The sequence below is a fragment of the Rhinopithecus roxellana genome, chromosome 9, assembly GCF_007565055.1.
Source record: "Rhinopithecus roxellana isolate Shanxi Qingling chromosome 9, ASM756505v1, whole genome shotgun sequence".
Taxonomy (NCBI): domain Eukaryota; kingdom Metazoa; phylum Chordata; class Mammalia; order Primates; family Cercopithecidae; genus Rhinopithecus; species Rhinopithecus roxellana.
Genome location: NC_044557.1, coordinates 71,988,094 through 72,276,451, shown reverse-complemented (window position 1 = coordinate 72,276,451; position 288,358 = coordinate 71,988,094). Strand labels below are relative to the sequence as shown.

The 288,358-nt window shown below is 38.2% G+C and overlaps 1 protein-coding gene and 2 pseudogenes across 4 annotated transcripts; all 3 read left to right on the top strand.

Moving 5' to 3' along the window:
* The first annotated feature begins 12,960 nt into the window (after window positions 1-12,960).
* Window positions 12,961-14,094, top strand: LOC104668173 (annotated as a pseudogene).
* A 52,016-nt stretch (window positions 14,095-66,110) lies between these two features.
* On the top strand, window positions 66,111-248,851 carry RSPO2 (R-spondin 2). 4 transcript variants are annotated; one of them, XM_010370813.2, is made up of 6 exons: window positions 66,111-66,562; window positions 66,954-67,219; window positions 164,079-164,267; window positions 186,105-186,248; window positions 188,668-188,856; window positions 246,970-248,851. In XM_010370813.2, exons 2-6 carry the CDS (start codon window positions 67,126-67,128, stop codon window positions 247,083-247,085), a joined length of 732 nt encoding a protein of 243 aa, XP_010369115.1. In that variant the 5' UTR covers window positions 66,111-66,562; window positions 66,954-67,125; the 3' UTR covers window positions 247,086-248,851. The 4 variants fall into 4 exon arrangements, with proteins under 4 accessions (XP_010369115.1, XP_010369116.1, XP_030793736.1 ...); XM_010370814.2 differs by lacking the exon at window positions 164,079-164,267 and having other exon boundaries at window positions 66,556-66,835; window positions 188,671-188,856; XM_030937876.1 differs by lacking the exon at window positions 66,111-66,562 and having other exon boundaries at window positions 67,126-67,240; window positions 246,970-248,850.
* A 25,387-nt stretch (window positions 248,852-274,238) lies between these two features.
* Window positions 274,239-274,868, top strand: LOC104668168 (annotated as a pseudogene).
* Window positions 274,869-288,358: the final 13,490 nt, after the last annotated feature.

Sequence of the window (288,358 nt, the reverse complement as noted above, 5' to 3'; positions counted from 1 at the left end):
CTCTTGTCTCCTGCCACTGTCCTGCAGGTTCACCTCACTCCAGCCACACTGGTCCTCCTGCAGGACCTTGCACGCCAAGTTCATTCCTGCTTTTACACTTGCTTCTCCCTTATCTTCCCTCTGATCTTTCCTTGGTTCGCTCTCTTCATTCAGATCTCTGATGACCATTTCCTCTTAAGAGAGGGCTCCCTTGATTCTGTATTTCTCAAATAACTGTCAGCTAGTCCCACTCTAATTCCTTACCCCACTTCATTCTTCTTCATAGAACTTATGACAAACCACCTGAAATTGCAGTAGTGTTAACATGAACTTAGTCTCTTTTTGTCTGTCTCTTGCCACTTAAATATAGGCTCCATGGACAGAGGAATCTCTTCTGTCTTGTCTGTCACTGTATCTCAGGGTCTTGAAGAGTGCCTGGTTGGAGTAGGAACTCAGGAGACACTTGTCAAATGAATAAAGATGTACTTTCACAAATGCTTCAGTAGTGTTCAGGGTGATCTTAGCAAATTGCTCTTTTGGTCTTTGAATTATTCCTTCTCATTTGTCTATTGCATTTTTTAGTTATATCCTTACTCTAGCAACTGATCACATACTGTCTGATGATATATTTTATATTACTTAAATAACTTTTGTACAATATTGCTATCATTTGTGTGTTTCTATTTTTTATCTCATTGACAAGCATCACAGTAACTTAAGCATGATCTGTACTACTCTTAGTATCTCCCATAGCAACACAGTTCTTGTGATACCACATAGCAGAAATCAATAGCCACTTTGATATTTGATGATTAAACTAATGACATATTATTAAATACCTACTATGTGCAAGACAGTATTCTAAGTGCTGTTTTGATATTATTTCTTTTATCCTTTTAACAGCAATCTGATGTAGGAATTCTCATTCTCATTTTGTGGATAAGAAAACTACGGTTGAGCAAGGAGTGACTTGCTTAATTAGGGTTGTACAGGTAAGTAAAAGTAAAATGGGTCTTAAACCCAGATATTGACTGGAAAACAAATGCTCTTTCTACTGGACACCATAGCTTTGCCATACATCTCTGTTAACATAAAGATTTACTTATAAAGCTCAATGATTCCCAAACCACACTGAGCTGACTTGTATACTGTGGGGGAAAAAGAACATGCTTAGTGGAGTATGTTTCTTTTGATGATTACCTTTATGTCTTGTGCTTGGTGTAAAGAAGGACTGGAAAGGGAACTGACTGCACTCAGAAGGCACTTAAAAATGCAAAGCAGGGGGTCACAAAGGGTAAAGAATGATTTTGAGTCCATTTTCATTGTATTCCCCATTCCTTGAGACCAAAGGCACATTATGTTTTTTGCTAAGACCACCCTGAACACTGTATGAGGCAGTATGTGATCAATTGCTAGAGTAAGGATAGAACTGAAAAATGCAATAGACAAATGAGAAGGAATAATTCAAAGACCAAAAGCGCAATTTGCCAAGATCACCCTGAACAGTACTTAGCAAGTTAGTAAGATCACCCTGAACACTACTGATGCTTTTCTTTTCCTCCTCATGACCATTGTTCCCAGTCAGGCCTTAAACCTAGGAAAGTGTAGCTCTGATTAGAATTGAGAAATTCAAGGTGGAGCCTAAGAAGAAAGAGATTCAATCACTAATTAACCACATTCCAAGTCTCCACCGTCAACCAAACCACACTATATCCTTGATTTCTTTGCAAGCATGGTGTCATATAGGCAACCAAGGATACAGGATCCAGCTTAAAAGGTACAAAAGGCAGGGAGCAGCACACAGCAGGTATTTTGTGACTTGGTGAAGCTTGTTTCATGAGATTTTTACATTTCCTGTACTTTCTTATTCAAGCTGATTTTTCTCTTTCTTTTCTTTCTTTCTTTTTTTCTTTTTCTGGAGACAGGCTGTCACTCCATCACCCAGGCTGGAGTGTGGTGGTGTGATCAAAGCTCACTGTAACCTTGAACCCCTGAGCTAAAGGGATCCTCCTGCCTCAGCCTCCAGAGTAGCTGGGACTACAGGTACACCATCATGCTTAGCTAATTTGTGTGTGTGTGTGTGTGTGTGTGTGTGTGTGTGTGTGTAGATGGGGTCTCACTATGTTGCCAGGCTGATCTTTACATTCTGGCTTCACGCAATCCTCCCTCCTCAGCCTCCAAAAATGCTGCAATTATAGGAGGAGCCACTGCTCCCAGCCTCAAGAGGCTTATCTAAATGCCATTGTAAATCAGTGACTCCCAAGTTTCATGTATTTAAGAATCACCAAGGCATCTTATATGGAAAAGCAGACTCTAGGGTCCTCATTGCCTTGGGTAGACTTTGAGAACCTGAGTCTTAAGTACCTCCAGTTGATGCTGATAACACATGATCCATGGAGAAATATCAGTCTAAATAACCTTTTCTCCCTGAGATCTTTTAACTCTGGAATTGTATTTTAAACCTATGAATAATATATTATTTCTCACATGAGCGTGGAGGAAAATCGAATATCCTATTGTGTTAATATTAAATCCAATATCAAATCCAAAGCAATAATCAGCCAAGGTATTCCTTTTGCAATGGTTTAAGTCTCTTTTTAAAGCCTGCTAGGGCTTTTAATGCACAGTCAATCTTTTAAATTAGACATCAGCCAAGCGTTAGCTCACAATCTATATTGCTAAGTACTAAAAGCTGGCCCAGAATTCTGGCAAGAAAGATGAGCTGTGAAGAGTGAAGCTTGACAACCAAAATGGTGTGAAGTGCTTAGATCACCTTTGGGGGAATCTTGGCACTAATGCTAATCTCTATTTCCCAGAAGGTTCCTTTAGTGTCATGCAGTGGGGAAAGCATTAGCAGACACACTGCGAGAAGATTTTGATTGCTGCAATGCATACATGCTACATTTTCTGGGGATTTTTTTTTTTTTTTTTTTACTGCTTTAATTGCACTAAATTCTCTAAATAATTACAGAAAAGCTACATTAGACTCAGAAAAAAAAAAAAAGATACATATCATGGTCCTTTCTCAATATACCTTATAAGGGCTAGCTAGAAGTGGACTGGTATGATATTAATTATGATGGAATATGAAAGGCACTAAACAAGAGTATGAACAAAGTGCTCAGAGCTCAGAGGTTGTGAAGAACACAGAAAGGATGATATTTGAGCTAAGCCTTAGTGCATAAGTAGCCTTTCACCAGGCAGAGAATGCAGCAAAGGCCTTTCTATAAAAAGGTGTCACCTTCGTATAAAACAATAATAGCAACTGACATTTATTGAGAACTTATTTGCTAGGCATTATTATAAGCACCTGTTATGTTTTATCTCATTTAATTCTCACTCTAAAAAACTCTGTGTAATGGGTGCTGTTGTAATCCTCAGTATATAGATGAAGAAACCCAGCTGTGTGCACATGTGTGGAATACTATTGGGTAGCACGAGCAGGTCAGGCAATGGCAAATGGCGTGATGTGACCTCAAGTCAACATTGGAGGCATCAAAGCTAGGTTGGATCCAGGTGATGAAGTGCCCTCATCACTTATTCAGGTGATAAGTGCTTTTATTACATGGAAGGTTTTGTTTTTGTTTTTTTTAAATTAGTGTTTCTTATTATGAAAGTAGCACCTATTTATGATTTTAAAATCTGTAAAGAGCATACAATAAAAAAACCATGCCAGATATTCAGTTCCATAGCTTCCCTCCCAGGAAGCAGCCATGATCATTAACTGCTTATGTATCTTTGCAGAAATAGTGTATATATAAGCATCTTCTTTATTTATCCTTTGTTGCATGCAAAGGAGGATACTATACAAATCTTGCTTTGTATCTTGAAATTGGTCCCTATCAGCACATTTAGATCTATCTTATTCTTTTCCACAGCTCCATGTTTTCAAATTATGTAGTTGAACCATGTCTTATTTAACCAGTTAACTAATGATAGACATTAAATACATTGTAGTCAATAAACAATGCTGATTTGAATGTTTTTGTCTTCAAAACATGTGGATATTACTTATAGGAGATCCTTCTCCAAGTGGAATTTTTGTGCCTCTAGAAAATAATTTAAAGAGAGGAAAGGCATGAACAAGCTGGCCTTTAAGAGCTATGAATCTGGCAGCTGTGTGAAGGATGGAGCGGAGGAAGGAGCAGTTAGAAGCAAGAGACTGGTCAAGAGTCTCTTGATTTCTTCAGGAGAGAGACAGTGAGAGCTGCTGAAAGTACCAGCAATGTGCATTGGGAGCAGAAGACAGATTAGAAGAAGAGTTTACAAACAGAATCAACTGAGAAAGGGTTTGCACAGCCTTTCTGACTGCTCTTGTTTCGTCTCCTGTGCCTTTCTGTTTTCCTCTATGCTGTTTTTGGGAGATACCTAGAGTCTATGATCAGAAAGGATGTGTGTTCACATCATGACCACCTTTATCTTTCAGGGTAAGAATATGTTTTTAATATTTTGAAATTAGTAACCACAGAAAAGTTAAGGAACCAATAAGCTGCAGGAATATGTGTAGAGAAAACCCTTTTTTCTTATAAAAACAGTTCCCAAAGTGACAGTGAGTTATATTAATGGTCAGGTGTGCTCTCAGTTCTACCAGGTGTTAGTGTGGATGAAGCTGTATATATATATCTTTTATTGCCATCTCTTTTGTCCTTTTTCTTTTCTCATACCAATAAAAGAAAACTTGTTATCCTTTCCATTCTAGGGTAACTACAGTACCCTCATTAAGCCCCATGATTTCTTTCATTCATTGTCTAGTCATAATCTTAATTACCCCTGCTTTAAAAAGCTTAACCTACTTAAAGGAGAAATAACAAACTAATCCTAGTTTGACAACACATGTGCATCGCATCTGGCATTAGGAGCAACAGGGTCTATGGAGCCTCTATCACTGCACGGCCTCTGAGGGAAAATGGCAGAGAAGAGGAGAAGGCTTACAGTTGCTGTCCTCTTTTCTCCCCTGGTCATGCATAAAGGCGGCTTTGGGAATAGCTCTACTCACTCCAAGCCTGGGCTCTGGAGAACTCCACAGCTCATATGCCCTCAGGCCGTCCAATCTTATGTAATACAGAAATGAAGCAAAACTCCTCCCAGTGCGGCTGCAAGTCAATTAGAATTTGAGAAATATAAAACTGAAAGCCAGAGAGGGCAGACTGCCAGTCACACAATGTGCCCTTCTGCAGGGTACACCTGCCCCCAATGATATGTGTGCTAATGTTTATTCTTTCTGGCAAAAAAAAAAAAAAAAAAAAAAAAAGCCCCAAGTAGGGGCAGCTCCCACTGCTTTGGCTCAGAGGGAAACCCAGCCACATCACCGCCTGCGCTGCACATCCAACAGGCAGGTTTTGATGACGGCATGGCAAGACAGTAGTTGCTGCTCATTCACGGGGGAAAAAGGGGGATTATGCAGCTTGGAAGTCTTTTAGGCGAATGGTATTTGCAATATGCCCAGGGCCTCTTCATGCTTCCATTTAAATTACTATCATTCTGCTTTCCTGGAGGAATAAGAAAGGAAAAGGAGAGTTGAAATGGGAATCTTTCAGGTGGTGGGCCATATTTGTTTGTTTTTAGTGAAACTGACTTTATTCAACATATTTCTTCTTATTCCTGGGTACAGTGAAATGCAGAGCAAGTGAAGGATCAGAGAAATGGGAGAGGTGAGAAGGGGATGATGGGGTAGGTTCTCAGCTCACTTCTTGCTTTCATGTTTGGAACATTTCTCTTAAGGCAGAACTTTCCGAACAAAGTGGATTTCAGGTGTGCCATGATACTGATATTTCAGCTCACAGGTCAGGGTCAAAAAGGGCCTCACTGTGCCTTTTCTATGTAGCCCAAGTCACCTTCAAATGTAATGCTTTTCTGTATATACTAAGATATACAATTTTTGGAGGCCATAAAAAATACTGTCTTAGAATCCAAGAGTCCCAATTTTTGGATAAAAACTTCTAGTTTTCTAGGATGTGTGTGCATATGCGTATCTATCTATCTATCTATCTATCTATCTATCTATCTGGTTGTGTGTATAGAGAGACTTAATCTAGCATAGCAGCTAATAGTATATACTTTGGAGTCCTGCAGATTTGGTTTGAGACTCAGTTTTACCACTTTCTCACTATGTGACTTTGAGCAGGTGACTTAGCCCCTCTGAACCTTATTTTCCTGGGGGATAAATAGTCACTTTTCAGATTCATGACCTTGGGCAAGTCACTTAACTCTTTGTTCTTCATTTTCTCATCCATAAAATAGGATAATAGTACCAACTTCATAGTTTTGCAGTAAGGATTAATATGTTAACTCATATATTGACATGAGTTAACCTGTCTGTCTGTTGATCACTTAGAACATTGCTGGTACATAGTAAACTATAAAAGTGTGAATTATCATCATCATCCTGTAAAGTGTTGAGCACAGGGTCATATACATGATAGCTATAATCATAGGCATCATTATTATCTTTATAGTTAGCTGTGGGGAAGAGAAGTGTTTTTGTCATCACCACAGAAAACCAAAATGTATGGAGCTCTGTCAATGTGGTAGCAACTGCTGAGAACACAGGAGATAAGACTCTCGTCTGCATGAGTCTAAAACACACAATCTAGACCACACAGCAGCACAAGGGACAAGCTCCCTGTGGGCTTCTTATTTGGTTAGGAGTTTCTCCTCTTCACCCCTTTCTTCTCAGCCTCCCTTCATCATATTCCTGTTTTTGTTAATGCACTTATCCACCACTTCTGCCACCACTTCTGCCAAAAAGAAAAATGAGAATATTTGTGTTCTTTGGAGCTGCTGCCAAGGAAGCTGTGGCCCTGGGGCTTCCTGGTGTCCCTGCAGTTGCTCTCCACGCTGGCAGCTGAAGGAAGCCATACTCACGGGGAGGCATGTGAAGATTCATCAAACGTTGAGCCGGGATGAAGTCTTATTAGAAACAGAGGAATTACTAACGAGTTGAGTTTTCCAACAGGAAGATAAAGCAATCAAGATCAGGTCCAGGTGGGTACCCTGTGGATCCAGGGGCCCTGGGGTAGATATATAGTGGTGGAGGGTATGGCAAGATGCCCGTCTATGGGCTTCTCTTTGCTATTCATCATCCCATAGAAAAGATCGGTCTGCCCCATTTCTAGGAATAGAGCAAAGCCACTCCCAAGAGAGGAATAAAGTAGGAATCACCTCCCCACTTTCCCTTCCTTTCCCCTTATGCAATAGCATGACTGGCAAATAGCTGGGAAGGAGGACAAAAGTCAAAGCTTGAACCCTCCATCCAGAGGCCATTCCAAAGCTCCCATTACAGCAGCCTTGCACAAGGGGCAAGGATGGCTAAGTTGGAGTCAGATAGACCTTAGTTGAAATTCCAGCTCTTCTTTCTTTTGTAACTAAATGACCATGCTCAATCTATTAACTTTCCTGCTTCTTGAGCCCCTCATCTGAGAGATGGAGTTAAAAGGATTGAATACATGGTATTGTGCCTGAGTTAATAGATGGGAAAAACTTGCCACAGTGGGGCATGGCAGTTGGTTAGTCAATGGTAGCTAATTTTATTCTACCTTTGTTATTATAAACGTTAAAATCACATGCATACTACTATTCAGTGGGTTCCACTGCTGCTGCTAAGAGTAAATCATTCCTTTTTCGCTCATATCTGTTGGCAGCAACCTGCTGACCTTTGTTGACGCCACTCACTCTTAAAAGGTGCAAACAATTTCACTTCTAATCCAGATTTTACTTGTATCCAAGTGCTCACTTTTTTACATATATGTTCCCTGAACTCTGCGCTCTCCTTGAGCCACCCTCCCTAATCAGGGGTAAGTAAGGCTGGCAGAGAAATCACAGTCCCAGATCCTTGTCACCCAAAAACCCCAGATCCTGCCAAAGTCTTTTTCTGTCCCATTCAATCTGACTGAGGAATCTTATAAACTGCAGATGCATTCACTGGCCACTTGCTTGAAGCAGGAAAGGAGAATGATCCCTCCACATGGAATGATCTCAGGGAGGGAAGGTGAAATGGAGGCTAGGTTACACAACAGGAAAAAGTGCATGAAATCTTGCCATCCATGGGCTCCTATTGGAAGTTTATTTTGGCGTCTGGTTTTGAAACTGCTGTGCAAAGTCAGCTACTGGAAGTTTCATTGCTGTTTTTTGATGCAGGAGGATTATAAATCCAACCAAGTTTCCCTCAAACTTATTCTCTGAGATTGTTTCAAAGAAAAAAAAAAAGAGAGAGAGAAAATGTTGCTGGTACCTTCTCCCTCTGAAGCTATGGTAGCTTCCCCAATGATCATTCTGGAGAGAGTTCTGACTCAGGATTCCATAAGAAAACCCAAATGAAGACATAAAAATAAGCTGTGGGCCAACAGAGGGGATAACATTGGATACTACAAACTGAATGCTGGCTCAAAGGAACTGAGGCTTTAGTATGAGCAGTACCTCTTTGATGATTACAGACACAGGATCTTCTCTAGTCAGAATAAGGAAAATGTGGTTTATCCTCTTAGAAAGCAAGTGAAGAAGGCATCAGGCACCTAAAGAATGACTCTGCAATCAAGGATCCTAAGCCATAAAAAGCTGGCAGACATCTTTGGTAGAAAATTTTGCTAGCTTCAAAAAGAAATAAAGAGGAAGAGCTTTAACTCTGGGTGAGGGCTCAAGTTTGTAGGCTGATTAAATGAATGCCTGGGTAATACTCTAAGTCTGTGTGTTTCCGATACCTCTCTCTTTTTGCTCCTAAACAGTTTCAAGTGATGTTATCTGGGAGTGTATTAAAATGGCTCAGGATATAATTATACTTGTCTTCTTGGTCCCACCTGAGTGATTCTCTCACTATCTCTTCCTACATCTAAAGAATTCTTGTCACTAAATTCAATTCCTGAATTATCTGGTGGCTAAGACATGTATAAAGTTCACTGTGCTCTAGACATATCTAGTTAAAGAATCATAACTACATTCATATTTACTGGGTTGCAGAGCTTCACTAAGGCTCTCATCCCCTGACTCAAAGGCATGAATAATGCAAGCAAAAAGATCAAAGAATTCTATCCTTCCAAAGAAAATTTCTTTGATGGCTAAGCTTGGGACAATCTATTTTTTTTCCTGTCCTTCCACTATCAGAGGAATTATTAATTAATTCAACAAATGTTAATTGAGCACCTACTATGTGCTGGGAACTCTTCCACGTGCTGAGGGTGTAGTAGTAAAAAAAACAAATTTATGCTCTCATGGAATTAAATTATACTATTATGCAGTAGATCAATAGCCCACTATATTGTATAGTGCCAGCGAAATAAGTGTGATGAAGAAAAATAAAACAGGCTATCTAGTAGAAGACTTGTTTGGAAAGCAAACTACTCCTTGGGTAGAGAGAAAGTAAAGCATTAAAATGTCAGGTAACATTCATTCCGTATAGTTTTTCCCTACTTGCCTCAGGACTTTCAAATGATGTCAATGTGTGTTCAGTAAAAATAAGCACATTGGTGCAGACATAGAGACATAGGTATATGTCATAAGAAAAGAACCATGACCCACTTTTAGTTTTTACTAAGAATTGACTGTCTCATGCAGACCACCTGAGGTCACCTGAGGTAGTCACCTGAGGTGGGAATAAACAGAAATAAGTTTATGGTGTTGAGCTTGACATGCCTGATGTAGTTATTTTTTGGCTTAAATTTTTAAATTAAAAAATTAAATTGTGGTTAAAAACACAAACCATAGAGTTGTTTACTTAATAATTTTTATGTGTATATTACAGTATTGTTATGTATATGCCCATTGTGATACAGCAGACCTCAAGAATTTTTCCTCTTGCATGACACAACTCTATGCCTATTGAATAACAATTTCATCTTTTCCCCCACCCCCAGCCCCTGGAAACCACCATTCTACTCACTATTTGTGTGAGTTTGATTACTTTAGCAACCTCATATGAGCGGAATCAAGCAGTAATTGTCATTTTGTGATTGGCTTGCTTCACTTAGCACAATGTCCTCAAGGTTCATAATGTTGTAGCAAATGACAGGGATTTCCTTCTTTCTTAGAGCTGAATAATGTCCCATTATATGTATATAACATATTTTGTCTACCCATTTATCTTTGGATGGACACATTGTGGTTATTGTGAATAATGTTGCAATGAATATAGGTGTGCAAATATCTCTTTGAGATCCTGTTTTCAAATCTTTTGGATACCAGTTTCATTATTTTTGAACCATTATATGATGTGTTACCCTGAATGAAATGCCAGACTCATTCTCCTTGTAATTTGTAGTGGTTCCCTGGTTTCTCCAGCCCCTCTGTATCAAACACCTGGTATCTCCCAGAACCTGAAGACTCAAAGAAAAATTAAATAAATAAACAAAAGCTAACACTTCTATGATGACTACTATGTGCTGGGCACACTTCTAAGTTACCTTTGGGAGGTAGGTACTGTTATTCTCACTCCTGGTTTGAGGGAGAATGCTGAGGCACACAGTTAACTGGCAAAAGAAAGATGGGATGTGGTCCCAGGCAGTCTGGCTTCAGAATTCTGCACCTAGACCCTCACACCAAACAATCTCTTCTTTACCTTCCAAGTGTCCAGGGTATGGTATGATAGGACTGACAGACAAGGAGATGACTACATTCAGCATTCCAGGAATCGCTGCAGCGAAGATGCTCAAACAACTTGCTTTGAGAACATGGAGCAAGACACACTGAACTCTATACACTTGGGAAAAATTTTTCTAGGGGCAAAGAGGCTTGGGTTGAATCCTGATGGTTCAGTAAGAGGGTCAAATGAATAAGGGGGAATTATCAAAAGAAGTAATGGCATTTAAGGTACCTTCCTGGTAAAATAACATCTGTGTCTTTGCATATGTGCTATGCACATACTTGCATTTGATACCTGCTGTGCAAATGCTTGCTGCATGTTAGACCTTATCGTAAGCACTTTATGTATTCTCTTATTAATCCCTAACAAAGCACCAAAGGGCAGATATAATGATCCTCATTTTACAGATGAGGAAACTGAAGTTCAGAGATGTTAAGCATGCTACCCAAGAACACACAGCTGAAGTCCAAACATGGTTTGTTGGTCTCCCAAGCTAGTGCTCCTAACACTCTGCAAAGCATAAAGGAAGGATGGATGATGTAGAAGCCAGGTGCTCTCCACCCTTGAAAAGCCCTGAGGGTACAACAGCCTGGGCAAAATTGTGGCAGGATCTGGTCCACTTTGGCTCACTGACTGATAAGTCTGAATAGAGTACATGGCAGAAAAGGGAAGGTTAAGAACAGGGGCAAAGTAGCAAGATCTTTCTTTAAAAAGAAGAAAGCTGGGCCTCCTCCTCCCCCAACTTGGCGGTGCGGCACCATGGTGGCGGTGGTGTTTGGTTGCCTCAAAGCCACTGTGCTCCCAGTTCTAAGGTTGCAGCACAAGCCTCTGTTCACCTGACACCCTTGAAAAGCAGAGCGAGTGAAACAGTGGCTTATCAAAAGGCACCGGAGGTCTCTGTTTCTGGCTGGGCTCTACCGTGGACTTGACATTCTGAAAGCACTTGTAGATAGACTGCCAAAATGCCAGCTTAAAAAAAAAATCCAAGGTAGGGTCAAATTTTCTCTCCATCTACCGTCCTCTCCCTCCCACAGGGTAGTAATCACATCACAGAGAAACCTGAGTGCACTTATTTTTTGCTGCTTGATCCTGTTCGCCTGAAAAATGTAACTTTTGCTGGAGAAGATTCAGGGAGGAGGTGCTGCGTCCTGATTTATTGCTCTTTCCCTGAGAAGTTTTTGCTTCTGAGAATTCTACTGTGTCACAACTGGGGTAGAATTTAGCTCTTACTCTGAAGGGTCTGAGTCTTGGTAATGAGATTAATAAAATGCATGATCTGGCACCTCAAAGCACTGTGATGTGGCAACTTATAAAGAATAGAGAAGGGACAGTTTGTTAAGTTGCTTTACTTTTCTTGCGGGACTTTTAGCACTCTCCTGATACACAATGATGGGCAAGCTCACAGGTACCTCCTAGACTCTGTGTCATGCCTACACTCCCCTTACTCCTCACACACAAAACAGCAGACGCCCTTGATAAGGGGAACCGAAGATGAATAAGTGTATTTTCCCTTCAGTGACAAACATTCTTACTGATGTAGGTGCCCAGTGAATGCATGTTAAATGGATGATCTGGGATTTGGGGAAACAGTGGAAATGGGGGCATTTGGGGAAACAGTGGAAATGGGGACAAAGGGCTTGGAGAGAGCGAGGAAGAGAATGGTGATCCACATGTGGGAAGACAAAGCTGGTGTCATAACCTGCTCTGCTGTCTCCACCCACCAAATCCTTTGAGATCCTGGCTTGAACAATCAGAATATGCTCAACATGTCCACATGGAGAACAGCCTTTCTCTGTGCTAAAATGGTTGGGGAGTATTTTTAGGAGAATTTCAATCTGTGTTTATTTTGGTGCTCCAAGAGGAACCCAAACCCAATGACATCTTCTATTTTCATGACACAGTCATGTGAATCAGCACTGGTCAGCAATGGTCCCTGGACAGGTTTCTTCTCAGAACTGCCCCCAACGGTGTGAAGAGAAACCTCTTATCATTTCTTGGGCCCAGCAACTATATTTCTGTAGACAAGAAGAAAAGAACAGTTTTGAGAAATATATGAGATGATGAAAGAGGATTGCCTTCATTTTATTTTATTTTTTTCCTAGTTGTAGCTCCACCTGCCTTGATTTTAATTATGAAAATAATACAATTGCTTTTAAATGACAAAATACACAATTACAGTTAGGATCATGATTTCTGAATGTGTGGGGTGCTTACGTACATTCTTACTGGAGCTGTGCTTGAACTCTTGAATTCTAATTTAGCTGTTGTAAAGTCATTTTTCAAGCTTTTTACTAAGTTGGGCGTCAGAATAATTTTATACACAGTTGTGCTTAATACTTCCGGAGTGAGAAAAAATTATGAAAATGCTGCCTTTTTTTTTTTTTTTTTTTTTTTTTTTTATAAGGCAGATTTCCGTCGTTTGTGGTGGCCGGGAGAGCAGCTGTGCCTTGGACCTCAGCTCTCCTCCTGCTTTCCCTCCAAGGATGGCCCAGAAGGAGAACACTTACCCCTGGCCCTATGGCAAGCAGACGGCTCCAGCCGACCTGAGTACCCTGCCCCAGCTAGTCTTCCCCAGGATCCCCACCGAAGCTGCGCGTGAGCTCCCCAGCTGCGCAGACGCACAGCCCGCAGCGGCCCCTGCCATGAGGTGGTGGAGAACAGCTGTGGGACGCGCAGCATCTTAACGCGGCCCTTCACGGTCGACGACCTTAAGACTGGGCGTCCCCTGGGCAAAGACAAGTTTGCACATGTGTACTTGGCTCGAAAGAAGAAAAGCCATTTCATCGCGGCCCTCAAGGCCTCCAAGTCTCAGATAGAGAAGGAGGGCGTGGGGAGCACCAGCTGCGCAGGCAGATGGAAATCCAGGCCCCCGTTCAGCATCCCAACATACTGAGTTGCTACTACTTTTATGACCTGAGAAAAATCTACTGAATTCTAGAGTACGCCCCCGTCACCTCTACCCCCGTGGAGCTGTACCAGGAGCTGCGGAAGAGCCGCACCTTTGACTGGAAACGAACAGCCAGCATCATCGGGGAGGTGGCAGGTGCGCTGATGTACTGCCACGGGAAGAAGGTGACTCCCAGACCTAAAGCCAGAGAATCTGCTCTCAGGGCTTGAGAGCGAGCTGAAAGTTGCCGACTTCGGCTGCCTTGTACACGTCCCCTCACTGAGGAGGAAGACAAATATGTGGCGCCCTGGACTACGTGTCCCCGGAGACAATTGAGGGGTGCGCGCACACAGAGAAGGTGGATCTGTGGTACATCGGACTACTGGGCTATGAACCGCTGGTGGGGAACCCCACACACAATGAGGCCTATGGGGGAATCATCAAGGTGGCCCTAAAATTCCCCCTTCTGTGCCCATGGGAGCCCCAGGACCTCATCTCCAAGCTGCTCAGGCATAACCCCTCAGAACGGCTGCCCCTGGCCCAGGTCTCAGCCCACCCTGAGATCCAGGCCCATTCTCGGAGGGTTCTGCCTCCCTCTGCCCATCAGTCTGTCCCCCGGTGGTCCCTGACATTCACTCGGGTGCGTCTGTGTTTGTAAGTGTGCATATGTGTAGGGGAAAGGAGCGGTCATGACCTGTTCCCTTATCTGTCTTCTACTTCCTTTGTTTAATAAAGACTAAAGCTTTTTTTTTTTTTTTTTTTTTTTTTTTTTTTTTTTTTTTTTGGTAAATAAGTGTAAAAAAGGAGAATTTTGAAAAGACCAAATCAATTATGAAGGCTTGGTCTACAATGCTCATTGTAACGCTTGAGTTGGAGAAGGTGGCTTCAGCTTTAATATGTTGAGAATTAGAGGAACATTAAGTGGATTCAGAATCCTAGTGGACTTCTCTAGACAGCACAGCATGCTTGGGAGATTTCCTGGGGGATTCTGAGACACTGTCAGATCTTGAGCTCAAAGGCAGAGCGAGCTATTCTTAGCTCTTGTTCATAGCTCTATCCGGGACTATTATTGAAGACTTGCTACCCAGTGAGGACTCAGTAAATAACTGTTGAATAAACCCAGTAAAATAAAATGGGAAAAGTCAGTCTGAGACCTGTACTGGGTTAGACACTGATAATTCAGCAGTGAATAAAACCAAATCCCTGATTTAGGGCAGTACTTCCATTCTCATGGTGTAGTGCTAGTGTGGAGAATTTCATCCTAATTATTGCACAGCAATGCATTTTTTTGCTGAAAAAGTATTTTGTTTTTTCTGGAGTGAATTACACCAAATCAATTTAATTTCTGATCACTTTTCTGCAGAGTATAGTGAAACCACTTCTAATATTTCCATTTTCATTCTTATTTTCTTACTTTTGTTGAGTTCTCTTTTCCTGTGAAAATTTTGTAATGAAATTTGATTCATCAGTTAATTCTTTTTTCCACATCTAGTATTGCCAAATATGGCTTCTTTCATTTCTATGTTTTTAACCCCCTTTAGACCCATATTTTTACTAAGTCTAACACTCACAGGTAAAATTGAAGATCTCACACTTTAACTGTTGCCAGTCTTATTTTAGGTTGACTGATTCTTCTATTTGTTATAAGAGGACAAAACATGGTAGCTTGTATTTATGTCCTAGCTAATTCTTGACACCCTGCAGGATAGCACTGCCTCAGGAGTGAGTCTCCTACATTGCTAAGTCAGCTCTTTGGATCCCTTTGGGTGCTCTGTTCAGAGCATGAACATGTCCTCTTTCATCTTTAACTTTATCATTCCCAGGACACTTTAGATGTTGTATGTTCCAGCCAAATTCAACTGCCTATTGAATGTTGCTTTCCCAACCTGAGGTCTTTCTTTCTTTCTCTTTCTTTCTTTCTCTTTCTTTCTCTTTTCTTTACTTTTCTTTTCTTTTCTTTCTTTCCTTCCTTCCTTCCTTCATTCCTTCTTTCCTTCCTTCTTCTTTCTTCCTTCCTTTTTCCTTCCTTCCTTCCTTCCTTCCTTCCTTCCTTCCTTCCTTCCTTCCTTCCTTCCTTCCTTCCTTCCTTCCTTCTCTCTCTCCTTTTTCTTTTTCTTTTTCTTTTTTTTTTTGACAGAGTCTCACTGTCACCCAGGCTGGAGTGCAGTGGCAAGATCTCGGCTCACTGAAGACTCCATCTCCAAAGTTCAAGCAATTCTCCCGCCTCATCCTCCTGAGTAGCAGGGATCAGAGGAGTGCACCACCACACCTGACTTTTTTTTTTTTTCTTTTTTCTTTTGTATTTTTAGCAGAGACGGTGTTTCACCATTTTAGCCAGGCTGATCTCAAACTCCTGACTTTAGGTGATTCACCTGCCTCTGCCTCCCAAAGTGCTGGGATTGCAGGCATGAGCCACCACACCCAGCCTTTTCTTTCTTATGTTTTTTTGTTTGTTTTTTCAGAAGGAGTCTCACTGTCGCCCAAGCTGGAGTGCAATGGTGTAATCTTGGCTCACTGCAACCTCTGCCTACTTGGTTCAAGCGATTCTCCTGCCTCAGCCTCCTGAGTAGCTGGGATTACAGGTGTGTGCCACCATATCCGGCTAACTTGTGTTTTTAGTAAAGGTGGGGTTTCACTATTCTTTCTTATGTTTTATCAGTTTTTTTCAGTTCTCTATGAAGATGTTACTGATCCTTCCTATCAGAGGTAATTTTTTTTACATCATTAATGACACAGATATTATGTTGTTATGCTATGCTATGCTATGCTATGCTATGCTATGCTATGCTATGCTATGTTATTATTTATTTATTTGAGACAGGGTCCCACTGTGTCACCCAGGCTGGAATGCAGTGGCACTATTATAGCTCACTGCAGCCTGGACCTCCTGGGCTCAGGCAATACTCCTGCCTCACCATCCCAAAGTGTTAGGACTACAGATGTGTACCACCATGTCTGGCCTATTTATTTATAATATATTAATGACCTTGTCTTATTTTCTATATTGATCTTAAAATTCCTCAAAGGCAGAGTTTGTATTTTATTTATATTTATGTCTTATAAAATTATTTTTTAAAATTTAAGTTGAGTCCATCTTTGAACCCCAACTGCAGTAGGCCGGAAGGATCATCAGTCTCATTCCTATGCTTGCCTCCCATCCACTCACTGCTGTGACAATCTTGTTCTAGCTGTACTGGTCCTTTCCATTTCTGAAGCAGTGTCCAGTCTGTACCACTCTCAAAGTGTGGGAAGTTTGGGCATGGGGAGTATCTGGGCCTAGGCTTCTTGGTATCCCATAAGCTACCCACTCTGGTCTTATCAACTCCCAGGGAGACTGATCTGAGATGAGTTTACTTTCCATAGACTTCTTTTCTATTTTCTTTTCTTTTCTTTTCTTTTCTCTTCTCTTCTTTCTCTTCTCTTCTCTTTCTTCTCCTCTCCTTCCTTTTCTTTTCTTTTCCTTTCCTTTCCATTACTTTCCCTTTTCTTTTCTTTCTTTTTCACCCAATCTCCCTTCCTTCCTTCCTTCCTTCCTTCCTTCCTTCCTTCCTTCCTTCCTTCCTTCCTTCCTTCCTTCCTTCCTTCCTTCCTCCCTCCCTCCCTCCCTCCCTCCCTCCCTCCCTTCCTTCCTTCTTTCCTTCCTTCCTTCCTTTATTCCCTCCCTCCCTCCCCCACTTCCTCCCTCCCCCACTTCCTCCCTCCCTTCCTGTTTCTTTTTTTTTTTTTCTTGAGACAGTGCCTTATTCTGTTGCCCAGGCTGGAGTGCAGTGACAGCATTTTGGTGCACTGCAGCCTTGAACTCCCCAGCTCAGGCAATCTTTGCACCTCAAACTTCCAAGTAGCTGGGATACAGATATGCTCCACCATGCTAGCTAATTTTTTTATTTTTTGTAGAGAGAGGGTTTCTCTATGTTGCCCAGAATGGCCTTGAACTTCTGGGCTCAGGTGATCCACACACCTTGGCCTCCTAAAGTGCTGTGATTATAGGTGGGAGCAACCATGCCTGGCCTACATTTCTTTCCTTTTTTTTTTTTTTTTTTTTAATTATACTTTTAGTTCTGGGATACATGTGCAGAACATGCAGGTCTTACACAGGTATACACATGCCATGGTGGTTTGCTGCACCCATCATAAACTGTCATCTACATTGGGTATTTCCCCTAATGCTATCCCTCCCCTAGCCCCTCACCCCCTGACAGGCCCCAGTGTGTGATGTTTCCCTCCCTCTGTCCATGTGTTCTCATTGTTCAACTCCCACTTATGAGTGAGAACATGCAGTGTTTGATTTTCTGTTCCTGAATTAGTGTGCTGAGAATGATGGTGTCCAGCGTCATCCATGTCCCTGCAAAGAACATGAATTCATCCTTTTTTATGGCTGCATAGTATTCCATGGTGTATATGTTCCACGTTTTCTTTATTCAGTCTATCATTGATGGGCATTTGGGTTGGTTCCAAGTCTTTGCTATTGTGAACAGTGCTGCAATAAGCATATGTGTGCATGTGTCTTTATAGAAGAATAATTTATAATCCTTTGGGTATATACCCAGTAATGGGAATGCTGGGTCAAATGGCATTTCTGGTTCTAGATCCTTGAGGAATTGCCACACTGTCTTCCACAATGGTTGAACTAATTTACACTCCCACCAACAGTGTAAAAGTGTTCCTATTTCTCCACATCCTCTCCAGCATCTGTTGTTTCCTGACTTCTTAATGATCACTATTCTAACTGGTGTCAGATGTTATCTCACAGTGGTTTTGATTTGCATTTCTCTAATGACCAGTGATAATGAGATTTTTTTTCATATGTTTGTTGACCGACTCAATGTCTTCTTTTGAGAAGGGTCTGTTCATATCCATTGACCACTTTCTGATGGGGTTGTTTTTTTCTTGTATATTTGTTTAAGTTCTTTGTAGACTCTGGATATTAGACCTATGTCAGATGGATAGATGCAAAAATTTTCTCCCATTCTGTAGGCCTGTTCACTCTGATGATAGTTTCTTTTGCTATACAGAAGCTCTTTAGTTTAATTAGATCCTATTTGTCAATTTTGGCGTTTGTTGCCATTGCTTTTGGTGTTTTAGTCACGAAATCTTTGCTCCACCTGTGCCCTGAATGGTACTGCCTATCATTTCTTCTCAGGTTTTTATGGTTTTAGGTCTTACTTTTAAACCTGTAATCCATCTTGAGTTAATTTTTGTATAAGGTGTAAGGAAGGGGTCCAGTTTCAGTTTTCTGCCTATGGCTACCCAGTTTTCCCAACACCATTTATGAAATGGGGAATCCTTTCCCCATTGCTTGTTTTTGTCAGGTTTGTCAAAGGTCAGATGGTTGTAGACATGTGGCCTTATTTCTGAGGTCTCTGTTCTGTTCTATTGGTCTATATATCTGTTTTTGTACGAGTGCCATGCTGTTTTGGTTACTGTAGCCTTGTAGTATAGTTTGAAGTTAGGTAGCATGATGCCTCCAGCTTTGTTCTTTTTGCTTAGGATTGTCTTGGCTGTACAGGCTCTTTTTGATTCCATATGAAATTTTAAGTAGTTTTTTCTAATTCTGTGAAGAAAGTCAGTGGCAGCTTGATGGGGATAGCATTGAATCTGTAAATTACTTTGGGCAGTATGGCCATTTTCACGATATTGATTCCTGCTATCCATGAGCATGGAGTTTTTTCCATTTGTTTGTGTCCTCTCTGATTTCCTTGAGCAGTGGTTTGTAGTTCTCCTTGAAGAGATCCTCACATCCTTTGTAAGTTGTATTCCTAGGTATTTTATTCTTTTTGTAGCAATTGTGAATGGGAGTTCACTCATTATTTGGCTTTCTGTTTGTCTATTATTGGTATATAGGAATGCTTGTGATTATTGCACATTGATTTTGTATCCTGAGACTTTGCGGAAGTTGCTTATCAGCTTAAGGAGGTTTTGGGCTGAGACAATGGAGTTTTCTAAATATCCAATTATGTCATCTGCAAACAGTGACAATTTGACTTCTTCTCTTCTTGTTTGAATATCCTTTATTTCTTTCTCCTAACTGGTTCCCCTCACCAGATCTTCCAATACTATGATGAATAGGAGTTGTGAGAGAGGGCATCCTTGTCTTCTGCCAGTTTTCAAATGCAATGCTTCCAGCTTTTGCCCATTCAGTATGATATTGGCTGTGAGTTTGACATAAATAGCCCTTATTATTTTGAGATATGTTCTATCAATACCGAATTTATTGAGAGTTTTTAGCATGAAAGGGTGTTGAATTTTATTGAAGGCTTCTTCTCCATCTATTGAGATAATCATGTGGTTTTTGCCATTAGTTCTGTTTATGTGATTGATTATGTTTATGGATTTGCATATGTTGAACCAGCTTTGCATCCCAAGGATGAAACTGACTTGATCGTGGTGGAGAAGTTTTTGATATACTGCTGGATTCAGTTTGCCAGTATTTTACTGAAGATTTTTGCATCAAATTTCATCTGGGTTATTGGCCTGATTTTTCCTTTTTTGTTTGTCTCTGCCAGGTTTTGGTATCAGGATGATGCTGGTCTCATAAAGTGAGTTAGGGAGGCGTCCCTCTTTTTCTATTGTTTGGAATAATTTCAGAAGGAATGGTACCACCTCCTCTTTGTATCTGTGGTAGAATTCAGCTGTGAATCTGTCTGGTCCTGGGCTTTTTTGGGTTGGTAGGCTATTAATTACTGCCTCAATTTCAGAACTTGTTATTGGTTCATTCAGAGATTTGACTTCTTCCTGGTTTAGTCTTGGGAGGGTGTGTGTTTCCAGGAATGTATCCATTTCTCCTGGGTTTTCTTGTTTATTTGCAGAGAAGTGTTTATAGTATTCTCTGATGGTACTTTGTATTTCTGTGAGATCAGTGGTGACATCCCCTTTGTCATTTTTTCTTGTGTCTATTTGATTCTTCTCTCTTTTCTTCTTTATTAGTCTGGATATCGGTCTATCTATTTTGTTAATCTTTTCAAAAAACCAGCTCCTGGATTCGTTGATTTTTTGAGGCGCTCTTCGTGTTTGTATCTGCTTCAGTTCTGCTCTGATCTTAGTAATTTCTTGTCTTCTGCTAGGTTTTCAATTTGTTTGCTCTTGATTCTCTAGTTCTTTTCATTGTGATGCTAGGGTGTCAATTTTAGATCTTTTCTTTCTCCTGTGGGCATTTAGTGCTGTAAATTTCCCTCTAAACACTGCTTTGGCTATGTCCCAGAGATTCTGGTACATGTGTATTTGTCCTCATTGGTTTCAAAGTACTTATTTATTTCTACCTTAATTTCACTATTTACCCAGTAGTCATTCAGGAGCAGGTTGTTAAGTTTCCATGTAGTTGTGTGGTTTTGAGTGAGTTTCTTAATCCTGAGTTCTAGTTCAATTGCACTGTGGTCTAAAAGACTGTTTGTTATGATTTCTGTTCTTTTGCATTTGCTGAGGAGTGTTTTACGTCCAATTATGTGGTCAATTTTAGAATAAGTACGATGTAGTGCTGAGAAGAATGTGTATTCTTTTGATTTGGGGTGGAGAGTTCTTTAGGTGTCCATTAGGCCTGCTTGGTCCAGAGCTGAGTTCAAATCCTAATTATCTTTGTTAATTTTCTATCTCATTGATCTGTCTAATATTGACAGTTGGGTTTTAAAGTCTCCCACTATTATTGTGTGGGAGTCTAATTCTCTCTCTAGGTCTCTAAGAACTTGCTTTATGAATCTGGGCGCTTCTTTATTGGGTACATATATATTTAGGATAGTTAGCTCTTCTTGTTGCATCGATCCGTTTACCATTATGTAATGCCCTTCTTTGTCATTTTTGATCTTTGTTGGTTTGAAGTCTCTTTTATTAGAGACAAGGATTTTAATTCCTGCTTTTTTTTGTTTGCTTTTTTGCTTTCCATTTACTTGGTAAATATTCTTTTATCCCTTTACTTTGAACCTATGTGTGTCTTTGCACATGAGATATGTCTCTTGTATGTAGGACACAGATGGGTCCTGACTTTTTATCCAGTTTGCCAGTCTGTGTCTTTCAATTGGGGAATTTAGCCCATTTACGTTTAAGGTTAATACTGACATGTGTGAATTTGATCCTGTCATTATGATGCTACTGGTTATTTTACCCATTAGTTGATGCTGGCAAGGTGGCCTAATAGGAACAACTCTGGTCTGCAGCTCCCAGCAAGATCAATGCAGAAGGTGGGTGATTTTTCATTTCCACTGAGGCACCCAGTTCATCTCATTGGGACTGGTTAAACAGTGGGTGCAGCCCACAGAGGGCGAGCTGAAGCAGGGTGGGGCGTTGCCTCACCTGGGAAGCACAGGGGTTCAGGGAACTCCCTCCCCTAGCCAAGGGAAGCCGTGAAGGGACTGTGCCATGAGGGACTGTGCATTCCAGCCCAGTTCCTACACTTTTCCCAAGGTCTTCTCAACCCACAGACCAGAAGATTCCCTCAGGTGTCTATACCACCAGGGCCCTGGGTTTCAAGCACAAAACTGGGTGGCCATCTGGGAAGACACTGACTTCAGGAGTTATTTTTCATACCCCAGTGGCTCCTGGAACACCAGCAAGATAGAACCATTCACTCACCTACAAAGGGGGCTGAAGCCGGGGAACCAAGTGGTGTAGCTCAGCGGATCCCACCCCCATGGAGCCCAGGAAGCTAAGATCCACTGGTTTGAAATTCTTGCTGCCAGCACAGCAGTCTGAAGTCAACCTGGGACACTCGATCTTGGTGAGGGGAGGGGCGTCTACCATTACTGAGGGTTGAGTAGGCGGTTTTCCCCTCACAGTGTAAACAAAGCTGCCTGGAAGTTGGAACTGAGCCAAGTCCACTGCAGCTCCGCAAAGCCACAGTAGCCAGACTGCCTCTCTAGATTCCTCCTCTCCGGGCAGGGCATCTCTGAAAGAAAAGCAGCAGGCCCAATCAGGGGTTTATAGATAAAACTCCCATCTCCCTGGGACAGAGCACCTGGGGGAAGGGGCAGCTGTGGGTGCAGGTTCAGCAAACTTAAATGTTCCTGCCTGCTGGCTCTGAAGACAGCAGTGGATCTCCCAGCACAGTGTTCAAGCTCTGCTAAGGGACAGACTGCCTCCTCAATTGGTCCCTGAACCCCGTGCCTCCTGACTGGGAGACACCTCCCAGCTGGGGTCGACAGACACTTCATACAGGAGAGCTCTGGCTGGGATATGGTGGGTGCCCCCCTGGAATGAAGCTTCCAGAGGAAGGAACAGGCAGCAATCTTTGCTGTTCTGTAACCTCTGCTGGTGAGGCAAAGAGCATCTGGAGTGGACCTCCAGCAAATTCCAACAGACCTGCAGCAGAGGGGCCTGATGGTTAGAAGGAAAACTAACAAACAGAAAGGAATAGCATCAACATCAACAAAAAGGATGTCCACACAGAAACCCCATTCGAAGGTCACCAACATCAAAGACCAAAGGTAGATAAATCCACAAAGATGAGGAAAACCAGCACAAAAAGGTTGAAAATTCCCAAAACCAGAATGCCTCTTCTCCTCCAAAGGATCACAACTCCTTGCCAGCAAGGGACCCAAACTGGATGGAGAATGAGTTTGACGAATTGATAGAAGTAGACTTCAGAAGGTGGGTAATAACAAATTCCTCCAAGCTAAAGGAGCATGTTCTTACCAATGCAAGGAAACTAAGAACCTTGAAAAAAGGATAGAAGAATTGATAACTAGAATATCCAGTTTAGAGAAGAATATAAATGACCTGATGGAGCTGAAAAACACAGCAGGAGAACTTCGTGATGCATATACAAGTATCAACAGCTGAATTGATCAAGTGGAAGAAAGGATATCAGAGATTGAAGATCAACTTAATGAAATAAAGTGTGATGACATGATTAGAGAAAAATGCATGAAAAGGAATGAACAAAGCCTCCAAGAAATATGAGACTATGTGAAAAGACCAAACCTAGTTCAACTGGTGTACCTGAAAGTGATGGGGAGAAAGGAAACAAGTTGGAAAACACTCTTTAGAATATTATCCAGGAGAACTCCAACCTAGCAAAACAGGCCAACATTCAAATTCAGGAAATGCAGAGAACATCACAAAGATATTCCTTGAGAAAAGCAACCCCAAGACACATATTCATCAGATTCACCAAGGTTGAAATGAAGGAAAAAATGTTAAGGGCAATCAGACAGAAAGGTCAGGTTACCCACAAAGGGAAGCCCATCAGACTAACAGCTGATTTCTCTGCAGAAATCCTACAAGCCAGAAGAGATTGGGGGCCAATATTCAACATTCTTAAAGAAAATAATTTTCACCCCAGAATTTCATATCCAGCCAAACTAAGCTTCATAAACGAAGGGGAAATAAAATCCTTTACAGACAAGCAAATGCGGAGAGATTTTGCCACCACCAGACCTGCCTTATAAGAGCTCCTGAAGGAAGCACTAAATATGAGATGGAAAAACCGATACCAGCCACTGCAAAAACATACCAAATTGTAAAGAGCATCGACACTATGAAGAAACTGCCTGGTCTACATTTCTTTCTTCTACCCTTTTAAAATATTTAACATAAACTCTTCAGTAATTTTTTCTAAAGCCACACACACAAAAATTCATCTTCATCAAGCAGTTTCTGCCTTCTTCTCTTCAAAATTATCGAAGCCAAGGAAATAGTAAGGGCCTGGCTATCTGCTTGAAATGGGGAAGGGAAACTATAATAAATGAAAATGTAGTTGGGTGGAAAATCCTTCCACAAATTAAAGGCTGATAGACTGGCTCTGAGATGTAAACATTCATAAAAGTGAAGGGCAAATTTTAATGGCTTGACTCAGGAGACCAGACAACTCTAAGCAATACAAAACAGGAAATAAATACTGGGCATTTGAGCTCCTGGGAATTTAAGCATGAGGAAGAATTGCCAGAGGGTGGATGGTGGATGGATAGGACTCAGGGGTAGAACACTGGCTTCAGGACGACCAACAGCATCCAGATGAGATTTTAGCTCTGGAAAAAGAGGACACTGAGTCACCATCACAATAGGGTGTTCAAGAAGGAAAAATGTAGTTACCGGAAAGAGATGCAAAGATTAACCCTCTCCAGAAGCAAGGATGACTTCATGCTAGGTTGCTGAGTCACTGAGCTACTTGCTTATGGTTTCAGAATTCCTCCTCTTATAGAAGAAAGCAAGATTGGTCCCCAAGCTGGGGGTGGGGCTCAACTCCTGCAGCAGAAATTTGAGTTGCCCCAGGGATGGGGAGTGGAGGGGTGGGGGAAGGAGTGAAGAGTGAGTCAGACAGGCCATTAAACCAGACTCTGGATGCACAGTGTTTGAAAAGGACACTGGCATAAAAATTAGTCTTCACACACTTCTCCACACATGGATGCCGTCAACACTTAACTTTAAACATGCTGACCAAAATAAAAATAGCCTCCTTTTAAAAAATCACCACTTATATTTGCTCCTCAAAAGCTCAATTGCAGCAATCCAACGTAGAATATACTCATATGTTGAAAAATATGCTGACAATATTGTTCTGATAATGACTGTTAGTGAAGTCTCAAGAATGAATAGTACATTTTCTGAGAGGATCAGAGAGCACGTCATGGACAATTGACAGTTTATGACTCACCAGTCAGGAAACACTGTGTTACGATAATGCTAAGACTTTGAGTTGGGCAACAACCATAATTGTTGCAGCGAAAGCACTTTAATGTTATTCAGTGACTTCATAGGTCTAGTTTCTTTCCATTTTAATCTGTACTACATTCAGCAACCACAGCAAGCCTTGTTAAACTATTAGTTAAATACATTCTTCCCCTTGCTGCACACTTCCAACAGATTCCTCACGTACTCCATGTCAAGTACAAAGTCTTTCTGTCAAAAAGCACCATGATTTGAAATCTCCACCAATTCGTAGCTCCTTGGAACTGTCTCCAATTTAATCTGTTCTCTAAATATGTCAGATTAATCATTCAAACTTACCTTTCACTTTTCTTTATGCTGTTCACACTACTGGAAAAACTTTATCTTCTTCTGGATATCTAAATGCTGCCATCTCTTAAAATCTACCTCTTGTTCCACTTCCTCCATGAAACCTTTTCCAGTAACACTTGCCAAGAATTTTCTCCCTTCTTCCAACTCTCAAGATTGCATACAGAAATGATCATCCACCTAATATCCTCCTCCATTTCCTTCTTCTTATGGAATCCCAATTTTATTCTGGCCAGCTTTTCTTTTCTTTTTTTCTTTTTTTGAGCAAGGATGTTAATATTCTGGCTACTGAAACATAAATGAGTTTCTAGGAATCGTTCTCCCAATATAGACCTGGCACCACTTTTCCTCCTTGGTGCTTCCTTTATATTCTTTCTAACATCTAAACCTGAAGTTGCAGATGGAGCTGTCGTTTTGTGTTTACAAAATAAACAAAGGAATGAAAGCTAAATGCTAACCATGACAAAATGGAAAGAGGGAAGGAAACTAGAATGTTGATAACATCATGGAGCTACTGTCCCAGCCCTGTTCTGCTTATCTATAGCAACACGTTTCTCTTTATATAAGGAATATAAACCCCTATTGGGTAATTCACGATAGGTCAGTGGATAATCTATACAGTTTATAACAATTTTTATCTAATACTGACATATATTCAGAGTCAATATCATACCATAAATCAATGATTCTCTTTTTCTTTCATCTTTGTTAATTTTCTCTTTCCAACTAGATATTGTTGCTTTGTAGATGGATGTGATTTTAAATGTCTTTATTTATATTTCATCACTATTCTTCTTAGACATTGCTTGAGGAGTCTAATAAGTAAATGTTGTGCAAATGCTATTGAAATAAATTACATCAATCAGTCAATAACTCTATAATAATATGAACTATGTGTCCAGCATAGTAGGCAGCATACCAACTTAAGGTTGAGTTTTGGAATAGTTTCATTGTGACACTAGAAATCAGATCCCTGCAGATGGGTTTTAAAAATGTATTTGTTTTAAAATGGTTACTAAGAGTCTTTCAGTTACATCTCAGTACTTAATTTTATTATATTTTGCTATACTTGCAGGAATACTTGTACTTTCAGTATTCAGTGTTAAAATAGAATAATTAGACAAACTATGGAGTTGGGCAACCTTATAGGACCTAAGTAAAGTATATCTTAGTAGAGTAGTTATTATGGAATGAATAATATAGTACTGTGAGGATACTCTGGTAACAAATTTCCAATACAAATTTAAAGGAATATTCTTTCTTTAGCTGTGGAAGAAGTCACTTTGCAATTGAGAAAGTCTAGAACTTGAACTTTCAAGATTGTGGATTAATTGTTTATATAAAGTTAACTTTACCAAGAATGATGAGAATAAGCACTGGAGATAAAAATGGTGAGCCCAGTACTAATGTGCTTCAGAATAAGGAAGACGAATTAAAAGGTAGATGGTAGCTGCAAGGAGGCTCAGTAAGGAATATTGCCAATGATTATGTGTTGGTATCCAGTATTGCTATTAAAAAATTATTTAATTATGTTTTAATGTTTACTGAAATATTTTTAAAAGTCCAAATCAATGGATTTCTTTTGTTCTTTATTATTCTTTTTGAATTTTGTAATATTTTGGCAATGTTACATGGTCTGTTTACATGCTCTGTGAAACTTATTGAAGTTTTTTTTTGGTTGTTTGGTATATAGTCAGTTTTTGTCAGCGTTCCATTGTTGTTTGAAAAGAATGTACAGTCTCAGTTTTAAAGATCTGAAGTTTGATATGTAATTATTGAGTTCATCTTGTTAATTATATTATTCAGATGATGAGGAAATTAAGTCCATAGCTTAAAAATCATTTTGTGCTGAACTAAGAATCATATGTATATATGTTATATAACTAGTTTATAATGTTAAAGGGAATTTGAAATTTTAGAGAATTTGTAAGCTGAATCCTTACAAATTCTCTAAAATTCCAAGTTTAAAAAAGTAATTGATATTAGGTTTGTAACTTTAAGTTGAAAGTTAAGATAATTTGCCTAATTTTAAAACACTATTGGAATATTTGTATTAAGAACTTCAAATTAATTCATTCTTTCTTCCTACCCCACAAACATAAAAACACACACAATTTATTAGCCAAATGAATTGTATAAGTTCTAGGAAGGATTTTCTTAGTAGTACTGTGTGCTTGCCTACCCAAGCATTGAAAGTTCCTCAAAAGGAAATGATATATACTAATCTAAAAAGTGAAATTTAAATAGTTATTAAAATTAATTAAATCCGTAAATTGAACATTTATGTGGAATTTATTCTACTTTAGTTAGCCAAACATTAAATAAAGATTCTCCTGAAAATTATTTTTCTTGTTTAATATAAAATTTGCTACATTTGCAGATGAAAGAACTTTTTAAGGTGGACTTAAAAGCTTAAGGAAAATTTCTGTTGTTAGTTGGGAAATTCATTACATAGAATATTTAAATCACACATAATTCAAAATAGTCTTTTCTGGGCACAAAAGACCTTTTGAACATCAGAAAACTCCCATGGATGAAAATTAATATTTTAATCAAAATTCCAGAATGGGGGAAGTTGAGTATGGCATTCTAAACAAAGAAACATAGCAGTCTCAATGAAAGACTGGGAAAATGGAAGCATGAACAGTGGTATGATAGAATCTTCCTACTCTTAATTAAAAAGAATAAAAGAATACAGAAATAGAGAAGTTGTACATGAAATTTTGAAGAAGGTCATCTATGTGCTACAAGCTTTAATAAATTTGCTAGATTAATTGCAGATGGGACCAAATTTAAAAAAATCATTAAGGGATCTACAAACTTCCCCCCCTTTTTTAAAAATTTAATTTAATTAATTTATTTATTTATTTTTATTATACTTTAAGTTCTAGGGTACATGTGCATAACGTGCAGGTTTGTTACATATGTATACTTGTGCCATGTTGGTGTGCTGCACCCATCAACTTGTCAGCACCCATCAAGTCATCATTTATATCATGTATAACTCCCCAATGCAATCCCTCCCCCCTTCCCCCTCCCCATGATAGGCCCCAGAGTGTGATGTTCCCCTTCCCGAGTCCAAGTGATCTCATTGTTCAGTTACCACCTATGAGTGAGAACATGCGGTGTTCGTTTTTCTCTTCTTGTGATAGTTTGCTAAGAATGATGGTTTCCAGCTGCATCCATGTCCCTACAAAGGACGCAAACTCATCCTTTTTTATGGCTGCATAGTATTCCATGGTGTATATGTGCCACATTTTCTTAATCCAGTCTGTCACAGATGGACATTTGGGTTGATTCCAAGTCTTTGCTATTGTGAATAGTGCCGCAATAAACATACGGGTGCATGTGTCTTTGTAGTAGAATAATTTATAATCCTTTGGGTATATACCCAGTAGTGGGATGGCTGGGTCATATGGCACATCTAGTTCTAGATCCTTGAGGAATTGCCATACTGTTTTCCATAATGGTTGAACTAGTTTACAATCCCACCAACAGTGTAAAAATGTTCCTGTTTCTCCACATCCTCTCCAACACCTGTTGTTTCCTGATTTTTTAATGATTGCCATTCTAACTGGTGTGAGATGGTATCTCGTTGTGGTTTTGATTTGCATTTCTCTGATGGCGAGTGACGATGAGCAATTTTTCATGTGTCTGTTGGCTGTATGAATGTCTTCTTTTGAGAAATGTCTGTTCATATCCTTTCCCCACTTTTTGATGGGGTTGTTTGTTTTTTTCTTGTATATTTGTTTGAGTTCTTTGTAGATTCTCGATATTAGCCCTTTGTCAGATGAGTAGGTTGCAAAAATTTTCTCCCATTCTGTAGGTTGCCTGTTCACTCTGATGGTAGTTTCTTTTGCTGTGCAGAAGCTCTTTAGTTTAATTAGATCCCATGTGTCAATTTTGGCTTTTGCTGCCATTGCTTTTGGTGTTTTAGACATGAAGTCCTTGCCCATGCCTATGTCCTGAATGGTACTACCTAGATTTTCTTCTAGGGTTTTTATGGTATTAGGTCTAACATTTAAGTCTCTAATCCATCTTGAATTAATCTTCGTATAAGGAGTAAGGAAAGAATCCAGTTTCAGCTTTCTACTTATGGCTAGCCAATTTCCCCAGCACCATTTATTAAATAGGGAATCCTTTCCCCATTTCTTGTTTCTCTCAGGTTTGTCAAAGATCAGATGGCTGTAGATGTGTGGTATTATTTCCGAGGACTCTGTTCTGTTCCATTGGTCTATATCTCTGTTTTGGTACCAGTACCATGCTGTTTTGGTTACTGTAGCCTTGTAGTATAGTTTGAAGTCAGGTAGCGTGACGCCTCCAGCTTTGTCCTTTTGACTTAGGATTGTCTTGGCAATGCGGGCTCTTTTTTGGTTCCATATGAACTTTAAAGCAGTTTTCCAATTCTGTGAAGAAAGTCATTGGTAGCTTAATGGGGATGGCATTGAATCTATAAATTACCTTGGGCAGTATGGCCATTTTCACGATATTGATTCTTCCTATCCATGAGCATGGTATGTTCTTCCATTTGTTTGTGTCCTCTTTTATTTCACTGAGCAGTGGTTTGTAGTTCTCCTTTAAGAGGTCCTTGACATCCCTTGTAAGTTGGATTCCTAGGTATTTTATTCTCTTTGAAGCAATTGTGAATGGAAGTTCATTCCTGATTTGGCTCTCTGCTTGTCTGTTACTGGTGTATAAGAATGCTTGTGATTTTTGCACATTAATTTTGTATCCTGAGACTTTGCTGAAGTTGCTTATCAGCTTAAGGAGATTTTGGGCTGAGACGATGGGGTTTTCTAAATATACAATCATGTCATCTGCAAACAGGGACAATTTGACTTCTTCTTTTCCTAACTGGATACCCTTGATTTCTTTCACTTGCCTGATTGCCCTAGCCAGAACTTCCAACACTATGTTGAATAGGAGTGGTGAGAGAGGACATCCCTGTCTTGTGCCAGTTTTCAAAGGGAATTTTTCCAGTTTTTGCCCATTCAGTATGATATTAGCTGTGGGTTTGTCATAAATAGCTCTTATTATTTTGAGGTACATTCCATCAATACCGAATTTATTGAGCGTTTTTAGCATGAAGGGCTGTTGAATTTTGTCAAAAGCCTTTTCTGTATCTATTGAGATAATCATGTGGTTCTTGTCTTTGGTTCTGTTTATATGCTGGATTACGTTTATTGATTTGTGAATGTTGAACCAGCCTTGCATCCCAGGGATGAAGCCCACTTGATCATGGTGGATAAGCTTTTTGATGTGCTGCTGAATCCGGTTTGCCAGTATTTTACTGAGAATTTTTGCATTGATGTTCATCAGGGATATTGGTCTAAAATTCTCTTTTTTTGTTGTGTCTCTGCCAGGCTTTGGTATCAGGATGATGTTGGCCTCATAAAATGAGTTAGGGAGGATTCCCTCTTTTTCTATTGATTGGAATAGTTTCAGAAGGAATGGTATCAGCTCCTCCTTGTACCTCCGGTAGAATTCAGCTGTGAATCCATCTGGTCCTGGACTTTTTTTGGTGGGTAGGCTATTAATTGTTGCCTCAATTTCAGAGCCTGCTATTGGTCTATTCAGGGATTCAACTTCTTCCTGGTTTAGTCTTGGGAGAGTATAAGTGTCCAGGAAATTATCCATTTCTTCTAGATTTTCTAGTTGATTTGCGTAGAGGTGTTTATAGTATTCTCTGATGGTAGTTTGTATTTCTGTGGGGTCAGTGGTGATATCCCCTTTATCATTTTTTATTGCGTCTATTTGATTCCTCTCTCTTTTCTTCTTTATTAGTCTTGCTAGCAGTCTGTCAATTTTGTTGATCTTTTCAAAAAACCAACTCCTGGATTCATTGATTTTTTGGAGGGTTTTTGTGTCTCTATCTCCTTCAGTTCTGCTCTCATCTTAGTTATTTCTTGCCTTCTGCTAGCTTTTGAATGTGTTTGCTCTTGCTTCTCTAGTTCTTTTAATTGTGATGTTATAGTGTCAATTTTAGATCTTTCCAGCTTTCTCTTGTGGGCATTTAGTGCTATAAATTTCCCTCTACACACTGCTTTAAATGTGTCCCAGAGATTCTGGTATGTTGTATCTTTGTTCTCATTGGTTTCAAAGAACATCTTTATTTCTGCTTTCATTTCGTTATGTACCCAGTAGTCATTCAGGAGCAGGTTGTTCAGTTTCCATGTAGTTGAGCGGTTTTGATTGAGTTTCTTAGTCCTGAGTTTTGGTTTGATTGCCCTGTGGTCTGAGAGACAGTTTGTTATAATTTCTGTTCTTTTACATTTGCTGAGGAGTGCTTTACTTCCAATTATGTGGTCAATTTTGGAATAAGTGCGATGTGGTGCTGAGAAGAATGTATATTCTGTTGATTTGGGGTGGAGAGTTCTATAGATTTCTATTAGGTCCGCTTGGTGCAGAGATGAGTTCAATTCCTGGATATCCTTGTTAACTTTCTGTCTCGTTGATCTGTCTAATGTTGACAGTGGAGTGTTGAAGTCTCCCATTATTATTGTATGGGAGTCTAAGTCTCTTTGTAAGTCTCTAAGGACTTGCTTTATGAATCTGGGTGCTCCCGTATTGGGTGCATATATATTTAGGATAGTTAGCTCTTCCTGTTGAATTGATCCCTTTACCATTATGTAATGGCCTTCTTTGCCTCTTTTGATCTTTGATGGTTTAAAGTCTATTTTATCAGAGACTAGGATTGCAACCCCTGCTTTTTTTGTTCTCCATTTGCTTGGTAGATCTTCCACCATCCCTTTATTTTGAGCCTATGTATGTCTCTGCATGTGAGATGGGTCTCCTGAATACAGCAGACTGATGGGTCTTGACTCTTTATCCAGTTTGCCAGTCTGTGTCTTTTAATTGGAGCATTTAGTCCATTTACATTTAAGGTTAATATTGTTATGTGTGAACTTGATCCTGCCATTATGATATTAACTGGTTATTTTGCTCGTTAGTTGATGCAGTTTCTTCCTAGCCTCGATGGTCTTTACATTTTGGCATGTTTTTGCAATGGCTGGTACCAATTGTTCCTTTCCATGTTTAGGGCTTCCTTCAGGGTCTCTTGTAAGGCAGGCCTGGTGGTGACAAAATCTCTAAGCATTTGCTGATCTGTAAAGGGTTTTATTTCTCCTTCACTGATGAAACTTAGTTTGGCTGGATATGAAATTCTGGGTTTAAAATTCTTTTCTTTAAAAACGAATTGGCCCCCACTCTCTTCTGGCTTGTAGAGTTTCTGCCAAGAGATCTGCTGTTAGTCTGATGGGCTTCCCTTTGTGGGTAACCCGACCTTTCTCTCTGGCTGCCCTTAAGATTTTTTCCTTCATTTCAACTTTGGTGAATCTGGCAATTATGTGTCTTGGAGTTGCTCTTCTGGAGGAGTATCTTTGTGGTGTTCTCTGTATTTCCTGAATTTGAATGTTGGCCTGCCCTACTAGGTTGGGGAAGTTCTCCTGGATGATATCCTGAAGAGTGTTTTCCAACTTGGTTCCATTTTCCCCTCACTTTCAGGCACCCCAATCAGACGTAGATTTGGTCTTTTTACATAATCCCATACTTCTTGCAGGCTTTGTTCATTTCTTTTTCTTCTTTTTTCTTTTGGTTTCTCTTCTCGCTTCATTTCATTCATTTGATCCTCAATCGCGGATACTCTTTCTTCCAGTTGATCGAGTCGGTTACTGAAGCTTGTGCATTTGTCACGTATTTCTCGTGTCATGGTTTTCATCTCTGTCATTTCGTTTATGACCTTCTCTGCATTAATTAGTCTAGCTGTCAATTCTTCCACTCTTTTTTCAAGATTTTTAGTTTCTTTGCGCTGGGTACATAATTCCTCCTTTAGCTCTGAGAAGTTTGATGGACTGAAGCCTTCTTCTCTCATCTCGTCAAAGTCATTCTCTGAGCAGCTTCGATCCGTTGCTGCACTCCTTTGCAGGGGAAGATGTGCTCTTATTTTTTGAATTTCCAGCTTTTCTGCCCTGCTTTTTCCCCATCTTTGTGGTTTTATCTGTCTCTGGTCTTTGATGATGGTGACATACTGATGGGGTTTTGGTATAGGTTTCCTTCCTGTTTGATAGTTTTCCTTCTGACAGTCAGGACCCTCAGCTATAGGTCTGTTGGAGATTGCTTGAGGTCCACTCCAGACCCTGTTTGCCTGGGTATCAGCAGCAGAGGTTGCCGAAGATAGAATATTGCTGAACAGCGAGTGTACCTGTCTGATTCTTACTTTGGAAGCTTCCTCTCAGGGGTGTACTCCACCCTGCGAGGTGTGGGTTGTCAGACTGCCCCTAGTGGGGGATGTCTCCCAGTTAGGCTACTCAGGGGTCAGGGCCCCACCTGAGCAGGCAGTCTGTCCGTTCTCAGATCTCAACCTCCGTGTTGGGAGATCCACTGCTCTCTTCAAAGCTGTCAGACAGAGTCGTTCGTGTCTGTACAGGCCTCTGCTGCTTCCCCTCTTTTTTTAGTTGTGCCCTGTCCCCAGAGGTGGAGTCTACAGAGACAGGCAGGTTTCCTTGAGCTGCTGTGAGCTCCACCCAGTTTGAGCTTCCCAGCGGCTTTGTTTACCTACTTAAGCCTCAGCAATGGCGGGCGCCCCTCCCCCAACCTCGCTGCTGCCTTGCGGATAGATCGCAGCAGACTGCTCTGTTAGCAATGAGGGAGGCTCCGTGGGCGTGGGACCCTCCCAGCCAGGTGTGGGATATATTCTCCTGGTGTGCCCATTTGCTTAAAGTGCAGTATTGGGGTGGGAGTTACCCGATTTTCCAGGTGTTGTGTGTCTCAGTTCCCCCGGCTAGGAAAAGGGATTCCCTTCCCCCTTGGGCTTCCCAGGTGAGGCGATGCCTTGCCCTGCTTCAGCTCTCCCTGGTCAGTCTGCAGCAGCTGACCAGCACCGATTGTCCGGCACTCCCTAGTGAGATGACCCCAGTACCTCAGTTGAAAATGCAGAAATCACTGGTCTTCTGTGTCGCTTGCACTGGGAGTTGGAGACTGGAGCTGTTCCTATTCTGCCATCTTGCTCCGCCTCCCCAAACTTCCCTTTTAATAAAGTAGAGTAATTTCACAGAGTAAATGGACAAATCTCCTAGAAAAAAATACTATCAACATCCCCTAATTTTGAGGGGCCAGGGCTGGAATTAAAGAATGGGGCACCATGGAATGGATCATGGGAATTTCATGGAGAATCTCTTTCACTAGCACAGATTCTTACAGTTGGAATCAGAATGTCCAATGGCAAATGTGGTCATACTAGGTAGGAAGTAGATTTTCCCATCACCATGGGCCCCTTTAGAAAGGAAAACAAAGGCTCATCATGTACCTGGATTTATCCTAAATAGTAAAAATTAGTGAACACATATGTGGAGGGAGTGGTGAAATAACCTTGAATGGAAGGGTTTTGGGATCTGGAAAAAAGCTTGAGTTAGGGACTGGCTCAGAGCAGTAGGGAAAGTGACATGAGGCTCTATTTGTGCCCTGATTTCTTTTCCTTCCTAGACTATTTACACCAGAAATTAATACTTAATATTTACTCTCCTACTTCTTTCTGTAGTTGCAGAGGAGATGTATAGGACCCACCTCATTAGAGTTCTAGATTATAGATTGGCGAGATTGGGAGGTGGGTGGGTAAGAGGGAACCTGATTCACACTAGACCCTCTTCAACCTTCTTCTGGTTGACTGTAGAATCTATGTTCTTTAATGTAGATTTGAGAATCTGTAAAGGTAGATGATATGGTTTGGCTCTGTGTCCTCACCCAAATCTCATCTCAAATTGTAATCCCCACATATCAAGAGAGGGGGTGATTGGTTCATGGGGGCAGTTTCCCTCATGCTGTTCTCATGAGAGTGAGTGAGTTCTCATAAGATCTGATGGGTTTTATGAATGTTTGGAAGTTCCTCCCTCACACTTCTTCTCTTGCCTGCCACCATGTAAGACGTGCCTGCTTCCCCTTCCACCATGATTGTAAGTTTTCTGAGGCCTCCCCAGCCATTGTGGAATTGTGTGTCAATTAAATTTCTTTTCTTTATAAATTACCCAGTCTTGGGCAGTTCTTTATAGCAGTGTGAAAGCAGACTAATACAGTGGCATATAATTGGCTTATTTGCATCCTCAATTTGATAGAGGAGTGAAAATTACTGTGTGTAAAGCATACAACAGGCACACATAACCACCTAAGTATATGCATTTATTAATGTATACAATATATCTAATGGGTGGGGGTAAATAGGCAGCTAGGTCAAGAGGGACGTTAGGGAGACTGGACAGCACCATTGCATTGATGGTTGATGTTAATAGCAACCAATGACAATTTGTCTCTTTGCATTGTAAAATGGCATATATTAAATGTATCTATCTTTGGTCTCAGTGAAGCCAATCCATCCCACAATAAATTACAAGAGAGTAATCAATATTATCTTATGTTTGTACTTGTTACCAGATCCTACTTATTACCAGGGAAGCCAATTCACAAGCATTTTGCCTAGTGTATTTGCTACGACCATGGCTGAAATCAGATTGTGGCTTTGTTAAAAAAATTGGACAGGTACAGCTGTATTTGAAATTGTTAACTGTTCTCTGGCTTTCTTTTACTTCTTTGGCTTAAAGATCAAGTGGCAGCTAAGGGATCTATAAATGTGAAATCGTGACCAAGTGAACAAGGATATACTTCAGGGCAGCAGTGCAGTTTAGTGAGAGGAGCAAGGCCCAGGGTTAGACAAATCTGTATGTCTACTCCGACACTGTCGCTGATTAGTGTGTCCTTTTGTACAAGTTACTCTAGTTTCCCAGGTCTGGAAATGTGGTAACACTACCTAGTAACTGTAAATATTAAATTCAACCGTAAATCTAACATAGTGCCTAAAACATAGAAGATGCTCAATAAATACAATCTATCCTTGAAACATAGCTTATAATTTATTCTAGAGGATATAAATAGTTTCTATTCTATGAATAAAAAGAAATATATAGGGACCCCCAAACTCTGCTGCACATGACAGCAGCCAATTGTATGATTCCAATTTGAATTATTCCCAAACTCTGAAAAACCCTACTATTCTAACTCCCTTCCTCAGTCCAGTATATTTTGATACCTATTTACATTGTAGGGCTCAAGGTAGGAAGTCTCAAAGGCAAATGACATACTTTCATTTTTTTAAGAGAGATTAAATCTTATTCTATTATTTTCTGTTGGATAAAAATCATGCCAGGTATTTTGCTATGTTCTACCTATACATGGAAATGAATGTTAAGGTGAGGGTATTAAGAGGTATAGGGGATAAGGGAGAAATTAAGATGAGAAAAGTTAAAACAACAAAAAACAGTCTTTATTTCTCTTCCATCTTAAGTTATATACGTCCAGTCACATATACAGAGTGTCTGAGAAGGTGGGTGTGTAACTAGCTTCTTGGCATGCACAGTTTGGTAGAGTGATGAAATTTAGTCAGTAGTAAGTGTGAAACAGCCAGCAAATATTCCTAACTCCTTCAGTCTATACAATGATTAGCCTATGTGACATGCAGATTAGGTGGGGAGAATTGTGCATGGGAGATTGGGGAAAGGGTAAGCAGAACTGTGGTTTTAATTTTTAAATGACCCAAGTTTGTTTCTTTGCATTAAATAAATTCCTGTAATAAGCTGTTAATGCACATATTAATTTAGTTTAGTTTAGTTTTTCTTTTTCTTTTCTTTCTTGTTTTTTTTTGAGACAGAGTCTTGCTCTGTTGCCCAGGCTAGAGTGCAGTGGTGCAATCTTGGCTCACTGCAACCTCTGTTTCCCTGGTTTAAGCAATCCTCCCACCTCCCAGGTAGCTGAGCCCACAGGCCACATCACCAGGCCCAGCTAATTGTTTTTCTGTATTTTCTGATAGAAAAAGAGTTTCACCATGTTGCCCAGGATGGTCTCCAACTCCTGAGCTCAAGTAATCCACCCGTCTCTCAGTCTCCCAAAGTGCTGGGATTACAGGCATGAGCCACTGTGCCTGGCCTAATTTAGTTTACAGGTCAGACCTCCTGGGTAGTTTATAAGCTCCTTAAAGACAAGTACCATGTCTTATTTCTCTCTATACATCCTTCCTCTAGCATAGACACTCTGTAAATGTTTGGTGCATAAACAAGTAAATAGATGAATGATCACAAAACTAAATGGCCTGCAGTTGCTGAGCTGAATGTGTCCTACAGTTCTGAGAAGGTTAGGATTATAACTTCGGTAAAATATTTTGAGGCTAAGTTTATTCATTGGTGTGTCTACAGAAATATTGTTATAATACTATCACAAATTGGAGCCCCACTAGCTTAATTGATAAGCAGGGCATATATGTGTGTATGTCTTTAACCTGATCTGATCATTACACATTGTATACATGTATAAAAATATCACATGTACCCCCAAAATGTGTACAGCTATCATATATCAACAAATATAAAAGAAGCTGTTAGTTGGCTACATGTAGAAATTGGGATATATCATAAAAATTTGGATTTGCATAGTTCTCTTGATTGAATCTTGACTGATAGACAATTTCTCTTGTAAAATGGAAAGATTTGGCTTCAGGAGTTCAAATACTTATGTGAAATAAATTTGGTCAGAATAAAGTAGTGACTTCCCTCTATAAATCGGACATGCAATTTCTAATTCACTGTAGTTCCCACCTACTCAATTTCCTCATTTATGTGACCTATCAAATCCCTAATGGTTGAGTTTGTGACCTCTGCACCAGATGATAGCCTGGCAAAAAAAAAAAAAAAAAAAAGAAGAAGAAGAAGAAGAGGAAGAGGAAGAAGAAGAAAAAGGAGGAGGAGGAGGAGAAGGAGGAGGAGGAGGACGAGGAGGAGGAGGAGGAGGAGGAGGAGAATGGAAAGAAGGGAGATATCTTCTTCTCTTCCAAAAATACTGTGAGAAGTCTAATTGGACCTGATGTGGTTGTAGTTGGAAGGAACACACACCTGCAGCATGACTGAATTTGCAGGCAAAGCTGATACAACTGTTTGTGCACTGAGAGATGAAGGGATGGAAGATTCCAAATTCCATTTCACTTGGCTGCATAATGGTGCATCATTGTAAACAAAGACTAGCCTTTCCAGAGCAGGGGTTTGCAGTTAGAGAAGTTGGTTACTGAAGTGAAAGGAGTATAATGAGTGAGGACTGGGATTGTACTCAGTCCAAACTACCTCATACAGCTCTCTGGTTCTTAGAAGTCAGCCAATTCAATTTACTTACATTTGGCTTCCACTTTCAGAAACACATACATTGGATGACACAGTCGGTTATATTTGATTTACTAATATTTCACAATGATGCAGCAAAGAACAGGCCAAAGTACCTTTGACACATGAGATTTATAGCCAGTGATCAATCTTGTAAATATAACGAATTGCCACAAAAAGGGGGGAAAGAACAGATTCTTTCCCAACCAGGAAAGAAAATCTTAACTTACTCATTTGATGGATGAGTATGTCTTTAAAAAGGGAAAACAACAACAAACAAATAGAAAACATTTGGAATCTAAAAAAAAAAAAATCTCTCTGTGCACCCAACAATCATCAACTTCCAACACAAACTTGGTGGGTACAGCTAGCAAACTGAGTTTTCCCTCGTACCTTAAGAATATTAGCAAATTGCAATGGTTATGCTCTGAAAGAAATATGATATTCTTGCACTAGGAGTTTCCAACAGGAATACAGCTTCTACAGTTGGCAGGCTCTAACTGACACTCGCAAACAGGTCCAGTTTGAAAAATGAGGATTCAGGATGCAGTGAGCAGCACATTTTTCTTATTATTTTTTATGCATATTTAGCCTTTTGGAAAAAAAATTTAGAAAAACCTCTCTGGAACTGAAATTCAAATGAATTACAAATGCCATCCCTTCAGGTTTTCTCTAGTTCTCACTTTCTCTTTTTACTGTGATTTAAAAAACAGGGGACAGTGGGAAAATTTACTCTTTCTTAGATTTAGGAGAAAAGAAATTTTGATTTTTTTAAAGTAGGAAAGCTGTGTAGCAGGTTGGCTACATCTATACACATTTCATCTACAATCATCTACATGCTGTATTGCCGGTGGTACTCTGACTTAATATCATTATCTTTTCAAATGAGAAGCCCACCTTTTCTGAAATAATATTACTTTTTTTAGCTTTATGTAAAAATTCAGAGGAGTCTTGCTTCATTGGTTTTTTGTGAAAGAAAACATTTCCTTTGCAGCTTGGAATTAAAAAATATAACCATTTGAGTTGTTTTCCTTTTCCTTCCTCTAAAACCAAGAAACATATTTTTCTTTCTGCACTGAGACCATAACTAAACTATCAGATGACCAGTTGGGTCCTGAAACCAAGATATTTATAGTCTGTAAATATTTTTATGGTGATAGTGGTAAAGAAAGGAGTGGTCTCCCCTATACACAGACTCCCTTATGATTTTTTAAAAATTTTACATTAAGTTCTGGGATACATGTGCAGAATGTGCAGGTTTGTTACATAGGTATACTTGGACCATGGTGGTTTATTGCACCTATCAACCTGTAGTCTACATTAGGTATTTATTCTAATGCTATCCCTCCCCTAGGCCCCACCTACTGACAGGCCCCAGTGTGTGATGTTCCCCTCCTTATGTCCATGGGTTCTCATTGTTCAACTCCCACTTATAGGTGAGAACATGCAGTGTTTGGCTTTCTGTTGCTGTGTTAGTTTGCTGAGAACGATGATTTCCAGCTTCATCCATGTCCCTGCAAAGGACATGAACTCATCCTTTTTTATGGCTGCATAGTATTCCATGGTGTACATGTGCCACATTTTCTTTATCCAGTCTATCATTGATGGGCATTTGGGTTGGTTCCAAGTCTTTGCTATTGTGAACACTGCTTCAATAAACATATGTGTGCATGTGTCTTTATAGTAGAATGATTTATAATTCTTTCAGTATAAACCCCGTATGGTATTTCTGGTTCTAGATCCTTGAGGAATCACCACACTTTCTTCCATAATGGTTGAACTAATTTACTCTCCCTCCAATAGTGTTAAAGTGTTCCTATTTATCCACATCCTCTTCAGCATCTGTTGTTTCCTGACTTTTTAATGATTGCCATTCTAACTGGTGTGAGATGGTATCTCATTGTAGTTTTGATTTGCATTTCTCTAATGACCAGTGATGATGAGCTTTTTTTCATATGTTTGTTGGACACATAAATGTCTTCTTTTGAGAAAGTCTGTTCATATCCATTGCCCACTATTTGATGGGGTTGTTTGTTTTTTTCTTGTAAATTTGTTTAGGTTTGTTGTAGATTCTGGATAGTCCTTTGTCAGATGCTTAGATTGCAAAAATTTTCTGCCATTCTGTAGGTTGCCTGGTCATTCTGATGACAGTTTCTTTTGCTGGGCAGATGCTCTTTAGTTTAATTAGATCCCATTTGTCAATTTTGGCTTTTGTTGCCATTGCTTTTGGTGTTTTAGTCATGAAGTCTTTGCCCATGCCTATGTCCTGAATGGTACTGACTAGGTTTTCTTCTGGGTTTTTATGGTTTTAGGTCTTATGTTTAAGTCTTTAATCCATCTTGAGTTAATTTTTGTATAAGATGTAAAGAAGGGGTCCAGTTCCAGTTTTCTGCCTATGGCTACCCCGTTTTCCCAACACTATTTATGAAATGGGGAATTCTTTCCCCATTGCTTGTTTTTGTCAGATTTGTCAAAGATCAGATGGTTGAAGATATGTGGCATTATTTCTGAGGCCACTGTTCCATTCCATTGGTCTTTATATCTGTTTTGTACCAGTACCATGCTGTTTTAGTTACTGTAGCCTTGCAGTATAGTTTGAAGTTAGATAGCATGATGCCTCCAACTTTGTTCTTTTTGCTGAGAATTGTCTTGGCTATATGGGCCCTTTTTGATTCCATATGAAATTTAAAGTAGTTTTTTCTAATTCTATGAAGAAAGTCAATAGTAGCTTGATGGGGATAGCATTGAATCTATAAATTAGTTTGGGCAGTATGGCCATTTTCACAATATTAGTTCTTTCTATGCATGAGCATGGAATGTTTTTCCATTTGCTTGTGTCCTCTTTTATTTTGTTGAGCAGTGGTTTGTAGGTCTCCTTGAAGAGGTCCTTCCCATCCCTTGTAAGTTGTATTCCTAAGTATTTTATTCTCTTTGTAGCAATTGTGAATGGGAGTTCACTCATGATTAGGCTCTCTGTTTGTCTGTTTTTGCTACATAGGAATGCCTGTGATTGTTGCACATTGATTTTGTGTCCTGAGACTTTGCTGAAGTTGCTTATCGGCTTAAGGAGGTTTTGGGCTGAGACGATGGGGTTTTCTAAATATCCAATTATGTCATCTGCAAACAGAGACATTTGACTTCCTCTCTTCCTATTTGAATACGCTTTATTTATTTATCTTGCCTCATTGCCCTAGCCAGAACTTCCGATACTATGTTGAATAGGAGTGGTGAGAGAGGGATCCTTGTCTTCTGCCAGTTTTCAAAGGGATTCCTTTCAGCTTTTGCCCATTCAGTGTGATATTGGCTGTGAGTCTGTCATAAATAGCTTTTATTATTTTGAGATATGTTCTATCAATACCTAGTTTATTGAGAGTTTTTAGCATGAAGTGGTGTTGAATTTTATTGAAGGCCTCTTCTGCATCTATTGAGATAATCATGTGATATTTGTCACTGGTTCTGTTTATGTGATGGATTATGTTTATTTATTTGCATATGTTGAACCAGCCTTGCATCCCAGGGATGAAGCCAACTTGATCATGGTGAAGAAGCTTTTTGATGTGGTGCTGGATTTGGTTTGCCAGTATTTTATTGAGGATTATTGCATTGTTGTTCATCAGGCATATTGGCCTGAAATTTGTTGTTGTTGTGTCTCTGCCAGGTTTTAGTATCAGGATGATGCTGGCCCCAAGCAATGAGTTAGGGAGGAGTCCCTCTTTTTCTATGGTTTTGAATAGTTTCAGAAGGATTGGTACCACCTCCTCTTTGTACCTGTGGTAGAATTCAGCTGTGAATCTGTCTAGTCCTGGGCTTTTTTGGGTTGGTAGGCTATTAATTACTGCCTCAATTTCAGAACTTGTTATTGGTCTATTCAGGGATTTGACTTCTTCCTGGTTTAGTCTTGGGAGGGTGTGTGTGTCCAGGAATTTATCTATTTCTTCTAGGTTTTCTTGTTTATTTGCATAGAGGTGTTTATAGTATTCTCTGATGGTATTTTGTATTTCTGTGGGATGAGTGGTGACATCCCCTTTATCTTTTTTTCTTGTGTCTATTTGATTCTTCTCTCTTTTCTTCTTTATTAGTCTGGATATCAATCTATCTATTTTGTTAATCTTTTTCAAAAAAATCAGCTACTGGATTTGTTGATTTTTTTGAAGGGTTTTTCATGATTGTAGCTCCTTCAGTTCTGCTCTGATCTTAGTTATTTCTTGTCTTCTGCTAGGTTTTCAATTTCTTTGCTCTTGCTTTCTTTCTCTTTTTTTTTTTTTTTTTTTTTTTTTTTTTTTTTTTTTTTTTGAGACGGAGTCTCACTCTGTTGCCCAGGCTGGAGTGCAGTGGCAGAATCTCGGCTCACTGCAACCTCCGCCTCCCAGGTTTATGCCATTCTCCTGCCTCAGCCTCCCCAGCAGCTGGGACTACAGGTGCCCGCAACCACGCCTGGCTAATTTTTTGTATTTTTAGTGGAGACGGGGTTTCACTGTGTTAGCCAGGATGGTTTCGATCTCCTGAACTTGTGATCCACCCACCTTGGCCTTCCAAAATGCTGGGATTACAGGCGTGAGCCACCGTGCCCAGTTTCTCTAGTTCTTTCAATTGTGGTATTAGTGTGTCAATTTTAAATCTTTCCTGCCTTCTCCTGTGGGCATTTAGTGCTATGAAGTTCCCTGTAAACACTGCTTTAGCTGTGTCCCAGAGATTCCAGTACATTGTCTTTGTTCCCATTGGTTTCAAATAACTTATTTATTTCTGCCTGAATTTATTATTTATCCAGTAGTCATTCAGGAGTAGGTTGTTTAGTTTCCATGTAGTTGTGTGGTTTTGAGTGAGTTTCTTAATCCTTAGTTCCAATTTGACTGCACTGTGGTCTGAGAGACTGTTTGTTATGATTTAGTGTTCTTTTGCATTTGCTGAGGGGTGTTTTACTTCCAGTTATGTGATCAATTTTACAATAAGTGTGATGTAGTACTGAGAAGAATGTGTATTCTGTTGATATTTGGTGGAGAGTTCTGTAGATGTCTATTAGGTCCACTTGGTCCAGAGCTGAGTTCAAGTCCTGAATATCCTGGATAATTTCATCTCGTTGATCTGTCTAATATTGATATTTGGGTGTTAAAGTCTCCCACTATTATTGTGTGGGAGGCTAAATCTCTCTGTAGGTCTCTAAGAACTTGCTTTATGAATCTGGGTGCTCCTGTATTGGGTGCATATATATTTAGGATAGTTAGCTCTTCCTGTTGAATTGATCCCTTTACCATGATGTAATGCCCTTCTTCGACTTTTTTTGTTTTTTTCTTGGTTTAAAGTCTGTTTTATCAGAGACAGGGATTGCAACCTCTGTTTTTTTTTGCTTTCCATTTGCTTGGTTAATCTTCCTCATCCCTTTATTTTGAGCTTATGTGTGTCTTTGCACGTGAGATAGGTCTCCCAAATATAGCACACTGATGGGTCTTGACTCTACCCAATTTGTCTATCTGTGTGTTTTAGTTGGGTCATTTAGTCTGTTTACATTTAAGGTTCATATTGTTATGTGTGAAATTTATCCTGCCATTATGATGCTAGCTGGTTATTTTTCCTGTTAGTTGATGCGGTTTCTTCATAGTGTCGATGGTTTTAAGATTTGGTATGTTTCTGTAGTGGCTGGTACCGGTTTTTTCTTTCCATATTTAGTGCTTCCTTCAGTAGCTCTTGTAAGGCAGGCCTGGTGGTGACAAAATCTGTCAGCTATTGCTTGTTTGTAAAGGATTTTATTTCTACTTCACTTACGAAGCTTAGTTTGGCTGGATGTGAAATTCTGGGTTGAAAATTATTTTCTTTAAGGATGTTGAATATTGGCCCCCGCTGTCTTCTGACTGTAGGGTTTCTGCAGAGAGATCTGCTGTTAGTCTGATGGGCTTCCCTTTGTGGGTAACCCGATCTTTTTCTCTGGCTGATCTTAACAGTTTTTTACTTCATTTCAACCTTAGCGAATCTGACCATTATTGTCTTGGGGTTGCTCTTCTTGAGGAGTATCTTTGTGGTGTTCTACATATTTTCTGAATTTGATTGTTGGCCTATCTTGCCATGTTGGGGAAGTTCTCCTGGATGATATACTGAAGTGTGTTTTCCAACTTGGTTCCATTCTCCCCATCACTTTCAGGCACACCAATTAAACATAGGTTTAGTCTTTTCACATAGTTTCATATTTTTTTCAAGGCTTTGTTCATTCCTTTTCATTCTTTTTTTCTCTAATATTGTCTTCATGCTTTTTTCATTAAGCTGATCTTCAATCTCTGATATCCCTTCTTCCACTTGATTGATTCAGCTTTTGATACCTGTGTATGCTTCCCAAAGTTCTCGTGCTGTGTTTTTCAGCTCCATCAGATCAATTATATTCTTCTCTAAACTGTTTATTCTACTTAGCATTTCCTCTAACCTTTTTTCGTGTGTGTGTGTGTGTGTGTGTGTGTGTGTTTGCTTTTGTTTTGTTTTTGTTTTTTAAGAGATGGAGTCTTGCTGTGTCACCCAGTCTAGAATGTAGTGGTGCGATCTTGGCTCACTACAACCTCTGCCTCCCGGGTTCAAGTAGTTCTCCTGCCTCAGCCTCCCAATTAGCTAGGACTACAGGTGCATGCCACCCTGGCCCACTAATTTTTTTGGATTTTAGTAGAGACAGGGTTTCACCATGTTGCCCAGGCTGGTCTCAAACTCCTCAGCCTCCCAAAGTGCCAGGATTACAGGCCTCCTCTAACCTTTTTTCAAGATTCTTAGCTTCCTTGCATTGGGTTAAAGCATGCTCCTTTAGCTCGGAGGAGTTTGCTATTAGCCACCTTCTGAAGCCTACTTCTGTCAATTCATCAAACTCATTCTCCATCCAGTTTTCTTCCCTTGCTGGCGAGGAGTTGTGATCCTTTGGAAGAGAAGAGGCATTCTGGTTTTTGGAATTTTCAACCTTTTTAAGCTGGTTTTTCCTCATCTTCATGGATTTATCTGCCTTTGGTCTTTGATGTTAGTGACCTTCGAATGGGGTTTCTGTGTGGACATCCTTTTTCTTGATGTTGGTGCTATTCCTTTCTGTTTGTTAGTTTTCTTTCTAATGGTCAGGGCCCTCTGATGCAGGTCTGCTGGAGTTTGCTGGAGGTCCATTCCAGACCCTGTTTTCATGGGCATCACCAGTGGAGGCTGCAGAACAGCAAAGATTGCTGCCTTTTCTTTCCTCTGGATGCTTTGTCCCAGAGGGGCACCTGCCAGATACCAGCCAGAGCTCTCCTGTATGAGGTGTCTGTCAACCACTGCTGGGAGGTATCTCCCAGTCAGGAGGCACAGGAGTCAGGGACCCACTTGAGTAGGCAGTCTGTCCCTTAGCAGAGCTTGAATGCTATGCTGGGAGATCTGCTGCTCTCTTCAGAGCTGGCAGGCAGGTGTGTTTAAGTCTGCTGAAGCTGCACCCACAGCCATCCCCACTGCCACCCAAGTAATTTGTACCAGGGAGATGGGAGCTTTATCTATAACCCCGACTGGAGCTGCTGCCTTTCTTTCAGAGATGCCCTGCCTAGAGAGTAGGAAACTAGAGAGGCAGTCTGGCCACAGTTTCTTTGTGGAGCTGCGGTGGGCTCCGCCCAGTTAGAACTTTGAGGTGGCTTTGTTTACACTGTGAGTGGAAATCTGACTACTCAAGCCTCATTGATGGTGGACGTCCCTCCCCCCACCAAACTTGAGTGTCCCAGGTCGACTTCAGACTGCTGTGCTGGCAGTGAGAATTTCAATCCAGTCAATCTTAGCTTGCTGGGCTCTGTGGGGGTGGGATCCGCTGAACTACACCACTTGGCTCCCTGGCTTCAGCCCCCTTTGTAGGTGAGTGAATGGTTCTATCTTGCTGGTGTTCCAGGAGCCACTGGGGTAAGAAAGAAAACTCCTGCAGCTAACTCGGTGTCTTCCCAAATGGCCACCCAGTTTTTTGCTTGAAACTCAGGGCCCTGGTGATGTAGGCACCTGAGGGAATCTCCTGGTCTGAGGGTTGTGAAAACTGTTGAAAAAGCATAGTATCTGGGCCAGAATGCACAGTTCCTCAGAGCACAGTCCCTCATAGCTTCCCTTTGCTAGGGGAGGGAGTTCCCCGACCCCTCGCACTTCCGAGGTGAGGCAACGCCCCACCCTGCTTCTGCTCGCTCTCTGTGAGCTGCACCCACTGTTTAACTAGTCCCAATGAGATGACCCGGGCACCTCAATTGGAAATGCAGAAATTGCCCACCTTCTGTGTTGATCTCGCTGGGAGCTGCAGACTGGAGCTGTTCCTATTCAGCTATCTTGCCCAGGTCCCCGTTCTCTATTTTTTTCCCCAACATTTATAAGTAAAGTCTATTTTTCCTGCAATGAGAGCAAAGCAATCTAAGTCTCTGCTGGGAGAAGTTATGGTGATTCTTTTTTTTTTTTTTTTTTTTTTTTTTTTTTTTTTTTTACATTCTCAGGCATTGTAGATCTGTGAATTTTGTACACAAATAATGGACTTTTTGGCATTCTCTTTAATGTACAACATCAGTATTGAGAAATAAAAAATGTTTATATAGACAAAATTGTATTTCAAATATTTTTTTCCTGAATCAATTTAATTTCAGAGCATGTAGTCCTGGAAGGAAAGTAACTCAGGAGTTTACTTTAAAAAATATTGGTGTTCATGCCTCTAAGGCAATTTAATGATATACGAGTCAGCTTTGCTGTTGTAACAAATGATCCCTCAATCTCAATAACTTGGAGCAACAAAGGTATCTGAGGTCCATCAGTGGCTCTGCTGTACATGTCCTCTTATTCCAGGATCCATGATAGAATAGCAACATGCCATTCTTACACCTAAAGAAAAGGAAAAGAAAAACACATTATGTTCTTAAAGCTTCTGCTTGGATGTGGCATGGGTCTCACATGCTGTTGACCAAAGCAAGTTACATGGCCAAGACATACCAATGAGGCAGGAAACTGTTTCTCCCACAAGAAGTCACTGCTAAGTTCCATAGCAATGAGTAAGATTAACAATTACTCTAAAGAAAATGGGTAGTAAATACTTAAGAACCACAGTACAATCTACCAGAATGATCAAGAACTTCTATAAGCCCATTACTAGTCAGTGTGGGTTGCTTCCAGCCTCCAACCTGTTTTCACGATTTAAATCAGAACCTACCCACCATGAGGAACACATCCATGGTTCTCTCCTCCTGTTGTTTGATGTGTACTCAGAATATTTAAAAAATAAATATTATTTTTGCATAAGCAGAAAAAAAATGGAAATGTCAGTATTCTAAAAGAAAGAATTGTAATGTAGCCCACAACTGGAGGCATTCACAATTCCCCAAATATTGCTTGAAGTTTTCAAATTTTTACACCTTCTCTCATTCTTTTTTCACTTTCTTTCTCTGCATTCCAACCTCTTCTTCTCCCTTCCCCAAAATACAAAAATTTTCTTTACTGTATTTCTTACTTTTTCTCAATTTATTTTCTTTGTTATTTCCTTTTCTCTTTTCATTTCAGTAAATTCACTCCTTTATTCAATTGATGTTACCTCCTGGATACAGTTAGGATATCAAGACAAAACTGACATGTTCCCTACCTCAATTTATGAAATTGGAAGTCCTACTGAGTGTGTTCGAGGTACTTTACAACTCTGAATCCATATGATTATTTGCTCCCAAAGGCATGTAGATTTGTAGCATAGACAAAGATATAGAAAGTAAGCTACCACACAAAGTAAACATTTTTATTCGATTTTGTGGAGACAAGTTCTCACTATATTATCCAGGCTGGTCTCAAACTCTTGGCCTCAAGCAATCTTCCCATTTCAGCCTCTCAAAGCACTGGGATTACAAGACAGGAGCCACTGTGCCTGACCTACAAAGTAAAATATTTTAAAGGACAGGAAAGGATAATTCTTAAGGTGCTATGAAAATTCAGGAGAAGGAGATTATTTTAGGATAAGTTGGCAATATATCAGTCTCATTATCTAAATTTTCTAATCATTTCCTCTTTTTAAATTTTCTGTCTCCTTCATTGACAAACTCTTTCTCTCTTTTTCAGATATTTCACCCTTGGTGCCTAGCCATGGGCTCTGAATATAGTTCTTCTATACCAGGACTATTTTGTTTGCAATTTACAGAGACTCAATTCAATCTGGTTTAAGTAAGAGAAGGAAATGTACTGGCTCATAAAATGGAAACGTGTCAGGCATTTAGACATAGAATCTAGAAAGGATGTCATCAGGAATCTGTTTTTCTTTTTCAGCTTTTCTTTTTCTGGTTTTGGTGTTCACAGGTGATATGCTTAGGCTTTGTGTCCCCATGAAAATCTCATCGTGAATTGTAAACCCCAGATGCGGAGGGAGAGACCTGGTGGGAGGTGATTGGACCATAGGGGCAGTTTCCCCCATGCTGTTCTCATGATAGTAACTGAGCTTTCACTAGAGCTGATGGTTTAATAAGGGGCTCTTCCCCCTTTCCTTCTCTCTCTCTCTCCCTCCTGTCACCTTGTGAAGAAGGTACCCACTTCCACTTCTGCCATGATTGTAAGTTTCCTGAGGCCACCCCAGCCATGCAGAACTGTGAGGCAAGTAAACCTCTTTCTTTTATAAATCACCCAGTTGTGGGAATTTCTTTATAGCAGTGTGAAAATGAACTAATACAACAGGCAAGCTCTTTCTTCATGGCTTCAAGATAGCCACCAGACTCACAACCTACCAGTTAATAACCTCAGCAGTTCCAGCTCTCTCAGGTGTTCCATCAACAGTTCTACTTTCATTGGTTTGTCTTGGGAAACAGTCTCACTCCTGAATCAATCAAAGTGACAATGAAAATGGAATATTTTAATTGGTCAGGCTGGGGTCATGTTACTACTCTTGTTGTCTACAGAAAGGTAAGCCTTATTTATAAATGAATGGGGTTGGATGGGTGGTAACTTTAAGGAAAATAAGATTGCTTTTTTAGAGGAAGGGAAATGGAAAGTAGACATGCAAAACAACAGATATGTACTATATAGCAGGGGGTTATTAATGCATTTTGATTAAAATGATATTATTGCTTTTATTCATTATATAGGCATGTATGGATGCAAAGAAAATTCTTTCTTCTCTTCCCAAAACCTTATTGTCCTTAGCCTTTTCTTTCTATCTTACTCACTGCCAAATCTATTCCCTGTAGGTATCATCAAGCTTCGTTTTTACTTCTTTAAGTATATTAAAGCATGACTGTTTTATAGTAAGCATGATTACACCAACATTTGGGATCTTCATGGATCTTTTTAGTTTGTTGTTTCATACCCACAGTGCTTTTTGTGTGTATGTATCTGATTATCCTTTATTTTATGCTAGTCATTGTGTTTCAAAAATTATTTGCAGGAATAATGGAGTCCAAGATGAAATTACTTTATTCCCAGACAGGTTTTGAATTTGTTTCTGCCAGCACCTGTGGACACTATCAGTCTAGGATCACTGTAATTTAAATTCAGTGATTCAGGGTCCTAAACCACCCAAATAATGTAAATATGGGATGCAAGATATGATGAAGACCAATTTACTACTGAGCTACCTTGACGCTTAGGGTATAACTATTGTACCAGTTTATTATGAGACAGGTCTTCTAGTTTATTCCTCAACTGGTGTGTGCTTCTATTTCTCTTGCCACAATGGACTTTCTTCATTTTGAGAAAATTAAAATTCAAAATTCCTAAGTTGGGCAATACCCTCAGGATGAAAGTAGCTTTTGTGGTTACCTACCTTCCTAGGGTCTTGTTTGGCCTGTAATTTCCTTATTATATTAATTCTTCCTTGGCTGTTTATTAATATTATGTTCATCATTTTTAGTTGTTTTCAGCAGATGGGTTGGTTCAAATAGTCTAGTTTACCATTTCTGGGATCTAGAAGTCTTCTTTCTGGAAGTTCTGGCCTATTCTTCATCATGCCTGATCTTCTCTTTCCGTTGTCTTCTTTCCCAGTTTTCTGCTCCTATTCTCTCATCATACTCTGCTTGTGGATAGGCCCTGCTAGGATGAGATACTCAAACCTCTGTTTCTTAATGTGGCTTCATGAATCAACTTTTCATGATCTTTGATGTGTATCTTTCTTTCTCTGTCTTCAGATTGATAGTAATAGGTTGCTTCTGATTTCCACAATACACTGTTGCATCAGTCCATTTGAACTCTGGTATGCTTTGGGAATACCTACCTTTCTAATCTTAAATAATTTCTACCATCTGGAAGCATGATAAAAATTACAGTGTGACACAGGCAAATATACAAATAATGCTACATATTTAGAATTGTATTCCATACATGTTTGCATGTAAAATATTTCCTTTACTTTCTGTCCTTCTTAGGAAACATTGGCCAGCCTTCTTTACTTGTTATTGTCCTTTTAGGTTCTTTAGATTTGAGTTATTTCCTCCCAGTTTTCTCCTTGGCTTATTCACTGCTTCTCTTCCTGTAGAACCCTTACATTTAATTGTTTTTTCAAGGTTTTCTCTTCGGATTTTGCCTCCATACTAAGACAACCTCCTCCATTTTCACAGGCTCATTGTATTCTATGTGTACTTCATAATTAAATTTTATATCTCTAGTTATGGCTTCTGCAACATGCTTCAGTTCCACATTATTCCCAACTGATTTCTTGCTATTTCTATGAGGATGCTGTTCATGTTGTAAAATTCTACATTTCTAAACTTGTATTTTCTTTTTTTCCTAAGACCCCTAAGACACTCCTAATCTTCTTTAGGATTATGGTTTTTTTGGGTAATAACATCAACATTTGCCCAGTCTTCCAAAATAGAAACTTCAGCATCATTTTTGTTTTCTACCTCTCCTACTCCCACATTGAACTGGTCATCTTCCTTCCTTTTCATTTCCACTAACATTGCACTGGTTTAGTTTTATATGTATTCATGTATGTATTTCTGTATATACAGTTGATACTCATTATTCAGATTCCATATTTGCAAATTTGCCTTCTCACTTAGAACAACAGAGGTATCTGAGGTCCATTAGTGGCTGTGCTGTACATGTCCTCTGTACATGTAACCCCAAAATTAATATCTGTGGCACTCTCACAGGGATTCATGGACATTCATGGAGTGTTGAAAAATTTGAGACTCTCAATGTGCATATTTCCAATATGTGTTGATAAGATGCTGTTCTGCCTTCTTGTTTTGACTTTCATACTGCAAACAAGTGTCCTTTTTGCAATCTGTTTAGTACCAGGCTTTTTATATTTGTGTGCTTTTGTTGACGGTTTCTTCCTTTCTTTCTTCTTTTCTTTTCTTTTTGAGATGGAGTTTCACTTTTGTTGCCCAGGCTGGAGTGTAATGGCGTGATTTCGGCTCACCACAACCTCCGCCTCCCAGGTTCAAGTGATTCTCCTGCCTCAGCCTCCTGAGTAGCTAGGATTACAGGCATGCACCACCACGCCTGGCTAATTTTGTGTTTTTAGTAGAGATGGGGTTTCTCCATGTTGGTCAGGCTGGTCTCGAACTCCTGACCTAAGGTGATCCGCCCACCTCGGCCTCCCAAACTGCTGCTATTACAGGCATGAGCTGCTGTACCCTGCTGATGGTTTCATTCTTTAAAATGGTTCCCAACTGAGATATTAAAGTACTGTCCAGTATTCCTAAGTGCAAGAAGAATATGATGTGCCTTATGGAAGAAAATACATGTGTTAAATAAGCTTCCTACAGGCATGAGACATAGTACTGTTGCCACGAGTTTGGTGTTAATGTATTAACAATATATATTAAATAAAGTGTCTTTGAACAGAAGCATACATAAAAAAAGATTATGTAGTGATTAGTTGATGAAAATGTTGTGATCAAAGGCTTGTAGGAACCTAAGCCCGTATTTCTCATAGGAACAATATTTCAGTATTCACTTATTCAGTGTTCATAGTGATTTTATAGAATATACCCATCATAAATAATAAGAGTCAACTGTAATGTATGTGTATATATAATATATATAATATGGTCATATAATATATAATGAATCATATTATTATATACATGTGTTTGTATATATAGTTTTTTGTAACCAACCTCTTAATTGGTTTTCTTTCAATGCATTCTCAGTATTGCCAAAGTAATTATCTTTTTAATGTATAATTGACTATGTTACAACTCCTACTTAAAACTGAAAATCTTCAGTGCGTTGAAGATAAAATTTATATTTGTTTGCATGGAAGTTCAGTTCACTTACAATCTGTTTGTAATCTACTCTGCCAGTATAAGCCTTCATCTTCCCTCCTTCACTCTGTGCCACACCCAAATAACACATTGGTCAGTTAGACAACTATTTGATTTTATAGCTCTCTGTTTTCCCTCTTCTATCACTTTTGACTTAAATGCCCTCTCTAACTTCTCTGATAAAATCCTACTCAGTCTTCAAGACCAAGCTCATATATCATCTCTGTAATGCTTTTCTTGACACTTACACAAAAGAAGTAATGGCTCTTTATATTTATTTCCAAATCACATTTATCACTGTTGCAGAGGTAGTTACAAATATGGGAAGGGGAAAGGCTAGAATAAACTTAGTGTTGGATTGGAATAGGGAAGTACATAAAGAACTCATGGTTTTAACGCTGACACTGAAAAGAGCTTGAAGCTATGACACTACAGCAGCAATGCATACACTCATCATCCAGATTTTCATTGCATAATATAATTCTCCACTAAAAGAAGCCAAGACTACCCAGAGAAAAGACACATTCCAAGGCTTGAAGAGGGAAAATACAAGATGAGTCTGAAAGTTAGGGTTGTACAAAAAAGTAAAAAAGCGTTTAAAGTATGTTGAGAACATATCAGAAGGACACAGAACCTAGTTTAAAATTTTCTCACAGGCCAAATCTGGGACCAATCAAGCATCAAAATAAATATAATAATACAATATAACTCGTTAAACAAAATAAGAATCCATGAGTCCACACTGATACCAATCAATCATTCCTGGAAAAGAGAAACTTTCCTTCCTTCCTTCCTTCCTTCCTTCCTTCCTTCCTTCCTTCCTTCCTTCCTTCCTTCTTCCTTCCTTCCTCCCTCCCTTACCCCTCCCTCCTTCCCTCCCTCCTTCCTTCCTTCCTTCCTCCCTCCCCTTCCCTCCTTCCCTCCCTCCTTCCTCTCTCCCTTCTTTACCCAGGCCAGAATGCATGTGAGCTATGATATGATCAGAGCTCACTGCAACCGCCAACTCCTGGGCTCAAGTGATCCTCCGACTTCAGCCTCCCAAGTACGTAGATCTACAGACACAAACCATCATGCCTGGCGATTTTTAAACATTATTTTATTTATTTTATTTTATTTTATTTTATTTTATTTTTTGGTGGAGACAGGGTCTCACTATATTGCCAGGGCTGGTCTCAATTTCTTGGCCATAAGTGATCCTCCTTCCTTGGCCTCCAAGAGTGGTGGGATTACAAGAATGAGCCACTGAACCCAATTGAAAAAGCTCTTTCTTACAGTAGAATGACAACTAAGAATTGTGGAAAAAATAATATAGTTAGAAAGTTACCAATCAACAATCATCAGAGTAATAATTGATCAGACAAAAATTACTAATAGATACCAAAATTAGTGGGTGAAAGTTTAATGAGAACAAGAACATTTACATAGTCCCAAATTGTTTTCCATATATTAATTATTAATGTCAAAAGGAAAAATAGTGACTTTACCATGTAAAATCCTGACAGACAACATCTTAACCAAGTACTGGGTAATGGAACAGATCAACATCCTCTTCTTCTTGACATGATGGGATAGACCAACATCATGTTCCTCTTGATGTTATGTCCTACGGCGGATACCGCATCAATTCCATGACATTTCTCCTAAAAAAAAGCATAACCTCAATCTAGTTATGAGGAAACATCAGAAGCCAAACTAAAGGACACTGGACAAAATGAACTGTGGTTTTGAAAAACATCAAGGACATGAATGACAAAGTAAGCCTGAGGAACAGTTCTAGGCTAAAGGGGACAAACAAGCATCACAACTAGATATAGTATATATTTCTTGACTCAATCCTGGTTTGGAGAACAAGTTTGTAACTTATTGGACATATTGGACAGCTCAGAATGTTTGAATATAGACTTTGGATTAGATAATAATATTACATCAATATTAAGTTTTCTAATTTTCATAATATTGAGGTTATATAAGTAGGTGTTACTGTTTCAGGAAGTATACACTGAAGTATTTTGGAGTAACAGACCATGTTTAAAGTTTACTCATCAGTAGTTTCTATTTTTAAAATGCATAGCTATAAAGTGAATGATAAAAGAAATGAAGTAAATTTTAAGTAACTGGTGATACTTGGTAAAGGCTATTTGGGACTTTTAAATATTGTATCAGAATAAAAAGTACTAAAATAAAATAAAAGCCTTGAAAGTCAAAGACAATCTCTTGTTTATTTATTTACTTTTTATATTTTAACTCTTCTCAGTTGGGATGTAAGTTTCATAAGGGGAAAGTTCTTATCTTCCTTTCTCACTGCTGTATCCTCAGCACCCTAACAATGTCAATGTCAATATAAAGGACATCATTAAATATTTGTTGAATGAATAAAGGCAAAACACATGAAGAAAAACAACAATAGAACAGATTTGCATGCTTCTACTTTTGCTCTTTCTAGAAACTCCATTAAATCTTCAGCAAAATACCTTTTTTTTCAAAAGGGGAAGGGTCCACAAGGAAAAGAAGAATAAAAGAGAAGACAATCACTATCCACCCCCAACCCTCCCTGTTCCTCCAGGAGTTACCCTTTTGGAAGAATCCTGGCAAACTTTTCTCTGGGAAATCCAGCCAACCAGTGAAAACAATTAAATAAATTATATTTGGATTTCCCTAATAAATATCTCAGTCAGTTTATGTATGGTCCATTTTTACCATCTGGTAAAGCTCAAGTTGAAAAGCATCACCCAAGTGTGATGAGTTATTAATCAGCCTTTTATTTCACTTTTAAATATAAGCATATATCTAAGGATTACCACATATCAAGAAAATCCTCAAATCCTTAAAGATGAAAGGTAAATACACAAACACAGAGAAAAGCAGTTTGGAAGAAACAGACTAATATACAGTAAAGAAATTTGTATAAAGTAAAAGAGACCTCTTGCATTTTAACAAAATGAGAAAAAGCAATGAAAAATGCATTAGAAGAGTTGGAGGATAAAACTGAGAGAATATTCCAAACAGCAGAGAGAAAGAGATGAAAAATAGGGAGAAAATGAAGAAAAATTAGACGACCACTCTATACAGTCCAATATTTGAACAATAGATGTTAAAAAAAAATAGAGCAAGAAAATGAAGGGGAGAAAAATCATCCACAAAACAATTCAAGAATATTTCAAGACTGGAAGGACATAAATTTGCAGATGCAAAAGGTCATCAAACTTCCAGCAAAGTCAGTGAAAAAAGATCCACACCTAAGTACTTTCAGTGAAATTTCTAGCTTCTAAACTTCTGGGACAAGGAACATAAAAAAGCATCAGTAATCAGAATGGTTTTCACCTTCTGCCAAGCAATATCGGAAGGTAAAAAGCCATGAAGAAATGCCTTCAAAATACTAAAGGAGAATGATTTCAATCTAGAATTTTATACAGTCAAACAATCAGTTGGGAGGGTAGAATAGGGGCATATTTTGGATGTGTAAAATTTCAAAATATTTATCCCTATGCAAAATTTTTAGGAAACTCTTGGAGAATATTCTTCACCACAATGAAGGATTAGGAAAAAGGAAGATATGAGACACAGGAAACAAAGTCCACCAGAGGTGAGAAAGAAAAGGAATCCTTAGGAAGATAGTGAGGGGACATCCTAGAATGAAAACTATGTATCAGGCACAAAGGTGAACTAGTCTAGCTGAAGCTTGCCAGAGCTTTCAAAAGGTATATTAAGAAGATGAAACTGATGGCCTACATGGTATGAATGAGCGTATTAAGAGGTAATTAAAACGACCTGAAGAAAGTTTGGGTTGAATTTCTGGTAAGAAAACTCTGCAAAGGAGAAAACAAGGTGATGATAATTCCAGAGAAAACACAAAGTTGCCAGAAAAGTAACTGTAGTCACGGTTTCCTACATGACTCAGCTCTGAATAACATATTTAGTCATACTAATAGAACCACTTAATATTGATCTAACCATATTTGAAGAATGGGAGGAGGGTGGATAGGGAAGAAGCAGGAGAAAAACAAGTTTTCATTTTTTGTAGTGGAAAATCAATATATAATATATAATATTTGTGTCCATCATGATTCAGTCAGGGGAACAGAGTCACTGGGTGCTATAAATAATGGATTTACAATAGGAATGAGATCTTACAGCTGAGGAAGTAAAGTTCTGAAAAGGGAACGGAGGATCAGAGGAGCCACTAATGTGTCTGAGAAGCTAAGCATCCCCAGCCACCATAGTGTGATGGTGACAGAGAAATTTGTGGAGAGGTCTTTCGAAATAAATTGACTCTATAACTAGATGGTGATGGGCCTGGGCTCTCTGAGGGTCCCAGGGCCATTAGTCAGGAGGAAGAGCTGGACATCGTGCAGAGGAGAATGAGTTTCAAGCTGCTACTGGCTGTAGACCTCTGCTGTGTCCCTCATGATCTTACTGTGAAAAGACTTTCTGAAAGGCTTAACAACTGTTTTATTTTTCATCTCTACCCCACCAAATTTCAAATAATTCTTCTTTTATCCAACTCTAACGCAAAATCGTTATACAGCAGGAGCCTTGGGAAATACAGTTCCCAACTGACCCCAGGGGACACGCTGCAAATCACAACAGTCCATCCCTTGACAATCTGGCACCCAACCCCTGCCTCTTTTAACCACATTTAATTCCCAAATTTGTGCTTCCATGTAACATGGCACACTTATCCACACAAAACATACTTTCTTCCCAAATGGAAATATACAAAGTCTCACCTGCCCATTTATTCATCCTAGGGTAATATTCATTCTTTTATCTGAGTTACACTCACTATTTCATATTCTGTAGTTTAAATACTGAGATATAAGGTTAACTACAGTTAAAAATCTTATTTTAGATAATAGAGGAATATGAGATGAAAAATATTGATATTCGATATTCATTTTAAATCAAGGAGGAAATACTTATAACTACCATAGTCTGTGTTTTGCAACTAGTCATATGATTGTAGCTGGTATTTATTTTGAGACAGAGTCACCTTGGCTGGAGTGCAGTGGCATGATCTTCACTCACTGCAACCTCCGCCTCCCAGGTTCAAGTGATTCTCCAGCCTCAGACTTCCAAGTAGCTGGGACAACAGGCACGCACCGCCATACCTGGCTAATTTTTGAATTTTTAGTAGATACTGAATTTCACTATGTTAGCCACGCTGGTCTTGAACTGTTGGCCTCAGGTGATCCACCCGCCTCAGCCTCCCAAAGTGCTGGGATTACAGGCATGAGCCACCACACCCGGCCTGTAGCTGGTATTTATAACTTATTTTTTCTCTAGGACTGAAATAGATGAGAAGCTTACTAATGTCTTTCTTGATTTGGATAGTAGAAGTATTTCCTTTCTGGCTAACAGAGGTATCACTCAAGTCACTACAACAGAGAGCCATAGCTTAACCAGTTCCAGACTTGAGCCAGTTCATAGCCCCTGAGCTCATTGAATGAAGAGATCAAGTCTCTGGAACCAGCATCCTCACTGTAAATCTTTTTCCCGGTCTTCCACAATAGGACCTCAGTCCATTTACTCAGATGACTGTTTCTGGGAAGGGGAACTAACTGGACTTTTGGGGATGACTGGAGATTAACTCTAGACTGACATTAGTTTCTTGATGCCCAAAATGTCATTGTGATTCACCACGCTAGAGAGGCCTATGAAGACTGGATGATTTCTGGAGTATTGGCTTGAACCTATGCCCTAGTGGGCTTAGTTGATCACCAAACCTACCCCATGTTTATTTCTTCACTTCTGGAATGAATAGTTAGAATAGACATGTTTTGCAACTAGAAGAATTTCCACATTTGTTCTCTGACCTGTGTATATATTTTTTCTTTTATCTGCAATACAATTTTTCCATACTGTCCCAAGGTTGAAAGGGCTTCTAGAGATGCACATGATACTGCAAAGTAGCAAAGTAAAATACATTGCAAATAGCTGAGGAAAATGTGGGAAAGGGAAAATAAGGCTAGAAACATAAAATGGAGCAAGAAGTAAAACTAGTACATAAAATGTGTGACATACACTTTTGTACATTTGCTGAGGGTAGCTGACAAATTTGCTCTTGAGCAGTAACACAATTCATTACAACTATAAGTTAAAGACAAATGGAATGATTAGGGGAGGCATATCTATTTTGGATACTAGTACAGAAAAAAGTTCAGAGGAGGATATTTCCTGCCTTTACGAGTTACCTGTTCTATTGTTTACTCCTATTAGCATAGCAAGCTGAGTGTTCACGAATACAGTAAATCCAGACATTCTATTCATTTAGTGAAAACTCAGCCTAATTCTTAAGAAAACTGAGAATCTATTGTTAATTGTGTGGAGTAACAGTTCCTTCTAGCAACCACATTCATATCACAAATAATGGAAATGACACATATTACTTTAGTTCAAAAGAGCTCAGGGCACAGAAGATTCACTAAGGAAAATGATTTGAAAACTTTGGGTCAAATCTTGAGTTTTCTCTTTTGAGCTGGTCTGCGTTGGCCTTCCTTTGAAGTCAACAAAGCTGCCTCCTGGACTTCTTCCACGGGGATGAAGCACAAAATGAGAAATAGGCTTCATCACATCAGTCCACAGATGAGTTTTCAAGTGGCAGAAGACAGTATTAACATTTGAAGGAGTCAAATATTTACACATTTTTTAAATGTTAAATAAGTGATTATGATGTGGCTTTTTAAAACAACAAATTAGCCTAGATAAGGACTGGTCAGTGACCTTATTGAAGACTTTTCATATTAATATAATTACTTCATACAAAATATATTAAATGAACATAGGCTATCACATGAAACTAGCAAAACAGACATTCTGCTTACATTTAACAGGAAAAAACTATCAATAGTAATACAATGGCAAAAATGCCATAATTTGTTCCAAAGCAATTAAAGGATAAATTCTAGACTGGAAGAGTGCATACAACAAATATCAACAATGAATAAAAAGATTGTGAGAAATTTGAAATCTGAGAATGAATATCAGATAACATAAAAGATAAGAGAACTCTAAATCAATTAGCTAATGAAAACAAGAATCAGTGCCAAAGTCAACCAAATCTATGAGCATAAATGCTTATGAAAGATTCAGAAAACTTTAAATCTATTCTACTGTAGCCCACAGTGTACAGTCATAAAATCACTAGTATCCTATGGTTGTTAACATTGACAAAATATATTAGAAAAATCCTAAATGAAAATCTAAAAAGAATGGCAGAAGGAAGAACATTTTCTTTCTCTTTTTAAAAATTATACTTTAAGTTCTGAGATACATATGCAGAATGTGCAGGTTTGTTACATAGGTATACATGTGCCATGGTGGTTTGCTGCACCCATCAACCCATCACCTACATTAGGTATTTCTCCTAATGCTATCCCTCCCCTAACCCCCAACCCCCCAACAGGCCCTGGTGTGTGATGTTCCCCTCCTTGTGTCCATGTGTTCTCATTCTTCAACTCCCACTTATGAGTGAGAACATGCAGTGTTTCGTTTTCTGGTCCTGTGTTAGTTTGCTGAGAATGATGGTTTCCAGCTTCAACCATGTCCCTGCAAAGGACATGAACTCATCCTTTTTTATGGCTGCACAGTATTACATAGTGTATATGTGCCACATTTCTTTATCCAGTCTATCACTGATGGGCATTTGGGTTGGTTACAAGTCTTTGCTATTGTGAACAGTGCCACGGTAAACATATGTGTGTATGTGTCTTTATACTGGAATGATTTACAATTCTTTGGGTATATACCCAGTAATGAGACTGGTGAGTCAAATAGTATTTCTGGTTCTAGACCCTTGAGGGATCGACACACTGTCTTCCACAATGGTTGAACTAATTTACACTCCCACTAACAAGGTAAAAGCATTCCTATTTCTCTACATCCTGTCCAGCATCTGTTGTTTCCTGACTTTTTAACGAACACCATTCTAACTGGCATGAGATGGTATCTCATTGTGGTTTTGATTTGCATTTCTCTAATGACCAGTGATAATGAGCTTTTTTTCATATGTTTGTTGGCTGCATAAACATCTTCTCTTGAGAAGGGTCTGCTCATATCCTTTGCCCACTTTTTGATGGGGTTGTTTTTTTCTTGTAAATTTGTTTAAGTTCTTTGTAGATTCTGGATATTAGCCCTTAGTTAGATGGATAGATTGCAAAATTTTTCTCTCATTCTGTAGGTTACCTGTTCACTCTGATGATAGTTTCTTTTGTTGTGCAGAGGCTCTTTAGTTTAATTAGATCCCATTTGTCAATTTTGGCTTTTGTTGCCATTGCTTTTGGAGTTTTAGTCATGAATTCTTTGCTCACGTTTATGTTCTGAATGGTATTGCCTAGGTTTTCTTCTAGGGTTTTTATGGTTTTAGGTCTTATGTTTAAGCCTTTAATTCATCTTCAGTTAATTTTTATATAAGGTGTAAGGAAGGGGTCCAGTTTCAGTTTTCTGCCTATGGCTACCCAGTTTTCCCAACACCATTTATGAAATGGGTAATCCTTTCCCCATTGCTTGTTTTTGTCAGGTTTGTCAAAGGTCAGATGGTTGTAGACGTGTGGCCTTATTTCTGAGGACTCTGTTCTGTTCCATTGGTCTCTATATATGTTTTGATACCAGTACCATGCTGTTTTGGTTACTGTAGCCTTGTAGTATAGTTTGAAGTCAGGTAGCATGATGCCTCCAGCTTTGTTCCTTTTGCTGAGGATTGTCTTGGCCATATGGGCTCTTTTTTGGTTCCATATGAAATTTAAAGTAGTTTTTACTAATTCTGTGAAGGAAGTCAACGGTAGTTTGATAGGGATAGCATTGAATCTACAAATTACTTTGGGCAGTAAGGCCATTATCATGATATTGATTCTTCCTATCCATGAGCGTGGAATGTTTTTTCCATTTCTTTGTGTCCTCTGTGATTTCCTTGAGCAGTGATTTGTAGTTCTCCTTGAAGAGGTCCTTCACATCCCTTGTAAATTGTATTCCTAGGTATTTTATTCTCTTTGTAGCAATTGTGAGTGGGAGTTCTGTCATGATTTGGCTCTCTGTTTGCCTGCTATTGTTGTATAGGAATGCTTGTGATTTTTGCACATTTATTTTGTATCCTGAGATTTTGCTGAAGTTGCTTCTCAGCTTAAGGAGATTTTGGGCTGAGACAATGGGGTTTTCTAAATATAGGATCATGTCATCTGCAAACAGAGACAATTTGACTTCCTCTCTTCCTATTTGGATACCTTTATTTCTTTCTCTTGCCTGATTGCCCTGGCCAGAACTTCCAATACTATGTGGAATAGGAGTGGTGAGAGAGGGCATCCTTGTCTTGTGCTGGTTTTCAAAGGCAATGCTTCCAGCTTTTGCCCATTCAGTATGATATTGGTTGTGGGTTTGTCATAAATAGTGAGGAAGAGCTTTCTCAAGTATAACACAGGAAGCTATAAAAGATAAGACTGGCAAACTGTACTATGTAAAAGTATTTAAAATTTTTTACATATTAATATACATCAAAAACAAAGTCAAAAGAAAATGAGAAACTTGGAAAAATATTTGCAACTCAAGTCACAAAAGATACTATATATCAATATATGCAAATTCTACAAACAAAAACAAATGACCAAGAACACAATAGAAAAATAGGCAAATTATATCTTCAGAAAGTTCATGGAAAAGAAAATACAAATGGGTGGAGCATACTAAAGACACACAAAATTTCATTTAAAGGAAAACAAATACAGATTAACACTTTACTGAGATACCACTTTTTGCCTACAAGTGTCAAAAGTCAAAAAGTGCTGGCCGGCATCTAGAGATAGGCATTTTCACATGGTGTAATATGAAAGAACCTTTGTGAAAGGCAATTTGCAGAACACACACACATATATCCAACTGTTTGATTCAACTTTTCTACTTTTAAGAATTTATAATGGAAAGGTAAAATGACACATGAAAAAGTTAATTGAAGCATTGCTTAAGATATAAAAAGTATGAAAACAATCTAAATGTCTATTGGTAGGGAGGCTGGCTAAATACAGTCATACAATGAGATAACATGTGACTGTATAAAAAGAACAGGACAGTTCTCTATGAACTGATGCCATGGTGGCTCATGCCTATAATCCCAGCACTTTGGGAGGCCGAGACAGGCGGATCACGAGGTCAGGAGATCGAGACCATCCTGGCTAGCATGGTGAAACCCTGTCTCTGCTAAAAATACAAAAATTAGCTGGGCATGGTCACGTGTGCCTGTAATCTCAGCTACTGGGGAGGTTGAGGCAGGAGAATCGCTTGAACCAGGAAGTCGGAGGTTACAGTGAGCCCAGATTGTGCCACTGTACTCCAGCCTGGTGACAGAGCAAGACTCCATTTCAAAAAAAAAAAAAAAAAAAAAAAAAATCGAAGTATAGATTAGTGAATACAGTATTCTACTAGTTGCATAAAAGGAAGAATATATTATAAAACAGAGAAGAATGTATTATATATATGTACATGCACATATATGTATTATATATATGTACATGCACATATATGTATGCCTATATATGTGCATGTACATATATATAATACATTCTTCCTTCTCTCCTTGCTTGAGAAGCAAAAAGATTATCAAGTTACTCATTTGATAAGCACAAAAGATCTCCTGAAGTATACCAAAAACCTTGAAAGTTTGTACAAGAATAACTGATTGACTCTAAGGAAAACTGGATGCCTGAGAGAAGGAGGTAGGAGAGACTTTGCCCTGTTATGCTCTTTTGTAAGGATTGAATTCTGAGCTGTATGAACAATTACAAGTCAAAAAATAAAATACAGAAGTTATTTCCTATCTATAACATCATCCCCCACTTCTGCCCTCAGTTATTTTTCCCTATCACCAATGAGTGGTATAGAGTCATCCTCCTCAGTATACTTCTCTATAAACAGAACCCAGGCACAAGTCTATTTACAAAGCCAGGTTAATGAAACCACTATATAAACTCAGTTTGAAGAAAAAGTCCATTGAGTCTCCAAGATGGAGAAACTGTGAGCTGTGAGCCTCAACAACACCACATTCAGAGTTTAGAAATGAAAGGAAGCAGAGATATGGGATTAAAGTTAATGATAGTCTAGGATCCGTTAGGGTTGTATTTTTTAGTAACAAGAACATTCCTGGGATTTTGAAGTCAGGAAAAATATTCAGTGAATGTAAAAAAAAAAAAAAAAATCTGCATTATCAACAAATTAGCCCCAAAGTGATTAAGTGTGAGACTCCAAGTATCCCAAGAACTAAATCTGACAGAGTTTTAAGGTTCACTGGTGTCTTTTAAGAGGCAAAGATAGACCAGGAGGGAGCAAAAGAAGGAATTAAGAATTTTCCTTTCTTTCAGAGCCTATTCTTTTCTTACTAAACAAATTAACCAATTTTCTACAGAAGTGGTGCTATCAAAATTCTTCCTCATGAACTGAATCTCGGGGTTCACTAAAATGAAAAGCATCTCTGGCTAAAAATGGATCAACTGTACAACACAAAGGATTAAAATTAAAATTATGGAAAGTTGTCTTTGAAGGGATAAGGGTGAAAGTGGTCTGTAAATTTAACTAAGGACAGCAGTGGCTAACCCTATTCTTTCTACACAAAGAACCATCACTGATGAGTTTGCCCTCACACTGGTTAGATACCACAGCAAACTTCCTAGTAAAAATAGAAAATTGATTGTAAACCAGAACATGTAGAAGTGAAAGAGACCTTGGGCAGATTTCCTAAAAATACTGCCAAGGAAACTGAGACCAAGAAAATTGCCCAAAGTGACCCAGGTGATTAATGGTAGTGTTAGATCTGCTTGGTCGTGTGTTTACTTTTGCCTTTAAATATTTTAAAGGACACTGATTACCATTGATCTGGAAGGGATCTCAAAGCTTTGCAAGGAGGCAGGGGGCCTTACTTAGGGAAGACTTCCTTTCTCCCATAGACTTAACTCCTTTATAAGTACAATTCATTTGTTATGTGCATATATGACTATATTTGGAAAGTATATATTTATGGTGCTGAAGAGATATCCAGCATCATATCAAGATGATCAAGAAATATCAAGTTATGCCAAACACTGAGGCCACTCCCTACACTGAAATGTTTCCAATTGCTTCCAAATTCTGTGATAAAAATCAAGGACTCAAAAGTCAAGAAACAGATCCACTGTTTCTGAAGTGTGTTTTGTCAACTCTCTTTGTGCCCTGTGGGCCAGTCTCAGGGCTGGATTTTCTTATCTATGAAATGGGACCAATGACCTCAACTCAGATTTACTTGGGTGTTCTCAGGCATGCATCAAAGGCACACTGCTGAAATTCTTAGCACATAAATACCACTATGTAATAGTGAGTCTGTAAAATAGTTATGAATAGGCAATAATAGAATAGTTAATAAATATGAGTACTACAATATTCTTTTCATATGATTGTCTTTTAAGTCATCAAATTTCTGAACATCTTCTGAAACTGAAGGAATAAAAAAGGGAATTTAAATAGTATAAAATGCTATCAGAATAATATGGTAACTGTGGGCATATCTATAGACATTCATACTGCCAACGGTTAGTGGCATAAATTCTTATCTTTTGCTTAAGGAATACATACATTTTTTCCTACAATAGTGAATGCAGGACAGATTTCACTAGAATGAAATTGGATGGCATCAAGTCTATTTAATGTAACACTTTGTTAAACAGAATATTTCCCCCAAACCCAGAGCACCTAAAAGTTTAATTCAGGAGACTTTGGAAATGGGAGGAGGAAAGAGGAGCATTAAGAATGAAAAATACTTTAGTGGGAAGTGAACTTTTAAAAATTATTTTTAAAGAATCAAGGCCCCAACTTCTTGAGTACTTCAGGCAACGGATCACAGGTTTTTGTTAGTTTTATTGGAGGAGAAACAAAGTAAATAACAGTTCTGAGGATGAGCAAAAGCTATTGGGAATACCCATCTCACTCCTCAAAGTGGGGGCGCATTTTATGAGTAATTTCAGCCGGCTACCATACCTTCCTGCAAAACATAGACAAGATGTAAATTAAAAAGTGGCAGAGGTGTGGCATATTGCAAAAGTTTAAAGGGAGTCATCAGTCCTTCAGTCAGATCCCCCTGCAGAAAAGTTGGCGCTGCCATTGGAACTGACCTTAGAGCTCTGGAGAGGACTCCTTGGGGGTGAACAGCCGGGTTCTGGGACCCAGCAAGGTCAGGGGGCGTCTCCATTCCAGCTACTCTTTATCCTTCCCATTTTGGAAAGCCCGAAGAGGATTAGCCCGGAGTTAGGCGAGCTGTTGGCTGTCAGCGTTCTTTAGGACCTCAGGGAAACCGGGCGTTTCTGGCTTTAGGACCCAGGAACTCCAAGGCAGCCTAGACTTAGATGCCTTGGACCACAGCACCACCTACTTATAGAAGCATCCCGAGCCTCAGCCAGTCTGCATCTCCATCGGAAAGTGCGCTCGCCACATCCCTTCGGATCACTTCGTCCTCCCGGGAGCGTTCTACCTTCTACAGCTCGGAAAGAACGAAATCTTAGCTGTGAAGTGAGCGTGGAGAAAGCGCAGGAAGCGACACAATTGGTTAGGGACGTAGAGAGTGAGAGCCGGCGCACCCCTAGCCCGGGGACCGCGCTCGCGGGCGGGGACGCAGCATCCCAGTGGCTGCACCCGCCGCTCCGCGCTTCTGCCCGGCGCCGCCAACACCGTGGTGGCCGCTGGAATCCCAGAGCTGCCAGGCGCTCCCGGCCGGTCTCGGCAAACTTTTCCCCAGCCCACGTGCTAACCAAGCGGCTCGCTTCCCGAGCCTGGGATGGAGCACCGCGCCTAGGGAGGCCGCGCCGCCCGAGACGTGCGCACGGTAGGCAACCCACACCAAGGCAGCCGCAGCCGCGGCGCTTGGGTACCCTGCCGTGGACTCCAAATGGCCTAAGAGCGTTCTTTTAGCCCTGCACTCTCACTGTCTTTGGAGCTCTTTCCTTTCCTCGGAGCGCCCGCGCAACGCCCTATGCCCCCGGGTTGGAGCTTAGGGCTCAGCAGAGGTTGCTAATTCACTGATTGTAATCACCTTCCTCTCCAACTCGTCCGCAGCTGCCCGCTCTGGATTAAGCCGCTCCGCGGCTCGTGCTAGGCAGTGGGTTCGCTTCCTCCTTCCCTCTCTTCTTTAAATTGGGACGCGCGAAGGCGCAGCTGCCTCTCCGGGGCTCTCTCCATCTCCTACACACCCTGTTTTCGCTTCCCTCATCTCTCAGGTTCGTGGCGGAGAGATGCTGATCGCGCTGAACTGACCGGTGCGGCCCGGGGTCACTGAGTGGCGAGTCTCCCTCTGAGTCCTCCCCAGCAGCGCGGCCGGCGCCGGCTCTTTGGGCGAGCCCTCCAGTTCCTAGACTTTGAGAGGCGTCTCTCCCCCGCGCGACCGTCCAGATGCAGTTTCGCCTTTTCTCCTTTGCCCTCATCATTCTGAACTGCATGGATTACAGCCACTGCCAAGGCAACCGATGGAGACGCAGTAAGCGAGGTGGGTCTCTCTCTGCCAAAGGTGTGTGGGCTTCAGGGGTGGCTTGTGGCGGTGCTCACTCACGCCCTGGCTCCGGGGACTCAGATGGGCAGGGCTGTGCTCTCCACCCCAGCTTTTGCGGGTCCCCACTCGCCACCTTTAGGACCCTGGAGCTCTACAGAACACTCCGTGTTTCTGCACCCTGGAGGCGCAGGGAGACGGGGCTAGACGCGCTGGGAGCTGGGCGAGCTGGGCGCCACTCGGGCGCTCAGGGCCAAGTCGTGCGGTCCGCAATCACGTTCGCTGCCCCACCTCCTCACCTGAACTTGTCTCTTTAGAACGTATTTCCTATTTGGCATGCATTTTTTTTTTTTTTTTTTTTTTTTTTGGTCGTTGTTCTCTCTGTCCTCTTAACCATCTTCCCTGTAGCTCATTTGTTTTACCTTCCCCAGCCACGTGCGCCCCAAACCCGGCCTCAGATCTCTTTGGACTTGACCTAGCACAGTGTGTGTGTGTGGTGTGTGGTGTGTGTGTGTACGTACCCACGCGTGTGTTTGTATTCCGGAGTTTGGGAGGGGTACCAAGTCGAGGGGGAGGACCTCCATTTCCAGAAAAAGGCAAACATAGATCTTTTTCTGGAACCTGCGACGAGATGGGAACTTTCTGAATTGAGCAGCAATTCCCGCGCTGGTTTTCTGGGGAGTCCTCGCCTGCAGAGGTTTGTTTTTAAAACAGGCCCCACTTTGCTCTCTCCATTTGCTTTGCAAAAGCAGCTACACCGGTGGAGGCTTCTGTTCTCAATGAAATTCACTTGCGGCTTTTTAACTGCTCCCTCCCTCTCCATCACTTGTGCGTAGCGGAGAAGGCGGGTGGAAGCCTCCAGAAAGGTTTCTGGGAACTCGCTTTCCTGCAGATTTAGTGCATATTTCTGTCTCGGAGTCTGCTGGAGATGCAACTAATCCAAGTGCATTTTAGAAGAAGGGCGGCTAGACACGATTCAATTTTCTGGGGGGATTTAAACATAAACCACCCACCACACGCACATCGAATTAACCGCGCAGGAAAAGTACGCAGCAGCCCCTTCCCAGGGACCTGGTGAGAGCTGTCTATTTTCATCCGGCGCTTTGGCACTTTGGACTTTTGCGCAATTAGAATTTGTCGCCGGGTTCATGAATCTTGACTTTCTCTTATTCTCCAAAATGTAAACGTCTCACTTGACCTGTGACGTGATTTGTTTATAACTCATTGTATGTAAACTCCGGTCCTGCATCCAGATTTTAGGGAAGACTTTCCGAACCTTAGTTTTTTGATGGCTTTTTAGGACATTGTTAAGCTGTTCTCACCTAGGGTAGAGCTAGAGATTGGCCTACCTGAGCGCAGAGCTCCAAATAACTGATGGTGTGCGACTTCTGTAGTCCCTGCTCTTCAACTGTCTCGGTATCTGCGGCTGGTAAGGATAAACCCTCTCCAACTTCTCTCCCTCCCTCTCCCCTGATTTCTGACTTTCGGAAATTGTTTATTTTCAGAAATTATTCTACTTAAAAATACTAGAAATTTCTTCCCAAAGGCCATGAGAGTTTGATATTGATACTTGTCTTGAAAAAGCCCCTTTTCATCTCCTCTCTCCTCCCCTCCTAACTGATTCCTTTCTCAATACCAGTACTTTCTTTCGAGTATTCGGCAGAGCCAGCAATTTTTGATTACACTATGGTCAAAAGTGTTTGGAGAGGCTTTTCCTCTTTTTATAGGTCAAAGCTGCAGTCTACTTAGAAAAACTAAAGTGCTTGAAGTCTGCAAAATATAGAAATATCTAAAATCCTTTGCCAGATCCTTATTAGATGACTTACTAATTCAGTGATAGCTTTCTGATCCACACTGCCTGTCCCATTGTGGTTGAGTGGGGAAGAACTAAGCGTATGTTTTAGTAGAACTTAATGCAGAGATGCTGTTTGGTGGAAAAGGACATTACAGCACTCCTGCGGCCAGAAGGGATACTGCATGCCTTCTCTGCAGTGCCATCTCTAAGAATCTTCCTATGCCTTCTAAGGTATCTGAAGCAGAACCTATTTATCTCAAATAGCAGAATCTCTTGTAACGATTACCATCCACATCCCAAAGCACTGACATTCTAACTCTAAATTGTGCAGTAGTAGCTTATGCCAAATCAACCTTTCGATTTAATAAAATTCAAATGCTTTCAAGAACTTGTAAATTGGTAAGGATGTAAAAAATCTATCAAAGTTTTTTTATTATTATTATTCTTTTCTTCTTAACAGATGTCCTTTACAAATCCCAAGTTTCTGGCTAAAATAACTGTGGTCCTTAAAAGTGACCACACTATCTGTACCAACAAAGGGTGTACTGTGTTTTTAATTAAAAGTGGAACTACTTAAAGGGCTGCCCAGACAGTGTAGGGTGATAGTAGCTTTTCTGCTTTGCAAGGAAGCTTAAGGATTGCATTGTGAGAGTGTTGAAATGAATAGAGATCTAACTCAATTTGTGTGAATTGTCCCTCTTCACAAACTTAAGCTGGTTTTAATTGATCTCATGTCCACTGATTGATCCTACACCAATTGTTGTGCATACCAAACAATTGGCTTTCCCCAAAAAGATTGATTTCAATTAGTTCCTCAGTGAATGCTTGACTACTGGCCAAATCATGTCAGCAGTGACAGGTGACATGTTAGGGCCTATGTGATACCAACATTTCCCTTTTTCCCATTTGTTTTGGATAGTGTCAGTTAAGTATTATTTTCCAGGAAGAAAAGTAATTGGTGTTTTTTAAAAAAGGTGTTGTAGCTTGGAAGATTAGTTACTTTCTTGGCTTTTGTGCTACAAGGTAGGTGGCAGTGGTACCAGGATTGGTTAGGCTTACCCCTGGGACCTGAATCTTTTTTTTTTTTTTCCCCATATTCCATCTGCAAATAATCAAACGTTCAGTGTGGCGCATTCTCCGAACTCCTTTGGCATTATGTTTAGTCTGCTCTATGATCTCACATGTTCCATAATATCATTTTCTTAATGAAATAAAATTCTTGGCAGAGATTAGATAATTTAGTCAGTTAAAATCAATTGCATCCAGTTTGGAATGGAGAGCAGATATATCATTTAATGGTATATTTTATTTCAGAATATAGCCATAAGATTGAGAAAATAGAATTTTAACCTTCTCTACTTTTGGACAAAACTTCAAATGGGGGAGATCATCACGAACAATAACACTACCCACCTACCATATTTTCTTCCCCTTATTTTGAAAAATTATAAAAATGCATTTGATAGTCACTAATGGGGCCTGGTTGCAATAATTTTTAAAAGTTAGACACAAACACAGTACAATACTGACAATGAATATCTTTTAGAGAGGGGGAGACACATGCCAACATTTTGTAAAGCTTATTGACAACCCTTATTTTCCTCTCCATGTAACATATTAAGATTTGTCTCCCTGACTCCCCCTTTAAAATAGTCATGATTGGCTATTGTTAACCCCTACTGTCTATCTTGGTCTAGAGACCACTTATGATTGATTTATATGGTAAGTGGAGTTATTTGATTATTTTCTTTTTTGGAAAAGTCGTAAGCCACATTTCAGGCTGAAATACTGAAAGGTGGATAGACAAATCATAACTTTATGGTGGTCTCCTGGAATTTCTCAAGCATGGCATGTAATGAATTAATCTTGTGTCTCCCTCATTCTATTTTTATACCTTGTGATATTTTAACCAGGGATTTATGAAAACTTCTTGATAAAATTCTCAATGCAGCAAGGTTTCCAAATGTATAATTCATGTTTCTGGTGGTCTTATGGCAGGGGGCGTGCTATGACAAGTGTTTCCTGCTGTAGCCTTTTCCACATTGAATCCTCAGCTTCTCCTTCCTCTAATAACTCCTCATTTCACAAAATTAGGCTTAGCTTCTTCCATAGAAAGGAAAGGTTTATCACAAATAGTGTGGCATGTTTCTGGTAACTGAGGCTGGAAAAAGCAAATATTTTCTCTTAAACGTTATAGAGCTAAATTAATTTGTTTGTGTTCTTAATTTATTGAGATTGGAAGATTTTTTTTACAAGTACTTCTTAAATAGTTTACTTTTCCTGTTATTCTTTCAAAATACAAAATGACACATGGAACATACTAACCTACAGTTAAATGAAAAAGTTTCAAAACACATTTTGTATGCTTGCTTACTTTAAGTTCCAAAGTATTTCAGAAAAGCTGATGTGATGTTTAACTTTGCAAAATAAACATGTTCTTTCTTTTCTTTTCTCTATTTTGATTGGCTGCTTTGACTTCCAACATAACTGCATAATTTTTTAAGGCAGGGTCTTACTAGTACAGAGAGGTCAGAAAGTTGCTGTGCTCAAACTAACACCTTATTTTGCCACAGAAATTTGGAAGTGATTCAGAATAGGTGACATTCCCCTAGGCCCTGGGCCTTCTTTATTTGCTTTTAAAATCCAGCTTGGGTAGAATCCAATATTCACAGAAATCACAACTTGGAAATGACACTTCTAGTTCCTTAATGCAAAACCACCTCTTGATTTATTTAGAGACAAACTGGTCAGTTTGTGGAATATCCAGGGTAGTTCTTTCCTTCCAACTTACTGACTGCCTTTAAACTATTTCTTTTGGAAATACGTATCCTTATCCATCCCAAGTGCAGGAAATAGGGGACAGACAGATTTTATTTGATATAAGCTTGATAACTATGATAAAAGGAGGTGATAAACTTTGGGATGACAAAGTTTTAAAATTTCAGTATTTAAGATGACATGAAGCTTATTTTTTCTCCATTAACTGCAGCAATCAACGGCTGATCAGGTGAAGACAGTGTTGTATATCTATATTTATACATTTTCATGTGTTCATCCAGAATAAATAGAAAACATGCTAATTAATACTGAAGTGTATACATAATGTATATTATACATATTAGGGAAAGTATATATGCATACCTGTATATATGGGTGTGTGTGTAGGGAAAGTGACGAGGATGGTAAAATTATGGAGGATCGGGATTTCAGAACTAAAAGATTTTTCACTCATTTTTTTCTAGTCCTTTTCATCTTTCTCTTCGACAAGATGAAAAGATGGGAGTGGGTGGGAAAGGGGGTGGCAGGGAGAGAATGAGAATAAGATTGGGTAAGGATAGTGTTTTTACTCTTTCCAAAGCCCACCTTCCACCTGTTCTTACCTCCTCTAGGACCCTTCTGTGTCAGTCACGCTTATGTCAAACATGCTGCTATTCCTCTAATCCCAAAATTCCTCATTTCCTCCCTCTTCACACTGCTTTCCAATCTCTTCTGCTTTTCTTCACTTCTTCTATTCCCTTCTCTGGCTTGATAATCCTGTTTCATTCACTCTTCAATATATTACTATTTGGCTTCTACTGTCACCCTTTTAATAAAAAGATTTTCTTTTCTTTAAAGATATTTTTTATGCCTTCACAGAAATTAACAAAAAAGAAAAATATTAAAAGTTTATAAACGTTAGACTTATTTTTAGAGTGCTTTTAGGTTCACAGTGAAATTGAGTGGAAGGTACAGAGATTTTAGAAAGGGGTTTCTTAATGGCCAGTCATACTCACTTCATTTCCAAGTCCAGCATTGGTACGGTCCTCTGGGACTTGTTCCTATGGTGATATCTTATCACCTCTTTCCTTTGGCCAGTGACACTACACTAGTCTCATTGAGAATGTAGACTAGTGTTTCTTCCCCTTTATTCATTTCCTTGGGGAATTTTACCCATCCCTGTTTCTTGAATTTTCATTTCTACATAAAGTCCTTTAATTCTAGGCTCAATTTTTCTTTTCTTTTATTTTCATTTTTAGCTTCAGATTATCCTACACTCAGGTCTCCCAACTAATGCCAATATGGATAGATATTCCATGCATACTCAAACTTGACAATTCACTTCCTCGTTTGTGTCCCCTCCCAAATGTGTTCCTCTGCTTGTATTCTTGATTTTTATCCGTGGAGTTCTGGGTGCCCAGACTGGGAGCCTTGCTATAGTCTTTGACTTTTCTGTTGCCTCTTTATCATTTTATTCTTGCCTAAACTATATCGGATTAGTGAGCTTATATCCGTCTCATCCTTTCCATTCCCAAAGGTATTTCCTAGCTCAGGCCCTTATAGACTCCTCATCCTCCAGCATCTACTTCAATCCACTTACGATGCTCCATCCCTTACAATGCTGCCACATTCCATTTTTCTCCACCACAGATCTGATCATGTTACTTCTCTGCTAATAAACCCCAAATCTCCCAGACCTCCGTATTGATTGCAGAATAAACACCAGCCTCTTCTGTAGCAGTCAGCCTTCCCCACCATCTGACCACAGCCTGCTTTCAACCTTCCACCACCTTGAAAGCACACTTCACTTAAGCTATCCCAGATTACTTCATTTCCAGGCATGTCATGTGTTTTCAAGCTCTTGCGCTGTTGAGCATGTGTGTGGCGTGGTGCCCACCTAAAATGCCACTGCTTCTGTGAAGTCTTCCTAGAATTTTCTGCCTTCCTTTCTAAAGCCAAAATAAATTATTCCCTCATAGTTTCTTAGCTTTCTGGGCTACTCTTACAGGACTCTTATTTTTCCTTTTTTTCTGGTTATCTTGCCTTATGTGGCATATTTTAAGCTTCTCTTAGGCAGAACTACAGTACATTTATCTTTGTACTCCTCAGGCTAGACCTTTTAGAGTGCTTTCTCCACAAAATGTAGTGGAACAAAACGTCATTGTATATGAGATTTTTGTTGTTTGCCCTTAAAATTATTTTGGTGACTTAATGAGAAATGGTGTGTGTGTTTTTTTTAAATCGAAGTTGTTTGCACATAGTTGAAGTTGGAATGATTAAATATTATGGGTATTCTCATCATTTATAATTCTTTATAATTTAAAGAAAAATAAAAAAAAAAAAGACCCGAGGTATAAAAGCATCTCCAGCCAAGTACTCATTCTGAAGCCTCTTCTGACTATTTCAGAATTTCTCAGAGTGCACTAGTGTCTGTATACTTGTTTGTTATTTGAATGATGGAGTATTCCAAGTGACAGGTGATTTGTGGGTAGAGTAGAGAAAACTGGTGGTGGTGGGGGAACACTTTTTTTTTTTTTTTTTTTTTGAGATGGAATTTAGCTCTTGTCGCCCAGGCTGGAGTGCACTGTTGCGATCTTGACTCACTGAACCTCCGCCTCCTGGGTCCAAGTGATTCTCTTGACTCAGCTTCCCAAGTAGCTGGGATTATAGATGCCTGATACCATGGCCGGCTAATTTTTGTATTTTTAGTAGAATGGGGTTTTGCCATGTTGGCCAGGCTGGTCTTGAACTCCTGACCTCAGGCGATCCTCCTGCCTTGGCCTCCCAAAGTGCTGGGATTGCAGGTGTGAGCCACTGTGCCCAGCTGGTAACCCATATATTAAAAAATACTTATTTTATAGAAAAGGGCAATAAAAGATTTTTATACCCAAACAGTTTGACCATATGAATGAATAGTAATTTAGGAGAAAATAAAAGAAAGTGGTATTTGCCTTCTCAAAAGATACTTATGTTAATAATATAAGTTAATACAGGAAAAATTTAATCCTAGTTATATTTATGATTTTAGTATAATATAGCTACGTGGACATACCAATGAGAGACACAGATGTGTGTGTATTTTAGAACAAGTTCTGTAAGTATGAAGAGACCACGTAGTTCTGTGTAGTGCCTTCCAGGAGAACACTGACATTTCAGTGTCCTTTGAATGAAGTGGGACCTGTTTGACTTATACAGAAGGTGAGCTGCTTACAGAAATGTGTGGTTTCAAAACTAACAGTTAAGAGAATAGAGCTAGAATTCAACTTTCCTGAATTCACTGAGTTTTCCTGTACAAAGTATGTTTCAACATAAACATTAATTCAAAGAAAAGAAATTCCCTTTGAACCCATTCAAAAGTTCTTCAGACCACAGACTTTTATTGAGCCCCAGAACTTCCTACAACTCATAATTATGCTAATGAAGTAATGAATATTAAATAACTGAAGGCTGAGGGTTGGAGTAATTGATGGGTAAAACCATAAGTATATTTTAGCAAAAATTTGCATACTTGCATTGGTAATTTTTAAAATTATTTTTGAATACAAATTATAGAAACATTTCTAGCATTGTAATAGCCAGAACAAATGTGTGTGTGCATGTGTGTACTTGCCTGTACATGTGTTCATGTATGTGTGTATTGGTGTGTATGTGTATTTTGTGTTTAACACACGTTACAATAAGGGTTAGAGCAAAGGTATTAAATATTTATTTTTACTCTAAAATGTAGAGAAAGTGATTATAGGTAGCCTTTCTCATCTAGTCATTTGGAGAAAACCTTCTACAATTTACTTAAAACTTTTTTGATTTTCATCTCTTGCTGAAAGATATTAAGAGCACTTATAAAAAAGAAGTTATCCAGTTCAGCATGTTTGTTTTGAGAAGGGTTCCTTAACTTGGGGTCCAGAGGTAGGGCTAGGGTTTTTGCAAGCTTTCTGAAATTAGAAGCTTTCTGATTTCTGTTGCTTTTTGTGGTGTAGAAGGACAATATAGAGCTTCCACTAAAGTCTCAAAGAAGTCCAAGTTTCACCTCTTTCTTTCAATAGGTTAAGAAGCATTGGCTTAAAAAATAGGAGGTGGACCTTCCAAATTAGCATGATGCCAAATGACTGCTTCAAAGTGATATAGATACTTGTTTTCTAAAAATTTATTTTCCTTGTGTGAGTTTTCAGCCATTTGCTATGTTTATATTTAACAATATGAAACCACATTGGAAGCACTATCTCAAGATTTATTTCAGTAAATAATTACTTGGCAAGTAATTCCTTACTCAAAGACAATAGTTGTTAAATTCTCTCCATCCCACTAAAGAGTTTATAAAAGTATAACATAAATATACAGTATAGGGGTTTTGTTAAAACTTCTCATGTGATCTAACTTTTATCTCATTAAGAAAACAGTTAATACATAGTTTTAGAAATAGCTGTTGTAGCTTTCCAGCTGGTGACATGCAGTGCTGGCATTGATCTGACTTGAGGCATCATGCTGCCAGTTCATAGAATGGCCAGAACTGGGGATTAGCACTCTTCAATTCTGGCCAAGAGGGCTCCTGCTAGATCTTTGTTTCTGTGTCAGCACATTTTAGAATTTTTGTGTCACGATGGCCTTAGTCTCTCTCCTGTTGCTGGATATAATTGCCAACTAATCACCTCAGCAATGAAAACACATGGACCAATAGAGGGCACACTTTGCATTCTTTTCCCTATGCTTTGTTCTCTGAAATTTTGTGGGATTTGTGCTTCCTTTGCTTTGCCCTATTGGTTCAGGGGCGAAACCTGCTCTGCTCTCTCCATGGACACTGGGATCATCTTGATGTCATCACAGAGAGAACAAAGGAACAAATAAAAAGAACTTTTCGGTCTTACTGAACATTTCTGGTTTTGATCACTAATCTCCTTTTGACAAGACCTCACCAAGAGGCAAACTGAACCAACCTCACTGTTTTAATATCTGTGAGACACAGATGTTGAAAGCTACAGATTTAATTAACATGCAGGTAGGTTCCAGCTTCTGCAGCCACTTTGAAAAGCATCAGTTGGTTTTATTTTATGTTTTCAATTCAGATGTGTTCCATAAGATGAATGCCCTAAAATTTAAGCAACTGGTAAAGTTTGGAGTTGCCCAAATGACTCCAAATTAATACTTCCTAATTAATTGTTTTTCAAATTCTTTAATCTTTGTAGAGAGACCTATTTATTTTGATGATTCTCTCATACTTTGGCCCTTTGAGAATTGTGAAAATTATCTAATATTCTGAAAATCCAAAGTTTTTTTTTTTTTTTTTTTTTTGACTGAGTCTCGCTCTGTCACCCAGCCAAAGTATTTTTAAGTTTTCATTCCTCCTTATGTAATAAAGTATGACTTGGGGCTTAAAAATTCTCTGGCATCTCATTGTTTTTCGCCTCACATGCTGTGTTCTCATGCCTCTTCCTGGTAGTCAAAAGCAGGCTTTTTAATGTTGAATGATCTGCGCTGTGTCGTCATTTAAACTGCATGTTTAGTTATTCACTCTTTCTCCTCCAAGATTTTGAAGACTTACTTTGCCCTGCTGGTTCAGCTGGCAGACCTCCTGTGCGTTCCCCATGAAGTTTAGCTGAATCATAGGGGATTAATATCCTATGACCAAATGACATATTATCTGCCCATCCCCCAAAATATAACTCTTCGGGGGGTAACTATGGTATCTGTCATTCCCTGCTCTTTTACTGTCATAGATGATCTTTAAAACTCTGCCCTGGATGAGAGACCTTGCTGGTCTAGTGTATTGGGAAGAGTTGTTCCTGCAGCTCCCATGTTACCATACCCAAATAGACATTAAAAGAAGGCAGTCCTGGTCTTCAACTTGTCATATCTTCTGGGTAGTTCTCGTAGGTGGAAGAACATCTACAAGAACTTACGTTTATTTTGATACTTGCTTCTTGATGATGTTCTAGAGGTTCACTTTCGTCGGATGTGTGTGTGTTTAAGGGAATTTTGAGAAACTCTTGCTTGTTAGTTCTGGGCTCTTCTGAGGAGATATGAGGAAGTGGGGGAGAATAGCTGTAGTTTGGGTAAGTGGAATGAAGAAACTAGCTTAATATTTTTTTACTTATCCAAGGATCTTGGTATCTGATGACTTCAGAAAAATCAGAGCTGTCCTATGCATAGCATTCCTTTCCCTGATGAAAGATATCTTGTGGCCACCCTCCTTCACCCAGCATAGTGTAATTGAGACACTTTGTTAGGGTCAAGAAACTACGTAATTTGAAAAACCACTGGTGTCTGATAAGTGTACAGCAGTGGTTACCAGAAGCACTATTAGTGGGTTGAGGTTAGTTTGTTGTGGTGATAGAGAAGCCATTTGCACCACTCCTGGTGGTCAGTAAGTCACATCAGCAGTGGCTGATATGATTCTTGACTGAATCCTGTCAATTATGAAAGTTCTTTTTTCCCTCATTTAAATAATATTATCCTGAAAATTGATCTAGAGCTTTGGAAACTACCCCTTGAAAACTGATTTCCCAAATCATGAGTTTAGTGTAATTTAATTGTTCTGTATGCAGAGGAGTTATTTGCAGCTACTATGGGTGATCTTAACATGATTTTGATTTGAAACTGACTCAAATGAATAACTGTTCAGGAGGCTTGGCAAGCTTCTGCACATCAAGCAGTCATTTTTTGTTGTTGAATTCAGAGAGAAAAGTTTAAGAAATGTGACAGGCTGGACCTAGGGAAAGGAAAGAGCAGGAACAAGATCATTTCCTTAGACTTGAGGTTGATCCTGTGAAAAATGAATGTGATTAATTTTTGGAATTAAAGCAAAATGAAGGTATTTTATGAAGAGGAAGATTAAAGTTTATATTTAGAAAATTATCCACTAATGGAAGAGAACCTTCTTTGGAATTTTGACTTTGGAAGCTGCCTCTTTCCAACAGCAGAGAGCATCTCTTGAGAGTGTTTTAAAGCTGGTGACTTTACAACACTCTCGAGTGAACTCTAAGGACCTTTCACACAGTAAGAGCCACCACACAGCCATCTGTAATGCATGTGGTATCTAATAGGTACTTAAATATAAAGTCTTGTTGACAGCCGCTTGAACTCAAAATACAAGACTCTTCCTTCCTGAAGAGAGGACACTAAACAAAACCACTTTAAGAGATGAGGTCTTGCTGTGTTGCCCAGGCTGGGCTCAAGTGATCCTCCCATCTTAGCTTCCCAAGTAGCTGAGACGACAGGCATGTGCCACCACTCTCAGCTAAAATTGCTTCTTGAGATTCTGCACCATATGCTTCTGCATCATTATTGTAAACTTCAGTAATAATGTGATAGATATTGACATTCAATATGAATTTCTGAAAGAAGGTGTATACCTCAATTCTTACATGACCATGATGTTAGTTTGTAAAATGTTTCATTATAAGAAACTTTGAGATTTCAATATAACTATAACCAACATGGGTTATGCCATACAGATATTTTGCTTTCTTTAATGGGTTGCTAGACTGGAAGACAAAGAAGTATTGGACAAAATTTTAATATCTGGCACCTATGAAGGCATAATAGACTTAAAAACCCCTTCAGACAAGGTAGAGAAATGCAAGTATATCATCTTAAGTTACTTTCTTGAGTTACATTTGGTAGAGAGTGGTGAGTAATGGATTGATGTCTACTCTGTGGGAATCTTGGGTGTACAGAAGGATCCTGTCTTCAGCCTTGTCTGAAACAATATTTTCTTAATGATTTCATTGAAGACAGGTGGTAGAGGAACCACACTTTTGCATAATATGAAGTTGAACAGTACATTTAGGATGTGGGATGACTGGTTACAAAAAGATCTCAATGGCTAGGAATGACAGGATGAATTTACAAATGAAATCTTAACCAGAAACATGTAGAGTTTACTCTTTAAAATCAAAGAACTAGCTGGGTGCAGTGGCTCACATCTGTAATCCCAGCACTGTGGGAGGCCTAGGCAGGCGGATCACAAGGTCAAGAGATCAAGACCATCCTGGGCAACATGGTGAAACCCCATCTCTGCTAAAAATACAAAAATTAGCTGGGCGGGGTGGTACACGCCTGTAGTCCTAGCTACTTGGGAGGCTGAGGCAGGAGAATCACTTGAACCCAGGAGGCAGAGGTTGCAGTGAGCTGACATTGTGCCATTGCACTCCAGCCTGGTGACAGAGCGAGACTCCATGTCAAATACATACACACACACACACCCCAACAATGGAAGAATAGGATGTTGGACACAACGTTTTCTCATTGATTTTTGACTTACTCTGAGGTTATAATGTAATGTAATTGCAAAAAGAATTCATTGCATTAAGAGAAATATTTACCTAGATTCAAGAATAAACCAGATGAAGGCTCTTAGCCTATCTTACATTCTTTTCTAGAGTCATTACTTTAAGAAGTGCATTGGCAGCACACGTTATCATACAGCATTAATTTCCTAGGACTGCTATGACAAAGTACCACAAACTGGATGGTGTGAAATAGCAGAAATTTCTTTTCTTACCATCTGGAGGCTAAAAGTCCAAAATCAAGATGTAAGGAAGTTCATGCTCTTTCTGAGACCCTAGGGGAGGAGCCTTCCTTGTTTCTTCCAGCCTCTGGTAGCCTCAGATGTTCCTTGACTTGTAGCAGTAGAATTCCAATCTCTGCTTCCATGTTCACGTCGCTGTTTTAGCTCTGGTTTTATTTCTTTTGACAGAAAACCAGTTCTATTAGATTAGGGCCCACCTTAATAACCTAATGTTAACTTGATTACATCTGCAAAAACCCTATTTGCAAATAAGGCCACATTCACAGGCATTGAGAATTAGGACTTCAATATATCTTCTCTGAGTACTCAATGCAACCCATAACAAATATCATTTGCATCAGACCCTGTAGTCTTTTAAATCCTCATTTTCATAACCCTGTGGAATATTATTATAATAATAATTATTGTTAATATAACAAGTAGTGGTAGTAGAAGCGGAATACTTAGTAGAGGAAGGATCACTGCATATAGCTACAGACTGTATATTGGACATAAAGCAAGAATGATATTAATGGCACCCCCTGGACTTGTGTGTGCCATGGCCCTGAGGGTAGGGATGCTTTAGACATGGTTTCTAAGTGTACGGTGTTTGGTGTATGTAACTTCAAGTTCCTTTCTGCCTCTAAAGTTGTGTGAAACTACACAAACCCAAAGAGTCACCTCTTCATTACTTATTACAGCATCTTTATTACTTTTTCAAACAAATCTATGAATCAACTTGGCTTCTTACTGTTCATCTCTATCAGCTGAAGCTGAACATTCCGTTTAGCTGTTTTTTGTTTGTTTTTGAGATGGAGTCTCACTCTGTCACCCAGGCTGTAGTGCAATGGTGTGGTCTCAGCTCACTGCAACCTCCGCCTCCCTGATTCAAGCGATTCTCCTGCCTCAGCCTCCCGAGTAGCTGGGACTACAGGCATCCGCCACCACACCTAATTTTTGTATTTTTAGTAGACAGGGTTTCACTATGTTGGCCAGGCTGGTCTTGAACTCCTGATCTTGTGATCTGTCTGCCTTGGCCTCCCAAAGTGCTGGGATTACAGGCGTGAGCCACCGCGACCGGCCTTAGCTGTTTTTATTGAAGTTTGCTGTCCTCTAAGAGCTGTTAGCACTCTTTATGGAGCATTAGTGAAATCTCAATATTGCCTACTACACATAACTTCTGGTGTTAGAGTGTCTTAAACTAGTTTTCTCTGATTTTGAGTAGTGTCAAATGCTGGCATTGCCAAGGGGCTTGATCTATTCATGCTTGTGTGCTGCATATAAAGGGCGAGTAGGAACATTGTTTTAAAGCTATTGTGAAATATCTGAAACATAAAACAGTAATGTGATGAATCCCTATATATCCCTCACCCAGACTGAACAAATATTGAGATTTTTGCCACACTGACTTTATTTATTCTTTATTTTCTGTTTTACTTTGTATTGGCTGAAATATTGTAATGAAAATCACAGATACTACATCATTTCACCTTACATATTTCTGAGTGTATTTGTTACAAATGTAGATTTTCTTTCCAAGCTGCAATGTCATTAATCTACCTAACAAAATTAGTTAATCCTTGGTAACACCTCTTAGTAATCGGTATGTAATGGATTTCCCCAGTTGCCTCAAAAATGTCGTTACACTGTGGCTATGCTTGAATCAGCATTGAAATAACACCACTCATTGCATTTGGTAGGTATGTCCCTCAAGTATCTTTGATTCTAGGTAGTACTTCCTTCCCACTCATTTTTCCATGCCATTGACTTATTGAAAAAGAAAAAAAGGTCAATTTTCTGCAGAATATCTAACATCCTTCCATTTGTTCTCCTGTTGGGGTTGTTTAACTTGTTCCTCAATCTTCCACAATTTCTGTGAACTAGAAGTTCTCCTTGAAGGTTGAATTAGATTCAGGTTCAACTTTTTTGGCTGGAACACCTTGCAGGTGATGCTGAGTGCTTCATATTACATCACACCAGGAGGCACACAATGTCTCGTTGTACTGTTCTTAGTCATGCTGAGATTAACCAGTGGATTCCTGTGGTACCAGCCCTATCACCCTCCATTTTAATGATATTTGTCTGAGTTATCAGTTTCATTAGGGGTTGCTAAATGGTGATTTTTTTTTCTAATTCTTACTACCACGTTTATTAGCTGAAAATCTTCTATTAAAAACTGTTCCTTTTTCAGCTATAGATATTTTTGTACTATGAAACACAATTCTTACAGGTAAAGCAGACAATAAGCTTATTTTTTTCCATTTTAATTGCTGATTCTTAGAAAGGAGAGTTGATATTTTAGCTGGGATGGTGGGTGAACTTCATGTAAGTGAATAAAGTGCTTTGATTTGTGTCAAGCCGTTCCCTGTCAGATGGAGGAGGTGAAGTCTTCCAACAGTTTCTTGCTTACTGAAACAGTAGTACTAAAATGACATTTTTTAAAAAAAATCTTTTTGGTTTTTCCTAACAGAAATGATATGCAAACCTTCTGGAAGCCTGAATTCTATTAGACATCTTCTGATGTTTTCTGTTAATAGCTTTCAGAGAAGCTACTAAGTTGAACATACAGTAGCTTCAGTATGGTGTAATCTGAGGCTCATTGGATGGAAAAACAGTACTTTCTGCTACTTAAACACCCTCTGGAAGGCTTAGAGAAGAGAGGAAGGAAACTATTAGAGGAGCTCAACTGGATGTTGAAGAATACAAGTAATGTCACCTGAGAAGGATTAAGTTTTCTCAAAGCTTGTCTTGAATGGCAGCTAGCCACTTAGAATTGGCCCTTGTAGCCCATCAGGGCTTGTCTGTTGCTGTGCAGTCTTGTCTTTTCTTTCTTTTTTTCTTTTGAGATGGAATTTCGCTCTTTGTTGCCCAGGCTGGAGTGCAATGGTGTGATCTCTGCTCACTGTAAACTCAGCCTCCTGGGTTCAAACGATTCTCCTGCCTCAGCCTCCCAAGAAGCTGGGATTACAGGTACCCACCACCATGCCCAGATAATTTTTGTATTTTTAGTAGAGATGGGGTTTCACCATGTTGACCAGGCTGGTCTCAAACTCCTGATCTCTGGTGATTTGTCCACCTTGGCCTCCCAAAGTGCTGGGATTACAGACGTGAGCTACCGCACCCAGCCCGCTGTGCAGTCTTTAACGTAACATATAAACAAAGGGCCTAGAGATTACATGTCTTCTGTGGGCAAGTGACGGTTTTTTTTTTTTTAATTCCTTCTGCTTATTAGGTGCAACTAGCTGTTTCTAATTACAGAAACCTTTCCTTTATTAATTTAAAAACTTAGCTCATTGCTTTGAATTATTACTATTGGCATAATTTTTGTATGACCTGTTGAAAGATACCCATAATATGTACATTTAACAGTTTTACTATCCAGTGAAGTCAAAAATTTAATTCACACAAATGCCTATTGAGAGGATTAAAGGGCTTGTTATACATTTTTGACCGTATTATGAATATACAACATTTAATATGTGGCTCATAAAACCCTGTTGCTGGAGTAAGACAACACTGGAGGTGTGTGCTTTTCTTACTAGTAAAGTGCCTTCGTAGTACTTTTTTTTTTTTTTTTTTTTTTTAAAGTTCTGGGATGTATGTGTGGAATGTATAGGTTTGTTACATAGGTATACATGTGCCATGCTGGTTTGCTGCACCTATTAACCCGTCATCTAGGTATTGTAGTACTTTTAAGAGAACAAACAGTATTGAAAACTGAAGAAACTGGTTATATTGCAAGTCAGGGAATAGAACTAGGAATACACATAGCTTTTACAAATGAAAAGATTCTTGGGATTTTTTTTTTCTCTTCAACCTGTTTAGTGTTTTTTAAGTAAGAAAATAAATGATCTGTATCTACTAATTGGGGTCTGTAGTTGATGTCATTTATATGCCTCCTGCCTTTTACATTTTGGGTTTTGAATGTTATTTTGGTAATAACCCCCTGCATTGTTGAGACATTTAGGTGTTTGTCTTGGAAGCAAGTAGTAAAGACTTTACACTATCCTTGTATACATAGGTGATTTTTTAAAAAGCCACTTACTGTATTCTTTAAAAATGAATATAAGCCAAAACTTTATTAATTATTGGCAATTGATAATTTTGAAAATTATTGGAATTTGAAGAATAGAGAACAACACCATGAAGGAAATACAAGAATCTTTCTGCTCAGTGGCTGCTGTTAACATTTTGTGCTTTATCCTTCCAGATGTTTTTCCCTTCTACATAAATATAAAATTTTGAAACTTACTGTGTCATAAGTATATATTCTTACCGATTTTAATGACATTTAGAAAGTCTGCGTCATAATTGTTCAACATGAAATTTTAAAATCAGTTTTCTTATTGTTGGGCAGTTAAACATTTCAGTATTAAAAAGTTTTCAAGATTGTCAATATGCTATCAATAAACTTATATTTTACACATCTGTTTTTCTTTCTTTTTTTTTTGAGACAGGGTCTCGCTCTGTTGCCAGACTGGCGTGCAGTGGTGTGATCTCGACTCACTGCAACCTCCACCTCCCAGGTTCAAGAGATTCTCCTGCCTCAGCCTCCCAAGTAGCTGGGATTACAGGCATGTGCCACCATGCCCAGCTAATTTTTGTATTTTTTGGTAGAGATGGGGTTTCATGATGTTGGCCAGGTTGGTCTCAAACTCCTGACCTCAAGTGATCCACCCCCCATTGGCCTCCCAAAGTACTAGGATTACAGGCTTGAGCCACCATGCCTGGTCCACATCTTTTTTTATCTTAGGAATCATTTATAGAACTAGAAATACCATTAATACACTATAATCACTTATTGAGCATTTAGTATGTGCTAGGCATAGTGTTGGTTTTCTTTTTTTCTTTTCTTTTTCTTTTTTTTTTTTTTGAGACAGAGTCTGGCTTTGTCACCCAGGCTGGAGTGCAGTGGTGCCAACTTGGTTCACTGCAGCCTTGACCTCTTGGTCTCAAGTGATCCTCCCACCTCAGCATCCCGAGTATCTGGGACCACAGATGTGTACCACCATGCGTGGCTAATTTTTTTTGTATATGTTTGTAGAGATGGGGTTTTGCCATGTTGCCCAGGCTGGTGTCAAACTCCTGAGCTCAAGCGATCTGCCTGCCTCAGCCTCCCAAAGTGCTGGGATTACAGGTGTGAGCCAGCATGCTTGCATGCTTGGGCCCAAGCACAGTTTGTTGTTGTTGTTGTTGCCTTTTTAAAGGACACACATGTTTATTAGCTTACAGCTTCTGTGGAGCATAAGACTCTGGGCATAACCTAAGTTAACTTCCCTGCTGCAGGATCTCATCTGATTATAAATGTCCAATAATACAAATGTTGTGTTTCAATGGTGAGACTGTAGTCCAGAAAAAACCAATTCCCCTATAATACATAATCTCTGCAGCCAAGCATAGTTTCTAAGGTTACGTATTATTTAATCCTCAAATGACCTCGTGAGGTAGACCTATTTTTCTCCCCACCTTAAAGATGAATCAGAGGGACCAGAGGGTGAATAGTTTGTCTAAGTTCAGAGCTAATAAGTGATGGAACTAGAATTCTATCTAGGCATTCTGACCCAGCTATGCTCTTAACCACTAGATGGAAATGTGAAGCTGTCAATCTCACTGCCAGTTGTTCTCCAGGATATTGTACTAATTCTAATGGTGGGAGATGTTGGGCATATTGCCTTGAGTCGTTGATGATTTTTTTTTTTTTTAACGTCTTGTTGGCCTGTTCCTGTTGTGGATAAAAATAAGCATCTCCCTTATCCCCAAGAGGTTTAGTATTTAAATAGGGAAACAAAGCATTCTTTCCCATATTTCCTGGCTCCAAATAACATTAATATCTACCTAGTTGCTTAAATAGTCCTTGTTTTCTCCTCAACACCTATTATTCTTACACCCTCTTTTCAGTGTATTTTGAACTCCATTTCTTCTAAGTCAGCAGCCATTTTGTAGGCTGGGCTGTCACCATCTTCGGAACCTGTCTGTGGCCTTCCCATTGATCTTTCTGTGATCCATTCTCCTTAGGGCAGCCAAGTATTGCTTATAAAATGAAAGCCAGCACATTTTTCCCCCATTTAAATGCTTCAGTAGATTTCTATTACACCCCAAATAAAACAAACTCCTCACCCAGCCTGGAAGCCTCTCTCTGACCTGTTTGCTGCTGCCTCCTCCAACTCTCCTTTCATTATCTCAGTCCTGTTGGGCTTCTATCTCTCTCTCTCACTCTCGACTTCCTCCTGTCTCATGACCTTTGTATTTGCTGTTCACTCTGTCTAGAAAACTCTTTCCCCATCTTTTTCACAACTAGCTCGCTCCTTTCACAGTAACTGTATCTAAAGTGCCATTTTTATTTTCCGTTTTCTTTTCTTTTTCTTTTGATACAAGGTCTTGCTCTGTCACCCAGGCTGGAGTGCAGTGGTGCGATCTCAGCTCACTGTAGCTTCGACCTCCTGGGCTCAAGCGATCCTCCCACCTCAGCCCCCTGAGTAGCTGGGACTACAGGCACGCATCACCACACCTGGCTAATTTTTGTTTTGTTTTGTTTTTTAGAGACAGGGTTTTGCCTTGTTGCCCAGGCTTGCCTTGAACTCCTGAGCTTAAGTGATCTGCCCACCCCAGCCTTCCAAAGTGCTGGGATTAGAGGCACAAGTCACCCTGCCCAGCCCTTTTCCATTTTCTGTAGTAAACTATCAGGACCAGGACTAGGGTGCGGCAAGAGAGGGGCTTAGGGCACAAAATGGAAGGCATGTGCTTGCCAGCCTGAGAGCCAGTGCCTGTTTGCTCTTTACAGGCTAGGTGCCTCACTTATCATGCCCTACACCCAGCTCTGCTCTGTTTTATCCACTGCTCATTTCTTAAACACTCTAGAATTTTCTTTGTTCCTGTGGCAGAGAACACTGTGTGTCTATCAAAATCCTTTTCTTTTGTCTCTTGGCGCTGTCCCTAGACTGTGGAGTTAGGGGTGGCTGTGGGCCTGAGTTTTTACTCATGGAATCTGGGTGTAAGTGATATATTTACTACTTCCAGGCCTGGCCCCAGTAAACCTCCTGTAGAAAAGCCTCTCTTCTTGTGTCTGCCACCTTGGTGCAGAGGATCTAGCCCTTTCTCTGAGCCGCTGTAGGATGATGGTGAAAAGAGCTTGGGTACCTAAATGATTTTGTGAAAGTCTTCCTGCTGCAAATCTCCACTGGACTCTGCTTGAGCGAGAAAGGAAGTTTTGTGTTAAGTCATTGAGACACTGAGGTTTGTCCCTCTAAGAAGCCAGCACTGTGCGCCCTAACCAATACAGGCTCTCTTATCTCCACCAGAGTTTCTGAAACATAAGATCTAAAAGGGTGAGAGCCTTGTTTACATTATATCACCAGTGTCCAGGAGAGTGCATGTTGCAGGTATCCACGAAATAATTATTTCAACAAATGCATCATATAAATGCTAACGTAAAAACAACTCAAGAGAGAGTGCTGAAATAATGATATAGATAGGACATACATTCGGGATTCAAAGGGGAAGAAATACTGTGGATTTCATGAAAATGGGGACTTGAGTTAGCTTATTTATTGCAAATTTTCTTTGGTAGAGACAGGATCTCGCTCTGCTGCCCAGGCTGGGGTGCTAACTCTTAAGTATATGGTATTCACTATATATAAAGTGGTTCTTACATTTCTCAGCCAGGAGTGTTTTGAAAACATATTCCAAAGGCATAGGGCAGTGATTTCACACCAAAAGTATAGAATTGTAATAACATGTAGGCTTTTTAGGCTTATGATAGTATTTTAATCACATTAAGTCATGCCAAATCATTTTTATATTTACATGCCTATAACTAGAAAATATTAAATTTCTTCCCTTTATTTCTTTCTGATTAAGTCCAGTATGTTTGAACTCTTATTTTAAAAATTTCTTAATTGATGTAACAGAATTAATGTCTGCTTTTATTATATAGTGTAAATCATTGACGTGTTCAAGATTCACTAGCTTGCTTTGCTTGCCTAGTTATAGAAACATTAGGTGGGGCTTGATTGCATTCCTTCTAGGAATATCTGTGGACTCTAAGGAGAGGGCATTGTTTCACATTGAACTGTTGATGGGAAGGATTTTCGGTCAAGAGGAAGGGTTTCCAACTCTTTTAAGAACCTGTTTTTAATTTCTTGGAAGCCTTGAGATTCTAGGTATGGAGGAAGACAGACCAGAGGAGATGAGGACTTCTGCTGATGAAGTTTCTGGGTGGGTCGGGGTATTGAGTGCATCAGTGCTAACTGTGGGTGCCTTTTCCCCAAGGAGCTCTCCTCCAAGCCATGTGAGGACAGACTGTGGAGTGGCAGCAGATGACCGAGGCTGTACTATCTGTCAGATCAATATACACTCAGTCCCCTAGTAGAGACCTAGAATACATAAAATCTAAGACCTTTGTTCCTACTCATACCCTGAAGTCACTGGTAAAAGAATGCCCTACCTAGGTTAGCACTAACAACTCTTTACTAGCTCTGCCACAAACTGTATATATGTGTGTAAGAGAGAGAGATAACTTAAAGGCACCATTTACCATATTTCTTGCCCATTTAAAATAAAAGTTTGGACTAAATAATCTCAAGAGCCATTCTAACAATAACATTCATATTTCTATTCATCATTTGGTCCAGATATTCACACTGATTTAAAAATCTTCCATCTCTTAATTATTTGTGTAATATTGATCCAATTATTTCATATCTTTGTACCTCAGTTTTCCTAATTTTAAAATGAGAGTAATAGTAGTTATCTAGTTTATAATTTTGTCATGAGAATTAATTGGATCTTTTGTGCCAAGCCCTTGGAACACAGCAAGTGTGCAGTGACCATTAGCTGCTGCTAGTTGAATTTCCCAGTTGCTTACTTTGTGGACATTTTCTTGCTCATATTTGCTTCCCATGCCAGGTTACTAATAAATTCTCCATGCTTTGGAAAAATCCATGAAACACTTTAAAATTCATTCTAATTCCAATGAATTACTAAAGTAATACTTCTAAAATATGTAGGAATTTGAGAAAAGGTACAATTTTATTAACATTGATAAAATATTAAGTATTAATAAAGCATAAATTGATCATGGTTCTGAGGAATACATCCCTGTTGGAAGTCTGTGTCAAAATCATAGGTAAGTTTGAGTTTCTCACAAGAACGAGCTTTTACTTTTAAACTGGCTGCTTCTGGTGAAGAATAGAAAGTGTGCACGTATAGAGAGACCAAATTTTGCTAGCTAAGGCGCAAAATACACTTTATAAAAAGTAATCACTTCATAGAAACATGCAAATCTAGAACTCTTAAGTCTGCATATGTTTAATTTCCTGGCTTTCTATATGATCCAGTTTCTGTATGATCTAGCTTGATATAAATAGGTTTGTTTCACTGGGAGAATGAGTCATTTTAGAACTACTCCACCAGCTGAAAAAGCTGAAAGTTTTCTTTTCATAGTTATTATCATAGCATTTTCACTACTTAAATATACATACAAACTAACATAACATGTGCATTGCTTAGTTTGGTACAAATTACCAATGAACTAGGATGGAAATGCCCCCGCCTCCACCACCCCCCAACCCCTGCCAAACCCCTTAAGAAACAAACTTAATCCTGGTTGTGCATGTGATTTGAGTTCTTTGGTGATAGTTTAATTCAAAGTGCTTAATTCAAAGACTTCAGAGACAAGAATCTTGAGCTGGAATCCCAGATGGGAGTCAGCTCTTATCATGACTATAGTCTGGGCCTCATGTTGAAGGAATGGATCTGAGTATTGGATTGATACTCCCTCTTCTGCTTCTGAATATTCACTATCTGTGTTTATTCACTGGAATGGTATTCAGAACTATTTCGTTCAGATGTTCCACTTGTCCTTTCACAATATGTTATATCCCAGTTCTGATAAGACCTCGAGTCTTCTGCCCCGCTCTCAAACCATTCATGCGTCGCTACTTTTATTGCTTAGGCTTTTAGGTAATTGGTAGTGTTTTTAACATTTCTTTTATGTTATTTGACTTCTGCTAGTCTACACATCTTCTGACACTGCAGGAAGCAGCCAGTTCCAAAGAAAACATTTTTCTGTAGCCTTTTTTCCCCCCCTGCTGGTGGAACTGCATAACCTCAAACTTTCACTATGCCAAATTTGGAGTCTTGATTGCTACCCCTTCCTCTCCCCTCCAGCTACCTTTGTCATGCTCACTCTCAACTTGGTGACTGCCAGTGGCACGTATTCTAGATTATTTTATAGTAATAAGCATTCCTATATTAACATTTAGATGAGCTCTTAAAAAGTCAACTAATTTCTATTCCCTCCCTTACAATTTCAATTAGTTTTTCTCTTTCTTTACCAAATGCATTAATTTTGAAGTTAAAGGGTACAGTGGGGCTAGAGAAGACTTTGCTCATTGCTTAAAGCCCTGCAGTGTTCTTCAGCTCTTGCATACATCCTTACACATGGTTTTGATTTTATGGTATAAGAGGGTTTTTCACTTCTTGACTCATTTGTGGCATGTTGCTGTAGCCATCACTGTAATTAATCTCCCAGGAAGAAATCTGAAGGTTCAAGTCAATTTAAAAAAGTGAACCCAGGAACAAGTAGCTTAGCAACATTTCCCCCCAACCCAGAGGATTCTTTTGTCCTTGGAGTTGGAGGTAGTCTTTCTCTCTGATCTTGAAGAGCATATTCTGCTGCCTCTTTCCCTGCCTCGCCCTCCCCACCACCAACGTGGAGGGTGGTGAGATGGAGCCAGATTTCAGGTCCTGTTCAACATTTACTAGGTAGTAGCAGCAGTTTTCCCTGCAGACTGTTTCATTTATTCATGCTTGCAACTTACTTCTTTGCTTTGTTCATTCCAAATGGGATTTTATTAATGCCACCTTGCCTCCTTTTGTTACTTCAAAATTAAAAGTGAGGTTTTCTTTTTGTTAAACTGAAAATAAGCAGGAGCATAGAATAGTAAAATAAAAATCTACATACCTATGGTCTAGAATAAAAAATTAATATATTTCCATATTTACTTTATCAATCTATATATACATACTTTCATTACTCATTGTTAGCAGGTAAACTGTAGATATTTAGAATGATCCTGTGAAAGAAACAAGGGAGTATTTAAAATGATAAATTTTACTCTTGCACAAACTCTTTTAAAATTAAGCATTGTTGTAATTAACCGATCCATACCTCAAGTCCAAAATCTTATGAAAGCCCATATTCCAGCAACTTGTTTTCATTGGGAGGCTTTTTCTAGGACTGTGGAAAGTCTGAAAATGCAATAGATATAAAGCAAATAGATCCTAGAAACAAAAGTGGTTTGAAGGATACTGAAGATTTCCTAATGTTGACTAATTATAGTAGAAAAAGTAGAACAGTGAGTGGTTTAATGATTCCCCCAACCCCTCCTGCATGAGATTATGGAATTATATACATAAGAGAGAATTTTAAGTTTTATATTTTCAAGCTTAGGGTAAAAAAAGAAACAGGATGGAAATAGTTTTGGGGGGTTCTTTCTAAATGTTAGTATTTTTTGTTGTTGTTGTTGAGACGGAGTCTCGCTCTGTCGCCCGGGCTGGAGTGCAGTGGCCGGATCTCAGCTCACTGCAAGCTCCGCCTCCCGGGTTTACGCCATTCTCCTGCCTCAACCTCCCAAGTAGCTGGGACTACAGGCGCCCGCCACCTCGCCCAACTAGTTTTTTGCATTTTTTTAGTAGAGACGGGGTTTCACTGTGTTAGCCAGGATGGTCTCGATCGCCTGACCTCGTGATCCGCCCGTCTCGGCCTCCCAAAGTGCTGGGATTACAGGCTTGAGCCACCGCGCCCGGCCTAAATGTTAGTATTTTAAAGGTACAGTAAAGCCTAAGATATATGTAACTCTATAGAATGTGTCATTTTGCCCAAAGGATTATAAATCATTCTATAAAGACACATGCAGACATATGTTTATTGCAGCACTGTTTACAATAGTAAAGACTTGGAACCAACCCACCTGCCCATCAGTGACAGACTGCATAAAGAGAATATGTTACACATATACCATGGAATACTATGTAGCCATAAAAAAAGGTTGAGTTTATGTCCTTTGCAAGGATATGGATGAACCTGAAAGCCATCATTCTCAGCAAATTGATGCAGGAACAGAAAACCAAACACTGCATGTTCTCACCCATAAGTGGAAGTTGAACAATGAGAATACATGAACACAGGGAGGAGAACATCACACACTGGGGCCTGTCAGTGTAGGGGCAAGGAGAGGAAGAGCATGTGGACAAATACCTAACGCATGAGGGGCTTAAAACCTAGATAATGGGTTGACAGGTAAAACAAACCACCATGGCACATGTATACCTATGTAACCTGCACGTTCTGCACATGTATCCCAGAACTTAAATATTTTTTACAAAAATGTATGTATTCTTTAAAAAAAAAAAAAAAAAAAGTCCCAGCCAAACAACAAGGATCATTTTGAAGAGCTAAGATTCCAGGTAGATGAAAATGAATATATATATATATATATGTGTGTGTGTGTATGTATGTGTATATATGTGTGTATATATGTGTATGTGTGTGTATATATAGTGTGATTGGGCTGATATTTATTCTTTTATTATACTTCAAGTTCTAGGGTACATGTGCACAACGTGCATGTTTAATACATAGGTATACATGTGCCATGTTGGTTTGCTGCACCCATAAACTCATTTACATTAGGTATTTCTCCTAATGCTATCCCTTCCCCAGCCCCCACCCTCCGACAGGCCTTGGAAGTAAAGCACTCCTCAGCAAATGTAAAAGAACAGAAATCACAACAAACTCTCAGACCACAGTGCAATCAAATTAGAACTCAGCATTAAGAAACTCACTCAAAACCACACAACTACATGGAAACTGAACAGCTTGCTCCTGAATGACTACTGGCTAAACAACGAAATGAAGGCAGAAGTAAGGATGTTCTTTGAAACCAATGAGAACAAAGACAAACATACCAGGATGTCTGAGACACATTTAAAGCAGTGCGTAGAGGGTAATTTATAGAACTAAATGCCCACAAGAGAAAGCAGGAAAGATCTGAAATTGACACCCTAGCATCACAATTAAAAGAACTAGAGAAGCAAGAGCATACGATTCAAAAGCTAGCAGAAGGCAAGAAATAGCTAGGATCAGAGCAGAACTAAAAGGGACAAAAAACCCTTCAAAAAATCAATGAATCTAGGAGCTGGTTTTTTGAAAAGATCAACAAAATTGATAAACCACTAGCAAGACTAATAAGAAAGAGAGAAGAATCAAATAGATGCAATAACAAATGATAAAGGAGATTATCTTCGCCAATCCCACAGAAAATGAATATTTTAAGTGTTGAAACTTTAAGAAACACATGAATTTTCTTAACATTACTAAAGTGCTATGGTTTTAATACATGAGGGTAAGAATCACTGAGATTACTTTGTGACTTTTTTATTTCTAGTTGCAGCTGTCATGCTATTGTGCAACTTAGTGAGGGATGCAAAGGGCAGGAGAGGTTGACAGCTTAGTTCCACTCCCCCTTGTCAGTGTTCTGGAGTTGGTTTTCTTAAAAGTCCCCCATGACTTTCTTACAAGTTGATGTGAAACATATAATGAGAGGCAAGGTGCTTACTGGATAGCATCCTAGGTCACAGCTATGTGTCTTTAGGAATTTGCTCAACCTCTCTTGGCCTTAATTTTCCCATCTACTAAATGAAGGCGAATAGTACCTACCTCCTTGGGATAATTGTGAGGATTCAATAGCAACACCTAAGAAGCACCTGGCATAGTACTTAGCACAAAATAAAGGCAAAAATTTCTGTTAATAATCTTCTACAGGATTATTTAACAAATACACCAAAGCAGGTCCTTGCACATAGATATTTGTTCTCTAAAAAATGAAAATTATTTGTGTCAATCGCTTAACTTGCACCATTACCTTGAATGAGTACTATAGACACAGTAGGATCACAGCCTTCTTCTTTCTCTTTCTTCTTCTTCTTTCTTCTTTTTTTCCTGAGATGGAGTCTTGCTCTGTCATCCAGGCTGGAGTGCAGTGGCATGATCTTGGTTCACTGCAACCTCTGCAGTTTTGAACATCTTGGTTCAGTGAACCAAAAGGTGTTTTGCCTCAAGCAATTCTCCTGCCTCAGCCTCCCAAATAGCTGCGACTACAGGTATGTGCCACCATGCCTGGCTAATTTTTTTGGTATTTTTAGTAGAGATGGGGTTTCACCATGTTGGTCAGGCTGGTCTCAAGCTCCTGACCTCAAATGGTCCACCTGCCTTGGCCTCCGAAAGTGCTGGGATTACAGGCATGAGCCACCACGCCTGACTACAGGCTTCTAAAATGCATCCACTTCACTTGAATGAATAGAAGCACTGCTCAGCAGACTTTCAAGAATTTTCCTGAGCATATCTCTGTACAACTTTAATTTTATTAAAAAAATAATTTTCCTAAGGTGTTTTGAAGAGCATATATGGTAAAGTGTGCCAATTCTTCATCATTATTGCAAGATAGCACTTCTTTCAAGACATGAAGTCACAAAATCCCCAGAGTTTCCTTGCATATACTAGGCATGGCCTCAAACATATGAAGGATTAAGAATTGCTTAAATATGTATAACAGGATTGAAAGCTTTGAATAATGTCTTCTGTTACATGATTAAATGTCATATTCTTTAATAATACTTCATATCCTAGATAATGCTCATAACAAGTATTATAATATTGAAGAGCAGGAGGGTGATAAATATATTGCCAATTGCTAGTCCTGCTTCTTTGGAGTGACCACTGGCAAGGAAATGGCTTTCTGGCAACTCAGCCCTGCTTACCACTCATGCCTCTACGTGCTACTTTCTGCTTCCAATTCATGGAGCTTCTAGGCTCATTTTTATGATTTTCTCCTTTCTCTCTCTTTAACCTTTCTTGACTTTTTCCCACTCCAGATACTTGGAATTAACTATTTTCCTTGGGAATGATTACTCTCTCTGTGTGTGTGTGTGTGTGTGTGTGTGTATGTGTGTGTATATACATATATATATATATATATATATATATATATATATATATATATATTTACAGTTATATCTTCTGACTGGGTAAAAGGTGTTTTGCCTGTACAATTGAATGGTTTATTTTATTTGTAGAAAACCTGTACTGTGAATTGCCCTTAACAATTGTGTTGGGAGGGGGAATTAATAGGGTGAATATTTAAATTCTTGTTTATTTCATGTGTAACTTGGCAAAATTGCATGCCCTGATATGACTTGAATCATGCACTGTTTCAAACCAGTGGTGTGCCTGTGTAGTAAATAGAGCAGTTTTTGTTTGTTTGTTTGTTTGCAAATGATGCTTTTGTTTCAAGGTGCCCAATTTCAGCCCAAGAGAAAAGTTCACATAGTCGGATATGTTACGAGATTATTCTGTCCCTAAAGAATGGTTTAAAAAAATGATCAGTGATCATTTTCTTTGCTAGTCTTAGTTCTCTTTATTTTACCCTTTATATCATATCATAGTCACATCTTAATGGTTTAGTCTACCACTGAATACATAATTTTCTTCCATTCTAATCTTTTGAATAGTCTAAAAATACTTGTTAAATGTTTCATGGTGTATGTGGTGTGAGAAAAATCTGTAATTGTTCTTGATTTGGACATTTCACAAAGCAATCAAACCCCACATATTATAAGCCAAGATAAATGATAGCACATTTTATCTTTGCATTTGTGAAATCTTATTACACTGTTCTGCAAATGTATAAACGTTTTCTTTTCATAAAATTGTAGGCCTAAATTATAGCTGCCCATTAACAAATGGTTTCCATACTCTGAAATGTGTGCAGGCAAGTCTTATTCAAGCAGCAGCCGCTATCATTTGCATTGTCTGGAGTAGTAGTGGGTCATTTAGCATTTAACGATACCTGTCTTGGCTTTTTCCCTCTCTAAGAGGTGTCTCATGTTTACTGAATATTTACTTATGTATGCCTGAGATGTAGAGATTCTCCAATTCAGCGAATAAAGTTGACAAGGTAAAAAGGAAAAGACCTAAAAAGTAGCTATGTTTTATGTTATACAGTTTAATTCCAACCATATATGTGGTTGGAGATATATCCTGGAGTGTCGACTCTGTGGCAGGCTGAATGCAGTAAACAGTTAGCAAATTGTTCACATGTTTTCCCCTGAGACACACTAATGTAAAAGTCTTTTCAATGTATGTATCAATGTAACATATGCAGACAAGATGGCTATCTTTTAATGTCTAGAAAAGGTGAACATTACTCAGTTAACCTTGTGTTGCAGCTACATATGGCTCAGACATTTCTGCCCTCCCAACAAAAAAATTTGTAATACTTGTGAGTTTCAGTATTTGTGGGTAGTGAATGAAACATACTTCTTTAAACTCCTGAATGTATCATGTTATATAATAAATGGAGAAAGGAACTAATGCTCTCAGAATGTTTGAATTTTGAACCCAAGTGTCTAATACATGAACTAATGTATTTTATTAAAAATGGTCTAATAAAACTATTAATGTTATTTCTTGACCTATACAGGAATTTTGACATTACCCATTCTGACTGATGTGAGATGGTATCTCTTTGTAGTTTTGATTTATATTTCTCTGATGAGTGATAGTGAGCATTTTTTCATGTTGTCCGCTTATGTTGTCTTTTGAGAAGCATCTGTTCATATCCTTTGCCCATTTTTTAATGGAGCTATTTGTTTTTTGCTTGTTGAATTGTTTAAGTTCCTCATAGATTCTAGATATTAGGCCTTTGTCAGATGTGTAGTTTGTGAGTATTTTCTCCCATTCTGTAGGCTGTCTGTTTACTCTGTTGATAGTTTCTTTTTCTCTGCAGAGGCCGTTTAGTTTTATTAGGTCCTACTGGTCAATTTTTGTTTTTGTTACAATTGCTTTTGAAGTCTCAGTCATAAATTCTTTGCTATGGCTGATGTCCAGAACAGTATTTCCTAGGTTCTTCAAGGATTCTTATAGTTTGAGGTCTTACATTTAAATCTTTAATCTATCTTGAGTTAACTTTTGTATATGGTGAAAGGTAGGGGGTCCAGTTTCATCCTTCTGCATATAGCTAACCAGCTATCCAGCATCATTTATTGAGTAGGGAATGCTTCTACACTGCTGGGAGTGTAAATGAGTTTAGTCACTGTGGAAAGCAGTTTGGAGATTTCTCAAATAGCTTAAGACAGAACTATCATTTGACCCAACAATGTCATTACCGGGTATATACCCAAAGAAAAAAAACTACAAAAAAGACACATGCGTGATATGTTCATCGCAGCACTGCACACAATAGCAAAGACATGGAATCAACCTAGATGTCCATCATTGGTGAATTGAATAAAGAAAATATGGTACATATATACCATATAATTCTACACAGCCATAAAAAGGAATAAAATCATGTCCTTTGCAGGAATATGGATGCAGCTTTAGGCTGTTATCCTATGCGAGTTAATGTGGAGACAGAAAACCAAATACTGCATGTTCTTAACTTAAAAGTGAGAACATTGGGTATGCATAGACATGAAGATGGGACTATGAGAGTGCAGGGGGAGCGGTAATTGAAAAATTACCTGTTGGGTACTATGCTCACTACCTGGGTGGTGGGATTATTTGTACCCAAGACATCAGCATCATACAGGATATGCATATAACAAACCTGTGTGTGTATTCCCTGAATTTAAAATAATTACAAAACACACACACACACACACACACACACACACACACCCTCTCCCTAGGAAAGACTTCTTCCCATCCTGATCACTTCCTAAATAAATGCACTTAGCTTTTTTTTTTTTTTTCATATTACAGAATCAGTGATATTTTATGACTGTAAACCCACTTTAGGTAGGATAGTGACATAACCGTTGGGACCTACAGACTTTGCATGGAGCTTGGATTCATAGAACAAAAAATCTATTAAGCTCCTACTGGATATCAGGCATTGTGCTAGAAGTGATTATTATTACTCTTATTATTTAGAAGCCAGTAAAAACATTGCTTTTGTATTGACTTTTTTTTTTTTTTTTAAGTAGAAAACTGAGGTTTTCTTAAAACTTATTTCTAAAGCTGAGTTTGATAATAATTCCTGGTCATTAAGACAATGTTTTTGCACAAGTGGGTCTTTCATTTCACTGGTTTTGCCCCTCAGAGACTTCTTTCCTTTCCTCATCCCTGCGCGGACAGCCAGAACCAGCCTGCAGAACTTTTACATTCCTTTGCTTCTTGTCTGGCTATCATAGTTGTAAAGTTCAGCCAAGTTGACATGGGTATTTCTTTAATTTTCTTTCAGATTAAACGTGGAATGAGAGAATGTTGGCATGCCTCAGGACGAGAGGTGCTAAGACTATCTTTTGGTTTTTTCCAAGATACTTTTCCCCCCGAAAGTATATAAGTAAAAACAAAACAAAACAAACAAACAAAAAAAAAAACAAAAAACCAAATTAAACATTCTGTAGCGACTTAGCCAAAGAGTAGACACAATTTTAAAAATAATTTCTCTTTTGTTCCTTAGTATGAACCAAGTATGACTTCTTTGGCACTGCTAGAGAAATAAAACAGATGAAATGTAATCCTTTACCTTGCCAGACCCAGAAAGACCACAATGGAGGTCTCTATATGGGCAGACCAGTGCTTCTCACTGGGTTGCTATTCCTGCTTTTATGTCTCTGAGGCTTATACTAAAAAACATGCTGGATTTTAAAGTGACAAAACATTAACATTCTATGTAAACAGAGCAAGTATTTTAATCAAAACAAACTTCCCACTACAAATTGAGTACACTTACCCTTAAGGTTTAAAAGCCCCATTTATCAAGGCACTTGCTGTTCCATAATGGCTCTTATCTTCCACTCTTCCTCACTCACAAGCTGCCTGAGGCTGTTTGCAGTTTCACAGTCTCATTCATGCTCTCTTCCCCCACATTATCACCAGTCCACAGACGTTTGGGGTCTTCCTTCATGATCCTCCTTTAACTTCCTCACTGTAGCTCAATAGGGTTTCTCTAAACTCAGCACCAGTAGGTACCATGTGGGTGACTCATGAGCTTGTCCTTGATTTTCGTTTCTTCTCACTTACCTGACGAAGTGACCTTGAGACCCTTCAGTCTCTCAATTCTCAAACTTGAATCTCTTCTTGAATACAATTTACATTGCTCAACTGTTCCTTACCATTGCTTAGATGCACTTGTTCTTTGGCCTTGTTGTAACTACAGGTTCTTAAATTTCATTCTGGTTATTTACTATTTTTACTTTTTTTTTTTTTGAGACGGAGTCTCTCTCTGCCTCCCAGGCTGGAGTGCAGTGGCGCATTCTCGACTCACTGCAAGCTCTACCTCCTGGTCTTGTTGAGCAAGATAGTAATTTGGAGACATGGGATTTTCATTTGTTTAGTTTTGGCTGGGGCAGGGTGTATAGAAAAGAAATCATTTTAGGACTAGTTGGCCAAGTACATGGAGCTTTCCAGCATCAAAGGAAAATGCAGGGCTTGTCTACAGAGAGATTTGAAAGTTAAACAATTGAGGAAGAGAGCCCTGAAATGTGAACAAAAAAAATCAGGTTCCTTCTCCTCACAACATTTTAGAAAGAGTTAAAAAAAAAAAAAAAAAAAAAGTGTCAGAGGGCAGAGCAAGATGGCCGAATAAGAACAGCTCCAGTCTCCAACTCCTGGTGTGAGCGACACAGAAGACCGGTGATTTCTGCATTTTCTTTTTCTTTCTTTTCTTTCTTTTTTTTTTTTTTTTTTATTATACTTTAAGTTCTAGGGTACATGTGCATAATGTGCAGGTTTGTTACATATGTATACTTATGCCATGTTGCTGTGCTGCACCCATCAACTCGTCAGCACCCATCAATTCATCATTTATATCATGTATAACTCCCCAATGCAATCCCTCCCTCCTCCCCCCTCCCCATGATAGGCCCCAGTGTGTGATGTTCCCCTTCCCAAGTCCAAGTGATCTCATTGTTCGTTCCCACCTATGAGTGAGAACATGCGGTGTTTGGTTTTCTCTTCTTGTGATAGTTTGCTAAGAGTGATGGTTTCCAGCTGCATCCATGTCCGTACAAAGGACGCAAACTCATCCTTTTTTATGGCTGCATAGTATTCCATGGTGTATATGTGCCACATTTTCTTAATCCAGTCTGTCACAGATGGACATTTGGGTTGATTCCAAGTCTTTGCTATTGTGAATAGTGCCGCAATAAACATATGTGTGCATGTGTCTTTGTAGTAGAATAATTTATAATCCTTTGGGTATATACCCAGTAGTGGGATGGCTGGGTCATATGGTACATCTAGTTCTAGATCCTTGAGGAATCGCCATACTGTTTTCCATAATGGTTGAACTAGTTTACAATCCCACCAACAGTGTAAAAGTGTTCCTATTTCTCCAGATCCTCTCCAGCACCTGTTGTTTCCTGACTTCTTAATGATTGCCATTCTAACTGGTGTGAGATGGTATCTCATTGTGGTTTTGATTTGCATTTCTCTGATGGCGAGTGATGATGAGCATTTTTTCATGTGTCTGTTGGCTGTATGAATGTCTTCTTTTGAGAAATGTCTGTTCATATCCTTTCCCCACTTTTTGATGGGGTTTGTTTTTTTCTTGTAAATTTGTTTGAGTTCTTTGTAGGTTCTGGATATTAGCCCTTTGTCAGATGAGTAGGTTGCAAAAATTTTCTCCCATTCTATAGGTTGCCTGTTCACTCTGATGGTAGTTTCTTTTGCTGTGCAGAAGCTCTTTAGTTTAATGAGATCCCATTTGTCAATTTTGGCTTTTGCTGCCATTGCTTTTGGTGTTTTAGACATGAAGTCCTTGCCCGTGCCTATGTCCTGAATGGTACTACCTAGGTTTTCTTCTAGGGTTTTTATGGTATTAGGTCTAACATTTAAGTCTCTAATCCATCTTGAATTAATTTTCGTATAAGGAGTAAGGAAAGGATCCAGTTTCAGCTTTCTACTTATGGCTAGCCAATTTTCCCAGCACCATTTATTAAATAGGGAGTCCTTTCCCCATTTCTTGTTTCTCTCAGGTTTCTCAAAGATCAGATGGCTGTAGATGTGTGGTATTATACTGAGGACTCTATTCTGTTCCATTGGTCTATATCTCTGTTTTGGTATCAGTACCATGCTGTTTTGGTTACTGTAGCCTTGTAGTATAGTTTGAAGTCAGGTAGCGTGACACCTCCAGCTTTGTCCTTTTGACTTAGGATTGTCTTGGCAATGCGGGCTCTTTTTTTGGTTCCATATGAACTTTAAAGCAGTTTTTTCCAGTTCTGTGAAGAAACTCATTGGTAGCTTGATGGGGATGGCATTGAATCTTTAAATAACCTTGGGCAGTATGGCCATTTTCACGATATTGATTCTTCCTATCCATGAGCATGGTAAGTTCTTCCATTTGTTAGTTTCCTCTTTTATTTCACTCAGCAGTGGTTTGTAGTTCTCCTTGAAGAGGTCCTTTACATCCCTTGTAAGTTGGATTCGTAGGTATCAATGACAATGGGGTTTTCTAAATATACAATCATGTCATCTGCAAACAGGGACAATTTGACTTCTTCTTTTCCTAACTGGATACCATTGATTTCTTTCTCTTGCCTGATTGCCCTAGCCAGGACTTCCAACACTATGTTGAATAGGAGTGGTGAGAGAGGGCATCCCTGTCTTGTGCCAGTTTTCAAAGGGAATTTTTCCAGTTTTTGCCCATTCAGTATGATATTGGCTGTGGGTTTGTCATAAATAGCTCTTATTATTTTGAGGTACGTTCCATCAATACCGAATTTATTGAGCGTTTTTAGCATGAAGGGCTGTTGAATTTTGTCAAAAGCCTTTTCTGCATCTATTGAGATAATCATGTGGTTCTTGTCTTTGCTTCTGTTTATATGCTGGATTACATTTATTGATTTGTGAATGTTGAACCAGTCTCGCATCCCAGGGATGAAGCCCACTTGATCATGGTGGATAAGCTTTTTGATGTGCTGCTGAATCCGGTTTGGCAGTATTTTATTGAGGATTTTTGCATCGATGTTCATCAGGGATATTGGTCTAAAATTCTCTTTTTTTGTTGTGTCTCTGCCAGGCTTTGGTATCAGGATGATGTTGGCCTCATAAAATGAGTTAGGGAGGATTCCGTCTTTTTCTGTTGATTGGAATAGTTTCAGAAGGAATGGTACCAGCTCCTCTTTGTACCTCTGGTAAAATTCAGCTGTGAATCCATCTGGTCCTGGACTTTTTTTGGTTGGTAGGCTATTAATTATTGCCTCAATTTCAGAGCCTGCTATTGGTCTATTCAGGGATTCAACTTCTTCCTGGTTTAGTCTTGGAAGAGTGTAAGTGTCCAGGAAATTATCCATTTCTTCTAGATTTTCTAGTTGATTTGCGTAGAGGTGTTTATAGTGTTCTCTGATGGTAGTTTGTATTTCTGTGGGGTCAGTGGTGATATCCCCTTTATCATTTTTTATTGCCTCTGTTTGATTCTTCTCTCTTTTCTTCTTTATTAGTCTTGCTAGGGGTCTGTCAATTTTGTTGATCTTTTCAAAAAACCAACTCCTGGATTCATTGATATTTTGGAGTGTTTTTTGTGTCTCTATCTCCTTCAGTTCTGCTCTGATCTTAGTTATTTCTTGCCTTCTGCTAGCTTTTGAATGTGTTTGCTCTTGCTTCTCCAGTTTTTTTAATTGTGATGTTAGAGTGTCAATTTTAGATCTGTCCAGCTTTCTCTTGTGGGCATTTAGTGCTATAAATTTCCCTCTACACACTGCTTTAAATGTGTCCCAGAGATTCTGGTATGTTGTATCTTTGTTCTCATTGGTTTCAAAGAACATCTTTATTTCTGCCTTCATTTCGTTATGTACCCAGTAGTCATTCAGGAGCAGGTTGTTCAGTTTCCATGTAGTTGAGCGGTTTTGATTGAGTTTCTTAGTCCTGAGTTCTAGTTTGATTGCACTGTGGTCTGAGAGACAGTTTGTTATAATTTCTGTTCTTTTACATTTGCTGAGGAGTGCTTTATTTCCAATTATGTGGTCAATTTTGGAATAAGTGCGATGTGGTGCTGAGAAGAATGTATATTCTGTTGATTTGGGGTGGAGAGTTCTATAGATGTCTATTAGGTCCGCTTGGTGCAGAGATGAGTTCAATTCCTGGATATCCTTGTTAACTTTCTGTCTCATTGATCTGTCTAATGTTGACAGTGGAGTGTTGAAGTCTCCCATTATTATTGTATGGGAGTCTAAGTCTCTTTGTAAGTCTCTAAGGACTTGTTTTATGAATCTGGGTGCTACTGTATTGGGTGCATATATATTTAGGATAGTTAGCTCTTCCTGTTGAATTGATCTCTTTACCATTATGTAATGGCCTTCTTTGTCTCTTTTGATCTTTGATGGTTTAAAGTCTGTTTTATCAGAGACTAGGATTGCAACCCCTGCTTTTTTTTGTTCTCCATTTGCTTGGTAGATCTTCCTCCATCCCTTTATTTTGAGCCTATGTATGTCACTGCATGTGAGATGGGTCTCCTGAATACAGCAGACTGATGGGTCTTGACTCTATCCAGTTTGCCAGTCTGTGTCTTTTAATTGGAGCATTTAGTCCATTTACATTTAAGGTTAATATTGTTATGTGTGACCTTGATCCTGCCATTATGATATTAACTGGTTATTTTGCTCGTTTCTTGATGCAGTTTCTTCCTAGCCTCGATGGTCTTTACATTTTGGCATGTTTTTGCAATGGCTGGTACCGGTTGTTCCTTTCCATGTTTAGGGCTTCCGTCAGGGTCTCTTGTAAGGCAGGCCTGGTGGTGACAAAATCTCTAAGCATTTGCTGATCTGTAAAGGATTTTATTTCTCCTTCACTGATGAAACTTAGTTTGGCTGGATATGAAATTCTGGGTTGAAAATTCTTTTCTTTAAGAATGTTGAATATTGGCCCCCACTCTCTTCTGGCTTGTAGAGTTTCTGCCGAGAGGTCTGCTGTTAGTCTGATGGGCTTCCCTTTGTGGGTAACTTGACCTTTCTCTCTGGCTGCCTTTAAGATTTTTTCCTTCATTTCAACTTTGGTGAATCTGGCAATTATGTGTCTTGGGGTTGCTCTTCTCGAGGAGTATCTTTGTGGTGTTCTCTGTATTTCCTGAATTTGAATGTTAGCCTGCAGATATTGGAGCAAGATGGCCGAATAGGAACAGCTCCAGTCTCCAACTCCCAGCGCGAGCGACACAGAAGACCGGTGATTTCTGCATTTTCAACTGAGGTACTGGGGTCATCTCACTAGGGAGTGCCGGACAATCGGTGCTGGTCAGCTGCTGCAGCATGACCAGCGAGAGCTGAAGCAGGGCGAGGCATCACCTCACCTGGAAGTGCAAGGGGGAAGGGAATCCATTTTCCTAGCCAGGGGAACTGAGACACACAACACCTGGAATATTGGGTAACTCCCACCCCAATTCTGCTCTTTAAGCAAACAGGCACACCAGGAGAGTGTATCCCACACCTGGCCGGGAGGGTCCCACGCCCACGGAGCCTCCCTCACTGCTAACACAGCAGTCTGCGGGGATCTATCCGCAGGGCAGCGGCGAGGCTGGGGGAGGGGCGCCCGCCATTGCTGAGGCTTAAGTAGGTAAACAAAGCCGCTGGGAAGCTCGAACTGGGTGGAGCTCACAGCAGCTCAAGGAAGCCTGCCTGTCTCTGTAGTCTCCACCTCTGGGGACAGCGCACAGCTGAAGACCAACAGGGGAAGCAGCGGGGGCCGGTGCAGACGCGAACGACTCTGTCTGACAGCTTTGGGGAGAGCCGTGGATCTCCCAACGCGGAGGTTGAGATCTGAGAACGGACAGACTGCCTGCTCAGGTGGGTCCCTGACCGCTGAGTAGCCTAGCTGGGAGACATCCCCCACTAGGGGCAGTCTGACACCCCACACCTCACAGGGTGGAGTACACCCCTGAGAGGAAACTTCCAAAGGAAGAATCAGACAGGTACACTCTCTGTTCAGCAATATTCTATCTTCGGCAACCTCTGCTGCTGATACCCAGGCAAACAGGGTCTGGAGTGGACCTCAAGCAATCTCCAACAGACCAACAGACAGTCCTTCTGACTGTCAGAAGGAAAACTATCAAACAGGAAGGACACCTATACCAAAACCCCATCAGTACGTCACCATCATCAAAGACCAGAGACAGATAAAACCACAAAGATGGGGAAAAAGCAGGGCAGAAAAGCTGGAAATTCAAAAAATAAGAGCGCATCTCCCCCTGCAAAGGAGCGCAGCCCATCACCAGCAACGGATCGAAGCTGGTCAGAGAATGACTTTGAGGAGATGAGAGAAGAAGGCTTCAGTCCATCAAACTTCTCAGAGCTAAAGGAGGAATTACGTACCCAGCGCAAAGAAACTAAAAATCTTGAAAAAAGAGTGGAAGAATTGACAGCTAGACTAATTAATGCAGAGAAGATCATAAACGAAATGACAGAGATGAAAACCATGACACGAGAAATACATGACAAATGCACAAGCTTCAGTAACCGACTTGATCAACTGGAAGAAAGAGTATCAGCGATTGAGGATCAAATGAATGAAATGAAGTGAGAAGAGAAACCAAAAGCAAAAAGAAGAAAAAGAAATGAACAAAGCCTGCAAGAAGTATGGGATTATGTAAAAAGACCAAATCTACGTCTGATTGAGGTGCCTGAAAGTGAGGGGGAAAATGGAACCAAGTTGGAAAACACTCTTCAGGATATCATCCAGGAGAACTTCCCGAACTTAGTAGGGCAGGCCAACATTCAAATTCAGGAAATACAGAGAACACCACAAAGATACTCCTCCAGAAGAGCAACTCCAAGACACATAATTGCCAGATTCACCAAAGTTGAAATGAAGGAAAAAATCTTAAGGGCAGGCAGAGAGAAAGGTCGAGTTACCCACAAAGGGAAGCCCATCAGACTAACAGCAGACCTCTTGGCAGAAACTCTACAAGCCAGAAGAGAGTGGGGGCCAATATTCAACGTTCTTAAAGACAAGAATTTTCAACCCAGAATTTCATATCCAGCCAAACTAAGTTTCATCAGTGAAGGAGAAATAAAATCCTTTACAGATCAGCAAATGCTTAGAGATTTTGTCACCACCAGGCCTGCCTTACAAGAGACCCTGAAGGAAGCCCTAAACATGGAAAGGAACAACCGGTACCAGCCATTGCAAAAGCATGCCAAAATGTAAAGACCATCGAGGCTAGGAAGAAACTGCATCAAGAAACGAGCAAAATAACCAGTTAATATCATAATATCATAATATCATATCAATCAAGTTCACACATAACAATATTAACCTTAAATGTAAATGGACTAAATGCTCCAATTAAAAGACAGAGAGTGGCAAATTGGATAAAGAGTCAAGACCCATCAGTCTGCTGTATTCAGGAGACCCATCTCACATGCAGAGACATACATAGGCTCAAAATAAAGGGATGGTGGAAGATCTACCAAGCAAATGGAGAACAAAAAAAAGCAGGGGTTGCAATCCTAGTCTCTGATAAAACAGACTTTAAACCATCAAAGATCAAAAGAGACAAAGAAGGCCATTACATAATGGTAAAGAGATCAATTCAACAGGAAGAGCTAACTATCCTAAATATATATGCACCCAATACAGTAGCACCCAGATTCATAAAGCAAGTCCTTAGAGACTTACAAAGAGACTTAGACTCCCATACAATAATAATGGGAGACTTCAACACTCCACTGTCAACATTAGACAGATCAACGAGACAGAAAGTTAACAAGGATATCCAGGAATTGAACTCATCTCTGCACCAAGCGGACCTAATAGACATCTATAGAACTCTCCACCCCAAATCAACAGAATATACATTCTTCTCAGCACCACATCGCACTTATTCCAAAATTGACCACATAATTGGAAGTAAAGCACTCCTCAGCAAATGTAAAAGAACAGAAATTATAACAAACTGTCTCTCAGACCACAGTGCAATCAAACTACAACTCAGGACGAAGAAACTCAGTCAAAACTGCTCAACTACATGGAAACTGAACAACCTGCTCCTGAATGACTACTGGGTACATAACGAAATGAAGGCAGAAATAAAGATGTTCTTTGAAACCAATGAGAACAAAGATACAACATACCAGAGTCTCTGGGACACATTTAAAGCAGTGTGTAGAGGGAAATTTATAGCACTAAATGCCCACAAGAGAATGCAGGAAAGATCTAAAATTGACACTTTAACATCACAATTAAAAGAACTAGAGAGGCAAGAGCAAACACATTCAAAAGCTAGCAGAAGGCAAGAAATAACTAAGATCAGAGCAGAACTGAAGGAGATAGAGACACAAAAAACCCTCCAAAATATCAATGAATCCAGGAGTTGGTTTTTTGAAAAGATCAACAAAATTGACAGACCCCTAGCAAGACTAATAAAGAAGAAAAGAGAGAGGAATCAAATAGATGCAATAAAAAATGATAAAGGGGATATCACCACTGACCCCACAGAAATACAAACAACCATCAGAGAATACTATAAACTCCTCTACGCAAATCAACTAGAAAATCTAGAAGAAATGGATAATTTCCTGGACACTTACACTCTCCCAAGACTAAACAAGGAAGAAGTTGAATCCCTGAATAGACCAATAGCAGGCTCTGAAATTGAGGCAACAATTAATAGCCTACCCACCAAAAAAAGTCCAGGACCAGATGGATTCACAGCTGAATTCTACCGGAGGTACAAGGAGGAGCTGGTACCATTCCTTCTGAAACTATTCCAATGAATAGAAAAAGAGGGAATCCTCCCTAACTCATTTTATGAGGCCAACATCATCCTGATACCAAAGCCTGGCAGAGACACAACAAAAAAAGAGAATTTTAGACCAATATCCCTGATGAACATCGATGCAAAAATGCTCAATAAAATACTGGCAAACCAGATTCAGCAGCACATCAAAAAGCTTATCCACCATGATCAAGTGGGCTTCATCCCTGGGATGCGAGGCTGGTTCAACATTCGCAAATCAATAAACGTAATCCAGCATATAAACAGAAGCAAAGACAAGAACCACATGATTATCTCAATAGATGCAGAAAAGGCTTTTGACAAAATTCAACAGCCCTTCATGCTAAAAACGCTCAATAAATTCGGTATTGATGGAACGTACCTCAAAATAATAAGAGCTATTTATGACAAACCCACAGCTAATATCATTCTGAATGGGCAAAAACTGGAAAAATTCCCTTTGAAATCTGGCACAAGACAGGGATGCCCTCTCTCACCACTCCTATTCAACATAGTGTTGGAAGTCCTGGCTAGGGCAATCAGGCAAGAGAAAGAAATCAAGGGAATCCAGTTAGGAAAAGAAGAAGTCAAATTGTCCCTGTTTGCAGATGACATGATTGTATATTTAGAAAACCCCATTGTCTCAGCCCAAAATCTCCTTAAGCTGATAAGCAACTTCAGCAAAGTCTCAGGATACAAAATCAATGTGCAAAAATCACAAGTATTCTTATACACCAGTAACAGACAAGCAGAGAGCCAAATCAGGAATGAATTTCCATTCACAATTGCTTCAAAGAGAATAAAATACCTAGGAATCCAGCTTACAAGGGATGTCAAGGACCTCTTCAAGGAGAACTACAAACCACTGCTGAGTGAAATAAAAGAGGACACAAACAAATGGAAGAACATACCATGCTCATGGATAGGAAGAATCAATATCGTGAAAATGGCCATACTGCCCAAGGTTATTTATAGATTCAATGCCATCCCCATCAAGATACCAATGAGTTTCTTCACAGAATTGGAAAAAACTGCTTTAAAGTTCATATGGAACCAAAAAAGAGCCCGCATTGCCAAGACAATCCTAAGTCAAAAGGACAAAGCTGGAGGTGTCACGCTACCTGACTTCAAACTATACTACAAGGCTACAGTAACCAAAACAGCATGGTACTGGTACCAAAACAGAGATATAGACCAATGGAACAGAACAGAGTCCTCAGAAATAATACCACACATCTATAGCCATCTGATCTTTGACAAACCTGAGAGAAACAAGAAATGGGGAAAGGACTCCCTATTCAATAAATGGTGCTGGGAGAATTGGCTAGCCATAAGTAGAAACTGAAACTGGATCCTTTCCTTACCCCTTATACGAAGATTAATTCAAGATGGATTAGAGACTTAAATGTTAGACCTAATACCATAAAAACCCTAGAAGAAAATCTAGGTAGTACCATTCAGGACATAGGCACGGGCAAGGACTTCATGTCTAAAACACCAAAAGCAACGGCAGCAAAAGCCAACATTGACAAATGGGATCTAATTAAACTAAAGAGCTTTTGCACAGCAAAAGAAACTACCATCAGAGTGAACAGGCAACCTACAGAATGGGAGAAAATTTTTGCAACCTACTCATCTGACAAAGGGCTAATATCCAGAATCTATAAAGAACTCAAACAAATATACAAGAATAAAACAACCCCATCAAAAAGTGGGGAAAGGATATGAACAGACATTTCTCAAAAGAAGACATTCATACAGCCAACAGACACATGAAAAAATGTTCATCATCACTCGCCATCAGAGAAATGCAAATCAAAACCACAATGAGATACCATCTCACACCAGTTAGAATGGCAATCATTAAGAAGTCAGGAAACAACAGGTGTTGAAGAGGATGTGGAGATATAGGAACACTTTTACACTGTTGGTGGGATTGTAAACTAGTTCAACCATTATGGAAAACAGTATGGCGATTCCTCAAGGATCTAGAACTAGATGTACCATATGACCCAGCCATCCCACTACTGGGTATATACCCAAAGGATTATAAATTATTCTACTACAAAGACACATGCACACATATGTTTATTGCGGCACTATTCACAATAGCAAAGACTTGGAATCAACCCAAATGTCCATCTGTGACAGACTGGATTAAGAAAATGTGGCACATATACACCATGGAATACTATGCAGCCATAAAAAAGGATGAGTTTGCATCCTTTGTACGGACATGGATGAAGCTGGAAACCATCATTCTTAGCAAACTATCACAAGAAGAGAAAACCAAACACCGCATGTTCTCACTCATAGGTGGGAACGAACAATGAGATCACTTGGACTTGGGAAGGGGAACATCACACACTGGGGCCTATCATGGGGAGGGGGGAGGAGGGAGGGATTGCATTGGGGAGTTATACATGATATAAATGATGAATTGATGGGTGCTGACGAGTTGATGGGTGCAGCACAGCAACATGGCATAAGTATACATATGTAACAAACCTGCACGTTATGCACATGTACCCTAGAACTTAAAGTATAAAAAAAAAAAAAAAAAAAAAAAAAAAAAAAAAAGAAAGAAAAAGAAAATGCAGAAATCACTGGTCTTCTGTGCCGCTCACACCGGGAGTTGGAGACTGGAGCTGTTCCTATTCGGCCATCTTGCTCTGCCCTCTGACACTTTCTTTTCTTTTTTTTTTTTTTTTTAACTCTTTCTAAAATGTTGTGAGGAGAAGGAACCTGATTTTTTTTGTTCACATTTCAGGGCTCTCTTCCTCAATTGTTCAACTTTCAAATCTCTCTGTAGACAAGCCCTGCATTTTCCTTTGATGCTGGAAAGCTCCATGTACTTGGCCAACTAGTCCTAAAATGATTTCTTTTCTATACACCCTGCCCCAGCCAAAACTAAACAAATGAAAATCCCATGTCTCCAAATTACTATCTTGCTCAACATTTGAATTTGCTGTTGATTTGAATGATACTTCAGTTCTTTTCTCCAGGTTGGAAATTTGTCATCTTCAAATATTCTGTTTTAGACCTCCACATTCCATCTGTTACCAACACCTGCTAGGTTTTGGTTCATGAGGAATCAAATCCACCCTTTGCCAAATTTCACCTTATCAGCACACCTGCCCAGATCAATATTTTAGCTATGATTATTGCAAAAGGCTCATAACTAATTTTCCTCTGTATTTATCAGCCCCCTTCCTCCATTAGTTTTACACCTCAAACCACATTAGTCATCATCTGATTACTCTTTGGTCATGTTGTTTTCTTGCTCAGATTTTGGATTTTTTTAATGCCTGGAAGATAATTCTCATTTTCAGTGTGATAGTTCATGTTCTGCCTGGTGTGGACCCAATCTACAACTTTTTTCTGAGACCATCAGGGATTTACTCTGGACATTGGCTGAACTGCAGCACTCACTGTTCCCAAGCTGCCTTGGGTTTTCTTTTCCTGTACTTTTGTATTCATTGGTTTCTTCTTGTTTAAAGTGTCCTTCTTTCTCTTCATCTCCCTTCTGCTTTTTGAAGTCTAGCCTGTAAGACCCAGTCTAGATGCCTTCAGTGGAGAAATTCATGGATTAAAATAGGAAATTTCAATATTTATAACACACTGTCTGTTAATGTAGCTATTTTAATGCCTGTTTATACAACCTTCTGGTTGGGTGCTTTTTGAGGACTTCAGCCTTATCTGTTTTCCTGTTTCTCAGAGCCTTCTAGATATGGGTGTTTAGTATCATTTTTCTTGATTAACCCCTTGATTATACTATTTATTATTTGACAGTGAGAAAGGATGTCTTTATTCAGGCTACTATAACAAAGTACCATAGACTAGGTGGCTTGTAAGCAACAGAAACTTATTTCTTACAATTCTGGAGGCACAGAGGTCCAAAATTGGGGTGCCAGCTGGTCAGGCTCTGGTGAAGGACATCTTGGTTTGTTAGACTGCCAACTTCTCATTGTATCTTCACATGGCAGAAAGACCACTGACTAATTCTCTGGCCTCTTCTTCTAAGGGCATGAATCCCATTCATGAGAGATCTACCATCATGACCTAATTTACCTACCAAAGGTCTACCTCCAGATACCATCACATTGTGGGTTAGGGCTTGAGAAGTTGAACTTAGGGGATATAAGCATCTGGTCTATAACAAAGGATACATGTGCTTGACAGCTCAGTTGTCACTGGAATGCTCCTAAGGTTGATGGGAAGAGACAGAGTTGAGGCCTGCCCACAGTGGAGGCTGGATGGGTGGGGGCCTGTTTATTATCTGGCTCTGTTTTTCCTTTTGAAAGGTACCTTAAGATAAACCACCTTTCAAACATTGTTTTCCTTTTTTTTAAAAAAATCATATATATATATTTATGAAAATCCACTTTAAGCATTCTTTTATTCTAAGCACTAAAGCCAGATTGCCTGGGTTGGAATCCTGGATTTACTGCTTAGTAGCTGGGTGATGTTGGGTAAGATACGGAATTCTCTGTGCTTCATTTTCATCCTCTGTATAATTGAAATAATAGTACCTCATAAGATGGTTATGCATACTGAATGAGTTAATACCACTAAACAAGCGTATTGAACAGTATGGCACATAGCATATTATCAATTACTGTGAATTCATATTACTATTAAGTAGTGAAGAATTGCTGCAAGTAAAAGGGGGATGTATTAGAACTTGTAATTTCGAATTAGTTTTCCAGATTATTACGGTGTTGTGGTACTATATGAAGATGAGAATCACTGATCTCAAGAATCAAGTTCTTTACTAGGGACTTGTAAAATACACTGATCTCAAGAATCAAGTTCTTTACTAGGAACTTGTAAAATACAGAGCATAGTGAAAGAGAGAATAAATGGAAATGTCAGGAAAAATATTTCAATCTAGCCTTGTGTTTGTTTTGTTGTCATATACACTAGAAGACTGATCTGATTTAATTAAGTCATTCAAAATGTGGATACTAAATTGTGATGTCTACTAGACACTTAGCAAAGCATTTATCAAATAACTTCCTAGATACTGATAATATAAATACAGTTATACTTCAGAGATAATGTGGGTTGTGTTTCAGACCACCACAATAAAGTGAGTCACACAAATTTTTGGTTTCTTAGTGCATATGTTTACACTATGCTGTAGTCTATTAAGTGAGGAGTAGCCTTATATCTAAAAAATGTACATTCTTTAAATAAAAAGTACTTTACTGCTAAAAATAAATGCATTAGCAAATCATCTGAGCCTTCACTGAATCATAATCTGTTTGCTGGTAGAGGGTCTTGCTTTGATGTTGATGGCAGCTGACTGATCAGGGTGGTGGTTGCTGAAGGTTGGGGTGCTGGTGGCATTTTTTTTTTTAAAAGAAAACAACGTTTGCCACATTGATGGACGCTTCCTTTCATGAAAAGTTTATTTGTAGCATTGTGATGCTGTTTGATAATGTCTTATCCATAGTAGCACTTCTTTTAGAATTGAAGTCAATCCTGTCAATCCTTGCCACTGCTTTAATTAACTACGTTTATGTAATATTCTAAATCATCTGTTGTTGCTTCCATGATGTTTATAGCATGCTCACCAGGAGTAGATTCCATCTCAAGAAACAACTTTCTTTGCTTATATAAGAAGCAACTCCTCATACATTCAACTTTTATGAAATTGTAGCAATTCAGTAACATCTTCAGGCTTCACTTCTCAGTCTAGTTCTCTTCAGTTACTTGCTCCACTGAAGTTTTGAACTCCTCCTATACATGAGGGCTAGAATCCACTTAACTCCTGATAATGTTGATATTTTGACCCTCTCCCATGAATCACAAATGTGCTTAATGGCATCTAGAATGGTGAACCCTTTCCTGGAGGTTTTCAATTTACTTTTCCCAGATTCATTAGAGGAATCACTATATATGGCAGCTGTAGCCTTATGAAATATTTCTTTTTGTTTGTTTGTTTGAGACGGAGTCTCGCTCTGTCGCCCAGGCTGGGGTGCAGTGGCGAGATCTTCACTCACTGCAAGCTCCGCCTCCCTGGTTCACACCATTCTCCTGCCTCAGCCTCCCAAGTAGCCGGGACTACAGGCGCCCGCCACTGCGCCTGGCTAATTTTTTTTTTTTTTTTTTTTTTTTTGAGACAGAGTCTTGCTCTGTCGCCCAGGCTGGGGCGCAGTGGCTGGATCTCAGCTCACTGCAAGCTCTGCCTCCCGGGTTTACGCCATTCTCCTGCCTCAACCTCCCGAGTAGCTGGGACTACAGGCGCCCGCCACCTCGCCTGGCTAGGTTTTTGTATTTTTAGTAGAGAAGGGGTTTCACCGTGTTAGCCAGGGTGATCTCGATCTCCTGACCTCATGATCCACCTGTCTCGGCTTCCCAAAGTGCTGGGATTACAGGCGTGAGCCACCATGCCCGGTCGAAATATTTCTTAAATAATAAGACTTGAAAGTTGAAATTACTCCTTGATCCATTGGCTACAGAATGGATCTTGTGTTAGCAGGCATGAAAACATGAATCTCCTTGTACATCTCCATCAGAGCTCTTGGTTGACCCAGGTGCATTGTCAATGAGTTAGGTCTCAACAGTGGGTTTAAAACCTTCAGTAAACCATGCTGTAAACAGATGTGCTGTCATGGAGGTTTTGTTATTCCATTTATAGAGCACAGGCAGAGTAGAGCTAGCATAATTTTTAAGGGCCATAAGATTTTCAAGGTGTAAATGAGCATTGGCCTCCATTTCAAGTCACCAACTGCATTAGCCCCTAACAAGAGAGTCAGCCTGTTCTTTGAAGTTGGACATTCACGTCTCTCTAGCTATGAAAGTCCTGGGCGGCATCTTCTTCCAATAGCAGGCTGTCTTATCTACATTTAAAAATCTGTTTTTTAGTGTAGCCACTTTCATTTCTTCATTAAGTCTTCTAACAACTTGCTGTAGCTTCTACATCAATATTTGCTGTTTTACTTTGCCCTTTTATGTTGTGGAGGTGACTTCTTTCCTGAAACCTCATGAACCAACCTCTGCTAGCTTCAAATTCATCTTCTGCAGCTTCCTCACCTCTCTGTCTTTATAGAGGTAAAGAGAGTTAGGGTCTTGCTCTGGATTAGGCTTTGGCTTAACGGAATGTTCTGGCTGGTTTACTCTTCTATCCAGGCTTCTAAAACTTTCTCCATATCAGTAATAAGGCTGTTTCACTTATCCGTGTTTCCACTAGAATAGCACTTTTAATGTTCTTCAAAAACTTTTCCTTTGCATTCACAACTTGGCTATTTGGCTCAAGAGGCCTAACTTTTGACCTATCTTGGCTTTCAACATGCCCTCCTCACTAAGCTTAATCACATCTAGTTTTTGATTTAAAGTGAGAGACATAGGACTCCTCCTCTTCAATACTTAGAGGCCACTGTAGGGTTATTAATTGTCTTAATTTCAATATTGTTGTACCACAGGGTATAGGGAGGCCTGAGAAGAGAGGGAGAGAGATAGAAACATTAGTGGAGCAGTCGGAACACACAACATTTATTGTTCAAGTTTGCCATCTTATGTGGGTGCAGTTTGTGGTGTCCAAAAACAATTACAATAGTAGCATCAAAGATCACTGATCACAGATCACCATAACAGATTAATAATGAAAAATTTTAAATATTGCAAGCATTACCAAAATGTGATAGAAGAAGGGAGCACATGCTGTTGGACGAATGGTGCCAATAGACTTGACGTAAAGTTGCCAGAATCCTTCAATATATAAAACAACTTTCCTCCCACCTCACCCCCAGCAAGAATCCTGCAATATCTGTGAAGACAATAGAGTGAAATGCAAGAAAATGAGATATGTTTGTAACATGTGGTCTTTGTTTTGGGACTGTTCAAACTTGTGGGACGAGTGGGTAAATGTATAGCTACAGCCTAACATTGAAAAACACCATAGACACAGGCATCACACAGGTCTCTGTGATGTGCCACAGGGTTCCTTGCCTGAATGACAGTTGAGGTCTTGACAGAAATGGTTGTCATAGGTGCAGAAACTTGAAAGATGGCAGAATTTTGCAGAGAGGGCAGAGAGAATCTTTTGCTATAGATGTTAGCATATTTTCAGTAAACCACGCTGTAAACAGATGTGCTGTTATCCAAGCTTTGCTGCTCCATTTATAGCACACAGGCGGAATAGATTTAGTATAATTCTTAAGGGATCTAGGATTTTTGGAATGGTAAATAAGCATTGGTTTCATTTAAAGTCACCAGCTGCATTCCTAATGAGAGTCAGCCTGAAGTGTGGGGTGTTTTTTAGGTTTTGAGTTTTATTTGCTTTACCAGTATCCCTAAGGATAGCACATCACCTGTATTGATTTACCTGGCATGAAGGAAATGCCTATTGCTGATTCTACCAAGTTTTCAAAAACACACTTTGGATTTCAGAACAAACTGAAAAGTTGCTGTCTAGTGCTTGGAGGATAGTATGCCTAGATTCATAAGATGCCTCTGGGTCTCCATCTTTGTAATGTATTTACCAAAATCATGAAAAATGTTTTTATTAGCTAGCATATAGATAGACTTGGTGGTTCCCAAACCTGAAAATGGTGGGAGTAAACCAGGGAATATTTGGTGACTGGAGAGCCCAGTTCCCAATCCAGGGAAACTGAAACAGTCTCTTCTGGGGCAAGCTCAGATTCTATTTCTAGGAATCACCTGTAATCTCAGCACTTTGGGAGGCCAAGGTAGGCGGAACACGAGGTCAGGAGATCAAGACCATCCTGGCTAACACGGTGAAATAAAAATACAAAAATATTAGCCGGGCGTGGTGGTGGGCACCTGTAGTCTCAGCTGCTAGGGAGGCTGAGGCAGGAGAATGGCGTGAACCCGGGAGGCGGAGCTTGCAGTGAGCTAAGATTGTGCTGCTGCACTCCAGCCTGGGCGACAGAGTGAGACTCCGTCTCAAAAAACAAAACAAAACAAAACAAAAAAACCACCAAAAACTGGTGAGGAATCAACATTCACTATAAACTTGTGCTACTGATGTGAAAACTACTAATTGTGTCTGTGTTACTATTAATTCATACCCAAAGGTGAGACTAAACACCATAAGAAACCCCCCAAAAAAAGAGGTGATGCACAGTAGGAAGTCTCACCAAATTGTTGACTTGTTCTTACCTGGTGGCTCACTTATACTAAAATAGTGCTATAAGAGACAGTAATTCCAAGATAATAGTACACTTAGAAAAGTATTCTAAAGCTCTATTGCTACTTCTAGATACTCAGGTAATCATTTGGTCTTTTGTCTCCATTATATTGTTTCACTGGAAAAGGATTCAATCTCTGTTTCCCAGCTCTTTTTTCTCTTCCTACTAAGTAAGCAAAGGTCAAAACTTGGAAGATGTATTTCTCTAGAGAGAACTTCCAATCAATTGTATTAATATAAAACATTTATATGTTGTCATAGAATGGAAAACAAAACAGTATTTAGGGAAAACAGTTGGTAATATTGCTCAAAACATGAAGATAATAAAGCTTAGCTTCTGTGTGGAGTGCGACTGGTCACAGGTTATCACAAGGTTAAGTGTTCTGTGCATGCACACCTATCTTTTCTTGATATTTAGTGCACTTCACAGACTAGCCGTTTCACAATTTGATTGTGACATAGCTTTGACCACAACCAGGGGACAGCAAAATCTCCTATTTTGATGCTACTGTGGACCCACACCTTCTTGGCTGAGCCTCTGTAATTGTTATTCTGAGTCTTAAATAGAAGGGACAAAACAGGAATTGAGAATTTTATTATGAAATATTTCAGTCAAACCACAAGTAGGAGATACCTCCTACATCCATCACTCAGATTCAACGTTTTAAAATGTTTTTCTGTATATGCTTCATCTGTCCTCTCCCTTTTGTCTCTGGCAAAGCATTTTAAAGCAGATCTCTCATATAATGTACTTTATCCTAACATACTTCCTTCTTTATGTATAAAATGTTCTTTTACAGCCACAATGCCATCATAATACTTACTATAAAAATTAACAGTAATTCCTCAGTGTCACTGAATACCTACCACAACCAAATTCCTCAGACTATTTCAAATATATATGTGTGTGTGTGTGTGTGTGTATATATATATATGCATGTGTGTGTGTGTGTGTGTGTGTGTTTAAAATAGTTTATTTGCATCAGAATCTTAGGTGGGGAAAAGGACATTTTAAATACATATTTAAAGAACACTTTATTCTTTATGTAAATAGAACAAGTAAGGAGGGGGAAAAAACCCCAGAACCTCATGGGATTTCTTGGATATTTTGTGGAAGGAACTAATACTTTCTTTCAATTTTCTGTCCTTAAGGAGTATTATGATCTATCCCCGAGAATCAGCGATCTGATGCACTTTTTAAACAATGTAAACCACAGTTTCTGGTTTAATGAGAGATTACTTTTCACATTGCGTTCCATGTCAGTACAGATGCCATGATTTCATGTTCTAAAGTTAGTCCTGCAATTACTGTTTTGATTGCTCTTAGAAAAATGCACACAAAGAATACAGTGACTCAGCGAAGGGTGTTGCCAGTGGGTTGTAGTTTTTAGGTTTCAGATATGATGGAATTACACAAAGAATGTACAACTTGATGTTGCATTTTTTTCTACTCCCCATGCCTTTCTTTCCACACATTGCCACCAGCACCAAGCGTGCCCAGCCTCCTTTCCAAGACATTGAAAAGAGTCTGGAAAGCACAGTATACAAGTAAATTATAAAAACTCCATAGCAAGAGCTGCTTTTTAATAAGAAGTTCTCAGTTCTCTTGTCATCACAAAGACTTGTAAGGCTATACTTTAAAAAGATAATTCAGTGACTCCAAAGAGATCTACTGTTGAAAATAAATTGATGCCCATGTGGCACCTCAGTCTCTGGGGTAATTGAATATTTTTATTCCAAATATGTGAGAGGACACTCTGACTTGAAAAAGACGTGGCACCTGCCTCTAAGGCATGCTTATCTTCCACGGAGGGATGAACACAGGTTATGGAGAAGATTAGTGGGTTAGAGGAGACGAAGGTAGAACCTGAGAGGCCAGTTAGATATTCTTACAGTGATCTTGGTGCAAGTTAATTAGCAGCTAGACTGGGGTCATGGCATTGGGCACCAATAAGAGATGCTGGAAAGCTTTAGAAATGTCCGCTCACATTGATGACATACAGGCCCTTGGAGATGAAAGAAGGTGGTGGTGATCAATAATTTTTTGCTGCAGTATACAATAAGAAATGCTAGACTGGGCGCAATGGCTCACACTTGTACCCTCAACACTTTGGGAGGCTGAGGTGGGTGAATTGGTTGAGGCCAGGAGTTCAAGACCAGCTTGGGTAACATAGTGAGACCCGGTATCATCAACAAATTTTAAAAATTAGCTAGACATGGTGGACTATAGGACTCCTATAGTCCTAGCTACTCTGGAGGCTGAGGCAGGAGAATTGTTTGAGCCCAGGAGTTTGAGGCTGCAGTGATCTATGATGACACTACTGTACTTCAGCCTGGGTGATGGAGTGAGGCCCTGCCTCTTAAAAAATTAAAAAGGAAAAAAAAAACCCTGCTTATGATGCTTCTGAAAAGAGATAGCTGGTTGGTAGTGGGAGGCTGATTTTTGTTTATTCTAATATCTTAATTTTGAAATAATTGACAAGGGGAAATATTCAGTATGTATCTAGGGTATGTGGCTAGGTCACAAAATAGAAACTGAAATTATTGATTAGGAAGATAAGTAAAGCTATTTATCCATTTATTCATTTATATAACTACATTAATGTACCAGAAACTGTATTAAGGTGACAGAGATAAAAATTTAAGAGTGTTTGCTCTGAAGGAGTTCATCATTTAGTGAGAACAAAGATGAATGAATAGATCCTTGGATAGACAATCTGATAACTATGTGTGTTATTAAATGCTATGTGTGTTATTAAATGTATAGTGATTTCTAAATCTGGCAGTTTCAGTGGATGTTTCTTTTTTCTGAAACTTCCTTTCCTCTTCTTTGCTTTCCTTTTCTATTCTTGTTTTCCTATTCTATTATTTTTCTTTATAAATTTATTAACTTTATAGTAGGACAAGTGTGCAAGATGTTATACCGAAGTTATTGAATTTAAGAGGCAGGATAGGGTCAGAGCTTGTATTTGGTCTGTATGCCTGTGGTCCACCCACTACAACCTGTACAAGCTGTGTGATGATGTATTGGCTGACTACCTTCCTTCCCCCCGTGCCCTACTGTTCCCTGCCAATCTAAGCCACCATTGTAGCTGGTGGGACAACTAATTGTGTTACAGGTAAGGTGTGGGGCATCAATCCTATTCTATTCCTCTTCTTTTTTTTCCCTCTTCTTTTCCACTTGTGCTAGAAGTGGAGAAAGCTAGTCACTGTCTCCAAAAGATTGCAAATAACCTCTGCAGCTTGATGTATCTCCTGTTCAAGGTCATTTTTTTTCCTCCTTCACTTACAGAGAGAAACAAATTGGAAACAAAGTTCACTAACCAAAACTTCAAACTTTAACATTCCCAGTATCAGTAAACATTGTTTTTAATCTATTCATTTGTGGTTGATATTAAATGTTCAGCGTATGAAGTTATGGCCTTTTACCATTTTTTAAATGTAATCTCATTCAGGTGATATTTAATACTTACATTTATCTTATCTTACAAGAGCTTTTGCAAATGTAAAGCTTTAGTCTTTTAAAAAATGAATTGATAATCTACTTTGTGAGTTTTTCAAAGTGCATGGGATGTATAGTATTTTTAATTATCAGTAATAAACATTACAATTTTTAAAAAGTTGGTAGCATAATAAGGCCATTTAGTTACACCACAAGAAAGGAAAACTCATAATGGACTCCATCTGTTTACTCTTACAACTTCCTGAGTCACGTTTTCTGCACCGTGTAATGGTGATCCATTAGTGATTCAAGATCTTTGGGATCTTTTAAGTACCCTCTTTATAGCCACTATTTAAAGGAAGATTAATCTGGTAGTATGTTCAAGCCTATAACACCATAATTTCTAAATAGACTGGTTCAAATTATGCTTGTTTCAGTTTAGAAATGTAACTTACGTGCATATCCTGTGAGACATAAGAATAATTTAACAATGGAATTGATTGAACCTGAACAAAATCAATCAATGGGAGATACTTTCTCTCCGTGGTTGTATAAAGTAGTCATCTTGATCCTTAAAGAATATTAATCCAGTAGTAGAATCATCAGTGGCAAAATATTTGCCATTTTTTCAGGGACCTTGGACAGCCTTCAGTGATTTCCATGAATGTGAAATATGCTCGATAAAATGTAACCTATTTTAATACTATACCTTCTGAAGGAAGCGAACTCAGTCATTAACAGAAATGTAAGAAAAGGAACAATTCCATAAAATGGAATGGCTTTTCTTATGAGTTTTAATTGGGCTTTCTTAGAGTTCTTATTTTCTTTAACTGGCTGGATTAGGAGTCCCTCCCTCTACCCCTGGACCCACTGACTTTCCATAGATGCTTAGATACACGTTTATCATAGCACTTACCCAGCATTTTGGTTTTATTTTCATAAGAATCCTAAGTGAGTAGGGCATATTTAAGCCAGCAGATTAAAGGATGGTGTGTGTTCTACCTCTAGTTAATTTCCCCAGTAATTTCTGGGCATCACATGCAGTCACCACATGGCAGTCATTATGGCTTTCCTCCCTTGCTTGGGCACCCACTTGTCAATGTCTGTGGCGCATGAAGTCATTTAGGGGAGCCCCATCATGGCCACTGCTTATACATTACAGATACCAGGCAGGCAAGACCAGAGTCTAGCTTCAGAAATGTCACAAGTCACTAATGCCAGGGTCATGCTGGCTTCCAGTTAGAGTCAGAGACACTGGCACCCTCCCAAACTTGAAGCTGTAGTTTGGGTCACATGAATGAATCCTGGTTGGGTTTCTCCAGCAGAGTGTGTCCTCAACCAGCTCATCCAGCTACAGTTTCTTACCCTCCTAGACTGGAACTGAAATCAAATCCAGAGGCCTGGCTAACATCATATGCCTAGCTGTCTTTTGTTTTTTGTTTTGTTTTGTTTTTTTCCCATCTATCCCAGGACCCTACTTTCAAAACTTCTGTCTACAACCCAGGTACCAAACAAAATTGACATGGAGCCGAGAAGAAGGGAGAGGGTCATTTCTGTTTTTTAAAAAAATGTTTGAACTCTAGATGTTCAAATTTAGATAAGTTTTAAATACATGCTTGTGTTCTTCACTAGATTCTGGACTTTACAAGGACAAGGACTATCTTTATCTTTGATCCCTGGCACTTAATACAATGTTCAGAGTCAAAATTAATTGAAGGAAGAATTATTGCAATGTCTCAGTCAGACTTAATAGTTTTCACAACTCATTTCAAGCTGTAATAACTCCTGTCAGTACCCTCTTCTTCTCGTCCACTAAAGAATATTAAATTTGTAAATATTCTTATTGCTCAAGTTCTATTTCAGGACTCCTTTTAGTGGAAAAAATGTTTGGTGCATCTTTTATTTCCCTTGAGTCATCACTGTTCTTGGGAATGCTGTGATAAATGTTGTCTTGCAGATTCTTTGCAGTGTAAGAGCTTTGTGGTAGGTGATGCTTCCTGGGCCTCCAAATTTGTAGCAAATTAAAAACGATTTTTGTGGGCATGTGGAATCTATGAGTAGAGCACGTCTTAGCTGTTGATTTTGTATGTCTACAGGAATTTACTTTCAAAAATATTAATTTGCATTTTGCTATGGTATTTAAATCGATAACAGCCACTTATGTGCTAGGTGTTAGTAATAAACAGCATCTAACCATAACCCTTGCAGCAATCCTTAGAAGGGGGTTGGATAACTTTGTAAAGGGCCAGAGAGGAAATATTTTAGGCTTTGAAGATCATGTGATCTCTGTGGCAACTCCTCATTTCTGTCATTGTAGTGCAAAAGCAGACACAAACAATATGTAAAGGAATAAGTATGGCTGTATTCAGATAACAACATTTTACTTAAAAACATATGGTGGGCTGGATTTGGCTGGTTGATTGTAGTTTGCTCATCCCTGATATCGGCACAAAAAAAAAAAAAAAAAAAAAGGACTCACGTTAAGAGTTACCCAAGTTTACCCTCCTCTAGTAAGTACCAGCACTAGAATTTGAACTGACTTCACGTCATGATTTTAAAAAAATCAGTAAGATATTTATATTTGTTCTCTCAGCTACGAATGTTTGGTGCCTGCAAGGCCCTGTACAATGTGCTATGAAAGTGAGACAGGCCAAGTTTACAGCTTCCTATAGTTTAAAGGAAGAGGTAGTCAATGAACAGCATTCCTCTTACTTGTCCAAGTTATGAAGGATGACAAGGCATCATGATTTCCAGATGACAAATGAACACTTTTCTTACCTGTCAAGTTGGTAATAGAGAACATACTACAACAAATGAGACAGGCTGGTCCAGTTAGGCACAGACAGTGTACATGACCACAGGGCTCCACATGGAGGCCAGCTTTTGTAACACTTCAGAAATAGCAAGCAAATTCCAAAGAAGGATGGAGAGAGCTGCTGGTCTACCATGCACAGTTCCTTGTTCCAAATTTCCCAGACAGAGAACTCTCCTCCCCTTTGGAAACATCAGTGAGAGGGAGGAGAATGTGAATAATATGTGAACAGGTGTCTACTCCCCATTAAGGAAAGATCAGGAGTGGGGAGAAAGTGTCCTGCCTCCTCCTGTGCGATGTAGAGCAAGCAGTAGAAGGGAGAGAATAACTAAGTTGCTTTGGGATTTACAGTAAAAATAAATTACTTCCAGGATTGGAGAAAAGGAAGCAATTGACAGAGAAGGTGGCATTTGGACACACTCTTGAACAATCTTCACTTGGATGTGTGAGACGAGGGGGATAAGGTAAGCCAGAGAAAGGAAATGTCAGAAGCACAGAGCAGTTTAGGGGGGTCAAGAAAGTCAGTTGCTAGGTCAGAGTTAAGGTGACCAAATGTCCTGATTTGCCTAAGACTCTGGGTATCAGTAGTGAAGATCTTACATCCTGGGAACCCCCCAGTCCTGGGTGAACCAGATGGTTGGTCTCTTGAGTGTCAGCCTAAGAACTTGGAACTCCCATTCGTTGAGTGGTAGAATATGTAGAATGGCTTCATATAGGGCTGGTCAAAATTACCACACCCTGAACTTCTTGATATCGTTACTTCCTGGGGTGAGTCACTAGGCTGGGAATGAAAGGTGAGAGGCCAAAAGCTGTTAATCGACATTGGGAACCATTGAAGGTTTTTGAAATGTATGAAGGTTACATTGACTCTTAGAGTATAGAAATGTATAGAAAGAAGCTCAGGAACTGTTTAATATAAAACCAGAGGAAAACATATTAGGGCTGAAATAAAATATTGAGATGTATTCTCTTTTTGATAAAGGTGAAATATTAAATAATTATCATGAATCCCTTTTTATTTTCCCATCAGACTCTGAAAAAGAGTTATTTAGAATTCAATCCCTCAAACTATCCTGGTATGTTTATTCTAGTAGATACTGTTGGTTTGGAATGAATAGTTGTATAATTGTACTTTTTTTTTAAAAAAAATAAACACTTTGCTCTTATATTTTCTTAAATAAAAATGCTTTGGTAATAAAAAATGCATTTCTAGTAAGTTTCTTGAATTTTTACTTAAGGATTGTTTTCATTATCATTATTGTATGTTACACCTGAATCTGGTCATCGTACCAGATAGATACTTCATTTGGAAAAGCCTACCAGGTAAAGCTTGTATGGTGGCTTGTTATTGGCACCAAACTAATAGACAGAATGAACCAGATGTAGCAGTTTAAGCATCTAGACAATGTCTTTCATTCAATAACTACTTGTTAATGAGTTAATCAGTTGGATAAATCTAACTACTGAGAATCCAAAAAGGAAAATGTGACATGTTTGAGCATGTTTGTCTTTTAAATGATGAGCTTTATTATTTAAGAAATATCAGAAGTTGAACTTAGGTAATCAGAAGTTTTATGTAATATAGAAATGATGTAGAAATCTGATGATTTGAAAAGACCAGGAGCAGTTTCACAAAACTACTTCATGTTAATTGCTATAGATTCTTAAAGGAAATTTTGTCAATTATTTTGAATGGATTGGTTGGTTATTGCTTTTCCTGCATATACTTGGATTGACTATATTGTTTACTTTTTTACTTTGAAATAACTTCAGACTTCACAGAGAAGTTAAATTATGCACATAATTCTTGCATGCCATTTATCCAGATTCCTTGTTAGTTTTTTTTGTTTTGTTTTGTTTTGTTTTGTTTTTTTGAGATGGAGTCTTGCTCTGTCACACAGGCTGGAGTGCTGTGGCATTACCTCAGCTGACTGCAACCTCCATCTGCTGGGTTCAAGCGATTCTCCTGTCTCAGTCTCACAGGTAGTGGGAGGCGCCTGTCACCATGCCTGGCTAAGTTTTGTATTTTTAGTAGACATGGGGTTTCAACATATTGGCCAGGCTGATCTCAAACTCCTAACCTCAGTTTATCCGCCAGCCTCGGCCTCCCAAAGTACTGGGGTTAAAGGCATGAGCCACCGCTCTTGGCCTTGTTAGTATTTTACCACACTTCATACTTGCTATATTATCTATTTCTCTATTTTTTTCTGAAATTTTATAATTTGGAGACGTGATTCTCAGTATCAGTGCATATTTCCTAAAAACAAAAAGGACCTCATTTATAACCACAATGAATTTATTAAAATAAGGAAACTAGCACTGATACAATACTGTTATCTAGTCTAGATAACGTTCAAATTTTGCCAATTGCACCTCTATTTTTTGTAGTACAAGAAAAAAATTGTTTTAGATCTAATTCAAGATCATAGATTGCATTTAGTGGTCATGCTTTATTCTTCTTTAATTTGGACCAATTCTTCAGCCATTCTTTGTCTTTTTATGACCTTGACATTTGAAGAATCCTGGCCAGTTATTTCTGTACAGTATTCCTCAACTTGGATTTGTCTCCTGTTTCTTCATGATTTGATTGAAGTTCTGTGTTTTTGCCAGGGATACAACAAACGTGCTATTGTGTTCTTTTTAGTGCCTCATAACAGGAAGCGCATTCTAGTGATATTAACTTTGATCACTATGTTAAGGTTTCTTGTTTGTAAAGTTACTAGATTTCCCTGTGGAATAAGTATCTTGTGGGAGATACTTTGATATGATATAAAATCTTGTTTCTCATGGTATATTTACTCAGTGGTTTTAGCTAGTGCCTGAAATAATTATTACTATAATGATTGCCAAGTGGTGGTCTTCTAATTTCTCATTAATTTTATTAACTGGAATTCTGCAAGGAAGAGTTTTTGGCCAGGTGTGGTGACTCACATCTATAACTCCACCACCTTGGGAGGCTGAAGTGGAAGGATTGCTTGAGCCCAGGAGTTTGAGACCAGCCTGGGCAACACAGTAAGACCCTCTTTCTTAAAAAATCAGCCAAGTGTGGTGGGGTGCATCCATAGTCCCAGCTACTTGGGAGGCTGAGGTAGGAGGATTGCTTGAGCCCAGGAGGTTGAGGTTGCAGTGAGCTTGTGATTATGCCCCTGTACTTCAGCCGGAGGGACAGAATTAGGTATGTCTCAAAGAATAAAAAAATCAGGAAGAGCTTTTCCTTGTCCTTGTTATTTATAGCAGTATAGATTCATGGTTTATTTTATTCAATGGATTATAATCTCTTACTGTCATTCTGTTGCTCACATTGTCCCAGGATGGACATGGACACTTGTACCTCCTTTAAACTTCTGTTTGACATGTTCCATCATTTTTTGAACACTTTGGTTTTCTCTGGCACAATATGTTTTAGGTGGATTTTTACATTCTGTGACCTAGCCTTGGAATAAGCATTTCTCCAAGGAGCTCCTTTTAGTTGAGAATGGTATTTAGAAAACAAAATCTGGTTGTTGGATATGCTCATTACTATTGGGGTGTTATTCTATGCCTTCTCAGCAAACAGAGCTAGGAAGTATAAGTGTGTATATGTATGTTTGCATGCATATGTGTGTGTGTATACACATTTATACATATATACACTTATAAATTTGTTTCTGTTTTTATTCCATTTTTGAGTTGCTTCTTCCCTATCCTTGCTTTTTTGAGACAGGGTCTTGTCACCCAGACTGGAGTACAGTGGCATGATATTGGCTCACTGCCCCTCTGCCTCCTGGGCTCAAGCAGTCTTCCTACCTTAGCCCCCCAAGAAGCTGGAACTACAGGTGTGTGCCACCACACCTGGCTAATTTTTGTGTTTTTAGTAGAGACGGTGTTTTTGCATGTCACACAAGCTGGTCTCAAACTTCCAGACAAGCAATCCACCCACCTTGGCCTCCCAAAGTGCTGGGATTACAGGCGTGAGCCATCATGCCTAGCTTATCCTTGTTGTGTTTATTATGTGTTGAGTACATAAAATATTAACATGATTCTGAAGATCAGAACAATAGAAAGAGGTGTGTGTGCTTTCCATACCCCATCCCTTCTACTCTGTTCACATTTGCCTATCTCTCAGTCTGTTTCCATCTGTCCACTGTAGGTAACCAATTTCTTTTGTTTCTTGTTTATTCATCTTAGATATCTTTTGGTACAAATCAATAGATGTGTATATTTTATTTCCCTTTTGTTCTGCTATCAAAGATAACATACATTAGATACTCATTTGCACTGAGATTTTTTTTTTTTTTACTTAATAGTATATGTTGGAAATAACCCCACGTCAGTTTGTAGATTTTCCTCATTACTTTTTAGTGGCTTTGGTTGCAGTGTACTACGCTGCATGGAAGTACTACAGCTTATCTAATTAGGGGCATTTAGGTTGCTTCTAGTAGTTTGCAGGTGCAGACTGCAAAGAATAACTTTGTACCAAGTGTGTTTTCAGGTTAATATTTTTATTTCATTGAAGCAACTCAATTCAACTTTTTTTCAAGCTGTCCTTGGAGAGAATTAGAATTATATATATGTCAGCTTGTTTTTTTATTTCTTTGGAAGTACCCTCTTTTATTTCTTTTGAATACCTTTGGAATAAAATTGTCAAATTCCCCTACTTTTAAATACAGGGACACACCATATTTGGACAACGCACCATGAAATTTTAGTAATTTAATTCATGTTTAATGTGTGGTCAAAAGAGCCCTTATGCTTCCTGGCTTTTTATTATCTTAGGTAATCTGAGTGGCTTCTAACGAGAGGTTCTAAAAGAATTTGGGTAACTGGTTTTATAGCTGTAATTGAGACATAACTCTGCATAACTCCTTCCATCCACCACTTCCTCCTCCCCATACAGGATACAGGCCTTAAAGAACACAAGCCTGGCCATCTACTTCTCCAAATTAATACTTGTGCTTTTATTGTCAGTAGCCTTAGAGACAATGTATTTCCCAAACACTTGTTTGTCTAATATCTATTACCTGTGTCCATAACAGAGTGTCCTATTTGTGAATAGAGCCATATATATTACGGATTTACAAATAAAGATATTTACAGAGCTGCTCTGCAACACCTTCAGTAACCCCACTTTTCTATTCAATTCTCACTACCTAAGAGGAAGCCAATCTTAATTTTATTTTTGCATCCTTTCTCTTGTATTCACATTCTGCTGGTTTATTAACTCTGAATTGAAAGTCAAAGCCTATCATTTTAGTTCAGATGCCATGTATTGTGCTTTATCTGATCCTCATGCACTTGAACTCGGGTTTCCTTGACAAAGGCTCCCTTGTTTCTAGGTGGATTGACTTTAACCAGAAGCTGGTGCTTTCTAAGCTCTGTATTTGAATGGGTTCTGAGGGTAATGTGGCATGCTCCTCAGGGATGCTTAAATACTAGGACATTTTTCTCAATGTGGAATTTCCTGAATTTGATTAAAGTGATACAATTTTGTTCCCTCAAATAACTATGAAGAGAGATTGTTCTTAGTATTTCTGAAGAGTAAACTAATAGCAGTAGGAATGCTAAAGGAGTTTAATTTGAAAACTTGATTGAGTCATTTTACTATAAGAAATCAATCAATGAATCTCCCTCCATCCTTTCATCTCTCTTCATTCTCATTTTAGTTACACCTGTAATACATAAATATATCCTCAGGTGTGTGGGGCGGGGAGAATAAAAAGCATCTCTCTTGTGTCCCTTTTATTTCCCTTCTCCAGATACAACGACTGTTTTTTGTTTTTGTTTTTATTTTTGTTTTTGAGACACAGTTTTGCTATTGTTGCCCAGGCTGGAGTGCAGTGGTGCAATCTCAGCTCACAGCAACCTCTGCCTCTTGGGTTCAAGTGATTCTCCTGCCTCAGCCTCCTGAGTAGCTGAGATTACAGGCATGCACCACCACGCCCGGCTAATTTTGTATTTTTAGTAGAGATGGGGTTTCTCCATGGTGGTCAGGTTGGTCTGGACCTCCCAACCTCAGGTGATCTGCCTACCTCAGCCTCCCAAAGTGCTGGGATTACAGGCGTGAGCCACCATGCCCCATACAACTACTGTGTCTTTAAACTTATTGTTTGTATTTAAGATGTTCAACATGTTTTGATATATAAATACAGAGTAAAATGATTACCCAAACAGATTTACATATCCATCACTTTCCATAGTTATGTGTATTAAGGGCAATGAAAATATAAATTTCTGGTATTTTCTTGTGTTTATACCTACACGCACATATAAACTCTCGTACATGTTTGGGGACTTGGGGATTAAGGGGAAATGTTTTTCTTCTCCAGAGGCAAGGTTGACGACTTTAAGAAAATTACTCCTAAATTTTGGTGCTACTATTGGAAAGGGGAGAATAGCCACTCCTTCTGTTGTTGGAAATCTGCTTAGACAATGTAACTGTTGTGCTCTCTCTCTGCTATTTGAAAAAGAGAAAGGAGATGTTATGAGGTGGGGACACCTCTGGAAGGTACTAAAGATGGAGTGTGGCTGTTTGACTACGGGGGGGTGAGATTGGGGTTATAGTCTTGATCGGACTTTTGTAGCATGGTGTGGGGAGGTGATCACCTAAAGCACATACTGGAGGGATAAAGTGTCAGTACTGCCAGCTGTGGGTTAGCTAGAAGATGAGGTGGGAGTTTTGTTAATGGTCAGCCAAGGCCTATGGAAGTCATCATGGATGGCAGTTCCTCTCTCCTTTTTGATGATAGAAGTGATGAAGCCTGGCCGGGCGCGGTGGCTCAAGCCTGTAATCCCAGCACTTTGGGAGGCCGAGACGGGCGGATCACGAGGTCAGGAGATCAAGACCATCCTGGCTAACACGGTGAAACCCCGTCTCTACTAAAAAAAATGCAAAAAACTAGCCGGGCGAGGTGGCGGGCGCCTGTAGTCCCAGCTACTCTGGAGGCTAAAGCAGGAGAATGGCGTGAACCCGGGAGGCGGAGCTTGCAGTGAGCTGAGATCCGGCCACTGCACTCCAGCCCGGGCGACAGAGCGAGACTCCGTCTCAAAAAAAAAAAAAAAGTGATGAAGCCATCACTTTTTCTTTCATTTTTTTAAATTATATTTTAAGTTCTGGGATACATGTGCAGAGTGTACAGGTTTGTTACATAGGTATACATGTGCCATGGTGGTTTGCTGCACCCATCAGCCTGTCATCTAGGTTTTAAGCCCCACATGCATTAGGTATTTCTCGTAATGCTATCCCTCCCCTTGCCCCCAAACCACCCCTGCCCCGCACCCCCGCCCCTGACAGGCACTGGTATGTGATGCTCCCCTCCCTGTGTCCATGTGTTGTCATCATTCAACTCCCACTTATGACATCATTTTTTCTTTTAGCCCATTGGCAATGAGACCATTAGGACCACCAAGGAGAGGGTTAAGTCCTCACCTTTTAGGTGGAAGATATGCCCCCTTTTTTCCCTCTAGCACACTGGAGGGTATTAGCACATCCCTTCAATCCCCATGTTCCTCAAGCTGTTTGGAATTAGACATTTCCCACCTGTGTTGCCAAGAGGAGAGGTTTTGCATTCAATTTACATCGATGCTTTAAACTGAAAAGGAATGGGCCTTAAGTATGCAGGAAAGACTACTATATTAAATTCCTACTTGCTTTCATTTATAGAATCTGCTCATTCTACTTAGGTCACTGATACCCATCTGGGAAGTGGAGGCTCAGTGTAGCAAAAGGGGAAAGGTTTTGAGAAAAAGTTCATTTATTTACATATCCCAGTGAGTCAGACTGTCTGAGTAAATTAGTTAATGGTTTGTTTGGCAGAGTACACTTGATTTGCCTTTCAAGTCAATGACTTATATAACATAAGATTGTTCAAAATGGTTGAGACCAAGCTTTAGGGATTTCTTTCTTTATTAATGTTGCACTAAATTGGGGATATCCTGCATAAATATCTTAAGTTAGACTGTATGTTCCTGGAGACCAGGAACCTTATTTTATTTTCTAAGGAGCCAAGTAAAAGTGTGTGCTAAAACTTGCTAATTGAAAGGAACTTTATTTTAGCAATAGGTTCTTGCACAGTAGCAAATGTCTATACTTGACGCCGAGTACTGAAGTGGACTCTGGGCACATGAAAATGTATGGGAGATGATATCTTATGGTCTACTGGGGAAGACATACATATAGCTGGGTAATTTTATAATGTAAAATATAGAAATAGAAGACTCCAGCATGCCTCAGAGTGATACTATGGTGGCCCTTAGCCCTTAAAAGTGATTAGAGTATCAGGGAAGGCTTCCTGGAGGAGACTGCACGTTCCTTTTTAGGTTAGGGAAATGTATATCATTTTTACACTTATTATTGTGTTCCTAATGTGTAGGACATAGCAAGTAATCATAAATGTTTGTAAATGAATAAACAAATGTAAGAAAAAGAGCTTCAAATGAGTCTTGAATTGTGAGAAAAAACTAAAAACATAAGAACATTGCGGGTAAAGGTATTCTAGGCATGGGTAGTGATGAGCAGAAACAAACTCAAGTTTGAGGCTGCTGTTATGTGCACAGATGAGACATAGCTTAGGCTTGAGACTAGACTTTGTTCTTTAGGTAGTAGAGACCACAGTGGATTTTTAAACAGCCAAAGCGATAGGATGTTATTTAATTTTTAAAAGAAATCCCAGTGACAGTGTAGTAGAGAATGATATAGATGGATGTGAAGAGTTGGGAGCATGAAAGCATGTACATTGGTAGAGTTGTCCAAGTTCTGGAGTGAGAAATGTGGTGATAAAAATGCAGAAGAAAGAACAGGGTGAAAGATACTTTGGAGAATGAAGATTGATAAGAGCTGCTGACTGTGGTGAGAGGATGAGACTCTGAGATGGATGAAAAGTTTTTGTTGCCTGAGAGGTAAGAAGGCATCTCCTGGAGAGGACTTCTGGAAAAGCTACTGTTTCTTCTTCTTTTTTTTTTTTTTTTTAAAAAAATGTTTATGAACAAAATAGATCAACTGGTATACACCACATTCCTGTCTAGAGTGCTCTGCAACAAATGCCTCCTAACTGCCAGAGGGTCTGGTAAAGCAGTTTTTTTCTGTCAGGCATGTTGCTGCCCTGAAGAGAATTAGTCCTGAAGGAATAGCAGCCACTAGTAATGTCTGACACAAAGTTACCTGTTAGTCTTGCTACTGCTAGTAGCACTAAACAAGAGCACAAAGTCTACCCTTTTAAAGAACATTTGGGAAAAACCATCATATACCCATAAGGGACTACTGTATTTGTCAGAAAAATGTCACTATTATTTCTTTAAAAAGCACTCAATCAGCAGGTGCTTTGGCAGTTTCTAAGACTGACTAGTGTTCTTGTCACACAGGTTAACAAAAAACGGAAAAAAATAAAAAGAGAAGGGAGGTAATTGTGGTCTTTCTCACCCAGCTTGATTTGAGGGCAAAGTTAAAAAAAAAAAAAAAAAAAAAAACCATTAAAGGAAAGTTTAAAAGCAGCATGAAAACATGTGACTGAGAATTGGCTCAGACTGAAAGGCTGAGAGAAACCCTCAAAGCAGAACGCCTACCTTGGAGAATGGGTCAGTTTTGCAGAAGATGAGATAAATATAGAAATGGGAAAGGGTTTTATGGGTCGTGTGTGTGTGTGTGTTTTAATTATTTTACCTTAATTTATTATTATTTTTTTGAGTTGGAGTCTTGGTCTGTCACCCAGGCTGGAGTGCAGTGGTGTGATCTTAGCTCGCCTCAACCTCCACCTCCTGAGTTCAAGCAATTCTCATGTCTCAGCCTCCTGACTAGCTGGAATTAGAGACATGCACCACCACAGCCGGATAATTTTTGTATTAAAGTAGAGATGGGATTTTGCCATGTTGGCCAGGCTGTGTTTTTTCAAAAAATAAGAATCAGTGTTGGGTAGTTCAGAGTTTTGAGTAGAATTCATTTTATTAAACTTGGATATATTCGAGACTATGTGATTCATGGATCAGAAATAAAATAATCTTCTACCAAGTTTGCTTCTGTATACATCTTTTTAGTGTTTATCTTTAGAATGATCTACATTGTATTAGCTACACATAAATACAAGTCAGGTTTTAAAACTCTCAAGCATCTATACAATAACATACATACAGTTCTTAGGCTGGCATGAACTCTGTTTTCTTAAAATATGAATCATTAAAGGCCAAATTCACTAAACAATCATGAAGATATGAAATTCAGAGTACTGGCACATTTAACTATGGGTGTTTTACAGGAAAAATATCTTAGCATTTGATAATACGTGCATTTATTTTTAATATTTATCCAGATTTTCTGTCATGTGCCCCCTGCTTTTCTGTTACTATTTAAGACATTTGGCAAAGAGGAACAAAGAGATTTAATTCTTACTGAATATGAAACTCCTTAGGCCTGGATAATGTCTGTATTTTTGCTAAGTCTGGAAATATGTACATTTTAGCCAATGCTGGAATAGCTTAAACTATTAAAATCATACATGTTTTGTTTTGTCTCTTATGTAGGAAAGTACTTGTCTGTGGCCTGGTTTTACTTGATGTGGTCTCAGTTAAGCTGGTTGGCTACTTGAGGTCTCTTGTGTTGACCTAAGGGAGGTTTGGGAAATATTGGTTAATATACCACAGTGTGAGAAGGATTTATTACAAGTGCCATGTGTCACTACTATAGGCATTCTTCCCTTGTAAACCAATACTTTATATAAGAATGTGTATGATAACTAGGATTAATTTTCTTATTTTTCCTGGATAAAATAAGAGACTCCCCAAAAGGTCTCACCTTAGAATGAGGTGAATTTGTCTGTCTTAACTCTGATTCTTGTTTTCTGTCAGATTTAAGTGAAGTCCCCTTTTAGCAGGAAGGTATAAATATGAATTGAGGGTATAATTTTATCTGCCATTAAGTAAATAAAAATATTATGCAAAATAATTTATTTTCTTTCCACATCAAGCAAGTTAAGTTTTGCTCAATTGCTGAATGATGCAAGATTCTGTAGACTGAAACTTCAAAATATAGGAAGGCTTTTTTCTTGGTAGCAATTAGGGAAGCAAATCTAGGAACTTAAAGATTGTAATGTTAAGTGCTTACAGCCCACAGACTATTAACATTCAGCTGTATATTTCCCTCCCTTTGATTTTTGGAGGTTCCATGTAATTGAATCTTTAGTTTGAAATTTATTTCCATAACGTTGAAATTTTCCCTAGATAGGCAAATCATTCATTACTAATATTAAAATGAAATAACCATATCCTTTGTTTTAAAACTTTGTTTTTATCAAAGTTGTACACACACATTTTTGGAGACAGATGGTTCTATCAGGTCTATAATGAAAAACTGTTCCATTCCAACGCCTTCTTCTTACTTCCCCATCCCCCCTTGACTACTTTCAGAACCTTTGAGTATTTATGTTTATAACTTTCCATAACATACTTTTATTGCTCCTTCTCTGCTTTTTAATTTGGGGCATTATCTACTTAATTGCTGCTATGGAAGAGAAACATTTAGGTTACTTCCACTGTTTCCCTTCCTCACTAGACAAGAGTCCACTTCTTTTCCCCATCTTCCCAGTAGAGTTGGATTGTCATTTTGTAGGGATGAATAGTTGGCATTTATATTCTTATAACCATTGTATTAGGCCATTCTTGCACTGCTATAAAGAAATATGTGAGACTGGGTAATTTACTTTTTTTAAAAGGAGATTTAATTGGCTCGTGGTTTTGTAGGATTTATGAGAAGCATAGTGCTGGCATCTGCTCAGCTTCTGGGGAGGCCTTGGGAAGATTTTACTCATGGTGGAAGGGGAAATGGGAGCAGGTACATCACATGGCCAGAGCAGGAGTGAGCAAGCGAGAGAGAGAGAGTGTGTGTGTGTGTGGGTGTGTGTTGGGAAGAGGTAGGTTCCATACGCTTTTAAAAACCACATCTTAAGAGAAGTTACTATTGCCAGGACAGCTCCAAGTCATAAAGAATCTGCAACCCCCACTAGGCCCCACCTCCAACAACTGGGGATTACATTTCAATGTGAGATTTGGTGGAGACACACATCCAAACTGTGTCAACTCTGAGAAGATTATCCAAAGCTGAGCCACACAGTGTGTGTATATGTTAAATATTGGTTACATTTCATGTCCTGTATAGTTATTGTTTTCTCTGGAGGTGGTTTTTTTTTCTCTGTGTGTGCTTCTCAAATTCAACTCTAAATGCTCTTCAGTTTGCTAAATCCCTTCCTAGTCTCTTTGAATGTATTAGCTATCTTATTTTATCCTTTCGGAGAAACGTTTTTCAGCATTGCTGGTCTGCAGCATTCTAGTCTGGCTGCTTTAGAGCCTGCTTCAGAGGTGTTTATTTGGGATTTCCTGTCAGCATAATCTTTGGGAATTCCTTCTGCCTCTAACTTGTGTTGAGTACTCTGTTGCCTTGATTCTTTTACTGTTTTTGTTTATTTACTTCTGTTTTTGTGGAGCATATATCCTTTAGTAGCTTACCAAGAAAGGATACCTGGGATATATATTTTTGAGACCCTATATGCTAGAAAATGTCTTTATTCTGCTTTGCAGTTAACTATTTTGGATGGTCCTGGATTCTTACTAGAGATTTTCCATACCCATATCCTCTCTCTCAGGTTTCAACCTCAGGATGTGCGCTCCTCTAGCATTCATTACCTCTAACTCCTAATTTCCTCCCCATTTTTCTCCAGCACCCAAGTGGGTGGTGGAAGTTAGGGGCCTGTGTCCCCCACTGGAATAGTATCTTTCCTTTCTCTGCACTCTCTACCCTCACCTTCAAAAGTTATCATAGGTGCCGATAGTTGGTGTCTTATTTTTCTTGGTGGCTGTCAAAGAGTATCGGAGCCAGACAGTAGTGAAAGTGATTAAAAACAGATTTTATCCAGAAATTACTGCAATAGGAGGAAAGATACCTCAGTATAGAACTGGGCTCGATTTCAAATACACAAGGAAAAGTGGGGATTTATATACAAGGAGTGGGGCTAGGGGGTGTTTGGATGGAAAGTTACTACGAGGAGACATTAAGGGTGGGGGGATTCTTGCTAATCTGACTTAAGATCAGATATCAAGGGTTGGGGGTGAGGCATTTGATCAGATAACAAGAGCGATCAGAAACGCAGGATGGGGGATTCTCTCTAAACTGACTTAGTGGGATTCTTGCTAGGTAGACCCAATAAGGACAGGGGTCACAGTTGAGGCCTAGTCCAGAGAAGAGGGCTCAGAGGAACCCAACTACTGTTTGCTCAAGGAGAGACTCTTTTCTGTGGTTCAAGTGACCATACCACATGTGTTCAGGTGTTAGCAAAAATTCTCAAGATAGGGTTTGTGACACTTTTCATACTAGTGTTGTTTATTTGTGTGTGTGCATGACATATGATTAGAACGTGAGATAAATGGTAGTACTATTGACATGTACATAACCTGCTCAGGAGAATGGTGATACGGATTATTTTTTCCCCTAAGGCTAGTTTTGCCCAGCCATTAACCAGATTAAATAATCTAAATATGTATGTACATCACAAGAATGTGATATAACTTTATGTCTAAAATACTTTATCAGCATAGAATTGGAGGGTGTAATTATGCTGCTTCTATTATGGCCAACAAACCAACATACGAATCACAGGTATAATGTGGGGTATTTTTCTACAAAGGAAATATGTAGAAAGTTAAACTTTTTTTTTTTTTTTTTTTAATCAAGAAGTGGGCTATATTATGCTTTAATTCTTATATGGCCCTTAGTTTTTCCAGGAGCTTATAATTTATTTGTTTTACATTTGCATGCTTTTCTGCAGTGCTTTTTCCCCTCAAATGCTCCATCATCCCTAACTTATTCCAATCTACCACATTTTCTTTTCTTTCATTCTTTTTTTTTTAAATTATACTTGAAGTTCTGGGGCACATGTGCAGAACATTCAGGTTTGTTACATAAGTATACACGTGTCATGGTGGTTTGCTGCACTCATTAACCTGTCATCTACATTAGGTATTTCTCCTAATGCTATCCCTCCCCAGCCCCCCAACCCCCAGACAGGCCCCAGTGTGTGATGTTCCCCTCCCTGTGTCCATGTGTTCTCATTGTTCAACTCCCACTTATGAGTGAGAACATGCGGTGTTTGGTTTTCTGTTCCTGTGTTAGTTTGCTGAGAATGATGGTTTCCAGCTTCATCCAGGTCCCTGCAAAGGACATGAACTCATCCTTTTTTATGGCTGCATAGTATTCCATGGTGTATATGTGCCACATTTTCTTTATCCAGTCTAACATTGATGGGCATTTGGGTTGGTTCCAAGTCTTTGCTATTGTGAACAGTACTGCAATAAGCATACGTGTGTGTGTGTCTTTATAGTAGAATGAGTTATAGTCCTTCAGGTATATACCCAGTAATGGGATTGCTGGGTCAAATGGTATTTCTGGTTCTAGATCCTTGAGGAATCACCACATTGTCTTCCACAATGGTCGAACTAATTTACACTCCCAACAACAGTGTAAAATGTTCCTGTTTCTCCACATCCTCTCCAGCATCTGTTGTTTCCTGACTTTTTAATGATCGCCATTCTAACTGGCGTGAGATGGTATCTCATTGTGGTTTTGATTTACATTTCTCTAATGACCAGTGATGATGAGCTTTTTTTCACGTTTGCTTGCTGCATAAATGTCGTCTTTTGAGAAGTGTCTGTTCCTATCCTTCACCCACTTTTTGATGAGGTGGTTTTTTTCTTGTAAATTTAAGTTCTTTGTAGATTCTGGATATTAGCCCTTTGTCAGATGGATAGATTGTAAAAATTTCCTCCCATTCTGTAGGTTGCTTCTTCACTCTGATGATAATTTCTTTTGCTATGCAGAAGCTCGTTAGTTTAATTAGATCCCATTTGTCAATTTGGCTTTTGTTGCCATTGCTTTTGGTGTTTTAGTCATGAATTTGCCCATGCCTATGTCCTGAATAGTATTGTCTAGGTTTTCTTCTAGGGTGTTTATGGTTTTCAGTGTTAGATTTAAGTCTTTAATCCATCTTGAGTTAATTTTTATATAAGGTGTAAGGAAGGGGTTCAATTTCAGTTTTCTGCATATGGCTAGTCTGTTTTCCCAACACCATTTATTAAATAGGGAATCCTTTCCCCATTGCTTGTTTTGATAGGTTTGTCAAAGATCAGATGGTTGTAGCTGTGTGGTGTTATTTCTGAGGCCTCTGTTCTGTTCCTTTGGTCTGCATATCTGTTTTGATAATGATTAGTGTAGTCTTAAGTCAGTTTACTATTTTGAAAGAGTATGCAGCAGGTTTTGCTATTGGCTACTAATACCAATCTCTACTTAATAGTAGAAGCCCAATCCAATGGGGAGAAATTTTAGGGCAAGCCTTTGAGCTTGCTTGAGTGTAAAGAAACAGAAACAGGCTAATGAGTTTATTAACAATGGTGGAAAAGTATAAGGGTGAGTGCAAAAACCAGCCAAAAATAGAAAAAGAAAAAGCGAATCTATAAGTATGAGAAGTTAAGTTTCTAGTTTAAGTTACTAGTATTGATCAGGGGTTACAGCATCCCTGAGGATTTTGATTGAAGTTTTCTTTTTACTTTTAACTTTTATTTTAGGTTTGGGGGTACTTGTGCAGGTTTGTTATGTATGGTAATTGCATGTCATGGAGGTTTGGTGTACAGATTATTCTGTCACCCAGGTAATAAGCATAGTACTGGTAGGTAGTTTTTTGATCCCCTCCCTGCTCCCACCCTCTGCACTTGGGTAGGCCCTGGTGTCTGTTATTCCCTTCTTTGTGTCCCTGTATTCTCAATGTTTAGCTCCCACTTATAGATGAGATCATGTGGCATTTGGTTTTCTGTTCCTGTATTAGTTCACTTAGGATAATGACCTGCAGCTCTATTCATATTGCTGCAAAGGATGTGATCCCGTTCATTTTTTATGACTGCATAGTATTCCATTTTATATCTGTACCACATTTTCTTTGTGCATTGATTGAATCTTGTCTCATCAGGAAATGAATTTCAAAATCATGTAGAGAACATTCTCTTTGATTAAATTAATAGTATATTTTTTCCTTGTAATAGACTGATAATGCCCTAAAAATACATATAATGGAATTGGAGAAGACACAAAGAGGATTCTAAAACAGGATAAGGAGGTACCTGCTTGTGAGGAGAAAAGAAAAACAATAGGAATTTATGTAGAAACAGTTCTATAAAGAGATATGGCCACTTGTTTTTGACATTACGGATGATATAAATAGTATTGATAGAATATTGCCCTTATTCTAAGGTTTGGTGAACAGTGGGACTAGAAAATATCACCTTATTCAATGAGTGTGAACGTATGGAACTGATTACTCTAAGAGGAAGTAGGTGTGGAAAATACAAATAACCTAAAAAATGGTTTAACTAAATTTGTAGATGACAGATCCATAATGGGTTATTTCAGGGAACTAGGATGTTTTGGGTTCACTCCTAACCTTTGAGGTTGACATCAAAGAACAGCCATTCTTCCCACAGCATATCCCTTGGTGCCATCATCAGAAACCTGGACAGGAAGAATTGGGAGCCTAATCATTAGGCTCTGATCTGTGCCAGGTTTGTGTGGGTTGTAAATTTACAGTAAATTCCAACATGAGGGTTGTAAATGTCAATGAATGAAAACTTGAAAACCTTAACTTTTTATATTTCCTAATCTGTGTTAATTCTCATTTGTGTAGTGTACTCTTAAAGCTTAAACTTTCTTGGAAGATATTTTGATTATGTATCCTGTACTTGAGTACAGTGACACTTCTGAAACTAGTAGTTTCCCATACTATAGGTTGAATAGGATCAATTAATTGCCATAGGAATAGAGCCCCTACTTTAGGAATTTCTCTTACACATCACTCCATTTTCAATTTGCAGTTTGAGATTATAAAAAAAGTTTCTACTTCAGTTATGATTCTTGACTTTTCTAATAGATATTTGAAATTTCCATTTGAATGGATTTTCATCTCTATGTAGGAAAACACACATGTATATTTAGACTTTTGGGGTCAGATGATCTGTTTTCCTTACTATTTTGAGGGAGAAGGGCTGAATTCAAAACTTCGATCTGAATGCCTTACAGCAATGTGTAGAATCAACTGAGAATCTTGTTCAAAAGCAGATTTGGATTCGCCAGTGGAGTGAGGCCCGTAATTCTGCAATACACAAGGTGTGGGATGAGGGAGGTCTGAGATTCAGCTTCTAGGTGATGCAGATGCTACAGGTATGAGGACCACATTTTGTATAGCAAGACTTCAGCATTGCTTTCCAACTTAGTGCTGTAGTTTAAAAAACCAGTCTTGGTTTCAGCTTTTCCACTAACTATGTTTCTGGAAAGATAAAGGAATAATGAAAACAAATTACTTATATAAACAGCGTCTAAATACTATAGTTATTTTGATGTTGAATTCATCTAGAAATATTTTCTTTCCACCTATTCTGTATTCTTCCAAGCTCTCTCTTTTTCTTATTTCCATTCTTATTGAAAAGTAGAAGCTTAAATGATACAAATGTTTCTTGACTCTATTAAACACACTCACTTTTTCAGCTCTGTGTACTTTGCTTAATTACTGGCAGTAAAACTCAGTAAAGGGATTTAAGGCTTATGAATGTTCTACTTGGAGGAAATTGTAATTAAAGTTATTAAGGCCTTTGGCTTCTTGTATTTTAAGCAAATTAAGACTCTATGTGTTTTTTAAAGAGACAGTAGCTCTTCCCTGCCCAATTATTTCCTCTGCACAGATGACCTTGTGCATTCTGTGCATGTGGTTCAAACGACACACATTCTACTTTGTTCTTTCAGGTAAATCATGGATTTAAGCTAAGAACTTTTTTCTTTTCTCAGTTGCCATATATGAAATGCTGGATAACTTTTAAAACAAAAACTGAGAAATGATCCATGTACTTTGGTACCAAAATTATTTTAAAAGCCAAATTATTCTTCTTTAAAACATTTGAAGAGAGAATAACTGTCATTTACCTTTTATTGCCTTTTATTGCAAAATCACTCTGTTCTCTATTAAAGCAATATGAGTTCATTGCAAGACGTTTATGAAGTGCCAAACACAATAAAGAAAACAGATTCATACTACCTTGTAGTAATCACTGTTAATATTTTTGTCTTTTTTTGCAAGATTTTTAAAAAATAAATATAATTTACGATTTTTTTGTGTGTACGTAAAAGGTAGAAATGTCCTAAGACACATACCTATGGGTGCAAACAAGTCACTTTACTTTCTTTTTTTTCTTTTCTTTTTATCTTTCTTTCCTTTCCTTTTTCTTTTTCTTTTTCCTTTTTTTCTGAGACGGATTCTCGCTATGTCACCCAGGCTGGAGTGCAATGGTGTGATCTCGGTTCACTGCAACCTCTGCCTCCTGGGCTCAAGCGATCCTCCCACTTCATCCTCCTGAGTAGCTGGGACTATAGGTGTGCACTACCACGCCCCAATAATTTAAATTTTTTTTATTTTTTTTATTTTTTTTTGTAGAGACAAGGTCACACTATGTTGCTCACGCTGGCACTTTACATTCAAAACTTGAGTTAGTTTCTTTCTTGGTCTTTCTTTCTCTTAGTCATGGAAAATAAATTCTGGTAAATTAATCTTGTGTCTTGTTAATGAAATGTTTTCTCATTTTTGTTTCTGGGTGTGCTCTTCCTTCCTTCCCTGCCTTTTCACCAAGGCTTGCATCAAGTTTTGCCCTGGGAAGGAAAGCGATGGAGACCTTGTATCATCCTGATGCTCCTGTCCCCTGCGTGTGCTGACCTTACTGATCTTCACTCTTCCGCATCAGCCCCTGTGTCAACCCCTGCATATCACACATTCACGAGGGCTCTGTTCATGTGTCCAGGCTCTCTGCATCTCTCTCCTGACTGTGAAGCTGTCTTCATTTCTTGCTCTCTCTCTAAGCCACTTCTGAACTCTTCTTGGAGTATAAGATATTTTGGATGGCCTCCTATACTGCTTCGGGCTCAAGAGGACATCTCAGGCCCTCTTTGCCCTGAACATCTTACTACCATGTCTGGCGTCCTGCTTATGTAAGTGTCTGGGATGAAGGAGCATCCCTATATGCTACTGCTTCCTTGCGCTTTGCAGCTGTCTTCTTGTTTCATTTCCCAAATTTGTCAGGGCAGGATATGCATTATCTTTTGTTCCATTTCCTGAAGGTTATAGCACATGTACCTTTGTAGAGACCCACTCAACCAAAACTCAGTGTTTTCTTCTCTCCCTGCCCTGCGGCTAACTCATGGGGTCTTAATTTGTCTAAGCAGATAATTGGCTCTGAAAGATTACTTAGCCCTTGCTTATGACAAACTTTTGCTCTGAGTAGTTTTTTTTGTCTCTGGTTTTCGATACTCATAATTCAGTATCTTTTTATTAATTTTTTAAAAAAAATTTCTATTTTCTGAGACAGGGCCTCATTCTTTTGCCCAGGCTGGAGTGCAGTGGCACAATCTTAGCTCACAACAATCTCCACCTCCCAAGCTCAAGTGATCCTTCTGCCTCAGCCTCGCAAGTAGTGGGATTACAAGCGTGTGCCACAACATCTGACTAATTTTGGTATTTTTGTAGAGACGGAGTTTTGCCATGTCATCCAGGTTTGTCTTGAACTGGACTCAAGTGATCTGCCCACCTTAACCTCCCAAAGTGCTGGGATTATGGGTGTGAGCCACCGCATCTGGCCTATTCAGTGTCCTATAATGCGACAAAATTAAAGGAAAGGGAAGATTTTTGTCTCTTCTAAGAGTTATAAATTTCTGTTTGGAAACTCAAAATTTGAGCATTTGTACTTCTTTTTCTTGAGAAACTTTCCTTTGAACCAGTGAATTCCACTTGAGCATTTGAATGAAGAAAAAGCTAAGAGCTAAAAATAAATTTTTAAATGATCAGTTAATATTCAAATATTAATCACATGTAATGTGTGTGACTTTTTAAAATAGGATCCTACACTGCTTGTATAATCTACCCCCCATTCTAAATAGAGCCTTGTCTATGTATTAACTAACATGGCTGTGCATAATCAGTGGTTCTTTGTAGTCAATATTTTAAACCTAATGTAACTTATTCAGTATTTTATTAATGGACATTTTGGCTGTTTACTGTCTTTTCACCATTAAAGCAAATGCTGTGATATAAACTGTATATATTTCTTTATTTATTCAGTTCTTTCAGCTAGATTCCTAGAAGTAATATTATGAAATTCACATGAAATTTTTATGAAATTCATATTTCATAGAAGTAATATTACAAAGGAAAAGTTCAGTAATTCCAATTATATTCTAGGAGATTTATACCAATTTACATTACCACCAGCAGTATGTAAGATGCTTATTTCCTGAATGCTTACCAATTGTTGAAATCATCAGTCCCTTAAACCTTAATTTTGTGTAGGAGTGACTCTTTCTTTTGATTTGCATTTTTTCAACAATGAGATTGGATATATTATACATCTTTTCATGTCTGATTAATTTCTACTTTTTTTCAATAGCTTATTTATATTTTTACTTCCTTTTCTGAAAGGACTTTTCTTCATTTTAATTTGCCAGTATTCTCTATACAAAAAAATTTACCATTATTGTATGTTTCAATGACCTTTTATAGTTTCTTTATGTACTTTCTTGCAAAGAAGTTTGTTGTTTCATCAAATTTACCTTTTTATTTATTTATTTATTTATTTATTTATTTATTTATTTTTTGCAGTTTATGACCTCTTTAGATAGCCTTTCCGGAGACTCTTTAATTACCCTATGAACATAGACTTACATTGAGCAAACCACTGTACAAAGTATATTTGATATATTATGAAATTAGGGTACATTTTAAATGTGTTTATAATATCTTAATTTGTATTAATACACATAATTTAAGCATATTACTTATATGATAACATCAATATTTTTATGCCAACTCTACAAGACTACAATTAAGAAGCCATCATTTCATGATGAATAATTCACAGTGAGGAGATTGCAGTGGTTTGTAAGATGATTGCAACCTCTCCATGAGTTTAGTGAGCTGGATGTTAGTAAGAGGTTGTCTGTGATAATATGAGCTCTAGTGTCTTGTGCCCTTTGCAGAGCTGAATCCTCAGAGGCCAGGCACTCAGTTACTTCTGTGAGTAAGGAAGGTCACAGGCCTCCCATCAGTGATGAACTCTGCATTAAACAGATGGGTTCTAATGCAGGCAGCTGCTACTCAGCTCTGGTTAATGATTTTCAAGCAGGAATGTGGGCCATGCCATCTGATTATTGGAAAAAAAGCAAGAAATTTGGGTTTTCACATTGCAGTTTTTCTAGAGGGAAAAAAATTTTTTTTATAGCTATGGGGTCTTACAGTGTTGCTCAGTCTGGAGTGCAGTGGCTATTGACAGGCCTGATTATGGTGCGCTGCAGTCTCAAATTCTTGGGCTCAAGTGACCCTCCTGCCTCAGCCTCTGGAGTAGCTGAGACTACAGGCATGTGCACAGCTTGATTAGCTCTGATGTTGAGCTAAACTCAAGTTCCTCATAGTCTTTATTTACTGGCTCTTTATTATTTTCTACTTCTGCCACACTCTTTTTTTGAAATACATTGTTCTTGGGGGTACTATGAATAAAAATGAAGAGTTTTTATAGAGGAAGAAATGGGGTTTCTACGGTGTCAAGTTCTGGTTGCCTGAAGATGAAATTGGAGACTTAGTGATTATGAAGTAACTGCAAGAATGTGTCTTGGACAAGACTTTTCTACAGGCATGTACTCCCTGTTGCATCACATCAGCAGGCGTGTAAGGCAGTTCGTCCCATTATTGGTGACTCTAGTTTTGATCACTTGGTTACTGTAAGTTTGGCCAAATCTCTGCATTATAAAGGCAACTTTTCTCATTTGTGATTAATACATAATCTCTTGGGTGCTATATTTTTTCCCAATAAACTTTCACCAAATGGTATTTGGATGGTGATGATTTTTGTCTGAATTAAGTTATTATATTAGTGATGGCAAAATGATGAATCTATGTGGCTACAATAATTCAAATGTGGATTGTAGAATATTTTACAGGACAACTAGCCTGGAGTCTAAAAATCTCAGTGTCAAGAGAGGCAAAAAATAGTGGAGGAACAGCTCTAAATTAAAAAAGACTCAACTGAATGCAATGCATGGCCCTTGATAGGTTTCTAAAGATAGGTGGGAAAAACACAATATTTTTGGAGAGAAATGAATAAATAGGAATATAGACAACATATTCATAATACTTTAAGTCCGTGTTAAATGTCTGAGATCTGGCAATGGTATTGTGGTTATGTAAAACAGCATTCTTATTTTTAGAAGGTACGTGCTGAAGGAATATAGGGTGATGTACTGTGATGTCTGCAATTTGCTTTCAAATAGTTCACCGAAACAATTATGTGTGTGCATTTTCATCTCTACCTTTAGATCTGTGTGTATATAGATATAGACAAATACAAATGTTGACGTATACAGAGGGAGAGAATGCAGGGGAAATTATTTTTTAAATAATGATAGTTTTAATGACTTAGTGACTTATACCAGGTAAAGTGTTCATAAACTGTTTATAATCCTGGTGTCCTACAATCTCTTTCAGAATTTGGAGTTTGTAAAGTTCACTTTTCCCAACATATTGAAAATCAGATATTTATCCTTCTTTCTTCTTGAATTCCTCTTTTTTTTCCTGGAATCAATTTGCCAGTATTAAAAAAATCTATAAAAATGTAGATAATTAGAGCCTTCATGTCTGTCTTATATTTTATTTTATTTATTTATTTTTGTTTTTTTAAATTATACTTTAAGTTCTAGGGGACATGTGCACAACGTGCGGGTTTGTTACATATGTATACATGTGCCATGTTGGTGTGCTGCACCCATTAACTCGTCATTTACATTAGGTATATCTCCTACCTAATGTCTTATATTTTAATATCGTCTCCTTAAGCTATGCTTGATCTTTTCCTTTTCACTTTGAAAGTCCCTATTTTTAATAGATAAAAAAAACCCATAGTCTTCCTATCTCTTTCATCTAATATTACATTATATCTTAGTAAGTGAACTTAATTTTTTAAAATTAAATTTGCTTTAAAAATAATTTTCATAAATATTAGGAAACTTTAACCTTCACATTTCTTTTGATATTATTTTTTTCCCCTGAATATATCCTTTTGTACATGTTGTTTAAAATGTTTGAATTCATCAGAGAACTTGCTATGCAACCGTGTTGAATTCTCTAGAATATCACTCTTCTTTTCCCCTTTGGGATTATGTAAAGATGTTCTTATTTTGTAAATGTCCTTCTAATTTACATTCTAATTTAGAAACTTTGGCTGCAAACACAAGCCTGTTTCTTCTGAACTTTTAAAATTACATTCTTAAAGTATGGGATTATACTTCTAGGATCACAGTTTCTATATGCTATTCTAGAAAGGCCTGTGATAACATTTAATTTCTGTATTAACCGTTCTTCCTTGTATTCAAGTATTGAGTGACTCCTTTCATTTTTGCTATTTATCTGAAAGATAAATGGCCAATACAATCAGCCAAGGTGTATGAGACACAGTGAACTTTTATCCTTACATTCCCCGATCCTGTGCATACGTCTGTATGTTTATGTACATGCTGTACCTTGGACTTGGAAATCCTGTTCCATCAGGCAAACTCCTATATTCTCTTCAAGACCCAAGTCCTGTCGCTGCCTATTTCTTAGCTCTTCCAGGATAAATTACATCTCCTCCTCCTCTGCCCCAAAGCACTTGATAGTATGCACATAAAATACAACTTAAAAACTACAACATTTTGGAGAGCTCTTACTGAACAAATCTGGAATAATCTGAGTATTAAATGAAGACAGTAACAGACTATAGCCCATTGAATAAAATTCATGAGTACCTTTCTGTCTGCTTGTTTGATGTAAGCAAACAAGCAGACAGACAAATGAGGGAGAAGGGAAAGGCCTCCCTAAAACTAGCATGTCCACTAATAAACGGAGAGGAAATGATGGAGTTAAAAAATCACCTTTGGCAACCTGTCAGTAATAGTTTATTTAGGCAAGAATCATCAATTGTTGGACGCCAAAACCAGTGTGTGAAAGTTTGAATAGCAGGATATTTATACAGTTTTACTATGTCACCTCTCAAAATACCAATTACAAAAGAAAAAACATAGAAACTTTATAGTATAGAAACCTGGCAGACACCACCTTAACCAAGTGATCAAAGTTAGCATCACCAGTAATGGAACCAAAAGGCATTGTGTGCCTCTTAACATGATGCACAGAAAAAAAAAAATCGCTTTATACATTAGCCCCCAAATATACGACCAATCATGAGGGAACATCAGACAAACCCAGACAGACATGTTGTAAATCACTGACCTGTTCTCTTAAAAACTGTTAAGCTCATGAAAGAACTCCGGATTAAAGGAGACTTGGAGACACAGTTTTCAAACCCATCATATTAGGTTAGATTTCAAACCTAATATGATACATAATCTTAAAAGGGATTCTAATCTAGGAAAAAATAAAGAACTATAAAGGACATTGTTGGCATAATTATGGAGTGAGGATTAAAAAATGGCATGTCAAATATGGTTGATGTAAAGCAGTGTCTTTGTTTTTGGAAATACGTACTGATTACTGAAAAATTTAGAGATAAGAGGGCAGAATATCTGTAAATTATACTTAAATGACTCAGAAAATCATATGTATACATTTGTATACACACATATTACATATGTATAAACTTACATGTCTGTATACATATCTGGCTACATATACATACACATAGAGTTTTGCCACTTTTTGAGAGTGATCAAGTACCATTTACAGTTTTCCATGAATGTAGATACAGGTTGCTTTTGGCTTCCAAGAATTGGAGAAGATAGAGGAGAATCATGGTCAATAAGCAGTGACAAATTCCTCTTCAAAACTGTTCATTTCATTCCTCTGGCTTTCATGCATTTGTAAAGTCTAGTTTTGATCATTTGAGTGGTATACTCAGGCTTTCTAATTACATAGGTATGCTTGCTGTGTTACTTCAAAGGCCCCTTAGCCAGGGCAGGATCTGTCTTCAAAGACAGTGAGGAGAGTGGCCCATTTGCAGGAAATTGCATGGTTTGGGGGTGATTTTTTGTTTTCTTTGAACTTGTCAAGTGGAGATCCCTCTTTAAAACATGCGGGCCTTTTGCTGAATGCCCAAACAGTAAAAGACTTCCCATTTATAATTATGAAGATTTCTCTTTAACCTCTGCCAGAGGAAACTTGTAACTCAGTTTCCCCCATTATCCTTTTTGATGGATCAGCAGTTTGAAGTGTTTTTGTGGGTGATATCTTAATTTTGTTGGTTTATAGTTCCAGTTGTGTTAGGAAAAATTAGCATAGTATTTTTAGTGACTAATCATCAAAAGGAACTTTGATTATTTTGTGGTAGCTAAAAATGGAGGAAAGGAGCAGCGAACGAATTATGAGGGTATGGCCTAATTTGTAAGTAAGTTCTCGCAATTTAAATTATGGTATAATGCATTTCTTCCTCTAGGTGCTGTACATATATTGTTTAATGAGGAAATAAACAAGTTGAAGTTGAAGGTCAGAACTGCATTCAAATTTGTCACAAACTATGATCTTGGAAAGATTTTTTAAAACTCTCTGATCTGTTTACTCACTTTGATAAATGAAAATTACACATAAGAAGCTTTACTTTGAAAAAGTATGAAAGCGTGTAGCCTGCAATCTGTCCTGTAGCATGTTGCCCACGGTTAAGTTTTTTTCTTTTTAACTCTCACTTCGACATTGCTGTTTTTTATTTCTTCTTATTCATAATAGACAGAATCTTCTTAGAATGATAGTTAAGCAATTAGATTTCAAACTGGGTCTAAGGTATAGATTGCTGTGAAGTTAACAAATCAACAAAGCATGTAAAAAGAACCTGCTTATAAATGTTAAATGCAGACCAGTGGTTTAAAAAGTGTTGAGATCTAGGCTGGGCACGGTGGCTCACACCTGCAATCCCAGCACTTTGGGAGGCTGAGGCCAGAGGATCACCTGAGGCCAGAGGATCACCTGAGACCAGCAGATCGCCTGAGGCCGGGAGTTTGAGACCAGCCTGACCAACATGGAGAAACCCCGTCACTACTTTAAAAAAAAAAAAAAATTAGCCAGGTGTGGTGGTACATGCCTGTGATCCCAGCTACTTGGGAGGCTGAGGCAGGAGAATCACTTGAACCTGGGAGGCAGAGGTTGCAATGAGCTGAGATCTCACCACTGCACTCCAGCCTGGGCAACAAGAGTGAAACTCCTTCTCAAGAAAAAAAAAAAAAAAGCAAAAAACAAAAAAAAAAAAAAAAAAGAAAAAGAAAAAGAAAAGGGAAAAAAATTGTTGAGGTCCAAATTCTGTTTAAGTCTGGAGATTTAGTAATCATTCCAATTTTTGTTAACGTGACTTTTACCGACAGTGACCTACACTATAGAAAACTCACTTTTTTTGCATCATAGTATAGTATTCCATAATAACATTTGTCAACTTTAGGTGTCTGTTAGTGTGCTTTTTCTTAAGGCAATTAACAAAATTATCTTTGTTTAAAGAAACCTTTCTCCAAATAGTGTAGTTAACAAGAGTGGCCATTCTCAATTTTAAAACACAGTGGTAAAACCCATGGAAGTTTCCACATTTAAAAAACATGGAGTCTTTAATCTGTTTAGTTATGACACTGATTCTTTTTGAGGGCTGTGTTTATCACACTAAATAGGTCATCTAGCTTGTTTCCATTTATTGTTTTAATATTAAGACAGTGATGTAAGCAGGAGTGACCAACTTGTTTCTATTCTAGGAAGTAGGTGATATATGAGGGATAATTTAATAACTTAAACACGATGAGAATTATACGTTAAATAGAGCCCATCCTACCCCTCTTTTTCAAAAAACAATTTAATTTTGGATAGGCAGGAGGGGAAGATTTTCCTACAGGCAGTTGGATAGGTCAGACACTATGGCACTTACGTTCCATTTCTTAGGAAGTATGCAAAACCGTTTTAAAATTGTGTTAGTATAAGAAGTATTTAAGTACTTTATGGAACAAAAATCTGGCTCTGTTTGTGAGCAGTTTTTCTTCTATTTAAATAATTGGATTATCTCCCTGTGTACACATGGAACCATGTGAGGGTGGTGGTTTTGCAATCTTCATAAATGTATATATTTAGATCTGCTCATGTTGGGGTTACCATTAGCACCAGCAGTCTGTCAACATTTCCACAGGGTCCTTTAAGTATGTTGTGAAAACTCCAGCCAACACTTGGCATAAGTAATCTGTATAACACAGCAGTTTCAAGCTAATGCTTACAGGATTGCACGCATGCTAACTTTTTTTTTTTTTTTATACTTTAAGTTCTGGGATACATGTGTAGAATGTGTATGTTTGTTTCATAGATATATATGTGCCATGTTGGTTTGCTGCACCCATCAACCTGTCATCTAGGTTTTAAGCTCTGCACGCTTTAGGTATTTCTCCTAATGCTATTCCTCCCTTGCTCCCACCACCTGCTGGACAGGCCCCGGTGTGTGATGTTTTCCTCCCTGTATCCGTGTGTTCTCGTTGTTCAACGCACACATGCTAACTTTAAGCATACTTTTCTTTTGGTATTAGAAGAATTTTATGGAGTACGTTTTTTTCTCTCACTGATTCAAGCAGGTGGTTTGTTTTATAGAACTTAGGATGCGATTCTTCCCTTGTTTCAAAAACATCATCTCTTTCTGGAAAAATGAGCAACACCCAACCATCCTATGTTTTGCTTCTAATTCATCAACTAATTAATATTATTGGTGTTAGCATTTGTACAAATTGAGGAGCTCATGATTCCGGTGGCATAGTTTCCCACTTAAATAGTTTAGTTTGCTGATGCATGTGTTGTGATCCTTAATTGTACACTTTTTTTCATTACCTGTGAAGATTAACATCTATTGTAGGGACATGCATTAAGATTTTTGTGTCAAAAGAGTTTCTAGGGGGAAAAAGGGGAGTAATTCTTATAGGGCTTGGTTTCCCAAAGTGTTAATTATGGGAAGGGCATCATTATTTGGGGAATTGTTTATGCTAAATTGAGGTCTCATGATTTTAATTTCTTATTGGGGCCTATAGATTACTTTTTTTCTTGTGTTTTGTCTTTTTTCTTGATTTGGGGTATTCATGACTGTTTTTGGAAATGTTCCCTGGAGAGTTTCTTTTTTCTTCCTTCCATCTATCTATCTATCTATCTATCTATCTATCTATCTATCTATCTATCTATCTATCTATCGGAAGTCTCGCTCTGTCGCCCAGGCTGGAGTGCAGTGGCGCGATCTCGGCTCACTGCAAGCTCCGCCTCCCTGATTCACGCTATTCTCCCTGAGTAGCTGGGACTACAGGCGCCCACCACCATGCCTAGCTAATTTTTTTGTATTTTTAGTAGAGACGGGGTTTCACTGTGTTAGCCAAGATGGTCTCAATCTCGTAACCTGGTGATCTGCCCTCCTCGGCCTCCCAAAGTGCTGGGATTACAGGCGTAATCCCTGTGAGCCACCGTGCCCGGCAGTTCCCTGGAGAATTTCTAAGTTCCACTTATTTCAGTTGAATCCTGTTCTACTTGAACTTCTCACTCTGACTGGTTCTCAGTTGGCCAGGCAAAGTGCTAAATTTCGCTTTCCTTGAGACTCACTCTGTGGTGCCAAGCCTATGATTAAAAAAAAAAAAAAAAAAAAAAAAAAAAAAAAAACTCAAACAAAAATACAAAACTCTCAGAAGTATCTTGCATTGCTATTGATGTGCCCCCACCAAAAATATTTCTCAAAAATACCTTTCATTACCATTGATATGCATCAGCTGCTCCTTTGGAGTATCTTTGACTCCCCCACCAGATGCACAAGCCGCATGTGCTGCTTATGTTTTGGGCGAGAAATGTTGCAGGGACACTACTTTGTTTCAAGGTAAAATGTATTGAACCAAAGTTATTTTTCTTCTGATGACCATCGTGATTATTTGCTTTGGTCTGTATCCTTTCAATCTCCTCCAGTTTGGTAGATTATCTCGAGTGTTAATGATGTCTGTACATTGTCAGAATGAGAATGTGTTTATCATGTTCTGGGCAGGTTCGTTGTGCCCTCAAACAGAACCATCTAAGACTCCACATTTATTTTGCAACCATACCTCAGTTCATCATTCCTTGAACCATAGTTATTATGTATTCTGAGCTGCCCTGTGACATCTTAATTAAATTAGACTTTGAAGATTCATGACACGTACATCATAGATCCTTTCTGTTTCTTTGTGCTGTGTTAAATACATATATTTTTCCAGTGACCCACACTATGGCCATAGTTAATTCAAGTTGTGAATGTCCTTCAGAGGTGCCAATGTATGAGAATTACAACTGGAACAGTGCTGGCACTGGAGAGTATTTAAGGGCTAATAGTTCTGGTAATTGTCTTCATTTTTTAAAAAATATATTAGCACTTCATGTGTTAAAAATAGATCTGTGACTCTAACTCTCTCCTCCAATATTTAAAAACTCCTAGGTTTGGTTGGACGTGGTGGCTCATGCCTGTAATTTCAGCACTTTGGGAGGCTGAGGCAGGCGGATCACTTGAGACCAGAAGTTCGAGACCAGCCTGGCCAACATGATGAAATTTCGTCTCTACTAAAAATACAAAAATTAGCTGGGTGTGGTGGCACAAGCCTGTAGTACCAGCTACTCGGGAGGCTGAGGCACGAGAATCACTTGAACCCTGGAGGTGGAGGTTGCAGTGAGCCAAGATTATGCCACTGCACTCCAACCTGGGCGACACAGTAAGACTTTGTCTCAAAACAAACAAAAACTCCTAGTTTCTCCTAGCTTTGAGTTTTTGTACAGTGAAATACATATTTTAATAGGAGAAACCAAATGATCTGATTAAAGACCTTTAATCCTGATGTCATTAACAATATTCATTTGTAGAGATGATTTCCATATTTGAGGGGCTTACAAATGTTTAGAAATACCATTTTCCCAAGGAAATACTGTTAGACAATTATATCCCCAATCTTTCATTCCTAATTGATATGATTTATTAATTTTTAAATAACATTGTTAGGTAACAAATTAATATGAGTTTCTCAAAGCTAATGCTTCTTGGGAGGTCAAAGCTTTGTAAACCTTGTATCTAAAAAAAATATCATTCTCTATTAAAGAACTCAAGAAAAAATAAGATTCTGAGAAAATATGGTTTAATTTTTTTTTCTTTTTTGGAGATGGAGTCTTACTGACTGGAGTTCAGTGGCGCGCGATTCCAACTTGCTGCAACCTCTGCTTCCCGGGCTCAAGCAATTCTCCTGTCTCAGCCTCCTGAGTAGCTGGGATTACAGGCATGTGCCACCATGCCCAGCTAATTTTGTATTTTTGGTAGAGATGGGGTTTTACCATGTTAGCCAGGCTGGTGTTGAACTCCCGACCTCTAGGTGATCTGCCCTCCTCAGCCTCCCAAAGTGCTGGGATTACAGACGTGAGCCACCATTGTCCAGCCATAAATACAGTTTAATTCTAGGAATTCTAGAATTTTGAAATTTTTGATGCAAGCTTTGCTCTTGATTAGCATTTTTTTCTAGATTAAATTTGTGTTAATATAGCCCTTCTAAAATTTTAAAGTAAATCTAGAAATTTACCTTTAAGCTTTATTAACATTTTTAATTGTGGTATTTATTTTCTATCTAAGGCATAATGCTTATAATGGTGATGGTCTAGCATTAAAATTTGTTGTCTTTGGCCAGGCGCGGTGGCCCAAGCCTGTAATCCCAGCACTTTGGGAGGCCGAGGTGGGTGGATCATGAGGTCAGGAGATCGAGACCATCCTGGCTAACATGGTGAAACCCCATCTCTACTAAAAATACAAAAAACTAGCCGGGCGTGGTGGCGGGCACCTGTAGTCCCAGCTACTCTGGAGGCTGAGGCAGGAGAATGGCGTGAACCTGGGAGGTAGAGCTTGCAGTGAGCCGAGATCGCGCCACTGCACTCCAGCCTGGGCGACACAGTGAGACTCCGTCTCAAAAAAAAAAAAAAAAAAAAAAAAAAAAAAAAAAAAAAAAAAAAAAAAAAAAAAAAAAATTTGTTGTCTTTACATTCACAATTAGACTACTGGGTTTGATATTTAAATATTTATAATTTTATATAAAACTAAACAAAGTATCTTAAGACAGGCATTTTCCATTTTGGTCAAATCTTGTGTGGCACATACATTCATTACGTTGATTGCTTAATTGAGTTTGAGCTTGGTAGTATACATGATTACAGGATTTTTATACCACTGCTGCCAAGCTCTAGTGGGGAGAATGTATCCAACTTGATTTGTATAGCATCCGACATGCAAGTTCCCTGTTAATGGTGCCAGAGGTGGGTTTCCCCCGCCACCTCTCTCAATCCTGCTTCTGCTGTGGGTTTTTCTTCCTTAACTACATATCTTGAACTTGAGGTTAAGAAGAGGCATACATTAGCAATTTTGTGATATTAATTGATGAAGTTTATATTAATTCATTTGAAAAATTTGTTGAACTTGCAACATGATTTGACCAGCAAGTATAGAGTGAGGCTAAGATGCTAACAGCCCACTGTTCAGTCTTATTATTTTCAGAATTAGAAATCTGTACCTTTGTCGGGATGGATGCCTTCACCTAGAAGGAATTCAGATTTCTTCCTTCTTGGCAAGGGCTAACTGCAGAAACAAGGGAACACATTTTTTAAAAGTCAGGAGTCCATTAGAAATACATGGGCATTCAACACCTACATAAAATGCTCTATGAGATAAATGTGAATAACTGTATTTAACAAAGGGCTAGACTTTAAAATACCAGAATTCATAAAAAGGCTAACCTTACTTTGTAATTTAAGGGGAACACAAATCAACTAATTAGAATTAATAATAAAGAGTAATACTTATGCTGCTTTTTTTCTTTCTTGAAATAACTGTGATCAAGATATTGTTAACTTGTTTCAGCCTCATGGTTTTTCTTGTTTGCTAAATTCCTGTTTGCTAAATCCCTGAAATATTCCTTTTCCCATCAAGGGGATATGTGTGGGTTTGTGCTAGAATCACTGTTTATGACTGTTTTCAGGATTTTCCATGTTTTATGAGATATATTTCATCTTTAGAATTTTGGGTGGGTCTAGATTTAGAAAACTGTTTTGGTTGGAATGATGAGGCTCTGGATCTCAGCGGGCTTTAGGGTTGGAAAAGTTGAAGCTCACAGAGAGAGCAAATAAACATGGTCATCAAAGCTGAGAATTAAGATCTGTTTATCCACCTGCACACTTGAATTAAATCTCATAGCAATGGGCAGAGCCATTCGACTTATGAAGATCCTGACAAAATAAATTACTCTAGGCATGTTTAAACATCTATTTTTTGCCTGTGTTTAGACACAGAGGTGGGTGTAGTGACCATATGGTAGATGGAGAAGTTCTTGCAGAATTATTAAACTATTGATTTACAACAAGGAGAAGGCCACTAAAATAGTGGACAATGGTGAATTAAATGAAAAAGTCTGTTTGAGGTTTGGGGCAAGAAGCTTCAAATTGTAAAAATCACATGGACTCTTGTCCTTCAGCATTGAGCAGCATCATGACTGAAGATTGGAGAAAGGGGGGAGAGAGTACTCAGGTTAGGTGTGGCTCACATCACTTTTGCTTTAAGAGAATTCCTCGTGTGTAGGGCTATAAAGATACCTAAGATAAGGACTCGGGTAGTATTCCCTAATTCATTTTCATTGTTTAAGTCTGTTGAGGTTCAAGTAAAAAAAGCAATGCTTTTAATAATACCTTTTTAAAAAAATTTAGGGCACAATTTGTTGACTCTGAGATCTTTGTGGTCAAGATGAAAGTTGGCTTCTGATACATAAAAACAAAACAAAAAGCCTTTAATTTGTGTTGATTCTCTTGGTTCTGTAATTCTCTTTTCTCTACACTTCTTACTGTGGAGCGTGATTTATGGTGATAAAGAGCTTTGGTTTAACTTTTGAACTGAAAGTATAGCTTCAACTTTAGCATGTGATGACTGTGGGGCAGTGAACCTCCTCCTTGAACCATTCTGCTGTGTGCTTGTAAACCTTCCAGAATCTCCTTTTATTTATAAAGCTAGGGTTGGGTTGGATATTTCCTTGGGTAATTGCTTGATCTTGGTTTTTCAAATCTGTGTATAAATTCTAGAGCAGAAGGTTATCAATATGTTTCAGAGGGCTCTGTAGCGTGGGGCTACTTCTGCTGTAGTTCCAGCCAACAACCCCTGCCCTTGTCTTAGTCTCTCAGTTGTTCGTGTTAATGGGATGGCTTTTTCATGAAAGAGTCATAAATTGTTTCTCTAAATATCATTCCGTAGGGTCTTTGTGCTTAAGGTGGGTTACAATCTTGGACAACCCTGAAAATGAAAAAGAGTTGGATTCTCTCTGGCTACCTTTTCCTCCACCATAGCCATTTCCTCACACAACCTGTCAGTATTCCTAGGTTCTATTTCTCTTCTCCAGCTTTTCCCATCCCCCTCAATTTTTTACCCTTTCTGGCACAGAGAGGTTGAACGATATCCTAATGTTTTGAACTTCACTCACTTACACCCTACTCACGATACTAAGAATGATACCAGAATAAAACCTCTTTGGAAGGCAGCTGGAGAAATTGTAGATAGTATAAGCCTATTTTTGATTAGCTATGCAAAAATGATTTACAAATCATAATTATCTGGCAATATTAAGGTAAAACAAAATACCATAGTGAGTATAAAAGCAGGAAACTTAGCTCAGCAATAGAATGTAGAGTGAAATAGGGAGAGGTAAGTCTAGGGTTGGGACTTCATAACTATCCAAATGAGAAGTGATAAAGGCTTGAATTGTGAGAAGATTCATGGAAATGACAAGGGTGAGGGTCGGAATCAAATCTGTAGGAGAAGATATTATCATAGAAGCTAAAGGAGGAAGAAAACCTTCAGCAACCTAGGCTATTGGAATTGTGAGGATCAGAAATTGAGAATGAGATCTTGAAGGATGAGAAAACTGGTTGTGGTCTTCATAAAAGCAGTTTTGGAGATAACGCAGCAGAGGATGGTGATAAATAGAGGCAACAGGTTTAACTGACATTTTCAAGAAACGTGATGGTGACATTGGTTTGGTTGATTGTTACGGAATGATACTAACAACTTAGCTGAAATTGAACAAGTTATGACCCAACAGGTACAGTATGATGTGTATGAAAAACATAAATTATATACATGCATATATATATATATGTATATATATGAATATTTGGAAAGTTGTTTGCTAGAATTTTATTGGTAACTGTGTCTGAGGGGATGATTTTTCATCTGAATTGGTTCCCTAGCTCTGCCCCCCAACAATTGCAGATTTAGGGAAATAAAGTATTACATGAGAAATTATTTGAAAAGCATAGATAGGTTTTCAAGTGAGAGAACGTCCATGAAATAGATTCAACATGCAGATAAAAGAGAACAGTTGATAGAAAAGAGTCCTAGAATAAATGTGAAGAAGTAGATCTTTCTAGCCAATTCAAGGGGTTATATTGGCCTTGATTCCTGATCCTGAAGGGCCTTGTTTCTTGTTTGGCCGCTTTGATAGAGTAAGCCCTGGTTTGGGGACTTCCCTGGATGAGAGGCTGTAAGACCAAATCAGGGCTGTGGGAGCTTGGGGGAAGAAGGAAGACTCTTGTGGATCTAAAATCTATATAGATTTGCTACAAGTTGCTATAAATATAATGGCCATTAAATTATTAAAGGAATGACATGGTATACAATGTACTCTGTATAGCTGCCAGTCTGACCACTTATTGCTTGATATTAGTTTTATATACAAGAATGATTATATGGAGGGCAAGCAATATGTAGTCTCAAAGCTGAAAGTTTCAATAATTGATGAGTTTTCTATTCTTTTAATTATTTTTTGGGTTAACTCAATAAAATGAAGTCATTGTGACCTCATGTATTCTGTTGTATTTATGACCTTGCTTGGTGTAGTGAAAACTAAAAGTTACATGACTTTTTCATATTTTAGAAATTATAATATTTCAGATTGTATCATTTCTACATTTTATACCAGCTATAGGAAAGAGTATTTTACGTCTTTTCTTTTAAGGTACCATTGTCCCCATCAGGTTCAATAAACTTCATATGGTTCAGGTATTAACTTATCCTAGATGCTATTTCAACATTTGCTTAGTACTGTCTTCTTCCACCTTGTCCCATCAGTAGGATATATCAGTTTGGAAAAAAAGGTAAATAATATCTTATTGATGAGTAATATAATTTATGGAATCTTCAAAAGAGATGTAATTATAAGTAAGTACATTGTACTGAAATTAGCACATAGCCTTTATATGCTTTACTTTTTAAAAATGAGGTATAATTTACTTGTAAATTATTCACATTAATTGTAAAAATATACAAGTACACTTAGATAAATGTGTAGTTTTGAGTTTTGCAAATGCATTCATTTGTGTAACCAATATCCAGGCAAGATATAGCATATCTCCACCACCCCTTTAGCGAATTGACTAGTGCACTCCCACTCCACCACCCCAACTCACGTCCTCCTCAAAACTTAGAAGCTGACCTTTTTCGGAAAAGGGTCTTTGCAGATGCAGCGAAGATAAGGATGATGATGAGATTCTATGGGATAAAGGTAGGCCTTAAATCCAATGGGAGTGTCACTGTAAGAGACAGAAAAAGACACAGAGATATAAGAGAAGAAGGCATAAGACAATGGAGGCAGGGATTGACTTTATGTAACTATGATCCAAAGAATGCCTTGGGCAACCAAAGCTGAAAGAGGCAGGAAAGGATTTGGCAGACTCCTCGAGAGGAAGCATGCCCTGCTGATATGATATTGGGATTTCAGACTTCTAGTCTCTAGAATTAAGAGAATAAATTCCTGTTGTTTAAGTCACCAAATTGTGGTCACTTGTTACAGCAGCCCAAGGAAACTAATATACCTCCTCCATCCCTTGAAAATTCTATTATGCCCCTTTCCGGTCAGTCCTCAATCGTCAAAGGCATGTAGTTTTCTTATTTCTATCACCATGGATTAGCTGTGCCTGCCTTTGACCTTAATATAAATGAAATTATCCAGAGCATGCTCTTTTTTGTATCTGTTTGGATTCTTTTGATCAGCATAATGTATGTGAATTTCATGTCATGTGTATCTGTATTATCCTTTTTATTACTGAGTGAAACTCAAATAGTTTGAATATACCATCATTTGTCTATTTTGTTCATAGATATTCAGATTGTTTCTTCCTACTCATATTTTAGACATGTATTACATCTTTTTTAGCTGTCACTGGTTTAGAAGTTACAGATTCTGTTATTGTTTTCGTAGTTGGGACCTTAAAGTTATAGTAATGACATTTTAATTTACATTGGTCTTCCTCACTGATAATGCCGAAACTCTGAATGCTTTAACTTTGGTTTCCTTCTCAAGTCTTCTGTGTTATTTTTGTGAATATAAGATATTTATTTTCAAAACTTGAAAATCATATGTTTTCTACATGGTATTCTTTTGCATAGAGACATGAACATATTTTTCAATTGGTGTGATCACGATTGCTTCTCGTAATCTACTTCCTCTGGGTTCTGTTTTATTTTCTCCAATATTCAGAGTTTAATATTTTAGCTAATGCTTTAAAAAATTAAGTTCTTTGCCTTTACTTTGGCTAAAATATCTTCATTTTGCTCACATTGTTAAACTATAACTGCTTATAGAATTATAGTTTGATAATTTTTCCTCAACATGTTGAGGATAGTATCTCGGCTATCTAACTTTATTTTTTCCTAAGTCTCCTGTCAGTCAAAGTTTTATCCCTTTCTAGATAATCTGCTATTTCTCTCTGGCTTGACTTTATTCTCATGGTATGGAAATGTACTGTATTTAGATGTAGACTTATTTATTTTGTTCAGTCTCTTAATTTTTAATCTAAGAACTCACGTCTTTAATTCTGGAAATTAATCAGCCATTATCTCATTGAATAGTGTGCTTTATTCCTTTTTTAACATATGCTTTTAAGTTCAGGGGTACAAGTGCTGGTTTGCTACACAGGTAAACTTGTGTCATGGGGGTTTTCTGTACAGATGATTTCATCACCCAGGTATTAAGGTTAGTACCCATTAGTTATTTTTCCTCATCTTCTTCTTCCTCCCATCCTCTGCCCTCTGATAGGCACTAGGGTCTGTTGTTTCCCTCTGTGTGTCCATGTATTCTCATCACTAAGCTCCCACTTATAAGTGAGAACATGGGGTATTTTGTTCTGTTTCTGTTAGTTTGCTAAGGATAATGGCCTCCAGCTCCATCCATGTCCTTGCAAAGGACATGATCTTATTCTTTTTTAAGACTGTATAGTATTCCATGGTGTGCGTGTGTGTGTGTAATATATATAAAATATAATAATCTATATAAAATATATCACATATATCATATATAATATATAAAATATAATATAGCATATGATACATATATCATATATATTTTATATACCATATATGATATATATCATGTATATTATATATTATATACATTATAATATATAAGTAATGTATAATATATAATATATATAATATATAATATATAAGTAATATAAGTAATGTAATATAATATATATTATAGGTAATATATAAGTAATAGCATTGAATATAATATATTATATATATATATAATATATGTATCACATTTTCTTTATCCAGTCAGTTGTTGATGGGTATCTAGGTTGATTCCATGTCTTTGCTATTGAGAATAGTGCTGCAATGAACATATGTGTGTATGTGTGGGATACTGGGTTGAATGGTATTTCTGTCTTTAGGTTTTTGTGGAATTGCCATACCGTCTTCCATAATGGTTGAACTAATTTACACTATCACAAAGAGTATATAAACATTTCTTTTTCTCCACAACCTCACCAGCATCTGTTATTTTTTGACTTTCTGATAATAGCCATTCTGACTGGTGTGAGATGGTATCTCATTGTGATTTTTATTTGCATTTCTTTAATATTCAGCGATGTTGAGTTTTTTCATATGATTGTTGGCCACTTGTATGTCTTCCTTTGAGAAGCGTCTGTTCATGTCCTTTGCCCGCTTGTCAATGATTATTTTTTCTTGTGAATTTAAGATCTTTATAGATGCTAAATGTTAGACCTTTGTCAGATGCATAGTTTGCAAATGTTTTCTGCCATTCTGTAGGTTGCCTGTTCAGTCTGATGATAGTTTCTTTTGTTGTACAGAAGCTCTTAATTAGATCCCACTTGCCAATTTTTGCTTTTGTTGCAATTGCTTTTGGCATCTTTGTTATGAAATCTTTGCCTGTGCCTATGTCCTAAATGGTATTACCTAGGTTTTCTTCCAGAGTTTTTATAGTTCTGGGTTTTACATTTATGTCTTTAATGCATCTTGAGTTAACTTTTATATATAGTATAAGGAAGGGGTCCAGTTTCAATCTTTTGCATATGGCTAGCCAGTTATCCCAGCATCATTTATTGAATAGTGAATCTTTTCCCCATTGCTTGTTTGTGTGTGTTTGTGTGTGTGCATGTGTGTCTTTCTTTCCTTCTTTCTTCCTTTCCTTTCCTTTCCTTCCTTTCTTTCTTTCCTTTTTTTTTTTTTTTTTTTTTTTTTTTGAGATGGAGTTTCGTTCTTGTTGCACAGCCTGGAGTGCAATGGTGCAATCTTGGCTCACCACAACCTCTGCCTCCCAAGTTCAGGCAATTCTCCTGCCTCAGACTCCCAGGTAGCTGGGATTACAGGCATTTGTCACTATGCCTAGCTAATTTTGTATTTTGTTTGTTTGTTTGTTTGTTTTTTGTAGAGCTGGGGTTTCTCCATGTTGGTCAGGCTGATTTTGAACTCCTGACCTCAGGAGATCCACCTGCCTTGGCCCAAAGTGCTAGGATTACAGGCATGAGCCACCACACCCAGCCCCCCATTGCTTGTTTTTGTCAGGTTTGTCAAAGATCAGACAGTTGTAGTTGTGTGGTCTTGCTTCCACTCTATTCTGTTCCATTGACCTATCTGTTCTTGGAGCACTACCATGCTGTTTTGGCTACTGCAGCTCTGTAGTATAGTTTGAAGTCGGGTAGCATGATGCCTCCAGCTTTGTTATTTTTGCTTATTTTTGCCTTGGCTCTTTGGGCTCTATTTTGGTTCCATGTGAATTTTAACATAGTTTTTTCCAGTTATGTGAAAAATGTCAATGGTAGTTTAATGGAAATAGCATTAAATCTACAAATTGTTTTGGGCAGTATGGCTATTTTAATACAGTTTATTCTTCTATCCATGAGCATGGAATGTTTTTCTATTTGTGTCACCTCTGATTTCTTGGGTAGTGTTACATTGTTCTCTTTATAGAGATCTTTCATCTCGTTAGTTACCTGTATTCCTGGTTATTTTATTCTTTTTGTGGCAATCCTGAATGAGAGTTTGTTTGTGATTTGACTCTTGGCTTGACTGTTGTTGGTGTGTAGGAGTGCTAGTGATTTTTGCATGTTGATTTTGTATCCTGAGACTTTGCTGAAATTGCCTCTCTGTTTAAGGTGTGTTTTATTCATTCTCTTTACTCTTTCCTTCTGTAGTAACTACTAATCATGTATTTGAATGTTTCTGTTTTTTTCTTACATGCTTAGTACCTGTTTATCTTGTTTTGTGATACAGTTCTTTAAAAGTGTTTTTGGTTATGTCATTTTCTTCTACCATACAAGTTGTCCATAGAATTTTTTTGTGAAGTTTTAGAATTTACATTTCATTATAATGTGCATATTCTTGCTTTTTCCCATGTGATTTCTAGTTATCCCTTTATCTCTTCAGATACTCTCTAGATACTTATTTTAAAGGCTCCTTCAGAATGTCTTTATTTCTGGTTTTGTAGGTGTGAAGTTTTCTTGTTGCTGATATTGATGACTGTATCTCATGAAGGTTTACTTGCTCATGTGATTTGTTCATTTTGATGTTAAGGTAGCATTTCATGCAAGTCCAGGTCTCAGGACTGTAGAAATGTCTAGAGAGTAGTTCTATATTTATTTTTTCTTTCTGGGTTTTCCTGGATCTGGACAAATTCCTATTTTAACTTCTCAACACCATATAGACCCCATACTACAATGATAATTTTAATTTGGATCCCAGTCTTGTGGACTTGGTGTTCTTATGTCTCATGAATTTTATTTTCTCTTGTGCTTACCTGCTGTGTCCTCCCAAGCTAGGGTAAGAATCCTCTGCTCTGGCCAGTTAGGGCAGGGGGTCATGGACAAACAGCCCTCTTGACTCCATCTACATAAAAGGAGCTAAGTGCCAGATCTTCACATAAATATTTCTTGGCCTGGGTTGAGGACCTTGCCCTAAATTTTACCTCTGGCTGGTCTGACATTCCCATGAGCCATTCAGCTTTAGCTTCTGGACTCAACTCTGCTTCTGAGTTTCCTCTTTGTTTCTAAGTTTGGTTGTGTATTAACCACTTTTTGGGTGGGGGAGGTAGAGACACGAAGGGCAGGGATATTTTATTTAGTATTTCTATGTGAGTATAGCAGAAAGAAAAGAAACAGTTGTCTTTTCAGCAGGGTGTATTTATCAAAAGTCTGATTATACTCATAATTAAACACAATTTTTGTTTTTCTTTTACAGCTAGTTATGTATCAAATCCCATTTGCAAGGGTTGTCTGTCTTGTTCAAAGGACAATGGGTGCAGCCGATGTCAACAGAAGTTGTTCTTCTTCCTTCGAAGAGAAGGGATGCGCCAGTATGGAGAGTGCCTGCATTCCTGCCCATCTGGGTACTATGGACACCGAGCCCCAGATATGAACAGATGCGCAAGTGAGCATTTGGCTTTGTCTATCCTGTATTGCTGGATATGCAACTTAGGAGAGGAGCTAAGTAGGAGATTTTGACTAATTTTTTTTTTTAAATGTAATAGATGATAGAAATAGTTTAAGCTTGCTGGGTGTGGTGGGTCATGCCTGTAATCCCAGCACTTTGGGAGGCCAAGGTGGGTGGATCACTTGAGGCCAGGAGTTGGAGACCAGTCTGGCCAACATGGGGAAAGCCCATCTCTATAAAAATACAAAAATTAGCCAGGCATGGTGGTGCACACCTGTAATCCCAGCTACTGGGATGGCTGAGGCACCAGAATCACTTGAACCTGGGAGGTAGAGGTTGCAGTGAGCTGCGGTAGCACCGCTGTGCTGTAGCATGGGCAACAGAGTGAGATGTCATCTGAAAAAAAAAAAAGAAAAGTCTAAGCTCAAACTTGCAAAAAATGAGTGTGGTAGGATAAGACCACTTTTACTTTGTTTTGTATAGAACTGTAAGACACAATCACACATACACACTTTATTTTAGATTATGTAAGCAGTTTTTTAATCACAAGGATCTCAAGCACAATCTTGTTTGACAGATTTTTGTAAAGAGTACTTAGTGCTTATAAAAGAACAAACCACAAAGGAATTTAAGTACTTTATGCTGAGAACAATCTCTCTGGTTTACCAATTTCTATAGCTTCTTTTTCTCTTTTTATGTGAGTTGGCAATCCTTCACTAGTCTAACCTGCAATTAAACATATGGTAACGGTGGTTCCTTTAAGTAGCATTACTGATGTAACTAAAATGTTTAGGTTATTTTAAAGTAATCTAAGGTATAAGTTTAACAACTATTTTAAAAAGTTTAAGGAATGGCATTTTTTACATAGGAATGAGGGTGCAGTTTTTCATCTTTTAATCCAAAAGTCACCTACAGAATGAGTGTCATCTTTTAGGTCAGCCATATAAATTGTGGTTTAAAAAAGTAAAGGAGATACCAAAGGAACATCCCTTTCTTTAAGGAACTCAAATTTTAGGGGATAGAAAGGATAAGAACAAGAGGACCACAGAATAAAATGACAAATGGTAAACAGGTTATTCGTAATTTAATATATTAAGTGCTGTTTCAGTAATCATTAAATAACTCTCATATATATGTATATATGAGATAATTAAATCTCATATTTCTGAGAGTGATTTAATGATCTCCCATTAACACACTGTGTATGTGACTATTCAGGCAAGACAGTCTTTAGGTGAGAAGAATTTGAATTACATCATCCAAGGACAATATTATTTTGGAAGGTGGCAGAACTAATGGGGGCTGGTTAAATAAATTTAGAAAGAAGGATCCACATATATGTAAAAATAATGTGTTTGGGGAACAAGAACTCTCACCTGCAGTGTTATTTGGCATTTTGGCAATGCAGTTCTCTGTTTCATGGGACCTGTCCTACATTGCTGGACGTTTAGTGTCCTTGGTCCCTGCCCATTAAATGTCCTTTGTGTCTTCAAACTACTGTTATAAGCAAACATGTCCCCAAACATTTTTAAGCACTTCCTGGAAGAGCAGTACGGTAGCTGGATGAAAACCATTGAAGAGCCTGTGCCTAGAGGGAGGTGTGGTTGAAATTGAGGATGGAAAAGGAGGCTGCAGTGCAACTGATAAAGGTGTTGCCTGCCAGGCTAAGAAGTCTTGGTGTTATCTGAGGTACTGAGTATCTAAAGATATTGCTTTAAGATAATTCTAGCAGAAGTGAGGGAGATGAACTGGAGAGGAACAAAAAGTAGAGGAAGGCAATTGTAATGAATACAGATTAGAAATCTTGTTCTGATGATTTTTTTGTGGGTAATGAATTGCAGAGGCTTTAAAAATAGAACCAGTGGGGCCTGGTAACTACCTGGACAGGGCTAAGAGAAACAATCAAACTTGATCGTAAGGTTTTCTAGCTAAGGTACTGGATGAGGTTATGTCATTAGCAGAGTTGGAAGTATTTAGGCTTAGAGGAAACTTGGATCTACCTTCATTTCATGGAATTGTTTGGATTAACATTTAAAGGAAACAACTCCCCACCAGTTAATAGACTGGCTTGCAAATGGTTTGCAAGTATGAATTTTGTTCTTAAGGGATATGATTTAGGCTACCTGATAGTTTATCTCTCATAGTTTATAAACTTCCAGAAGGAGATTGGGTCCACCTTGGAAAGGATTCCTGTTCAGATTGCTTTAGACTACCTATGGGGGGATGGTTTGAGTCCACAACTTTATTCTTTATGCTTTTCATTTCAGACTACCAGTGCACAAGGAAGACAAGGCAAGAGTGTAGATGGATAGAGGCATTTATTCCAAGTTCTAGAGCTAGCATTGTATGTACTGTATATGGACAATAGGCTGGCTATATAATGTATTACTAAATGTGGCACACTGGGAAGTGAAAGGGGCTGTCATTAACAACTATGCAGGAACATTGGATGTAAACCAGGACCATCCTGTGCAAACTGGTGTGAATGGTCACCTCAGCAATACTTTGTAGTATATGAGTGGAGTCTTCCTTAGAGAGATACTCTCAGGCAGGAGTTAATAGCACATTTTGGCTTAGTTTTCTTTTCTCGGAAATGGAAAGGAGAGCAGTGACTGTAAATCAGCCTTAGAAAGAAAATCTGCATATGAGAAAGGGTTTGCGATGGATAGACTTCTTGTAAGTGAATACAATCAATGTTGGAGTTTACTGACCTAGAGGAAATCGTTACCTGGTACAAGCGGGAAGTGCTATTAACAAGACCCCATTGGAACAAAGTGAAAAATGGAAAATTATTTCTTATCAGTATATGACTTTGGATAATCGTGTTTCTTTCATACCAATTATTTGGTCTTTTTCATGACTACTTTGCATATATTGCATCGATATTTGTATTTTGTTCAGGGGATGAGAAAGATTTAAATTGGAAAAGCTGTCACAGACTTAGAATTTGAGATCATATCTACTTTTCACTTCCTTAAAAGATTATTCCTCAATAGTAGAGAAGAAAATTATACTTTTAGCAATAGTAGCCTAAAAAATCTTGTAAGTGAAACTTGCTCATCTGTTTCCTAATCACTAGAGTGTGATTTCCAATGTAAATTGATCTCCTTTTGAAGGAAGATTTGCTCTCTCTGAAAAGTTGTCTGAGGTTGGCTTCTTGGTATACATAGTATGAAGCTTATAAAATTCAGCCACACTTATGGAAACCAATCCAACAACTATCTGAGTAATTTTGTAAATACATGTACTAACAGACACTAGAAGCTGCCATTGTCCCTGATACTATGTTAGATGTTATTTCATTCATATTTTTCTCATTCATTAATGAAACCATTTACATAAAACTTTATTTTTTAAATTGTTCTACATAGTCCTTGCAGAAAGCTTAGAAAAGTACCTAGGCCTAAAAAAAGCAAAAGCAAACATTTCTCTCAAAGATAACAACAATTAACAAAAGATAACAACAGTTTACAAAAGATAACAAAAACCATTTCATCTTCTGTTCTTGACATTTTTGTTTCTATGAGTATTTGTCGTTTTCCTCACCTTACAAATGTGTCATTGTGTTTTGTAACTTGTTTTAATGAATTATGAACATATTTTCATGCCATTAAATATGGCTACAAATATTCTACTGAATGGTTACATTTAGTTAATTGCCTATTGAAAATTTGGTTTTAATTTTTCATGATTATAAGCAGTTCTGTGAAAAATATCCTTATACATAAATTCTTGCTCTCTCATACACATTTTTCCACATTTGCCTGGTTTGTTTTTATAAGATGAACGTTTAAACATAATACATGTTTTAAAGATATATATTGACAAATGAATTTCTAGAAAAGTTGTATCAGTTTACATCTTCACTAACAGTGGACATTTTCGCTTGCATCTCTCCGGTTATTAATAACAAGGATAAAACTGCATTTTTGTCTTAATATGTTTTTTCTTTGATACAAATGAAACTGAACATGTATTTGTCACTTGAATATTGGCATTGTAGGATGTTTACCAGAATCACTGCCCCCCTTTTTTTCTATTTGCACAACTGTCATGTTTTTAGTTATTGAAAAATAAACTTTTTGAAGTATCATGCAGAAATAAATTCACAAATAATAAATGGAGTGTTTAGTGAACTATTACAAAATAGATACATTTAACTCCTACTGATGTCAAGAAAGAATGTTAGTACTACCCACTCACTAACTTCCCATTCACTACTGTCTTCTCCTTTGTCATAACTACTATCTTGACTTGTAAATAAAACACATATAAAACGTTATTCATGGCAACACTATTTATTCTAATTACAGCTTGGAAACAACTCAAATGTCCAAACAGTACAATACCTAAAAAATACAGTATATTAATATTGACATTGAACAGAAAGCAAGGAAAAGCCAGGGGAGGAGGCTATGACCAAGTCACTAGGAAAACAGAGAGGATGATGTCCCAGAAGCAGAAGTGGGAAGACTTGAGAAGAAGCAAGTGGTCAATGTCAACATTGCACTGTTTAAACAATAGAGCGCTGACCTTCATGTGAGCCATTTCATCGTTTTTGTTGGGGCCCTATCCTGATTGCTATGGTTTTGGGGAGCACGTGGAGTCGTAGGAAAGCAGCCAGTGATTATACCACTCGTTCTCTTCTTCCTCTAAGTATATTTAAAAAGAGTATCTGATCACTGGAAGGCTCACATAGATGGGGAAGTCGGGGTGTGTGTGTCTGTGAGTGACAGGAGACATAACTAGGAAAGAGCCAGCTGAGGAGGATAGACAAAAAATAATGAAGAAACAAGATCACTGAAGGGACAGAAGAGGATAGAGTCCAAAACATAGGTGGGAAAATTAGCCTTGGAAGACATTTATTCAGCAATTTATGAAGTATCTACCTCATGTCAATCAAGGTTAGAGATTCTTTTATGTCAAGTACCAGGAAGGTATCAGAAATATGCTGAAATTAAGGAAAAAGGAGCAGTCAACTTTTTTTAACCTCCAAATTTATGTATAAGAAAACAGGGCCGGGCGCGGTGGCTCAAGCCTGTAATCCCAGTTCTTTGGGAGGCCGAGACGGGTGGATTCCGAGGTCAGGAGATCGAGACCATCCTGGCAAACACGGTGAAACCCCATCTCTACTAAAAAATACAAAAAGCTAGCCGGGCGAGGTGGCGAGCACCTGTAGTCCCAGCTACTCGGGAGGCTGAGCCAGGAGAATGCGTGAACCTGGGAGGCGGAGCTTGCAGTGAGCTGAGATCCGGCCACTACACTCCAGCCTGGGCGACAGAGCGAGACTCCGTCTCAAAAAATAAAATAAAATAAGAAAACAATATACTTTTGCCAGAAGTAGTATTTTGAAAAATCATCTGTAAACAAATACGGAAATGAGATCTTTTATAATTCTGGATCCATGAATTTGCTACATTTAGACTATTTCTGCTACGTTTTATGATTCTATCCTTGTTTTGACATTTTGTGAAATATCTATTTAGGCTAAGAGAACACTATATTTTGTTTCCTGTTTTTCTTTCTTTCCTTCCTTTTTGTTGTTTTTGTTGTTGTTGCAGAGTCATAGCTCACTGAAGCCTCAATCCCTTCTGTGCTGAAGGGATCTTCCCCCTACAGCCTCCCCAGTCCCTAAGGCTACAGGCATGCGCCACCGTAGCCAGCTAAATTTTTTAAAAATATATTTTTAGAGATACTTGGCTGTTATTTATTTATTTATTTATTTATTTATTTATTTAAATATTTTTAGAGATGAGGTCTTGCCGTGTTGGCCGATTTCTAACTCCTGGCCTGAAACAGCCCTCCCACTTCAGCCTCTCAGGTAGCTGAGATCACGGGTGTGAGCTGCTACATTTTGCTTTTGAAATAAAATGACACAGGTTTTAAAAACTAGTAATTTTTAACATACAAGAAAATCCAAAGTTAAATATAATCTTTTAATTTGTGAACTCCAAGATCACTATTTAGGTGTTTTTAAAGAATTACTACATGTCATCAAGCTTGAGTGCCCTTAGAAACACCTATTCTCTTTCTTTCTTTTGTTTTTTGTCTCCCAGGCTGAAGTGCAGTGGTATGATCTCAGCTCACTGTAACCTCCACCTCCTGGGTTCAAGCAGTTCTTGTGCCTCAGTCCCCCAAGTAGCTGGGACTAGAGGCGTGCACCACCACTCCTGGCTAATTTTTTGTATTTTTAGCGGAGATGAAGTTTTGCCCATGGCCCAGGCGGGCCTCAGACTCCTGAGCTCAGGAAATCCACCGATCTTGGCCTCAGAAAGTGCTAGGATTACAGTCAAGAGCCACTTCGCCCAGCCTGTCATTCTTGAATAATGTAATTTAATGATGCATTTGGGGGGAAAAAAAAACTAGGTATTTAGAATTAACATAAATGTCTTTGAAGTGTCTTTAGTCAAATCTGGACAACTGTGGACACACATATAATTAAGTACCATAAATTCTATATAATGTGTTTGAAGATCTATAAAGATGCAGACCTCCAAATATATTGATGGAACCCCAGTATGTTTCAGATTACATGAGAAATAAAAATAACAAATGTCTTTATTTGGAAGATACTTGGACCATTAGGTTGGAGACCATCAGGTTGTATATGAAACTGATACAGAATTAGACAACAGTATTAGATAACATCATTACATAAAGTGATGCTGAAGCCCAGTGGGCCAGTGGGGGTCAGTGTGTTGCACGGTTATAGAAGGGATCACAGAAGGGACAAGTTAGTGGTTAGAACAGTCATGAAAAATTGTGGGGCTCAGCTGTATCCTTCCCTTCCTTCACCATGTAACCTGGATGGTGAGGCTGTGAAGAGTTAGGGGCATTCTAGGTTTAGAGGAAATGCACGAGCATAAGGGGTGAAAGGACCAGTGACAAGACCTGATAGAAGACCTGGAGATAAGTGATTGATGTTGACCAACTAAAGGTAATAGGATTCAAATTCAGGGATTGTATTCTGATTACACTTAAACCAGAAACGTTCTAAATCATGTATTAGAGTTATTTTACTTTAGTTTAATCTTTATGAAACCAGCACATGGATAAGGACTATATTTTAGAAGCCTATAATATTCTTTAATTTTGGAATACAGGCAGTGCTAGAATTAAGGAAGCCTGATGAAAATAGCCACTTGCATGGTTTTCCCAACAGTATTAGTAAGTATTTATCTACTGAGGAAAGAGAGGGGAAGACTATAATTTAGGGGACGTCTTAGGCTGCTTAATATAGTTTACACATTGAGCAAACATTTACTGCTTATATACTAGGCAGGGCCAATGTGTGGTTTTATAAAAAACAAAATGGAAGGGAATTGAATGTGCTAAGAACTGTGAGGGTGACACATCGGCTGCTCAGGGAACCCATGGGGCATCAGCTGACTTGCCCTCGGAGATGGGTGAGTCTTCAGATTTCCCAGAGAGTGTGTTATAAAACTATCTTGAAGGAGGAGTAGGGTGAATAACAGCAAGAGGGTAAAGGGTACTCATAGCAGAGAGTTACTTGAGCGTTGGAATGCAAAGTGTGAGAAATGAAATCTTGGAAACTGAGGATGGAGGATTTGTAAGCTGGGAAGACATATAATGCTCTTGTTGTAGAATATTGTCTGTTGTCAGCAGAGGAAATAGGTTGAGCAGAGCCAGAGAGGAGGCACAGAGACCGATTAGGAAGCTGTTGCTCTAATCCCAGGCCAGAAACGAGGACTTCAGCTAAGGCAGTGGTACTTGAGGTAGGGAAGAAGAGACAGATTCAAGAGATTAGAAGATAGAACCAGCAGAAGGTGGTTCACTGGACACAAGGGTAACAGAGAGGAAAGAGACCTCAATGACTCACAGGTTTCTGCTTATTTTATTTTATTTTATTTTATTTTATTTTATTTTATTTTATTTTATTTTATTTTTTTAGACAGAGTCTCACTCTTGTTGCCCAGGCTGGAGTGCAATGGCACAATCTTGGCTCACTACAATCTCCACCCTCTGGGTTCAAGCAATTCTCCTGCCTCAGTCTCCCAAGTAGCTGGGATTACAGATGCCTGTCACCACGCCTGGCTAATTTTTGTATTTTTATTAGAGATGGGGTTTCACCGTGTTGGCCAGGCTGGTCTCAAACTCCTGACCTGGGGTGATCTGCCCACTTCGGCCTCCCAAAGTGCTGGATTACAGACATAAGCTACCGTGCCCAATCAGGTTTCTGCTTTTAAGAATTGTACAAATACTGGTTTATTGGATATTATTATTATTGGATTATTAGATATTATTGATTTATTGGTATTATTGGATATTATTGATTTTGGTTTTGATTGATAGATAGCAAATGGAGTTCAGGTTTAGAAATGTTGACTTGAGATGACACACTTGTGTAGAGATGTGCATTGCAGAGTCGGATACCTGAGTCTGTTTTAGATAAAAGCCAGTTAGGATCTAGTATCTCCTTGCTATCCTGTCACATCTGACGATACTATTAATACTGATCACAACTACTGATCACAGGAGCAAATATTACCAGGAATATTTATTATGCTTTAAATGCTTACCAGGATGCTAATATATGGTTAAACCTGAATCTGACAAGCTCAGAGAGTTTTGCAAACCTACCCCAAGGACACACAAGTATGGAGAGCTAAGAATAGGATCTAGGATTCTCTCTAACTCTAATGCCCATGTTTCTTTAATTAAACTATGCAGCTTCTCTTGGAGAAAACAAAATAAAAAATGCATCATTTGGTCCCTGTTCAACTGCCCATCATAAAAAAGAAATACATCATTGGATAGGGTTAAGATTTGTTCCCCTTTGGCAGAAGGTGGGAGAGGTAGGTCTTCAGTTTGAAGTGGTACACTTTCAACGTTCTTTTGTGCTGGTTTCTTTCCCAAATTGAAAGGGACCTTGCCTATAGCCCAGTCTGCAGAAGGCACTCCATGAGTTAACAGGGTCCTGCCAGCTGGAGAAAGCTCATTGCCCTGAAGTGGCTTTACATCACTATGCAGGAGGTGCTACCAGCTGGTTAATACCCTGGACATCACTTGGTGAGGTGGACACCCCACTATCCGCTTATTAGAAGATAGCGGGATACTCTTACATGCTGAGTCTCTCAGTTCTTTTATGCTTTCTTCTGAAGAAAATCCATCTTTGCAAGACAACTGGCTATATTTGGATGTACGTATGACTGGGATAAAACAAAACGTTTGTCAATTGATTTTTTTCTTTCATAAAGCGGACCCATGTAGATCAAACCTGTATTGTGCAAGGGTCAACTGTACCTTAAATGATGTAATACAGACAAAACTGTTATGCAGTTATAAATGCAAGTATTAGAAAAATCTGAATTTTGTTGCCTAGTTCTTTCTTAAGCAAATGGTCAGTTTAAGTGTTTCAAATCCCATTAAAAATGTCAAAACATTCAATTTTATCTTCTAAAAGGAGAAATCAGTTTATGGTAAATCTTGTCTCTAAAAGAACACTGGATTGGAAGAAATGGAAGGCTCTGATTTGAGCTCCGACAGTAACTAGCTCTGTAAGCTTAGACAAATTATGTAACACACTCTGGAATAATAGCATCCTAGTAACTTAGGTCTATGGAAACATCTCAGTAAAGGATTAATATCTGATGTTGGCAGTTTCTTTTTACAGTATTGGTCACGTTATGACTTTCTGTGTATTTTAAGTCTAGTTTATTGTTCAGTCTCTCCCTCCCACTCTTATTTCTGCTTGACTTATGGTTAAGGACTGTGCAACCTTTGTTTCTTAAAGACAAAACATGAGACATAAAAACTTTAACATGATATTTAGTAATTTGGTGCCTAATTTGAAAATGTAGCTCTGTATAATCTGAAATATTTTTGTTTGTTATAAAATTATGCTATTACACTAAAATATAAAAAATGGACTGGGCACATTGGCTCACATCTATAATCCCAGCACTTTGGGAGGTCAAGGAGGGTGGATCACTGGAGGTCAGGAGTTTGAGACCTGCCTGGCCAAAGTGATGAAACTCCATCTCTACAAAAAGGAAGAAAATTAGCTAGGCATGGTGGCAGGCACCCGTAATCGCAGCTACTTGGGAGGCTGAGGCATGAATATCACTTGAACCTGGGAGGCAGAGGTTGCAGTGAGCTGAGATTGTACCACTGCACTCCATCCTGGGTGACAGAGAGACTCTGTCCCAAAAAAAAAAAAAAAAAAGAAAAAAAAGACTGTGTTTATTCTAAACTGATGGATATTTAGCATTAAATTTGTTAATCATTCAGCAGATACATCTACCATGTCAGGCCCCCATGCTGGGACCTAAGAATACAGACTAGCATAAGACAGGCTCTGTTTTCTACATTTAATAGGGGGATTATGATGGACAGAGTTGGTAAAACCACGAGGGAAGAACTATCATAGGTAGCTGGATGCTGGGAGGACAGGGGATGTTTTCAAGAAACTTCACACACATAACTGAACATGGCTAAGGTGAAAGGTACATGTGGAGATGAGGCTAGGAAGGTAGATAGACATGCCTAGCAAGAAAGATCTTAGGTTTTAAAATCAAGGGTTTGTACTTGATTCTGCAAGTGTAAGTGAGCCATTGAAGCATTTTAAAGTAGAGAAATGACATGAAAAATGTGTGTTTTTGCAAGATCACAGTGTTCCTCTTGTAGCTGCAATAAAGCAATCTTAATTTTGTCATTGGGATCTGTAGCACCTGTATGGATAAACCATCAAAGATTTCAGTAGGCCAAATCAGGGATGATATTAACAACTTCAGTAATGGTTATTCACCTGCACAGTGCACTGTTTAATGTACTGATCCACAGTTGCAATGCAGTAGCTGCCTGTTGTGAGATGTAGACCCTGTTTTAATTCTATTCCATTACCCTTTATGGAAAACTCAAAGGGCACTCTTTCTCCTAATTTTCCCTGGAAGATAGATTATATCAAATAGGTATTTTAAAAGCTAGAATAAACATTTTTCTCTCTGTGAGAAAGATGGCTATATGATTTTCGATACTCTTTACAGAAGATTTTACTTTTGTTTTTAGTAACAGTACTAATGGTTGGAAAGTGAAAGTCCTGACTTTCCATTTAATAGAAGTAATTGTATTTTTCAAACTTACGTTTGTTTCTTGTGGATTTGGTAGTTCTTGTAAGTGAGCCTATTATTTCAGTATAGACCCAAGTTTGGCAACATCATTCTATTATTATATTTCCAAGGCGGATGCCACCTTGTGTTGTTTTAATGTAAATAAAGCATATGCCTAATGCTTTAGTTTTAAAAATACTTTGACCTGCATCTTTTAAATCACATCTGGAAATCCTGCGAGCCAGTTAATATCCTCATTTACAGAGCAGGTAACAGGCGTTCTGTTAAGTCCACTAACTGGCCCGAGGGTTGCCTGCCACTTCATGGTACAACCAAGACTGTATCTACTTTTATCATCAAACTGGATTGGCATACATGACAAAGCCACGCTCACAAACAGAGCAATTAAAATATCTTGCTATAGGACTATAGCTGGACATTTATGTCCAGCTATACTGGATTATAGGACTGGACATAAACTATAGGACTGGACACAAATGTCAAGCTAGTTGCAGCCCAAATACATGGCTTTGTAAAGTTCTTCTCTCTTCTTTTCTTTCCAACCAGCAACTTTGTTCAAAAGTCAGTGCCACAGCAAGAAAGAAATTAGATACTTATTAAAATAGAATGGAATATTGACCCACTGACAACTGATCAGGAGTTGTCATTCTTGATTTATCAATACAGTGTGAATAAAATTAAAAATATTGAAATAAAAGTATTCCCATGTCGAGTCGAGATAACTGAATTCCAGCATCCTCATGCTCATCTTATATTTGTCTTATGCCCACAGCCAGATGGTACATGGAAGACATCACTATGCCTACCCAAGCTTAAATGCTACCATTTGGTGTTTTCAAAATCAAACTCTTTATTTTTTTTTTCCTTTTTTCTATCAAGGTACCCCAGGGATTTCAGCAATTTTCTAGTCTAAGGGTCAGCAAACTATGACCCAGGGGCAAAATTTGGACTGCTATCTTTTCAGTAGGGCCCTTAAGCTAAGAATAGCTTTTAGATTTTTAAGTCATTGAGATTTTAAGACAAAAAAAAATCAAAAGAACAATATTTTGTGACACGTGAAAATGATATTAACTTTTAAATGTCAATGTTCATAAAGTTTTATTGGAAAACAGCCATGTTGAATCATTTACATATTGTCTATGGCTTCATTTTGTGTAACGACAGAGATGAGTTGTTTAGACAGAGACCGTATGGTCTGCAAAGCTTAAAATATTTATTATCTGGCTCGTTATAGGAAAAGTTTTCTCTAGCCTATTTAGAGTGTAAAGGGATTAAGAGATTCTTCTTGTTTTCCTTGGATGAGGGTTGAGTGGAGGGCAACACATGTATTAGCTTACATATGCTTTTCCATTTAGTTGGGTGGAGAGATCTGCATTTTCCAACATTTGGAAAAATCCAACTAAGATGCAGGTCTGAAGTTGATTAAACCACTCTAGTTCTACCTTAATATAAAAGGGTGACAAGTTACCATAAAAGGAAAAGTACAAGAGGTAACCAAGATGAGAGTTCTAATAGTGGCAGGAATTTAAAATCTGATATGAGATACTAATTTGGTTTATAATTTTTGAAACTTTTAATTACTATTACATTCGTTTCCTCTTTTATTTTGAGGTAGTTGTCCTTCTCCCACTGTTTCCTACCTCCACCATGGGAAAAACATTCTCTTTAAGCTTTAATGTTCTTAGCAAATGTGTTTATTTTGATTTCATTTGTTTTGAGAATGATTTCAAATATGCATCACTTGAATATATGAGAAATAAAGCCGATATTTTCAGAGTTTGTTATTTGACCACATAATTTTACACAAGCATCAATATTTCTTCATATTTTTTTCTCTGTGGATGGGCAAGATATAACATTTAAACATTAAAATATTACAGTGAAGCTACTAGCAGCATATTGCAAAGTGTGAATTTGGAGTTTTTAAAAAGTGAACTGTTGCAACATTTCAAGTTAAATATTTTTTCCTGATATGTTTTTTGACAGCATATATATCCTCAGAAGTTAAAATAAAAGATACTATGGCATATAAGATAGAACTCGATAGGTATCTGAAGGAACCGTATGTAAATTTCTAGATAGAAATTCATTGTACCTAATTGGAACTTGAGGATTTAAATCACAGCCTAGGTCAGGATTTTATTGTATGATATAGGTAAGTCAGGTATTTCCGCCTTCTTATCTGATGGTTAAGGGAGTAAGGCACAAAGAGAATGTGATATGTACCGTTTGTCCCCCCACCCCAGGTCAAAATTGCCCTTAGATCTTGGTTTCTTAACTCCTGGTTCATAATGTTCAAAGCAGGTGATTTTCCATGTAGGTGCCCAACAAATGATTGTGATCAGTTGGTTAAGCTGTGTGACCCAAACAAGGGTGAAGCCACTAAGTTTACTCTAGACAGTGGGTAATGCCCTTTATTTGAATAGTGCATATATATGTATTTTATTATAACTACATCTATACAATTTATTAAAATTATATCTTTTTTTTCATATGGAATATCCTATTTGAGCTTCCTTCCATTCGCCATCTTGGACTGCAATCCTTTTGTCCTAGTTGTTAGATTAAAATTTATTTTATTATTCATATTTAATAGTTACACTTATTTTTAGGAGTACATGTGATATTTTGATATCTGAATGCCACATGAAATGATTAAATCAGTAGTTAGGATATCCATCACCTTAAACATTTATCTTTTGTGTTGGAAACATTACAGTTCTTCTCTTCTATTTTGAAATGTATAATAAATGATTGCTAACTGTAGTTTTTCCTACGGTACTACTGAATGCTAGGACTTACTCCTTCCATCTAACTATATGTTTGTAGCCCTTGACTAACTTCTCTTCATCCTCTTCCGTTCCCAGTCTCTGGTAACTACCATTCTACTCTCTATCTCCATGAGATCTACTTTTTTTAGTTTCCACAGGTAAATGAGAATATTTGATGTTTGCCTTTCTGTGCCTGGCTTATTTCACTTAATATAATGTCCCCCAGTTCCATCCATGTAGTGGGAAATGACAGGACTTCATTCTAGTTTTATAACTGAATAACATTCTATTGTGTGTATATACATAAAATATCCTTTCAATCATTAGTGGGTACTCAGGTTAATTCCATATCTTGGCTATTATAAATAGTGCTGCAATAAACATGAAAGTGCAGATCTCTCTCTGATATATTGATTTCCTCTTCTTTTGGATATATACTCAGCAGTGGGATTGCCGGATCGCATGGTAGTAAATTTTTATACTCATAAAATCTCACACTTTTTGATAACTAATTACACAGTAGGTTCTGTGCTGAGATCTTTGCACTGATTAAGCCTCTGAATCCTCTCAAAAAGCCTGTGAGATAGAGACTGATAATACCTTTTTTTTAAAAAAAATACATGAGGACATTAAGACAGAGAAAGCTTCACTGACTTGCTCACAGTCACACAATAGTAAGTGGTCCAAGACTCTAACCTCAGATCTGCTAACCACTGTACTATTTGAGTGGCCACTATATTCTCAACATAGTTCTTATTCCTGCCCCTTGCTCTAAATTCTAAGTGTCCTGTTCTGTATTTGACATAGTTGAATTTCATCCTATACCAACTATCCTAATTAAGGCAATCTTGACTTAAACTCATTCTACTGGGTTATAAACAGACTTTAACCCTGGATCTTCTGATCTTCTGTTAATTTAGTAATGCTGGTTCTCTATGTCATCACTCAAATAGTTTAATTGTAAATATAAAACACCGAGTCCTGAAACTTCTGGATCCATCTTTTATTTAGGTTGAAATATAATGAAGTTCTAATGAGTTGCATGTTACTTGACTGTATTACAAAAAAATGTAATTTTAGCTTTTAGGTAATTTTTATTAATACATAGTCTAAGGGAATTACTGTAATGGTACATATTAGAAATGCATGATTTTGAAAACATAAAGCTTAAAACTTAGGAATGTTTATAACCCCATTGCAAATTTTGAGAAGAAATGTTAAATAGTACTTGAAATTGTTAGATTTTTAAACTAAAACTAATTTTAAAAACCTTATATTAAGTTCCATAGTCTAGTGCTTTCCATGCGAAACTTTGCTAAAAGTCTAATTTTGAGTGTTTTGGGAACAAACTGCCTTTAATTTCTATTCAAATTTTAGCACGTAATAGGCATAGAAATCTTTAGAGGTTTCTAGAGGTTGGCTTGATATTCTTTGATCCTTGCATCTGCTACTTGAGGACTAAATAAATGCCCTATTGTTGTCAGTGACTACCACATTCTGAACAGAGATGCTAGTTTAAAGTAAGAGTAGTTGGAGCAACAAGCAATTGGATTTTCATGGTGTGCTAAGGCAGTCTGACATTCACAACCCTGATGGGCATGAAGAAATAAGAACATAGATTCCTAGGGGTATTTGAGGTTCCCTCTACTTTATTGACTTCTTCCCTTTCTCCAAAAATTGATCGTAATATATATAATTACATTTTGACAGCTAGATTTAATAAAGGTTGATGTTTCTCTGCTGTTAAGGATTTACTTTACTCATTTATCTGATTGACCATGCTGAGATATTCAATTAAGAGATGGTTGTCTGGCTAACATGGTGAAACCCCGTCTCTACTAAAAAAAAAAAAAAAAAAAAAAAACCAAAAACTAGCCAGGCGAGGTGGCGGGCGCCTGTAGTCCCAGCTACTCGGGAGGCTGAGGCAGGAGAATGGCGTGAACTCGGGAGGCGGAGCTTGCAGTGAGCTGAGATCCGGCCACTGCACTCCAGCCTGGGCGACAGAGTGAGACTCTGTCTCAAAAAACAAACAAACAAAAACAAACAAACAAACAAAAAAAGAGATGGTTGTTGTCATCTTAATTTAGCTGGAAAAGAGAAACAAAAGGAACTCTGTCCATTTGTCGAGTGCCCTGAGAGCACTGTTGAGACCAAAGGAAGAGAGGATAGTTGTGTGATCTTTGGCTTCTCTCAGTTTTTCATCTTCTCTTCCACTTGGTTTGTCACTTTTATGGATTCATCATAACTCCTCTCCCTGGTACTGTTATCTCTTAGAGTGTTGAGCCTCCCAATGGTTTTCCTGACCTCTACTCTCTTCTGCTTTCAGGAAGGTTAACTTTCTGAAAATGTTCACTCCCCAGCTCACTCTGTCTATACATCTAGCTTAGAGTAGTCACTTTATTCCCTAATTGCCTTTCTGTGGAGCTTTCCCCTTAGTAGACTGAAGATCCTGAGGTGTAAGCACTGTTTTCTCATCTGTGCTTCTATGTACCTGTCAGGATGGTTGGCCCTTAGGGACTGTTACCTGTCTCAATGAGGAAACATGGTGATGTTATGCTCATGGCCAGAATCTACAGGGACTACTCACTGCTAGACAGACTAAGCCCCTAATCTTGAACTGAGCTTCGAACTGAGCTTCGTTTTTATTAATACTAATTATTACTTAAATACTTAAAGCCACTCAAAGTATGAATACTTTATAATCCCCACCCACAGCCTCTAAACTCAAGTAACCATCCCATCACCTAACCTCCTCTTCCTCCAAGCCACTGCTCACTGGGCCCGTCATCTTGCCATGTGGATTTTCTCTATTGCCTCGTCATGAGGGCAGCCACCCTTGTCAGGACTCTGCTTCTCCTTGTCTCCCTAAAACTTGCTCATCTGAGGTTCTGACTCATAGCACACATCACCCGCCTTCCTTTGATAGTTACATTCTCCAGTATAATTGTTTTCAGGTGTTTAACTGTTGGTTCTTCCATATGATTTGCAGTTCTTTACAACAAGCATGGCTTTTTAATATTAGAAATACATAGTACATGTGCAATCAATCTCTCACTAAGCATGCAAATATTACAGAAATTGAACTTTAAATGACATTCATGCTCATTTACTTAGCAAGTATTAAAACTCCACCATGTTTCCTATACTGTGTTAGGAATGGGGAATTCACAGATTGAAAAAAAAAAACTTGAATGGCAGGACAGAAATGGGTCCCTTTTCTGTCTCTAATGTACCTAAGACATGCCTCTAATATCTCCTGTTACATTGTGGTGCACTGTTAGTGCCACATGGACCCCTCTGGCTTAGCACCTCCAGGATAGGGAATGGGTTTAGGTTCTTAGGGTCTGGCACATACTAGGTTCCTTGAGAATGCTGGGAATGAACTGTTGAGCTGGACTGTGGTGTAATTTGAAAAATGTTATATTAAAGCCTGTACAGGGTATTGTGGGAGGATAGGAGAGAGGGTACTCAGCCTATTTTTCTGTTTCTTGGCCAGGGTAAGCCCTTCTTGCCAAATGACAGCCCCTTCAGACTGCATTTGGATGCAGTTTCACTTGGACAGTAATTTTACTTAAACCAATATTGGCAGTCCTCATTTGGTGGGTTACATTTTTGAGGAGGCACTGTAATTTAGAAGCGTGTAAGTTGGCTAAACTAGGATCTTTTATTTGAACGAGGACTTAAAGCCCATATTTTTATAGAAAAGGCCTATGTTTAATAAATTTTAATACACCTATTATGTAGTATACAGTTTTCTAAGGTTTAAAAATCTATTGTATGATCCTACTGGTGTTTTAATGGTGACTAACTCATTTATAAGATTTACATAGAGGTTTTCTAAAGTGTATGGAAGAAACTGTTAACACAGTGGCTATTTCTGGGGAGTAGGCCTGATGTGCCGTTCAGGTGAGAAAAAGGATTTCTATTTTTTCCTGTAAACCTTCTGTACTGCTTTGAGTTTTTACTTATAGTGAGAATGTTTTACTTTTATATAAAAATGAGTTAATAGAGTTGATATGAATCCCAATTAAGGATAAAATGCTTAAGTAGTTTTTGGAAAATGGCTACAAGCTGGGGGAGAAAATATAGGACTATGAGACTACACAGGAATTCCTCCGACCCCCACAAAGCAGAAGAGTTACCTCTTGGAGAAATGGCTGAACAGAGCAGGGGGTTGTGGTTGGATCTGGAGCTGCTCGGAAAGGTCATCAAGGACTGTGAAGCACGTCAAGTAGGAGACCTCCTGGATTAGGTGGCTTGTGGTGCTGCTTGCTTTCAAAAATATTGGGTTTGGCCGGGCATGGTGGCTCACGCCTGTAATCCCAGCACTTTGGGAGGCCGAGGCGGGTGGATCACCTGAGGTTGGGACTTTGAGACCAGCCTGGCCAACATGGAGAAACCCCGTCTCTACTAAAAATACAAAATTAGCAGGGTGTGGTGGTGCATGTCTGTAATCCCAGCTACTCGGAGGCTGAGGCCGGAGAATCACTTGAACCCAGGAGGCGGAGATTGCAGTGAGCCAAGATTGTGCCATTGCACTCCAGCCTGGGCAACAAGAGCAAAAGTCTGTCTCTAAATAAATAAAAATAAAAGAGTAAAAAGTATTGGGTTCGTAGGTGTTTGTGAGCAGATGAGCTCTGTCAGTGCAGGCTGCCAAATGCATGGGCCGCCTGTGTTGGTTTTATGTAGTGGCAAAGAGCAAATGAGGCCAGGATGGTCAGCACAGCTTCAGGTGCTAGGACTTGGCACTGATCAAAGCTTTTTAAAAAATGCTTTATTACACAGACAACATTTTATTTAGTTTTTTCCCCTTAAAATTTGAGTGAAGGAAAAGCAACGCTATTGAACATGTGAAAACAAAGGATACTGGCAAGAGATGGCTAAATGAAGGTATTTGTTGAAGGTTATAGCAGGTTCAACATTATTAAATCAGGGGTATAATTCATGCACTCAAATCTGAAAAAGTTTTAGATGGGATAGATGCCTTTATTCTTGCCTGTTAAAAGAGCTTAATTTTACAATGTTAATGGAGTGGCACTTTTTGAATAAACTTAAGTAGGTCACAAATACATATTGTAATAACCTTTTCTACGATACTAATTACATAAATGTAATTAAAGGATATGATTCAGAATAATAACTGTAACATACTTGAAAATTCTATCCCCTCCCTAAATTAACTTCCCTAAGCTACTTCATACAGATGAACACATGCAAGCATATGTAGTTTTGTGTTGTACTATATATATCTCTCAACTTGCCTTTTTTTTTTTTTTTGAGATAGGGTCTCACTTTGTTGCCTAAGCTACAGTGTAGTGGCGCAAACACAACTCACTGCAGCCTTGACCTTCTAGGCTCAAGTGATCCTCCTGCTTCAGCCCCCCAGGTAGCTGGGACTACAGGCACACACCACCATCCCCAGCTAATTTCTTAGAGATGGGGTTTTACCATGTTGCCTAGGTTGAACTTGAACTCCTGAGCTCAAGTGATCCATCCACCTTGGCCTCCCGAAGTGTTGGAATTACAGATGTGAGCCACCATGGCCAGCCAACTTGTCTCTTTTTTTTACTTAACAATGGGTTTTCTAGGTCATTACTTATAATTCACCTTGTACTTTTAAATGGTTATCATTTTCTACAATTTGAACATATCATATTTATATTCTACTTAAATTCAATAAAAAATAATTAAGCTTTCATCCAACAGGATTTATACCTGAAGAAGTCCTCAGGGACTTTACAGAGAATGATAGGTATTTCAGCAATTCCATATTCTGTGAACTGGTATTAGGAGCATGGAATGAAATGAGGGAAGGGAGCTACAAGTAACAGTAAAGATCAGCAAAGGGCCTGGTAAAATTAATTCCAAATGCTATAACTTTTTGGGCAAAAAGCTTATTGGTGTGGCTTTATTTTAAAGAGAAGTCAGACCTTGTAGATGATAGCTGATTTACGAAGTGTAAAGTCCTCTTTTTCTCTTTAAGTGCTCTTTTTTTCTCTCTCTCTCTTCATCCTTTAGTTCTGTTTTATCCTTTGGAATGCTCGTTACTATTTCTTGGAAAATAACTCTACAGCAGGAAGGGCTGCTTGTTTTTTTAAAAAAATATAGCAAGAAAACTAACAATTTGTGGACATAATGGTCATGTATTTTGACCATGATTAAGAGGTTATTGACCAGCTATGGACCATGATTTTATTAAAATATAGTTTAAAGCATTTAAGTCTACAAATGAACCTTTTATGGGGTGATAAACTGTTCTTCTGTGCTGACCATTTCCCTCCCCACCAAAGGAGCAGTAGTGTAGATTTGTATGTGGACTTTAAGCCACACATATTTGGTGTTCTGTTTATAAACTTGGTAACATTTTAGAAGTTGCATTAGCTGCTTCATACTGGTCATTTAATACACAGAAGCCTGTTTAGACTCAAAATTGAAAGGCAAAGAGTTGCCATTTTTAATAGGTCTAGACACAGTCATTTCTTATGTGATCTATTTTAATGAAATTTATTTTTAGCCTTTAAATGTAGCCTTTAAAGCACTGAAATCTTCAGTGATTTAACATCTTGGCTGCATTTTTATTTTTACCCCTTTATCTCTTTGCTTATGGGAACTATATGTCTTAAAGCTTCCTGAATCCTTAAAGCAGGAAGTATAGTTCTGGAGGCTTGTTAAATGAATACATGTGATGTCACAGAGTTTTCATAGGACTTTACGTGCTGTCAATTGCATCAGTTAAAACTGTAACAAGTAATAATGTACTACAATCTGTTGAAAACTTGACCTTGGAATTTACCAGTCCTCCAAACTTCTCTCCTTTCCTTGAAAAGTAGTTAAGAGAGTGTATTTATTTTCACCTGTGCATGCCAAGGATTTCTGACCCAGATGTTACTGGCCTACAAGGGAATCTGATCTAGAATACAAGCTCATAAATTATTGCTTTTTATACCTTATTGTAATGTATGTGGTTTAGTGGAAAAATACATGTTTCTAATTCACTGTGGCTTCTATCTGCAGACTACCTATTATGAGCCTGTCAATTTACATATATTATTACAAAACCTTACAATAGTTTTTGTAAGATCAGTGATGCCCCTGTTTAATACAGGAGGAAATAGAAGCTCAGAGAGGCATATAGTTGTCTAAAGTTACAGAGCTGGTAAGGGCAGAGCTTGGTATTCACACCCAGATGTAACAGACCTGAAAGCACATCTGTTTCACAAACTCCTAGCGGGCTTCAGTGAGTGAGTTACAGAGAGAAAGAGAATGGATTTAAAAGGCAGATGGTTTTGGCGGCTTTCAGAACCAATTCAGCTGCTACTCTGTTAGTCCCAGGTTTCTTATATGCCAAATGGAGTTTCTAATGCCCACATGTAGGATTATTGTGAAGATTCAATGGAAATATGTGTAAAGCCTTTGACACATTGTAGGTTTTCAACAAAATGACCTAAAGTTCCACCCCGCCCCCGGCCCCACCCAGGTCACCCTCTGATGAATGTAGGTGCTAGTGTTGACCAGTGCCCTATAAAATAGACCATGCATTTGAAAACATTTTAAACATTCTTAACTCATTTCCTATACACAAATGCTTATTACAGTGTTCCCACTGGAGGCCTTTTGAGGGCAGGACAGATTTCAATACTGGCAGCAAGTAATTTGTAGAGGGAGTGTTTTCTTTTTCTTTTGAATTTTTTGTTTTAATCCCATCTGGAGATTACTAACATTTCCGAAAGTTCTCATGGCACATGGGACCCTGGGCTGGCATTCTCTCTTGGATTATTGATGTAGTAAGCTGTTGGAAGAGACGGGAATGATTTAGAATGAGATGGCGCTAGGAAACAAATGAGTTAAACAATATTTCTCTGGTGATGAGAATTTCAAATGGGCTAACCTATGAGTTTATAAAAGTTTTGTTTGTAAAACAAGTAAATTTCTTTGACTGAAATTTTCTTTTTTCTCTTTAAAATTGTTTTTAGGATGCAGAATAGAAAACTGCGATTCTTGCTTTAGCAAAGACTTTTGTACCAAGTGCAAAGTAGGCTTTTATTTGCATAGAGGCCGTTGCTTTGATGAATGTCCAGATGGTTTTGCACCATTAGAAGAAACCATGGAATGTGTGGGTGAGTAGTTTTTAATGTGACTCTCAAACTGCAACTTTTAACACCTGTTTCTTAAAAATATGCATGCTAGATATATTTAAACTAAGAAACAAATTGGTTCTCTTGTTCAGTAGAACTGAAAATTAAGTTCTTTGCTGACTTTAAGTATCATGACAATTGGATAGTCTCATCTCTTGCTGTAAAATTTGCTAGTTGTGCGTTTGCTAGGTTAAGCTACTTAAGTGCTGACAAAGTTTTTTCTTAATCATCTGTGTAATACATCTATTTCTTAATAAATTATTAGTAACTGTTAGAGAAAAACTTTCTGTTCAGAAGAGAAGTTTTAAGCACTACCACATCAGCTAACTACTTTATTGCTTTTGCTATGTGTGGAATTACAGAACTGCTTGCTTAGCTGTTTGTGTAAAAAAAAAAAAAAAAAAAAAAACTTGAAAAGAAATTATTTGTGCCATATTTTGTTGATTATATGTTACAAATGCATTAAAATGATTACCAAATTTATATACCTAGAATGCATAATTTGATATATATGTTCTATCTGTGAAAATAGTAACACATTTTATAAATTTTATATCTTCTGAGTGTTGGTAAAATACCTTGGCATTCTTATACCACTGATTGAAAGGTAAAGATCTGTCAGTGGCTACATTATGATGAATCTCTTAATCTAATCATGGATGTATTGACATGCTCCCTCCCCAGAATTTCATTTGCTGTTATATATCTGATATGATATACAACACAGCTATGTATTAGACTTTACATCCCTTAAAATGGAGACTTAGAAGAAAATTTGAAATTTTTCTATGAAAATATTGCTGAAGTAGTCTGTAATTGTGTATTTGAGAGCTTGCAGAGAAGACATTTAAATAAGTGGTTTTTGAAGAAATATGTGCATTTGTGTTTCTACTTATGTGTGAATTAATACATTTATATAGGCACCACTATTAAAATAAGAAAGTCACTAGAAGAACATATTCTGAATGTTGAATTTTCTTTTGAGAGGCAGGACACACACATTACAAATGTTCAGTGGAAACGCTGAAATCCTTAACTATAAGCATATTATAAATAGAGTCTTATGCATTCTCTGAATAAAAAAATCTTAAATGTCTTTGAAAAGTCTAAGAAGCAGCTATGATACCCACTGATGTCTAGAAGATGGAAATATTAATTGTATGAAGACTCTGGACCTCAGCCTTCATCCACTAGCATGAAGAGGAGTTTTAATGGTGAAGTTGATGAGGAGGTCTAGCTTTGTATATGCTTATCCTTTTACTTCCTCCTCTCCCTCCCCTGGGAGTTGGGGGATAGCCTATTTTCCACTATGTAGACTTAACATAGGGGATGCTAAAGGCTTTTACGTATGTAGTAAAAACATACATTTTCAAATGACTGATCACGTTTGTTTACTTTTCAAACTATAGTAATGTACACCAATATGGGGAATAAGAACTGTGGTCTCCAGACACCTGCTGAAAGAAAAGAAAGTCAGAAAATGCAAAGCAAGCTCCCCATTTTTTCACCAAGTGCTTCCAAACTAAAACACATTTATGGATTTGGTGGAGGCACATTCAGAACTAGCCTGTAAAATTTTGTCTTCTGTCATGGTAGAAAATAGTGTCTTCTACTTTAGGTTTTAACTGTTGACTCTTTAAAGATTACACATTTTAGTATCATTAGAACTATTCATAACAGCAAAGACATGGATCAACCTAAATGTTCATCACTGATAGACTGGATAAAGAAAATGTGGTACACATATACCATCTAATACTATGCAGCCATAAACGAGAACGAGATCAAGTCCTCTGCAGGGACATGGTTGGAATTGGAAGCCATTATGCTCAGCAAACTAATGCAGGAAGAGAAAACCAAACACCACACACGTTCTCACGTGTGAATGATGGGAACACATTGGCACATGGTGGGAAACAACACACACTAGGGCCTATCAGGATGGGGGCAATGCAGGGAGGGAGAGCATCAGGAAGAATAACTAATGGATGCTGGGCTTAATACCTGGGTGATGGGTTGATCTGTGCAGCAAACCACCATGGCACACATTTACCTATGTAACAAACCTGCACATCCTGCACATGTACTCCTGAACTTAAAAGTTGAAGGAAAAAACAGAACTGACCAATAGCATCCTTTGAAAACTGAACTAAGACAAATGGAAAGTAACAGCTTATGAATTACTTAAGGGGTATTTTTTTTTGATAGAAGTATTCTATGGTTCAAAAAATTAAAGTTCCCAAAAGGCGAGTATAGGTCTTCAGGACTGTACCACTTAATTTTTGGTATCCCAAGGTGGGGCCAGTGAAGGAACACTGCTATGTAAATTTGATGACAGTAAAGCAAATGGATACTAACTTATGTGCTTGTGTTTTTTTCTTTTTCTAAAAATCTTTACTAGAAGGATGTGAAGTTGGTCATTGGAGCGAATGGGGAACTTGTAGCAGAAATAATCGCACATGTGGATTTAAATGGGGTCTGGAAACCAGAACACGGCAAATTGTTAAAAAGCCAGTGAAAGACACAATACCATGTCCAACCATTGCTGAATCCAGGAGATGCAAGATGGCAATGAGGCACTGTCCAGGAGGTAGGTCTCGATATAATCACTACTGTGTGCTGTGTGCTTTCTGAATTCTCCTGCTTCCTAACCACCCTCCCTTCCAAAAATAAGTATTTATCTTTGAAGGAAATCCGATAATATTGGTGAGGGGATAAAGTTTTGTTGTACTTACTTAAAAACAAATGCTTCAGTTGTGAAAAATATGAAGTGCATATTTTATTACTTTCATAATACCTTAAACATAATTTAGGAGAGTACGTTAGTAATGAGCTTTCTAAAATGAGATTTCTAAATGTGTTTTGGTGGCTTTTTCTGCAAATGTACCATAAAAGTGGGTTCTTATGAAATCAGGCCTTTGCAGATGTTGCTCTGAGGGAAGCGGCCAACTTTTAGTTGAGAAGAGTTTAGATTAGAAAGGTTTATGGAGTCTGTAAAATCATCTGCATCGTTACTAGCTGAAGATGACAACTTAAAATAAACTTGCCCAAACACTGGGAGGAATAAACATTGTCTTAATGTTACCACAATTAGCCGTTTCTCTTTGTTTTGATAATAATTTGTAGAAAACAGCTACTGGTATGTGTGTGTTTACTCAAATCTTTGTAGTAATTGTGCTGATTTGCAGTAATTATTCTGTAATAACAGGATTAGGCCCATTTAGAAATTGGAAGAGCACATAGCTGAGGTGCTGGCCGACGCAGAATCAGTAAGTTGAAGTGCGGGTCTGAGCCCTGTCACTGTGCTGTCCCTAAAGCAGTAATCACTGGGTTACATTTATTTTATCACTAGCGGATGCTACATTGCCATTCGCTCAAAATAGAAGAGCAAAAAAGAAAGTTGTGTTTGGAAAACTGCTCTGTAAAATAATCATAACTTTTGCTTGCCTTCATTCTTTCTGTGGGTGCATAACTTTTCAGCTTTATGACCATAGCCCAGAAAGAGAATATATAACTACTTAAAACAGGTTTATATCCGTGTTATGCTGCCTCATAGAGAATGTCTATGATCCATAGAGAAAGACAAAACTTTTAAGACTCGAAGACTCCAGTCGACCTTTGAGAACTATTGGATCCAGATTCAGAAGCTACTATTAGGAAAGCAGCTTTTCCTCTTGAATTAGTTTTGCTTTTCCTTACTGGATCTTTGAAACAAAGTTTTTGTGGGTCTGCTTTTCACTAACAAGGATGGTTTTGTTCACTTAAACTAGGTATTTTTCAGTCAAAATATAAGAAAATATTTTCTTACAAAACTAATAAGCCACTTCTTGGATAGCTGAAAGCATTTAACCTGCAACCTTCTCCCTAAAAACAAACCTGATGTATTCAGGTATTGGAAATAAAGACTTTCTTTGTTGTATATTGTTTATATAACTAGCCCCTCCCCCATTCCTCTTCCAGCAATGTAGTCCCCCAATTGTGGTTTACATTAATAGCAAAAATTAAACTGAAAATGCTCCTCTAACAAACATGCTTGTGTGTAAAAGAGGCAACACATTTCCCTCCTCTCCAAAACGCTTTATTTTGACCTAGCCACAGTCTGACTTGAGAATTTTCTAGATAACAGCTAGACTGTTAACCATGATATTTATTCCATTTGTATTTTTCATGTTAACAGCAATATACTGTCTTAGTCAAATACAACTTGATACTGTCAGCAATTTAAATGATGCCAAAAGAAATGCTTATGCATCATCTGCTAATATTCTCTTTTTGACAAACCAGTAACAGACTGATTTAGTTCTTATTGATGTTTTACCAAGTTTTACTTATTAGGAAAGACTGGCTATAGTTCTAATTCTTGTATCTACATTTTCAGTTTAATAAAATCAATTTTATATAACCTTTAAACAGGTTTTCAAAGTTACATCAATTTGTTTACTGTTTTATTAAAAGGAAACTAAATATAATTGCTGAGAGAAATGGCAAATTATTCTGTAATAAAGTAACTTATATTTACAAATGTAGGAAATGAAAATTAGAAAATTAGCTTTGTAACTTGAGCACCAATTGATAAAAATTGGCGTAACTTCCAGGGGAGTATCCCACCTTGCCTCAGGTGAGAGAGGGAAAAGTTCCTTTCTTCAGTAGGTCACGGCAACTAATGGAAGAATGGAGAAGAAAGCCACTTTATCCCTTTTTACATCTTGATTTGATTTCAGTGATCTGCTTTGACAAACCATGCAAAAATGTAAGTTGTAATCAGGTTGGGAATACAGGCATTTTTAAGATCTTTGCAACATATGTATGGATTTTTCTCCTGTTGGAACCAATCTTAACCTGATTGCACACAAACGCAGCCTTAAGCTCCTTCGCACTAAAGCAGCGGCACATTAAAATCAGCTGCTTTTGATTACTGAAAGGCATAAGTTAGAGGTCAGTGTAATGGTATAGTCATCACTATGCATATAAGATATTACATTGAAAACTATTAAATATGAAAACATAAATGGCTTTAAGAGTTTTTTTTTTAAGTGTAATTCTTAGCCTAGTTTTTCCTTAACTGTTATATGCTTATTTGCTTTCTTTTTTTTTTAAAAAAAATCAAAGAATATCTGGAAATACCTTAAGTAGTAGATCAATTTACACTTGAAATACTCAGTCTTCTTCATTCCCAAACTTTTCCTTTAGATCAGTTATCTCGCTTTTTCATTTTTGATAGCAGAACCTGTAAGGTTTCTTGGGCTTTTCCAACAATCATTCTTCAGGGTCCTGGTCTGGAGCGATCTGGGTCCCTACATCGTGTCAACTTGTTAATTCCGTGAGTCCTGACAAGTCACTTAACCTCTCTTGGCCTCCATTTCCTCGTTCATAAAATTGAGGGTTTGGGGGCGGGAGTTAGGTGATCTCTGAGGTCCTGTTCTGTTCTAAAATCTGATATACTAGGATTAATTGCCAAAAGATGCAGGCGAGTTCTGTGGCTGTCATATGAAGTTGAGGAAGAGACTTGGAAGGCCAGGAGCGTAGTTTCACAACAAAGGATCTGAACACTTTCCCAGTAGCTAGCTACCCCCTGCATTTGCCAAACTTTCCACATGCAGCAGCTTTCAGCTTCCTACTTCAGGGAGGACTCTGCTTGGTCCTTCAAAGACTAACCAAGATTATTTTTAAATCTGTACATGACCTGTGACTTAGCTACCAACATAGCAGACTGATTTATGGAGAATGACAGAAGAGAAAAGGGAGCATAAAAGACCATGGAAAAAAAGAGAGGCTGGGCCTGATGGCTCATGCCTGTAATCCCAGCACTTTGGGAGACCAAGGCAGGCAGTTCACGGGGTCAAGAGATCGAGACCATCCTGGCCAACATGGTGAAACCCCGCCTCTATTAAAAATATAAAAATTAGCTGGGCATGGTGGCAGGTGCCTATAGTCCCAGCTACTCAGGAGGCTGACACAGGAGAGTGGCTTGGACCTGGGAAGTGGAAGTTGCAGTGAGCCAAGATCGCGTCACTGCACTCCAACCTGGTGACAGAGCAAGACTCCATCTCGAAAAAAAAAAAAAAAAAAGATGGACAATGTGAGAAAAAATACTGAACACTGAGTATAGGAAACAAGTGAAAAAAAGAGTGAATGACTTGAAAATGAAAGCTGTATTCATTGCAGATATAACTGTCTCTACTCCCTTTGCCCTCTCCCTGAATATACTAATTAAGAAAATCATGTTGGGACCAATTTATGAATATATAACTTAGCTTTAAATGGAAAGAATTTCAAGTCTGGATCATGTTGTACATTAGGGAATATCTTCATACAAAAGTACAAACATACTTTTTGTCCTATATTTAAATGACACATGGAAGAACAAATTTGTGGTTGCTAAGGTATTATGTTGGAGGATGCTCATGTACAGGACAAAATGTCATCTGTAGGTGGCTATGGTCTTCTACCCTTTCACAGGAGGATTGACTAACATCATGATCTCAATCAGAAATATTCTGTCCTCTCTGTATGGGACTCCCTGCTTTTTTTGTCAAGCCTCATCACAACTCATTTTGTTAATTTATTTCATCAGATATTTGTTGAGCACTGCTATGTGCCAATCATAAATGTAGGCATGGGATTGCTCAAAGAGTCCTTAGCTTTTTCTAGCAGGAATAGCTGCAATAAAGAAGTGGATGAGTGTCCATAATCTCATGTGGAGACAAGGGCTGTGGAGACAAGACAAGTAGGACAGGGAGCTAGTGAATGGGTCAGGGTATACTATGTTATGTAGGGTGATCAGGAAAATTGAGGGAGTTACATTTGATCAGAGACCTAAAAGGAAGGAGATACTTTGAAGCTTGAAGGGAAATTATTTTTGGAGCATCCTTGATTCTCCTGCCATATTTTAGGGAAGAGGAAAGAACTGAGCTCCATGGAGGCTCTGACTGGTACAAGGTGTTACATAACAAGTTACTAGTGGTAGAACCAAGAGTAGGACCATCACCCTGCTGCTTAGGAAACCTGTTTTCCTGTGCTTTTTCCTTGGGCTTTATGATAAAGACCAAAGATAAAGCCATGGTTGTCCAACATTAAACTCCCCAACTTTTAACTATTTCTCCCTCGATGCAGAAATATCATTTTACTTTTGCTCCACAAATGCTTTTAAACAACCCTGCCATCGCCATCCCTTCCAATTTGGAATCACTGATGAAACATATCCCAATGATCATTGCATAAGGACTAAAGTGTTGAGCCACTGGCTTTGTTTTGATTCAACTTCCCCTGTGAAGGCCCTACTCTCCTTTAGAGTCCTTGGTTGGTGGGGGGAAAATGTGGCTTCAAGATTGTCGTTGCCATCCTTAATCTTTCAAAGCCAACCCTCTAAAGAAGACTGCCTTGTGTGGAGCCACATCCGACATTCATCTCTGACCATTGCTCCTTGGCCTACACAGAAGCCCTGGGTAACCTGATACCCATCTCCACATCAGAAGGCTCTGTGCCCAGCATGTTTTTTGCTTTCTGATACATTTCAAATATCGGACTCTTAGAGTAATTAAGGTGATGCTTTATCATATGCTGGGATAGCTTTCTGCCTCTTTTGCTCATGGCTGCCTCAACTCACCATAGTGCAGTTTTTAGTAACCACACAGTAGTTCTTTAAGAACTCCAGTCACATTTTCTTAGTACTGTGATAAAATGTAAGTATGAAATCTGCTATCGTATACTATTTTAATTTTAGAATATTCTTTCTTTCTTCAAAAGTGGTTCTTGGTAGGAAACAAAAGAATTAGCCGCTTAGAACTTTAATCTCTGCAAAAATCTACTTTTTAAAAGGTAGTAGTAGTAAGACTTCTCCAAACCTGTTTTTTTTTGTGTGTGTGTGTATAAACTGACAGCAACATGTGGACTGGGTATTAGATAATATAACTAAAGATGGTTGTAGATTGTGATAGATTAACCCCAGAGCAGGAAATAAGCACATTTTTCAATGGGACGGGGTCAAGAAAATATGCTATGGACATATGTTCTTTATTTCTCTATATTTTGTTTACATTTGAGTCACAATTTATGTGGTCTGCTTTGTACATGTGACCCTAAAGAGTAGCTTGGAAGAGAAAAGAGACAACCTCTTTTCTTTTAGAGTTTGTCAAGAATATCGATATTAAAATTTTTAATATCTAAAAGGAAATTCTTATTGCCTTTCTGTTTGCTATGCTAAAAGTGTTATGTCTCTGAGAAATCAATGATTTGTGTTAGTCATTTTAAATTAAGCAAGTGATACTATTTTCCAGGTACTCTGGCTACATGGAAGCTAATAGTAGTGTGTGTGTGTGTGTGTGTGTGTGTGTGTGTGTGTGTGTGTGTGTGTGAAGGGATTATGAACTGGGAGGGTAACCCTTAAGTAGCCACTTTGAAAATGTTAATGTATAATTATTAAGTTGGTGTTAAACAAAGATCCACTTGCCTCCAAACATTCTTTTCAGTAGCTAAAGTGTCTGAAATTCCTGCTTCAGGGGTCTTAACAGAATCTTAAGATGAATCCCCTTCGTATCCCCAGCCCACCCTCGCTTTTTAAAATATTTTTGCTCATTTTCTGAAAGTGGGCAGAGGATAGCCAGTGGCACCTGGTGATGGTGGTGGTAGTTTTTCTTTACAAAGAATAATTTCTTTCAGATTGACTAATTTTCACATATTGGAGGGTAAGGGTCTGAGGAAATGAGGGGGGCAGAAAAGGAATCTCCAAATTAGACACAGTCTTGGGCATAGACATGGCCATAGACATGAATATAAGGGGGTGCAAAACACTCAGAATGTGGAGGATGAGGGGGTGGGCATGAGACAACTTTTCTCAGTTTCATTTTGAGACAATCTGAGCGCTGGCCTTGCTTGGCTGCGGGGCAGGCAGTGAGTGAACTAGTGGAGGAAGACACACTTTTGTGCTATTCTCCACAGCTTCCCATCTGGAATCTCTATGAGCCCCATTTCAATGTAGTCTGGGGCAGCACATAGTAGTTTCTTTTATGGGTACTTGTAAAAAGAATTTCTCGACTACATATGCCACTGAAGACCCAAAGTTCTATGCAGGAAGCTACTCTTATGGTAATATATGTAAAACAATTTTTACAACATTCCAAAATAAAAACAACTTTAATAGGACACACATGGTGTCACTGGTAGATATTTTTCCCCCTCTGTACAGGAGACTTGTTTTTTCCTTTTATAAGATAGGAAAGTCTTAAGTATAAATGCCCTAATCATTTCTCGTAACAAGTTATTCTCAGCTGGGCCTGGTGGCTCACACCTGTAATCCCAGCACTATGGGAGGACAAGGGGGCAGATCCCCTGAGGTCAAAAGTTTGAGACCAGCCTGGCCAACATGTGGTGAAACCCTGTTTGTACTAAAAATACAAACATCATCTGGGTGTGGTGGTACATGCCTGTAATCCCAGCTATTTGGGAAGCTGAGGCAGAAGAATCTCTTGAACCCAGGAGGTGGAGGTTACATTGAGCTGAAATCGTGCCGCTGCACTCTAGCCTGGGGGACACAGCAAGACTCCTCAAAAAAAAAAAAAAAAAAAAAATTATTCTGTCCATCACCTCATCAGATACTTCTCTGGGATCTTTAAATGGTGTTGATAAAAAGAGCAGTCAGTTTGCTCATTTAGACTTCCTGTAATACTTCTCTAGCTGCTAGATTAACCTAGAGCTGTATGTGTAGATATTCTTCACCATCAGAAGACAAACATTTTACTGAAAAGAACGACCGAATTTTACTAAAATCTCAGCATGATTCATGTCATCATACAGAAGTAGTTGAGATAAGAAAATTACTTTGTGTAACAGAGGTATCAAATTTTTTTTACCATTAATTAACCTAAAAATGTAAAGGCAGTAGTTTTTGCTTTACAATTGACCTGTTAATATGATACTCAGACCTAATGTTACTTTGTATTAATATTATTGTCTTGTGTTTGAGGACTTTGGAAACTAGGAGCAAAATAGTTGAGCTTGTCAAGAGACATTTAATAATTGATGCTGTGTCCATATATCCTGCCCATTACTCAAAAGATTTAGTAAGAACTTAATGTACAAAGACATGAGATAACATGGTAAAAAAAAATGTAAACTATTAAAACTAGGAATAATTTAAATTAGAATAAGAGCTCAGGCCCGAATAAAAGAAAAAAATAGGCTATTTGAATCTATGTCGGTTGAAGTAATTGAGCCAAAAATTTCACTTTAGGTTTGCTACCAGGGAAAGGGAAAAAGTAGATGTGGTTTTAGGTTGATTTAAAATAAATGATTAATTTTAAAATATCAATTTAGTAGCAGCTTTTAGAGGGGAAAATCACATATGTATGTATCTATATTTATACACAACACATATTTACACATGTATGGTACATGTACGCATGCACATATATACAAATACTTATTCCAATTTCAGACACATTAAAGTGTGCATGTGTGTTCGGGGAGGTAGCAGGACTTATGGAATTGAGGAAATTCTCACAAAAATAAGAAAATAGCTCAGTAGGGAGGCAAACGCTAAACACATTTCTGCAGTATTAGACTTCTCAAGTGGGAAATCACATGGTGAATGATGTCATCACACCACCCATGTCACATACATGCTTCCAAAAGGTAGAAAGCAGCTTGATGTTTATCCTTGGATGAAAGCTGAAGGTGTGATTTTGAACTTGACTCAGTAGTGGCATGAGTAATACTGATTCAGGACTTTTAAAAAATTGTATAAATTTAAAAGGTGCAAGTGCAGGTTTGTTGGTGTATTGCATAATGGTGAAGGTTAGGCTTTTAGTGTAATCATCGCCCAAATAATGTACATTGTATTCATTAAGTAATTTCCTATTGCTTAGCTTCCTCTCAACTTCCCAGATTCTGAGTCTCCAGTTTCTATTATTCCATACTCTACGTCCATGTCTACCTCTTATTTAGCTCCCATTTATAAGTGAGAACATAAGAGTTTTTTGTTTCTGAGATATTTCACTTAGGATAGTGGCCTCCAGTTCCATGGAATCAAAATGTTTTGACTTACCAGTTGTTTTTTGCAGTAATCACCCAGTAGGCTATTTTAATGAATATGGAATGCCTTTGGAACTTCATGGTATCTAGTTAATGTAGGAAACGTGCAGATCTACATTTATAGCAGTACAATTTAAAATTGTAAAAATGTGGAACCAACCTAAATGCCCATCAAAGAGTGGATAAAGAAAATATGTATATGCACCATGGAATACCACTCAGCCAGAAAAAAAGAATGAAATAATGACATTTGCAGCAACCTGGGTGGAGTTGGAGACTATTATTCCAAGTGAAGTAACTCTGGAACAAAAAAACAGATTTTGTGTATTCTCATTTATAAGTAGGAGCTAAGCTATGGGGACAAAGGCATAAGAATGAAATAATGAACTTTGGGGACTTGTGGGGAAGGGGGTGAGGGATAAAAGACTACACATTGAGTACAGTGTACACTTCTTGGGTGACAGGTGCACCAAAATATCAGAAATCACTACTAAACAACTTATGCATGTAACCAAAAACCACCTGTTCCCCCAAAAACTATTGGGAAAAAAACCTCCCCAGGTGTTTCTAATATGCAACAAAATTTGAACCAAAAAAGGTGCAGACATATTATATTGTGGGGGCAGTTACTCTTCAAACTTGTCAGTAAACATGTATTTTCTAAAAATATATTCTTTTTTTTTTTTTTTTCCTGAGACGGAGTCTTGCTCTGTTGCCCAGGCTGGAGCGCAGTGGCACGATATCGGCTCACTGCAAGTTCCACCTCCCGGGTTCACGCCATTCTCCTGCCTCAGACTCCTGAGTAACTGGGACTACAGGCACCCGCCACCACACCTGGGTAATTGTTTTTGTATTTTCAGTAGAGACGGTGTTTCACCGTGCTAACCAGGATGGTCTTGATCTCCTGACCTCGTGATCTGCCAGCCTTGGCCTTAAGATATTCTTAAATAAGGTCAGGAGTTGCATATTTAGGTGCAGAGTTATTTCTGGTGATTATCTCAAGGCCTGCATTCATATTTTTAGATAACCTTTTGCAATTTTTTTTTGTTTCCTCTCCAAGGTTGGCCTTTGATCATCTTAATCTGTGTCAAAGCTATTTGTTATGAGAGAACCAAGTAAATTTTGAGTAACTGTTTACCGAGTTGCATTGACTTTTAAAAAAATACGTTACAGGATGCCTTCCAATTTCTCTTCCAACCTACTTCCCCAAGATAATCCAGTGTTGGAGTTGGGATTTTAAGCAATCTGTGATTTTTCTATTGCCATGTCTGTAGGTCCATCGAATCAATTGACTAAGCATCCGTTACTTCCTCTGTTCTAAAGAAATGGGAGAATTGGGAGGAGGGATTGATACAAACAAGAGAGTTTATAGCCAGGTTGTGGAATAAGAAAATGCACATTAAAAATAAAAGGCAAAGCTTAATTTTTAAATTCTTGAGTGTTAGGTAAGTATGACATTGTTACAGACTCTGATACTGTAGAACAAAAAGGGAGTTTTTAGCTGCCATTGTCAGGGAATAGGAATAGCCCTGAAGAGGAAAACTTATATTAGGGGGAGTGGGTAGAAACCATGTTTAAAAAGGGGGATCATTTTAGACGGAGAGAACACTGTGAGGAAAGATACACCAAAAATGTGCCTCATGCACCCAAGGGAGGGTGAGCAAATGAACCTGGCTGAAATGCAGAATTTGTGAATGGCAGTCACAGAAGCTCACAGCAAAACATGTAAGTTGCACCCTGACTGAAGTGTGTCCATGGAGAAGACAAGGAGTTTGAAATTTTACCTTGTACACTGTGGAGAGCCATGAGACATTTGAGTGTGAAGGTGTTTCAGTAGAAAGCTGACTGAAGACGGAAGTGACTGAAATGGTGTTGGTAAAGTGTTAGGAAGAGAATCAACTGTACATCCCTGATTTACAGCAGAGCATTAAACAGAGTCTGAGTCTGATGAGAGAATTAGCAGAGAATACTTATGAGTTCTGATGTTTATGCGTTTTTCTGTTGTTTGCTTTCTAAAGAGCGGAGGATTTTTGCCTTGGCTTGTGGTCCATTGTAACCCCTGTATCTCTTTTTGCCAACTTTCTAAGCCAAGCCATTCCCTAGTTTGTATTTGTGCAGTTTTTTCTTTTTCTTTTTTCGAAATCTAGGCACAATTTGCTTTCACCCTAAATGAACTATATTTGTTTCTAACCACTACTTTCATCTGCCATTTACCAAGATCCTCGGATGTAGTATTTTCTATTTTCTAGCTTGCCATGTTTACCTTCTAATGGGTTTCCCGTACCCAGCCAGCTTGGAGTACTCTGAAAATTTAAAGTACACAAATCAAATATTATTCAGGCCAAGGATGAAAATGTTCCTACAAAGTTCAATTTGAATTGTATAATCTAACATGGTTTTATCTAGCATGTCACTGACTAGCAAAAGCAGTGTCCTGGAACATTGAGTTGAAAAGGATTCTGAGTTAAATGCTGTGTTCAGGAGAAAACCATGTAGCTAATCAATTTGAAGTTTGTGGCACGAAGTGGGAAGCAATGTATTTTGTGTTCATTCCTCTGAATTCTAATCCCTTGACCTGTTCTGCTTACAACTCTTCCTGCTGCCTACTCTCCAGGATCACCTATAGGACACACTTGGACATCTTTGATAAATAATCATCTAGCTTTTATTTTTCACCTTCAGTGATAGTGGATGTGTTTGTATGTTGGAAAAAAACAGAATTAAGAAATTTAAATGGGGTTTTAAATTTGGTGTATGGCTGGTCTTGACCACTTATGGGTTGAATGACAAGTCACTTTATTTCCCAAAGCTTAGTCATGTATGACATGTAATCTCAACAAGATTCTTGAGAGCAGTAAAGGGACATGCATGCAAACAGGTGAGTTGTTACTACTCTGCTACATTTTGTTGTAGTCCTATTGTTCATTATACAATATTTTTCATCTTTGTTATAGCTGGTCTGTTTTTGCCTCTTCACTCTCTTTTAAATTTGGCCTACCTCATGGCTTCAACTATGATTCAGACATGCACCTTCCTCTGTGTCCCAGTCCCACAGATTTGTCTGTTTGTGAGCACCTTTCCCTAGGTGTCCTGCCAGCATGGGCAACTAAGCAGAGCTAAAGTGTAACTGTCTTTGCAAAACCTCATTTCTCCTGGACAGCCCCCCTTTACAAAGGCATCACTATTCTTCCAGTTACGCAGATTCGCAGTCCTATCTTTGAGTCTTTTCCTCACATTCAGACAGATTAGGAGATGAAGCTTTGCCCAACCACCTAAAAATGTATGAACTAGAGAAGTTTACTTAATCTCTCTAAACTTCAGTGTCAGCATCTATGTTACAGGGATAACAGATGCTTGCTTCACAGGGCTGTTATGAGGATTAAAGGACATCATTCATACTTTGCCTAGCGCAAAGTGAAGGATCAGAAAATGTGAGTTCTTTAAGTAACTACCCACCCAGTCTTACATCTCAATGCTCCACACATCTTCATTTTTATCATCTCTACTCAAAGACTGTTAATTCTGTTTACCTAGAATGTTGCTATAACTTTTGTTGGGCAGAAGGAGCAAATGTTAATTTGCATTTCAGTGAACAGGTGTGTCAACATATACAAAGGTGAACTCATTTCACTTCATCTACAGTGTAATATAGGTGGTAAAATTGAAACATTAAATTTTAAAAATGGTAGGAACAGGCACTGATTCTCCTGATTAGCATAGGGCCTAGAACAGAGGAAGCCTCAAATATTGAAAGAATGAGGGTTGCAGGATGAACAGGGCAGGCTAATAGTGGCTGAGGAGGTGAGACTTTAGAATATAGACCTGGAGTATGGGACAACTGAATAAATGAAAAGGAGGGTGAAGGAAAAAGATAAACTGGGCAAAAATGTGAAAATATGGGATGTATACAGCCTAACATTTACTTAAATATGGAGAGCCTGTTGAAACAATGCATGTGTTAGGTAGCAAAAGAATAAAAATTGGGGCAAATAATAGAAATAAGGGAAAAGAATGAACTCAGGAGATAAATCAAAATCTGTAAGAGTTGGTTACCAAATTGAATCTCATAGATTGGCCATTCCAGAAGAATTTGAAGTTTGCAGAATTCACACAGGGAAGAAAAAGTTATTGCCCATTTGTGATGATTCATTGACAAGGATATTTTTCCTTTGGAAATTTAATTCCTTAAACCATTATATATTAGTAATTCAGTCTTACAGACAGCATGGGGCTTGCAGAAGAGAAGAAAACTCTAGGCCTAGATTCAGAAGTGATAAAACGAGATTCTGTACAAGATATCATTGTGTATGGGTTTTTCTCAGGGTTTGGAGAGAGGCCTGGCAGGTAGGTATCTGGACTCTCATCCTTGGTTGAATAAGGTAGTTCTGTTTTTTTCCTCTCTTTGGCATTTCAGGGATTCTGTATGCATGAGTAAAAAGAGCATGTCTTTCTATAAAAACAGAACTTCAAGATGCACTCATTTGCAGCCCTTCCTTTATAGACTGGAAACTAAAGTGCTGAGAGGTGAGAGAGTGAATTCCCCATGATGATGGTAGATGATGAAGCAAAGCTTAATTCTTGCTTTGATGTTAAACCTAGAGCACTTTCTCCCATACGGCTTCTTTGTCTTTCAACCCATAATAATCCCTGAGAATTGCTCAGATGTAATGCAATTAAGATTTTTTGTGTTATGGTATAGAACCACTGTGGTGATTGGGCTATTATTTTTGCAGTGTTTCCTCTCAAAAGAGCAGTATGAAACTTGGCATGGACTGGATTCAATAACATGTCTCCTATTTGCCGTGGGTTCTGCAAGATTCTATGATAGACCAATAAAAAGTTATCTTTTTAAGTGGCTTACAATCTTTCATTTGGATATACAAATTATATATACTTAAATATAGTATAAAGTGGATAAGCACATGATATATACCTCAATAAAAATTTTTAATCTTGAATTGCCCTATAACATTTTGTTCAGCAGTTATTATCTTTCCTCAGTCCTAGGAGAAAATTTTCACAGATTTTCTGCTCACTTTTTGGTAATATAATCCTATTAGTCATTGATGCAATCTTAATTTAGTTATTAGAATGTCTATTCCAAGATAATAAACCAGAGACTTGAATTATAAGTCTGATTATTACCATAAACTTAGAAAATGTACAAAAGACTTTGGCTTATTTGAAGAGTCTATTTTGCAAAATACTGAGTGCTTCTACCTCTTTCTTGAAAACTCTAAAGGAAATGAATCTCTAAATAAATGAAATGGTAAAAGCAATTGAATACTAATCCAGGTAAGATGTGTATTGTGTAGGCTCCCATCCCCTTTTCCCTGTCTTCTTTTCATCTTACGTCAAAACCTGTGGAAGAAAACCACATGCCTGTATCTTGCATCTGTGCACAGATTCCTTGTAGTAGTCTTGTCTTTTACATGGTGAGAGTGGTATTGCTAACTTGAGTAATTTAAAGTAATTTTGGCCTCAAATGTCAAGTGTCTGTTGCATTTCAGATCTTCCTCTATTTGGTATAATTGTCAACTCAAAGTGCACAGATTGACTTAATATAGTCATCAAATATGCTTTGAATTAGGAGTTATTTGGGTTGCTTCTGTAGCTCTGTTTGAAGCAGTGTACTCTATGTTGCCGTTTCCAGTTTGCTTCTACTTTATCAGAAACATAAGACCTGGATATCCCAAGAACTGCTACGTGAAATTTCTCCACCAGGCAGATGGCACGAGAGCATGTCTAGTTGCAAAACTACAACATCAGTAGTAGCCTAATTTGAACCATTCCTTTTATAATAGCTTACATTTATTAAGAACTTGCTAAAAGGAGTTCAAGCAAGGGTGGTGACTTCTTAAACACCCATATTTCAAAAGTTTCTTTTTAACCATACAGTTCTCAAAATCCTGATATTTTATGTAACTTTCAGTACTTAGTAACATTATTCCACAATCAGTATTATGCAATGAATGCATAAAGATTGAAAATTTGAAAATATGCGATCACTTATTCTGTGTGTGTGCACGCATGCGCGCGTGTGTGCATGTGTGTGTTTGCACGCATGCGCGCGTGTGTGCATGTGTGCATGTTGTGGGGAGGAGAGGGAATTAGTATTTTCAGCACTGCATTTAAGGAAATGTTCAATGTTGGGCTCAGCATTTTGTTTGACAGTTGTCACATTGTTTTCATTGTCTCTCCACTTTTGTTTATTTCCCTGCTGCTTAAGCAGCCTGATGAAATCTCATCAGCTAACTGGGACTGAATTTTGATGAGTGCCAAGTTGCTTTGATGAAATCTACTGTAATCATCTTAAACCCAACTTTATTTGGCTTTAATGCTGGCATTTTCCATATTGAGAAAATTAGTGCATTTGTCCACCACTGGAGTTGGAAGCCCAGAAAGAAACAAAGATAGTCAAATAAAAACAGCAACCATAATTTAAGTTCATTTTATACCTTTGAATGCACGGACAAGCTAGCTTTGAAACAAACTTCTTTTTTTTATGTTTTAGCATCTGTTTCTTTTAACAACAACAATAATAAAATCAGGATTAGTTATTAGCCAAAAGTATCTTCACCCATGAACAACTAGAAAAAGCAAATGTGTAGTTCCTGTTGACCAGAAAAAAAGCTTTACTGTCCTGTTATCTGGATTTTCGTAAGAGGGGCAAACATGATTTTAGCATTTAATACTAAAATTCAAGATACTTCATTTTATGAACAAAGAAATTTAGTTTAAAATTTTTACTTTCTAGTGCTATTTTCGGCTACAAAGTCAGTACTATAAGAGAATCAAAATATCCCAAATTTAGATCTTTATTTCAGATACTTAAGATGTAGAAGAAATTAAGCTTACTGAAATTTTATGTAATGAAACTATGTGATAACACTGTATCTCTTAGGAGATCATTGTGACACAGGTCATTATCTCTTAGGAGATCATTGTGACAATTTCAAGAGGCTTGGACATTAGATCATAGCACTGCAAATGGTTTTTAAAATGTTAACATAGGCTGAAATAAGATATTTAGGTGTTCAGCCAGTACATTTTACTCTCCTAATACAGGAAGTCGGTAACCTTCTCCTTTCCCCAGGGCTTCTAAATCAGATTTGTCCTGGGGCTAGAATTGGAAGAGAGACCCTACTTTTAGGGTAACCATGGGCAGTTTAGCCACCCTTGGAGGTTCTTGGGGAGACCAGGGCTGTTGTATGGACACTTTGAGATTATTCTCTGCTTATCTCAGTTTTCTGGTTTGAGTTGATTCTCTTAAGTTACTGTCAAATCTTGACCCTCAAAGCCTGGCATAGAACATCCCCACTCTAAAACTCCTACAGATGGTGGCAGTTTAACTGAAGGCAGATAATTGGTGGCAGTTCTGTGACCTTGGGGGAAAGTGATATAGATTTCTACACAATCATGAAGCTTTCTAGAACCTAATTCAAATCTTTCCCTTTTCATGTTTTTTTCTTTTGTCAGTTTTCAGTGGATCTAACCTGATTTATGAATCACTAACTATAAAGAATTCACTTCACAGATCTACTACATTGTTTACAGAGTGTTCAATCAAGAAGCACTTCAGAATTACACCATTACCAAGGCTGCTCACTGTGAAACCAAGCAGCTTTCTGCGTGTGAGCAGAATGGGATCAGCAACATGCTGACTCTCAGTGGTTAGATTTATTCGTGGTCAGAGTGGTCTCTTGTGGTGATATAAATTTCATTTTATTTTATATCTTAAGTAATTCATGATAGTTTTTATTTATGTTTAAGTAAATATCTAGCCGGGGGGTATCTTAATGGATTTTACAGAAGAAGCCCCAAAATACAAAATTAAAAATGGTCTACATTTATTGTGTATAGAGTGTAGAAATTGCCTTTATGTAAATAACTTCAGAATTTACATTTTGCAATGATCTATTTTTTTTGGCACCCATTTCTTAGTCTGTTATCATTGTAATCTAGACAAAGCATCTGATGAGTCTATTCTAACACCCAGGTTCCTAGACCTTCTTGCAGTTTGATTTGGAGGAAGGTCACCACAGAAGATAATTTCTAAATGAAGAATGTAGGAAAGTGATTTCTAACAGCTCTGTTCTGAGCCTCATTTCTGGATTCTGATTGTGTCACAGCCCCAGATGAATCTCAAATAATTATTTCAGAGTCTGGATATGATTGGTATAAGGTCCCCGCCGATCTACCAGGCTGAAAAAATCAGTGAACTATACATTTTTTTTTTTTTTTTTGGTGGGGTAAGATGTGTGGTTTTACATTATAGCAAATATTTTAAAATCATGAGCTGTGATAATGAAGTGATTCAAGATTTGCAAAGGTATATAAACTGCTTCAACAGTGATTAAAAAAAGAACTAAATGCTGACAGTAGGGAACTAAAACTGCTGATTCCAATTGTTTGAGGAGTTCATAAAGGGGAAATATAATAAGTCTTTCTAAAACAAAAGAAAAAACCTGTATCAGAAGGGAGCTGTGATTGATGTTTTCATCAATGGCTAAAATGGTTCCATTTTTCCAATTTTTCCTCATTCATCTATTGGTTAAAATTTTGCAAATAGCTGTTTCTATTACATTACTTTTCTTTCAAAATTGTGCTTGGGAAGGGTTCTTTAGCTTTCCAAGTTCTTTGGTTTTTGAGGACTTGAATCTCCATTGCTTGCTAGACTACTTCACGAAGGGGTTTGTTGAGGCAGATGCTAAATGGCCTTGGGCCAAGAAGCTATGAACCAAGCATTCACTGGGAGTTGAAATTTTCCTTAGAGAAACAGACCATCTGACTTTTTAAATAGAAAACTGCTCCAGTCCACACCTCAGTGTCATCTCTTGGGACTCCTAAACCAGAATCTAGGGTAGCTTTACTAGTGTTTTTCTTTTTTAAAACATGCAATAAAAATGTAGAACCATAGCCAGGGGAGGGATGAAGGGTAAGGGGGTATGTCTCAAGGGGTTGATAACAGGATTAGAACTTTGTAGAAATAATTTGCATTTCTGGCTAGTGTCTGTTATAAAACACACATACTTGACTGGAGTTATGAAACCTAGTGTTTTACATTTTGAGTTCCTTTAAGGCAAAATCCAACACTTTATCTGCTAAGCAGAAATGACCACCTCTGAGAAAATCTAAGAAGTAGCCCTTACCACAGGAAGAAGTAGACTAGTTTGAGAGGAAATCCACTTGAGACGAAGCCCTTAGCCAGTTCGGTGGCAAAAGGCAGAACTTTCTTCAAATTGTTGGTTGGTGAAATTGATGATGATAGTATAATAGCAAAATCAAAGGGTTCTAGGGTGGCTGCAGTCTATAACTTTGGAGAAGCTATGTTCTGCTCTGTTGACTTATAGGGTGTCAGTTTGGATCTGTTGGTATTAGATACTTCCTTCATGTTACCTCTGGTTCAAAGATGATATTAATATTAAGCAACTATAATTTTTTAGGAGAGATACTGTTTAAACCACACTTATTTAAAATAGGCATTTTACTTGCCAGGCAGTCCCAGAAAAATCAAGGATTGATTTTTTTTTGTTAAATACCAAGCTAGTAGCACATACTAGACTTTGAGATTCTATATGTTTTTTTTTTCTTTTTATGTTGTCAGAATGCAGGCAAAATGCTTGGCATTTAACTTGCCGTCTTCTGCCTGTGGTTCTATACAAGTTGAGAAAGTGCTTTATGGGGGTCAGTAATGCAAATGTTAAAACAAACTTCTGAACTGTTACTATTTTGCTCTCAGCAATTCAAGCTGTGCTCTTGCAAACATTCTTCATTTTTAAGTTATTCAACAGTAGAACCAGAGGCACAAGCACAGTAGAGACAGCTTTAATGTAAAAAAAAAAAAAAAAACAAAAAAAAACACAAAAAAAAAAACATTAATTTATTTAAATTGTTGTTTACTATAACTGTCCCATAATAACTTTTCCATCATTGAGCCCTTTGGTCTAGTTACTTTTCTATATTTTTTCCCTTGTTCTCTCAGCTTTTGATAAATCAGCTATACCACCAGGCCATCAAATGTATTCAATTTTGGAAGAAAACGTTTCATGGTTGTTTAAAAATCCAGAGTATTCACATGGGGAAAGTGTGGGAGGTTTCAAGTTTCTGAAACATTCTGCAGAAAATGAAGTGATAACAGTTCCTGCCGGTGGCCATATGACTCAATAATAACTGGAAGGAAAAAAAAAATGTTTGTTTAGATTTGGCTGGAGTTAATAACAAGCAAAAATTATCTTATTTTTGCTCATAAACATGTTTCCTTTCTTCACAATCCCTTTCCTCATCTTTTGTAGATACTTGAGGCTCTCCTGACACCTGGCTTCACTCTTGGAGGGATGTTCAAAATGTATTTTGTGCTGATTCAAGGCTTTATTTTGATTCCTACTATTCATTAAAAATACAATAACAGAAAAATCTCGTTTTTCTTGCCGCAGTTAGCCTGTGCTATGGCAAAATGTGGGTAGCATTTGTAGTAGGCGGTCCAAGGTAGATGTTTGGAAGGTTTTCATTTTAATTCCAGGACTTAACTGCCTCAGTTCACCAAAATGCTTTACTCTTTATGGTTGCAGAACGCATTTGGCACCAACATGTGCTAACTTGAGCTTTTGTTGTGTTTAAATTTCTTTCCAGCTTGGCTGGCCAGATCTTTATTTTATTTTGGTCCAAAGGCACATCTGTCACCTGTCTCCTCAGAGGTTATATGCCTCTCGGGAGGGACTCCTTTTTACTGAATCTGTGCTTTATGTTTAGCTTCCAGATACTTTACATGTTTCTATAGCCACCACCAGGTGAGCCACCCAATTTTTAATCTACTTGGTTGATGAACTGGGGAATTACAGTCTGTTTTATTGTACTTATTTATTTTCACTAAGTGGGTGGGATATTACAGCTTTAATAAATGACCTTTTGTGTTGTGAGCAGAGAGAATGTATATTTTGACAAGAAAAGCTTTTATTTCAATACGTTAAATAATTCTTGTTGGAATTCATAAATGAAAGATTTAAGATAACGTATTTGAAGGAGGGAGGCTGAAGCATTTGCCTGGGAAAAGGTGGATAGTTAGGAACTATCACAAGACTGAAATTACATGCGTATTTCTGGGTTAATTTTAATTTATTAATGTTTTAAAAACTCTAAATTCGCAAAGACTTTAAAAAGAGGCAAAATATTTGATAAGCATGCCAAAAAATATAGCAAAACTAAAGTTTTTAGCTTAATGTAGCAATAAGACTCCTAATTTTATTGAATATTTTATCCTAACTTGAAATTTAAACTCTAATGTCGCTAAGTTTTTATGTTATCAGAGTGTTATTTGATACAGCACTTCTATGCTGCAATTTCATTTCAAGGATATTATTGTGAACAGGTTTAGGATTGTCAGTAGACTAACAAAAAATATACCCCATATGTTCAGAGTGTGTGTATATGAGCAAATCATATATTTTCATAACTGGTCTGCTGAAAATATTGACAGGGAGCACTACCTGTATATGGATCAAATTCATCTGGTGAAGCATCCAGTTACTAAAAGTTTTGGTGAGAGTAACTTTATAGAAAAGCCGTAATGTAGAATTGCAAATTTAGATATTTGGGGTAAGAATTATGGTGATTCTTTCGCGATCAGTTCATTGATGACTTGGCATCTCTGGTTGATGCTAATCTGTTCCAATCTTGACACCACCTTGGGGCTCCACTTCTGGCCACTTTCTTCTATATATATATATATAGCCTTCAAATGATAGAAAGTGTAATAGCAAAGAAAAAGAGCAAGGGCAGCAAAGCAGTGTACAGAGAGGAAAAAAAAAATGTCTTCAGATTTTCTCCCCAGGGCTACCACTTAATAAGTATGTGGACTTGGACACATCTCTGATTCTGTGGAGACTGATTATGGAACTGACATTGCAGGCTCGTGAGGTTTAACATTACCTGACTTCAAAATATGTTAGAAGTCCATGGTAATCCTAACAGCATGTATTGCTGTAAAAACAGACACATAGACCAATGGAACAAAATAGTCCTGAAATAAATCCACAAACTTACAGATAACTGATTTTCAGTACAAGTGCTAACACATACCCTGGGGAGAGAAGAGCCCCTTCAATAAATGGTGCTGGGAAAATTGAGAATCCATATGCAGAAGAATGAAACAGGACCTTGTCTCTCCCCATATACAAAAACAACTCGAGATGGATTAAAGACTTAAACTAAGGCCTGAAACCATAAAACTACTAGGAAAAAAATAGTGAAAACACTTCAAGACATTGGTCTAGGTAAAGATTTCGTGACTAAGATCTCAAAAGTACAGGCGACTATAACAAAAATAGACCAACAGGACTACGTTAAACCGAAAAGCTTCTGCATAGCCAAGGAAACAACAAAGTAAAGAGATGATCTGTTGAAAGAGAGAAAATATTTGCAAATTATTTGCCCAATAAGAGATGAATATCCAGAATATGCAAAGATCTCAAACAACAATAAACAATCCCATTAGAAAACGGACAAAGAACATGAATAGACATTTCTCAAAAGATGACAGACAAATGCCCAACAGGTATATGAAAAAATGCCAACATTACTCATCATCAGAAAAATACAAATCAAACCTGTACTTGTACCTCTGAATTTACAAGTTAAAAACATGTAAAAATATAAAAAATCCAAAACGAGATATGATGTAACCCTAGTTAGAATGGTTATTATTAAAAAGACAATATGAGATGCTGGTGAGGATGTGGAGAAAGGGAATGCTTCTATACCACTGGTGGAAATGTAAATTAATACAATAGCTATGGAAAACGGTATGGAGATTTCTCAGAAAACTAAAACTACCATATTACCAGCAATCCCACTGCTGGGTATTTATCCAAAGAAAAATCAGAATATCAACAGGACACCTGCACTCATGTGTTTATTGCAGCACTATTCACAATAGCAAAGAGATGGAATCAAACCAAGTGCCCAAGGATGGATGGATGGATGAAAGGAAATGTGGTATATAAACACAATGGAATACTATTTGGCTATAAAAATGAAATCATATCATTTTGAGTAACATGGTTAAAACCAGAGGTCATTATGTTAAGTAAAATAAGCCAGGCACAGAAAGACAAATATCACATGTTCTCATATGTAGAAGCTAAAAAATTGATCTCATGGAGATAGAGAATAGAATGATGGGATACTAGAGGATGGGAAGGATGTATGGGTGAGAAAGGAGATACAAAGTTTGATTGATGGGTATAAAAATATACGTAGGTAGAATAAGTAAACTCCAATATTTGATAGCAGAGTAGGATGGCTATAAGTAACAACATGTATATTTCAAAGAAGCTAGAAGAGATGGTTGAAGTGTTAGCAGTGCATAGAAATGATAAATACTCAAGTTGTTGGATACCCCAAATACCCTGAGTTGATCATTACACAGTCTATGCATGTAACAAATATTCAGATGTACCCATAGATAGGTAAAATATTTTGTTACTGATTAAAAAAAAATGGTGCCTGCACATGGCTAACATTTCCTGAATGTCTCCAGCTATTTAATTAGTGTGTGGCAACTCTTTCAGCTGACCTTGGGTGGCTTGCTAAGACACTAGAACTCTTCAGTTTCCATAAAGTAGTATTGTTCCAGATTCCTAGCTCCTCAGTTAGACAAGTGAACCTAGGTCCTTTATTCATGAAGTATGAAGGGCACCATTTTACCCAGTAGAGCACGATTTTGTGGCTTCGGTGCATCCATCCTGAGCCTTCAAGTCTTCGTATTCTTCCTATCTGCTTGATTTACTGTCTCCATTGGCTTGGGCAGTTGTCTCTAATTTCTATTAGAGACCTGGCCATGGTTTCCCCAATACTTGACAGTCCTCCCAGGAGGATAAGATTTTTTTACAGGACCCAGTAGGAAGCCATGAGGTTGCAAAATTCTAAGGTAAATATTTAGATTATATCCATTTTATTCTTATCTCATAATGCATAACTATTGAGTTATTAATATGTATCTTCTGAAAGAAGTTCAAAAATTAGCTTAAAGATTTACAGTAGTATGTAATTTTTATCTACAACCATGTAAGACAGACACTCCCAGAGTGGCCATTTTACAGAACTCCCCCTGGGAATGCATTCTCTTTCTCAGGGCTGTTCCTTGCTGAGAAAAAGAATTCAGTGATATTTCTCCTATTTGCTTTTTTAAGAAGAAAAATATGACCCTGTTCTGTCTGGCCCTGCAGGCAGTCAGCCCCAGTGGTTATCTCCCTTGTTCCCTGAAAATCACAGCCGTCCTATTCCTTTTGGGTGCCCAGATTTCATATTGTTCAAACACACATGCTCTACAAAAAACTTGCACAGATAACGCAATCATCACAGGATCCTGAGGTGACATACATCATCAGCTTACGAAGATGACGGGATTAAGAGATTTAAGTAAAGACAGGCATAGGAAATTATAAGAGTATTGATTGAGGAAGTGATAAATGTCCATGAAATCTTCACAGTTTATGTTCAGAGATTGCAGTAAAGATAGGCATAAGAAATTATAGAAGTATTAATTTGGGGAACTAGTAAATGTCCATGAAATGTTCATAATTTATGTTCTTCTGCCATGGCTTTGGCTGGTCCCTCCGTTCAGGGTCCCTGACTTCCCGCAACAGGGCCAGGCACGGTGGCTCATGCCTGTAATTCAAGCACTTTGGGAGGCCGAGGTGGGCAGATCACCTGAGTTCAGGCGTTGGAGACCAGCCTGACCAACATGAAGAAACCCTGTCTCTACTAAAAATATAAAATTAGCTAGGTGTGGTGGCACATGCCTGTAATCCCAGCTACTTGGGAGGCTGAGGCAGGAGAATGACTTGAACCTGGGAGGTGGAGGTTGTAGTGAGCCAAGATCATGCCATTATACTCCAGCCTGGGCAACAAGAGTGAAACTCCGTCTCAAAAAAAAATAAAAATAAAAATTAAAAAAAAAAAAAAAAAAAGGAAAGGAGAAGATGCTTTGTATGTAATGAGTCTGTTTTTTTTTTTTTTTTTTAAGCCATACCTAAAATTTTTAAAGATTTTGGTGCATTCTGTATTTTGGATTATTTTCTACAGTAGATTGAATAGTAGAATTACTGTATAAAAGGATTTTTTTTTGCCAACATATTTATATTGCCAAATGACTTTCCAAAAAGCTGGTATTTGTTATTATGCTACCAGCATGAGTACTAGCCTTACAACATCTTTCCAGAACTAAATTTTGTATTGTAAAACATAATTTTATAAAACAATACTTAATCTGTTTTCAGTTATATTTATTAATGAGGAGGATTCCTCTTTCATTACTTTAGCAGTTGCACTTCCCCTTTTGTGAATTGTCTTTGGAACCCTTGCCCACCATAGGCAAAGAACATGCATTCCTTAATAGGTTTAAAAATATATTTAAAATGTGGTTATTTTATTTTTTAAGATGAGTGTCCAAGACTTCCACAATGACAAAGAACTTTGAACTTTTCAGAGTTGGATAACTTAAAACTAGATTATTGGGTCCAAGTACAAGGTCTTTAATTTTTAGATGGATTGAAACAAGTCCAAAGTTATCTGAAAATGCTGAATTTATAGCCTGTTGTGTTGTACAATGATAGTTTTAGCTTCTGTTCTTGAGTTCTAAGCTTTCTAAGTCTTGAGTGTTGCCAGCTAAGGCAAACAGAATTGAGGACATGTCAACTTGTTTTTGAAAAATTGCTGTAAGAAAATGAATTTTAAAATATTCCTGAGGTAAAACTTGGCATATGTGCTCCACGAGAAATCTGTTCATGGGTTTCATCATTTTTTAGCATTGTTAATGTGGTGGTACTTAAAACATTTTTTTACATAAACACACACATATATAGAGAGAGTGATAAATTTATATATATAAATGGGTGATAAATTTAAGACCAACATTTTTATAAGCATAGAAGTAAATGAAAGAGAATGGATAATTTAGATATGTGTATATTTTGTATGCAATCCTTTTGGCCAGTTACTTTTCAAAAGTTGACTATTTTTGTGTTCTTTTACTTTTATAGCAGGCTCAACATGTGCATGGACTAGGTTGTAATGCTAGAAAAATGATGCCATCTGATTTCTGACGCTGATAGTGACATGGTTAATTTAAACTCGCATCAGATTGGAGAGGTGTACATATGTATAAGGAAAGACTCCATTAGGCAGTGTTGATGAGAAAGTTGCATCATGGCTATTAGCCTTTCTATGATGGAATAACATAAGCAGGCTAAGGAAGATAGGCTGGCGCTTTGGTGTTCTGTAGGGATACAGAGAAGGCTCTCCAGGATCTGTCCCTTCAGCCACCCACATAAAGTAGACATGAAAAGCATACTAATTTCTCTATCTTCTTGCCACTTTCTTATCCCATCCCCTTCTAGTACATCAAAGATTTCCAATGCAGATTTAGTGTAAGGTTTCAGAAATCACGGACTGTGTGGATGAGTTTCCTTACAATCTCAGCTGATCCCTCAGGCCAGCTTAACGATCGGTTACCTTGCTATCTCTCTTTCTCATTTGGCACAGTAGTTATTCCTAAACTCGACTGTTTCTTTTCAGTAGATAATGTTTTCTCTTTATGACAGACAATTGGAAGTCAGCCCCCTCACCTTTCTTCCCATCTGTATCTTTAAACATTGTACCAATTTAGCCGGGTGCGGTGGCTCAAGCCTGTAATCCCAGCACTTTGGGAGCCGAGACAGGCGGATCACGAGGTCAGGAGATCGAGACCATCCTGGCTAACACGGTGAAACCCCATCTCTACTAAAATATAAAATATACAAAACAAACAAACAAACAAACAAAAAACTAGCCAGGCATGGTGGCGGGCGCCTGTAGTCCCAGCTACTCGGGAGGCTGAGGCAGGAGAATGGCGTAAACCCAGGAGGCGGAGCTTGCAGTGAGCCAAGATCCGGCCACTGCGCTCTGCGTTCCAGCCTGGGCGACAGAACGAGACTCCGTCTCCAAAAAAAAAAAAAAAAAAAAAAAAAAAAAAAAAAAAAAAAAACATTGTACCAACTTGTATTTTCTTGTGAAAGAGACAAACTTTTTTCTTTTAAGGCTACCCCAAGCGTTCTTAGGCCTTAGCTCTTCTTTTCCAAGAGGATCTTATTTACCTGTTATGACCTTCTCTTTATTATCTTTTCCTCGTTTTCTCTACCAGCTCTTTCTGCATGCCATCATTACTCCAGTGCCTAATTTTCACATTTCCACCTGGTTATTCCACATGTATTTCGAATTCAAAATATCTAAAATGACATCTAATTATCTGCTCAAATGGGCTCTTCAGCCTACTATGCCCTATTTTAGAAGGTGGCATTACCTCCCTACTCACTTTAGCCACAACCTAAAAGTCACCCAAAACTCCTGTATTGTCCTTATTTCCCATATACATTTGGTCACCAGTTCCACTGGATTCTGCCACCTTCACAACTTGTTGGCTTCTTCCTCTCTTAACCCAGCTCTACTCCTTCTTTGCCTACCTTGACTACATTAGTGGTCTCTTAAGTGATCTTTTTTCTAAGACCAACTCTAGAAGAGTAAGTATTTATTATGCAAAATTATAATCTTTAAATTCATCCTGATATTACCTTGAAACAATTATGCACCTATGTTTATCATGTGCCAAAATCTTAAGCATTAACTGTATTTTGGTGATAGTCTTTAAAAATATATATATATTGCATTTATTCTATTATGGTAGTCACTTCACTGTAAATTATCAGGTAACTTGTTAATTTCTTGTTAATGAAGTAAACCAAAGTGGTGGCAGATGCAGATGCTAATGTGTAATATGGGGTCATCTTTTGTTATTCTCAATTCCCTCTCCATTAAATATACCCCATACATACACAAGGAACAGCTTACATTTGTGTGTATAATACCCTCTTTTTAATACTTAGGAATGTCAGAGTTGGACTTCAAATTGAATATCTGGCTATATGGAAATTTCTCTGCTTGATGATAAAAATTAGATGAATGCACTTTTGACAACTTTTTCCTAAGATTTTCCTTGCTCTTATGGTACAGAACTACTATGTAGTGAGTGTCATTAAATACTCTGAAACATACATCCGTTGGTTGTTTCATGTTGCTTGTTCCTAGTTTTGTGTAACTGGACATCCACAGACTTTATTTTACGTGATTTTATTTTTCTATTTTTTTAGTACAATAATTCTTCCTGTGCCTTGATACAAATGATTCAGTTAAGTTTGTGAGCATTAAGTGTCCAAACATAAAGTAATATGTAGTGATAACATTCATGTGTTTTGACGGAAAGGAAAATAAAGGGGGCTTCTGTCAAATGTGTACTGCGGGTCTCAGATTACCAAGGGCTTTACTGGACTTTGGCTATCTTGGAGCCAGAAGTACTCCAAAGCTATTGATATGATTTAGAGGATATGGGGAAAATAAAGACACACTTTATATTAAAACTTCTTTTTGCTAGAAAAGAAATAGCACTAATTTGAGGAGAGCTAGTTTATACAAAGTAACTCTTGTCTGTTGTTGGTATCAATTTTTAGTGCAAGATTAATAATAATTTATTAAGCAGTTTAAACCTTAAATTTTATGTCTTGTAATTAGCTCAATTTCATATCATAGGTTTTACGGCAGTAATGTACACTTCTAAATTCACTAGCAAAGTATATTATTTTTCCAGCCTGGGTAGAAAAACACTGGATTTTATGTATTCCCTGAAACAAATTAGCACAGTTTGGTTAAAACAGCTGCCTAAATGATGAGAAGCAAATTGGATTATAAAATCCTACTTGATAGTTTAGCATGTCAGTTAAGTAAGGATTCGAACCATATTATACGGTCATGAGATGAAAAATGACACACAGTGGTTAAGCCAAGTGTCTGGTAATCGGGCAAACCTCAAGCCTGGCTCTGCTGTTGATCTGGGGGTGGTATGTGTGCCTTTCTGACAATAATCCAGTTTCTCCAAGTGTGAGATCATAGTTGTGTATTTAATAAGGCTTTATTGAGTACCCATCATGAGTTAGATGACTTATTTAGGGATGAAACAACATACTTTGAAATCATTGCAAAACCATGACTATATAATTTTATTGCACTGGTGTGGTATTCAACTTTGTGGTTCAGAATGTATCTGCATATCGTGAAAAATCCTAGTAGCCATATGGTGTAACAAAGGTCAGATGAATGAGTAAACCTACAACATTCATCAGTCATTCAGCAGTTGATGAAGCCTTGCAGCTTCAGAACTGGAAGTAGTGAAAATCAGAGTGACAGAGATCTGGTTAATAGAGCCTGTGAAGTTTAATTTGTCTTTATCTTCAACCTTCTTGCAAACCTAGTTCCCTGTATTCCACTTCTACTTTATTCCTAACCCTTTCAGCTCTTATATAACCAAGGAAATACAACACATTGTTAAAGAGTGAAATCTTTGGGGGTTCCCAAGCTTCTTTACTTAGTAGCTTTGTGACCTTTGTGATTAAGTGACTTCACCAACCCTTCACAATCCCAAAAGTTTCCTCATTTGTAAAATAATACCTACCTCAACACTTGTAATGAATATCAAGTACGCCAATACGTGTGAAATGCTTGATGTTGTACATGGGCACATATTAATGGCAATTAGTAATGATGTCGATAATGTCAGTCCACTAAGAAATGTAAATAAAATGGTCTTAGTGGTACTGATCTAGAGAAGTGGTTCTTAAACCAAGGAGAACATCAGAATCACCTGAAGATCTTAAAATAAGTAGGCAAGTAGATGCATAGATTGTTTTCTATGAATACTAGAACTGAATTGGGGTGAGGAATCCACTCTGGCAGACATTATGCCTTGTATGTTGCTTCTTTAAAAATCAGAGTTAATAAATGCAGATGGAATTGCTTTGCATTTTTCTTCATGGTAGAAAACTTATTTGGATAGGTGGAAGAAATAGAAGAAAAGCAGTTATGGAAAAACTAAAATCTCTATCTGTTCTAAGTTTCCTATAATGTATCCTAGGTAGTTCTTAGGTGAGAGAGAGACAGACACTGACACTGTTTTAGTATCCTTCCAAGATTTTGAAGTCTTAATTGAATGTTTTCTTCCTCAGCAGAAACTGAACCCATTTATCTGTAAATGGCTCTCCAAGAACATGGCTCTCCAAGCTTGTAGTTATTGAAAAAGTTCTCTGTCCTCTCTCTCTGTCTATTCTTAGCCAAGAGCAGTGTGCATATTATTTGCTTGCTTGGGTGCTGTTCTGCAAGTTCTTGTATTTAAAGCTTGTGAGAGAGCCAAGCCACAGGATCTGGCTGGCTTTCAGCTGCTAAACAGGGGGCAAGTAACTTGCCATTGGTCCCCAACTGAGGGAATTGTGGATGTAATTTCTTTTTGGTAAACATCCATCCTGAAGTGAATTTATCTCCTCTACACATTTGTTTTCCTTTGGGTGTTTTCCTTTTGTTGCATGATCCTCACTTTGTTGGACATGAGTACTTCTGTAGTGTTACTTATTCTCTCAAAACAATGAAAAATTACTTTTGCAAAGCTGTTTAAGTCAGAGGATGTAAAGTGGATCCCATCCAAAGCAACCATTACCATCCATCAGAGGTAGGAAGAGAGACTTCTACCAGTCAGACAACTCACAGTCCATGGTGTGACTGAACTGTGGCTGCAGCTGTGGCATTGGCCTTGCAACAGTGTCAGGGCGTGTGGTCCAGCCTTTCTTGTGGTTTGGCTCTGAGTTAGATTGTTTTATATGTTTGGTTTAAGGAAGGCTAAGAAAATCTATTCTTCTTCTTTTGGTATCATTGACATTCTCCATCACTGTCATTGTTATTATCACCACCAACCACCCTCATCGCCACCACTAACGTGTACTGATGCTCACAGTGTGCCATGAACTGAACTAAACTTTTACTTAATTTCCTTATTTAATCATGACGCCAACTTTGTCTGGTAGGAACTACTGTTTCTCACACTTTACAGATGAGAAACTGAAGCCCTAGGGAAGATACCAGCTATGAAGCTTTGGATAAGTTACAGTGGCAGAGCTGAGGCTGAAACCAAGGCTCAGTCTCCAAAGAGCATGTTCTTAACTTGTCTGTTATATTGCTCTCCTGAACTAAGATGATTGTTGGAAAGCATCCACTTTAGGAACTCCCCACTTTTAAATGTTCCATACATCAAAATTTGGAATGGCATTTTCCCCAGTTCTGTTACTTTTATATAATCTCCCTACCTTTACTAAAGGGAATCAAAGGTCAGGCTAGAAGCACAGTGTTGGAGAATTCTTTACAGTGTAATCTGGAATACTTCGGCAAGACTAAATTTTTAGTCTTTTGTTTAAAATAAATATGACATTTCAAAAGAAGAATAGGCAGTATGTGTTTATATAAAAAGCTGATTATTCAAACTTTGTCAGCTAAGCAGTACATCTGTTAACTATATACTTTTTAAAAGGGTAAAGGATGATCTAATAAGGTTTAAGGAACATAGAGATTATATGCAACCTGGTGGCCGACTGTTTTTCTCTCTAAGAAACTACCGAAGTAACCACAGAAGGGGGTTCAGAGTTCAAATAATCAAAAGCTCCTTGGCACTTAAGGTTATTAAGAATACTTAGATATTCTCATGGGTCTCTAAAATATGTTTTCCAGGATAAATGCATGTAGACACATTTTAAGGCATATATAGAGAGCAGATGAGCCCTCTACATCTAACTGCACAGTGATTTTTTTTTTTTTTTGGTCTATAATATTTCTGATTAGTTAGGAATTTTAGAATTTGCCATTTACCATTGGTGTAAACAAAACAGATTTGGACTTGTGAGTTGCTCTCCATTATATAAACCTTAGTTGTACTGTAATACAGAGTATTTGAACATAGGATTAATGATCACTGACCTCTGATCTAGGTTGGTATCTAGATGGATTTGCCTTTGCCATACCTTTTCTGACTTGGAAATATTTATAAGGATGCAATGGGCAACACTGTAAACTAAAACCAATCCCAACTTACTGTCAGAATCCAGAAGCCCAACAACTAAATACTGAAAGAACCAAATTGAAAAACGTAAGTGGAGGGTTATTTGCTATGCTGCTGAGGACTTGGAGAACTTAATTTGAGGAGTCGAAAAAATGGCTTTCTTCACTCCTAGTCAACTGTCCCCTGGGTTAAAATGAAAACTCTGAATGAATTAGAAAACTAGACAAGGTAATTTTTGTTGGATGCCCTCTGATGTAACTAATGTAACTAATAGTGAATATTGATAATATTCCAGACATTGTATTAAGTGTATAGTTAACTTAAGCAATTGCATAGGGTAGGTACTATTATTATTCCTGATTTCCAGTTGAGGAAATAGGGGCACAGAGATGATCAGTATTAGCTGTGTGGTTTGAGCAAGTTAAGGAATGGAGCCAGGATTTGAATCCGGACAGTTTGGCTTCAGAGCGAGTGCTCCAAATGACTAGAATAAACTGCCTTTGAAGTTGTATTCATCTTTATTACATGTGTCTCTCTGAGGCCTAGTGGTATTCCTCTACCTACAAATATTAACCCACTCTCAGAAAAGAAACACATAAGAGGATGGCACATTGTGTCTTGGAACATGTGGTTCCACTGAGTACTGTAAATCAGGGTGATGATGGAAGGAACCCTGGTGGGAGTGAATGCTAAAAATAATAATTTATTTCCCTTTAGTGAGTTAGAGATTCCAAGAGTAAGTAAGACTAGTTTAGCCATAGACACAGTAGAGAAAACTGCCTAAACATTGGACTCAGTAGAGGGCTAGGCAGGTCATCTGTTAGAAGGCTACTCATCTGTTAGAATGAAAACGGAATATAATCAACACCTAGATAAGCAAAAGGACAGGGCAGTGCTCACAATTGGTTGGTTGGATATGAGCAGACTTTTTACTGAGGAAGGAAAGAAAATTAAGGAGTAATTATTGCAGAATAAGAAAATCATTCAAAAATTTGGCAAAGCATAGATTTCTATTATTTTTGCATATGATATATATTGGAACAGAAGAAAACTGCAGGGGGAAAAAGTTTATCCCCAATAGAATGCAGGGATGGCATAATATATACAAAGTATGTGGGAAGCAATAGTGAATAGGCTGAGATATAATGGGACATTCTGATCAAATTAGTTGAGGCCAGGTGAAAGAAAGAATTGAAATAAGCCTAAACGTAGAGGAGCCAAATTAAATTTGAGGAGTGTCAAGGACAGAATTGATCATTTGAAAAATTGAATAACAGTGTGGAAGAAAAACTTGGGAAAGTCAAATATAATTTTAGAAGATAGTCATAAAAATGATGATGGAAAAGATGATAGATATTAACAACAAAAAATACTTGATTTGAAAAATGCCCTGCAGGGGTATGTGGGAAATCTCTATACCTTCTAAATTTTGTCATGAACTTAAAACTACTTAAAAGATTTCTTTTAAAACATTTTAGTAAAATGTCTTATTTTTTAAAATGCCCTGCATTTATAGAGTCCAAGAATTCAAATGTGAAAGAGGTGTCTATATAGAGACCACAGTCTGGCAAAACAACTGACTGAAAAGGATAAAGAGAAAATCCTGCCAGCATATAGAAGGAAAACATTCTATAGCCAAAGAATAAAAGTCAAAATTAAGCTGTCCTCAGACTTCTAGCTTTAGCGTTCAATGAAAGAAAAACAAATGGTAGTGGAATAGCATCTAAGTGTTGAAAGATGAAGAATGCAGCTCTATAATCTTGTATCCAATTAAGTTACCTTTACTGGTGTTCCGTGCTGCATGAATTGTTGCTGTTGCAATATGTGCTGTAACACCCTGCAAAAAAATTTATTCCAGATTTATTATTCAAATCCTACCATAATGGGTTCATGTGCACTCATCAGCAAAAACATTTAAATAGAGCACAAGCACAAGAAAGAGGATGTGCAGGATAGCATCTATTGTGGTTGTCTATCACTGCATGACAAACATCCCAAAATATAGTAGCTTAAAATCACCAATTTTAGGCTTGGCATGGTGGCTCATACCTGTAATCCCAGCACTTTGGGAGGCCGAGGCAGGAGAATCAGCTTGAAGTCAGGAGTTCGAGACCAGCCTGGACATGGTGAAACCCTGTCTCTACTAAGAATGCAAAAATTAGCTGACATGGTGGTGCATGCCTGTTATCCCAGCTACTAGGGAGGCTGAGGCAGGGGAATCACTTGAACCCAGGAGATGGAGGTTGCAGTGAGCGGAGATCCCACCACTGTGCTTCAGTCTGGGCAATAGATCAAGACACTGACTCAAAAAAAAAAAAAAAAAAATCACCAATTTTATCATCATTTGCATGCATCTGAGAATTGATGAGCTACAGGTGTGAGGTGCTCACTTGAGGGCACCCATCCTGTTGTGTTTGTTGACTGCTGAAGATGAATTAATCTGAAGGCTTCGTAGGCTCATGTTTGGCTCCAGAGCTGGTGTAGAAGGAACGACTGGGTGTTGACTGGGTATTCCTCTATCCACATCGTCTCTCCTTGTGGTTAGCTTGGGTTTCCTCACAGTATGGTGGGGTGCTGTATAAACACTGTCCTAATATTTCTGTAATTCCTTTTTCTTTATAGTTTTGAGGACATTTATTATATGCATAAACAATATACTCTTTAGTTTTGTATATATTTTCAGTTCTGTATAAATTGAGTGATATGGAATTTTGATAAAAAATATTCTGGATACAAATCCTTTGTCAGTTTTGTGTGTTTCAAATACCTTCTCGCAGTTTGTTTTATACCTCTTTTAAAGTTGTTTCTTATTCCAATCGTTTTTGGGGTACAGGTAGTTTTTGGTTACATGGATGAGTTCTTGAGTGGTGACTTCTGAGATTTTAGTGCACCTGTCACCTGAGCAGTGTACACTGTTCCCAATATGTATTCTTCTACCTCTGATCCCTCTCCCCTCAAACTTCACCCCATGCCAAGCCTCTAAATCCATCATATCACTCTGAATTCATTCAAAAATGCATTCAGAAAAGACAACTTTGTAACTCAAGAATTAAAAAAAAACATATGTTCTCACTTATAAATGGGAGATAGCTATGAAGTTTATCTGAGTGCAGGATAGTAATCTTATTATAATTGTATATACTGGTATTTTATGGAGATTTAAAGAATACTTCCCTACCTCTATGTTCTCCTGTATTTTGTGCTAAAAGCTTTCATTTTTTTGCATCCATAAACCATAAATCTATTTGAGAACTGCTCTCTCTCTCTCTCTCTCTCTCTCTGTGTGTGTGTGTGTGTGTATGTGTGTGTGCGTGTTAGGTGAGAGCTGGGAATATAATTTGTTTGCTTTCCTTTTTGGAAAACCAGACATCCTAGCATGACTGATTTAAGATCCTATTCTTTTTCCACTACTCTGGCATATGAGGTTTCTATATATGTATGGGTATGTTCTCTTTTCTGTTCAGTTTGTCTGTTCATCAATCCCTTCATCAATACCCTACTGCTCTTAATTACTATGCATTTATAATAATACATTTAAAATTTGGTAGAACAAGATTCCACACCTTGTTTTAATTCAGAGTTGTGTTGGCCATTTTGACTTCTTGATCTTAAAAAATGTTAAAACCAATAGAGGTACACAAAAGGCTTTAGGAATTTTTATTGGAATTGCATCCATTTCCCAGACAATACACGGACTTTCAAAGAGTTTTTAATACTGATCCCCTCCTCTCTTTTCAAAGAATATGTTAATATTGTGCACTACGAAGTTCCACCTTATGTTTAACCTCATAATTAGACATTTTTTGTTTGATATATGCAATGCTTGTTTTGATTTATCCATATGTTCAAGTCTCCCTCCCCACCAGCATTCCTTTTTGTGTCTCAATTTATTTCTGTGGCTCATTTTCTAGTTTCTGAAGCACATCTTCAGATGTTCCCTTTAGTGAGGGTTTGTCTGTAGTAACCTCAGTTTTTGTATGTTTTAAAGCATCTTGGCTACATTCACTCTTTTGTCTTTTTTTTTTTTTAATATTATATGTTCAGGGGTACACGTGTGACTTTGTTATATGGGTAAACTTGTGTCAAGAGGGTTGCTTGTACAGATTATTTCATCACCCAGATACTTAACCTAGTACCCATTAGTTATTTTTCCTGACTCTCTCCCTCCTTCTACCCTCAACCCTCTGATAGGCCCCAGGGTCGGCTTTTCACCTCTATGTGTCCATGTGTGCTCATCATTTAGATCCCACTTATAAGGGAGAACATGGGGTATTTGGTTTTCTGTTCCTGCTGAAGTTGGTAAGGCTAATGGCCTCCAGTGTCATCCATGTTCTTGCAAAGGACATGCTCTTGTTCTTTTTATGGCTGCATAGTTTTCCATGGCATATATGTACTACATGTTCTTTATCTAGTCTATCATTGATGGGCATTTGGGGTGATTCCATGTCTTGGCTGTTGTGAAATAGTGCTGCAACAAACATATGAGTGCATGTGTCTTTATGATGAAACAACTTATATTATTTGGGATATACCCAGTAATGGGTTTGCTGGGTTGAAGGGTAATTTTGTTTTTAGCTCTTTGAGAAATCGTTACACTGCTTTCCACAATGGTTGAATTAATTTATACTCCCACCAACAGTGTATAAGTGTTTCCTTTTCTCCACAACCTCACTAGCATCTGACATTTTTTTAACCTTTTAATAAAAGCCATTCTAACTGGTGTGAGATGGTATCTCATTGTGGTTTTGATTTGCATTTCTCTAATCAGTGATGTTGAGCTTTTTCTCATATGCTTGTTGGCCACATGCGTCTCATCTTTTGAAAAGCGTCTGTTCATGTCCTTTGCCCACTTTTTAATGGTGTTTTTTTTTCCTTACAAATTTAAGTTCCTTATAGATGCTGGATATTAGACCTTTGTCAGATGCTGTTTGCAAATATTTTCTGCCATTCTGTAGGTTGTCTGTTTTACTCTGTTGATGGTTTCTTTTTCTGTGCAGAAGCTCCTAAGTTTCATTAGATCCCATTTGTCAATTTTTACTTTTGTTGTAATTGCTTTTTACATCTTTTTCATGAAATCTTTGCCTGTTCCTATGTGCAGAATGGTATTGTCTAGGTTGTCTTCCAGGGTTTTTGTAGTTTGTAGTTTTACATTTAAGACTTCAATCTATCTTGAGTTGATTTTTGTATATACTATAAGGAAGGAGTCCAGTTTCAATCTTCTGCATATGCTTAGCCAGTTATCCTACGTATTGACTAGAGTTCTGACCCCATTGCTCGTTTTTGTCAGCTTCATAAAAAATCAGATGGTTGTAGGTGTACAGTCTTATTTTGGGGCTCTCTGTTCCATTTTCCATGTATGTTTTTACCAGTACCATGTTGTTTGCAGCCCTGTAGTATATAGTATGTGGTTTGAAGTCAGGTAGTGTGATGTCTCCAGCTTTGTTCTTTTTGCTTAAGATTGCCTTGTCTACTTGGGCTCTGTGTTTGGTTTTGTATGAATTTTAAAATAGTTTTTTCTAGTTCTATGGAAACTGTCACTGGTAGTTTGATAGGAATAGCATTGAATCTATAAACTGATTTGGGCAGTATGGCCATTTTAATGATATTGATTCTTCCTATCTATTCTACCCATGAACATGGAATATTTTTCCATGTTTCTGTCATCTCTGACTTCTTTGAGCAGTGTTTTGTAGTTCTCCTTGTAGAGAGATCTTTCACCTCCCTGGTTAGCTGTATTCCTAGATATTTTATTCGTCTTGTGGCTATTGTAAATGAGATTGTGTTCCTGATTGGGCATTCAGCTTGACTGTTGGTGTATAGGAATACTAATGACTTTTGTACATTGATTTTTTTTATCCTGAGACTTTTCTAAAGTTGTTTATCAGGTGAAAGAGCTTTAGGACTGAGGCTATGGGGTTTTCTAGGTGTAGAATCATGTCATCTGCAAATAGGGATAGTTTGACTTCCTCTCTTTTTATTTGGATGCCCTGTATTTCTTTTGCTTGCCTGATTGTTCTGGCCAGGACTTCCAATACTATGTCGAATAAAAGTGGTGAGAGGGGACATCCTTGTTTCGTGCCAGTTTTCAGGGGGAATGCTTCCAATTTTTGCCCATTTAGTATGATGTTGGCTGTGGATTTGTCATACATGGCTCTTATTATTTTGAGGTATATTCCTTCAATGCCTACTTTATTGAGCTTTTATTGTAAAGGAATTAATTTTATTAAAAGCCTTTTCTGTATCTATTGAGGTAATCATGTGTTTTTTTGTATTTATTTCCATTTATGTGATGGATCACTGTTATTGATTTGCATATGTTGAACCAACCTTGTATCACAATGATAAAACTTACTTGATCGTGGTGGATAAGCTTTCTGATATGCTTTGGATTCAGTTTGTCAGTATTTTGTTGAGGATTTTTGCATCAATGTTCCTCAAGGATATTGGCCTGAAGTTTTCTCTCTTTTTGTGTGTGTGTGTGTTGTGAGGTTTTGTTATCAAGATGGTGCTGGCCTCACAGAATTAGTTGGAGAGGAATCAGTCCCTCCTCCTCAGTTGTTTGGAATAGTTTCAGTAGGAATGTTACCTTCACTCCTAAAAGATAGTTTTGCTGGTTATACTAAACTAAGTTGATAGTTACTTTCAGTACTTAGATTTTGTGACCTCTGCTGTTGAAAATTCAGTAATCCATGTAAGAATAACTTTTATAGGTGATGTGACACAAATCTAGACAGTACAGAAATTTAAAAACTCACCACTGCCTCTTATCTCACCATGGAAGAATAAATAACACGTTTTTCTTCTCTACTTTTTTTCTAAAGGGGAATGTGTGTGTGTATATAAAATCTGCTAATCGAAACAATTTTCTGTAGTCTTAGAAACATTTCAAAACTTATTTTCTATGACAATTGTGTTTTCTAGTCATTAAAAAGTCACTACAGACAACATTTATAGCTGTATAATCTATTTAGGGTATAATGTACCCACCAAACAATTCCTTCAGTGTTTAACCTCTAGGTTGAGTCCATGTCTAATTATATACATAAATCTGCAGTGATTATCTGTGCTAAAATCCTTTTCCGCCTTTCAACTATTTTTTTCGTTTTAGTCCTCTAACTGCATTAAAAGAATCAAAAGGTACACACTTTTTGAAGAAGTTTAAAACAGGTGTCTATTGCATTCCAGACAGTTTGTACCATTTTACACTTAAACCGGATGTATACGTGAACACTTCATTATTTTTAATATACTTTACATTTTAATTTCTTGCACTTAATTTTGAATGTATACATATACAGTTCTGTACTGGTTATAATTGATAATATATAAAATTCCCATAGTGGCATTTGGGGAAGAAACTCTTTACCTGAATAACATTATGCATTTATCTAACCCTTAATGGGAACTTGTCTAATTTCTACTTCTAAAATAAAGTCTTTCTGGCACCGGGAAACACTCATTATTTTAATGGAAGAACCACAGTATTTCAATCAATCAATGTACTCAAATTGTTAAATGCACCATTTATGCAGTATATGGAATAAATATGGAAGGGGATTTATGCTTGAATCCTACTTTTCTTTTTACTTTAATGACTTAAAATGGCGTATGATCCAAATATTACCACATTTAACGTTTCCATTGCAGACTTCCCTAGAGGATCATGTTTTTAGAACCTCCTTATGATTTAGTTTTTTAGAGTTGGCATTATGGAAACCTTTTGGATAGAATCAATGACACAGCGATCTTAATACCAATTTATAAGCTCTAACAAGTAGCTTCAAAAATCATATCCTATCATGAATAAAATGTTTACCTGCCATATTTGTGATCTCAGTGAATTATTATTAAATTAGAAGGTTTTTATAAAGTGATCCCCAAGCCAATATGTGTTTAAGTGGTAGCCATAGTAATTAAAGTCTCATCCTTAAGAAAGAGAATCAACTCTTCACATCTGGCAGGCTTCATTCTTCCCTCCTTCTCTCTCTTTCTCCTAACACATAACCCGCCTCACCCAGATTTTTGATCATTTCCATATCTTGTTCATATATACAGGAACTTGGATAGAGGTAAGTCTTGCCCTGTCCCTAGCTAATAGGCTTTATTTCACCTTATTTTGTGGCATAAAAAACTGGACCCTTGAAGCTTTGCTTTTCGGTGAAAAATGTTCATCAGAGCCAAGTAGCAGTGATTCGTTTTGACTCTAACCCATAATTTTTGTAACTTTTTTTCCAGAAGAGTGGAGTTTTTTTATTACTCAAATCAGTCTCCCTGAGCATTCAGGGATCAGAGTTGTTTTTTTTTTTTTTTTTTTTTTTTTTGAGGCGGAGTCTCGCTCTGTCGCCCGGACTGGAGTGCAGTGGCCAGATCTCAGCTCACTGCAAGCTCCGCCTCCCGGGTTTACGCCATTCTCCTGCCTCAGCCTCCCGAGTAGCTGGGACTACAGGCGCCCGCCACCTCGCCGGGCTAGTTTTTTTTTTGTATTTTTAGTAGAGACGGGGTTTCACCGTGTTAGCCAGGATGGTCTCGATCTCCTGACCTCGTGATCCGCCCGTCTGGGCCTCCCAAAGTGCTGGGATTACAGGCTTGAGCCACCGCGCCCAGCGGGGATCAGAGTTTTTAAGGACAACTTGGTGGGTGGGGGAAGCCAGTGAACCGGGAGTGCTGATTGGTCAGGTCAGAGATGAAATAATAGGGAGCTGAAGCTGTCATCTTGTGCTGAGTCAGTTCTTGGGTGGGGGCCACAAGGTCAGATGAGCCAGTTTATCAATCTGGTTGGTGCCAGCTGATCTGTCAAGTGCAGGGTCTACAAAATATCTCAAGCACTGATCTTAGGAGCAGTTTACAGAGGGTCAGAATCTTATAGCTTTCAGCTGCATGACTCCTAAATCATAATTTCCAATCTTGTGGCTAATTTCTTAGTCCTACAAAGGCAGTCTAGTCCCCAGTCAAGAGGAAGGTTTGTTTTGTGAAAGGGTTGTTACCATCTTTGTTTTATACTATAAACTAAGTCCATCCCAAAGTTAGTTCAGCCTAGGCCCAGGAATAAACAAAGATAGCTTGGAGGTTAAAAGCAAATCAGAGCTGGTTAAGTCAAATCTCTTTCACTGTCTCAGTTATAATTTTGCCGTAGTAGTTTCAATCCCTCCCTTTGGGTTTTTATAACACCTTAAATCTTAATATATTGGCTAAAGAAGGTGGAAACAGGGTGACAACTGCTCCAACTTCTTCCTGCTGATCAGGGGAATAGTGGGGGAAGGTGTTGACCCCAAGGTAAGAGGAGTGAAACTGCTTTGCAACTGTCTGAGCCTACCCATGCAAGCCTGGCTGGGGTTCCAAAGCTTCCATGGCAAAGGTGTTAGTATTGTTATCTATAATTTTAGTGCCAACTAGGGTAAGAAGTGCAATTCCCAGTTTTAAAAGTAAATATGTGAAAGCATTAGTCTGGGGACTTGTAGCCCACAAAGTATTTAGGATTTACTCCAAACTGCAGAAAAAATTCAAGAACAGCTAACAACAGATATACTATAGTTTTTCTTTTGAAGCATATTTTTTTCTCTCTCCAGTCCCCATTTTCTATTAAAAACAAATCACGATAGAACTGATTTGTTTAAAAAATAAACTGTAGTCTTATTGTACTTGGCCTGATTATGTGCATGAAGTACAGCAAGAATAATTATTTTTTCACATAGGCTTTTCAAATTGGCTTTGATGGGACTCTGTTCCATAAGGAATCTCAGATAAAACTTTTTAAAAGCTGAGGCCAGCCATGGGTTTGTACCCTCAGATACTTCTGAATTAGGTAAATTCCTCTCCTCTGGAGGTCCTAAGATAACTTGGGGCTCCTGGGTCTGTTAGAAAGTGATATCCTTTAGCTACCACAGGTCAGGAACCTTGGACAGGGACTATACAGACAAGATATGAGGCCTGATTTCTCAAGAGGCTCTTACTGACTCTGAGTCAACTTTGATTCTTTAAAGAAGGCATACATTCCAGTCAAAGCCTTGGTAAAATAACCAGTTTCTCCAATTGTGTCCCATGACAAAGAAAACAGGTTCTTATTGCACTTATGCAAACAACTACACTGCCATAAATTGAGAATACTCACAAATAGTTTCCAAATTCTGGAAGAATCAGAGAAAAATAAATATGCTCAAAATTTTGTTCATAGGAGTATATTTTACTCAACTGTTTAAAAAGCTGTACATAAAAGACATTTTCTTGGCCCTGGAAAACAAAAAGTATCAACAGCGTTTTAAGTAAAAAAGTTTTAAAACAAGATTACTTGTCTATTAGTTCAGTCCATTCAATTAACTCCTGTTATGCTTGATATTTATGAAGATTTCAGCTCTCCATGAGAGTCCCAAAAGTCTTTTTCTCTATTCTAATGTCACATTCTCTAAAGTTATTAGAAACTTGCATTCAATAGCACCTGTAAAAAGTCCTACAGCTGATTCTAAACCACGTTTTGAAGAGGAACACAACAAGATAACAACTGTCTGTGGAGGACAAAACGTCTTAGAATAGCCATTATTAAAGTCACAATTGACTAGGAATTTTGGTTACTTCTGTGGCATACAACAATTTTACATAACAATTATAACTATTAATAACATAATATTATGAACTATGGGAGTTCCACATAATTTTGGAACATATACCAGTAACACATTTATACAAATATAGTCCAAAGAAAGCCAAGCACCATTTCATATTTGACAATGCTTCCTGTATGACTTTTATATCAAGCCAAACACATGATTTTAGACTTCAGGGGACCTAATGTCTAAAGGATTAGGTAGGCCAGAAAATGACATACTTAATAATTTGATACTGGAAAGTTTGTCAAATATCAAAGGTTTAAAACACTGGCTATCACAAAATAGTATCACAGATTATTCATTTATCTGAAATGGTAACTCAATTTATTATTTATTTATTTATTTTTGGCTGGAGTGAAATGGTGTGATCTTGGCTTACTGCAACCTCCACCTTCTGGGTTCAAGTGATTCTCCTGCCTCAGCCTCCCAAGTAGCTGGGATTACAGGCAGCCACCACCATGCCCATCTAATTTTTGTATTTTTAGTAGAGATGGGGATTCACCATGTTGGCCAGGCTGGTCTCGAACTCCTGACCTCAGCTGATCTGCCTGCCTTGGCCTCCCAAAGTGCTGGGATTACAGGCATGAACCACCTGCCTTGCCTCAAAAACTGTTTAAAGGCATAAACCTTTACTCTGATAGAAGAAACTTGGCTTTCCACACAAGACCCAATGAAGATAGCATGAGGCCAGTGGAATCTGTCCCTTCTGTCTCCTTCTTTCCCCTTGTTATTTACCCAAAAGGACAAACAAACAAAAACCTTTTATTATCTTTTAATATTCCATAAAAACCTTTCAAAAGAGAAAACAAAATTGTGTTTTTGCATTAGTGCATCTTTAATGCTAAAGCTAGTTTTTAAATAAAATTTTACAAATCTATCCACTTTTAATTAGTTTGACCATAAGGTAACATTTTCATAAACTTTTTAGGATGCTTTGCAATTTTCTGTTAACAGATTAATTTTCTAAGAAAACCATGTTATTTGGGCATATGGACTGAGATTCTGGCCCCTCATTAGTGTGTTTTTATTTCAATGTTTAACCTGTGAAAAAACAAATAATTTCCTTCAAATCGTAGCCAACTTGCTCATACCCATAGAACTTTCTTTACAAGACCAACTCTTTTCTCTTGCTTAAGTCTTCAGTTTTGTCCCATTACTCTGTTACTCTATTACTCTGTTTGTCTGAACTAGACAGTTACATTTCCTTTAACAAAAGCCATATTCCCATGCCTTCTTACAATCTTTTACCAAAAACATATTCTACTTTTCTTATGCACTTTGTATGTAAAACTGTTTCTTCAGTAGTCTCAATTACATGTTACAATGTTAACTGTTAGCAACCTTTATTTTCAGTGAAAACCTGATAAGTAAGTGATTTTAATTATGTACTAGGTGTGGAGTCTAGGCTCTCAGGCAGATAAAGTCTGAGTCTTCCCAGCATAGTAACTAGGTGGGGCATAGCTAACTGCACATGTCCCCAAGTCTCATCTAGAATCTAGTGCTCCAAAGTAGGTAAATTCAACAATTTTTTTAAAGTCAGGCAGTTTATGACCTTAAAGCATTTAGCAAATCTGATATCTGACCTTAATTTAGATCAAATGTCTACATTTTGAAGTCACATGAAGAAAAAGTCATTAAAGTTTCTGTTTTTCTGACAAAATACTTGATTTAAGAACTTACTTTTCTAAGCCAATTAATCAGAGCTCTTTTATATATAAACATCACATATACAACACATATAAATAGACAGAAGATATAGTAGTTGTACAATTTTTCATTTGCCGGTTTCTTAGTTGGATTTCTGGCTTCAGGGTGAAGCTCTTGGAGAATAGGGCCAGGAAAACATGCAGTTTCTAGGGCCTAATAAGTGGACACAGCTGTAGGGCAAAGACAGATCCCTAAAGATAAACCCACCCTTTTCTGGTTTATGGAACCATGGGCAAAAGATTCTCAATTTTGCAAGGTGTTGCCCAATGGGCCACATGGGGAACCAAATTAACATTTTTCATCACAGCGAAATACACATAACAAAACAGACACTAGTCACCAGCGAAGAGTGGATAGTCATCCTGAGACAGGCCTGTTGAATTCTCTTCAGGGCTCACCGAATGTGACCAGACAAATAAGGAGGGGTTCTCTGAGTTAGACCTGCTGGACTGTGAGCAATTCCTTCTGAGATCCACTCCACATACACACACAAAGACGAGAAGGACAGAAGGCCTTCCTAATCAGATCCCTAACCAAGAACTCCAAGAGTATACCTTCCAAATTATCCTCCTATTCCCCATCTGAGAAGTCTCCCTGAAGTCTTCCTGTTTGAGAAGTCTCCCAAACCAAAACTCTTTCTACTAGTTAGGGAGAGCCAACTGATACCTCCCAGGAGCCAAACCAGCACAAACACCCCACCACGGTGCTACAGAACCAGTTGGGAGAAGGAAGAAAGTGTTGGCAGAGCCTAGAATACTCACCAACCCACACCCCCCAAAATGGAGCTACAGACAGACTCCCTTTAATAGGGCTACAGTTATAGGATGTCTCCCGTAATTTTTAAATCTCCAGATTTTTTGGCTTTGTATTTAAGGATATTTTCAATTTGTTAGTAATAATCCTAAAAATATAATTCTGTACTATAAGATAAACACACATTTATGTAGAAGTAAACTGTCTTCTCACCAATATGCCTAGATGTGTTCTATGGAAAAGTATATTTTAGATACACATGCACATATGAATACACAAAAACATACACATCTCAGGGAAATTGTGCATAGTCTCCATAATTTTTCAGGTGGCCTACTTCATTGCAGTGAAATTGTCAGTGACCCAGAATTTAAGATTCAATGAAAGGTCATTAAAACAGATATAACTGTCTTTCAAAGAAAGATATATGTTAGAACCAATTTGGCTATTAATAAAACATTTAGATGATGAGCCCTGGGCATTGTATTACTGGAATTAATTTTTTTTTTCTACAGGAAGATTAGGAAAACACATAAAGGCACTAAAATTTATACATTGATCTTCTTTACAATTTATTATCCACAAATTTTGTCTGTTTTATATTAGAATCAATCTGATTGGAAGCAATTTCCAGAAGTTTCTTAATTTATTCATTCCTTCTGATTTCTAAGCTACTGTAATGAAAATAGATACATAATTTTTGAAAATTCTAAAGGAGGAAGCTTTTTTCACATCTGTTCTCAGTAACTCAGTCTCTAGCTTTCCTAATACATAAAGGCATTATTACTGTGTTATAGCTTTGTAGTTGCAATTCTGCTTTTGATTAGTGACAAAGTAAACAGTAGAAAACACTTATATTTTTATAATAGTAATGTTAAAAGGTAATTATTTTTACCTATTCTGTGAACATTGACATCTTTTTAAATTTCTTGACAATGCATTTTCTGTAGTCTTCTCAAAGTACCTATGATTATTTTGATTTTTTGGAACTCTTATTTGGATCTGCTGCCTTAAATCATCAAAAGCCAAATAGAATGCAGTATTTGAGCACAGTAAATATTCAGTGGCCATCTTATGTTTACTGTTCTTGTTCACTGTTACTGGCATAGACTTTAACTGAAAGGCACTGACCAATTTAGCTCAAGTTTCAGTACAGGTCCTTGAGCCTGTCCTGCTAAGATCATGGAAGGTTTGTTTTGTATTCATCATAAGTCACTGATATTGTTTATATGTCAATCTCCAGGTAATGTCTTTTACTAAAATTATGGTAGTTTGGAATGTGAATCACTTCTTGGATACCTCTGATTCACTGGTGATTCATTTTAAATAATTTTCATTACATTTAAAATTTCTAAATGCTAAACTTTTGGTTTCTTATGCTTTAACACCTGAGTTAAGTAAAACTGACAAGAACATACTGATAGAAGCATGACAATAAGCAATACTTGGAAAACTTATTACAGATATTTGTTGCATTTATATGTGTGTGTATATGTGTAGTAGCTTCTTTTGATTTTAGTTTATATTGTGTGTTTAACAGTCTCTATACTTTTTCTGGAGAGTAGAATGTCATTTTCAGTTGAGGAGACATGAACTCATTTCATTAAACATTAGGCTGTTTATAAAAGATAATTAACTATGTTCTCCTGTTTTAATATTTGGTAGTTATAGACAAAGTTATTTAGTATCAAGATAATCTATCAAGGTTGTAGATGTCTCTAATAATCATGAAGTATGCCAAACATGTTAGAGTTCCTTCTCAAAATATTTTTCCCCTAATTGAAATCCATTGCCTCTACTTGAGTAGTTGACCAAGATTCTAAAGTGACCAAAATATTTGTCTGGTCTTGTGGATAGAGACTATTTTGGCAAATGTTTGTTATTTTCTTTGTCCTGTAAGAATAACAAAATATACCACTGGTTATCCTCGTCTTGTATCAAACCAATAATGGCCCCAGGATTCATTTTATGAATTTAAAGATTCAGCCACTTAAAGGAATGACCAGTTCATGGGGTTTGCAGAAGTTTATAACAGAAGGGAAGAAAGTAACATTGACCATTTCCTTCCTCTCCTCCCACTCAGGCTTATACTTATGGAAGTCTTATAATGGACAAGAGGGTAAGCTTTGGTACCAGACTACGTGAGTTCAAATCCCAACTCTATCACTTACTGCCTGTGGCATCTTAGGTTTACTTGACCTCTCTGATCCTCAGGTTCTTCTGAAAAGTTGGGATATCCTTCACCTTAAGTATTTATCCCAATTTCCTTTCTTTGATTATATGAATCTTAAATTATCACGTGTACCATGAAAATATGTGCAGCTCTTATGTATCAATAAGAAAACATTACAAAATGAAAAAGGGATATTTTTAATGTGAAATGAGTTGTTATGCTCGGCACTTGGTACTTGGCACACTACTTACACTTATTTGATTTTAATATTTTGGAAGAAACTCACCATCTTTCTAAAAGAAAAGAAAAACTTTCTAACCTTTTTTCTGTAATCCCACAAATATCTTGATACCACCGGTATTTGTGTCACCTAGACTGAGAGGTACTTTTCTCATCTTTTTAGTTTTTGAAGTGCCAACTCTGCATCCCCTAGTTAGGCAGAAGCCCCAAACTTGATTATAAATTTGATTTTTTTTCAACTGCAATTTTCTTGGTCTCTTTAGAATTTTTGCAAATGAACTAAGCCTTTCAAAAAGAAACTGTTCATGAATACAGTAGAGTAACTCCAGTTTCTGGAATATGTCCACAGGAGAGACAAATCTGCTATAGCACAAGTGACCTGCCCCACCTTGGCCAGAACATAAAGATAAGGGCCCTACCCCCTGGGTGTGCCTCCCCACACTGGAAGCTTAATTTCTGCTTGCTTGCTTCTTGGGGGATTGCCTACATATAGATCCCAGGGAAGGGAGTCCAGGCAGAAAGAGGTTTGCACACTCTTTCAGCAGTACTTTGTGCTCTAGAATTGCACGCAGTTAACTTCGCACTAAGTCATCTGTGAAGCTTAAAAAATATTCTGGGCTTTCAGGAGTTGGTGCATGACTAGGGAATCTTTTTTAAGTTCCCTGGAGGAATCTTTTTTTTTTTTATTATTATTATACTTTAAGTTCTAAGGTACATGTGCATAATGTGCAGGTTTGTTACTGGGTATATACCCAAAGGATTATAAATCATGCTGCTATAAAGACACATGCACACGTATGTTTATTGCGGCACTATTCACAATAGCAAAGACTCGGAATCAACCCAAATGTCCATCTGTGACAGACTGGATTAAGAAAATGTGGCACATATACACCATGGAATATTATGCAGCCATAAAAAAGGATGAGTTTGCGTCCTTTGTAGGGACATGGATGCAGCTGGAAACCCTGGAGGAATCTTTTACCTCTGGCCTGTGAACTGGTTTTTGGAACCACAGGTTTAAACTTTTTCCGACTCAGCTGAAAAATAAGCATCCTGTGTTTTTTTTTTTAATTTTTCCTTGAGTTTTGCCATAGGCACACTGTTGATACTGAGTTGGAGCTGCTAAATGTGTTGCTTGACCCTGGGAAATTGAGGCTTTGAATGTCTTAACCCCAGGGAATAACTGATTTGAGAAAGATGGGTTGTAGGCCAGGCCCATCAGGGATCTAATGGGACCTCAGGGAACCCTGATATTGTGTGGGACTGAGCAGGGAAGCTGATGCCCTTCTCCAGCCTAGTATTTACTTATTAGTTTGTTTGTTTAGCAGCCATTTAAATGATTATGAGATCAAGGCATTTTGCTGGACACAAGGGATCCAAAGACTATAGTGGAAAGAGTATAGGTTTTAGAATCTGCCAGATGTTGGTTTGAATCACTGCTGAGCTATGTGATTTTGTGCTATTTACTTAACTTCTCGAAACCTGTTTCCTCATCGGCAAAATGGATATAATGCTTGCTTTGCGAGTTGCTGTAAGGATTAGAAATAATACAAGTAAGGCACCTTATATAGCACTATAGTTTATTTAGCGTTTGTGTGCCAGGTGTATGTGAAATTTTATACATATTCTCTTTCACTCATTATACAGATGCTGGAGCAGACATCATTGCTACTACCAGTTTAGAATTGAGAAAACTAAGGTTTAGAAAAAGTGTCTAGTTCAAGATCTCTAGTTTCTAAGCAGCATAACTCTGCTTTGAATGTAGGGCCGTCCGACTCCCCAAATTCATGTTCTTAACCTTGTATTCTAGATGCCTGCCAAGGCTAGTATCATGTTGTACCCTGCTACTTCTCCAGGTTAGACCTGGGAGTGATCCACCCAAGAGCTGTTCAGGCATCCATGGCTCTGTAGTGACTAAGACATATTGAATTCCTCTCTAGAGAATATGCAATTCAGACAAAAGAGGACTGAGGCTATTATAAGAGGGAGGTAAGCCAAAAAGTCAGAGTTTATCAGGGATACAGTATAGCCTACATAGAACATGTACAAAGCTGAAGTTGAGACCAGAAGCCATGGGGGATCCTGGGAAGAACAGGAGAGTTCATTTTACAGTAGATGACAAAGTATGGCTTTGGTTCCTGACCACTGTAAGTGTTTAGATGTAGCCCTTATATCTTTGCTCCAACTCTCAGTTGACATGAGTGTAAGTGAATATCTGTAACTTGATTGTTGGAAAGGCTCTAACCGGGATGCTATGGCACATTAAATTGTAGCTATTTTTAATTATATTTTTAAAAAGTTTTAAAATAGAGATGGGATCTCCCTATATTGTCCAGGCTGGTCTTGAACTCCTGGCCTCAAGCGATGCTCTCACCTCAGCCTCCCAAAGTGCTGGGATTACAGGCATGGGCCACCACGCCCAACCTATTTTTAATTATCTACAAACTAGTAGCCATGATATACAGCCAAACAAAATTGCAATAGAAGGTGGTAAATATTACAATGAGGGAGGTTCAAAGTGCTACAGGGCACAGAGTGGGGAATGTATTTATGATCCTTTGTGGAGCATACATCCCCTCATGTTATCTTGTGTTGACTGTGTTCATGTAAGACCTGCCACTTACCTGAGCTGTTGGCTTGGACCAATAACCTATACCCTTCTCTTTCTTTAAGATATAGGATATTGCTTTGTCACCCAGGCTGGAGTACAGTGGCATCATGATAACTCACTGCAGACCTGAAAATCCTGGGCTCAAGCAATCCTCCTGCCTTAGGTTTCTGAGTAGCTGGGACTACAGGTGTGCATCATGCCCAGTCTCATTATCTTATATAGATGCTATGTATAAACCATTACTTTCTTTTCACTTGTGTGTCAAGTTCCATCGAAATTGTGTTGAATCCAGATTAAATAAATGCTTGCCATATGATGACGGTCTTAAATGTCATTTCTTGGGCTACTGCTTTTTGTTTTTCATTTAGTTAATGGTTATTGATTTAAGACCAAGAGGAAGGTATTACATCTTCTTGTTCTAATGGAATTATCTTAAGTGTACCTTCCCTTATAATATGAAGTCAGCTATGGAGGAACTTAATGCTTTTCTGGTTATCCCATAGCTCCTAATCAAATGAAAACAGCTGAATCATTTTCTCTGCAAACCTGATGGTTTTTCTGACTTAATTTACGAGTGCCAAATGAGCTTGGTATTTATCTGCATTTATTTTGAGTAAATTTAGGGCAGGCACCTGTACTGCATCCTGGCAGCACAGTGTGAGTACTTACCTTTTCCCCAAAAACATTCAATTAAATGAAAATGCATGTAAAGCACTTACAGGGCCTGGTGCAAAGTAGGAATGTTCACCATCTCACCTTACACTTAGGAAACTTTATAGCCTGCATCTTGCTAAAATGTAAGAGAAAGAATAAGCAATGAATCAATGCAGTATAAATTTACAGAAAATCTACGTTACAGAGAAGTTGTTATTTATGCAGAATTTACCAGTTCATACAGTATTTCATAGTTAGGATGACGTCAATGACTTTTTTTTTTTTTTTTTTTTTTTTTTTGTGGAACTCAGGGTAATATTGTCTTCGGTGCTTCTTTGCCTTCCTTGCAAAATGACTCAATAACTTGAAAAATGACTCTCTACCCTTATCCATTGACCTTTAAAGCAGGAGAGTGGCCAGGTGCGGTGGTTCATGCCTGTAATCCCAGCACATCGGGAGGCCGAAGCAGGAGGATCATGAGGTCAGGAGTTTGAGAGCAGCCTGACCAACATCGTGAAAACCCGTCTCTACTAAAAATACAAAAAGTAGCCAGGCATGGTGGCCCATGCCTATAATCCCAGCTACTCAGGAGACTGAGGCAGGAGAATCGCTTGAAGCCAGGAAGTGGAGGTTGCAGTGAACCAAGATCGTGCCACTGCACTGCAGCCTGGGCGACAGAGCGAGACTCCGTCTCAAAAAAAAAAAAAAAAAAAAAGCTGGGAAAGTATATGAGAGAGTAGCAGAACTAGGCTCAGAGCACAGTTTTCCCCTTCTAATTAGCTGTAGGAGCATGGGTAGGGGTCACTGTAGATCTTCTGTGCTTCAGTTGCTTCATTATCTAAACCACCTTGCAGAAGTGGACTACAGCAGGGCCTAGCAAATGCCTAGTATATTTGCTGTCTTTCCACCCTCACCAGTGCAGCCAACTCATCATGCTGCTGGAAGGCCAAATTGTCAGAAATCACTACCAAACAGCTTTCACCCTTGATGTCAAATCTATGTGACTTTCTGCACCAGAAGATTCTGAAGATCATTTGCAGTTTTACATCTCTGTTCTTACAAATAAGGAATCCAAGATAAGAACCTGTTCTTTTCAGGTAGTTTAACTTTCCCATAAGAAAGTGGCAACCAGAATTTGTGAATAATGCCTTTTCCTAAATCAGTATTTGAATAGCAGATTTTCCTTCTTAAGTTTCTTTTTTTCTCTGATTAGCCCAAATATCTTTTTAACAGCAGTACAATTATATTTTTACCTTGTGCAGTACTTGGGTCTTGTTAATCTTTAGTCCACTAAAGAGATTACCTATGGTTAGAAAGAAAGAAAAAGCCTCCAGTGGGGGTTCAACAAAAAGTATTTAAGAAATTATAGCCCCCAAGTTGCCCTGTGCATTGTTTTAAAAAACCATCTCTTAACCAGTACTTACTGTAAAAGTGAATTATTGCCCCCTTGTGGTAGAATTGTTCATTTACTTTCTTCACACAAATAGTAGAATCGTATTTTACAGTTTCTACTAATCTGAAAACTTTGTCCTTTACAATTAACCTAAAGTATTTATGAAAACAATTTTAGATAGTTTTAAAACTATCTCTTCTTGTTTGTGCTTACCTATGTGAAATACCACAGAATCCTGTCTTCAAGCTGTTTTGTGTTTCTCTTTGACGGACTAGGGATTTAAGACACAAGTCCAAATCTCATTCAGATTACCTTGTTATAGTCCTTATTTCTTCAAGAAAGCTGAATGAGGTTGTGGAATATTCTTACTGCCCCTTTAAAAGCTATGTCATAGACTCGAAGAACAGATTTTCTTCAAAGCTGTAAAATGAGGAACTTCTGAGAATTTTTGAAATACCATGTGCAGGAAACCATAGTGGTAATACAGTTCATTTATAAAGGTTCAGGTGATCTTCTTCAGGGTTAGCTTTTCTTTCATTTCCATCGTTTTGAACATGAAATAAAAATTTAAAACCAAATAGGACTTCCTGTCAACAAAAATGGATGACAGATCTGACTCCTAATAAAATGTCTTCTATAAGAAAAATTGAAGTCTTGAAGCCATTTCATACTATTTTAGATCAAAAATATGGTACATTTTTACAGATGAAAGAATAGTAATAGAGGCTTCCCATTTAGATTGGCTGATTGAAATAGCTTTTACAAATTAGTGTAAACCTGTGCAGGTAGTAAGTATTCTGAATCCTGATATTCTGAATGATTGTCACATTTAATTTTGTCCATTATTTACTTTGGACAGTTGTCACTCTTTATCAATAAGTCTTGCAAGAAGAACAACTCTTATAAGTTACCTCTAGATTGTGTGTAGATTTTAAAAGCACATGCTCTTTTATGAAGATAAAATGATTAAGTGGCCCTTTGAAAAATCTTCTAAGTTACTACTTGACATTCAAGTAAGCTCTCCTTAGTAAGTGACTTGTTATTATTTTCAACACTTTAATGTTTATTGCTTTGTCTTTAGATTATTTTTTCTTGAAGAAAATGATAGCAAACCATTATTGAAGGATTAAATGTTGCCAGTCCTTTCAAAACACAGCTATCTGTGGAATCTTTTTAGTGAAAAGAAGAGGTGCATTTCTAGATAACCAAATGATTGTTACTAAAAATGCCTTTTAAGGAACTTTGTGCTGTCAGTAAAGAGCCACAGTTGATTCATTTCCTTTACTCTTTCCACCTTACTCGCACTTCTAACTCCTCAGCTGATGTAAATAAGTAACTCTTATTTTACATTTTATGTTAATAAATAAGTAAAATAAAAATAATTAAAATATGTCAATTTACATTACGTAAACAAGTAAAATGTAAATTTATTTTTAAATAAATTTAATAAAAGTTTAAATAACTTCCATTTTAATACATATATTTAATACATATACATTTTACTTATTTATAATATGTATTTGTTGTACATTTTACTTATATAACTTTTTTTTTTTTTTGAGGCAGAGTCTCGCTCTGTCGCCCAGGCTGGAGTGCAGTGGCAAAATCTCGGTTCACTGCACGCTTCGCCTCCTGGGTTCATGTCATTCTCCTGCCTCAGCCTTCCGAGTAGTTGGGACTACAGGCACCCGCCACCATGCCCGGATGATTTTTTGTATTTTTGGTAGAGACAGGGTTTCATCGTGTTAGCCAGGATGGTGTAGATCCCCTGACCTTGTGATCTACCCGCCTTGGCCTCCCAAAGTGCTAGGATAACAGGCGTAAGTCACCACGCCTGACACTTATATAACTCTTACACTTGAAAATTGCAAAGAGTAGATTTAAAATGTTCTCACACAAGAAAAAAGCATATTAGGTGATGGGCGTATTAATTAGCTTGATTATTAGCTTAACCATTTCACGTTATATACGTACATCACAATATCATGTTATACACTATATAAATTTTATTTATCAACTAAAATAAATGTGTTATTCTGAACTATATGGACAGTAGAAAGATTATCTTAGGCTACATAGGACATAGTATGGTAGATCCCAGTCCTGCTCATCATATTTGCCCACCTGGACTGCTTTCTAGAGGGAAAAATGCTTCAAGAACTAACAAATCTCCATTCTTAATGTCTGAAGGGTTTAGGTCAATAGTTTTTAAGTTTTTATATCTCAGGTCTAATTATGAGTGATCACTCCACAAAAGGATCTGCTTACTGTCATTTCCATCACAGGAGGAATGCTTTTGTATTACAGGCTTTTTCTTAGATCCATTTATGATAAGTTTTAGTGATATCCAACAGTAGTATTCCTGGATATAAAGTTAATTGCTATTACTTAAAATATAAAATACTTGCATTCGTAGTTGAAAATATACTTTATTCCCTCAGTAATCACAAAAAGAAGAGGTCATGAAAAGTGTAGTCAGGACATTTTAATACTGAAAAAATTGTAACGTACTTAAGATCTCTGTGCATAAATCTTTGTCCAAGTTTAGATTATGGTCTGAGGATAGAGTCCTAGATCTGAGTCAAAAGTTAAGAATATTTTTAATACTTCTGTGCATATTGGCAGATGGTTTTCAGAAAGGCTGTATCAATTTTATATTGTCAATGCATCCTGTTGCCTGTCTCATGACATTCTTACAAGTGTTAGGTATTTTTACTTTTAAGGATCTTTGTAGTGGCATCTCATCTTGTTTGGAAGTTTTAATTGTGAGATTTGATTATTTCAATATATTTATTAGCTATTTTTATTTCCTTTATGAATTGTTTAGGTCTCGTCTATTTTTAAATGAACTTTTAAAAATATTTTAGAAACCAGTTGGTGTTTTCTAGACAATCACTAATCCTACATAAATCTCTCTTGCTATTCATTCTTGGGCAAAATCAAGTTGCCCATATGGAAAAAAAATAAATGGTCCAGTACTATTCATCAGTTACAACTCAGTCCTTCTAACTTTATATGTGAAAGGAACATTTCATGTTCTGCTTCCAGAGTGTTCTGTGAAATATGACAATATCTGCCAGGTTGGTGGTTACACAGGCTTCTTGTCCCTAAGTTTTAGCGGCTTTGAAGAATGACTGAATCTCTCTGAGGTGATTTCAAAATCTCCATGATGAATTTTATAATGCACTGAAGCCCAGGTTTCAAGTTAGAGCATTACAAACTTAAAAATCAGTAAAACTCAGTCCTAGTTTTGTCCCAGTTGTGGCTACAACAGTAATTACAGTTAATTACATTTGTCATAATTATGGCTTACTTTCTGCAGATTGTGTGTTTATGTTTGTAGGTATGTGCATGTATTACTTATACATATATGCGTAGAAAGAGAGAAGCTTTTATCTCTTTTATAGTCAAAGCTACTGAAATTTTTCTTTAGTTTTCTTCCATTATATTTACCCTCAAAGCCTTTCTTAAAACACCTTGCATTATGGAAACTCTAGACAGCCTCTGTGCCTTACTCTGAGGGATGTACAAGAAACATTTTTCTGGTGATGGAAAGATTCTTACCTATACCCAGTGAGAGGAGAAAACATTTGAAGACCTTCCTTGACTTTGAGAGTTTATGAAAGAAAGAAATCACTGTCTGACTGGCAGTGGACTTGGCATTTGCACAGCTTCATGTAATTTGTGAGTCTGCCTATATCTTGGTTCAAAATAATCTACCCTATTTCTAATTCTAATAGCAGCAATTCACAGCTGGATGGTAGCAGTATTTCCCTAAGGAATTGTTCATATTTCTCTGCAGAAGAGTTGATAGGTTATGCTCTTGGACCATTTCCACATGTGAGCAAGTCAATGTAATTATGTTAGAATGTGGCTTTGATAGTATCTTTCTAATTTTGTTCATTTTGAGGATAATCTTGTCTTGCCAGTGATATTCTACACATCTTCCTTTCATCCTAGGGACACAACTTTTTCACAGTGTCTCATAACTTTCTAGTGAATGATGACTGTAGTATTTTCATTCTATAAACAGAGAGACTAAGAGTCAGGCATATGCCTTATCAGACATCTCAGTTACAAGACTGTGCCTAGCTACCAGGTTTTCTTCTTCCCAGAAGTAGCCTTTCTCTAAACCATACTGCATTGCCTCCCTTAAAAATGGTAATAATTGGGACCAGTCATCTCCTTGCATCTGCATAACAGTGCTAAAAAGATCTGCCCTGTAGACCTGATTCTACCTGATTTTGAAGAGATTCCCTTAGTTACGATGTGTTAAGGCCACTGCATTCTCAAGACGCTAGGGATAAAGATATGCAAAATTTGTCATTAGAACTGGATATGTTGGATGTTGACAATCCCCTCGTAAAACTCAAACCATTTTTTTTTGTTTGTTTGTTTAAATCCTGGGCAGTGTCTATTCCAGGTCTTCTCTCGTGAGCTAAAAGGTAAAGTTAAATTCATGACTTGAATTGTGCGTTGGGTGACTGGCATCATATTTGCCTTTAAATACTTCCCGTATAGCATATATGTACTTGGGAATGTGCAGCAATTGAAATCTAGAAATCATTCTCCAAGTCTAATCCCATATCCACAGAGGTAAAGAAATTAAGTGGAAACGGAAATTAGCACATTTGTATGTCTAATATAACTTATTTTCAAATATATAGATAAAAACAAGGATTTTTTGTTAGCTTTAATCTTACCGATTTCTTTTCTCATGTTTGAAAATCTTAGAACGTGAAAAAAGAATATTTATGAAAGACCCTTTCTGTATGTTATGTTGTATTTTAGTATTCTTTTACTACTTTGAGCTGGGCTTGAAGTCAGAACAATGTAGTATGGACCACAAAATATTTTCAGTTAATTTAGGCCTGTCTGTGGTCAAATCTTGGCTAACCATCTTAATTCCTCGGTATTTGCAATATATCTTATGTGAGAAATGGGACGGGCCAAAAGCAAAACCAACCAACCAAACAATAGCAAAGAGGTGTGTCACTCAAGAGAGACCTCTGAGGAGAATCTTTAGGGTTGTAATTAGGGCCCCCAAAACATTACTTGTTGGAATTGGTACCATATAGCTTATTGCCAACAGAGTAATTGTACAAGTTAAAAAATTATTTTACATAAATGAGCTTTCAGAAGCATTGCTGATTTTTTGGCTGGGATACCAACTGTTTTATGCAAGTATTGAGTAACTTCGCTATTACACAATATCATATCAGCGAGCAAACCCAAAACCATTTAATATTGACAATTGCTTCAGAATAATATATTGGGTAAATGACACGAAATTGACCATCTTAAAATAAGCCTTTCCCGTCATTTTGCATGGAGTTGCTGTTAGTGAAAGTAGTACATATTTAACTCGCAACTACATAATTTACACGAAGCTTTCTTGTGAATGTGAAAAGCTTTCTTTAACATATATTCAGTATATTTTTATTCTGGCAGAACACATTTTTAAAATCTAGTAAGATAAGCTTTATTTTTCCATTCACTTAATTTCAATTTGCTTTTAAAAGAAACTCCAGGCTTTATATCAATTAAGCATAAACCAAATGAATTTAAAATGTAGTCAGTAATGATTTTTTAAACTAAGGATTTTGTTGTTTATTTAGAGAAAATGCAGAACAAAAACTTCTTCATAACGCTTTATAACTGAAGCTTTTAAAATATGCTATTTTGTATTAAGTATTTCATTTTTCTGCCCTCCTTTGGTGTGTCTCATCATTAGAGATAATGTTACTAAATAGTTGTAACTTTACAACTGCTTTGATTAATGATGGCTTGAACTAAGGTTTCATTGCGTAAGATTAACTACATTTCAAGATGGCAAAATGCCATTATAACATTAATGCCAGAATTTAATGAGAAGCAGAAGTTAGCTTTAAGGACCTTTATAATTTAATATGGGGGCATGATCATGTTCTCATTGTTTTAATGCAATGTCCTATTAAACATAAGTTACTCTTTTAAATCTTTTTTCTTGTGATAAAAAGATGTAAAAATATTTGCTCAGCAAATGTTTATTGACTATCGACTAAGTGCCAGTCACTGTGCTAGGGTCTTGAAGAGTAAGCCTGTTTTCCATCCTTAAAACAGATCCTTTCTGATCAGAAGGAATGGAAATAAGAAACATCTACCTTATTTAGAAATCTCGTGACCTGCCTTAACCTTGTATGACTCTGGTTTCCGAATACATGTATCTCCCTAGACTCTGGTCTGTTTCCTTTTCATTTTTGACATCAGCCTACTTTTCCATAGGCTAGATTGAAAAATTGGCCAGCTATATGCCTGGAATGAAAGGGTCTGGGTTATGTAATTTTACAGGTATGGGAAGGATGAAGAGCACAAAACTCAAATGTTCTGTTCCCTATTCGTAGTACTGATCACTGTGCTGTCAAATAGCTACACCTTACACGGAAGAGAAAAGTTAGGTTTTGTAGAACTACAAGATAAAATTTGAAGTAGGGAAAGTAAGAGAGGAAGAAAGGATTCTTTCTCGTTCATTGAGACAAAAGTCTTCCTGTACTGAAGGTGTCTAGGGGTGACTTACTTACTTTCTGTAAAATGCAGGAGGCCTTTAAAGCCCTTTTCTGTTCTAAAAATCCTCTGATTTCTGTGTGTTTAGAACTCAAAGAGGGTGATGGACCTAAGACAGATGTCTCATGTTCTTTATTCTTTTTTCTCAAAATCTTACATATACATACTTAGAAACATTGAGACCTTATAAAGTAAGCCTATAAAACTATAACCACAGATGGAGGAAGTAAAATATAGCAGAGGCAAAGGGAAAAACGGCATTTAAAAAATTCCTGATGGAGGAAAACATCAACTAGTTAGCTTGTAGCCTGGGCTTCCTAGTGGCTAAGGCAAAGAAGAGAAATAGGATAACTTGGTATGATCATCTGGTAGTCAGACACATACCAACAGTTCATCAGAACAAATAAGCATTCTTCTTGCTCTCCATTAATAACAACAACTTGTCCAGGGGATTTGGATAAGAAGCATAAGGTATGTAATGAATGATGTCCTCATGAATTTTTATAGAAAATAAAGGATTGCACATATGTCATTTTATACATTAGTATTTGGAATATGGAGGAAATAATGTTAAAAGCAAGACGTTTTCCCCCATGGGGAAGGGAGAGAGGAGTATGAAACTTCTGGTATGTTTGCTATAGATAGATGCTTATTTTCTTTTGACCCACTAACATGTGGAGCAGTAATAAGATGTAAAGATGTGTAGTAAAGGGTAGCATTGTTAAAAGTAGGAGGGAATAAATGGAATTTTTGTGGCAGGATGATATTTGAAAGACGGATCAGGCCACTGGGAGGTTTTTCAATATGCCAGTTCCCTGTAACAGGAAGATCAGTCTCTATTTTAGACAGCATATCCAATTTAGTAAATTATTATTATTCTGTCAAAATTAATGTGAACAATTTTCTCTTTGAGGCCTTTTCCATAGGTGATGTTTTCCAGATGGGCTTTGTGCAAAACTCCCAATGTTTTTTGTGTTTTCTTTCCTAGAGAAAGAGCCATTTCTGACATCTCTTCATTTCTTTTCCTTCACTGTAGGGAAGAGAACACCAAAGGCGAAGGAGAAGAGGAACAAGAAAAAGAAAAGGAAGCTGATAGAAAGAGCCCAGGAGCAACACAGCGTCTTCCTAGCTACAGACAGAGCTAACCAATAAAACAAGAGACACATCTGGTAGATTTTTAGGGGTTTTTGTTTTTGCAAACGTGCACAAAGCTACTCTCCACTCCTGCACTCTGGTGTGCAGCCTTTGTGCTGCTCTGCCCAGTATCTGTTCCCAGTAACATGGTGAAAGGAAGCACCACCAGCGTGGCCCCTGTGTTATTTATGCTTTGGTTTGAATCTGGAGACTAAAGGCAGGAGTAAGTAAGTGCACAGCCCATGACTTGGCTCAGTGTGTGCTGAGAGAATCCGTCCCCGGCACCACGGACATGCTAGCGGTGTGAGGCTGCAGACCACCGCTGGAGGACGGACTTCTGCCTATTTATGTGAAAGAAGATGCTTGGCAGGCAATGCGCTATTCACTCGTGACATTTATTTCTCACGTTGTGCATTTTCAAGGATATGTTTATGTGGATATCTGCTTAGTGGTTACCACATGGTATTCTCAGCATCTGTCACCTTCACACTGTTGTGCGATGAAACTGCTTTTAGCTGAGGATACGCTCTGGAAATTCCTGCTCAGTTTCACAGCAGCCCTAATGTGTACATATTCTGCAGGGGCTACATATAAAGCTCTTATTTACTGTATATTTATGCTTTCTTGTGCGTAACAAGTCATACCTGATTAATATGTCACTTTGTTTCTAGTGGTTCCTAACCCATTTTCTGGTAAATGACTTTTCTAGTTTGGAGAATTGACACATGTTTTGTTGTCTCTTGAAACTTTTTTTCCCCTCATTGTGGGCTTATTTCTCATTGTAAGGGTAGGATAAACTAGTTTTTGTATATAGAGTCAAATGACCAGTGTCAAAGAGTTTGCATATTGTATAGACCTTCCCCACTCCACATGTCCCACACATAGAAAAAGCAGCAGGTGGCATCTGGTAATCGGAAGCCCAAACTGCCTTTGAGTCTAAGATGTGATGACTTTGAAGAAACACAACTGAAAACATGAGGGACTATATCCAGTCACTTGTAGCCAATTTCACAGACCAGCTACAGAATTGTCCAAACAAACATTATTTCTGACTGCCTTTTTCCCCGCCCCCAAGTTTAAAGCAATCCCTGACTTTCAATGACAGGGCACTTGCCAATGTTCTTGGGTCACTGAAGAAGTTACTAACATGAGCCTGTGCATAGAATTTGAGGAGATAAATGGATGAATTTCTGTGACTGCTGGTCAGATCTTAACAGGTCTCTATTGAGCCAGAATCTGTTTCAGATCCAAGATGGAGAGGAACACTATGGAAACTTCCCAGGTGACTTTCAGAGCAGTTGTTTTGAACATATCATTGTTCACTTGGGGGAACCAGTTTTTAGAAGGTTGTGAATTGGCTTTTTCTCAAAACATTATTATCTTCTTGGTTGATCCAGGAGAAAATTAGAACAGAAAAATAATGGTTGTGGATTTCTAAACAAAGCAAGGTAAAGCCATTTTTTTTTTCACCTTGCATTGGCAAAACTACCTCTTCAGTGTTTTTGTTTAACTTTTGATTCAAAAGCGTCTTACCAATAAGGATAAATATCATATACATCATTATGAAAATATTGCTATGAGATAATAAGCCATATATGAATGTTGTAGACAACTTTAGGGTTTGCATTTAATCCTGAAGTGTTAACCTCCTTTCATGTCTATTTACACTATTTTCCCATTTACTAAGTGGGGAGGGGTCTCCTTATATAGTGCTTCATCGTTAATAAGTCAATACCTGTTGTTCCTGGGATGTTCTTTTTTGTGCATTAAAAACTTCAAAATTATATTTTGTGGAGTTTTTTTTTACTTTAGAGATACATTCAGAAATAACTTAGTACTTTGTTCTACCCCCAAAATATAACAGTCCTTTAAAAAAGACAAATCTTTTTTTTTTTTTTTTTTTTTTTTGAGACGGAGTCTCGCTCTGTCGCCCAGGCTGGAGTGCAGTGGCCGGATCTCAGCTCACTGCAAGCTCCGCCTCCCGGGTTTACGCCATTCTCCTGCCTCAGCCTCCCAAGTAGCTGGGACTACAGGCACCCGCCAACTCGCCCGGCTAGTTTTTTGTATTTTTTAGTAGAGACGGGGTTTCGCCGTGTTAGCCAGGATGGTCTCGATCTCCTGACCTCGCGATCCACCCGTCTCGGCCTCCCAAAGTGCTGGGATTACAGGCTTGAGCCACCGCACCCGGCCGACAAATCTTTAAAAACCTATATTGGTAACTACATCTAGAACACTAACTAGTTTTCTAGTTAGTGTAAACTAGCAAAACTAGTGTTGCTAGTTTATCTATAAACTAGATAACTATAAATTAGAGTCCAAGTGCCCGAGTTATAATCCAGACTGAGAGTGGCCTGTGAAAATTACTGAATCCCTCCACTCTGTTTCCTTATCTGTGAAATGGGAATCACTTTATCATCTGCCTCCAGGGGTTGTGTTTTAAGGACCAAATGAAAATATATACAAGGTTGTACTTTAAGGATATGATTAGGTAAAATGTGTAAAGTATGGTCAGCACAGCATTCTATATACTAAGTACTATACAAGTTGGTCATCTATTACATTTTTCATTGGATAGATTCTTTTGATTTCTCCTTATTAACAAACTAGAACATTTATGAAAAGTATTGATCTATTGCTTGATGCCTGGGCATTATTTGCTAAAATGTTTACATCTGCTTGAGTCTCCCTGATATAAGCAGCATACACACACAGATACACACAAAACGGAATTCATTCCTGTGTCAATAAGGGTACAACCAAGGAAATAAACTAGTTAGGGTATTTCAAACGGGGAATTTAACACCAGGAATTGGTTATACAGGTGATAAAGGAGACATGGAGCCAAAATATGTTGCCAAGATGACCCAGAGATTAGCAACAGCCAGAGACACTATTTTACCCCTAATGCAAGAGGGATTACATGAAGAGGTGGAGTTTCCGGAATCTAGAAGCCACAGGTGCCCAGCTAGACTTAGAACCATAGCTAAGGCTAGAGCTATAACCACAGAAGGAGCTGGAACTGAGGACAGAAAGCTGGTTTGGTAGGAGCCGAAATTTGGAGATGATCTGGTCGCTGTGAGAAATGTTGCTCGAGGCAAATTCATAGAGGAGGAAATACCCTGGCTTCTCCCTATCTCACAACCTCCAGTCTTCCACCAGTGCCCGCTATTGCCCAAAGCTTCCCAGAAGCCAGTAGGCAAGGGAGTCTGGGTAACACAGTTTTCTGTGGTGCAGAAGAGCCTGAGAGAAGGGCAGCGGGTAGATCTAAGAGCAAACAAACAAATGATCCGCATAATCACTGATACCTGCCTTCAACTGTTCCCTTTCATGCTTTCCCTATTGGACAGTTAATTCTTTAGCTAGTTGATTAAAGGCTCTTGTATTCATCATTTACTTCCTTTGTTCCCCACATCTAGTCAGTTACTAATATCTAATGAGTTTACTTTGGAAATATCTCTTGATTTTCTCCCTACCCCTTTACTTTCTTTGCCCAAGGCCTGGTCCTCTTTGTCTCTTTTTCTGGACTGTTCCACTCTTCCTAGACATCATTCTTGCCCCCAGCTTCACTCACTCCAATTATTCCTTTGTATTTCTACCACTTATTTTTCTATTAACACTTTTTTCTTCCTTTTCAAAAAAATACTTTCCCATTCCCAATAGAATAAAATTTTACAATTCTTCAGTGCCCTTTTAATGTTGTCTTCACCCATGTATCTTACAGAGATCAACAAAAGACTGGATGGCGTGGATGAGTGTTGTAAAATCTTCAAGGGTTCCTTGATGGTAAACTTGGACATACTCACTGTATTAGTTGATACCCCTTGAATCACAAAGACAGAAATGCAAGGACAGACATGGCTTTAAAAGTAGATGATATTAGCACACGTTGGTTTCTGATAAAAAAAAAAAATTAGGTGATAAACATTAAATCTTGAAATCTCCAATTCTTGTTTTACTTCTTATTAAAACAAAATAGATCTTTATTTTGGGCCCAAACCTAAAGTGAAATATTAAATATTCAAGAAGCAAATATTTTTTCTACATACAGTCTCTCATTTATGTGGGTAGCACCACTACCTTCTAGCATACCCTTGACTGAGAGGTTGAAGAAGCTGAAAAATATGTGATGAATAAAGATTTTGATGGATTTCCATATTCATCTCCGATGAATCATTACAGCAAACTGCCATGTGCCATTTTCTCCTGCTCTAGCAGACGTCGTTACTCACTCACTGTCTACCTCTGAGCAGGACATAGATTCAGAATCCTTCCCAACAAAGGTGTTCCAAGAAAACATTACCAATAGATTGGGATTGACAGGGGAGTTACAACTTTTTGCTTTCCAGGTTCAACTTAAGGTCCTAGAAAGTGACTTCACCCAGACACATTCTTTGGAGCACTCCATGACGTATTTTTCAAACCTTTCTGCTAATACCCTTACAGGCAGAGAAGAGCAAATTAATAACTCTGGAATTATAACCTGAAGCAGCCTCATTTTAATCCTGATTTTAAAATAATTCATGCAAATTTTGCATTCTACTCAATAAAAGGGCTATTTTTAATACAAAATTATTCCCGTATCCTTGGACATTCCCTCCAAAAACCTCGGAGCAAAATCACATTTCAGGAAGATGTTCCATGTTTATTCAGTCCTGCGTTTTGCATACTCCTTGGCAAGTAGTTCCTTGTCCTTAGAAAAACGCATATCTTCATTTAAGAAGCTGAACAGTAGTTCTTCGGTAGTGTTCACAAATGGCTTTACCAACTAACTCCTCCTTGGGTTTTATGACCTCAGGTGCACATTCAACTTTAATTTGATTCTTTTTCTACTGGCTTCCTTTCTCCTCCTTTCTACTTTAGTTATGATTCAGCCATAAGCTGCCTTCCCTATGTCTGTTTTTGAGAAAAGAAGTAGCAATCTTTTTCTGTAAAGGGCAGGAGAGTAAACATTTTAGGCTGTGTGGACCACACTATCTCAGAGGCAGCTACTCAGCTGTTATAGCAGAAAAGCAGCCATATTCAGTACGTAAATGAATGGGTATGACAATGTTGCAATACAGCTTTATATAAACTTAAATGTGAATTTCATAGTTATCACATGTCATAATATACTCTTTTGACTCTTGGCAACCACTTAAAAAGTGTAAAATTGTTAGCTCATCAGCCATGCAAAAATAGGTGGCCAGGCTGGATTTGGCCCACAGACTGGATTTCTTGACCCCTGGTATACAAGATAACTCAGTGGCTCATGAAATGTCTTTGCAAACTATGAAAGCCTATCTATTTCTAACTCTGTCTCAGCTACATACACTCTGCTTCTGGTAGGAGCCCAATAACTGTGTTGAATGCAGATGCCATTTTAACTACCCTATGTATGGAAATAAATCCCAACTTTATAATGCCATTCTTGAAGTCTCTAGTTCTTATTTTGATTCTTCTTGGCCATAGGATATTATATTTGTTTTGGGCCCAAATCTTAAGTGAAATGTTAAAAATTTGAAAAGTGAATTCTTTTTCTGGATAAGTTCTCTCCTAACTTCTTCATTGATTTAAGTAGTACCACTGCCTTTTAGTGTATCCTATCCCTGCATTCCAATAAGAGAATAGCTTCTATCTCTTTTTCATTAAGACTACTCCATCCTTTCTGTAATATGTGTCAATGATGCAGTCTTTCCTTGCTCTTGTAGCCCAATTTACATGAATTAAGGTTATGGACTCATACACAGCCAAGAAAACTCTTTTAAAAAATAACCATTTGAATGCCCTTTCTGGCTTCCTTACTTGCTCTGGAATCTGTAATTCCTTACCTGTTTTTTTCCCATTATCTTTTCTTTATTAGAGTCTGGCTCCCATTTTATGCCTAACCTATGAAAATTGAGTATGCACTGAATACCTTTTAAGAGTAAAACCTTGTAAATAATGGTAGCAGTACCCCCATTCTCTAGCTTGCTCATTTCATCTAAGTAATTTTTAGGCCGATGTTTTGTGTCACCTTGAGTCCTTCTACTACAGAGACAGTAGAATAAGTGACATGATAATGGAGGAGGCATAAAGGAAGGCATCTCTGGGGAAGTGTGATTTTGCATGAAGACTGAATAATGAATGTATGAAAGTCTAAGAACAGTCCAGACACTGGAAACAACCTGTGTGGAGGTCCCGAAGTGCAAACAGGGTCAGCAAGACCAAAGTACAGGCAAAAAGGAAGAGTTACTAGAGCATAGTTAGGAGGAGAATGGGACCAACATGAGGTCAGAAGTAAACAAAACCAAGGTCATGAAGGGCCATGAAAGCTGTCGTGAAAACTTGGATTTGATCTACGGGCTTGGAGAAGTATGGGAGGATTTTAAGCAGGGGAGCAATGTGCTGATTCCTGTGCTGTGTTTACTTTTGCTGCTGTGTGGAAGGTGGATTTTCAGAGTGAAGGCAGAAACACAAGTTGGCAGGTTATTGCAATAATCAGATGAGAATTAGTGTGACATGAGCTGGTAGATGGTGGTAAAGAAGGAAAGAAGTGGTTGGATTCAGGACATAGTTTGGCAGAAGAGCCCATGAGACTTGCTGATGAGCTAGATGTGGTGTAAAGAAAGACAAGGGACCAAAGAAGTTTTCTATGCTTCTTGTCCTGAGCAACAGGGTATATAGGGGACACAGGGATGACAGGATAATAATACATCCATTTTTCACATGCTAAGTTTGAGGCGCCTGTTGGATATCTATGTGGAGATATCAAGAAGGCAGCTGGATATAAATCTGGAGTTTAGGGAAAAGATCAGGGCTACAGATACAACTTTGGGATAAAGCAGTGTGTAGATAGCACTTAGAACCATGGAAGTTTATGGGATGACTCAGAGAGAGAATATTCAAGAGAGAGACTTAGGGACACTCAAAGCTTAGACATCAGCCCGCAAATGAGGCACTAGTAAAGAAGTTGAAAAAGTGTCTAGAGAGGAAAAACCAGGAGCCAGGAGACACTAAGAGTGACTAAGAGCTGGAACTCAAGGCTTACATAGTTGCCTTCCCCTTTATTTTACAATAAAAATATCAGAAGATGTGAAAGACAATGAGAAAAAAATTATAACGACTTCAGGTTTTGGTCTTCTCAAATTCATTTCCTCATTGTACACTGCAGGAGTGAAACTTAACAATAGTTTATAATCTCCTTGAAAATGGTTTTGAGGTAGAAAGAACATAAAATAAGTCAATGTTCAAAAACTTTAGAAATGGCTCTTTGTATAAATGTGCTAATGATACTTAATTTAAGGTTACCATATCACCTACCAATGTCATTTACATTTATGATGAAATAATTATGTAATGACCCTACAAATTTTTTTCTTTCAAATTTAATAAAATATATCAAGTGAACAACAATACAACATTCTGCGAATTATAAGTCCTTGGGTTTGTAATTTTCAACACAAGGACTTTTTTAAAACTTGTAATTACTGGGGTACTTAGGTAGCAGCTCTCTGATGTGAGGGCATACAGGTCTGAACAGTTAGATATTGTATACACATGCAATCATGGTATTTAACTGGAAAGCAAGATCATGGTAAAATATCTTTCTCAGTGTTTGTTTAAAATAGGAAAACTAAAGCTTTAAGTACTTCCATTTTGTTTTTAAATTAAATAAACATGTTGCTAATCTTTTTCCCCATCACATATGCTTCACCTGAGTTTCCTCTCTCCTATGTATACTATCTGGGAAAACTAAATATGGTAGAGACTTCTTGTACTTGTTTACAGTCTCTTCTCTCCTCTCTGACCACACAGCAACATCCCATTTCTCAATTCCTTTGCAATTAGATGGGTCTTTGTGACCGATTTTAACCAACGGGATTTGATGGGAAACCACGTGTGTCACTTCAGGGCTGGGACACTTAAGAGCAGGGACATGTTCTACATGATTTCTTTTCTCCTTTGGCTGTGACCACAAAGACAGAACCACAGGGTGAAAGCAGCTTGGATCTCTAAGTTACTACAGGGAAAAATGTTGTCTTGAATGGCTGCTCAAGTCAAATAGAACTCTGAGCAAAAAAATAAATGCTTATCATTTCAAATCACCAAAATTCTGGAGTAATTAGTTACTTTTGTAACTAATAACCCAGTACAGTTCTTGGCATTCTCTGTATTACAGTTTTTCAGTTTGCTTTTTCTTGGGATCAAGAAACTATATGACTTATAGTTAAAATCTGATCAGTAGATCTAGAAAAGAAGAGTCAAAGGATATTTCACCAGAATAAACAATGTGCATAAAAGAATTTGAACAAGGACATTTATTTTTAATGAAGTATCTAATTTTGATATAAGACATAGACAAATATTCCAATAACGGTGATATAATAATCTGTTGTCAAACTTCTTTAAAGTTTCATATATCATTAGATGACCAAGGGAACACATGATTTCTGTTTTTTCCATGTGCCTATTCTATGCAACAGATGTAGGCAACCCACAAAATTGTATTAGTGATGGCTGATAATCAGTCTGTTAATGAGGCTTATCTTTGTATTCTCTCATATCATATCACTGCCCACCCTCCCTACAAAATATAGCCTCATCCAGATTCCATCCATCATGGACCGATTTGTCTTCTTCACCCTCCAAAACCCATTGTTGAAGCCCTAACTCCCAGTGCAATTGTGTTTGGAGATAGGACCTTTAAGGAAATGATCAAGGCTAAAGTAGGTCGTAAGGATGGGGTCCTCTTCCAATAAGACTTGTTCTTTTGAGAAGAAGAAGAGACACACCATGAGCACGGGTGCGTGGAGAAAAGGCCTTATGAGAACACAGTGAGTAGATGGTCATCCGCAATCAGAGAGAGAGGCCTCCAGAGAAATTAACCCGCTGACAGCTTGATCTTGCAGCATTCAGAATTATGAGAAATAAATTTCTGTTGTTTATGCCACCCAATCTGTGGTTTTCTGTTATGGAAGCCTTGGCAAACTAATGCACCATCCTTCACAAAGTTCCCCAGAACCATCACCTCCTTCTTGTGGTCTTACTGCTCTGACTTATCATCATTGATATCGTCCTCTGAATTTCTGCAGTGAATATAATTTGATACCTAGTAAAACTTTTAAATAAAATGCTTCAGCTTTTATATTCAATAAACTTATCTCACCAACCTGAGCTGTAAACCCTTTAAAGTGAAAGCTGTATGCTTTATGTTCCATCTTTTTCTTCTTCAGAATTGCAAATATTGTAGCAATTCAGTAAAGGTTTGGTTATTGGTTAATTGAAAGGATGTTAATCGTTCAATATTTGCTTCCGGATTTTTAAACAATGTATTTATTTGTTTATTTGTTTGTTTATTTATTTATTTATTTATTTATTTATTTATTTATTTTTGGAGACCGAGTTTCGCTCTTTTCGTCAAGGCTGGAGTGTAGTGGCACGATCTCAGCTCACTGCAACCTCTGCCTCCCGGGTTCAAGCGATTCTCCTGCCTCAGCTTCCCAAATAGCTGGGATTACAGGTGTGTTCCACCACACTCAGCTCTACTAATTTTTGTATTATTAGTAGAGATGGGGTTTCACCATGTTGGCCAGGCTGTTCTCGAACTCTTGACCTCAGGTAATCCACCTGCCTTGGCCTCCCAAAGGGCTGGAATTACAGTCATGAGCTACTGTGCCTGGCCTGATTTCTTTTCCTTTTTTTTTTTTTTTTTTTTTTTTTTTTTTTTTTTTTTTTTTTTGAGGCAGAGTCTCCCTCTGTCACTCAGGCTGGAGTGCAGTGGCATGATCTCGGCTCTGCCTCCTGGGTTAAACCTATAGCACCTGCTATTTCCAGGCAGTCTACCATGCAAGTACTAATAGGCCCAACCTTGCTTAGCTTCTGAGAGCAGGTGAGATCAGGCACGTTCAGGGTAGTATGGCTTTAATACCATAATAAGACCTTTCTTATTTTCATTCTAAAATCTGAATCAGCCCAGAATCCCAAGAAGAAAGTTTTTTTGAGTCAGCAGAAAATTTTTATATTTTTATATGATTTTTCAGTTATAATATTAAATTTTTCTAAAATATATGTTTACTACACAATAAATTGCTTCCTATTATTTTTATAACCTAAATGCACTTATCTGATTTTGCTCAATGTTTAAAAGGGATAGTAAAAACGAACCAGGGCAATTTGTTTAAATTTACTTCATATTTATCGGATGAGTTCTCAATCCAGTGTAGTTTGTAAGGCGACACATGGTCAGTTAATGTTTTAATTAGGGAAGTAAAACTTCTGTTTTAATTTTAAAAACACTTCAATTTTGCGATTAACTAAAGGACTTGGGATGAATCGATATAGGTTTTCCCTCACAAGGAGGAAAAAAAGTGGGCTCACCCACATTTAATGATGAGCTATACTCAAAATGATACTGAGCCACTCTGAGCTCTCTCATACATGCATTCATTAAAATAAGTAAATTATCCTATGTGTATTCCTTTAATTCTGTGTTTATGTCTTCATGTATCTCCTTCTGCCTTTCTCTTCTCTCTTCTCTGATTCTATCCCTGCCCCTTTGGTCCTGCCATCCAGTGTCTGTTCCTGAAAACAGAAGCTGTTTTCTCCTGGATTTCTAGGCAAAATACTCCTGAAAGTTCTTAGTGTCCTCCAGTTTGTTCTGAAATTATGTTATTAAGAGCTTACTGAACAAATCTCAACACTGATCAAATGGAAAAATGAAGCACCACCAAGTTACAGCTCCAAGCAAAACCACTTTATGAGTGTGTGGCTGGGGTACACGTTAATGACACCAGTGCCCAGGTGGCCAAATTTATGTACACCCTCTTGATCTGATAATACAGAGCAGGAGGATGAATTGGTAATGAACCAGGCTGAAAACAGATGGTGACTCCATGTGTGTATGCTGCTGAAAACCTACAAAGGGAAAACATTAAATATGTGTCTTTAAATTTAAATTAGTGCATTTCAAAAACAGACAGCTGAGCTTTTGAAAATAGGCTGGCTGAATGTGTTTCATCTTATAGTTTTGAACTCTGATGTGTTTTGTGGGATAACAACAGACAAAATGGATGGTATGTTAGTTACCCTTTCTTTACCTCCTCAATATCAGTGGTGTTCCACTGTAATTAGGTGCTTGTGTGTAGTTCTTTGTCATTAAAATTGCTACACCCTAATTAGGAAATTTAGAAAATTCAAAAGACCACCATCTAAAAATTGGCACCAATTATTAAATATATTTTCTCTGATTATATGATTTTTTTGACTCCACAATACTGATTGTGTTTAGTGTTGAAATGGTTTGTTTTAAAACATGTTCTTGATGTTAGAACAAACAATATTTTATCAAACTGAACTAAAATATATAACATTCTACTGGCTATATATATATACTTGTGAAGTACTGGAGATATTTGGGTCTGAATCTATCCAGAAATTATTTCTTTGATTTATACTCAGTAACAAATAAAACTGGTACTCAAATGCCAATCTAAACACATCCCAGAATAATTTGGGGGAAAAGCTACCACAAACTCACCCTATGATTCTGTGAGGGCCTTAGATGATTTAATATGAAACTACATAAAAATGAGTATAGCTGAACGTTGGGTAAAGTTTATAGCAAGTCCACAATTTGGTCTGGACTCCCCAGACAATGGAGCTACAGGCACTGGGGCTCAGATAAAAGAAGGTGATTCACTCTCTACCTCACATCCCACATCTGCCCTGCATAAATCCCCAGGCTGTTATTACCTGAGCAATTTCTTCTGTGTCCTTCCAGGTAAAACTCAAATTGTCCAAGATCAAGGCAGACTTAATTTACATCTTGGATATGTTTGAGTTTACCCAGAGTGGCAGGATTTCTTAGCTGTGTCCATTCTATACTACTGTGTGGACCTTTTAAATATAATCTCACCATTTCTTTTTGGTTGGTATTGATGCTGCTGCTGCTGCTGCTGATGATGATGATGATTTGGGGAGAGATTATTATTATAACTTTTATTCCCCTTTTGTACAAGGATACTGAAATCTTTAACAAATGTCCTCATCCAGGAAATAAACTGAGTGGTGAATACTGTTGTAACCTAGGGAAAAAGGGGAAAGTGAGTTGCTAAAGGGGCCTTTTCTTAGGGTCCTGGCACTATTCTCTTTCCCTCCAAATGCTCTAGACCCTGCTTCTCTCCTTTTCTTTCACTTTTTGCTTATACATAGGTGGTTTCAACTTGAGAAATACAATTTAGGGAAAGTAAGGCTCCATGATTTTTATTGGAAATGATGTTATTCACAGCAGAACAAACTAAAAAGAACAATAAAAATCCTTGCCCCTTGTCACTGTGGTAAATGTGTGAAATAAGCAAAATTAAAGTTTTAAAGTGTTTGAAAGTCCCAGCAGCTAAAGGTGCAGTTGCATAAAGTCTACAACAGGATGGGAGCATTTGTAAATTCATGATGGTGGTACTTCTGCTCTGTGGTTCAGAAAACTGTTGGTTGCTCCTTTTACTAGACTGAAGAATTCATACACAGATTATATGATAAATTCTCTGAAGACAGGCTCTTTGGTTTAAATCAGTTTTCCCAGATCACTTAATATAGTATTTTGCATACAATAAGTACTATTTCTATAGTGATTTACAGTGTCTAATGGATGTTTTTTGGTAACTTGGCCTCTATACAAATTGTGAGGTATAACAAGCAAGCAGTGCTATTACATTTTACACAACAGGCAATTGAGGTTGAGTGAGTGAGTTTATCCTAGTTCTACAGTTTTCTTTATACAAGGCTATATATAAATTAGTGTTTGCTCAACAATAACTGAACCTGAAATGGGTGGCCAAATGGTCTGTGAAAAGGCCTCACAATGTGTTTCCTCTGGGACTAAATTAGTACCATAACTAAATGGAAGGCATGTTTCTATCATCTCATTCAATGTTTTGACACCAAAATGTGGTTCTGCTTAATTTAAATAATTTCATCAAAAACATTTATAAAACATATTCTACTTTGAATGTCAAGCAATATGACCCTAATTAAGATAAATAAGACACGACTTTGTACATTCCTTATTCATTTTCAAAACACTTACGGTGTCTTACTGTATGCCAGGTCTTACCATGCATTTGGAGGAGAGACTCCAAAAAAAAAATACATAGTCCATGCCCTCAAGCAGCATCAGAGTAACTGAAACAGAGCTGCAAAGGCATACTTGGGCACTTGGAACACAAAATGCTAAAATAGAGCTATGAACAAAATATTCTGCTACCATTTCTATTGTCAGTTTTTATCAATTCAGTAGTCACAGTCTTACAAATGTACTTTTGCAGGATTTGCCACTCTCACGCCCTCCTTCTAGGGAAGATTTGTTGTTTTACTGCACCCCAAGGTGGTGCAATGTGGTTTGCAGAGCTGTATCGATATTGTTTGCCCACAATATGGATTCCCAAGCTATATTTTTTGAAAGACTGCTGTAGTATAGGAAGCACATAACATGTTCAACATCATTGCTTTTGAAGATTCATGTATCATTACTTCTCTTCTTGGAAATTTCAAATACAACTCAAGAGGTTTTACAGATTAAATGCAATCTTTGATATACATGCATGCAATTTGAGGTTAATATCTTTAATAAAGGTGAAAGTGTTCTTAAAATTATCAAAAACTAATATTTTGACATTTTATGATTTTAAAATACAGAAATGCTAAAAAATGTGTCTATACTCTCTTCTTCCAAAAGGCCATTACTTGTAACATTTTCATGTGTTTATTTTTACTTTTTAATGCATTAAAAATAGAGATCATACTGATTTAGATACAGTTTATAATTATTTAGAAAACATATTGTATCAGACATTTACCAATATTATTAACATGTAGATAGTATTTTAAAATAAAGGATAGTATCTTAAAATAATTCATTCATTTCTTACGTACTTAAACTGATTCCAATGTTTTTCTGTTAAGTGTCCATGTAGCTTAATCAATCCATGCACCAAACTGGACCTGGAATATAATTCCTTCCTTCAAATAACTCATCTCCAGTAGAGAAGATAAACATGTAAACGGGACCAACTATATAATTTTTGGAGCTCAATACAAAGTAAAAATGCATAGCGAGCCCCTTCTTCAAAAATTAGGAAATTCAAGACAGCCACAGCATGCAATAAAACCAAGACTGGAGCCCTGTGAAGCATAGGCCCTGTGCAAATGCAAAGGTTACCAACCCAGGAAGCCAGTCCTGAACGTAAGCCTAATGTAAGTCAGTACAAGATGGTAAATGCCTCAATGGAAGTGTGTATTAAATTATAATAGGAACACAATGGAAGTGGTACTTCCATCTTGACAGTTCTAGCAGCTTTGCCAATTTGCATGATCAAGATAAATCTGACTCCTTTTAGCAAAAAAATGCAGACAATGACTTTAAAAAATACTTAATTGCAAAAAAAAGAAAAAATGAAATAGACTTATTTGGGCCTGCTGCACCCTCTAGCCAGGTAATAGGTAGCAAGTATTGTTTCAGAGACTGAATCTAACATTTGGAGGAGAGAAGAGAGTCATTTTCATATATGAAGAATAGTGAGGCGGACATAGGGGATGAACACCAAATGTTTGTAATTTTGTTCCCTAATCTATGGGAGCCAAGGAAACTCACATTGTACTTCTTTTCCCCTAACCCACACAAGACAATATAATTTTAAGAAAGCAGATGAAAAATATTCCAGCACAGGACATCAATCGTTTTTTACAATAAGAGTGAACAGACCAACAGACCTTTTGGCTTTTCTTATTTGGATTTACTTCAATGTCTAAAAGTTGCTAAGTAACACTTTTAATAATAAGAGATTTCAAGGCCAGGAAATTAATGGTCCATGACCCTATTTAAGAGAAATATTAGTGCATCGTAAGGCGAGATGGCTGAATACAGTAATGGGAACTTTGGGTAATACACTTAACCACTTTCATGTGCTACTTTTTCATTGCCGCTCACAGTCGATTTGGCAGACATGATTTTTTTTATTAGACCATTTACTAAGATCATTTCATCATTATCTCAAATTAGTTAATAATTACACTGGAAAATAATGATATAGAGAGAATAACCATTGTATAGTTGTGACTATTTTGAAATGCAGTTGTTTCTAGATCTGATAAATACAAATGTTTAGAACACACTAAATACAATTTAACTTTTTCAATATGCATCTCATGGGCTCATTTCAGTAAAACCAAAGCAAATCAAACACACAAACACACACACAAACACACACACACACACGCACACACACACATATACAACCCTCTCACTAACCTTTCCCTTTGCTGGAAGTACTTATCCACTCTTCCTTGGACTTGAGCAACTCAGTGCTCCCTATGAAATTTAAGCCACAGGCTCAACCACCACACAAATAGGACATAACCTGGTGAGAGAATAATCTCCAAAGGTCTCCTGAAGACTAACTTTGGCGAAAATTGTGTTAAGTCTGAGCAAAAGGAAACTTCAAAGGAATAAACAGCTTCTGTGGATTAGTGGCCATAGGAGTTTTAAGGTTGAATAAAACCCTTGACTGGAATTAAAAAAAAACTGACTTGGACTAATTTTGCTGAAAGTACAAAGGGTTTCAGGGGGAACATATCACCTTTTAAAACAAATGCTTAATTCCTTTATAAAAGACATTTAGTTTTTCATCTGAGAAAATTCTTCAAGGGGCAGGAGCGATTTACCTTCAAGCACTGGGAGTTAGGCCATTTGAGGTTACATGAAACTACTCATGACCTCTGAGAGTGGAGACCTTGGAAAAGCTGGGAATATTTTAGGAAGCTCTGGAAGAAAATACTAGAGACACTTCTTTTGGCTAACATATGAAAAGCTAGGATTCCAGACCTAGCTTTTTTTCTTTGTTTCTTGAGGAAATGAAAAGTGTTTGCTCACAAATTACCTAAATCTTGAGCTTTACTGTTTCTGTGATAAACACAGAAGGTTGCTATTTAAAAGCGACTTTTTCTCCCTACCAATATCTAGAGGAGAATGGCTGAGGAGGATGGCATAGGGGACCCTGGTTATAAGTAAGTTATTTCCACGATGAACCTCAGGTTTCTCATCTGTGAAATGGTTTAATAACCTGTCGGGAGTGTTGAGAAATGCAATGAGTTAATGTGTAAAGTAATTTCTACATAGCAAACATTTAATAAATATAAATAAAGGAATAAATACTTTTACAATACAGTATATTGTATATTATAATGTCAGAGAACCTTAAAGCAATGTCCAGCATTATGTGTGACTGATCAGGCTTCATAAGACATTTTTAGTGGGCAGGTCCTGACTCCCTCATCTCTGTAAAGCTTATGTTCAGGACCCCATATGATGACAGACAGGTTCACCTCATAAGACCGTGGCTCCTGAGACAACTGTATGGAAGAACAGCCCTAGCCTGACCCATTCTGTGACTGAAACCATCCATTCTCAATTTTCTCTGCAACCTCCCAGCATCAACTCTTTTTTTGTCTGCTCAAGGGTAATAAAAGCCTCTTGATTGGTTCTGATCTCTCTCTTCAAAAACTTCCACAGGACTCTAAATTTTACTCTTCCTATTATACTCTTCCTCAATGCACAGCCATAATTAAAGAAAAACTACTCCATGAATTGCTCTCAGTTTTCAAATTTGAAGAAAAGTTAATGACAAAGAAGAAAACAAGGTGTTTGGGAACGAGGGCAGTAAGAAAAATTTTATTTAAGATTTCAGAAAAGCTCAAGTATATCCTATCAAAACTTTAATACCTTTAAAATTGGAGAAGATAAAAAAGCGAGTTACTCTGATGTGAAAATGCTTTGAGGAAATGAGCAAAAATTAATCATAGAAGAGGAAACCCAAGTGACCACTAAACATGTGAAAAGATGCTCAACTCCACTGGTAATAAGGAAAACATAAATTCAAACCATATTGAAGTACCATTTCACACTCTTTCATTTGAAAGCATTTTTATATATGATTATGCCAGGAATTAGTGAGAATGTGGAAGATAGGAATTTATATGCTGCTGGTGGAAATTTACATTGCTATAAAGTTTTGGGGGAGCTATTTGGTGACATCTATAAAATGGAAATTTTGCATATTTGATGATGCAGTAATTCCATTTCCAAGTATACTCCTGAGAGCCTCTCACACATGTACATGTGGCACTCTGTATAGGAATGTTTAGTGGTGTTATTGGAGCATCATTGTTAAAAGTCTAACAACCACAGCAGAAATAAGTCATGGGATGCTCACATGATGGAAGAACATGAACAGAGGAGTGACCAAACTAGCTTTATAGTTATCAACAAGGAAGAATCTTATATACTTGCAGGAAAATCTGGTTTCTAGAATACCTAGAGTATGACATCATTTATATAAAGTTTAAAAACAAAAAGCAACATTATATACATATGTTGTGTGTGTGTGTGTATACATAAATTAGAAAGAAATGCATGGGATTGATAGAAGCCAAAATCAAGATGGAATTTACTTCTTTGGGAAACCGATATGGCTAGGTGGGAGATAAAAGCATCAGGTACACAGCATATGTCAACTGTTGTTGATAATGCTTCATTTCTGAAGCTGGGTTTATTGTTTTATTATTTACACTTTTTTTGTTTCTGAAATATTTCATGATTTTTTCTAAGACTTTGAAGTATAAGATACAAGAGGGGTTTGGCCAAGTCTAATTGGCTCTGAAGAACTAGACCCAGGATTCCAAAGAGAGGAAAAAATGCTCCAGTTTCCAGAAACAATTATTGAGGACACCCCATAACAAAGGTGCTGACAAGCTTTCCTCCTTCTGCTTTACATTGTAAGTTATCGCCTCTCGCAATTTCCTTTCTTATTCATTTTCATGGTTGTCCATGATCAGTGGACAATAAGCTATTCAGGTATTCAAAGTTGATGTCTAATTCATTGTCCTAGCCTCATGCTGTGGTCAGTGTTCAGCACATAGTGGGTGCTTAATACACTCTGGGTGAGTGAATGAACAGATAACAACATAGATGGGGCAATATGATAATATAGAGAGGACCTGATTATTCATTGCTATGACTGTATTGATTTCAACATGTAAAAATCAGCATAGACAAGAAAAGGTAAATCAAAAATAGAATACTTGGGCTCAGCTGCAAAATGAAAGGGAGCTACATGTTCAATTACAGGAGTTAAGGTAATTCCCTTCAAAGTGATAATTATGGGAGATGATTCTAATTTGAAACTGGTTTTCTAATTGGTGTTTGGCTTTCAGAAATCTCACAGGCCTTTAATTTATGTATATTTTGCTTAACTCTTCATAGCTCACCCCAACCACCAACAAACCCCTCAGATTCTTTCTTAAGATCGAGGAGGTGAGTCACATAAAGTCCAAGAATTACCAGCTACTATTCAGATAATTATTTGTTATCCAAAATCTTAAAAAGATGAAATTATGAAAACATATAAAATAAAAGCATTAACATTATAAAAAGGGTTTTCTGCTAAAATATCACCTGCCAGGTCTTCCCTGACCATCTGATCTAAAATAACAATCCTTCCCCCAATATTCCTGTCTATCTCGTTTTTCTGCTTTACTCTTCCTGACAATCACATAGAATCAATTTAACTCTGTGGTAAGCACGTCTTCCCCTCTCTTCATAAAATTTGATCTATGGACAGTTGTTGACTCCCTCATCTCTATAAGGGATGGGAACTTCACCTGCATTGTTCACAGATATATTCATAGGAACTGTAATAGTGCCTAGATGATAATAACTTCCAAATAAATATATGTTGAATAAATGAATGAATAATTAAGTCCATATTACATTCATGGCAATAATCCTTAGCCAGATTTTTAATTTAAAATATGCAAGACTTCCTCTAAGACTGTATTAATTCATATGATCAGTGTATTCAAATATAGTGAACAGGAGGGATTTCTTCTCTTCCCCTTCCTTTCTCTTGCTTACTTTTTTTACAGCTATATTGAGGTATAGTTGAAGTTGACATACAAAGAACTGTATATATTTAAAATGTATTTTGATAAAGTTTAGCATATGTAAATACCCATAAAATCATCACTACAATCAAAATATTGAACATATTCATCACCTCCAAAAATTTCCTTGTAGCCCCTTGTAAACTTTCCTAGTACCCCTATCCGTCCTTAGGCAAACACTCATCTGCTTTCTGACACTATAGATTAGTTTCCATTTCTAGAATTTTATATAAATGGAAACATATGGTATATACTCTTTATATCTGTCTTCTTTCACTCAGCATAATTAAGACTTATCAATAGACAATGAATACTAGGAAACCAAATCCAGCAGCAGATGAAAAATCTTATCCACCACAATCAAGTTGGCTTCATCCCTGGGATGTAAGGCTGGTTCAACATACGTGAATCGATAAGCGTAATCCATCACATAAACAGAACCAGTGACAAAAACCACATGATTTACGATTACAATAGATGTGGAAAAGGCCTTTGATAAAATTCAACACTCCTTTATCTTAAAAACTCTCAATAAACTAGGTATTGATGTAACATGTCTCAAAATAATAAGAGCTATTTATGACAAAACTATAGTCAACATCATATTGAATGGACAAAGCTGGAAGCATTCCTTCTGAAAACCAGTAAAAGACAAGGAAGCCCTCCTCCCACCACTCCTATTCAACATAGTATTGGAAGTTCTGGCTTAGACAATCAGGCAATAGAAAGAAAGGGTATTCAAATAGGAAGAGAGGAAGTCAATTTGTCTCTGTTTGCAGATGACAAATAGAAAATCTAAATGATTTTATATTTAAAAATCCCCATCATCTCAGCCCCAAAACTTCTTGAACTGATAACCAACTTCACCAAAGTCTCAGGATACAAAATCAATGTGCAAAAATCATAAGCATTCCTTTACACCAACAATAAACAAGCAGAGAGCCAAATCATGAATGAACTCCCATTCATAATCACTACAATGAGAATGAAATACCTAGGAATACAACTAACAAGGAATGTGAAACCCTTTCAAGGAGAATTACAAACCACTGCTCAGGGAAATAAGAGAGGAAACAAATAAATGGAAAAACATTCCATCCTCACAGATAGGAAGAATTAATATCATGAAAATGGCCATACTGCCAAAAGTAATTTATAGATTCAATGCTATTCTCATCAAACTACCATTGACATTCTTCACAGAATTAGAAAAATCAATTTTAAATTTCATATGGAATCAAAGAAGACCCTGTATAGCCAAGACAATCCTAAGCAAAAAGAACAAAGCTGGAGGCATCATGCTACCTGACTTCAAACCATACTTCAAGGCTGCAGTAAGCAAAACAGCATGGTACTGGTACCAAGATAGAAATATAGAACAACGGAGTGGAACAGAGACCTCAGAAATAACACCACACATCTACAACCATCTGATCTTTGACAAATCTGACAAAAACAAACAACGGGGGAAAGATCTCCTATTCAGTAAATGGTCCTGGGAAAACTGGCTAGTCATATGCAGAAACTGAAACTGGACCTCTTCCTGGCACTGTATACAAAAATTAACTCAAGATGGATTAAAGACTTAAATGTAAAACCCAAAACCATAAAACCCCTAGAAGAAAACCTAGGCAACATCATTCAGGACACAGGGATGGGCAAATATTTCATGACAAAAACGCTAAAAGCAATTGCAACAAAAGCCAAAATTGACAAATGGGATCTAATTAAACTAAAGAACTTTTGCACAGCAAAAGAAACTATCAGAGTGAACAGGAAACCTACAGAATGGGAAACATTTTTTTGCAATTTACCCATCTGACAAAGGTCTAATATCCAGAATCTATAAGAAACTTAAACATATTTGCAAAAGAAGACAACCCCATCAAAAAGTGGGCGAAGAATGTGAACAGATATTTCTCAAAAGAAAACATTTACATGGCCAATAAACATGTGAAAAGAAGCTCAACATCACTGATACCAGAGAAATGCAAATCAAAACCACAATGAGATAACATCTCACCAGTCAGAATGGCAATTATTAAAAAGTCAGGAAACAATAGATGCTGGTGAGGCTGTGGAGTAATACGAATGCTTTTACACTGTTGGTGGGAATGTAAATTAGTTTAACCATTGTGGAAGACAGTATGGCGATTCCTCAAGGATCTAGAACCAAAAATACCATTTGACCCAGAAATCCCATTACTGGGTATATACCCAAAGTAACAAAAATCATTGTATTATAAAGACACATGTACACGTATGTTTATTGCAGCACTATTTACAGTAGCAAAGACATGGAACCAACCCAAATGCCCATCAATGGTAGACTGGATAAATAAAATGTGGAATACTATGGAATACTATGCAGCCACAAAAAGGAATGAGATCATGTCCTTTGCAGGGACACGGATGAACCTGGAAGCCATCATCCTCAGCAAACTAACACAGGAACAGAAAAACAAACACCACATGTTCTCATTCATAAGTGGGAGCTGAACAATGAGAACACATGGATACTAGGGGGAACAATATACATCAGGGCCTATCGGGTGGTGGTGAGTGGAGGGAACTTAGAGGACAGGTCAATAGATGCAGCAAACCATCATGGCACACATACACCTATGTAATAAACCTGCATGTTCTGCACGTGTCCGTTTTTCTTTTTAGAATAAAGAAAAAAAAAACAATTTTTAAAAAAATACTTATCTATGTTGTCATATGTATAATTAGTTCATTACTTTTTATTGCTGTACAGTATTCCACTTTTGAATATACCACAATTTGTTTATCTATTCACCAGTTTAGGGGCATTTGGGTCATTTCCAGTATTGGACTTTTTAAAAAAGCTGCTATGAACATGTATGTATAAGTCTTTGAGAGGACATATTCTTTCCTTTCTCTTGGGGAGATGCCTAGGAGTAGAAGGATTAAGTTGCATAGTAGATGTATGTTAAGGATTTTTACAAACTGACAAGCTATTTTCTAAAGTGATGGTACCATTTTACATCTATGCCAGCAATATATGAGTTCCAGTTTATTCACATCCTCACTAACATGTGATGTAGTCAGTCCTTTTAATTGTAGACATTCTAATATACATGTAGGATATATGATCATGTTTTAATTTGTATGCTGTTAGCATATTTTCATCTCTTATTTGCTATTATGTCATCTTTGGTGAAGTATCTGTTCAAATATTTTGCCTATTTAAAAAACTGGATTGTTTGTTTTCTATTAGTTGTAAGAGTTCTTTATGTAATCTGGACACAATTGCTTAATAAGATATGTCATTTGCCACTCTACTCTCCCCATCTGTGGCTTGGCTTTTCATTCTTTTAGCAATGCCTTCACAGCAAAAGATTAGGATTTCTTTATTGAACAAATTTACTAAAAGCAACATTCTGTGTCATGGGGGCTTGTTGTACAGATTATTTCATCAACCAGATACTAACCCCAGTACCCAACAGTTATTTTTCTGATCCTCTGCCTCCTCCCACCCTCCACCCTCAAGTAGACTCCAGGGTCTGTTGTTTACCTTTCTGTATCCATGTGTTTTTATCATTAAGCTCCCACTTATAAGTGAGATCATATGGTTGGTTTTCTGTTTCTGTGTTAGTTGCTAAGGATGATGGCCTCTAGCTCCACCCATGTTCCCACAAGGGAGATGATCTCATTCCTTTTTATGGCTGTATTGTATTCCATGGTATATGTGCCACTTTTTCTTTATTCAGTCTACCACTGATGAACATTTAGGTTGATTCCATGTCTTTGCTCTTGTGAATAGCACTGCAATGAACATACATGTTCATGTGTCTTTATGACAAAACAATGTATATTCCTCTGAGTATATACCCACTAATGGGATTGCTGGGCCAAATGGTACTTCTGTTTTCAGTTCTTTGAGAAATTGTCACATTGTTTTTCACAATGGTTGAATTTATTTACACTCCCACCAACAGTGTATAAGCGTTTCTTTTCCCCTGAAACCTTGCCAGCATCTGTTATTATCTGACTTTTTACTAATAGCCATTCTGACTGGTGTGAGATGGTATCTTACTATGGTTTTGACTTGCATTTCTCTAATGATATTGAGCTTTTATTCATTTGCTTGTTGGCTGCATTGTATGTCTTTTCTTGAAAAGCATCTGTTCATGTTCTTTGCCCATTTTTTAATGGGGTTGTTTTTTTCTTACAAATTTGTTTAAGTTCCTTATAGAGGCTGGATATTTGGCCTTTGTCAGGTGCATAGTTTGCAAATACTTTCTGCCATTCTGTAAGTTCTCTGTTAACTGTTGATAGTTTCTTTTGCTGTGCAGAGGCTCTTAAGTTTAATTAGATCCCATTTGTCAATTTTTTGCTTTTGTTTCCATTGCTTTTGGAGTCTTTGTATGAAATCCTTGCCAGCCCCTATGTTCAGAATGATATTGCCTAGATTGCTTTCCAGGGTTTTTATAGTTTGGGGTTTTACATTTAAGTCTTTTATCTACCTTGAGTTGATTTTTGTATATGGCGTAAGGAAGAGGTCCAGTTTCAGTCTTCTACATATGGTTAGTCGGTTATCCCATTTTTGAATAGGGACTCCTTTCCCCACTGCTTATTTTTGACAGTTTTGTCAAAGGTCAGACGGTTGTAGGGGTGTGGCCTTATTTCTGGGCTCTCTATAAGAGAGCATTAGAAATATCAAGGCAACCGATTTGATGATTGACCAATTCTAAATGCTTGAGAGACATTGTGCATCAATGGAGGCTACAAGATTTTGTGCCAAAATTATTGAGAGAATAAAATAGTGCTACTGATAGAACTGCAGGTTTCAGGAATAATACTTAATTTTAACTTAAGGACAAGTTTGAATAAATAATTTTGGGAAGGCAGCAGGACATCCAAATGGAAATGACCAATAGGTATGCTAAGTATGACTGGCTTGCAGTCATACTTAGGAGTCATTTGCTTATGAGTCATCATCATCAAAAAGGTGAATCTATATGAGTAGATACATTTTTTTAAATATGTGGAAGAAATGCTGAGTAGAAAATAAACACTGGGAAAAGGACGTAGGATTGTCATTCCATAGAAGCACTGAGTTTAAGGTAACTAAATTATTTCAATCTCTTCTGCAATTGGAAAAAAGTAAAACTTTATATCTGCCGTGGTCGTTAAGGATTTGGTTAACAAATGAAGTATTTGTATGTTTTTAAGGTAGCCTAATTCACTGTCTGATAATTCAAACAATTGGGAAAAGCCTTTCTTGTACTGAGCCTGATATGAACAAACTATTATCTTTGACCTTGATTTCAGCTGCTGGCACAGAGTAGGCACTCAGGCAATGTTAGTTAGATGACCAGATGGTTCTTCCTGTGTTCTCAGCCAATTCAGTTAGTCTACTCTCTTCCATGTGTGAGCCAGATGGCTGAACTGTTACATAAATTTTTAGCTGTATAAACAAAAGTAACTTAAATCATTGTAATTATCTAATGTGTACGCCCCTTGTCTTTTTATTTTATAAGGTAAATATTCTAGATTTACAAAGCAAATTCTCCAATGATATGATATTCAGAGATATTTTGAAGAGGATAAAGAAAGAAATACATCACATGGCTCATTTCCCAGCAAGAGTAGGTGAAGTTATTTGTTCGGTGTGAAATTATTGAGGAAAGTGAAGGTTTGGTACAGTGTCTATGGAGCAAGGTACTTAAGCCAGCAAAAGATGTATAAAAAGATTGTGGAATATCAGCTAAACTGTACATATCATGGATTTTCAGGGGGCCAGTTAAGCAGACATTGTAGAGAGTATGTAAGATGTGAAACTGAACTGTTGAACCATGAAAGCTTTCCCTTCTTAGGTTTCTTCATACCAAAATCTCCTCTATTGTTCTTTTATCCTGTCAGTTCATTAATAGGTTATGCTAGCCATGAATGGATCACTATACTGTGTAAAGCCAGGAACTGCATCCCTGGTAAGGAATGATTTATATATTCCTGGGTTTATGTTTCTATAAAGCAGAAGATACTTGATCACCAGAATCTTCCATCCTCATGTAGGAATGGCCACAAACAAACTATCTTCTTGGATAGTTTCTGCTACTTTGAAGTATTTGCTGTCTTGGGAAAGGATACGGACAAAAAAATCATGGCTGACATTTACAGTTTCCCTTCTGGCTAATACTAATATGGCACAGTGATTAAGAGCATGGTTTTGGGAGTCAAAGACATCCGTGTTTAAATTCTGGTTTTGCTGCTTGCTAGTTTCTGTGAACAATACTAAATTACTTAACATGTCTGATTTCTCAATTTTCATCTAAAGTGAGAATGTAATATTTAATTTGTCCGGTTGTTAAAAGAATTAAATGAAATAATGCATCTAAAGTGCTCAGGCTCATTGGCTAGAACAATGAATAAAAACCAAAACAATTGTTACTGGGTTTCTGGCCTGCCAGAATACCTGACCTTCTTATTACATGGGAGATTTATTTTCTCTCATTGTTGCTCTAAGGGATGCTCCTGATCTTGAGACTTAGAAATTATATAAACAATTATTGTTCAGAATAGCAAGACACTTTAGGTATTGTAGATAACTATCATTTGAGGAGTCTTACGTTTGTTCTTGGCTAGCCTGGCATGTGGCCGAGGTTTAAGAGAGAGAAATCAGGGAATAAAACAGAAATGGGTATACACAAACTAGTGACATTAATGAGAAACTGAGTTTACCCAAAGTTGCAGACAAAAGCAGCTGCAAAATTGCAGACTTCCTCACCTTCACAACTACCTGCCCTTCCAAGTTCTGAGACTCTCTCTAAATTTCTACAGACAAGAGACCAGAGCAGAAAAGCGTGTGTTTGGAGGAATGCACAGGTATGAAACTCTCTGAAAGAGAGAAAGAGGCCAGATGGAGCTGAAATTCACACACACAGTGCTGAGACATTCCTCAAGCTTTGGGGAGAAGTACAAATGAAGAATGGATAAAGAAATGGTAGAACATTTCTTCCCAATTCATCTGAGGGGATAGGAATTCTTGTTTTATTGGCCCATGCAGAAATGCAGATAATTTGAATGGATGTCTTCTCCTACACTCATATGATCAAATGAGGCTGACTCAGTAGGAGGAAGAGACCCTTTCATTTTCTGATTCTGTTCCTTGATCCTATCTGGAAAAGACATGGCTGTGCCTGTTCATTTAAGTATTAACTGTGGTTGCTTTCAGATCGCAACAGCAGCCATTGTGACAGAGAACATATGCCCCACAAAGCCACAAAACACTCCACTATCTGTCCTTTTATAAAAAACAATTGCAGATCCTTGATCTGGATCAATCACCCAGGCAGCAGTTGGATATCCTTTTCTTTCTATTTGTCAAGTAGTATAAGAGGCCCCAAATGGCAAGGGATTGGTCTCAGCTCCCAATTCAATGCAACGGTTGCTATGTCCCATTGTGAAAGCAATTCTTTGGGTGCTAAATTCTCCAACCAGCAACACGCAGAATTTTGGAAACAGGAATGAATTTTTGCAAGTAGGTAATAAGGTATAATAATGGAAGATGTCACTTCTATATCAACCCCTTGGTTTCCAGACCCATGTGTTATAACTGTGGGAGAAGTAGCATCTCCTGTCATTCCCTCGTCAGAGTTTATGCTGCGTCCCAACCTTGTAAGGTCTTAACCATCAGCTGGCACCGTAATTAATTCTTTGATAAATCTTGTTTTATGTGGGCAATGACCTACATGGTTAGAATAGTGAGCTCCACGAGGACCAGCCCACTGGCCCACTTCTTTTGGCAAAAGATGGGTGTCTTGCTCAAGGTATATCATGCAGAAAACTCTAACAGGAGAAGTTAGGCATGTTATTTTCAGCAGAAGTCTTGGGTGGTGAGGTAAGGCAAACCCAAATGCCTAAGTATGTATTTCATAAAGACAAATCATGGTTTCTTTCATGAAGGTAGGACTGCAATATAATCAGCATTCTACCAGATAACTGGCTGGCACTCCAGGGATTCAGTGCTGGTTTCTAGAGAATATTGACTACCCAGAAGAAAGAACAATCTGACCAGCCTTGGTGAGAGCAATCTATGTTGCATAAAACACATTTCTGCTTTTGTGACCACATTGTTCATTAATCTACTGATCAAGCATTAGGGAGACTGGGAAAAAGAATGACTTGGCGGAGCCGCCCTCAGAGTTGCGAGGCCGGACGCAGTGCGGCGCTGCCCCACTCGCCCCAGCCGCCGTCATGAAGGCTGTGTTGCAGTGCGTCACCCGGGCCAGCGTCACAGTTGGAGGAGAGCAGATTAGTGCCACTGGAAGGGGCATATGTGTGTTGCTGAGTATTTCCCTGGAGGATACGCAGAAGGAACTGGAGCACATGGTCTGAAAGATTCTAAACCTGCATGTATTTGACGATGACAGCGGGAAGCACTGGTCTAAAAGTGTGATGGACAAACAGTACGAGATTCTGTGTGTCAGCCAGTTTACCCTCCAGTGTGTCCTGAAGGGAAACAAGCCTGATTTCCACCTAGCAATGCCCATGGAGCAGGCAGAGGGCTTTTACAACAGGTTCCTGGAGCAGCTGCATAAAACATACAGGCCGGGGCTTATCAAAGATGGCACGTTTGGGGCCTACATGCAGGTGTACGTTCAGAATGATGGGCCTGTGACCACAGAGCTGGAATCGCCAGCTCCCGGCACTGCTACCTCTGACCCAAAGCAGCTGTCAAAGCCTGAAAAACAGCAGCAGAGAAAAGAAAAGACCAGAGCTAAGAGACCTTCTGAATCAAGCAAGGAAAGAAACACTCCCCGAAAAGAAAACCGCAGTACCAGCAGCGGGGCCGAGGGTGACGTGTCCTCTGAACCGGAACCGTAGCTCAGGAGGCAGAATTCAGTATGTTATCATTGGGCAGAACTGGATCCTGAAAAATTCAAGATGCTAAGCACCTACACTACTTTAAGAATTTGGAACTGAAACATGAGGCAAACAGAAATAAGAAAGTGGGAACCTGAATAGCTCTGCAAAAAACACCAAAGGACCATTTTGCCATTTTCTGTTGTTGCTGTGGTGGAATGAGGCAGTGGGCACTGCCGGTGGGTCGGGGGGTGAGTGCGCACGTGGTAGAAGGCATGCGCTTGTGCCCCCCCACAGAAAGGCTTTGTTGGTTTCTGCCACATCTTGGCTTGCTTTTGGAACAGGCTGGCCTAGCATCATTTGTCATCAAGTCCACTGTGGTGTATTCTGCGTTTCCACGGCGGGGGTTCTCCACCACACTCACACTGTCCATGTTCTTTTTATTGCTGATTCAATCAATCCCTTGTTGAAGTGTCAAGAGAGCAATCATCAGTGATAATGTATTGTGTGAGACCTTTGCATCTTGTAAATTTTCTCTTTTTTCTAAAAATAAATAATAAAATCCTAAATCTCAACAAACCACAAAAAAAAAAAAAAAAAAAAGAATGACTTAATATACATGGGATGAATCATCCTGTTCCTGTTATTGAGACACTTTTCTACAGAGGGAAGCTTCAGTGAACATTCACACATATTATTCTTTTACCCTGGGCCTATTCTGAAGGGGCTGTCCACATGAACCTTCCCCAAATCTCTTTCTCACTAATATGCAAAAATCCTTCCTTCTGAGTCTCTGTACTTCCAAACTGTGCCTAAGGATCACTACCAATCTATACCTTATATCACCTGTCCTCCAAGGCAAACTGGACAACCAATGTAGCCACAGTCCTCATTTTTCATAGTGCTGAGATACATGGATTTCAATGATCATGTTTAATTAAATAATACCACTACCTTAACAACACAGTTCAAATTTTAGTAACTACAGTATGTTAACTGTGAAAGGTTAAATGAAGCACAAACTTCACTGCCATTTTTTAGTCCACATATCACTTTGTAAACAACAAATGCAGATCCTGGGAACAGACAGTGGATAGGAGACAGGGCTAATGTGCAGCGAGTTCCCACTTGGATGGACAGACCAGTGTGTAGAGAGTCACAATGCAAACCTTTGCTTCAAGAACCAGCACAGGAACATACCGGGAAAGCCAGAAGAATTCACAGATCCTTTTAAAGAAGCTGCATGCCACTGCAAATTCCATGAGACAAGTGAAAAATGGAGAGCTCCTAAAGTGTGAGCGGTGGGAGAAGCTGCCTCCAAACACACATTCCCACTGGGAAATCTGAAAATCCAGATCACAGCAGAAGGTTTTAACCTTACCTGGAGCTGAAATGGATGAAATATAGAAGTACAAGCAGCAGCACTTATAGGCACTCCCATTCTCCAGCTGGAGCCCAGGGAAGCCATTCCTGAATGTATGAAACAGGGGCCCTTGGGGAAGGCAGGCAGTGGAATTAAGGAGAGGTCAGAGGGTATAAGATATTTCAAACTAAATTTTACAGTAATGTTGATTGGGCACAAGTGGGTTGGGGGGAGCGGCGGAGGAAACAAGAACTGCTTCAGGTAGGGACAGGAGCCACAGCCAACACTGTGGGCAGATGCAGGAGAGGTAAGGCCTGAAAACCGAGTTTGCTTGCTCAGCAGGGAAGCCCATAACCTGAGACAAGGCCTCCATCTGCCCGCCAGCCATTCAGGCTACCTGGATCTCAACTCAGTGCTGTTAGTGGGGCACTGTGGGAATGAGACTGGCCTTACCAACTGAGTGGGAGCTGGGTGAGATCTCTTGCTACCAGCTATCCCTAACTTCTCTGGTGAACTATATGGCACAGGAGAGGCAGATATAATCCTCTCTGGAACATAATCCCATTGACGTGAAAACTATCTCCTCATCCTCCACAGTGGCCATGGCAAGCTTGGCCCAAGGGGAGTCTGAGCTCAGACCTGCATACCCTGCCCCAACCTGATGGTATTTCTCTACCAACCCTGGTAGCTGAACACAAGAGTCATACACTCTTGGGAGCTTTATGGCTCTGCCCATCACCGGAGAAACCAGAATACCTTTCTTGGCCAAATTAGGGCAAGCTTATATCCCACTGCTAATAGCACAGCTGGTGCTCTCTTGCAAGTGCCACCTTCTGGCTGTAGGCCAACCAACCCAGGCCATTACAGCAACTCATGACAGAATAGCCATGCCCCTAGGAAGGAGAAAACAGCAACTAATACCACTGCCTGCAACATCCTCGCTAACCAGAGGTCCTGGGTCTGTCCATGTGACAACTTCACTGCTAGCACAAACAGCAGTTAAGAAAGCCAGCACCGGGGGTGGAGCAAGATGGCCGAATAGGAAGAGCTCCAGTCTCCAACTCCCAGCGCGAGCGACACAGAAGACCAGTGATTTCTGCATTTTCAACTGAGGTACTGGGGTCATCTCACTAGGGAGTGCTGGACAATCGGTGCTGGTCAGCTGCTGCAGCCTGACCAGCGAGAGCTGAAGCAGGGCGAGGCATCGCCTCACCTGGAAAGCGCAAGGGGGAAGGGAATCCCTTTTCCTAGCCAGGGGAACTGAGACACACAACACCTGGAAAATCGGGTAGCTCCCACCCCAATACCACGCTTTAAGCAAACGGGCACACCAGAATAATATATCCCTCACCTGGCCAGGAGGGTCCCACACCCACGGAGCCTCCCTCATTGTTAACACAGCAGTCTGCAGCGATCTAACTGCGACGCAGCAGGGAGGCTGGGGGAGGGGCGCCCACCATTGCTGAGGCTTAAGTAGGTAAACGAAGCCGCTGGGAAGCTCGAACTGGGTGGACCTCACAGCAGCTCAAGGAAACGTGCCTGTCTCTATAGACTCCACCTCTGGGGGCAGGGCTCAGCTAAAAAAACAACAGGGGAAGCAGGAGAGGCCTGAGCAGATGCGAACGACACTGTCTGACAGCATTGAAGAGAGCAGTGGATCTCCCAACACGGAGGTTGAGATCTGAGAACGGACAGACTGCCTGCTCACGTGGGTCACTGACCCCTGAGTAGCCTAACTGGGAGACATCCCCCACTAGGGGCAGTCTGACACCCCCACACCTCACAGGGTGGAGTACACCACTGAGAGGAAGCTTCTAAAGTAAGAATCAGACAGGTACACTCGCTGTTCAGCAATATTCTATCTTCTGCAACCTCTGCTGCTGATACCCAGGCAAACAGGGTCTGGAGTGGTCTCAAGCAAACTCCAACAGACCTATAGCGGAGGGTCCTGACTGTCAGAAGGAAAACTATCAAACAGGAAGGACACCTATACCAAAACCCCATCAGTACGTCACCATCATCAAAGACCAGAGAAAGATAAAACCACAAAGATGGGGAAAAAGCAGGGCAGAAAAGCTGGAAATTCAAAAAGTAAGAGTGCATCTCCCCCTGCAAAGGAGCGCAGCCCATTGCCAGCAACAGATCAAAGCTGGTCAGAGAATGACTTTGACGAGATGAGAGAAGGAGGCTTCAGTCCATCAAACTTCTCAGAGCTAAAGGAGGAATTACGTACCCAGCGCAAATAAACTAAAAATCTTGAAAAAAGAGTGGAAGAATTGACAGCTAGACTAATTAATGCAGAGAAGGTCATAAACGAAATGACAGAGATGAAAACCATGACACGAGAAATACGTGACAAATGCACAAGCTTCAGTAACTGACTCGATCAACTGGAAGAAAGAGTATCAGCGATTGAGGATCAAATGAATGAAATGAAGCGAGAAGAGAAACCAAAAGAAAAAAGAAGAAAAAGAAATGAACAAAGCCTACAAGAAGTATGGGATTATGTAAAAAAACCAAATCTACGTCTGATTGGGGTGCCTGAAAGTGAGGGGGAATAATGGAACCAAGTAGGAAAACACTCTTCAGGATATCATCCAGGAGAACTTCCCCAACCTACTAGGGCAGGCCAACATTCAAATTCAGGAAATACAGAGAACGCCACAAAGATACTCCTCCAGAAGAGCAACTCCAGGACACATAATTGCCAGATACACCAAAGTTGAAATGAAGGAAAAAATCTTAAGGGCAGCCAGAGAGAAAGGTCGAGTTACCCACAAAGGGAAGCCCATCAGACTAACAGCAGATCTCTTGGCAGAAACTCTACAAGCCAGAAGAGAGTGGGGGCCAATATTCAACGTTCTTAAAGAAAAGAATTTTAAACCCAGAATTTCATATCCAGCCAAACTAAGTTTCATAAGTGAAGGAGAAATAAAATCCTTTACAGATCAGCAAATGCTTAGAGATTTTGTCACCACCAGGCCTGCCTTACAAGAGACCCTGAAGGAAGCCCTAAACATGGAAAGGAACAACCGGTACCAGCCATTGCAAAAACATGCCAAAATGTAAAGACCATCGAGGCTAGGAAGAAACTGCATCAACTAACGAGCAAAATAACCAGTTAATATCATAATGGCAGGATCAAGTTCACACATAACAATATTAACCTTAAATGTTAATGGACTAAATGCTCCAATTAAAAGACACAGACTGGCAAACTGGATAAAGAGTCAAGACCCATCAGTCTGCAGTATTCAGGAGACCCATCTCACATGCAGAGACATACATAGGCTCAAAATAAAGGGATGGAGGAAGATCTACCAAGCAAATGGAGAACAAAAAAAAGCAGGGGTTGCAATCCTAGTCTCTGATAAAACAGACTTTAAACCATCAAAGATCAAGAGAGACGAAGAAGGCCATTACATAATGGTAAAGGGATCAATTCAACAGGAAGAGCTAACTCTCCTAAATATATATGCACCCAATACAGGAGCACCCAGATTCATAAAGCAGGTCCTTAGAGACTTACAAAGAGACTTAGACTCCCATACAATAATAATGGGAGACTTCAACACTCCACTGTCAATATTAGACAGATCAACGAGACAGAAAGTTAACAAGGATATCCAGGAATTGAACTCATCTCTGCACCAAGCAGACCTAATAGACATCTATAGAACTCTCCACCCCGAATCAACAGAATATACATTCTTCTCAGCACCACATTGCACTTATTCCAAAATTGACCACATAATTGGAAGTAAAGCACTCCTCAGCAAATGTAAAAGAACAGAAATTATAACAAACTGTCTCTCAGACCACAGTGCAATCAAACTAGAACTCAGGACTAAGAAACACAATCAAAACTGCTCAACTACATGGAAACTGAACAACCTGCTCCTGAATGACTACTGGGTACATAACGAAATGAAGGCAGAAATAAAGATGTTCTTTGAAACCAATGAGAACAAAGATACAACATACCAGAATCTCTGGGACACATTTAAAGCAGTGTGTAGAGGGAAATTTATAGCACTAAATGCCCACAAGAGAAAGCAGGAAAGATCTAAATTTGACACTCTAACATCACAATTAAAAGAACTAGAGAGGCAAGAGCAAACACATTCAAAAGGTAGCAGAAGGCAAGAAATAACTAAGATCAGAGCAGAACTGAAGGAGATAGAGACACAAAAAACCCTCCAAAAAATCAATGAATCCAGGAGTTGGTTTTTTGAAAAGATCAACAAAATGGACAGACCGCTAGCAAGACTAATAAAGAAGAAAAGAGAGAGGAATCAAATAGATGCAATAAAAAATGATAAAGGGGATATCACCACCGACCCCACAGAAATACAAACTACCATCAGAGAATACTATAAACACCTCTATGCAAATCAACTAGAAAATCTAGAAGAAATGGATAATTTCCTGGACACTTACACTCTCCCAAGACTAAACCAGGAAGAAGTTGAACCCCTGAATAGACCAATAGCAGGCTCTGAAATTGAGGCAATAATTAATAGACTACCCACCAAAAAAAGTACAGGACCAGATGGATTCACAGCTGAATTCTACCAGAGGTACAAGGAGGAGTTGGTACCATTCCTTCTGAAACTATTCCAATCAATAGAAAAAGAGGGAATCCTCCCTAACTCATTTTATGAGGCCAACATCATCCTGATACCAAAGCCTGGCAGAGACACAACAAAAAAAGAGAATTTTAGACCAATATCCCTGATGAACATCGATGCAAAAATCCTCAATAAAATACTGGCAAATCGGATTCAGCAGCACATCCAAAAGCTTATCCACCATGATCAAGTGGGCTTCATCCCTGGGATGCAAGGCTGGTTCAACATTTGCAAATCAATAAACGTAATCCAGCATATAAACAGAACCAAAGTCAAGAACCACATGATTATCTCAATAGATGCAGAAAAGGCTTTTGACAAAATTCAACAGCCCTTCATGCTAAAAACGCTCAATAAATTCGGTATTGATGGAACGTACCTCAAAATAATAAGAGCTATTTATGACAAACCCACAGCCAATATCATACTGAATGGGCAAAAACTGGAAAAATTCCCTTTGAAAACTGGCACAAGACAGGGATGCCCTCTCTCACCACTCCTATTCAACATAGTGTTGGAAGTTCTGGCTAGGGCAATCAGGCAAGAGAAAGAAATCAAGGGTATTCAGTTAGGAAAAGAAGAAGTCAAATTGTCCCTGTTTGCAGATGACGTGATTGTATATTTAGAAAACCCCATCGTCTCAGCCCAAAATCTCCTTAAGCTGATAAGCAACTTCAGCAAAGTCTCAGGATACAAAATTAATGTGCAAAAATCACAAGCATTCTTATACACCAGTAACAGACAAGAGAAAAGAGAGCCAAATCAGGAATGAACTTCCATTCACAATTGCTTCAAAGAGAATAAAATACCTAGGAATCCAACTCACAAGGGATGTAAAGGACCTCTTCAAGGAGAACTACAAACCACTCCTCAGTGAAATAAAAGAGGACACAAACAAATGGAAGAACATCCCATGCCCATGGATAGGAAGAATCAATATCGTGAAAATGGCCATACTGCCCAAGGTTATTTATAGATTCAATGCCATCCCCATCAAGCTACCAATGAGTTTCTTCACAGAATTGGAAAAAACTACTTTAAAGTTCATATGGAACCAAAAAGAGCCTGCATTGCCACGACAATCCTAAGTCAAAAGGACAAAGCTGGAGGCGTCACGCTACCTGACTTCAAACTATACTACAAGGCTACAGTAACCAAAACAGCATGGTACTGGTACCAAAACAGAGATATAGACCAATGGAACAGAACAGAGTCCTCAGAAATAATACCACACATCTACAGCCATCTGATCTTTGACAAACCTGAGAGAAACAAGAAATGGGGAAAGGATTCCCTATTTAATAAATGGTGCTGGGAAAATTGGCTAGCCATAAGTAGAAAGCTGAAACTGGATCCTTTCCTTACTCCTTATACGAAGATTAATTCAAGATGGATTAGAGACTTAAATGTTAGACCTAATACCATAAAAACCCTAGAAGAAAATCTAGGTAGTACCATTCAGGACATAGGCATGGGCAAGGACTTCATGTCTAAAACACCAAAAGCAACGGCAGCAAAAGCCAACATTGACAAATGGGATCTAATTAAACTAAAGACCTTCTGCACAGCAAAAGAAACTACCATCAGAGTGAACAGGCAACCTACAGAATGGGAGAAAATTTTTTCAATCTACTCATCTGACAAAGGGCTAACATCCAGAATCTACAAAGAACTCAAACAAGTATACAAGAAAAAACAAACAACCCCATCAAAAAGTGGGCAAAGGATATGAACAGACATTTCTCAAAAGAAGACATTCATACAGCCAACAGACACATGAAAAAATGCTCATCATCACTCACCATCAGAGAAATGCAAATCAAAACCACAATGAGATACCATCTCACACCAGTTAGAATGGCAATCATTAAAAAGTCAGGAAACCACAGTTGTTGGAGAGGATGTGGAGAAATAGGAACACTTTTACACTGTTGGTGGGATTGTAAACTAGTTCAACCATTATGGAAAACTGTATGGCAATTCCTCAAGGATCCAGAACTAGATGTACCATATGACCCAGCCATCCCACTACTGGGTATATACCCAAAGGATTATAAATTATTCTCTACAAAGACACATGCACACATATGTTTATTGCGGCACTATTCACAATAGCAAAGACTTGGAATCAACCCAAATGTCCATCTGTGACAGACTGGATTAAGAAAATGTGGCACATATACACCATGGAATACTATGCAGCCATAAAAAAGGATGAGTTTGCGTCCTTTGTAGGGACATGGATGCAGCTGGAAACCATCATTCTTAGCAAACTGTCACAAGAAGAGAAAACCAAACACCGCATGTTCTCACTCATAGGTGGGAACTGAACAATGAGATCACCTGGACTCGGGAAGGGGAACATCACACACTGGGGCCTATCATGGGGAGGGGGGAGGGGGGAGGGATTGCATTGGGGAGTTATACATGACATAAATGATGAATTGATGGGTGCTGACGAGTTGATGGGTGCAGCACACCAACATGGCACAAGTATACATATGTAACAAACCTGCACATTATGCACATGTACCCTAGAACTTAAAGTATAATAAAAAAAAAAAAAAAAAAAAGAAAGCCAGCACCATAAACATACCTACAATCAAGGATTCTCACAGAATCTACTTCACTCCCCTCCCACCACCACCAGAGCAGGTGCTGGTATTTATGGTTGAAAGACCTGAAGATGAATCAGATCACATCACAGGACTCTTTGCAGACAATCCCCAACACCAACCTGGAGCCTGGCAGCCCCAATGGATGGCTATACCCAGAAAAGCAATAACAATCACTGTAATCTGGCTCTCAGGAAGCCCTATCCATAGGGGGGAAGGATGAGAGCACCACCTCAAGGGATCACCCTGTGGGACAACAGAATCTGAACAGCAGGCCCTGAGTTCCATATCTTTCCACTGGTGGGTAGTTTCTCATAGCAGAGACACAATTGTAGCACTGGAAGCAGTAGGGAAAGTCTGCACCAATACTCCAACAGGCGGGCAGCCTGTGATTGTGAAGGGCCTTGGGGAAGGGGTCCTTATTCTCCTCTGGCACTCCATGGCAGACACAGCTGGGGCCTCCTCCACAGGAATCCAGCATGGAGGCACCTATAAACAAATATTCTCTCAGACCATAGTGGAATGACACTGGAAATTAACTCCAAAAGGAAGTACTCAAAACTATACAAAATATATGGAAATTAAATAATCTACTCTTGAATGATCTTTGGGTCAATGATTACATCAAGATGGAAATTTAAAAATCCCTTGAACAGAATAACAGTGACACAACTTATTGAAACCTCTGGGATACAGCAAAAGTGGTGCTAAGAGAAAAGTTCGGAGTATTAACTGCCTACATCAAAACATCTGAAAGAACACAGATAGACAATCTAAGATCACATGCCAAGGAACTAGAAAACACATAACAAACCAAACCCAAACCCAGCAGAATAAAAGAAATAACAAGGATCGGAGCAGAACTAAATAAACTTGGGACAAACAAAAAACTACAAACAACAAAAGAAACAAAATGCTGGTTATGTTTTGGAGGCCAACCAACTCACAAATCATGACAAAATGCATAGACCATTAGTGAGATTAACCAAGAAAGTAAGAGAAGATCCATATAAGCTTGGTTAGAAATGAAATGGGAGATATTACAATTACAACTGATACCACAGAAATACAAAAGATCATTCAAGGTGGTATGACTTGGCTGTGTCCCCACCCAACTCTCATGTTGAATTGTATTTTTCAGAATTGACAGGTGTTGTGGGAGGGACCCGGTGGGAGGTAATTGGATCATGGGGTAAGTTACCTCCATGCTGTTCTTGTGACAGTGAGTGAGTTTTCCATGAAATCTTGTGGCTTTATAAGGGGCTTCCCCACACCTTCACTCTGCACTCCTTTTTGCTGCCGCCATGTGACGGAGGATGTGGTAGCTTCCCCTTCCACGATGATTGTAAGTTTCCTGAGGCCTTCCCAACCATGCTGAACTGTAAGTAACTTAAGCCTTTTTCCTTTGTAAATTACCCAGTACTGGATATGTCTTTATTAGCATGTAATAACAGGCTAATACACAAGGCTATTACTAACACCTTCATGCACACAAACTAGGAAATCTAGAGGACATCAATAAATTCCTGAAAATATACAACACTCCTAGATTAAATCAAGAAGAAGTAGAAACTCTGAACAATAACAAGTAGCAAGATTGAAACAGTAATAAGACAAATTGTCAACAAAAACAGTTCAGGACCAGATGGATTAACAGCTGAATTCTATCAGACATTCAAAGAAGAACTGGTACCAATCCTGCTGAAACTATTTCAAAAGATAGAGAAAGAGGGAATTCTCCCTAAATCATTCTATGAAGCCAGCATTACCCTAATACCAAAACTAGGAAAGAACATAACAAAAAAGGAAACTACAGACAAATATCCCTGATGAACATAGACGCAAAAATCTTCAACAAAATACTAGCTAACCAAATTCAACAGCGTATCAAAAAGATAATACAGCATGATCAAGTGGGTTTCATTCATATCAAGGATGCAGGGATGGTTTAACCTATACAAATCGATAAATGAGATACATCACATAAACAGAATTAAAAACAAAAACCTCACAACCACCATAATAGATGCAAAAAAAAAGCATTTGACAAAATCCAGCAACCCTTTATGATTAAAAACCCCTCAGTAAAATTGGCATATAAAGGACATACATACCTCAGGTAATAAAAGCTATCTATGACAAGCCCACAGACAACATACTAAACGGGAATAAGTTAAAAACATTCCCCCTGAGAATGGAGCAAGACAAGGATGATCACTTTCACCACTTCTATTCACCATAGTACTGAAAATCCTAGGCAGAGTGATCAGACAAGAGAAAGAAATAAATGGCATCCTAATCAGTAAAGGGTAAGTCAAACTATCACTGTTCACTGATGATATGATCATATACCTAGAAAACCCTAAAGATTTATCCAAAAAGCTCCTAGATTTGATAAATGAATTCAGTAAAGTTTCAGGATACAAAATCAATGTGCACAAATCAGTAGCACTGCTATACATCAACAACACCCAAGTTGAGAATCAAGTCAAGAACTCAATACCTTTCATAACAGCTGAAGAAAAAAAAAAGTACTTAGGAGTGTACCCAGCCAAAATGGTGGAATATTTCTACAAGAAAAACTATAAAACACTGCAGAAAGAAATCATAGATGACAGAAACAAATGGAGACACATCCCATGCTCATGGATGGGTAGAGTCAATATTGTGAAAATGACCATACTGTCAGAGGCAATATACAAATTCAATGCAATTTTCATCAAAATACCATCATTATTCTTCACAGAACTAGTAAAAACAATCCGAAAATTCACATGGAACCAAAAATTTTAAAAATGCCCACATAGCCAAAGCAAAACTAAACAAAAAGAACCAATCAGGATGCATCACATTGCCTGACCTTAAACTATACAACAAGGCTCTAGTTACCAAAACAGCATAGTAGTGACATAAACATGGGCCTGTAGACCAATGGAACACAATAGAGAACCCAGAAATAAAACTAAATACTAACAGCCAACTGATCTCAGGCAAAGCAAACAAAAACAAAGTGGGAAAAGGATGCCCTATTCAACAAATGGTTCTGGGATAACTGGCAAGCCACATGTAGAAGAATGAAACTGAATCCTCATTTTTCACCTTATACAAAAATCAACTAAAGATGGATCAAAGACTTAACTCTGAGACCTGAAACCCTAAAAACTCTAGAAGATAACATCAGAAAATCTCTTCTAGACATCGACTTAGGCAAAGACTTAATGACCAAGAACCCAAAAGCAAATGCCAAAAAACAAAAATGATGGAACCTAATTAAACTAAAAAGCCTCTGCACAACAAAAGAAATAATCAGCAGAGTAAACAGATAAAATATTTGTAAACTATGCATCCAACAAGAGACTAATATCCAGAGTCTACAAGGAATTCAAATCAGTAAGAAAAAACAATTCCATCAAAAAGTTGGCAAAAGACATGAACAGACAATTCTCAAAAGAAGGTATACAAATGGCGAACAAACATATGATAAAATGCTCAACATTACTAATTATCAGGGAAATGCGAATTAAAATTACAATGAGTTGCCACCTCTTGCAGGCCACTCCAGCAAGAATGGCCACAATTTAAAAATCAAAAAATAATAGATCTTAGCATAGATGTGGTGAAAAGGGACCACTTCCATGCTGCTGATGGGAATGTAAACTATTACAACCACAATGGAAAACAGTATAGAGATTCCTTAAGAATTTAAAGTAGAACTACCATTTAATTAAGGAATCCCATTTCTACTCAGAGGAAAAGAAGTTGTTATATGAAAAAGACACTTGCACATGTGTGTTTATAGCAGCACAATTCTCAATTTTGCAAAAATATGGAACCAGCCTAAATGCCCATCAACCAACGAGTAGATAAGGAAAATGTGGTTATGTATATTTACCATGGAATACTGCTCCGCTGTAAAGATGACCAAAATAATGGCATTCACAGCAACCTAGATGGAGTTGGAGACCATTATTCTAAGTGAAGTAACTCAGGAATGGAAACTAGATATTTTATGTTCTCATTTATAAGTGGGAGCTAAGCTATAAGGACACAAAAGCATACAAATGATGTAATGGACTTCGGGGACATGGGGGAAAGGGCGGTAGGGGTGGGGGATAAAAGACTACACATTGGGTACAGCTTACACCACTCAGGTGATGGGTGCACCAAAATCCCAGAAATCACTACCAAATAACTTACCCATGTAACCAAAAATCATCTGTTCCACAGAAACTATTGAAATAAAATACATTTAAAATATATATATAATGATCAGTGACCAATATATATGTCACTTCTTGCAAAGTTTATCAGTGATTGATCATTACTCATCTCTTATTCATACACAGAAGGCAAAAGTATCGTTTTGTTGTCTTGTTGTCTCCCAATGTTAAACCCATGTGACTTTTACAAAAATGAATAATTGTAAAAGAGAATTGGCTCACTAGGACAGAATTGCAGCAAAGAAACAGAAAGTAACAATCCTGGAAGTGAAATTCAAATAAAATGTAAATAGAATTTTTTTAAAAAGCAGCTGACTTTGGGAATGTTGACACTTTTGACTCTAGATATGTAGCCAGAGAAATTTAATAAAGGCAAATTTATCTGCATAAATGAGGAAAGTGGTTGTAACAATGGATGAAGATATTCCAAAGAAAGTGATATTGACAAAAAAAAATTAAAAGAATTCTCAAAGATATTTCATGATATCGAAAATGTAAGGGATAAAATGTCGGAACCAGATTCAAACTTAGAAAGGAGTATGATAATTCACCAAGGCATAGAAAAGAATGCTATTTACATTTAAAATTACATAACAAGAAAGAAACCATCACTGTTTAAACTATTCTTGATATTTTTTCTTACAAAGAAATAAAAATTTAATTCTCCATGTTTCTAATGTTT

Bases quoted from the DNA above. Each gene is read 5' to 3' on its own strand.
- RSPO2 (XM_030937876.1), top strand. From the start codon at position 67,126: ATGCAGTTTCGCCTTTTCTCCTTTGCCCTCATCATTCTGAACTGCATG. The intron at 67,241-164,078 runs GTGTGTGGGCTT...TTTCTTTTACAG, and splicing joins TGGGTCTCTCTCTGCCAAAG to CTAGTTATGTATCAAATCCC. The intron at 188,857-246,969 runs GTAGGTCTCGAT...CCTTCACTGTAG, and splicing joins AATGAGGCACTGTCCAGGAG to GGAAGAGAACACCAAAGGCG.